A 288,358-nucleotide genomic window follows, 5' to 3' on the forward strand; every position below is an offset into this window, starting at 1 on the left:
CCGAACGAAGATGCGCAAGACTGGCTAGAGCAGTTCGAAACGGTAGCTAAATCGAACTACTGGAGTCTCGATGGAAAGCTCTTCCACGTATACTTCGCCCTTGAAGACAGCCCGAAGACGTGGTTTATAAACCAGGAGGCAACATTGACGACATGGGAGGAGTTGTGTCGTCGGTTTCTTGACACCTTCGGTAACGCGGACCGACGCGAAAACGCACAACGCCTTCTTGAAGGACGCACCCAACAGCTGCATGAAAGCGTCCCCATGTTTGCTGAGGATATGGTGCGCTTGTGGCACCGCACGGACCCGAACATGCCCGAGGCTCGAAAGCTAAGCCATCTCATGAGGGGCGTCAAACAGCAGCTATTTCTTGGTCTTGTGCGCAATCCACTGACAACAGTGGACGAGTTTACCAGGGAGGCCACCGCAATAGAGCGTGCGCTACAGCAACGGTACCGACAGTCTGATTGCCCGGCCACTAAGGTACTCGGCTGCTGACCCGCAGGGCGCGGGTTCGAATCCCGGCTGCGGCGGCTGCATTTCCGAAGGAGGCGGAAATGTTGTAGGCCCATGTGCTCAGATTTGGGTGCACGTTAAAGAACCCCAGGTGGTCTAAATTTCCGGAGCCCTCCACTACGGCGTCTCTCATAATCATATAGTGGTTTTAGGACGTTAAACCCCACATATCAATCAATCTGATCGCCCGGCCACCGGCGCAGCTGCAGGCGCCACCACACTTACCGAAAACGACGAGTTTTCTCTACGCCACCTGATTAGACAGATCGTGCATGAGGAGATCACGAACGAGAACGGAAAGTACACATTGCAGTCACAGGCGCCCCCGCAGCAGGAGTCCACGGTAGCCTCCGTCGCTGAAGTCGTTCGCCATGAACTTCGACAAGCGTTTGCCTCTCCTCAGCAATATTCCGCTCCACCGCACCATCCAAACTCGTGTACCTATGCAGACGCTGTGCGTCGTTCATTGGCTCCAGAAGTATCATACCAGCCGAACAGATACAGCTATGCAGACGCTGTTCGTCGACCCACGCCCATGCCAGCACCGCAGTACCTCGAACCGTATTCTGTGGCAGCCTGGGCTCAGCAGGATTCTGTCAGGCGACCCTATATGCGGAAGACCGACATATGGCGCACTGCGGATCGTCGACCACTCTGCTACAACTGTGGAGAGCTAGGGCACATTTACCGTTTTTGCCTCATCGCCGAGCTGAATACCGCGGTAGTGCACCTACAGCTACGCGCCGACAGTTTGACGAAAGCCGTGCCCCCATCGACGACGACCAGGCTGGCAGGCGGTAAGGCTCTTCTATCTTCCGGACGCGGTCACCATCACCGGCTCGCTTTGGTTCACCAAGCCGCCGTAGTTTTGCTGACGCCGTCAGAGGTCGGTCTCCCAGCCCACGGCGGGGAAACTGAAAGCAGCTACCTCTGGGGGGAAGGTTGCAAGCCGTCGAACTGCGAAAATTCCCCACTGCTGCCGAAACACGTGAGAGACGACGATGAAGACTTCGCCGAGAAACCTGTGACTGCCGACCTCGCTGTGACGATTGACGGCGTTGAAGTGGCGGCCTTAGTCGATACGGGTGCAGACTTTTCCATAGTGTGTGAACGATTTGCAGATGAACTCAAGAAAGTCAGGATGGAATGGACGGGCCCTTTTATTCGAACTGCTGGAGGCCAGATAATGACTCCCACGAGAAAATGTACAGCAAGACTCACTATTGAGAATGTGGCTTTTGTAGCCACATTTCTGATCCTACCGGAGTGCTGCAAACCTATGATACTGGGAATGGACTTCTTAAGAGAGCACGGTGCTGTGGTCAACATACGCGACAGCGTGATAACATTCGCCGCTGACAAGCCTGTGACCACTGATCCAGACCAAGAACCCAGGGTGTTACGTGTGGTCGACGACGACGTCTGCGTGCCACCACTGTCTTGTAGTTTTGTTTCCGTGTGTTCTGCCGTGCACTGTAATGAAGACGCCATAGCCGAACGCATCACTGACCTTCTTTTTCACCAAGGCATCGCCATCACTCGCGGTATCGTCAGCTTAGTGGATGGGCGCGCAGACGTGCTTCTGACCAACTTCACGAATGAGCGCCGGCACATCGGTGAAGGCACGGCTGTGGCATACCTCGAAGAGCTCGACTACTCTCACGACTGTCTTCTAATGCAAGGGGAAGCCACAGCTCAATCACCTCCACATACACCACCAGTTGATATCGGTACGAGTCTAACATCAACTGAAAGATGCCGTCTTATGGAGCTGCTCGACCAGTTCAAGGACTGCTTCTCATCGACATCACGAGTAGGTCGAACGCCTCTGACTAAGCATCGCATAATTACGGAAGACACAGCAAGACCGATCCGACAGAACCCATATCGCGTCGCTCAGAAAGAACGTGAGGTAATCCAGCAGCAAGTCAAGAAGATGCTAGAGGATGACGTTATCCAACCATCAAAGAGTCCTTGGGCATCGCCAGTGGTACTCGTGAAAAAGAAAGACGGTAGCTTGCGTTTCTGCATCGATTATCGTAAGCTGAACCATGTTACAAAAAAAGGTGTTTATCCATTACCACGGATCGATGACTCTTTGGACAGGCTACGGCATGCGCGCTACTTCTCGTCAATGGACCTTAAAAGTGGAGACTGGCAAATAGAAGTAGATGAGCGCGACCAAAAAAAGACCGTCTTCGTGACGCCAGACGGGCTTTGTGAATTCTAAATCCGCCCTTTCGGACTATGCTCAGCCCCAGCCACGTTTCAGAGACTAATGGATACCATTCTGTCCGGCCTTAAATGGAAAACATGCCTTGTGTACCTCGACGACGTGATCGTTTTTTCGGCCACGTTTGAAGAGCATCTAAAGCGGCTACTGTCAGTCCTTCAAGCCACACGGTCCACTGGAACCACACTCAAACCGGAAAAATGCCACTTCGGCTTCTAAGAACTCCAGTTCCTGGGACACGTGATCAGTCGCGAAGGTGTGCAGCCTGACCCAGATAAAACAGCAGCCGTCGGAAAGTTCGCAAGGCCCATTGATAAGAAATGGGTCAGGCGTTTTCTGGGTCTCGGCGCCTACCACCGGCGATTTAGAGCAGGCTTCGCACACATCGCCTCTCCACACACCCGCCTTACAAGGGAAGTCATCGCATTTGTATGGGGTGAAGAGCAAGAAGCTTCATTCAATGAGCTGCGACAGCGTCTACGAACTCCACCTGTCCTCGCTCACTTCGACGAGAATGCACCAACAGCCATCCATACAGACGCCAGCAATGTGGGCCTAGGTGCTGTTCTTGTCCAATGCCAAGATGGTGTGGAGAGAGTGGTTGCCTACGCTAGCAGAACGCTGAGACGTGCCGAGTCTAACTACTCAACAGTGGAGAAGGAGTGTCTGGCCGTCGATTGGGCAGTTGCAAAGTTCCGCCCGTACTTATATGGCCACGCTTTCCCAGTCGTAAGCGACCATCACTCTCTTTGTTGGTTGACCAACATGAAAGACCCATCTGGACGTTCAGCACGATGGAGCTTACGGCTCCAAGAGTACGACATGGCCGTAGTTTACAAGTCAGGAAGGCAACACTTAGACGCCGACTGTTTGTCAAGGTCACCGATTGAATCACCGGCTATAGAGGATGATGATTTCCCAGGTTTTTTAGGAGTTGTTGATGCAGCTATCATTTCTCGGCAACAACAAGATGATCGGGAGCTCAACTCACTTATAGAATTCTTGTTTGGACGAGCCGAAAATGCAGCAAGAGTGTTTTCGAAAAACTTATCGTCATTCTGTTTACGGGACGGAATTCTGTACAAAAAGAACTTTTCATCAACAGGTAGAAGCTATCTGCTGGTAGTTCCTGGAGCTCTCCGCAGCGAAAATTTACAAGCCTGCCTTGATGAAGCCACTGCGGGCCCCCTCGGTTTCACAAGAACACTGACACGCATCAAAGAAAACTATTCCTGGCCAAGAATCACAGCAGAGGTTAAACATTACGTCCGAACATGCATTCACTGTCAGCGGCGCAAGGTACCACCTGTCGAACCCGCTGGACTATTACATCCTGTGCCCGTGCCAGAAACCCCGTTTTCTCAAATCGGAATGGATATGCTGGGCCCATTCCAAAAATCGGACAGCGGCAACAAATGGGTTATGGTGGCGACGGACTACCTCACCCGATACGCGGAGACCAAGGCAACCGCGAGTGGCACTGCAGCTGAAGCGGCCCCGTTCTTTAGTGAGAACATTGTTCTGAGACATGGTGCTCCGGCTGTCGTCATAACAGACAAAGGTACCGCGTTTACAGCCGAGCTTTTGCGCGCTGTGCTTACGCTCAGTGGCACAGTGCATAGGAAGACGACGCTTACCACCCACAAACAAATGGGCTTACAGAAAGACTTGACAAGACAATCGCTGACATTCTTTGCATGTACGTCGACGTAGAACACAAGAATGGGGACCGAATAAAGCCGTACATCACATTCGCGTATATTACGGCGCGCCAGGAAACAAGAAAAGTTACGCCGTTCGCACTAATTCATGGAAGAGAAGTTACGACAATGCTTGACGCCATGCTGCCTTACGATTGCAATGACTCAAGGACAGACGCCGCAGACTTCACTGAGCGCGCCGAAAAACCAAGGCAGCCCCCGCAGGGGCGCCTGCGCAAGTAGGCGTTTGGTGTGTAGCGACGCCACTGACCCGATCTAACGGGGGAGTTTTGACTCCCTGCCACGCCTAGCCGTGCGTGGCTTTGCCGTGTCCGGAGAAAAGGGGATCCTGGGGCTTGAGGCGACGCTAGGTGATTGGACCTTTAAGGCCCCCCGGCAGAGGCAACACACCCCTTTGGCCCTGGCTTCATGTAGATGGCACCCCCGGATTGACCCGCCTGGGGGGAATCGGCAGTCGCCTTTTCCTGTCTCCCCCTCACATCTTCGTCTTTTCTCTTACTTTAAATCTTTCCTGTCCTCTACTCTCTTCCGTTGACTTCCGTGTTTCCTCGCGGCAAGGGTTAACCCTGTGTGGCTATCCTACCTTGGATACACCATATTCGGTTATAGTGCTGGTGTACAGCAGGCGTCTGCAGGGCCTGTGCTTCCAGACCCTGCAGCGTTCCCTTGTAGTACTCCATGGTGGGTGGCTGGCACCGCTGCCGAAAAGAAATCTTTTCTTATGGCTAGTTCCTTCCCCCCACTCCCTGATCGCCCTCAGAAAAGAGGGCGCACCGATGAAGTCTTCCAGTTTTATGGTCACCAGAGAGTATCCTTTCCTCGATTTCACGTTGTCCACGCTGACACACCCGGCAAACCAGTGAGAACAATTTCACCTTGTCTTGTTTCGAAGTCTTTGACAGAAATCTTTGGCCCAGGTTATAAAGCATCGAGAACGCAAGTGGTGACCTCCTGTTGGAGCTCCGCGACCAGAAACAATATGAAAAATTGTCTAATCTAGTGAAATTTGGAGATACCAAATTAATAGTAACCCCACACCGAACAATGAACACCACCCGTGGCGTTGTCTCAGATGATGACCTGTTAGGGCTGACGGAGGCTGAACTCCTGGAGGGTTTTAGCGAACAGAATGTCATCAACGTGAAACGAATTAAGATGAGGCGTGATGGCAAAGAAATCCAGACTAAGCACCTGATACTTACTTTTAATTCAAGTGTACTGCCCGACTCCATTGAGGCTGGGTACATCAAGCTCCGAGTGAGGCCATATATACCAAACCCTCTCCGATGTTTCAAATGCCAGCGATTTGGCCACAGTTCTCAGAACTGCCGAGGCCGCCTAACTTGTGCGAAATGCAGTGCTGACGAACACACATCTGACGCCTGTGAAAACTCTCCTCACTGTGCGAATTGTAACGGGGAACATGCCGCATACTCACGGTCATGCCCAAGCTGGAAGAAAGAAAGGAAATTGTCACGATTAAGGTAACACAAAACAATTAATTTAGGGAGGCACGAAGGCAGGTGTCCTACCTTCCAGAAACCAGCTTTGCTGAAGTGGCGCATCAGGGGGCAGCGCCACGACGGCCCCCGGCGCCTGTCTGGCACACGCGTAGTGCGCCGGCAGTGACACCTTCTGCCCCCTCGGCGGTTGCAGCCAGTGCTGCTCCGCCATTGAAGAAGGACCCACCAACCTCCGGGCTGGGGGCCGCGAAGGCCTCGTCTTTAGAGGCGAGGCCCTCAAAACAAATGCAGCGCTCGCAATAGCGCGTGTCCAGCGCCTCGCAAAAGGCAATGAACACAACACCGAGCGTGAGGGCGCAGCCAGCGCCTGAGGATTGGCGCGACTCTGTCGACCGATCCAAAAAAGAAAAATCTCGTGTCACGGCCTCTGGAAAGGGTCCGTGAGCTTACTTTTCATCCTTGAGCACAGAACACAAAATACACCTAAAATAGACACACAAATACTACAGTGGAATGCCAGAGGCCTATTTAATAACCTAGATGATATCAAAGACTTGCTTAATGACTATCAGCCAAAAATGTTCTGTGTTCAAGAAACTCATTTAAAGTCGACTCATGTGAATTTCTTGAATCAATATGTGGTTTTTCGTAAAGATCGAAATGGTGGCAATTTCTCTTCTGGAGGTGTGGCCATCATTGCACAAAGAAGCGTAGCATGCCAGCACATTGTGCTACAAAGTTCTCTTGAGGTTGTGGCTGTTCGCGCTATTCTATTCAACCGTCTTATATCTATCTGCTCGATCTACATAGCCCCTGACGAACCATTCAATAAAACAGAGTTCGAAAAGCTTATTGATCAGCTTCCAGAACCATATGTGTTAATTGGAGATTTTAATGCTCACAGTTTGCACTACTGTCTGATCGTACCGACTTAAAGCCAGTACGCACCGATGATCTCACCAGAGAAGGATTGGCCACCCTGGTGCAGTATCTGGCCACCCCCTCCCGTAGGCATTCGTCAATTAACTCACGGCCCTCAGTCCCCACCAGCTACGGAGCAACTGACCACGGCGGCGGTCAGATCTGCAAAGCAGCAGAGGGTGCTAGGAATCTCTGGATACGGACAGGCCACCATTGGAACTTGAACTTAGCAACGTTTAACGTTAGAACGTTATCTAGTGAGGGAAGTCTAGCTGTATTATTCGAGGAGCTAGAAGGCATTAAATGGGATATAATAGGGCTGAGTGAGGTTAGGAGGACAGATGAGGCCTATACTGTGCTACAGAATGGGCACGTCATTTGCTATCGGGGCTTGGCAGACAGAAGAGAACTGGGAGTAGGGTTCCTAATTCACAGAAACATAGCTGGCAACATAGAGGATTACTATAGCATTAATGAAAGGGTGGTAGGCATTGTAATTAAACTGAATAAAAGATACAAAATGAAGGTAGTACAGGCTTACGCGCCTACATCCAGCCATGATGACGCTTCAGTTGAAAGCTTCTATGAAGACGTGGAATCGGCAATGAGTAAGGTGAAAACACAGTATACTATAGTAATGGGCGACTTTAAAGCAAAGGTAGGGAAGAAGCAGGCTGGAGACCAGGCAGTAGGAGATTATGGCATCGGCACTAGAAACGCCAGAGGAGAGCTACTAGTAGAATTCGCAGAACGCAATAATCTACGTATTTTGAATACCTTCTACCGAAAACAAGAAAACCGCAAGTGGACATGGAGGAGCCCTAATGGCGTAAATAATAACGAAATAGACTTTATAATGACTGCACACCCAGGAGTCGTGCAGGATGTGGAAGTGGTTGGCAAGGTAAGATGCAGTGACCATAGAATGGTACGGGCTCGAATCCGCCTAGACTTGAAGGAGGAACGACAGAAACTGATACGCAAGAAGCCAATCAATGAGCTAGCACTGAGAGGGAAAGTACAGGAATTCAGAGTGTCACTGCAGAACAGGTATTCTGCTCTTAGCGAGGAAACCAACCTTAGCGTAGATACAATGAATGATAATCTGATGAGTATCATCACGGAGTGTGCAGTGGAAGTTGGAGGCAGGGTAGCTAGACAGGACACCGGCAAGCTTTCCCAGGATACGAAGAACCTAATTAAGAAGCGTCAAATCATGAAAGTGTCAAGTACAACAGACAAAATAGAACTGGCAGAGCTTTCGAAGTTGATTAATAGACGTAAAGTATGCGATGTCAGAAGGTATAACATGGAGAGAATTGAGCACGCTCTGAAAAACGGAGGAAGCGTCAAAGCAGTGAAGAGGAAACTAGGGATAGGCAAAGGGCGGATGTATGCACTAAGGGACAAAGAAGGCAAAATAACTACCAATATGGATAGGATAGTTAAAATAGCGGAGGAGTTTTACAGAGATCTGTACAGTAGCCGAGACAACCACGACCTTAATACTATAAGAACTAGCAGTAACCCAGACGACACCCCACCGGTAATGATAGAAGAAGTCAGAAAAGCTTTAGAGAGCATGCACAGAGGCAAAGCTGCTGGTGAGGATCGGGTAACATCAGATCTGCTGAAAGATGGAGGACAGATTGTGTTAGAAAAACTAGCCACTCTATTTACGAGGTGTCTCCTGACGGGAAAAGTACCAGAGTCGTGGAAGAACGCTAACATCATCTTAATACATAAGAAAGGAGATGACAAGGACTTGAAGAATTACAGGCCGATCAGCTTGCTCTCTGTAGTATACAAGCTATTTACAAAGGTAATTGCTAGCAGAGTAAAGAAAACATTAGAATTCAATCAATCAAAGGAACAAGCAGGATTTAGAACAGGCTACTCAACAATTGACCACATTCATACTATCAATCAGGTAATAGAGAAATGCTCACAGTATAACCAACCACTATGCATAGCCTTCATAGATTACGAGAAGGCGTTTGATTCAGTAAAAATATCAGCCGTCATGCAGACACTGCGGAATCAGGGCGTAGATGAAATATATATAAACATTCTGGAAGAAATCTACAGGGGATCAACTGCTACCTTAGTGCTTCATAAAGAAAGCAACAGAATACCAATAAAGAAGGGTGTAAGGCAGGGGAACACAATCTCTCCAATGCTATTCACTGCGTGTTTACAGGACGTTTTCAGAAGCCTAGAATGGGAACAGTTAGGGATAAGAGTTGATGGAGAGTACCTCAGTAACCTGCGCTTCGCCGATGACATTGCATTGCTGAGTAACTCAGGGGATGAATTGCAACTCATGATTACGGAGTTAGACAAGGAGAGCAGAAAGGTGGGTCTTAAAATTAATCTGCAGAAAACGAAAGTAATGTACAACAACCACGGAAAGGAGCAGCGCTTTGTGATAAGTAATAGTGCACTTGAAGTTGTAAAAGACTATGTCTACTTAGGGCAGGTAATAACCGCAGAGCCTAACCACGAGATTGAAGTAACTAGAAGAATAAGAATGGGGTGGAGCACATTCGGCAGGCACTCTCAAATTATGACAAGTAGATTGCCCTTGTCCCTCAAGGGGAAGGTATATAACAGCTGTATCTTGCCGGTACTTCGCTACGGAGCAGAAAGCTGGAGACTCACAAAGAGGGTTCAACTTAAATTGAGGACGACGCAGCGAGCAATGGAAAAAAAATGGTAGGTGTAACCTTAAGAGACAAGAAGAGAGCAGAGTGGATTAGGGGACAAACGGGAGTTAAGAATATCATAGCTGCAGTAAAGAAGAGGAAATGGACATGGGCCGGGCATGTAGCACGTAGACAGGATAACCGCTGGTCAATAAGGGTCACCAACTGGATTCCCAGAGAAGGGAAGCGGAGTAGGGGGAGACAGAAGGTTAGGTGGGCAGATGAGATTAAGAAGTTTGCGGGTATAAATTGGCAACAGCAAGCACAGGACCGGGTTAACTGGCGGAACATGGGAGAGGCCTTTGTCCTGCAGTGGACGTAGACAGGCTGATGATGATGATGATGATGATGATGATGAGTTTGCTATGGGGTGATACCAAATGTGATGCGAGAGGTCGTGCAATAGAAAACTTTCTTCTCGCATCCGGAGCCTGCCTGCTCAATAAGGCAGAGCCAACATACTTCAGTACCACACACAATACATATTCATGCATAGATTTAGCCATTGGGTCACCGTCACTCCTACCTTACTTAGATTGGAAAGTTATTAATAATCCATATGGAAGTGACTATTTTCCAACTCTTTTAGCAACAAAACAACAGGATGACCGGCCGTCTTATCCCAAAAAGTGGAACTTTCATGTTGCAAACTGGGTGAAATTCAGAGAGCTATGTACACTACACCTCGAAGAGGTAGACCATTTGGAAGTAGAAGAGATGGCCAACTATATTTCGGAATATGTTCTTACGTGTGCAAAAAAGTGCATACCGCAGTCCAGGAATGATAAGGTTAACGCAAAGCCATGGTGGAATCGGGAGTGTGAAATTGCTAAAAAACGGCAAAACAAAGCATGGAGGGTTATTTCTCGCAACCCAACAGCAGAAAAATTGATAATCATTAAAAGTTGCAAAGCGAATGGCAGGCGTGTTCGCCGTATAGCCAAACGGGAAAGCTGGACACGCTATATATCCTCAATAAACACCTACACAGACGTCAGCAAGGTTTATAATAGGGTGCATAAACTTAAAGGAGAAGGCCCAAATCCCTTCCCTTTGGTGAATGACTAGGGTGACACAATAGAAGAACAGGCAAACGCTCTTGGCGTACACTTCGAGAAAATGTCAAGCTCAGAAAACTATACCACTACGTTCTTACGCCACAAAAGCATAGCTGAAAGTGTACCTCTGTGCCGGAACAAGCCTCGATCAGACGGATACAACAAACCACTAACAGTGTATGACTTGATGAAGCTCGCCCTTGATTCCTGTGGGAGTTCTGCTCCTGGTTCTGATACAATTATGAAATGATCAGAAATCTCCCTGATGAAACCCTAAACTGCCTTTTAGCTCTTTACAACAAGATTTTCAGTACCGGCAAAATACCCTCTGCTTGGAAAGAGGCAATAGTACTACCAATCCTTAAACAGGGCAAAGATCCCTCTTCGGTAAATAGTTACAGGCCTATCGCCCTCGCAAGCTGCCTACTCAAAGTGTTTGAAAAAATGATTAACCGCCGCTTGGTCTATTACTTGGAGTACAATGGCATATTGGACCCGTGCCAGTCTGGTTTCCGTACAGCTAGATCCACAACCGACAATCTTGTCCTCCTCGAGTCGTATATACGCGACGCGTTTGTACACAATCAATACTGTCTGTCTGTTTTTTTCGATCTTGAGAAGGCATATGATACTGCCTGGCGATATGGAATCTTGCAAGATCTACTGTCTTTCGGAATATGTGGCAGGTTGTTTACCATCTTAAAAGATTAGCTGTCTGAAAGGAAGTTCTGTGTAAGAATAGGTACTGTGTTATCGCGCACATTTCTTCAAGAAAATGGAGTGCCGCAGGGAGGAGTATTAAGCTGCACACAATTTATAGTTAAAATGAACTCTCTTCGCTCTGTTATTCCACCTGCAATATCGTACTCTCTATACGTAGAAGACATTCAAATTAGTTTCAAATCGTGTAACTTGACTGTATGCGAACGCCAGATATAGTTAGGTGTTAATCGACTTGCAAAATGGGCTGACGAGAATGGTTTTAAGTTTAACACTGACAAGACTACTAGTGTGCTGTTCTCGAGACGACGAGGTGTGCATCCTGACCCCTGGATACTAATGAATGGACAAAACATAGTCATCACGAAAGAACAAAAATTCCTCGGTGTAATTTTCGATTCCAAACTCACCTTCATCTAGCACATAAAACAGCTGAAGTTAAAATGTCTCAAGACCATGAACCTTTTAAAGATTTTATCGCATCAGTCGTGGGGGACAGACAGGCACTGTCTCATATCTCTGTTTCGAAGCCTGGTTCTGTCACGCATAGACTATGGATGCATAGTATATCAGTCAGCTTCAAGGACAGCACTGAAAATGTTGGACCCTGTATACCACCTAGGTATCCGTCTGGCACTTGGTGCCTTCCGTACCAGCCCTATTCAAAGCCTTTATGCAGAGTCAGATCAGTGGCCACTAGACTATCAGCGCACGTATCTAGGAGTCAACTATGCAGTTAAGATTATGTCTCTGAAGCAGCACCTATGTAAAACACTTATGAACGATGTGTCTACTACCCAGTTATACCTAAACCGTCCTTATATCGCCCCACCGTTTTCATTGGCATTAAGACCTGCAGTAGAAAAACTTGCAATTTTCTTCAATGACTTGGCGGAAAGTGACCATGTCGAACACATCCCTCCCTGGCAGCAATGTCCAGTCACTTGTGACTGGTCTTTCAAAGACATCATAAAGGAAAATTGTCCAAGTGCACTTATTGAGCAACATTTCTTGGCCCTTGAACACAAATATCGTTCAACCGCATTCATCTCTGATGGCTCAAAATCTCAAACATCTGTATCTTGTGCAGCCTATGGACAAAAGTTCTCGGACACCAGAACTATGCATACACATACCAGCATTTTCACAGCGGAAGCCTATGGTATCCTGCTTATTATACAACACATTAAACAACACAATATACAAAAGTCTATAGTATACACAGATTATTTAAGTGTTGTCAGGGCCCTGTCTTGTGGCAAGTACAGCAAGAACCGTACTTTCAAGAAGCTCCTTAACGAAATCTATGCAGCCTACAACTTAAAACTTTCTATTGTTATTTGCTGGGTTCCAGGTCATTCTGGAATTGCGGTCAATGAAATAGTGGACAAGAATGCACGAGAAGCCGCTGGTCGGCAAACCACAGATATAACCTCTGTTCCGGGTGTAGATCTAAAATACGTTGTACGTAGAGGTCTACGCAACCACTGGCAAGCTGAATGGGACAGAGAAGTCGACAACAAACTCCACCTTGTAAAACCCCAGCTGAGGAAAGTTATTCCCCAAAAAGTCAACAGGTTCGCTGAAGTCACTCTAACACGGCTCAGAATAGGCCACACTTATGCCACACATAAACACCTTTTGACAGGCACTGATCGCCCCGCCACGGTGGTCTAGTGGCTAAGGTACTCGGCTGCTCACCCGCATGGCGCGAGTTCGAATCCCGGCTGCGGCGGCTGCATTTCTGATGGAGGCGGAAATGTTGTAGGCCCGTGTGCTCAGATTTGGGTGCACGTTAAAGAACCCCAGGTGGTCTAAATTTTCGGAGCCCACCACTACGGCGTCTCTCATAATCATATAGTGGTTTTCGGACGTTTAACCCAACATATCAATCAATCAACAGGCACTGATCCACCTACATGTATACACTGTGGAGAGAGTCTAACCGTTGTGCATGTTCTCATACAATGTCCTGTGCTTGACCAAGCATGACTGACCCATTTCAGGGAGCTCTATCGACATCATATCCCACTTCATCTAGCGCTGTTTTTATCACTTGATGCAGTGGATGACCTTAAGAGACTTCTTCATTATCTTGCGAAAGTGAAATTTTTAACAATGATATCATTCCATCCTAGGCACCAGCTGCGCCTCAAGTGTGAGGTACTGCCTGGTGCAAAAAAAGTATGTCTTAGCCTTCGCAGTTCTTGCTCAGGCAAGGACTTCAGCTGCGAGGGTCTTGGGCCTTGCAGACTAATTTATCAGCACATATTTCAGCCAACAAAATGAAGGTTTTAGCAAAGTGACATTCCTTTTTAAACAAAGTGACATTCTTTTAAATATACTGCATTTTAAATGGTTCGTAGATATTTGTTTTAATATTTATTCATGTTTTAATCATTTTTTTTAATTTTTAAACTAATACCCGAATTGAAACAACACTTGTACTGGCGCTCTTTGCCCTTAGATGCCCTTGCGCCAATAAAACTTAACGTAATAATAATAATAAAGAAGCAAGGCAGCTTGCCGGCGTCAGAATAATGAACCAGCAGCAACTTGACGCCCAACGGTACAACCTTCGCCACGAATTCGTCAATTAATAAACCAGGAGATAGAGTCTGGGTTTGGTTTCCTGTACGACGACGAGGCCTCTCAGAGAAACTTCTACGCCGATACTTCGGACCCTACAAGGTTCTGCGCCGTCTTAGCAACGTGACGTACGAAGTCGTGCCCGACGCCTCCTCCTCTTCCAAACGTCGCCAGACTCTGCCTGGGACACTGCACGTGGTCCGCATGAAACTTTACCACTCTCAGTGATGTAAACACTCGATGGCCGCATCTCTACCTGTTGAGCATCGAGACGATGCTCACTCTGGCGGGAGGGTAATGCCGCGTGCATAGCTGCAATTAGCGGCGAGATAGCGACAACAACGGAGAACGCGGATTTGCTCGAGAGGCGCAGCGCAGCAGAGTGAAGAATACGACGATCTTAGCGGCCTTCTCTGAGAGCGTCTCTACAAGTCCCACTGTGCGTGCTTTTAAATAAACACCCTGTAATTTATAAACCGCAACATCCTGATCTCTTATCTCCGCTGCTCGGTTAAATACCTTCCGCGCGCGATTCCAGAAAATTCTCATCATTTCGTCGGTGCGATGCGCAGCGAAGGCTGGGGGAAAGAGCGAGACGGTACGAGGGCCGTCCGCGACGGATGACTCAACCCGGCATCACCACGCCCCTTTCCATCTAGAAATTTCGAGGGCTTGCTCGGCCGCCGGTGTGGGGTGAGGAGGTTCGTCGGCGAACCTACGCTTCCGAGGGGAGAGGGACGCGTGCCCGGGGAATCTTTGGATGCTTGTTTTCTCTTCTTTTTTTTCATTGTTGACCTCACGGCGTCACTCCTGCGTTTCGTCGCAAGAATTTGGCGGCGTGCCCTTTTTTGAGCGCTCGTTTTGTGACACCTGTAGGCACAAAATGTCACACTGCAGTTTCCTAGCTGTTCTAACCACTGACCTTTGTTTCTGTGGGATGCGCAGGCCCCGAACGTTTCATGTAACTATCTCTAGAGACATTTATGTTTGTTTATCATGACATGACAATTTTTTTCCTTTCTGCACCTTAATGCATGTCGCTAAATATTCCAGGAACCAAATGAACACTAGATTATGGAATGGCTAAATGGTACAAAACACACAACGGCTGAACTGTATGGACAGCCACGTGAAGCAAAAGGCTGTAAAGCGGCAAGTGTCACACTCACAGTTTACAATAGGCCCTCGTCAGCACTTGGTAGGATGGGACTAGATTCACTCCTTGTGGGGCCATCGTGCATGAGATACCGGTATGCTGGAGAGGATACCCTATCCACGGAATAAAGCAAGACATGACACTTAAGGCACTCAAGGGTTTGGGCAATGTACCACTTTGCTATATGGCTGCCCGACTATGGACAGAGACAAATAGCGCATATTGCGCTCACACATCACTATCAAGTGTCTCCCTTGAGACAAAAAAAAACACGCTTCATGTGCCAAGTGTCGACAACTCGCCCATTCCATCACTACTACCGTGATGCTAATCTGGTGGTGCACTCGAATGATTAAAATGCAATTACCACTGGGAAATGTGGAATCGGCCAACTCCCTGTCGTCACCACCTAAATGGCAGGTGACCGTTTCGGCTCCAAGAACGTAAAATGCATGACATAATCGCACTCATTTGACAGAGTAATGGTTCAACAAGTTGAGTGCACGACCGTACAAATAGCTAGGCTTGACCCGATGTCACAACGATAGAAAAAGGAAAAAAATTAAAACACCCATACGGCACGGACGAGTATCTAGGCAAACACCTGTACCACGTTAGACAACCTAGTAACAACACTCCCCGGTCGTGTGCCTACAGCACATATTTCCGGACGGGAGGCCGCATGAAGACCGTTGCGCTGACATCCGACTACAAGGAAACATGCCCAAAGGCGTTGAAATACAAAATTGCAAGAAATACATTGCTTGTCTCAAGAAGACAGGTGCAGACGCACTAGGTGCAGAGTAAGCCGATAGGAACTTAGGCACGGCAATAAACCGACAGGAAAGCGGCACACTCACGACACCGACGATGAGGTACCTTTTTGGGCATCTAAACTCCCAAAGACGAGCAAGGAAGAGAAAGAAAAAAAGGCGGGGGGGGGGGGGAAGCTTGGCACATGTCCACAGACAGCAAGTTAGAATCCAAAACTGTTACGGCGCGCTTATTAGCAATAGGCATTGCGCAAGCCAACATGACTGTCAAAAAAGAAACTAAAAAAAATTCCGTCCATATGGCACGGACGGGTATCTAGGCAAACAGCCGTGCCCCTTTGAACTGTCGAGTAAATAGCAACACTTCCCGGCCGTGCACCTACAGCACACATTATCAGACGGAACTTTGGCGGCGATAAGCCGACAGGGAAGCGGCACACTGGCGACACGAACAGTGAAGTACATTTTTTCCCTTCTTGCGTCTAAAATGCTGAAGACCAGCAAAAAAAGGCGGGGGGGCGTAGTCCAACACATGTTAACCAACGACTTTTCAAAGGCAAGAAAGTCACAGACTGAAGGAGCAAAGAAAAAAAAGAAAAAACCTTGCGTGACAGTGATGTCACAGTTTCAGGCACTACTGGTAACACAATTCGGGGGATGCTCGGTCAGTTTTTCGGCGCCTCGCTCATGAGGGCAGCTCTGGCAGCACGTAACGGTGGGGAAGTCATGGAATGGACCCACCTATCAGTATAAATTGCTGTCTGTGTCGACGTCGCCCGTCGCCGACTGCTGGCTTGAGCGTTGCTTTGACTTCACCTCCTCGTGTTCGCTTTCCGGAGTGCTGTCTCTCCGGCACCCTGCGACGTCACGTCTCGCCTTCTTGGTGCTGCGTTGAGTACGCTTCTCGTCGGTCTGTGTGTGAGCGGCCGGGTCCGAGTGCCTGGGCGACAGGGAAAGGATGCTACCGCGGGCAGCCTCGGGGTCGCGACTCCGGCTATTCCGCCCGCGGCCGACACCTGCCGGCATCGAGAAAGCTTCCTGTGGAGTGCGGTTCAGAGGTTCGGGTGTCGCTGCCCGCTCGTCGATGACGAGCTCTCCGGCTTATAACTCGTCTGACGATGCTGCTCCTGTCTGCCCCTTCAGCTCGTCCACCGCCATCTTCCCCTCTCGGTTCGGCTTCATCCTTACGGCGCCATGTTGGCTTTCCTCCCAGCCACGCCGTTGCGACGCACCGCCATGTTGCGGTGCAAGTTTGGACGACTGTTGCCGCCGGCTGGGACTGGACGGTTCGGTGCGCTTGGGCGCGCCTTCTCCTGATGCCTTCTTGGACATTTGCTGTTCGGCGGGGCTGCTGGGGGTCTTGCCAACTGTGGACTGCAGGACCTCGCCGTGCCGCACGTCGTCGTCATCCCCTTTTTTGTTCCACCACTCGCTGCGTGTTGCGGCGCTGGTTACTTGCTCGGTCCTTGCCTTGAGGCTAAGCCTCCGCCCTCCCTGTGGCCCTTTGCGCGCCGCGAGGCGGTCCTCCTGTTTGTCTTTCCCGTCACAGCGACCTCGTTCGAGGCAGCTCCCCCCAACGGCCATTTCCTCGACGCTAACCCAACTGACAGCACTGGCTGCGTCGTCCTCCGTCTCGTCGTCGCCGCTCGCGCTTCTTGCACTGTATTCTGCTCGCTTCTCTCCCTCGCCGCTGTCTGCGACCCTCTCTGCTTCGGCGCCGGCAGCGTAGCTGGGCGTTGCCGGCAAAACTTGGCTGCAGGAGAGGCTGCAAGCAAAACTGCTTGCAGCCTCTCCTGCATCGTAATGGACGCCTCTTGCGCCTGCGTTTTTTCGGGGATATGCTATTCCGGGCCGTCCTCTGCATTGTTAGGTTTCGGGCTCTTTGCCGGACGCAGGGTGGTTAGCCTCCGCATCGGCTGCTCGGTAGCTGACACCATGGAGAGTGTCGGGAACTCGTCCACTTCCATGGCTGCCGCCATACTGTATGTCTTCCTTGCGGTGCAGTCGACGCTCGCATGGGCGCCGCCGCAACGTCGACACGCTTCGGTGCAATGTCCGTGCGGTGTCCAAAGACTCCGCATCTTGCGCAGTGGGGGGTGTCGCACTGGGCCCTGAAGTGGCCCTCCTGGTTACAACGGCGGCAGAGGCGTCTCACGCCGCGGTATTCAAAGGCGGCCCTATGGCCGCCAACTCAAGCGAAATTTGGCAGCATGTTTTCCGGCCGCATGTCCATTTTAATGTACTTTGTTCCGGTGTGGATACTTGGACGATCCTTGTAGCGTGCCTCCTCAATTCTTAGTGTGGTTGCCTAGGACTTCAGGCCTGTCACGACCTCATTGTCTGGCACGTATCAGGGCAAGTAGGGGCAGGTGATGCTTGCGACTTGCCGTGCTACTGGTACGAGTGGGACTGCTCTGGTTCCGAGGCGGGGACCGCCGCATTCAAGTAGGACCTGTACTGCTCGGGTCGAATTGACCCCGACTTGAAAATCGAAGCCGCCGTGATGTTGTACACTGTAAATTTCTTGGAGTCCGTCCAGGGTTTCCAGGGCGTCGATGACCTCGTCCACCGACATTCCCGGTGGCGTCCGGACATTGAAGAAGTTTTTCTTAGGAGGGGGCATGGTGACGACCCGCGTGCCGCCCACGCGCGGGTATTTGCTCGGTAGACGGAGGTTCCGGCGGCCGGGAGAGCTGCGAGTAATAGGCGAAAGATTAATTCGAAAAAACCTCAGGTAAGGCCTCAGCGATGATCGAGAAAAAGCCATGCCGGCACATCGCACCATGTCTGACAACACGAGAAAGTCAAGCTTCGACTTATGTCATTTGCTGAAATTCAACCCTGTACGTTTTATCAATATAAACGAACACACGTGCATGTGTTATTTGCAGCAATGGAAGCAGACCTTTTAATACATGTGAGACAATTTCTGTTTTATTCTGGTGAAAACTGCAAAAGCCGTGCGTCTCCCTATATGTGTAGAACGTTCCGAAGTCTCCTATCGAAAGCGTGGTCAGGCGCTGTGGTGCTGCCCTCAACTGTACTTCCAGGTGACTAGAAAGCGCACTTGATTCATTCTGCCACCAAGTGACAGTGCCAGAAGTAGCCAAACAAAATTTTAAAAAAGAAAAAAAGAAAACATTGAACAATATTTTTTATTTCAAAGTACCAGACTTCAACATCACTATTTAAAGGGAAAACAAAGATAAATGTAGTGGTTAGTTAACAAAGTATTACGGCTAGGTGGCGTTAGCCGCCGCCGCGCGATCTAAAGGCTAGAGCCACATCCGTCCATCCATCCATCCATCCACAAACAAATGTGTGCGTTTAGTATTCATGTTGAGTTGCAGAAACGGTGCGTAGCAGTGTTTTAAAGGAGCACTGACATCAAATGCGAGATGTGCCCATCGTTCGATCGACTGGTATGCATAGGTCTTCTTGGCCAACTTTGAACGGCATTCGTCACGTGGGACTTATATTAATTTGATGTCAAACATCGCAGAAAAGCAAAGGAGAAGAAAATAAAAGATAGACTGCCCTGCGACATCGACATTAGTGGTACGTGTTTGGTGTGATACATTCCACAAATATGTCTCTGATGGACGATACGATAGTAGCGATGACGAGAACGATCCGAGAGTTCTTATCGTGGCGCCGACTGGCACCGAAGCACAGAAATGCACTCGCTCGTTGCGTCTGGTGTTCGTCGCACAGAATTGAATGACTCGAAATGATAACGAAAGAAAAGATCATTATTTAACGTGTGCTTCTCGGTCAGCATGTGTGGGAATCGTGAGCTGCAGTCGTCTCGTTCGAGGCACAGAAAAAGCGAAATGAGGGTGTCTTTTCATATCACATATGTGTTGCACGCCACTACGTCCACAAGCTATCGAAAGTGGAACAGCGTATAGCCAGATATCAACGCTAACAAGTAACATGCAGGTATCGTTTAATTTTAGTTCATCTGTAGACTTTGCGTCCTCGTTAAAATGGTATAATACCGTGTAACCACGAGAGATATGCGGGACCATCTGGAGGCGCAAAAAAGAACCTGGTAAGCAGGAAACGCATTCAATTTCTCCGCTGATAACTTTCGTGATAGTTATATTGCATTGACAACTCTGAGTATACATGAATGCTTTGCCCGCCAAAACACAAATATAGCTGAGACACACGAGCGAACATGGCTGAAGCCTGCATCCTCAGGCACCTCTGCAGTGCTGCTTCAAACTGCATCTATTTCAGAATCACTGCTCTGCAAAAGGTCGATCGAAGCAAACATAAATGGCGACGTCGCGAATTGCGGAGATTCCAAGCTCCTGACTACCGTATTGAACCTGATTCGACACTTTGTACGGTGACGACAGCAATGCAGGTGACAAGGCATGACTGATATATCCACCTAGCACACGAAAAGTTTGCGGAGCACCTGAGCCCGATGTCATTCTTTGCTGAGGACAAGTGGTCAGCTGTGGCGTGATCTGGTGGTGACCGCGAGGTATGACAATAGTGTACTAGAATATTCTAGTACACTGTAGTAGCACTTTAGTAGGGTGGCTAGAATGGGGAGGTATGAAAAGCAGCCGCCGAAACCAGTCCCTAAAACGCGCCGATGCCGCTTGGGGCGCTGCATGCCCCGGCGCGGGTGCATGCAGCGCCCCAAGCGATAGAAGCGCCCCAAGGATAGAAGGCGGGCTGTCAAGGTGGGCAGACGTGTTTTTTGGGCGCTCCGGATCAACTGCGCAGATAAATGTTTTGCATGTTTTGAGCTTGTCTTTATGATTATAAGGCAGCGGTTGAAATCTTCGGAGCACTTATTTTATGGTACGGCTTTTTCGGGGCCCAGTCACCAGGTATTTATTAGTTAGTGCGGGTGTGTGTTTGAATTTCTTTGTTGTTTTTTTTTTCTTTTGCCACCCTGTGGGGGAGGTACGCGTACATTGAACACGCAATTTTTTGTAGTAGAGCTTAGACTTTCTTTTTTTTCGTATTGTAGGCTCGAGTTTAGTAATTATCGAGTATAGGCACAATTGGTATCAGAAAGGCATGGTTAAAAAGATGGTAAATTGTTCAGGATGTGGATTGGGTTTGAAAGTGGACCCAAGCGTAGAAGCGGATGGAGAAGAGGCTGACGCGAAGTGTAGGCAATGTGAGGTCAAGGAAAAAATGGAGAAAATGATGGTTGCCCAGAGTGAACTGCTGATGAGAATCGCCGAGCTCGAGACTGCGTTGGCGACAGAGCAAGAGAGAACGAGGGCAATGGGAGAAAGACTGAAGTCCGCCGAGGAAGCGCTAGCGAAGCGAAACAATGAAGCGACCTACCGAGAGAACAGTAGGGAACCGGCAACCAGAACGGTGGAGAAGGAAACGCAAGCAAGTTTGGAAAAACAGGTTTAGCCGGTTCAACTGTCGCAAGGCCCAGATTCAGCGAGGTAGTGGTGGGGCAGGGAGGGAACAAAGCAGCCGGCGTCACAGGTGCAAGTAGCCCCCAGGTGCAGAACGCTCCAGCTGAAAAGTCACAGCATGTGATAATCGCCGGGGACTCGAATATAAATCGATGCACAGAAGCCCTCAAAGAGAGGGTAAAAGGTGACAAGAGGGTTGCAGTAGGGGCGTTCCGAGGACGCAAGCTGGAAGCAGTCATGAGGCAAGCGAGCGCAAAGCTCAAAACGACAGCTGATAGACGAAACCTCATGATAACTTCAGGCGGTTTAAACGATGTCTTAGATGAAGATTCAGCAGGACTAGCAGCCACACTGGCGAAAGGCGTCGATGACATGCGCACCACTTCTTCTGAGGTACAGGTATGCATATGCACGATACCGGAGGTACCGGTGCGTGATAGCAACCTGCAAAGAGTGGTGGTCAACGCAAACCAAGAGATATGGCGGATGAGTTGAGAGAAAGGCTTTGAGGTGGTGGAAATAAACAGAGAGGTGCATAGGTGGGGGGGTTTTCAACGAGACAGAATTCACTTCGATGGGCGGCTAGGTCATGAGGTGGGTTGGCGACTTGCAGGACGCGCAGTAGCTTCTCGGGGGGGGGGAGGGCAAACGAGCCCTTCGGAATGCAGGATAGCTAGTAACGAGGAAAACAACCAGGGAGACTCTCCGACAGGTAGTATGGACAGATACGATTCCAAAGTGGCACCAATATCTAAGATAGGTAGAGTCCGGTGCTGTGTTGGGGGCTGGCTGGTCCCGACGAAGCAGAAGAAGAAGAAGAAGAAGGCCGGCGGAGACGTACGCGGCCGGCGGGGGCACCGACCAGTCCGAACACGCGGGTTGGCGCGACGCGCCGAAAGAAAAGCACACAACCGCACTCCACGGTTACCTAACACACACTGGTTTTATTTTACAGTCGCCTTGCATTCCCGGATGCCAGAGCGGCACCCCCTGGCATCCTCACATGTCAAATCTAAACCGAAACCCCAGAACACAACAACCATCCCCTCCTCGAAAAAAGCACACCTATACACTGTTTATATTTATACATAATCAATACAAAAGTATATACAAGGTATGAACGTCAGAACATATGAAATTCAAAACACGGCACACCGAACTCACACACTACAAGTCCTGAAAATGCATTGACAACAAAAAAATGTACACAACTGTTCGGAACAAGAGTTCTACGTCACGTAGTCTTCGAACCGACGCGGCTTCTGCCGCTTCCGCTTAGGGCGGGCCCTTTTGGGTGTCGAATCGGGTGTCTCTGTACCGTGGTCACTTCTGCTCTGATGTGACACATCAAGAGCAGTGGAAGATTGTGAAGGCTCTGAATGAGCGTTAAAATTTGCGGTCTCATCAGAGCTCGCAGCATGAGCTTTGGAAGAATTTTGTGGACCGGAGTCCGGTTCAACGGTATCAGCCGTATTTGAAGGTTCGAAGTGAACAGTATGACTTGGTATACTTGAACCAGCGACACCGACTGGTAACTCCTCCCCCCTTGAAGAAATGCCTGCACATGGAGGCCACAGGTAATAATCTGATGCGTAGTTGAAAGGCGTGGACGGAACGTGATGAGGAAGACTTTTAGGTGTTGAAGGCGAATCCGTATGAAAAATAACAAGGCGCGAAGCATTCCAGATGTTACCATCACTTAAGCGAAAAGAAGTAGGGCTAGCCTGGCCCAAGACTTTGTAAGGACCGCGATACTTGGGCCGCTTGCCTGGCACACGAACCTTGACTAAATCGCCAGTGCGAACTTGGGACTGCCTTGCACCTCGACGGGTGTCGACATACTTTTTCATTGCTTGTTGCCGAGAAAAAACCCTGGTATGAATTTGATCAGGAGAAGACACTGCTATGTTACGAGGCAAAGAGACTATGTCGAGAGCAACTCGCGGTTGCCTACCGTGGAGAAGTTGAGCAGGAGACACTCCAGTGGTGCCTTGTGGTGTGAACCTGTACGAAGCTAAACATTCCGTCAAGACTTGCTTGAGGGGACGGTGCTCTAATTGGGCGATCTGGATATGTTCCTTCAAAACGCGATTAAAGCGCTCGATTTGCACATTTGATTGGGGATAGAAAACAGATGACCTCAAGTGCTGAATTCCTCGTTGTGAAAGAAAAGCCTCGAATTGTTGGGACTGAAACTGTGGACCATTGTCCGTAACTATGGCATCAGGAAAACCTTCCCGGCTGAAGATTGAAGACAGAAATTCAATGATGACCTCAGAAGTAACCGTATGTGTGAAACAAATTTCTGGCCATTTGGAATGGTAGTCGATGAGAGAAACAATGAACCGGGCATTTTGCGGAACATTATGCAAAGGACCGATGATGTCCATGCCGAGTTTCTGCCAAGGCCGATCAGGCCACTGGACTGGCTGCAACGGAGAAAATGCAGGTTTGGCAGACTTGTCAGCTGCCTGACATATATGGCAGTTGTAAACTGCATGCTCGACCTGCTTATCTAAGGCTGGCCACCAGTACCTGTCTCTGAGATTCTGTTTGGTGCGGACAATGCCAGGATGGGCCTCATGGGCAAGCTGTATCAGCTTGTTACGAAAAGAAGCAGGGGGAATCACGCGTTCATCGCGGAAAAGCAAGTCCTCGACACAAGACAGTTCCTGTCGGACTGCGAAGTAAGGCAAGAATTCAGAACCAAGAGCACCTTTGGAAGGCCATCCTTCACGTAAATATTTGAGAACTTGAGACAAAGTGAAATCTGCAGCTGTAGCTGCCTGAAGCTCAGCTTTAGTAATGCAGGAAGTAACTAATGAAACAACTTCCTCATCCCGCTCTTCAGTAACCGGTATCTGAAGAGGAAGGCGCGACAGTGCATCAGCAACCACGTTATTATAACCCTTACAATATTGAACACTGAAATTATAATACATGAGTTTGGCACACCAACGGGAAATGCGAATGGGGCGGCGGCCTTCGGATCCTGCAGAAAGAAGAGCAACTAGTGCTTGGTGATCTGTACGTAATGTGAAGTGCCGGCCCCACAGGTAAACATGCCATTTCTCACAGGCAAAAAGACAAGCGAGAGCTTCACGCTCTCCTACTGAATATCTGCGTTCAGCAGGGGTCAATGTACGAGATGCAAAAGCAATAGTAATCAGCTGATCATCTCTGAGTTGTCGAAACACTGCTCCCAGTCCAACATCGGACGCATCCGTCGTGATGACGATGGGAAGCTTCTCATTGAAAATACTAACAGCTGGCTTTGAGGCCAGTATTGACTTGACTCGATTGAAGCTCTGCTCAGCTTCAGCTGACCAGTTAAAAGGCTGTGCTTGACGAAGTAGAGTACGCAGTGGTTCAACAACATCAGCATAATGGGGAACAAACTTGGCATAATAACCCACAAGACCCAAAAAAGATTGCAAGGTTTTAACATCAGTAGGCCGTGGGGCATTGACAATGGCCTGAACTTTAGATTCAACAGGTGTCAAGCCGCGGGAACTGACATTATGTCCTAGAAATTGTAACTCATTCACAGAAAAAATGCACTTGTTATTAAGTTTCATACCACATTCACTGATGCGGTTGAGAACAGTATGCAAATTAGCATCATGCTCTTCGCGAGTACGTCCCCACACTAAAATGTCATCCAAGTAACAAAGGGCGCCCTTACAACCCTTAAGAACAATTTACATCATTTTCTGAAACACTGCAGGGGCAGATGCAAGCCCGAAACACACGCGGCGAAACCGAAACAAGCCTTCGTGCGATACAAATGTGGTCAAGTCTCTACTGCACTCAGAAAGTTCCACTTGGTGATAAGCGGACGCGAGGTCCAGCTTGGAGAAACATACTGCTCCGGAGAGCTGATGAAGCAGTTCTTCAATGTGAGGAAGTGGAAATCCATCTACGACGATTGCCTTGTTTGGTTCTCGTAAGTCGACGCATAGTCGAAGGGATCCATCTTTTTTCTTGACGACGACCAGTGGAGAAACCCATTCGGAAGCAGAGACAGGCTCGATGATTCCGCTGGCTTGAAGGCGAGACAGTTCCGCAGAGACTTGCTCACGGAGAAGAAAAGGAATGCGGCGCAGCTTGGCACGCACAGGGCACACACCTGGTCGACGCATCACTTTATGCACAAAACCGCGCACACAACCCAGTTCACGGGTAAACAGGTGGTGGAATTCAGAAGGCGCGTTCGCCGGAAGATCATCTTGGACGTCGACTTGAGCACACGTCATAGACGCACCAATGATGTTGATGGACAAAGCCCTGATTGCATCACGTCCCAAAAGCGAGCTGCCATTGGCTGTTACATAAAAAGTAATGGAAGCAGTGCGACTGTGATAGGAAACCTGAGCTGTAAATTGACCTAAATTATCGATCGTTTCCTTGGAATATGTTTGTAGAACGACGTTTGAAGGTAAAAGCCGAATGTTGGAAAAATGACTATGGAAGTCAGCGGCACTGATTAAAGAGACTGAGGCACCAGTGTCCACGAGAAATGACAAGGGCACATGGCCCACTGAAACTATGATGCTGGGCTCGGGCGTAGTGTGGAGGCCATCCACATTTAAAACAGTGACTGTATTGGTTTGTGCAGTGCTCGAAGGAGCGGACGAAGAAACTGGTTCTGGAAGATTTGCTGGGCGGGAATTGCATACGGACTGAAAATGTCCGATTTTTCCGCACGCAAGACAAGTGCGGTTTCTCGCGGGACACTGCGCAAAATTGGCTAAATGCCGAGCCGATCCACAACGAAAGCAATGCGTGGTTGCGCTTGGAGAAGAAAATTGCGAACGCGAATTAGGAGCTCGGTGCTGTTCCTGAAAACCCGAATTTGGCGGAGTGGGGTCGCCATATTGTCGGCTTCCTCGCCCCCGCGACGCAGAGAGGTCGCCATGTTGACCGCCACGGAAGGACTGTGCAGGCGAGCGTCCATGTTGGCCGCCGCGCCGAGACGAAGGTGAAGGGCCGCCATGTTGACGCGTCCCGTGAAACGAGCCGCTGCCTTGGCCCCCCGCAGCAGAAAGTTGCTGCACTGAATGCGGAGCGAATTGCTCCAAATGGGAGCGAATAAGCTCGTCCTCTCGCGCAATCGAGAGGGCTTCAGATAATGAAATCGAGGAGCCCTTCTGAAGCATGCGGCAGCGGACGTTTTGCGAGGCTACCCCGGTGAAAAGCTGATGGCGGATCATATCGTCCTCGAGCGCGCCGAAGCCGCAAGACGCGGCGAGCGTTCGAAGAGAAGTAATGAACTCGGCGACTGGCTCACCAGGCAATTGTCGCCTTTCTTGGAATTTGACGCGTGCGAGATAATCGCACGAGACATCTTTAAAATGCTCATCGAAAAGAGCGACTGAAGTCTTGAAGGCATCGCCCGACGCTGGCGTCGGCGACGCGTTGGTGGCTTCCAAAGTATAGAAAAGCTTTAACCCGGCAGGGCCCAACGCGTTGAGCAGCAGGGCCTTGCGACGCTCGGGCTTGCTGGCGTCCTCCGCGACCGCGTCTGCGTAAGCCTGAAATACCAACTTCCAGTCCGCCCACGGAAGTGGCGGGTCTCCGGGCGAATGAAGAAATAGCGGAGGTGGAATAGGAGACGCCATTTCAAGCAAGAAGAATGAAGAGGTGCAGATGAGAAGAAAATGACGCCAGTACACTGTTTGAAGATGAAGGCAGAGGCGGCGTAGCTGAATGAAGAAATGAAGCGACGCAGCACGCAGTAGCCACCTTGCAGGGAATAAAGAGCGTCTAGGGTTAGCCGGGTAGGTCCATTAGAAGCAAGAAAAAGAACACGGAGAACGAAACGGGTTCTTACATGTCCTCGTCGCCATTGCTGCGTTGGGGGCTGGCTGGTCCTGACGAAGCAGAAGAAGAAGAAGAAGGCCGGCGGAGACGTACGCGGCCGGCGGGGGCACCGACCAGTCCGAACACGCGGGTTGGCGCGACGCGCCGAAAGAAAAGCACACAACCGCACTCCACGGTTACCTAACACACACTGGTTTTATTTTACAGTCGCCTTGCATTCCCGGATGCCAGAGCGGCGCCCCCTGGCATCCTCACATGTCAAATCTAAACCGAAACCCCAGAACACAACATCCGGGGCATAAATAGACGTAGCCACGAGCGCCGAGCCAATTCAGACATAGGGTATATTAACATGCAGGGTGGTAGGAACAGGCTGAAGTGGGAAGAAATTGAAGAACAGCTAAGGGAAGAGAGGCCGATGGCATACGGTTTTGTAGAAACACATCTCAGGGACATGGAACAACCTCCGAACAATCCGGACTACGCGTGGGAATATTGTAATAGAACAGAAAGCAGCAGAAAGGGGGGTGGTATTGGGGCATTCATTCATAAAAATACAGACTGGCAAAGGGTCAAGCAGGAGTGCACGGAACACTTATGGCTAAAAGGGAAAGTGGCAGGTCAAATGACACTCCTTGGTTTCGTGTACTTGTGGACGGGAGCAAAGGCCAGAGAGGAAAACCAGGCAATGGTAGAGTGTATATCAAAGGACATTCAGGAGTTAGGAAGAGAGTGCGAGATAATTATACTAGGAGACATGAATGTGCACATAGAAGATATAGATGGGTATACCGACCCGACAGGCAAAATGATCATGGATATGTGTGAAAGGCTTGATTTGATCATTTGCAACAGTACCGAGAAGTGTGAAGGGCAATTAATATGGGAGGTAGGAAGGCTTCAGTCGACGATAGATTATGCACTGATGTCACATAGGATGTATGATAACCTCAAGGGAATGCACATAGATGAAGGTGGCTCCAGAAGTCTGGGTAGCGATCACAAACGTATCAAGCTAAGTTTTGGAAGAGCAGTGAAAGTGGGAAGGAGACAAGATGAGCAACTACAGGAAATTTTTTATTCATAAAGGCAAATTGAAATAGCCACTAAACAAATTGAGAAAGTAATCACGAAGGGTAATAAGACAGTGTGGACATACACGAATCTAATTAGACTCTTTGAGCTAGAGCTTGCTAAGACGCGTGACAAGTCACCCCGGAAAAGAAGAGACAAACCCAAAAGTTGGTGGGATGAGGAAGTTAAGAGAGCCATAGAAAAACGTCAGGAAGCCTCTAGGGAACACAGACATGCTAAGCAGCGGGGTGAACCGACAGATGATGTTGAAACAAAATGGGCAACCTTTCTAAGCTGTAGAAGGAATGCATCCCTTCTGATCAATAAAAAGATTAGAAGGAAGGGAGCTCAGTGGCTGGCAGAAGTACATAAAAAAGATAGAAAGGCACCTGCGAAATTTTGGAACCATCTAAACTCCCTATGAAATTAGACGAGCCTAGAGCAGAGTTTTATAACTACAGCCCAAGGTGCTAGGCTAGAAGGGGACGAAGCTATTGAATATATAAGAACAAGGGTCACAGAAAAACTTCAACAAAGAAGTACTTTATGCACCACAATAGACAAGGACGAATCAAGTGGTGCAATGGCTTCATTTTCACAACAAGAGTGGGAAAGGGCTGAGAAAAGGGTTCCTAGTAGTACATCAACAGGCCCAGATGGCATTCCAATTAGGCTGATAAAGACATTAGGTCCGAAGTCTAAGCAGACTTTGAGAGAGGCAGTGAGCACAATAATAATCGATGGTGAAGTTCCCGATGGATGGCAACTTAACAAGATGAGCATGATCTATAAAGGAAAGGGGACAAAACTGACATAAACAACTACCGTCTTATAACAGTGACATCAGTGGTCTACAGGCTGGCGATGCAGATTATAAAGGAAAGACTGCAGGCGTGGATAGAAGATGAGGGGGTGCTGGGGGAACTGCAGAATGGATTTCGGAAACACAGGAGGTTGGAAGACAATCTGTTCTCACTGACGCAGTGCATCGAAATAGCAGAAAGGGAACACAGGCCCCTGTGGTTAGCATTTTTGGATATCGAGGGAGCGTATGATAGTGTGGTTCAAGATGAATTGTGGGGAATACTGGACACACTAGGCGTGGAACATGTAGTCACAAATCTTTTAAAGGGTATCTATAAAGGTAACAAGGTAGTTATAAAGTGGGAAAAACAGCTATCCAAGCCTGCAGATGTAAAACGGGGGCTTAAGGAGGGGTGCCCCCTGTCACCCTTATTATTCATGATGTACCTACAAGGATTAGAGGCAAAATTAGAGGGAAGTGGACTGGGCTTCACCCTCTCTTTAGTCAAACAAGGAAAACTTATTGATCAGGCACTACCAGCGTTAATGTACGCAGATGATATAGTGCTAATGGCCAACAACAAGGAAGATTTGCAGAGATTGATGGACATCTGCGGTAATGAGGGAGACAAGTTAGATTTGAGATTCAGTAAGAAAAAATCAGCAGTCATGATTTTCAATGACAACGAAAGTAGTGAGCTTAGAATACAGGAGGTCACGCTAGAGATAACAGGTAAATACAAATATCTGGGCGTACGGATAAGCAATGGGACCTAGTATCTGAGGGAACACGAAATATACGTGATGAATAAAGGTAACAGGAATGCAGCAGTCATGAAAAATAGGGCACTGTGGAATTACAATAGCTATGATGCTCTGAGAGGAATATGAAAAGGGGTCATGGTTCCTGGGCTGACGTTCGGCAATGCGGTCTTGTGCATGAGATCAGAAGTTCAAGCAAGATTAGAAATTAAGCAACGTGGAATAGGTAGGCTTGCTTTAGGAGCTCACGGGAATATACCAAATCAGGGAGTACAACGTGATATGGGATGGACATCATTTGAGGGCAGGGAAGCTAGCAGCAAGATAAAATTTGAGAAGCCATTGAGAGAAATGGGGGAAGAGCGTTGGGCTAGAAGGTTTTCAGCTACTTGTACATGAAGAATGTCAATACAAAATGGAGGAAGCGAACCAGGAAGTTGACTGGTAAATACTTATAAAACAGCAGGTGGCCAAACCAGAAATAACTATCGGTTAAGAAGAAAGTGAAGGAAACGGAGACTGACATGTGGAGAATGGGCATGATTAAGAAGTCCGCACTAGAGATCTATCGAACTTTTAAGCAGCAAATTGCCAAGGAAAGGATCTATGATAATACTCGGGGTAGTTCTCTACTGTTTGAGGCCAGGACGGGAGTACTGCGAACCAAGACATATCGGGCCAAATACGAAGGGTTAGACACAGTATGCAGTGCGTGTGGAGAGGAAGAAGAAACTGCCGAACACTTGATAATGTTCTGTAAAGGGCTTCACCCTATAGTTCAGGATGGTGGCGCAGAGTTTTCAAAGCACTGAGGTTTAATGACCGGGAGGGCAAAATGAACTTTAAGCGGGTAGACTTAACTAGGAGGAGGTTATCTGATTGGTGGCTAAAGTCAAGGCACGAGTGAAAGTTAAACTCTTCACTGCAAAGTACGAATCCTCACACTCACTTTTTAAGGAAAAAATAAATAAATATAGTTTTTGGTTCATTAGGTATTACGGCTTGGTGGCGCTACCACCGCCCGATCTAAAGGGTACAGCCATATCCATCCATCCATCGGGTAACCTTGCGGAGGAGACAAACGAGACAGCACGCGCTGCTCTCCACAAAAATTGCTTCCACGCTGTGAGCTGGTGACCCGTTTTCTGTAAAATCATTCTGATCGAGCAAGTGTACGGCAATACATGGCACCTAACCTCTTTAAAGTCTCATCTCTGAAAACCATACTTGAAAAGGCCTTGATATGTTTAGTTTAACGCCTCAAAATCACCATATGATAATGAGGGACGCCGTAGTGGAGGGCTCCGGAAATTTCGACCACCTGGGGTTCTTTATCGATTATACTTCAAATCAGAGGTCTGAATCAATGGGCCCGCGCTGCGGGAGCCAGAATATCATTTTAATAAACTTCGTACTTATGATCGACATGTCATGAAGCATTCGTTAAACATGGTTGTAGTACCATAATTTATCTTGCTAAGATAAACGTAAACCCAAGTGTTTGTCTCACTAGCCACGATGAATTAAAGTGGATTTTACCTGTTTCTAGAAGCGGTTAGGATGAACATTGTCCTACAGGCTACCTTTCCTATTACACACCTTAAACCACGAAGACATTGACCCTTTGTCCTTCCTTCTGCCATTGACTACTTCTTGTGAATCTATTTAGATATTACAAGAAACGTCACTACGATTGGCTGCCTTGCAGATTTTTAATATAACTGTTATTACCGTATTGTATATTTTACTGTGATGTCTCTGTATATAGTTTTAATCTGATGAGTTCAGACACTTCATTATGATATTATGTGGAAATAATTTCTTACGATTGATTCACAAATATAGCGCTGTATATATATGTAATTTTAAATAATCAAAATCGCAACAGCAGATGCTTCGCCCAGCTAATTCACTTTCCCGAATTGTAAAACTCCGAGAATTTCCGTCACTCTACTTAATGACTTTTGCTTTTCATGTTCATGCCAAGTCATGATACATATGTACTCCCTCGCTCTTTGTTTGTAGAGCATTGTTTCAGAACTTTTGTGCTCGTACTCGGTGTCATTTTATACTTGTAAAGTTTATTTTTTATTCTACATGCATGAATGTCTGTCATGTATTGCTCTTTTGCCAACTGGTGACTTGGTCAGTACTTTGCCAAGCCCTCGAACTTTTAGTCCCGTGCTCCTCGACCTATTGAAAGGAGAGAAATGAAGTCTCTGACCAAAAAAACTATAGCTAGTATATGTGAATTAAACTAGCAAATTTTGCACAATATGCCGAACGTAGAACACAGTGGCCTAATGTGCACCGGAGAGTTGCATGTGATGGCTGATCACAACGTGGCGCACGTTAAACCTATTTCTCATTGTCACAGAAAGCCGGAATATTATTTCACCGTCAAACCTCTTCGCAAACATATGATCACTGACCTAAAAATAATTACAGTGACTCTGACAGCTTGCATCTGCTAGCAGACCATCATCGCAGGTATTAGCATTGTAAATTATTTGCAGTGTAAATTATTTTTGCCCTTTTAACCTACACAGGGCCTACTAGAATTGCAGCTGTTTATGGAATAGTGAGCCTTGCTTTTCCAGGTACTGGAACCCATTGCTCTGCGAACTGTACTATCAGCAAGTTTTATTTTGGAAACACAACTGATAAACAGTGCTACCGAGTTGCAGGAACGACTTGCTGACAACATCATTTCGCACAATTTAAGCTGCAGCTCCATTTTTGGATGTATAACGAGTGCGTCAAATATTAATTGTCGAAGTATTTCGTGCTATACCAGCAACGGTGTTACTTATAACGCGTACCACCAACACTGCGAAAGAAGGCGGGCGTTCTTGCTCATCATCAATTATTACGAAATACCAGATTTCTCACAGTGTAGCATGCCACATATTATACAGGGCGACCATCCGCCGCTCAGCGGTGTACAATTCATGGGCGACAGAGACTGCTAGTGAATCAGATAGAAGTCTTTCATAGTCTTCCTCATTTTCTTCCATCTCATGCAGCATTTTTTCTACAGACAGAGCGACTCCTCCACTAAGTGATCCACGTTCCCACCCTTCAAGAGGCTGAACTTTCAAGAGGCTGAAGTTTTGCGGACAAGCATGACTGCGGCAGCGAACGCAAGCGGTTAGGCGGTTCTCGGTGCGGGTTGAGTGGCTAAGTACCGGATAGTTTTTATTTTTTGCCTGGTATTTGGTGTGTTTTTCATTATTTATGCAAGAAAATCTTTGTTTGCTTGATCTAGTTTTAAGGCTGTATTGATGTCGAGGAATTCTCCGGGTCAGGAGCGTTCTCTGTGGACGGCATCGCTACGCAATGATGACTTACATCTCCATTTGTTTCTCCGCAATGGCGTGAACAATATTCCCATCGCTCTGGTACCTTTGGGTGAAAATTTCATTAAGCTGAATAACCCTGAGGCGACACAAGAACATCTCCATGCCATGACCCCGAACTACCAGAGCATAACCGACGTGCGAAAGTTTGGTCGCGGTGGCATTGTATGTCGGACACCAGATCAGCAATGTGTAAAGGATCTTCTTAAGTGTTCTTCCTTTGCTTCGATCCCGGTAAGTGCGTATGTACCACATCTCGCATGCACTAAAGGCATTGTGCGTGGGGTTGACGAACAACTAAGTCCTGCGGAGACGCTCGAGAAGCTGTCGGCGGCAGCTGTGGTTGCACTTTAGCGGCGCAATAGACTCGTTGACAGCAAACGACATCCCACAGAGTCAGTGATTGCGACTTTTGCAAGTACGTCGTGTCCATCAGAAATAAAAGCATGGTCATTAGTATTTCGAGTAGATTAGTTAGCGTCCCGCCCATTGCAATGTTAGAACTGCTGGAGGTTTGGACATAGCTCTCGTGGCTGCAAATTGGAGGGTCGATGTCGTAGATGTGGTGAACGCCACTATGATCAAGATTGCAAGGCCCAAGATGACTTGTGTTGCTTGTGCGGTGGACATCATGCAGCTCATTTCGCAGAGTGCCAAATGCGCCATGAAGAAGTACAAATACTAGAAATCCTAGACAAAATCAGATGCTCTAGAAAGGAAGCCATTACAGCTGTTAAGGAGAGAGCCCATGGCTATGCTGGCGTTACAGCACGTCATTCATGTCAGGATACTAATATCGCGCAGGCAGTTGAGGTTGCGGTAGGGAGAGCTATGGCTACAGTTATGGACCAATTGGTAGCTAGCATCTCCGAATGCATAGCACAAGTTTCCAGTAATCAAATTACTAAACTGTTAATTCCAACTGCTTTGGGTAATCCTGAGCCCAATAAAATACCGACTACCAGTGATGCTACTGCAGTATGTAATGATGAGCTGAATAATGCGGATAACATCCAGGGATCCTCAGAGTGCATAACGAACGTTGAACGAGATCAAGTGTTACACCTAAGTGTGTCTACTGATGTCGAGCTTGGTGCTCGGGCACAGAAACGCAGCCGGTCCCCATTGAACCACGACGTCTCAAGTTCCCTTCCGTCAAATCCCAAAATGACGCTGTCTAGTAAACTACTTAGAGAAAGTATTTTGGAGAAAGCTATCTCCACAACAATACTTACACCAAAATAGCGTTCCTAAAAGTTCTGCAGTGGAATTGTCGTTCTTTATTTGCTGCTCTTACTGATTTACATTTCCTGTGTGATAAACTAAGTCCCCATTATTCTTACTTCAAGACTCTTGGATTGCTCCTTATACTAATATTCATTTCAAAAATTACCGTTTGTTCAGACTAGACCGCCCTACGAGTGGTGGCGGAATAGTGACAATGATTTCGAACAAACTTTGCCAAATGCCAAACTGATGTTAAAGTTCCTCTCTCCGGCATACAAAATATTAGTTGTAGACTTAACTCTCCAGAGCGGGCAGGTTTTGTCAGTAGTAAATGCTTACTTTCCTTCAGGCGTACATGACACTCGGTCATTAGATACCCTAATAACCACGTGTGGAGGAAATGTTTTACTAGCAGGTGATTTCAACTCCCACCATGTCACATATATGGGGAGTAAAAACTGATAAGTGTGGCAGCCGGTTCTGGCATTGGGCCCAAGATAATAATTTTTCATGTCAGAATTCGGGAAGCCCAACATACGTATGCAGTCATACTTCTTCAGCGCTAGATTTAACTTTTACAGGCTCCAACCTTGATGTTTCATCTTGGTCAGTCGTTGACTGCGCAACAAACAGCGACCACTTACCGATTACTTTCGAAATAGAAAGTCAGATAGCCTCATCAATCCCTATTACTCGTACGCATATTAACTTCTCAACATTTAAAGATTCCTTCCTTTCTTCACTGTCTTCGTTGTCAGATAATAGCTCGATGCAAAGGCTCGGAGCTTATATTCTTTATTAAAGAATTCCCGTGAGAAATCTGAATTCGTGGTGTCGTCAGCGAATCCTAACTCGAATTTTCCTTGGTGGAATGACGATTGAGCGAGGGACTTTAGACGCAGAGAGGCAGCATGGAAAAAGCTTTTGTACAATCAGTGCCCGCGAAATTGGAAAGACTACCAGTTCATTGCAGGTGTTTTCAAACGTACAGTTGCCAAGTAAAAGAAGATTACGAAAGGTGGAAGTTCGATTATCTTTCTAGATCCAAGATAAAAAAGTGTTATTTAAATTCCTACGTAGAAAGAAAATGATTCCGCAATCAATAAATACAGACTCTATCATTTTGTTGGCTGAAGAAACAAAAGCTTCATTAGAAGTGATTGGTAAGAGATTAGAGCAACGTTTTTTTCAGCCATCACCATCTCCTTCACCGGCGCGAAGGGACGAGGACTTCACAGACGTTTTCAGGCATGAATTATCGCAAGTGTTAGCTAACTTGCCATCAGCGGCTCTGGGCCCTGATGGTGTTACCTCGTTCATGTTGAAACTGATGCATAAAGATTGCCAAGAATACCTATTGGATATAATCAACTATTCTTTAAGTACGGCATGGCTCCCATTTGAGTGGAAAATGGCAAAGGTAATACCAATACTGAAAGCTCCGGGTAAAGGATACGTTTTGGATAACATTAGACCCATTGCGTTAACCTCAAACTTTGTAAAGGTAATTGAGAGAATCCTGAACGTTCGCATAACAAATTTCATCAATGAGAGAGAAATTCTGAATCCATCCCAAATTGCCTTCAGATCCGGATGCTCCATATGGCAGGCCCATATAGACCTTGAAAGTCGGATAAAACTAGCTAAGCGGGAAGGAAAATATGCGTTGCTCGTCACTCTCGATATAGAAAAAGCGTACGATAGTGTTGAGCATATAGTGTTAATCAACCAGCTGCACAACCTCAACTTCCCAAACTATATACAATCATGAATAGCAGAATTTTTACGCAATAGAACGTTTTATTGTTACAAAAACGACATCTCGTCTTTTGATTATGTGCAAACAAGAGGTGTCCCGCAAGGGGCCGTCCTTCCCTCGGTGTTGTTCAATATCTTGATGAGCTCTGTACCTCGGCATCAGGACGTCCACACTTATGTATATGCGGATGACATCGCATTCTTTTCCGCAGCAGAGGACAATCGTAGGCTATTTAAAATATTACAGACATACCTATCGGCTATACAAATGTGGCTTGATAGCTTACATCTGTATTTAAATGTCAAGAAATGTTCTGTTTTAACATTTCCACTCAAAGACCCTTTTCACATTTCGCTCTCCTATCACCTGGATCATATCCCTCAAGTAGTGAATGTGAAATATCTGGGGGTGACCTATGACCAATCAATGTCTTGGAAGACAAACATTGAAAACATCGCATCAAAGGGAGGTCGAGTGATGGGAATATTAAGCAAAATTAGTAATAGTCGCTTGGGCATGCGGAGAAATACTCTTATCTCAGTGTATTGTATGTACATTCGCCCGGTGCTTGAGTTTGGGTGTGTGTTAAACGCGGGGGCACCTGCCTACAAGATACATCCTCTGGTAGTCATAGAGAGACGAGTCTTGAGACTATGCTTAGGTCTCCCCAAGTTTGTTTCAATCAAGATCTTGTATCTTGAAGCTAGGGTTCCCTCACTTGCGACCCGTTTTAAATTGTTAGCTACACAGGCATTTCTTAGGCTCTATGAATCGCTGGTAAGGCGCTTAGACACAGTTTTTATTGACCGTCCTGACTTGTTTTTTGGACAATAGTGGCCGAGATCTTGTATACCACAAATTTTGGTTATACAGCACTTTCTATATAATTTAGATGTTCAAATTGATGCTGTTATTTTAATCAGTACCAATAACAGTGCTATTAAATTACAGCTTGTTGACATATTTCCGAAAAATTCAAAATTGATGCCGCTCAGTTATTTAGAAGCTATATTAAGAGATTACCTGGAACATACGCCACTGCGAGCAGTCATAGCAACTGATGCGTCACAAAGGGAAGAAAAATGTGGAATTGGTATTTTTGCTCCTGCCCTAAACTGGTCCTTTTCGCTTCGCCTTCCCGATAATATGCCCATATTTGAAGCAGAATTTTTAGCGATAATTTTAGCTCTCCGTAAAATAACTGCTTCAGCAAGAACCGCAATATATTTAACAGATTCACTATCAGTATTTGCCTCCCTTACTGCAGATGAGAACTCGCATGTTCAGAACGCTTTCAAAGCATTAGTTTCCTCGCATCTCAATCTGATCAAACTGGTCTGGATTCCTGGACCTAGGGGCATTTATATGAATGAAATGGCAGATGTGTTGGCCAAGTCATCTTTAAATAGGCCTGTTATTGATGTATTACCGGCATCTAAATTCTTGATAGGCGCTAGATTAAAAAGGAAACTACTGTTAGAGGAATTTTCTGCACCTTCACTAACAGCCGCGCCAGAATTCAAGCATTTGGTATACCATTGGAATAGTAAAATATGCCAAACGCGAGGAACGGAAGTCGCAGTCATTAGACTGCGCTGTCAAATTCCACAGCTGAATTTATATTTACACAGAGCTGGTCTGGCAGCCTCCCCTCATTGTCCTTTTTGTGGAGTAAATGAGTCAACTGAACATTATCTCATTTATTGTAATAGATTCTCTGTCTTACATAAAAACACTTTAGGAGCCGTTTGCCCCCTTCTCTAAATAGATTTAAATGATGAAAATGTGCTTTCTTTCGGGGCTTTGTGTCTAGGCCACAGCTACGAGAAGATGGTTGACGCATTGCAGGAGTTCGTCAAAAGTTCAAAGAGGTTTAAGAGTTGAAATCAATGTTCGGTAGATTTTGAAATTTCAAATTTCACAGTAAATCAAATACGACGTTTTATTGCAATACACTACACATTACTTACAATTCAACCATCAAATTTGTCTTGTTGCATCTTACTTTTATGACTCGTAAATGGATTAATTTTAATCTGTTATTAAACAAGAAATTCATGAAAACTATCCGGTTCTTGGCCAATCCCCCAGCGTGGGTATGTGCCACATCCTCGAGGATCTTACTTGACTTAGCATGATGCAACGACACTGGATGTACTTTTTTTTTGTCGTTGACACCATAAGGCATTTCAGAGTAACCCAGCGCAATCACTGATTGGCGGAGTACTTGTAAAGGAGCTACCGCCTCTGAAAAAAAAAACAGCGCGCCCGAGGAAAACGCTGCAAAGTGCACCCTGTGAAGTGCACCAGAGTCTTGGAAGAACGCTAACATCATCTTAATACATAAGAAAGGAAATGACAAGGACTTGAAGAATTACAGGCCGATCAGCTTGCTCTCTGTAGTATACAAGCTATTCACAAGGATAATTGCTAACAAAATAAAGAAAACATTAGAATTCAATCAACCAAAGCAACAAGCGGGATTTTGAACAGGCTACTCAACGATCGACCACATTCATACTATCAATCAGCTAATAGAGAAATGCTCAGAATATAACCAACCACTATACATAGCCTTCATAGATTACGAGAAGGCGTTTGATTCAGTAGAAATATCAGCCGTCATGCGAACACTGCGGAATCAGGGCGTAGATGAAGTATATATAAACATTCTGAAAGAAATCTACAGGGGATCAACTGCTACCATAGTGCTTCATAAAGAAAGCAACAGAATACCAATCAAGAAGGGTGTAAGGCAGGGGGACACAATTTCCCCAATGCTATTTACCGCGTGCTTACAGGTTGTTTTCAGAAGCCTAGAATGGGAACAGTTAGGAATAAGAGTAAATGGAGAATGCCTTAGTAACCTGCGCTTCGCCGATGACATTGCATTGCTGAGTAACTCAGGGGACGAATTGCAACTCATGATTACGGAGTTAGACAAGGAGAGCAGAAAGGTGGGTCTTAAAATTAATCTGCAGAAAACGAAAGTAATGTACAACAACCTCCGCAAGGAGCAGCGCTTCGAGATAAATAATAGTGCGCTTGAAGTTGTAAAAGGCTATGTCTACTAAGGGCAGGTAATAACCGCGGAGCCGAACCGCGAGATTGAAGTAACTAGAAGAATAAAAATGGGGTGGAGCACATTTGGCAAGCAATCTCATAATACGACAGGTACATTGCCACTATCCTTCAAGAAGAAAGTATATAACAGCTGTATCGTGCCGGTACTTAGCTACGGAGCAGAAACCTGGAGACTTACAAAGAGGGTTCAGCTTAAATTGAGGACGACGCAACGAGCAGCGAGCAATGCAAAGAATATTGGTAGGTGTAACCTTAAAAGACAAAAAGAGAGCAGAGTGGATTAGGGAACAAATGAGTGTGAAGGATAGCATAGTTGAAATCAAGAAGAGGAAATGGACATGGGCCGGGCATGTAGCGCGTAGACAGGATAACCGCTGGTCGTTAAGGGTAACTAACTGGATTCCCAGAGAAGGCAAGCGGGTTAGGGGGAGGCAAAAGGTTAGGTGGGCAGATTAGATTACGAAGTTTGCGGGGATAAATTGGCAGCAGCCAGCATAGGACCGGGATAACTGGCGGAACATCGGAGAGGCCTTTGTCTTGCAGTGGACGTAGTCAGGCTGATGATGATGATGATTTTAACTAACATTGCTACCATGACTTCCAGCACTTCTCAGCTGTCTAGTGTTACTAGTGTTCCAAATGTCCCTGTTGTATTGTCATGTGCAGTGTATTGCAACACACTACCCCATATTCTAGTACACTTTATTTACAGTGTACTAGAAGGGGGCAGTGGCCTCACTCTCCGGCGGAGGGTATGCAGAGGGGTGGCTCCAGAAATGTCACATGTTTGTGGTTGTCGGGTCGCACGAGCAGCGGCGCTGGCACCGCTAGGAGGGACGTTGCAGCTGAGTCGGTTGTGAGCCGGTCAAGTCCTGCAGAGCAACAGAGTTTGAGCCACGTTGTGTGGCTGTGGACATTGTTGCGCCGAGTTTTGCCGTCAGCTTTGAGCGTATCGCCCCACGCAGGATGACAGTATGCTTTACAGTACATACTGTAAGCATGCCGCGACAGCGGCAAAACCACTGTTAGGCGCTTGGGTGTCTAACAGGCAACGTGTTCGTGAAGAGTAAGCAGGACCTGTCATTGTTTGGCGCCCTGAAGGATGAAAACAGGTCGAAAGAATGCGAGAAGAACCAGCACAGAGCATACAAGCTTCTGGAAGACACCAACGCAGTTTGCGAACTGCACTTGCAACCGCGTCTTTAGCTTAAGGACCATGTGCATATTATCGATGGAAAAAAAGTGCGCATACCTCACCCATTATCAACGCCAAGGCTGTTTTCAATTTGTTTGGCTGACCAGCTTTTGTGGTTGAGGAGGCTTCCTTCATCCCTCAAGTCAGCTGTACAGCTTCATAAAAAGCTCGAGAATATTTTCACTGAATGTTTTTGCCAGAGTAAGCTGCACTGACAGCATTATCAACATGCTGGCAATTGTTCAGCGCAGACTCTCAATTGAAGTTGGTTGCACTGTGCACGCAGCTACCCTCACAGCGAAAATAATTACTTTTTACATTGTCTCACGTCTTCATACAATGTGAAAGGACTGAACACTAACAAGGCGGGGAAGCGGCAGAGGGCGAAGCAGCTGAAGATGAGCCGTCACACATGTAGTAAATAGGGTGTGTAAATCAGTGGCTAGATGGTGTACTTCAGTTTTTGCAAATAAGAGCTTCGTGTCAGGAGCAGAAGCTTCGTGTGTATCTTTATTTAGTTTTTCACTATGTCACTCTACATATGTTTAACATACGTGTATCTGCATATTTATGATTATTATAACCCTTAGAAAACTGTTGTGCCATGGTCTACAACTGAAGCAGAACAAAAATTATTTAAGCTCTACAATTTCAATTTATAATAAAGGCGTAAACCCAGCCAGCACGCCTACATGTTAAAGCTTTTCTAAAAAGTGAACGTGCACTCTTTTCTAATTAGGTCGTGAAAGGGTGGGAATAGTCGTGTTACGAATTCTTTTTAGGTTTGGTCTACACAGCATGAACCGTACGTTTGGTCACTGTACCAAACCATATAATTTGTGGAATACATCATCCTTTTCAACGAGGCGTTATAATCGAGGAAACACGATGTGGCCTGAACAAATGTAGTGCTTATCAGGAATACTCAACTAACTCAAGCATACACCCTCCGAAACCCACACACACACAAAAAGCGTTAACTGCGTCGCACTACAAAAGAGAATGCACAGACTGAGCCAGCTAGCATCGGACTGATTTTCGGGAAGCTGTATCGCAAAATAAAAGGGAAACACTGTGAAGCGAGAGCACCAGAAGCTCTTAATAAAATCCTAGGGCAGTCAAAGCATGCACGTTTATTACTAATATCGAATAAATACACGTTCCAACTCTTACGAGCGACCATCAGCGAGCAGCTTCTGCAGGTGAAGCTTCCATTAACGATGTCTGTGGCGCCATCTCTCTTATATAACGCCAAATGCGTCAAAGTAGCAGCGCAGTAAGCCCACTGCCCTCTTCTAGTACATTGTACACGGAGGAAGGAAAGGTAGAAGAGTTCCTGACGTCACTCGTTGTGAAGCCGCGATGAAACCGGAAGTCGGCATTGTGACTGGGCAAATTCTCCTTTATTATTTACATATGAATGCGAAGCAGAAGACGCGACTCCATGGAGGAAGGAAAGGTAGGAGAGGGCATGCCCAGCCAGCGCAGGGCGTAAAAAATGTTGCAGAAATTACGTCACAGCGGCCATATTCACTGGGCACAATGGCGGCGTTTTGTTATTGTTGATGTAGTGTGGTGCAGCGCCGTTCAGGCGGTCCAGCGGCGGTGTGCGCGTTTTCATGGGCCTCGCACCTAACCGTGGCGTACTGCAGGTGTTATACAGCATCCATTCTTTGCGGCGCATTGTTAGCTACGCGATTTTCCTCCGGTAGTGGTTGTAACCAGGTGTCTGAACTAGAAACCACGGAACGAGCGCGTGTGCACGTATTCCGAATTTGCGGCGTCTGTCAAAATTATGCTGAAAGGCTATCATAGAAGATAACGACTGTGCTCAAAAATTCGTTCAATGAATGCCTTGTTGTAAGAGGCCATGCCGGCGCATGGGACTGTGTCTGACCACACCAGAAAGTCAAGTTTCGACATATTTACTTGATGAAATTCAACCCTGTACGTTTATTCGATCCAAACAAACACATGTGTTTGAGTTTATTGCAACAACGGATGCAGTTCTCTTAGTTACTCTACGACAAGAACAGTTTTATTCTGATAAAAACATTAAATGTCATGCGCCTCTGCATACGCGTAGAACGTGCCGAAGTGTCCTCTTGAAAGCACCGTGGTGCTGGGCTCTACTGTAAACTCAGGCGATCAGAAAGCGCGACTGATCCATTCTACCATCGAGTGACGGCGCCAGAAGTAGCCAAACAAAAATTTTCAGAAAAATAAAAAATAAAAAAATGAAAATTAAATTTTCCATTTCAAAGAACCAGTTCTCAACTTCACTATTTAAAGGGAAAACAAAGGTAAATGTAGTGGTTAGTTAACTAAGTATTACGGCTAGGTGGCGTTAGCCGCCGCCGCGCGATCTAAAGGCTAGAGCCACATCCATCCGTCCATCCATCCGTCCATCCACAAACAAATGTGTGCGTTTAGTATTCATGTTGAGTTGCAGAAATGGTGCGTAGCAGTGTTTTAAAGGAGCACTGACATCAAATTCGAGATGTGCCCATCGTTCTATCAATTGGTATGCATAGGTCTTCTTGGCCAACTTTGAACGGCATTCGTCACGTGGGACTTATATTAATTTGATGTCAAACAGCGCAGAAAAGCAAAGGAGAAGAAAATGAAAATTACACTGCCCTGCGACATCGACATTAGTGGTACGTGGTTGGTGTGATACATTCCACAAATATGTCTCTGATGGACGATACGATAGTAGCGATGATGAGAACGATCCGAGAGTTCTTATCGTGGCGCCGACTGGCACCGAAGCACAGAAATGCACTCGCTCGTCGCGTCTGGTGTCCGTCGCACAGGATTGAATGACCCGAAATAATAACGAAAGAAAAGATCATGATTCAACGTGTGCTTCTTGGTCAGCATGTGTGGGAATCGTGAGTTGCAGTCGTCTCGTTCAAGGCACAGAAAAAGCGCAATGAGGGTGTCTTTTCATATCACATATGTGTTGCACGCCACTACGTCCAAAAGCTATCGAAAGTGGAACAGCGTATAGCCAGATATCAACGCTAACAAGTAACACGCAGGTATCGTTTAATTTTAGTTCATCTGTAGACTTTGCGTCCTCGTTAAAATGGTATAATACCGTGTAAACACAAGAGATATGCGGGACCATCTGGAGGCGCAAAAAAGAACCTGGTAAGCAGGAAACGTATTCAATTTCTCCGCTGATAACTTTCGTGATAGTTATATTGCATTGACAACTCTGAGTATACATGAATGCTTTGCCCACCAAAACACAAATATAGCTGAGACACACGAGCGAACATGGCTGAAGCCTGCACCCTCAGGCACCTCTGCAGTGCTGCTTGAAACGGCATCTATTTCAGAAACACTGCTCTGCAAAAGGTCGATCGAAGCAAAAATAAATGGCGACGTCGCGAATTGCGGAGATTCCAAGCTCCTGACTACCGTATGGAACCTGATTCGACACTCTGTACGGTGACGACAGCAATGCAGGTGACAAGGCATGACTGATATATCCACCTAGCACACGAAAAGTTTGCGGAGCACCTGAGCCCGATGTCATTCTTTGCTGAGGACAAGTGGTCAGCTGTGGCGTGATCTGGTGGTGACCGTGAGGTATGACAATAGTGTACTAGAATATTCTAGTACACTGTAGTAGCACTTTAGTAGGGTGGCTAGAAGGCGGAGGTATGAAAAGCAGCCGCCGAAACCAGTCCCCAAAGCGTGCCGATGCCGCTTGTGGCGCTGCATGCACCGGCGCGGGTAACCTTGCGGAAAAAACAAACGAGACAGCACGCGCCGCTCTCCTCAAAAATTGCTCCCACGCTGTGAGCTGCCGACCCGTTTTCGGTAATATCATTTTGATCGAGCAAGTGTAAGGCAGTACATGGCACTTAACCTCTTTAAAGTCTCATCTCTGAAAACCAATCTTGAAAAGCCCTTGATATGTTTAGTTTAACGTCTCAAAATCACCATATGATTATTAGAGACGCCGTAGTGGAGGGCTCCGGAAATTTCGACCACCCGGGGTTCTTTATCGATTGTACTCCAAGATCAGAGGTTTGAATCAATGGGCCCGCGTTGCGGGAGCACAATATCATTTTAATAAACTTCGTACTTATAATCGACATGTCATAAAGCATCCGCTAATAATGGTTGTAGTACCATAATTTATCTTGCTAAGATAAAACAAAAACCCAAGTGTTTGTCTCACTAGGCACGATGAATTAAATGTGGATTTTACCTGTTCCTACAAGCGTTTAGGATGAACATTATCCTACAGGCTACCTTTCCTATTAACCACCTTAAACCACGAAGACATTGACCCTTTGTCCTTCCTTCTGCCATTGAGAACTTCGTATGGATCTATTTATATTGCAAGAAACGTCGCTACGATTGGCTGCCTTGCAGATTTTTAAAATAATTGTTATTACTGTATTGTATCTTTTACTGTAATGTTTCTGTGTATAGTTTTGATCTGATGATTTCAGACACTTCAATATAATATTATGTGTAATTAATTTCTTACGATTCATTCCCAACTATAGCGCTGTGGCTATATGTATTTCAAATAATCAATATCGCCACATTAGTTGCTTCGCCCACCTAATTCACTTTCGCGAATAGTAGATCTCCGGGAATTTCCGTCACTCTACTTATTAACTTTTGCTTTTTATGTTCATGCCAATCATGATACATATGTATTCCCTCGCTCTTTGTTTGTGGAGCTTTGTTTCAGAACTTTTGTACTCGTACTCGGTGTCATTTTATACTTGTAAAGTTAATTTTTTTATTCTACATGTATGAATGTCTGTCGTGTATTGCTCCTTTGCCAACTTGTGACTGCGTCGGTACTTTGTCAATCCCTCGAGCTTTTAGTCCCGTGCTCCTCGACTCATTGGAAGAAAAGAAATGAAGTCTCTGACCAAAACAACTATAGCTAATTTATGTGAATTAAACTAGCAAATTTTGCACAAGATGTCGGACGTAGAACACAATGGCCTAATGTGCGCCGGAGAGTTGCATGTGATGGCTGATCACAACGTGGCGCACGTTAAACCTATTTCTCATTGTCACAGAAAGCCGGAATAATATTTCACCGTCAACCCTCTTCGCAAGGATATGATCACTGACCTAAAAATAATTACAGTGACTCTGACGGCTTGCATCTGCTAGCAGACCATCATCGCAGGTATTCGCATTGTAAATTATTTCCAGTGTAAATTATTTTTGCCCTTTTAACCTACACAGGGCCTACTAGAATTGCAGCTGTTTATGGAATAGTGAGCCTTGGTTTTCCAGGTACTGCAACCTAATGCTCCGCGACCTGTACTATCAGCAAGTTTTATTTTGGAAACACAACTGATAAACAGCGCTACCGTGTTGCAGGAACGACATGCTGACAACTACAACTTGCACAATTTAAGCAGCAGCTCAATTTCTACATGTATAACGAGTGCGTCAAATACTAATTGCCGAAGTAATTCGTGCTATACCAGCAACGGTGTTACTTATAACGCGTACCACCAACACTGCGAAACAAGGCGGGCGTTCTTGCTCTCATCACAATTATTACGAAATACCAGATTTCTCAGAGCGTAGCTTGCCACATAATATACAGGGCGACCATCCGCCGCTCAGCGGTGTAGAATTCATGGGCGACAGACACTGCTAGTGAATCAGATGGAAGTCTTTCATAGTCTTCCTGATTTTCTTCCATCTCATGCAGCTTTTTTCTACAGACAGAGCGACTCCTCCACTAAGTGATCCACGTTGCCACCCTTCAAGAGGCTGAACTTTGAAGAGGCTGACGTTTTGCGGACAAGCATGACTGCGGCAGCGAACGCAAGCGGTTAGGCGGTTCTCGGTGTGGGTTGAGTGGCTAAGTACCGGATAGTTTTTATTTTTTGCCTGGTATTTGGTGTGTTTTTCATTATTTCATGCAGGATAATTTTTGTTTGCTTGATTTATTCTTAAGGCTGTAGTGATGTCGAGGAATTCTCTGGGTCAGGAGCGTTCCCTGTGGATGGCCTCGCTACACAATGATGACTTACATCTCGATTTGTTTCTCCGCAGTGGCGTGAGCAATATTCCCGTTGCTCTGGTACCTTTGGGTGAAAATTTCATTAAGCTGAATAACCCTGAGGCGACACAAGAACATCTCCATGCCATGACCCCGAACTACCAGAGCATAACCGACGTGCGAAAGTTTGGTCGCGGTGGCATTGTATGTCGGACACCAGATCAGCAATGTGTAAAGGATCTTCTTAAGTGTTCTTCCTTTGCTTCGATCCCGGTAAGTGCGTATGTACCACAACATCTCGCATGCACTAAAGGCATTGTGCGTGGGGTAGACGCACAACTAAGCCCTGTGGAGACGCTCGAGAAGCTGTCGGTGGCAGGTGTGGTTGCAGTTTACCGGTGCAATAGACTCGCTGACAACAAACGACATCCCAGAATCAGTGATTGCGACTTTTGCAGGTACGTCGTGTCCGTCAGAAATTAAAGCATAGCCATTAGTATTTCGAGTAGATCAGTTAGCGTCCCGCACATTGCAATGTCAGAACTGCTGGAGGTTTGGACATAGCTCTCGTGGCTGCAAATTGGAGGGTCGATGTCGTAGATGTGGTGAACGCCACTCGGATCAAGATTGCAAGGCCCAAGATGACTTGTGTGTCTTGTGCGGTGGACATCATGCAGCTGATTTCGCAGAGTGCCAAATGCGCCATGAAGAAGAACAAATACTAGAAATCCTAGACAAAAGGAGATGCTCCAGAAAGGAAGCCATTACAGCCGTTAAGGAGAGAGCCCATGGCTATGCTGGCGTTACAGCACGTCATTCATGTCAGGATACTAATATCGCGCAGGCAGTTGAGGTTACGGTAGGGAGAGCTATGGCTACAGTCATGGACCAATTGGTAGCTAGCATCTCCGAATGCATAGCACAAGTTTCCAGTAATCAAATTACTAAACTGTTATTTCCAACTGCTTTGGGTAATCCTGAGCCTAATAAAATACCGACTACCAGTGATGCTACTGCAGTATGTAATGATGAGCTCAATAATGCGGATAACATCCAGGGATCCTCAGAGTGCATAACGAACGTTGAACGAGATCAAGTGTTACACCTAAGTGTGTCTACTGATGTCGAGCTTGGTGCTCGGGCACAGAAACGCAGCCGGTCCCCATTGAACCACGACGTCTCAAGTTCTCTTCCGTCAAATCCCAAAAAGACGCTGTATAGTAAACTACTTAGAGAAAGTATTTTGGAGAAAGCTATCTCCACAACAAATCTTACACTAAAATAGTGCCCCTAAGAGTTCTGCAGTGGAATTGTCGTTCTCTATTTGCTGCTCTTACTGATTTACATTTCCTGTGTGATAAACTAAATCCCCATTTATTCTTACTTCAAGAATCTTGGATTGCACCTGATACTAATATTCATTTCAAAAATTACCGTTTGTTCAGACTAGACAGCCCTACGAGAGGTGGCGGTATAGTGACAATGATTTCGAACAAACTTTGCCACAAAGCCAAACTGATGTTAAAGTTCCTCTCTCCGGCATACGAAATATTACTTGTAGACTTAACTCTCCAGGGCGGGCAGGTTTTGTCAGTAGTAAATGCTTACTTTCCTTCAGGCGTACATGACACTCGGCCATTAGATACCTTAATAACCACGTGTGGAGGAAACGTTTTACTAGCAGGTGATTTCAACTCCCACCATATCACATGGGGAGTAAAAACTGATAAGTGAGGCAGCCGGTTGTGGCATTGGGCCCAAGATAATCATTTTTCATGTTAGAATTCGGGACGCCCAACATACGTATGCAGTCATACTTCTTCAGCGCTAGATATAACTTTTACAAGCTCCAACCTTGATGTTTCATCCTGGTCAGTCGTTGATTGCGCAACAAACAGCGACCACTTACCGATTACTTTCGAAATAGACGTCTGATAGCCTTATCAATCTCTATTACTCGTACGCATATTAACTTCTCAACATTTAAGAATTCCTTCCTTTCTTCACTGTCTTCGTTGTGAGATAATAGCTCGATGCAAAGGTTAGGAGCTTAAATTCTTTATTAAAGAATCCCCGTGAGAAATCTGAATTCGTGGTGTCGTCAGCGAATCCTAACTCGAATTCTCCTTGGTGGAATGACGATTGCTTGAGGGACTATAGATGCAGAAAGACAGCATGGAAAAAGCTTTTGTACAATCAGTGCCCTAAAAATTGGAAAGACTACCAGTTCGTTGCAGGTGTTTTTAAACGTACAGTTGCAAAGTCAAAAGAAGATTACGAAGGGCGGAAGTTCGATTATCTTTCTAGATCCAAGAATAAAAAAGCGTTATTTAAATTCCTACGTAGAAAGAAAATGATTCCGCAATCAATAAATACAGACTCTATCATTTTGTTGGATGAAGAAACAAAAGCTTCATTAGAAGTGATTGGTAAGAGATTAGAGCAACGTTTTTTTCAGCCATCAGCACCTCCTTTACCGGCGCGAAGGGACGAGGACTTCACAGACGTTTTCAGACATGAATTATCGCAAGTGTTTAGCTAACTTGCCATCAGCGGCTCCGGGCCCTGACGGTGTTACCTCGTTCATGTTGAAACTGATGCATAAAGAGTGCCAAGAATATCTCTTGGATATAATCAACTATTCTTTAAGTACGGCATGGCTCCAATTTCAGCGGAAAATTGCAAAGGTAATACCAATACTGAAAGCTCTGGGTAAAGGATACGTTTTGGATAACATTTGGCCCATTGCGTTAACCTCAAACTTTGTAAAGGTATTTGACAGAATCATGAACGTTCGAATAACAAATTTCGTCTATGAGAGAGAAATTTTCAATCCATCCCAAATTGGCTTCAGATCCGGATGCTCCATATAGCAGGCCCATATAGACCTTGAAAGTTGCATAAAATTAGCTAAGCGGGAAGGAAAATATGCGTCGCTCGTCACTCTCGATATAGCAAAAGCGTACGACAGCGTTGAGCATATAGTGTTAATCAACCAGCTGCACAACCTTAACTTCTCAAACTATATACAATCATGGATAGCAGACTTTTTACGCAATAGAACGTTTTATTGTTAGAAAAACGGCATCTCGTCTTCTAAATTTGTGCAAACAAGAGGTGTCCCGCAAGGGGCCGTCCTTTCCCCGGTGTTGTTCAATATCTTGATGAGCTCTGTATCTCGGCACCAGGACGTCCACACTTATGTATATGTGGACGGCATCGCATTCTTTTCCGCAGCAGAGGACATTCATAGGCTATTTAAAATATTACAGACATACCTATCGGCCATAGAAATGTGGCTTGATAGCTCACATCTGTATTTAAATGTCAAGAAATGTTCTGTTTTAACATTTCCACTCAAAGACTCTTTTCACATTTCGCTCTCCTATCACCTGGATCATATCCCTCAAATAGTGGATGTGAAATATCTGGGGGTGACCTATGACCAATCAATGTCTTGGAAGGCACACATTGAAAACATCGCAGCAAAGGGAGGTCGTGCGATGGGAATATTAAGCAAAATTAGTAATAGTCGCTTAGGTATGCGAAGAAATACTCTTATCTCAGTGTATTGTATGTACATTCACCCGGTGCTTGAGTTTGGGTGTGTGTTATACGCGGGGGCACCTGCCTACAAGATACATCCTCTGGTAGTCATAGAGAGACAAGCCTTGAGACTATGCTTAGGTCTCCCCAAGTTTGTTTCAATCAAGATCTTGTATCTTGAAGCTAGGGTTCCCTCACTTGCGACCTGTTTTAAAGTGTTAGCTACACAGGCATTTCTTAGGCTCTATGAATCGCTTGTAAGGCGTTTAGAAACAGTTTTTATTGACCGTCCTGACTTGTTTTTTGGACAATACTGGCCGAGATCTCGTATACCACAAATTTTGGTTATACAGCGCTTTCTAGATGATTTAGATGTTCAAATTAATGCTGTTCTTTTAATCAGTACCAATAACAGTGCTATTAAATTACAGTTTGATGACATATTTCCGAAAAATTCAAAATTGTTGCCGCTCAGTTTTTTAGAAGCTATATTAAAAGATTACCTGGAACATACGCCAGTACAAGCAGTCGTAGCAACTGATGCGTCACAAAGGGAAGAAAAATGTGGAATTGGTATTTTTTTCCTTTTCGCTTCGGCTTCCCGATAATGTGCCCATATTTGAAGCATAGTTTTTTGCGATAACTTTAGCTCTCCGTAAAGTAACTGCTTCAGTAAGAACCACAATAATTTTAACAAATTCACTATCAGTATGTGCCTCCCTTACTGCAGATGAGAACTCGCATGCTCAGAAGGCTTTCAAAGCATTAGTTTTCTCGAATCTCACTCTGATCAAACTGGTCTGGGTTCCTGGACATAAGGGCATTTATATAAATGAAATGGCAGATGCGTTGGCCAAGTCATCTTTAAATGGGCCTGTTATTGATGTATTACCGACATCGAAATTCTTGATAGGCGCTAGATTAAGAAGGAAACTACTGTTACAGGAATTTTCTGCACCTTCACTAACAGCTACACCAGAATTCAAGCACTTGGTATACCATTGGAATAGTAAAATATGTCAAACGCGAGGAACGGAAGTCGCAATCACTAGACTGCGCTGTCTAATTCCACAGCTGAATTTATATTTAAACAGAGCTGGTCTGGCAGCCTCCCCTCATTGTCCTTTTTGTGGAGTAAATGAGTCAACTGAACATTATCTCTATTATTGTAATAGATTATCTGTCTTACGTAAAAACACTTTAGGAGCCGTTCGCCACCTTCTCGGAATAGATTTAAATGACGAAAATGTGCTTTCTTTCGCGGCTTTGTGTCTAGGCCACAGCGACGGGAAGATGGTTGACGCATTGCAGGAGTTCGTCAAAAGTTCAAAGAGGTTTAAGAGTTTAAATCATTGTTCGGTAGATTTTGAAATTTCCAAATTTATAGTAAATCAAATACGACGCTTTATTGCATTACACTACAGAATATATACAATTCAACAGTCAAATTTATCTTGTTGCATCTTTATTTTATGACTCGTAAATGGATTAATTCTAATCTGTTATTAAACAAGAAATTCATGAAAACTATCCGGTTCTTGGCCAATCCCCCAGCGTGGGTATGTGCCACATCCTCGAGGATCTTGACTCGACTTAGCATGATGCAACGACACTGGATCTACGTTTTTTTGTCGTTGACACCTTCAGGCATTTCAGAGTACCCCACCGCAATCACTGATTGGCGGAGTACTTGTAAAGCAGCTACCGCCTCTGAAAAAAAAAAGCGCGCCCGAGGAAAACGCTGCGAAGTGCACCCTGCGAAGGGCACCGGAGTCTTAGAAGAACGCTAACATCATCTTAATACATGAAAAATGAGATGACAAGGACTTCAAAAATTACAGGCCGATCAGCTTGCTCTCTATAGTATACAAGCTATTCACAAAGGTAATTGCTAACAAAGTAAAGAAAACATTAGAATTCAATCAACCAAAGGAACAAGCAGGATTTCGAAAAGGCTACTCAACGATCGACCACATTCATACTATCAATCAGCTAATAGAGAAATGCTCAGAATATAACCAACCACTATACATAGCCTTCATAGATTACGAGAAGGCGTTTGATTCAGTATAAATATCAGCCGTCATGCAGACACAGCGGAATCAGGGCGTCGATGAAGTATATATAAACATCCTGGAAGAAATCTACAGGGGATCAACTGCTGCCATAGTGATTCATAAAGAAAGTAACAGAATACCAATGAAGAAGGGTGTAAGGCAGGGGGACACAATTTCCCCAATGCTATTTACCGCGTGCTTACAGGAGGTTTTCAGAAGCCTAGAATGGGAACAGTTAGGGATAAGAGTAAATGGAGAATGCCTTAGTAACCTGCGCTTCGCCGATGACATTGCATTGCTGAGTAACTCAGGGGACAAATTGCAACTCATGATTACGGAGTCAGACAAGGAGAGAAGAAAGGTGGGTCTTAAAATTAATCTACAGAAAACAAAAGTTATGTACAACAACCTCGGAAAAGAGTAACGCTTCGAGATAGGTAATAGTGCGCTTCAAATTGTAAAATACTATGTCTACTTAGGGCAGGTAATAACCGCGGAGCCGAACCACGAGATCGACGTAACTAGAAGAATAAAAATGGGGTGGAGCACATTTGGCAAGCACTCTCACAATATGACAGGTAGATTGCCACTATCCCTCAAGAGGAAGGTATAGAACAGTTGTATCGTGCTGGTACTTAGCTACGGAGCAGAAACCTGGAGACTTACAAAGAGGGTTCAGCTTAAATTGAGGACGACGCAACGAGTAGCGATCAATGGAAAGAAAATTGGTAGGTGTAACCTTAAAAGACAAGAAGAGAGCGGAGTGGATTAGGGAACAAACGGGTGTTAAGGATAGCATAGTCGAAATCAAGAAGAGGAAATGGACATGGGCCGGGCATGTAGCGCGTAGACAGGATAACCGCTGGTCGTTAAGGGTAACTAACTGGATTCCCAGAGAAGGCAATCGGGTTAGGGGGAGGCAAAAGGTTAGGTGGGCAGATTAGATTAAGAAGTTTGCGGGGATAAATTGGCAGCAGCCAGCATAGGACCGGGTTAACTGGCGGAACATCGGAGAGGCCTTTGTCTTGCAGTGGACGTAGTCAGGCTGCTGATGATGATGACCATGATGAGTTTTCTAACATTGCTACCATGACTTCCAGCACTTCTCAGCTGTCTAGTGTTACTAGTGTTCCAAATGTCCCTGTTGTATTGTCATGTGCAGTGTATTGAAACACACACTACCCCATATTCTATTACACTTTAGTTACAGTGTACTGGAAGGGGGCAGTGGGCTCATTCTCCGGCGGAGGGTATGCAGAGGGGTGGCTCCAGAAATGTCACATGTTTGTGGTTGTCTGGTCGCACGAGCGGCGGCGCTGGCACCGCCATCAATGGAACAAGTTTGGGAGGGACGTCAGCGGAGTCGGTTGTGAGCCGGTCAAGTCCTGCAGAGCAACAGAGTTTGAGCCACGTTGTGTGACTGTGGACATTCTTGCGCCGAGTTTTTGTCGGCAGCTTTGAGCGTTACGCACCACGCAGGTATGCTTTACAGTGCATACTGTAACCATGCCGCGACAACGGCAAAACCACTGTTAGGCGCTTGGGTGTCTAACAGGCAACGTGTTCGTGATGAGTAAGCAGGACCTGTCATTGTTTGGCGTCCTGAAGGATGAAAACAGGCCGAAAGAATGCGAGAAGAACCAGCACAGAGCAGACAAGCTTCTAGAAGACACCAACGCAGTTTGCGAACTCCACTTGCAACCGCGTCTTTAGCTTAAGGACCATGTGCATATTATCGATGGAAAAAAAGTGCGCGTACCTCACCCATTATCAACACCAAGGCTGTTTTCAATTTGTTCGGCTGACCAACTTTTGTGGCCAAGGAGGCCTCCTTCATCTCTCAAGTCAGCTGTACAGCTTTATAAAAAGCTCGAGAATATTTTCACAGAATGTTTTTGCCAGAGTAAGCTGCACTGACAGCATTATCAACATGCTGGCAATTGTTCAGCGCAGACTCTCAATTGAAGTTGGTTGCACTGTGCACGCAGCTACCCTCACAGCGAAAATAATTACTTTTCACGTTGTCTCACGTCTTCATACAATGTGAAAGGACTGAACACTAACAAGGCGGGGAAGCGGCAGAGGGCGAAGCAGCTGAAGATGAGCCGTCACACATGTAGTAAATAGGGTGTGTAAATCAGTGGCTAGATGGTGTACTTCAGTTTTTGCAAATAAGAGCTTCGTGTCAGGAGCAGAAGCTTCGTGTGTATCTTTATTTAGTTTTTCACTATGTCACTCTACATATGTTTAACATACGTGTATCTGCATATTTATGATTATTATAACCCTTAGAAAACTGCTGTGCCATGGTCTACAACTGAAGCAGAACAAAAATTATTTAAGCTCTACAATTTCAATTTATAATAAAGGCGCAAACCCAGCCAGCACGCCTATATGTTAACGCTTTTCTAAAAAGTGAACGTGCACTGTTTTCTAATTATGTCGTGAAAGGGCGGGCATAGTCGTGTTACGAATTCTTTTTAGGTTTGGTCTACACAGCATGAACCGTACGTTTGGTCACTGTATCAAACCATATTATTTGTGGGATACATCATCCTTTTCGACGAGGCGTTATATTCGAGGAAACACGATGTGGCCTGAACAAATGTAGTGCTTATCAGGAATACTCAACTAAATCAAGCATACACCCTCTGAAACCCACACACACACAAAAAGCGTTAACTGCGTCGCACTAGAAAGGAGAATGGACAGACTGCGCCAGCTAGCATCGGACTAGTTTTCGGGAAGCTGTATCGCAAAATAAAAGGGAAACACTGTGAAGCGAGAGCACCAGAAGCTCTTAATATAATCCTAGGGCAGTCAAAGCATGCACGTTTATTACTAATATCGAATAAATACGCGTTCCAACTTTTACGAGCGGCCATCGGCGAGCAGCTTCTGCAGGTGAAGCTTCCATTAACGATGTCTGTGGCGCCATCTCTCCTATATAACGCCAAATGCGTCAAAGTAGCAGCGGAGTAAGCCCACTGCCCTCTTCTAGTACACTGTACACGGAGGAAGGAACGCAAGTCGGTCATAGTGACGGGGCAAATTCTTCTCTATTGTTTACATATGAATGCGAAGCAGAAGGCGCGACTCCACGGAGGAAGGAAAGGTAGAAGAGGGCATGCCCAGCGAGCGCAGGGCGTAAAAAATGTCGCAGAAATTACGTCACAGCGACCATATTCACTGGGCACAATGGCGGTGTTTCGATATTATTGATGTAGTGCGGTGCGGCGCCGTTCAGGCGGTCCAGCGGCGGTGTGCGCGTTTTCATGGGCCTCGCACCTAACCGTGGCGTACTGCAGGTGTTAGACAGCATCCATTCTTTGCGCCGCACTGTTAGCTACGCGATTTTCCTCCGGTGCTGGTTGTAACCAGGTGTCTGAACTAGAAACCACGGAAAGAGTGCGTGTATACGTATTCCGAATTTGCAGCGTCTGTCAAAATTATGCTTAAAGGCCATCATAGACGATGTCGTTGTCAGATAGGAAGGAGACGCGGCGCCGAAACGCTTTGTCCCAGAGTCACACTTAACTGTTTAGAAAAAATTTATTGCCACAAACGTCAATAACACTCAACAGAACATTTCCGTCTTAGACATACTCTAACGATGATGACAAGACAGACGTTATTTACATGAACATGGATATGAGATGACGTTGAAAGAACATGTACATTCGATGGTTCACACAAACAAAACCACAAAATACTTCAAGGTAAACAAGAGACAAATAAAACATAAATATGTACATTTTGCATATTTACATGTTGGCATGCCATTTCTGCCGGCGCATCGACAGATCAGCCTACTAATACCAGGCCGGCCGAAAGACAAGTTTCACTCGTCCGTCATAGACCGACACAAAAGGGCAAGACCAGTGCCGAAGAAATTCCTCTTCACCGAGGAAGAAGAGCTCCTCCGACAAAACAGACAGCAGCTCCGAGTACAATCGTTCTAGGATCGGGTAGAGCGCGCGGCGGCGGCGGCCCGCTGCAACCGCCTCGCAGCGGTTGCGCCAGAGGCAGAAAGCGCCGGCAACTATGAGAAGACAAGCGAAGCGGCCTCGCGAACAACGCCCAGAAGAAACGAAGCGATTTACTCTGAGGCAGTGAAATCCAGCATGTACGGCTCTCCAAAAAACGCGAGCAATGATACAATGTCTCAGAAAATGCTGATTTTTTCCCGAAGGGAGCAGTTCGGACATGTTGCTGACTGGACTATTCTCCACCTTTCGAGGCGGTCGAGAGTGGGAAGTACACCCCATCCCAGGCACCACATGAAGTCCCGAAGGTGTCCAGGCAGAAAAGAAGCTGTTAAGGAGCTCCAAGACACCCGTCTAGAGCGAGCACGGCGGGCTGGCGGGACCAACGAAAGCAACAAAGCAGCAGTCGTCTCAACTATGTGGTTGTTCAAAACATCTATGCCAGGACAGCTCGACTTGACATGGCGAAAAATGCAACAGTTGTTGCATAAAACGCAGGAAGTGTTATTGACTGTGGCCCCCTGTTAAGTTGCACATTAGGCATCAAATGGCGAAGGTGAGTACCCAGAAAGTAATATGCAAGCGTTCGTGCGGGAGATTCCTCCCCTTGCACTAGGCGCAAAAGGAAACGCAGTGCCAGCAGCCGACAACGTATGGACACTGAAGGAAAAGCAAAGCCTCCTTGAGCACGCTGCTGTCCCAGTGCCGCGCGAGAGACCAACTCAGTGCCGCCTGACCAAAAAAAGGAACACAAAGCAGACTGCAGTGATCGCACGATACGTAAAGATGGTTGCACGACGTGAGAAAGGTACCAAATGCGACCGCAAAATACAGTCTGCGAAGGTACCTCCGCTCAAGAAGTGGGAAGTCAAAATCCCGTGCATGCTGAATTTTCAGTCTTACTTCCTCGAGAGCGTTTAACCAAACAGATTCGCAAATGCCGTAGTTGTTGTATAAAATACCTAAAATACGAAGGGACGAGGCCGGCTGATTGGGAACACCGGCGCTAAGCCTGAAGTTTGGAGAGCCAATGAAGAAATACCGGGATTTGGAGATGTTCAACGCTGCACCTGAAATGTCGCCATACTGGGAAAATACATGCAGGCTGCGTGAAAGGCTATCTTCATCTGAAAGGTACAAGGTTATATCATCAGCGAAAGCTGTGACTTTCACGACACCGCTACCAGGAAGCGCAAGACCCCGGACACGTGAATCCGCGTCAAGAGCACGCAGGTATGGCTCAAGGCTGAGGACAAATAGCACAGGAGACAATGGACATCCCTGACGGACCCCACGTGTTATGGAAAAGGCGGCACTTTCCCAACCATCCAGAACTAGTGTGCTTTTCAGACCAGTGTACGTATTTTTAATCATTTCCACAAACGAATGAGAAAATCCGAAGGCTGTGAGCACATTAAAGATATACGCGTGCTCTAGTCGGTCAAACGCTTTTTCCTGGTTCAAAGACACAAGGATACCACGCGCAGATTGCGACAAAGTATAAGCTATGATATCCCGTGTGGTATATGACAAGCTGTGTATTTCTCGTCCAAGCACTGATGAAGTCTGGTGATGACCTACTAGGGTGTCCAACAGACCCCTCAAACGTTGAACGGCTACCGCCGCGAATATCTTATAGTCAACGTTGAGGAGCGTGATAGGTCTCCAATCTTCAGGATTAACAGAGGAAGCATCACCCTTTGGAATAAGCACAATGCGTCCATCTCGAAAACTCGATGGAAAGACACCGTCTTCGTAGCATCGCCGGATTACCGCGGTAAATGTAGCACCAATCTCATCCCAAAATGTCAAGTAAAACTCAACAGGAAAACCGTCTGGCCCTGGGGTCGTTCTACGTTTTATAGATTTCAGTGCCGCCTTTACCTCTTCAGCCGACGGAGGCATGTACAGGCAATCCGCTGCTTCTTGAGGAATACGGGGCAAACTTCTAAGCATTTGCGGTGTTTCATCACAGTTAGTCCGCATGGCCGAACATGACATTTCTTCAAAATGCGCCAAGAAAACGGATTGATCACGCGCAGGAAGCCGCTGCGCAGGTGGTATTTGTGCTGTCATAGAGACAGGTGGCTCTGATTGCCCAAAAAAGGAATGTCTCGCGTAGCGCAACACCTCGGGATGTGCACATGGATTGTGTCTACAGCGCCATGCTGCTGCCGCCAGGAACGAAGCAGCAGTCAAGCGCTGAAAGCGTTCACGCAGTTCACGCTGCCACGCTCGCATCAGAAGAGAAGGCGTCTCGGCGCGCAAAGCAATGCGTAACTTCATCGCGGTATCAGCAAGCTCTTCGGAAACGCGTCGACGAAGCGAACGCCCCTCTACTGCGCAGCGCAGGCGCCACTGTGTTTTAAGCGCATCCCAATATTCAGGACTAGACGCAGTGAGCGACACACGTATTGCGCGTGACAAATCTGATCTTGAGCGCGCGTCCTGCAGGACGCGAACATCAAGACGCCATGGCTTTTCTGAAAAAGAAAATGGAACTTCGAGCTTCAAGACAATAGGCCGATGATCAGATACGTACACAGGAGAAGGTGGGAAGGACGGAACGCATAAATCAGAGACAAACGCCTCTAACGCTCGTGGGATATAAGCCCGGTCGAGCCTGCTGGAGGATCGTCCACGTCGCCACGTCCAAACAAAGGTATTTCCGTGCACTACATTGTGCGCGTCTAGTAATGAAAAGTGGTGGACATGGCGACGAAGCTCGCGTGAATTCCAAGCAGACCGGCCCCAGCCAGGACCTTGTACATCGGTTCGCGTATTTAAAACGCAGTTGAAGTCGCCAATCAAAATGACATCACGACCGTGAAGAAAAAACACATCCAGGTCTCTAGAAAAGTCATTAGACTGTCTAGCTTGCACTGGCCCATACACACACAGTATCCTTAATCTGAAAGAAAAGTAGCTACAGTCTAAAGCCAAAACCCTGTCCACGCCATCGTAAAACGCATGATGATCCTTAATAGAGCTCCGTTAAAAATAATAATACTTACTCCCGTAAAACGAGATGTAGCATAACGAATGTGCTCAAGAATTCGATCAACCAACGTCTTGTTGTAGGAGGCCATGCCTGCGCATGGGACTGTGTCTGACCACACCAGAAAGTCAAGTTTCGACATAATTACTTGCTGAAATTCAACCCTGTACGTTTATTCGATCCAAACAAACACATGTGGTTGAGTTTATTGCAACAACGGAAGCAGTTCTCTTAGTGACTCTACGACAATATCTGTTTTATTCTGGTGAAAACATTAAATTTCGTGCGCCTCTGCATACGCGTAGAACGTTCCGAAGTGTCCTGTTGAAAACGCGGTGGTGCTGCCCTCTACTGTACACTCAGGCGATCAGAAAGCACGCCTGATCCATTCTACCATCGAGTGACGGCGCCAGAAGTAGCCAAACAAAAATTTTAAAAAAAAGAAAAAAAAGAAAAAATGAAAATTAAGTTTTTCATTTCAAAGAACCAGTTCTCAACTTCACTATTTAAAGGAAAAACAAAGGTAAATCTAGTGGTTAGTTAACTAAGTAGTAGGGCTAGGTGGCGTTAGCCACCACCATCTCTAAAGGGTAGAGCCACATCCATCCGTCCATCCATCCATCCAAAAACAAATGTGCGCGTTTAGTATTCGTGTTGAGTTCCAGAAATGGTGCGTAGCCGTGTTTTAAAAGAGCACTGACATCAAATTCGAGATGTGCCCATCGCCCGATCGATTGGTATGCATAGGTCTTCTTGGCCGACTTTGAACGGCATCCGTCACGTGGGACTTATTTTAATTTGATGTCAAACAGCGCAGGAAAGCAAAGTAGAAAAAAAATGAACATTACACCGCCCTGCGACATCGACATTAGTGCTACGTGTTCGGTGTGATACGTTCCACAAATAACTTTCTGATTGACGATACGATAGTAGCGATGACGAGTACAATCCAAGTGTTCTTATCGTGGCGCCGACTGGCGCCGAAGCACAGGAATGCACTCTCTCGTCGCGTCTGGTCTTCGTCGCACCGGATTGAATGAGTCGAAATAACGGCGAAAGAAAAGAGCATGACTAAACGTGTGCTTGTCGGTCAGAATGTTGGGGAATCGTGAGTTGCAGTCGTCTCGTTCGAAGCACAGAAAAAGCGCAATGAGGGTGTCTTTTCATATCACGTATGTGTTGCGCGCCAACACGACCACAAGCTATCAAAAGTGGAACAGCGTATAGCCAGATATCATTGCTAACAAGTAACACGCAGGTATCGTGTAATTTTAGTTCATCTGTAGTCTTTGCGTCCTCGTTAAAGTGGTAATACCGTGTTAGCAATGAGAGATAGGCGGGCCATCTGAAGGCGCAAAAATGAACCTGGTAGCAGAAAACGTATTTTATTTCTCTGCTGATAATATTCAAAATAGCTATATTGCATTGACCCCTCTGAGTATACCTGAATGCTTTACCCGCCAAAACACACATATATAGCTAACTGAGACACACGAGCGAACATGGCTGAAGCCTGCATCCTCGGGCACCTCTGCAGTGCTGCTTGAAATGGCATCCACTTCGGAATCACTGCTCTGCAAAAAGTCGACCGAAGCAAAAATAAATCGCGACGTCGCAAATCGCGGATATTCCATGCTCCCAACTATCGTATTGAACCCGAGTCGACACTTTTTACGGCGACGACACCAATGCAGGTGACAAGGCATGACTGATATGTCCGCCTAGCACACAAAAAGTTTGCGGGGCAGCTGAGCCCGCTGTCACTCTTTGCTGTGGAGAAGTGGTCAGCTGTGGCGTGATCTGGTGGTGACCGCGAGGTATCACTATAGTGTACTAGAATATTTTAGTATACTGCAGTAGCACTATAGTAGGGTGGCTAGAATGGGGAGGTGTGAAAAGCTGCCGCCGAAACCAGTCCCCAAAGCACGCCGATGCCGCTTGGGGCGCTGCATGCACCAGCGTGGGTAACCTTGCGGAGGAGACAAACGAGACAGCACGCGCCGCTGTCCACAAAAATTGCTCCCACGCTGTGAAGTAGTGACCCGTTTTCGGTAAAATCATTTTGATCCAGCAAGTGTAGGGCAGTACATGGCACCTAACCTCTTTGAAGTCTCATCTGCGAAAACCATTCTTGAAAAGGCCTTGATATGTTTAGTTTGACGTCTCAAAATCACCATATGATTATGAGAGACGCCGTAGAAGAGGGCTCCGGAAATTTTGACCACCCGGGGTTCTTTATCGATTATACTCCAAGATCAGAGGTTTGAATCCATGCGCCCGCACTGCGGGAGCCAGAATATCATTTTAATAAACCTGGTATTTATAATCGACATGTCGTAAAGCATCCGTTAAACATGGTCGTAGTACCATAATTGATCTTTCTAAGATAAACGTAAACCGAAGTGTTTGTCTCACTAGGCTCGATGAATTAAATGTGGATTTTACCTGTTCCTAGAAGCGTTTAGGATGAACATTGTCCTACAGGCTACCGTACCTATTAACCACTTTAAATCACGAAGACATTGACCCTTTGTCCTTCCTTCTGCCATTGAGAACTCTTATGAATCTCTTTAAATATTGCAAGCAACGTCGCTACGAGTGGCTCTCTTGCGCATTTTTAAAATAATTGTAATTACTGTATTTATTGTGATGTCTCTGTGTGTCAGTGTTTAGTTTTGATCTGATGATTTCTGACACTTCAATATAATATTATGTGTAATTAATTTCTTACGTATATTTCCCGACTATAGCGCTTTATATATATGTAAATTTAAATAATCAAAATCGCCACGTTAGATGCTTTGCCCAGCTGATTCACTTTCCCGAATAGTAGATCTCCGGGAATTTTCGTCACTCTACTTATTGACTTTTGCTTTTCATGTTCATGCCAAGTCATGATGCATATGTGTTCCCTCGCTCTCTGTTTGGGGAGCTTTGTTTCATAACTTTTGTACTCGTACTCGATGCCATTTTATACTTGTAAAGTTTATTTTTTTATTCTACATGTATGAATGTCTGTCGTGTATTGCTCCTTTGCCAACTTGTGACTGCGTCGGTACTTTGTCAATCCCTCGAGCTTTTAGTCTTGTGCTCCTCGACCCATTGGAAGAAAAGAAATGAAGTCTCTGACGAAAACAAATATAGCTAACTTATGTGAATTAAACTAGCAAACTTCGCACAAGATGCCGGACAAAGAACACAGTGGCCTAATGGGCACCGGAAAGTTGCATGTGAAGGCTGACCACAACGTGGCGCATGCTAAACCTATTTCTCATTGTCACAGAAAGCCGAAATATTATTTCACCGTCAACCCTCTCCGCAAATATATGATCACTGAGCTGAAATTGATTACAGTAACTCTGAGAGCTTGCATCTGCTAGCGGACCACAATCGCAGGTATTTCCATTGTATATTATTTGCAGTGTAAATAATTTTTCCCTTTTAACCTACACGGGGCCCGCTAGAATTGCAACTGTTTATGGAAACGTGAGCCTTGGTTTTCCAGGTACTGCAACCTAATGCTCCGCGACCTGTACTATCAGCAGAAACAAGTTTTATTTTGGAAACACAACTGATAAACAGCGCTACCGTGCTGCAGGAATGACTTGCTGACAACATCAACTCGCACAATTTAAGCTGCAGCTCCATTTCTACATGTATAACGAGTGCATCAAATACTAATTGCCGAAGTAATTTGTGCTATACCAGCAACGGTGTTACTTATAACGGGTGCCATCAACACTGCGAAACTAGGCGGGCATTCTTGCTCTCATCACAGTTATTACGAAATACCAGATTTCTCGCCGCGTAGCTTGCCACATAATATACAGGGCGACCATCCGCCGCTCAGCGGTGTACGATTTATGGGCGACAGACACTGCTAGTGAATCAAATAGAAGTCTTTCATAGTCTTCTTCATTTTATTCCATCTCATGCAGCACTTTTTCTACAGACAGAGCGATTCCTCCACTAAGTGATCCACGTTGCCACCATTGGGACTCTTCAAGAGGCTGAACTTTGAAGAGGCTGAAGTTTTTCGGACAAGCATATTGCAACGACACTGGATCTACTTTTTTTTTCTAGTTCTTGACACCTTCGGGCATTTCAGAGTAACCCAGCGCTATCACCGATTGACGGAGTACCTGTAAAGCAGCTACCACCTTTGAAAACAAAAAACAGCGCGCCCGAGGAAAACTCTGCCAAGTGCGCCGCTCACTACCCACACCGGTGTCATCAGCGCCCCGGGCAGCATCAGCACGCCGAAGGGCCTTCTTCGACAAGCAAAAAGCGCCGCGCTCATCACACTTCACCATTCTAGCCACCCTAACTATAGTGTACCACAGAACACCTATACACTACCATTTAGAGAAGGGAAACTGTACCTTTGACATTGCAGCGAAAATAAGGGTAGCGGTGGCGTTGGGAACTAACTTCTCCGACTTAGGGACGGCGCTGGTAGGCTTATCATCATCATCATTGCGCTAAAGCAATATATCGGCTGCTTTGGCAGCGGTACAGTGTCTAGAAATATTAGCGGGTGCGGAGGGTCGTGGTGCGCGCCTGCAGGTTTATGGGCCTTTATTCGCTGCTATAGAGGGATGGCATTCGCGCACATGGCACCCTAAAGTTACTATGAATATTTCTGCTATGCTGCCAGTTGACCTAGAGGCCTCAACTAGCAAAAACACGCCAAGCAAGTAAACTTACTTTGTTTATTGACAATCGTGAATGCATCAGTATACATGTAAACAAGGATTACTGCCTCTCACAGAGTTGAAGAATACATGCAAAAAAAACAGTGATAGCCATCTGTTCAATAAAATTACCCGCTGAAATGGTGCAACTTATTCTCTTGGCTTGTTCAGTCAGACAACGATACTTACACTGGACACCCCTTGCACTGTACTTGGTACTGTGCTGCCCATTGGCTTTCTCACCACACATGCTCTCAAAAAGTGCAGTGTCCATACGATTAGCCTGAGTCGCAATATGATATTTGACAACGCATTGGTGAGAAGCACATCGCGTTGAATAAAAAGAAATGACCCCACGCTGTTGTTCTAGGTATCCTTGCACATGACATTGTTCTCGATATTGTGTTTAAAATCTGTGTTTTTACCTGCGCGTCGGATCTTTTTACGACTAACTAGATCAACTTACGGTTGTGGTAAGCTAGTGCATCCTAGCAAACAACATTTACAGGATCATGTTGAAAAGGAAACTTGGTTTACGTTTCAAAAGAGGTAAAAAGGTTGCAGTGACCGCCACTTTAATTCAGTAACAGTTGGCGATTACTGAAATCCCGAGTCGAAACTTTTCAGCAAGTCAACATTCCTGTCAATGTTGTCACGGATGACAAGAGAATTAGCTACCCGTACCCTTGCTCGCCTACTGCACATCACCTGACACACGAGATGGAGGATGCCTGTTGGTGTTCCCAAAAGCACTCATTCGTAAAAAATACATTACGCACCAGTGGATATCACTCGCAATACACTGCACATGGCAATACAACAGGGGCATTTGGAACACTAGTAACACTAGACAGCTGAGAAGTGCTGGAAGTCATAGTAGCAATGTCAGAAAAATAGGCAGTGAATAATTATTGCAGACAAATCTGCATAATGAAATTTTCTATGATGTTTACTCACAAAGTAAGGGCCATTTCTTATTCTTTAGGTGTTTGCATACCAAACTGAAGAGAGATGTCCACAGCACAATCTGCCACTTCTCTGCGAGAGTACTAAAGTGATTGTTCTGGCTCAGTAGTCATCTGCTCGACGGGGAACGCAGACACCAATGTTGGCGACTATTGTTGCTCCCGCCGGTTGTGGGGTGCACACTGTATTTACATTTTTGCACGCAAAAGAATCACTAGCTCTTCCAATTATGAGAAGTTGTGCACAGTTCATGGACCAACTGTGAGGAGTGACACAAGTGTCGAAACGCATTGTTGAGACTTCCGAAATGGCTGCACAAATGCGTACGAAAAAGAATGGAGCACCACGCCAAGCATCCAGATCAACCAAACTGTTCAAGTGGACAAGATATTGCGATAGATTGAGGACTAACACTTACTTGTCTGTAAGACAAAGTTCTCTTGTTGGCCACACTAAAATTTGCACAATTGTAGCCGATATGCCTAGATATCGCAAAGCTAGGTCCTCAAAATGCTTACCGACCAACTAAAACACTAAATGACATCAAGTGGATGAGCGTTTTTGGACTGCTACCTATAAAATAGGGATGATTGGTTTTCGCGCACTGTTGCACAGGTGACGACGCCTCATAGTATACGCAATTGCAGATAACACTCAGTGGTGCCACCACTTGTTTTCACAAAAACCTAAAAAAAATCCAAGCAGTTTGCTTACTCCAGTAAGAAAATGACAGTTACCATTTTCCAAGTCAAAAAGAGAATCTTTAGTGTTTAATTTCATAAAATATGAGCCACACGTACAGCTGACTGTGAAACACTAACCACAGTAATAAGTACGATAAACATTGATGACGTCACAAATTTTCCTCCGAAATCGGCCTCCTACATGACGACGGGCATCCTTGCACCACAATCAGAACCAATGGGAAGATCAAATATTTTGGTAGAGCACACTAATTGCTCGCACTGCTGTCTTGTGCCAACACCGAGTAATTATTTCCTCTTTTTTAACTCGAAACAGTGGCTCGGGGTATGATTTGAAAACAGTGAGAAATTTAAGTACACCGTTCGCAACAGGTTCAATTACAAATAGGCGATCTTTCATTCAGATTGACTAATGAAACTACTGTGGCGGTACGAGAAACATTAAGAAGTTACCAGTGATTCCATAGAAAAGTGAAGTAGGTTTTTGCTAAACTAAGTCCACCAATGAAAACTTCTGCAAATGAATATTTACTTGCTTGGAACCAAATCGCCCCTACTTTTTGAATGACCTTCAAAGTTTTTATGCTTTGCTTTGACAGATGAATAAATTAGTTTTTTTTTTCTTTTTTCGTGCCAATGGTACATGGTCATCAAAGACACTGCTCAAACAATGAACAACGGCAGAAGCTGATATCACATTTTTGTTCTTCACTGCTTCCTGTCTGCCTCACATTTAACTTGGGTATCACTCAAAACTAGTCCTTTTGGCTACATATTTCACAGCAATATCAAGGAAATAGCTCTTAGTAAACATTCGAATTATCAACATGTACAAACACTGGCTAATTTGATTATACCGACTGAGTGCACCCAGTCAATGTTCTGTTAAAAATTAACATACCCTTAAAAATGCCTTGTCATGCGTCAGGTATTTTGCATAGAACCAATATTCTTATAGTAAAAGGTCGTTATATGAACTCGGTTAAGTATAAGCGCACAGCCCTGTGTATTTCTACAGGGGGAAATTTTTCGACAATTTGAACACATTGACATCCACAACAGCTAATTCAAACTGGGAGCCCCTTGTTTTCGTTGCTGCTCGCACAAGTCTGTCCAGAGTGATCACAACATTTCGCAAAAACAAACCAAACTAAATTGACTAGAGGAGTAAAACAACTTAGCAGCAGTATTTCTGAGCAGATGAGATTTCAGATGCTGAACTGGAGCTCTGGGACAAGATAGGAATGATAGTCATGGAGTCACAGTGGAATAAATGCAAGCGAATGAAAATTACTGATTACCTTTTATTTGATCGCGTGAACTCTGTTATGTAAACAAACATGTTTTTGAAGCATAAATATTGGCATACGTTTCAACATTAGGGCTCACTGATTGCGTGCATGTCGGTGGTTGTTTTTGGCGCATCATCAGCTTGATTACACCCACTGCAGGACAAAGGCCTCTCCCATGATCAGCCAATCAACTTAGTCCTGTGCTTTCTGCTGCCACGTTATACGTTCAACTTTTGTAATATCCTTGGCCCACCTATCCTTCTGTCTTAACTTCGTACGTTTTCCTTCTCTGTTAATGCAGTTAGCTACCTTTAATGACCGGCGGTTGTTCTGCCTGCGTGCTACATGCCCAGCCTATGTTTATTTCTTCTTCTTGATTTAAACAGCGATATCCTTAACACCAATTTGTTCCCTGACCCAATCTGCTCTCTTCTTGTGTCTTAAAGTTACACCTATCATTTTTTTTCCAACGCTCGCTGTGTCTTCCTCAATTTAAGCTGAACCCTCTTTGTAAGTCGCCGTAGGTAAGTACGAGCAAGGCGCAGCTGTTATATACGTTCCTCTTGAGAGTTAGTGACAGATTATCAGTCATGATTTGAGAATGCTTGCCGAATGTGATCCACTCATTCTTATTCTTCCTTATTCTTCTTGGTATTTTACTGTCATGGTTCGGCTCCGCGATTGCTACCTCCGCAGGACATGTTTTGCTTAATGAAGGCACGAGTTCTTGCGCAGTTTTTTTAGTACTTTGATAGCGTAACTCCCAACATGCACACGGTATCAGTAACTGTTTCAACACTACTATAGCTGTACCTACCACTGCCTTGCAACAGTCCTTACATTCACAGCAAGCTATACACAATGTGAATAAGAACTGCTGCTAAATATGAACTTCTACAAGCCCATTTGTTACATATTTATGTGTGATACTCTATGCAAAGTTTGACATGTAGCGAGGAGTACAGTATGTACACCCCATGACATGCACTGTCCAAGAATTTTGAAGCCTGCACATTTCCGGTAAACTAATTCATAAAGAAAGAATCAACAATCTGTGCACCCAATTTTGTACAGGTTGAACACACCGTACGCTATCACTGCTTTTCGGTATAAGGCTTCCATTTGTCCGCCTGGCATATTGGTGGCGCATGGCGTTTTCACTATGGCAACTGTAGAACTTCTTACGGAAGGATGTTAGTAACTTGGAAATCAATGGTCTCTCTTTAGTCAAGTTTTCTGAGAAGAAGAAGAAAAACGGACTCATGAGCAGGGCAAGACAGAAATAGTTCAACAAATTATGTTCAATAAATAAAATGTCTTCAACCATACCTTGCGAGGATTTTGGCCTATGAGCTTGCTTTCAATAATGACACATTCTCCACTGACTTGAGTTAGGTTCAGAGTGATAGGCATCCAAGCGTACACTGATATGAGCAGATCCTTGGAGGCTGCAGTTGCGTTGTAAGAAAAAAAACAGTTCTGCTTACTCTGGTAGAAGCGTGAACGGATTTGTGATGCATGACTAAAAAGAATGTATATGGGAACACTGCATATAAGAACGGTAGTGTGGACATAACAGTGTTGTTCTTCTGAATTTGTCTTCTGGATGGCATTGTAATGAATTTGTTTCAGTGACGTTCTGCAGAGAACAAAGCTGGGTAATTCCACTACTGGATAGACTACATGGTTCATGCAAATGTAATATGCTTCGTTGCAAACTTACGAAAAATGTACAAATGCGTATATGTACTAAAGGTTCACTTGGCTCTACTATGTATTGAATTTATGAGCATATATTGCAGCAGACTCATTTTGAGCAAAAACAGGTAGAACTTATGCTGTGATCTGTGCTACAAATTTCAGCAGTAAAAATATTTTCAGCGAATGTGACAACGAAGTAAACAATCTCAAACATTCACAATGCGTGCATCTCATGAGCTGTACAAGTCGAAAGGCCTTATGAGAGGACAAAAAGTGTAGCGCATGCAAAATAAAATGGCCATGTTCAGACGCAAAGCAGCGCATTTTCACTGACCGGCGAACACGCGCACATTGTGCAAGGTTATTCTGTCTTCATAGGGAGTCTCCGAGCGATTTGTCAGCGTTGAATTTTCACGCTGGAGGCTGCGCAGCCGGACATCGGTGAAGCGCAGCAGCTGACATGGTTCACACCCTCTAGACACGTTCGCTTCGTCATAGCGGCCCGTAAAGCTTGACACACAAGGTCGCATTGATATTTCAAAGCTGAATTAAAACGGAGCTTCGAAATGCCAATCGACAAAAAGTACCGCGGCTAACCGCGGACAATTTGAACAAATTAACGGCCAGAAACGCAATCGATGCCAATGGGCTGCTGCTTTTCGAGCGTCAGCATGATCTCAGTACTTGACCTGAAACAAACACCGCTCTTGTATTATTGGTATATGTAAAACAAAAATATTTTATTCAATTTTTCGTAAAAAACGACGTAATAATCACACTTTTAACAGTGTTTTAAAGCATTCTGAAATAAAAATTTCAGCCGCGTTGAGCGCCCCTATCAGGAACTCTGCACCCTAACGTATCCAACCGCTAAAACAGGAGTTAGTAGTTCCACTGCATGCGCAAATGACTAAACTCGCCGCAGTTGATTTTTCGCCCTCTACGGAGACGCTAGGTGGCGTCGAGCGGATCGGACGCGTTCGTCTCGGCTCCTCAAAATTTTCCCTGTTTTTGCGTTAAACTTCGTGGCTTCTTTAAAGCAAACGCAGAGTGTGTCTGGAAGTATGACGTGATCATTTTGACACCAAGTTATCGGGACGACACCGATTTCTTCCCTTCTGAAGTGACCAAAAACCTGGCATGCCCGGCCGCCAGGCTAGGACTAGCGGCGGACCGGGGAGCAGTGCATCGACTACCAGCAACTCTCCTGGACGTGCCAATGCAGCAACCAATAACCCAACGGACGACGACCAGGTAACGGCAAAGGAAGCCATGGACACGGACGATCATGATTTGAGCACAGAACTGGGCTCTGCAAAAGATTTCGTCAAATACTCCCCATCGTCTGACGAGGCGATACAAGTGGAGTCAGCCAGCGCCGACGCGAGCGAACACCATGAGGCATCAAAGGGAGCTGACGACGAGGCGAAAGACGGTCAGTGGCAGCTTGCTCTTTCATTACGCGAACGTAAGAGACTAAGGAAGCAAGCGCGGGCCATGGAAGATCCCAGGCAAGTTGGCGATTTTCAGCAAACTTCACTAAATCTTACGAAAAGAGCAACTAATGACTTAGCGTCTCTGGCGGACAGCAGCTTCAGAGACAGCGAGAGGAACGCGGGTGGCAGTTACGGAACGCCTGAGCGGGCGCACGGGAGTAGACGCGACGCGTCGGGTGTCATGAGAGGCCGCCGACGCTCACGTGCGACACCTCTACCCAAGAATGATCTGAAAATTATTATACGACCCAAACCAGGGCTCGTGGTGAGAGACTTAAAAACATATGAAGTGGCACGAGCGATTGCACGTGCATGTGGAGACGCGGAAATAGGCAGAGGTGACAAATTCCTGCTACGCCTCCGGAATGGATCCAACTTTATCATTGCAAGTACTCCGCACGAGCACGTCGCCGAGCAAATTTTGAAAATCAAGGCGCTCGACCTCAAGAACACCAGACATCTCGTGAATACCTACATTTTTTATTTATTTATTTATTTATTTATTTATTTATTTCAAAGTACCTTACAGGCCCCATGGGGGGCATTGAGTAAGGGGGGCTATACATATATACAAATGAACTGGAAAAAATATACAAGACAGACAATTGAGCAAGGGGGCAATACATATAGACACCTCAAAATGAAAAAAAGAACAAAAGAAACAATTGAGTAATGGGCGCAATACTTATATACATCTCAGACTAAAACAAATACAAAAGAAACAATTGGAAAATAGTAAGTCAAAAAAAAGCACCAACATGTACAAAAGTTCAACATGTACAAAAGATACACGCATGGTAACCGTGGGCGAAACACTGTATTTCCTGCGCATGCAGCGGCCACAAGGCAGAATCCTCGCGCATATGAATGTGACAATCACAAAAATGAATCAAAATGGACCAATGAATTATGATACGGCATCTACTTGCTGAGGCTTGTGAAGTGGCTTGATAAGATATGACGGAATGTGTCAAAGTTTGTCTGGGATGCAATGTCGTCAGGCAAACTGTTCCACAGACGGATAGCACGTGGAAGTGCGGACTGATTGAACGCGTTTGTTGAGCCGTATACACGGGAATAGCTAAGATGATTGTGTAGTCTACGTGAAGTGAGATATGGTTTTTGCAGACCAGTAACGGTGATTCGGGAAGAATGGGTGATTTTATGAAAGAATGACAGCAGGGCAATGTCGCGACGAATGTTTAAGAGTGGGAGTGAAAGTTCCTGTTTGATTTGTGATATACTAGAATGCGGACTGTAGTTATTGGCAATGAAGCGGCTTGCTCTATTCTGGATTCTTTCCAATGAGTCAATTAAGTATTTTTGATGGGGAGACCAAATCGAACAGGCATATTCTAGTTGAGGGCGAACCAGTGTCAAGTAAGATAATTTGCGAATGCCTGATGGTGCAGCTTTCAAGTTACGTCTCAAGAAACCTAGTGATTTCGAGGCGCTGGCAGAGATTGCCGTAATGTGGTTGGACCAGGACAGATTAGGTGTCAGTATTACGCCCAAGTACCGATATTGTGTTGCAGTCGATAGAATGGAATGATTAATACTGTAAGAGAATTCGGATATGCTAGGTTTACGTGTGAACGACATTACTTTGCATTTTGAGACATTGAGTGTCATCAGCCATGCACTACACCAACCATTAATTACGTCGAGGTCGTTTTGGAGTGAGAGGTGATCTTCACTGTTCTTGATTGGACGGTAAATAATGCAGTCGTCAGCGAACACCCTGATGCAAGAAGAGACATGTTGCGGAAGATCATTGATGAATATGAGGAAAAGTAATGGCGCGAGTACACTGCCCTGTGGTACACCTGAAGAAACATCAGATAGGGAAGAAGACAAATTGTTAACTGTTGTGTATTGCTGACGATTCGACAGCAAATTGCGAAGCCATGATAATGTACGGGAGTCTAATTTCAGGGCGGAAAGTTTCGATATCAGGCGACAGTGTGCAACCCTGTCAAACGCCTTCGAATAGTCGAGGAACACGCAATCAGTTTGATAATTATTGTCCATATTTGCATGAAGCTCTGTGGTAAATTCAAACAACTGAGTCTCACACGAAAGGCCCTTTCTGAAACCATGCTGATTTTTGAAAAAGAAATGATTGGATTCCAGATGCCTGTAAATATGTGAAGCGATGATGTGTTCTAGAATTTTACAACAAATACACGTAAGGGAAATAGGACGGTAATTTTCGCATGAGGTTTTATTTCCACTTTTGAATATTGGAATTATTTTCGCCAGCTTCCAGTCAGACGGTATCATGCCTGTTTCGAGAGACTGCCGGAATATATGAAGTAGTATTTTGCTTGTGACCGTTACCGTATTCTTTAGCACCTTTGAGTTGATTCCATCCACGCCGCATGATGACGACAACTTAAGATTATTTATGGCTGTAATTATGCCTTCTAATTGAATATCTATTGGTTTCATAAATTGGTAATCGAACTCAGCTACGTTGGGTATGTTGGTACTGTTCTCTATTGTGAAGACAGAAGTGAAAAAGGAATTAAATGCTGTTGGACACTGGCTAGCTGTGAGAGGGACGTTGTTGCAGTCATGCAATGAGATGTGTTGGTTTTCGCTGGAGGGGTTTATGACTTTCCAAAATTTAGCTGGGTTGTTTTTCAGTAGTGTGGGTAGATCATTAAAATAATACTTTTCCTTAGCCTTACTTAAAGCTGTGCAATATGCTTTTATGCAGGTTTTATATTTAAGCCAAGAAGAAGAACTACCCGAGCACTTAGCATTATTGTAAAGCCGTTTTTTCTTATTCCGCATTCTCAGAAGCTTTTTATTGAACCATGGATTTGATTTACCATTGCTAATTTTAACCAGTGGAACATGCTTGTCAACTAACGTACACAAAACTTGCTTGAAAAGTAGCCAGTTCTCTTCTACGGATCTATTGTGGAAACACGGCAGGAGAGTGTTTTCGGAAAATAACCTTAGCTTTGTGTTAATTGCCTGATAATCGCCTTTATTATAGTCCCGAATTTGTTTTGTATGTACACCGGCTACGGGAAGGGGTATGTTTATATCTACTTGGAGTAAATTATGGTCACTGAATCCGTCCAGGTAATCTGTATTACGTATTGTTTCCGGAGCGCTCGTGAGGATAAGATCAAGGGTGTTCGTACCACGTGTAGGTTTCAGAACAGTTTGAAAGAGGTTGAAATCTAGAGTTAAGTTAAGAAATTCAGTTGACATGTGACAGGGCGATGACAGTGTGGCCCAATCGATGAGTGGAAAGTTGAAGTCGCCTAATAAGTAAATGATATCGGCTTGGAAAATTTCAGAAGCGTTGTTTATACTGTCACGTAGCATATTAATGAAGGAAGAGTCCGAGTCCGGCGCACGATAGCAGCAACCTACGAGGATTTTGGAGGAAGGGACTGTACAAGCTACCCAAACTATTTCGAGGTCAGAATTAGTCTTGATAAAAAATGAAGTAATGGTTTTCCTTATGCCGACCAGAACACCGCCTCCTCTTTTACCAGTGCGATCACAGCTGTAGATTTGATAAATGCTGGCTGAGGTGAATATTTCGTCGTCACTGATAGCAGGATTTAGCCAAGTTTCCGTGAATGCAATGATATCAGATTTACTGTCATCCAGAAAAGCAGATATCAAATCCTGCTTCGACATAATGCTGCGTGTGTTAGCGATTGACAGCGACAATGAGGTATTAGCATGTTTCGGTCGTTGATTCTGCACGCGCGTGCAACGCTGTAGCTATCTGACAGATTCGATAACTGTGTTCGTCGCAGAGTCATAAATGTATGTCTTTGAAGCGATGCGTAGCTTGTCCACAGAGAGCTTATACGCACTTTTCTGCGTTTTCGCGAATTCAATCAGCTTCTTTCGGGACAGCCGAGTTTCCACTGAAAAATCTTCTCGTATGGAAAATGCGGAACCTTTTAGTTTGTGTGCAGACGACAGGATTTGTTCTTTATCCTTAAAGAAGGCTAATTTCGCTATTATAGGTCTCCGCTTGTCTTCTGTATATTTGCCTATTCGGTGCACACGTTCAAATTGCCGTTCCGTCACAGTGATGCCTAATTTCTCTGAGCAGAAGTCGATTATTTTCTGCTCGGATTTTGCCCAGTTTTCCTTAGGTTCATCGTCCAGTCCAAAGAAAAGAAGGTTAGAGCGCCGTAATCTATTTTCAGAGTTATTACACCGCGACGAAATTTCTGTCACTTGGCTTGATACTGTACGCAGTGCATTGGCACTTGCCTCGGTTACACCTGTGTTATGTGGTGACGTGGTAGTGCTTTCCAGGGCCGCGACTCTAGCCATAAGCAACTGAATTTCCTTGGTGGCTTCAATATGCTTCTCTTTCAGAGCTTTCAATTCGGCTAGTAAGGTATCCTGGCTTTCTTCAAGCTTTCGTATGGCGTCTAGAGCTTGAGAAAATGTGTCGGCTTCAGTTTTCGTCATAGGGCCCGGGTTAGATTCCACGTCACCGGCGAGAAGTAACAATAAAGAGCAAAAAGCGCGGCACTTCACAAAAGAAACATCTTTCATACGCTGTATCTTATCTATGAATTCGGGTGGGCACGACACCGCAACTAGGACATAATTACTAGTTCTGTAGCAAATGGCACCTTTCAGGTAACTAACCTGCAAGAGCAACCATCGTAAGCTTGGCATGCTTGACGCGATGTCGTGCCCGAAGTGGACGGCTCCTGGCTGGCTTATGAATCCCGCGCCGTCTGTGCCACCACCTGGTGCCGCGATTCCAGGTTGCCATATGGGGTAGTTTGTTCCCACCGGAACTGGCGTGCGGTTTGCTGAAGCAGGCGGCAGCTGAAGAGGGTCAGCGGGCAAGTCACAATTCGGATGGAAATGTACGGAAGGCACCATCCACGAAATGGCAGCCTGCAAGAGCAACCATCGTAAGCTTGGCATGCTTGACGCGATGTCGTGCCCGAAGTGGACGGCTCCTGGCTGGCTTATGAATCCCGCGCCGTCTGTGCCACCACCTGGTGCCGCGATTCCAGGTTGCCAGATGGGGTAGTTTGTTCCCACAGGAACTGGCGTGCGGTTTGCCGAAGCAGGCGGCAGCTGAAGAGGGGCAGCGGGCAAGTCACAATTCGGATGGAGATGTACGGAAGGCACCATCCACGAAATGGCAGCCTGCAAGAGCAACCATCGTAAGCTTGGCATGCTTGACGCGATGTCGTGCCCCTTCTTCACCCGAGGGGTTTCTCAAGGGAATTGTGCACGGACTGGAACGTGAAACACCGGAAGAAGAACTTCTCAACAACCTTAGAGGACGCACACAGGGCGTCACAATCGTGCAAGCACGCATGTTGGAAAAATCTGAGACGGCAATGATAACCTTTGATGGACCCATTGTGCCGCGTTTTGTGTATTACTTTGGTGGTGAGATGCCATGCCTACCATACCAATTCACAAGACAATACTGTAAACTGTGTAAAAGCCCAGGCCACAGGACGGACGTCTGTCCAACACCCACTGTGAATGTGTGTGGCGGCTGCAGGCTTAAAGACCCTCCAAACGACCACGAGTGCGTTCCCAAGTGTGCACTATGTGGCGGGGATCATCCAACGGCGGCAAAAGAATGCACTAAAAGGCTTAAGAAAGTCCCCCGACGGGGAAAAAACAGGTACAACAGCTTAGACACGAAAATGGACAACAATCTCCTGGAATACTGAAGCGTCGGTGGTTCAGCACCGAAAGGCAGGATATGGATTTAACGGAGGGGTCCGACGCGGGATCACGCTCTGGATCTCGATCCAGTTCCCGCTCGAGATCAAGGTCCAGATCGAATTCCCGAGACCACTTCAGCCCCAAAGGCAATCGGCAAGAAGAACGCAAGACGAACAAGAACAAGAAGCTCAAGAAGACATCGCAGCAACAGCAGCAGCAGCCGCAGCAGCAGCAGCAGCAACAACAACAACAACAGCCGCAGCAGCACGACCACCACCAGAAATTCAGGGTAAGCTAGACAGCGACAGCCTCCCAACCTCCTCCAAACCAAGCGCAATCAACACACACACAGCTCGCGCGACTCGAGCGAGAGCTAGAGTTAATGCGTGTAAGAATGGGGGATTTAGAAAGAGAAAATAGGCAACTTAGAAGCCAACAAAAGCAGCAGCAGCAACAACCACAAGAGAAACCCACTCAATCTTCCTTGGCAGGACAGCAGCAGCAACAGCAACAAAGCGTATCAATATTGAACGGCGACACCGTGGTGACGATAGCTATTCTGAAAGAAGCCGTAAAAGAAATAGTTCCCTCCATCGTTGAACAGGTCATGGGGCAGGTAGACAAAAAACTCGACGTGTTTGAAAGAAAAATTCAAGCGCAACAGATAGAAGTCACGAAGGCGTTGAGAAAGCATACCAATGGCAGCCACATAAGGGAAAAGGCAGATAAGGCATACAACAGGCCGGGCCTACTTAATATGACACAAGAAGATACTGACAATGCATAAGCGACTAAGCAAAACTACGGAAGAGTGTGACATATGGCAGTGGAACTGCCGGGAATTCCGACGAAAAAACGAACAGCTTTCACAGCTGGTGGCCATGCTGCCGAGGCCACCTGCTGTGATAGCTCTCCAAGAGGTGGGAATAAGGCCAAGCATGCAGAGTTATGACACTCATGGTGAAGCTGTGAATAATAACAACGAATGGAGAGTGGCGGCATTAGTCCACAAATCCATAACCGCAATACAGCATAAACCAATAGAAGGAATCGAAATCCCACACATCATTATGGAAATCCTATATAAAGAGAAGAAAAAGAAAAGCATTTTCATTCTGAACATTTATAGCCCACCTCGACAAAGAAAGGCAACTTTCGACAAACTATTTGAAGATTCAGCAAAACTAGCGAAGCAGAACACGCTCATAGTTGTGGGGGACTTCAATGCAAAAGACCCAAGCTGGGGATACCTCACTAGGGATGCCAAGGACAGAAACATAGCCCAGCAAATTGAAATTACAGGTATGACACTCCTGACGGATCCAGCAATGCCAACAAGACTAGGAAACAGTAACTCTAGAGACACGACACCGGATCTAACTATGTGCAAAAATTGTCAAGAGGTGGAATGGCACAACACTCTAGAAAATCTAGGCAGTGATCATTATTTTACAGGCAGTGATCATTATGGCAGTGATCATTACAGGCAGTGATCATTATGCACCACTATACATACAGATCAGATACGTAAAAAGATTGGCGTTGCCAAAATAACTAATTGGCATGCGTTCAGAAAATCACTGGAACAAAGGTTGACTTCCTCAGATATAACAAACTTGAGTGATTGGTGTGACGAAATAAGGCGTCAAAAAAAAAGGTATACATAACGCGATCAAGCAATGCCCCTGAGGTCGACTCACACCTACTACATCTTTGGGAAGCAAGAATAAGCCTTACCAAAAGATGGAAAAGACTGAAACATAACCGTAAATTGAAAGAAAAAATCAAAGATATCACCCAGCGCGCAGAGGATTACGCCAATCAACTAGCTGCAACTAATTGGGCCAATTTCTGTGATTCACTCAATGGAACGCTGAGTACGGCCAAAACATGGAACATACTGAAAGCCATGATAGACTCCACGAAGACAAAAATGAAAACAGTAAAGCCGTTGAACGATTGCTGCACTTATACCCAGGTACAAAAGAGGACCTCATTCAAGCCATTCATAAAAAAAATTGCCCGCAGCTTCCCTCGGGGGAACACTGAGGAGGATGCGGAGCATATAATTGGTTAACGGGGTGTTAAAGTGCGACTTACTATGGTCGATGGCTAAATTGGTTAACGTGGTTGTGAAATGGGGTGTTAAATTGCGACTTACTTGGGTCGATGGCTAAATTGGTTAACGTGGTTGTAGGAGGGGGTGTTAAATGAGTGAACACGTACACACGTATGCGAAAGGGTGGCGCTGGTCGAAGGGACGTCGATCATTGTGTTTGTGGATTCGTTGGAATTCATTTCACCGCGACCTTGGACGTCGACGCGCCGTACAAACCAACCGACGAGCGGCAACTGAGCGAGCGAGCGCCGACCTTGAGTATATATACAGCGCGACGGCGCATTCACTGTCAGCTGTTGAATGTTCTCGAAGCGCGACGGCGCATGCGCGTCCACTGGAGAATCAGGAGAATTGTAGAATGTTCTCGAAGGGGAGAAGCGCGCACGGCACAGATGGTGGGTGACGGTGCATGCGCGCGTCTGCTGTCGAATGTTCGAGAAGGGGGAGAAGCGCAACGGCGCAAGCGCGCGCGTCAGCTGCCGATGTTCTCGAAGCGCGACGGCGCATGCGCGCGCGTCAGCTGCCGATGTTCTCGAAGCGTGACGGCACATGCGCGCTACATTATACAGCTAGCGAATGTTCGTGAAGAGGAGAAGCGCACGCGGTGTGTAGAGGAGGAAGGGTGCACAGATGGTGGAGGAGTGAAGCGCGCGCGGTGTGTAGAAGAGGAAGGGATGCACAGATGGTGGAAGAAGGAGGAGGAAGCTTGCGGACGGCGCCGCACTACAAGCCCCGAGTATTAGATGCTCCGCATCTAAAAATGCTTTGGGGAAGACGGAGTGACGCCTTCATATCAAGGAAAGTATAAAGGATCACCGCAACCTGATTTAGACAAGCCTTTTACGGACGCTGAGATAAGAGCAGCCATATTTAGTGACAATAAGAACACAGCCGTGGGTGCAGATAAAATCACCAATGGTATTATCAGGAACCTAAATGACGAAGCTATTGAAGCTCTCACTAAATACATAAACAAACATTGGCTGGCTGGAACTGTCCCACCAGAATGGAAACATGCGATTGTGGTCATGGTGCCTAAACCAGGAAAAAAACTTGCCATTCAGAACATGAGACCTATCTCGCTCAAGTCCTGCTTAGGAAAAATCTTCGAAAAACTGGTGAACACCAGGCTCCTCAACCATCTCGAGAAGAACAACCTCATGCCCGAAACTATGTTTGGCTTTCGCTCACACCTTTCTACGCAAGATGTTCTACTACTCTTAAAAGAACAAGTATTAATGAACATCTCTAAGGTTGGGTAAAACGTCGTTATGGCAGTTGACATGAAGGGAGCCTTTGATAACATCAGTCACAAAGCAATACTAGAAGGTATGGAGGAAGCTAACTGTGGAGAACGAATGTTCGACTACGTCAAAAGTTTTCTTAGTAACAGGACTGCAACAATCAAGCTGGGAGATTACGAATCCGACATCATTAAACCTCCAAACAAAGGAACACCCCAAGGAGCGGTCATTTCACCGACACTTTTCAATGTCGCCATGACAGGCCTTGCAGGAAAACTCAAAGATATTGCCGGTCTACAACATGTGATATATGCAGACGATATTACGGTATGGACAACCACAGGCAGCCTAGCAGAGAAAGAAGATAGGTTACAACAGGCAGCTAACACCATAGAAGAGTACGCAAGGATACGGGGTCTTCAGTGCTCAGCCGAAAAGTCAGAGCTCATTCGCTTCACTAAGAGAAAAGCACGGAGGATCGACCCGAATCTAAAGCTGGAAGTCAAGCTCGACGGAAATGTCATCCCGGAGAAAGATACCGTACGCATACTAGGAATGTGGCTTCAAGCTAATCAGAGATGTCTGCACACACTAAATCAACTCAAAACATCAGTACAGCAGATCTCATGCATGATCTCGCGAATAACAAACAACCATATAGGCATGAGAGAACAAGATACCCTAAAATTGGTCAAAAGCCTCGTCATCAGTCGCATTACATACTCGCTTCCATATCAAATTATGAACAGGGAAGAGAAGGAAAAAGCAAACCAAATAATTAGAATGGCCTACAAGACAGCCCTGAGATTACCGCGGAATACTTCAAACGACAAGCTGCTGGCGCTTGGTCTTCATAACACAATTGAAGAATTATCCGAGGCCCAGTTACTAGCGCAAGAAAATCGCCTTCACCAGACCCCAACGGGCAGAGCAGTCCTAACAAAACTAGGGCGCGATACTTTACTACAAACACACCAAGAATCTAAAGTACTACCAAGCGAACTTAGAGAATGGTACGCCGTATTGCCCATACCAAGCAAAACATGAATCCTACTCTGCATGCTGGAAGAAGAAAGGCAAGGGCTGACTACATAGACAAAAAGACAAGATTTTTGAACACGGCCAGATTCACTGACGCCGCGCCTTATCAGACCAATGCAAAAAGATATGTGTGTGTAGCCACCGACCATAGAGGGAAAATTACAGCCTGCGCTTCAATAGATCAGGCGTCGACAACACAAGCAGAAGAAGTTGCCATAGCACTCGCAATAAAAGAGGGATGGACACGAAACGCTCCATTAACAATCAATTCAGATTCGCAAACAGCTTGCAGAAACTATTTAAAGGGAAAAATTGGAGCACAAGCGCTCCGTATATTGGTTGGGACAGGATGGGACCCCACAGTGAAATACGTACAGGCTGTGACTTGGGCACCGGGGCACGAGGGTGTGACAGGAAACCTGCGCGCGGATGAGGCGGCTCGAGGCTTCACAAATCAGCGAGCCACTCAAGCCGATGCAAGTAATGACCCTACACCCGTGGACCCTAGCTTTGCAACAATTTTAAAGTACTACAGAGAAAATAGGCAGCTGTATCCACGTCCTCACAGCAAGCTCAGCGCTGCGGAGGCAACAGCGCTAAGAAAAATACAGACTAACACTTACATAAATCTGCACACTCTTCACCTGATCTACCCCACGGCGTACAGAGATATGTGCCCGTGGTGTGGAGCCTCCCCAACACTCTTTCACATCACGTGGGAGTGTGCAGAGCACGACGAAGAGCACGACACCACTGGCACGTGGGAGGAATGGGAGGCGCTGCTGTCTAGCCCAGCCCTAGTGGATCAGCTGCGACTGATCCAAAGAGCTGAACGGATGGCTCGCGCCAGTGGGGCCCTGGAATAGGGGCACCACCCTGCCGGACAGACTTCGCTCTCCACCCCGTATATTCTTCGGGGCACTGGAGTTCAAGCCTGTCTGGATTATGTATATATTAAAGTTTTGTACTACTACTACTACTACTACTCGCCCTCTACGGCTATAGCGGGAACTTGAGAGTTTCCGGGGCCTGGGTGTACTAGAATATGAGGTATTGTGTTCAGGATAGAGCTGAGGCTGACACAGTTGGTATTGACAGCCGCGAGATGGCGTCACCTTAGCATGGGCTGTCACTTCACGCATTGCCTTTTATGCATTTCGGTGCTTTGATATTAGTTATAGCGGGGTTTTAACGTCCCTAAACCACCATATGATTATGAGAGACGCCGTAGAGGAGTGCTCTGGAAATTCCACACCCTGGGGTGCTTTAACGTGCACCTAAATCTAGGTACACGCACCTCAGTATTTGCGCCTTCGCCGAAAATGTAGCCGCCGCGGCCAGGATTCGATCCCGTGACATGCGCTTACACACGTCGCACCTAATAGTCTTGTGTTTAATTGATGACACGTCCGCGAAAAGCTTTCTGAATGGGTGTGTTCGTACTGCATTCAAAGCAAAACGAAATGTCAAAGCTGCAACGCACGGTCCGAATACAGGCATTAACACCGTTTTAACAAACGACAATGAAGCAGTCATCCCCGAGGAAACTGCCTGCAGCTTCTAAAGCTCGGTTGTTGAATGATTAAAAAATTAGGAAGTTTGAGGTATTGAAGGAGCATCTATAAACCCGAACGTTTCTTGTTATATAACTGCTATATAGAGTCGTAGTCTACTCATTACAGCAGCTTCGACTTCCTTCGTTATGCGCGTGGCACTGTTCTTGTCGATAGTTGCATCATGTAAGGAAGAGGAAGAAAGTTTAAGCGGAAAGACAGGGAGGTTAGCCAGTTCTTAGACCGGCTGGCTACCCTGTGCTGGGGAAAGGGGTGAGGGGAATGAAAGATGTTAAAAAGAAATGTTGCGAAGAGAAAGAGAAATTAAAAAAATTGCGACAGAGGAAAGGCGACATCAAAGAGTATAAGACACTAAAGTCTGTCTCTGAGGCCAGTTGTCCGCAAAAAGCGCAGCAAAGCTTTCAAAGCCTTCTGGGCTGAGGATGGGCTTGGCCAATGACCCAGAATCCTTTGTTCCGACAAAGGCCGATTGTCTAGTCTATCCAGAGCTGCAGTGAGTTCTTGTCTTTGCACGTTGAAATAGGTGCACTCACACAGAAGGTGCGCGATGGTTTCTTCGCAACTGCAGTAAGTGCATGTAGGAGAGCTGACCATCCCGATGAGATAAGAGTATGCGTTCGTGAAGGCCACTCCAAGCCACAGGTGGCATAGAAGAGTCTCCTCGGCTCGAGATATCCTTGGGGGAAGACGAAGCTGCAGATCGGGATCCAAGTTGTGCAGGCGCGCGTTTGTGAAGTCTGTCGAGTTCCACTGTACCAGTGTGAGGTCACGTGCAAGCGAACGAAGTCTTGTAGCTGCGTCAGTTCTTGAGAAGAAGATGGCTGTGTATTTGGTACCATCGTGCGCAGATCTAGCGGCCTCATCTGCGCGGTCATTGCCATATATACCGCAATGACCTGGTATCCACTGATACACTATGCTGTGCTGTTTTTCGGTTGCTTGGTGATGAAGAAGCCTTATTTCAGCTACTAACTGTTCATTAGGTCCATGGCGAAAGGGTGATATAAGACATTGAAGAGGTGCCTTCGAGTCCGAGAAGATCGACCAAATTCCCGAAGGTTCTTTCACTATAAACTCCAGAGCTGCACAAATGGCTGCAAGTTCTGCAGCTGTCGACGATGTCAAATGCGATGTCATGAATTTAATTGTGATGTTCCTCGCGGCAATAGCCACCGCCCCTGCAGAGCTTACTGAAGACACCAAGCCATCCGTGTAAATGTGAAGGCGTCCGTTGTGCTTCTCTTGCAGGAAAAGTAATGTGGCCTGTTTCAGGGCTAGATGCGACGACTTTTTTTATTTTGGATGCCAGGAATTGTAAGAAGGGCTTTGAGTGGGTGTAGGCACCATAATGGTATCGGCGGCTGTGCTGCATGCGTGAAGTGCAATGGAAGCACTGCGCAATGCTGAGCTACGGTTGCGCTGAACGCTGAGTGGGGCCTGGAAGTTCGAAGTGAGGCTAGGTGATGAGATGGAAGCCGAGCGAAATGTCTTATGTGCATTCTCAAAGCGTCTACGCGGATGAATGCGTTGACCGGATAATCACGCGCAATGATGACTGTCGCTGCTGTAGACGCGCATCTCGGGAGACCAAGGCATATCCTCAGGGCTTGGGCTTGGATCGACTGGAGGACGCGCAAGTTTGTTCTTCGGATCCCGCAAAGCACGGGGAAGCTGTATCGCATATAACCGAGGAACAAAACAGTGTAGAGTTGGAGCATTGCTTGTACCGATGCACCCCACGTTTTTCCAGCAAGAAACCTCAGTACGTGGGTGATCATGGTGAGTTTAGTTTTCATGTGGGCGATGTGAGGGCTCCAGGAGAGGTCGCGATCAACTATGACTCCGAGGAATCGGTGGGTCTTCACGTAGTTGATCGTGTGTCCGTTGATTTTAATAACATATGGGCTCATAGCCTTACGCGTGAATGCTATAAGCGATCATTTCTCTGATGACAGCTCTAGTCCCCGTTCTTCCAGGTACTTTGTCGCTATTTTTGCCGCTCTCTGAAGCCGGGCACGCAAATGAAGGCGTGTTACGCCTGACGCCCAGATGCAGATGTCATCTGCATATATTGATAGATGGACAGATTCTAGAAGTGCATCAACCAGGCCGAGTAGCGCTAGATTGAAAAGTGTGGGGCTAAGAACGCCGTCTTGAGGCACACCTCGATGGTTGCAATGGTGCGTTGTTGTGCCATTCTCCGTCTCTACAAAGAAAGTTCTGCCTTTCAGATAGCTGTGGATCCATTGGTAAACCCGACCCCCTAATCCAACATTTTCCATGACATCCAGAATGGCTTCATGTGATACGTTATCGTATGCACCTTTCACGTCCAAGAACAACGCCGCAGATAAACGTTTCAGTCTTTTTTGATGCTGAACAGATGAGACCAGGTCTACAACGTTATCAATCGCGGACCTCGCACGCCGAAAGCCCGTCATAGCATGAGGGTATACCTCGTGGCACTCCAGGTACCACTCTAGACGAGTCAAAATCATCCTCTCCATCACTTTCCCGAAACAGCTGGTAAGCGCGATGGGGCGATATGAGGTCAAGTGCAGAGGAGATTTACCTGGTTTAAGCACAGGGACGAGGCGGCTGGATTTCCATGAATGAGGGATAAATCAACTGCTCCACGAGTCGTTGTACACGGATATAAGGGCCCGTCGAGCTGCTTCTCCGAGGTTGCAAAGAGCCATGTACGTGATCCCATCCGGACCAGGCGATGAAGATCGTTTGCATGCCGTCAAGGCCGCTTGTAGTTCCTCTAGAGAGAAAAAGGTGTCCATTCTTGAATCTCTGGAAACTGGAGCGTTTTCTAGGTGGCGCGTGGTGCACGTGGACGCATGACCGGCAACTTTCATGCAGAAATCTTCTGCTACTTCAATTTCGGTGCATCCTTGGTGGAGAGAAAGACACTTGAAGGGGCAATGTTGATGTGGCGATGTTCGTAGGCCACGGACGATCCCCCATGTCTGCATCAAAGGCTTGTGTGGATCCAAAGATTCGCACAGATGTTTCCAGCGAAAGGATTGAAGTGAAATGATTCGCCGCTGAATTTTTTTCTGTAGGCGCCTTGCCTCCCTCAAGTCGTGAATGGACTTAGTGCGCCTATATCTTCTTTCTGCGCGACGACGGATCGCTCTGAGCCGTTTCAATTCCGCTTGATATTGACAATAATCTGAAGTATGTTGAATATGATAGGTCGCTTCTTAAGTAGCACCTCTAATCATATCCTCGAGGGTGTCAAGAGGAGGCGTTTTATTTTCTTGACACCTTTTTTCCGTCAGTGACCTGAACTTTGTCCAGTCGATGCGAGTCGAAGTGTCGTAGTTAGGCGATTTTTCCAGGCCCTTGATCTTCAAATAAGTTGGTATGTGGTCGCTTCCATGAGTTTCATAGTCTGCGAACCACTTGACCTTTCCATTTAGGCTTCGTGACACAAATGTCAAGTCAAGGCAGCTGCTGTATGTCGTTCCCCGTAGAAACGTTGGGCTTCCGTCGTTTACACAAAGCAGCTGCTGCTCCAGAGCAAAGGAGAATACTTGCCTACCGCGACTGTCTGTCTTCTGACTTCCCCATAGTGGGTGGTGAGCGTTGAAATCTCCGGTGATGATCCATGGTCTAGGTGTGGCTGTTAACAGTGCACGTAGTCTTTCAGGTTCAAAACGGTTCGAAGGTGATATATATGCGCCTACGAGCGTGAAATTGAGGTCTCTACGTTTAACTGTCAAGCAGACATACTGGTTATCAAAGTGAGGTGCTACACGGTGCTCGATATAGGTAAGGTCGCATCTGATATATACAATGACTTTACTCTGTTCGTTGCAGGTAGCGGACTTGAAGGCTTCGTACCTGGATAGTCGTATTGCATTGTGTAGCCTTGGCTCACAAATAACAATAATTGGAAACTGGTTTTTGAACACAAATTGTTGTATATCAGAAATGCGGGGCTTGAGGCCTCGGGCATTCCACTGAAATATCGAAGCTCCTTTGACCTCTTTACGAAAGGCTTGCAGAGGCGGAGCCATGGTGCATTTCCAGACTTGATAGCACCGGCTTCAGCGCATCCACTAACTGAAGTGCACTCTTTGCAGCCGGACTGTCAATGCTAGTGAGGAGCATACGAATGGTATTCATAAGGGCCTTTACCATGGCTACGGTTTCTTTGTCGCGACTATCCCCGCATTCTCGTTCCGAAGTAATTGTAGACGAGCGATGCGGTGGCTCAGACGGTGGGTCTATCGTTGGCAGCGCTGGCCATGCTTCAGGCGAGCCGGTGATGCTCTTGTCTTGCTTGGAGGATTTGTTGTCGGCGTGTCTGGACGCTTGAGGCGGTATGCCGGTGGTCGTTTGGTGAGGTTCAATCCTTGCTTCAGCACTGGGTCTCCTCAGGGGCCTCCGGCGACGAGACCGCCGGCGTCGTACTTGGGCAGCGGCCTCCCTGTGAGTTGAGCCATCCCGGACCATTTGCTTCAACACTTGCATTTCCTTTTTCATGATTGGGCAATCTTTCGACGATGCTTCGTGAGGGCCATGACAGTTTCGACATTTTCGAAGTTCTGCCTGGCAAGCGTCTGCGCTATGTGATTCTGAGCATAGCGAGCACACAGCCAGGTTTGTACAAACAGCACTGACGTGTCCCAATCTATAACATTTCCGGCATTGAAGGGGCTTCGGTACGAAGGGTCGCACTGTGTGTCGAAAATGGCCGACCTTGACTTGCGATGGAAGGCTGTCACCCTTGAACACGAGCTTCACGCAGCGTGATTTGCCAAGGCGACGAGCTTGCAGTATAGTAGGTTCTGCAGACACCGGTTTGATGAGAGCAGCAAAGTCACTTTCGCTGATGGAAATGTCGACGTCGTAAATGACGCCTGCCGTAGAGTCGCGGCCATCAGGTATATATGAGCGAACATTGATGTTATCCAACATCTTGACGTTGCTCAGCACTTCCAATGTGCTTCGTTGAGTGACGTCTACGGCGAGGATATTCTTACGGCCATTGATCCGCACGTCCGCGATCTCTCCCTGGGCGAGTTCCTCAAGAAACCTAGACGTGACTTGACGACTGAGCCGGTTGAGACTATGAGCCGCATCGACCGGCACGAACAGAATTGTTTACATTGTGGGCTCTCGCGTCGTCGTCACATTCTTACTTGTTGTTGGAGACGGCATCACTAGTCTTCTTTTTCGCTGCCGCCTTGTCACAGGCACGCAGTCGCCTTCATCGGAGCTCTCGTCGCTGGCCGTAGAGTAAATCAGCGTGTCTTCGCTGTCGGCATCACTCGGGTGGCCCGTACGCTTTCTCGTGGTAGCTGCGGACGACGTCGATGGCTGCGGTGGAAGCCCAGGCGAATCCACGTCCATCGCCGCAGTCACTGGAACGGTGTCTTCCACAGAGTCGCAGAAAAACTTTGAAAAATTACAGATAGTGACAGCAGTGTTCTACGCCAGAATCACTTCGTGCATCATGTAATTTTAATTACGTGGCTAAGGTGACAAAACTGCCATTTGATGAGAGGCACGCCGTAGCTGAATACTTGGGAATAATTTTGACAAGCTTGGGTCCTTGAACGATTACGCGCACGCCGAAATACTGCTGCTGTTGCCGGGATATTGTACTGTACAGTCAAAAGGAAACATCACTTAGCACCACTGTCAGACTGTAAGAAACCCTTTATTTACGAGCGCGCATAATGCAGTGAGCAGTAACACCAATCAAATTCGTCACCATTCCGTGGAGTTATCAGTTCACGATCACTTCATCACGGTGGCACCTTTATCAACACCAAATGATTTTCGCGTGCTTCTTTACTTTGGTTTTGCCTCTCGAGACTGGTTGATACCCTTCCCGAAAAAATGATGGATGGATGGAAAGTCCTTTATTGAAAAAAAAATGGAGGCACAGGACCTCTATGGGGATAAGCAGGACTTTCTAACTGCACTACTAGTTCACAGTGTCACGGGTTTTACACTTATTGCATTCACAGTCACTGGTACTGAGGCGGTATAGGGTCAGTACTGTGGTTTGTCGGACCCCCTAGACCACTCTGATCAGGCCGCTCTGACTTCCATATTGGGCGAATAATAACTGCGTATCCGGGTCCGCAAAGAGCGCTTCACGATAATTTGTGGTTTGCAAAGCTTGAATGGCCATTCGCCCTTTTTCAAATGCGGAACACTGCCACAGTAAATGGTGAAGGTCTGCGCGGCAACGCAGCCCGCAGTGATTGCATGTCACTGTCGCAATGTTCGCTTGTCGTCATTTTGCTAAAGAGTATGGTGTGTATGCAGAATTTGCGTAGACCTTATAATGAAGACTTCTTGGGAGCATGAAAGCTTATATTTGCTGGAAAATAGGACTGGTGGGGTAACCTCCGCAATGCGTTTTTGACTAGCATGACACAGGGACGTGCGTACGTAGTGCGTTGTGGCTTCCGAGGGTGCCATTTGACTTAAGAGCTCATAGAGGTTCACCCTGAGGGGTGGGGGCAGAGAAATATTGGTCGACCCACCTGCGGAAGCAGCAGCGGCGTGCGCCACCACATCGCCCCCGGGCACACCCGTATGCCCCGGCGTCCAGATAATTTCTATTGGCCTATCGGCTTTTTCATGCCTACGAATGATACTTTGAATAGCAGCAGCTGTAGCATCCTCGGACGCTGGGCAAAATATTTCCGAGTACATAGGCAGCGTGCGAGTCGGTAAAGACACGAAGGGGTTTCTGTATAGAGTATAGGAGGCTTGCAGTCGCTCCCCATATGGCAAGCAGTTCGGCATGCATAGGGGTACCGTTCGGTAGATGGCACCTGTAGGCTCCAGTGTACTCGCTGGTCCGCGCGCAGATCCATGCTATACTAGCTTCGTCATCGGTAATGGCAGCGTCCGTGTATATGTCGATGGTATCTAAGCTCGCTTCCCTTAGTTGTCGCGTGGCAAGAAACTGGCGGGCCGTATTATTGTGACGAGATATGGGGCGACGGAACAGTCGAGAGGCTATTCGAGTTTCCCATGGGAGTAAGGACTGATTAAGAAGAAGTGCATCATCATGCCGCTGACAATCCCAGGCCAGAAGGCGACGACCTTGTGGCGTGTTTTCCACGTGGATGTGGTGTCGAGTGTGGTCTTCACGGATGACGTCTTGCAGAGGAGGCAAGCCCCCTGCGCCTTCAATGGCGGATATCTTAGTGCGTTTAGAGAGCCCCGTAATGGTACGGAGAGTAGCCCGATGAAGGCGTTCCAAATTTAGGATGTCCGTTGGAGGGAACGTGTATATGGGTGCACCGTACAAAATCTTTCCCACAGCCGCAGCTCTTGCAAGAGTGCGACAGGCTTGTAGTCGTGCACCTCCGTATTTGTAGGACAGACGACGTATCATATGTAACGTCGCTGGCCATGCCTGCCGCAGTCCACGAACCCACATTTGTGGGCTGTTGCAGCTGGCTATTGGTAACCCTAAAGTTTTGATTTGTCCGTTTTTTGATCGTATAGTGTGTGATCCAATATGGAGTGAGATACACATTTTCGGGTTGGTGCGATTCATGCCGTCTATGCTTATAAGTTATGTCTTATGTGGAGCCAGCTGCAGGCCTACTTCCTTAAGGGTGGACTCTAAACTAAGGAGGGCTGCCTGCAGCTCAGTCTGCATTGATTCTTTGTCAGAAGAATCTTCTGCCTCTGTCCATATGGTAATATCATCGGGGTAGATGGTGAATCTAGCCGTGGCGTCCCGTTCAAGGTTTTCTGCTACTCTGCTCATGGCCAGATTAAACAGTGTCAGTCCTAAAATAGATCCCTGTGGAACACTTCTGTCCAAGTAGTAAGTCTTCGGGCTCCATCCAGGTGATGCACCGCTTAAGCGAATGGGCCGAGCGGCAAGAAAATTTCGAATCCATGTCTGCGCACGCTGACTTGGGTAGCGCTTAGCTAGTTCTTCAAGGATAGCGTTATGGTGAACATTATCGAACGCTTTCTGCATGTCGACGGCCAGCAAGTAGTCAGGTAACATCTTTCTTGAAGTACGATTGATAACGCGCCGAAGCAGCCAAAGGCAGTCATGGGTGCCGAGGTTAGGGCGAAAACCCGCCTGGGCTGGATGGTATCCCTTCCGGGTTACCTCGAGGTAATGGGACATGCGTGTGTGAATCATGCGTTCAATGAGCTTACATAAAGTAGACGTTAAAGATGTTGGCCGAAGGTTCTTGCAGAGGGTCTCCTCTTTTTCATGTTTCGGAATAGGATAAATGAGAGACAGCTTAAGGTTCTCCGGAACATTTTCTGAGGCCCAACGGTCATTGATTACAGCCACAAGTGCGTCCTGGGCTTCATCTCTGAGGTTGCGGAGTTCTTGCCATGTGATTTGGTCGTGGCCAGGCGCCGATCGAGGAAGCCCGTGTTTGATGGCTGCTAGCCTTTCTGCCATGCTAAATGGGCAATCAAGATTCGGATCGGGTTGCGTTAAGGTGCAGGATTTCGGATATGTAGGCGGAGTGAGTGAAGCGTGAGGAAAGAAAGTGGTAATAACTTCGTCTTCCACAACGGACGGATCTGCTATGAGGAACAGCTCGGCCAGAGGAGAGGTGCCTTTTCCTTTCCCGCTGAGGCTACGAAAAATGCGCCATAGACCTTGGAGGCCCGGTACACGGCCAAGGCGTTCGCAATAGATTGCCAGGCTTCACTTTGAAGTTGGAGCTGATATTCATTGATAAGTCTAAATTGGCGCTTAATTTTCATGAGGTCGGAGTGTCGTTTGCCGTGCGAGCGGTATATTCTGACTAAATAGTCTGCTGTTTTCCATAAATTGCCTAAATGGTTATTCATCGGCTGAGTATGGTCTTCGCATGGCGCTGTTTTGTGTGCCAGCTCACGGACCTATTGAACAATGTCCAGAAGGCCCTCAACTGTCGAGAATGATCCAGTAACATTACTACGAAAAGTATTCCAATTAGTCATCGTTGTTATTGTTTTGATACGGAGGCGTTTTTCTATTAGGTGCCATGGTTATCGGGAGATGATCACTTCCCCATGACTGGCTGGAGACTGTCCAGTGCCGTACAAATTGGGGGCTGGCGAGCGTGAGATCTGGGGTCGTGTCTCTCTGCGCTTCATGTAGTCCTATTCTTGTAGGGGTGTCGGGGCGTTACAAATTTCTACAGAAGAGAGTTCAATAGCGTCATAAAGATATTTTCCACGTTTATTCGCTTTTCGGGCACCCCAGGCAGGGTGATGAGCATTAAAATCACCTCCAATGAGCAGAAGGAGGCTCTTAGATGCTTTCTTAAGCGTCTGCAGCCAAATGTATGGTCCAACTGAAATATTTCTTGGGCGAAAATACGCAGACACGGTCACGAAGGGCTTTTGGCCAGGAGGACAAATTTTAACAGCTGCTATTTCGCGAGCATTAGAACTGAGATCAGGAATGTCTAATTGAGTGACCGGGCAGTCATTACGCACTAGAAGCGCTGCCTGGCCTTTGGGAAGCTGCCGCTTATGTTTTATGGTTGGTGTCTGGAAAGCACGGTAACCAGGAAGCAAGCTTGTGCCGCGCGTCTCCTGGAGAAAAGGAACAAGGGGCAATGTCTTTGAACATAATTACGGATAGTGGAGCACGTTTGATTAAAACTACGACAATTCCACTGCACCCCCTGAGCGAAAGCGCTCATGAGGAAGGCCCTGGTTTGCGGCACTTATTGTCATCAGCGAGGACGTTGCGCTGCAGTTCATCAAACATAACTTAAAACCGAGTTTGCATGGTATCAAGGGCTTGTGTTAGAGTGTTAACCATCTCCGATCGAATCGCATGCTCCAGCTTACTAGATTCTTGAGCGAGTTCTTGTAGCAGGAGCCCAATAATGTGAGAATAGGCGGAGTCCTTGTCTGTGACCGGTTTAGAACGACGTGTCAGAGAACGGCTCTTTCTTTTATTTCGAGACCGACTGCGGCTTGGCGTTCGGGACCGATTCCCTTTCTTTTGGTCCAGCATGAGGTCGCGAAGTCTCTGATTTTCCTACCGTAATTTCTGTACTTTTTTGGCGAAGGCTGTTGATAAGCTGAGTCAAATCGGAAGAAGCGGCTGTTTGAACCCAGGTCACCTTCCGAGGCGTCGGAGGGGTCGGCTTTGTGACAGATGTCGTAGATGATGAATCATTAGTGTTGCGAGGAAAGGCTGATTCAGATATATTTCGTTCAGGACAATGGAGGCTGAGTGAAATGTGTGTGGACGCTTCGTAAGCCACGCAATGAGGAAACTGCGTACAGTTTGGGTCGACCTCATGCGGAGCTTTGCCACAGTCTCGGCATACTGGCGGGAAAGAACAGTATTTGGCAACCCCAAACGATGACAGTTGCAGCATGCGACCGGGCGAGGCCGATATTCGTGAACACGGATGACTTCATATTCAAACACCAAGCGTTTCGGTAAGGCGTCTGTATCAAATGTCAAAAGCAGCAGCTGTGTTTTACGGAGCATGCGCACATCGGTGATTGCTGCCTGTTCACAGCGCAGATGCGCTTTGATGTACTCAATTGTTAGGCCAAGTCTGATCTTTATTACCCCACGAGAGCTGCCGACTGCGTGTGGTTGAAGAGGCGATGTGTCGACACCAATTACTCGCACGCTACCATTGACTGTTGCCACTAAGCGCGACAGTGTACATAGTTTGCGAAAATGACCTTCGTCACGAAGTGTGATCCGTACGCAGTTACTGTTTATGTCAAAGCGGAGAATTGACATTTCGTTGACGGAGCGCTTTGCTCTATGGCGTCTGTAAGGGCTTGTTTCGGAATGTCTGTCACGTGCACTTTGTTTAGCGGCCTGATCAAAACAGTATAGCAGGGCCGACTCACCAGTTCGGCGTGCAGTCTGTTCAGTGACACTTGGCGTTGGTAGTACACGGCGTTATTCTTTTGTACCCCATTGCCGAGAAGTTCGGTGGTGCCGGTGGAAGAGCCCGCTGCCATGCCGTGGTCACGAGGTTCGGCAGACGATTCTGATGACAACGTAGACTGCGTTGCATCCATTGTCTCGTTTACGGCAGATATCGTCGGAAAATCGCTTGAGTTCACTGGAACCCTTGTGCATGCCGTGGTCGTTTTCATAGTAGGCGTCCACGCGGCGTTCGCACCGCCGTGTGGACGCGGTGCGAACGTGGCCGCCGGCAGCTGTGCCATAGGCCAGTCCGAAGCTGCTCACTAGGCTTAGGGTGGTCAGTTCACAAAACACAGAGAAAAAGAGAAAAAGGTTCTCCAAAAGGCTCACCGTGTAACTGGCATTCACTTCTGCGGCAACGAACCGTGGTCTATCAACCGAAAAAACTAGTCAAACTGACAAGAAAACAAGAAGCCAAGGTCAGGCACGTCTGCCATCGTGGGCGCTCAGCAGCGCCCCCTCGAAAAAATGACGTCGTGACAGCACGTAAATTACCGGTCTCTTTGACACGAGATGCGGTGCGATCGAGCTCCTATAAATTTAAGGTAAACAAAGCTTGAGTAAGCGTTCCAGCGAAGCTGCAGTCCCTGTAGTGCTTGCCACCTCGGGTTCGCAGTCAGCAGGAAGGTCCATCAATGAACCTGAATCAGTGGCCTCACCATCAACACATGAAGCTGCAGTTTTCTTGGAGATGGTAGATTCGACCGCCGAGTTCTTCCGCTTTCTCGGAGGTCTTGAATGCGGCGCTTTCTTCGATAAGTAGCTTGGAGCGTTGGGCAGTAACATCTGCACGGCGTCCGGCGTCAGCTCTGGTCTCAAACGTGGTACGCGAAGTTCTTTGCCGTGTATCAACGTGCACGTAGTCTCCGAGATCACATGAAGGCTCGAAGTATAGCTCACATACAAAGTACATTTCCTTCAAGGTCCCATCTTTTCGATGTAAACTCTGTTTCCAAACCTTCCTCCATGGTTCGTCTTTGGGTGCAGCGAAAAGCGACGGCTGCTCACCTTTTTCCAATGGTATACCCTGTTTCGCACCTAGGTGCAAAGCAGTGTCGTTGCCGCCGATGACTCGGCATTGCCTCTGTCGCGTGGCAAGCAAAACATTGCCAGAAAAACTTTCGTTAAGCGAGCGCGAACACAAGCAACACGTCACTAAACAGCACCCGAGAAGGCAGAGCAGCGCCGAGCTGGCAGTCCTGCCAGCCCAAGCTACGGCAGCACCGCCTTGAGAACCGGTTTTCGTCCATGTGCGCCACTTCACGCGATGCATGGCGAGGGAGGGTGCCTGAACACACTACCCCATATTCTAGTACACTTTAGTTACAGGAGGAAGTAAAGGTAGGAGAGGTTCTGACGTCACTCGTTGTGAAGCCGCGATGAAGCCGGAAATCGGCCTTATTGACTGGACAAATTCTTCTCTCTTGTTTACATATGAACGCGAAGCAGAAGGCGCGACTCCACGGTTGAAGGAAAGGTAGGAGAGGGCATGCCCAGCCAGTGCAGGGCGTAAAAAAATGTCGCAGAAATTACGTCACAGCGGCCATATTCACTGGGCACAATGGCGGCGTTTTGTTATCGTCAATGTAGTGCGGTGCGGCACCGTTCAGGCGGTCCAGCGGTGGTGTGCGCGTTTTCATGGGCCTCGCACCTAACCATGGCGTACTGCAGGTGTTTGACAGCATCCAGCCGCATTGTTAGCTACGCGATTTTCCTCCGGTGGTGGTTGTAACCATGTGTCTGAACTAGAAACCACGGAACAAGCGCGTGTATACGTACTCCGAATTTGCTAAAATTATGCTAAAAGCCATCATAGAAGATAACAACTGTGCTCAAGAATTCGTTCAACGAATGCCTTGTAGGTTAGAGACAGTTATTGTACCATCACAAAGAGGGAGTCGCGCCTTCTGCTTCGCATTCATATGTACAAGAGAGGAGAATTTGCCCAGTCAATATGGCCGACTTCCGGCTTCATCGCGGCTTCACAACGAGTGACCTCAGGGCCTCTCCTACCTTTACTTCCTCCGTGCGCGACTCCTTCTCTGCCTCAAAAAGCACGTGGCCCGCGCGCCAGTGCTATCCGAAACCAACGAAACAGATTTCAACACGCTCTCCTGCCACGATACGGTTGGCGAAATCGCTGCGTATGGGTGTTGTACTCTTGCACTGCCGGCGTTTACGATAAACACGGCAAGTTGCACGTTAAGCTTTTTTTTATTTGATGTGTTCTTTGTGAAAATAAAGATGATATTTCGAACATTGCCTCGCGACGAACCAGGCACCGAAATTTGTACAGCTTCTTTCAGATCACTTTTTCTCCCCTTCGCGCTTCTTTATAGGCTTTATAAAATTTTCGGTCAGGCTGTGGGCTAGACACAGTTCTGACGAATGCTGCAAATTAGGAGTACGTATACGCGCGCTCGTTCCGTGGTTTCTAGTTCAGACGCCTGGTTGCAACCACCACCGGAGAAAAATCGCGTAGCTAACAATGCGGCACAAAGAATGAATGCTGTCGAATACCTGCAGTGCGCCACGGTTAGGTGCGAGGCCCATGAAAAGGCGCACACCACCGCTGGACCACCAGAGCGGTGCCACACCGCACTTCATCAATAATAAAAAAACGCCGCCATTGTGCCAAGTGAATGTGGCCGCTGTGACGTGATTTCCGCCACAATTTTTACGCCCTGCGCCGGCTGGGCATGCCCTCTCCTTCTTTTCCTTTCTCTGTGACACTGTACTTTAGTACAGCCTCTGCTTGTGGATGGTGATCCCCACCAGGTTACCAACATGTTGGAAATTTTCGCTCTGATCGCAACGGCGAAAGCGATGTTTTGTCGGAACCCGTCAAAATTAGGTCGACGTATGTTTGTTTTGGTAATGGTGAATGATGTGCATTTTAAAATGAATTTAGATTAAAAAGGGTTTTTATATGCCGAAAAACGAAGGCCCTTCGTTGTCGTTCATGAAAACTTAATGATATCATAATGCTCAGATCATTACGTCACATTCGTGTCTGCCATAAAGAACGGTGGCAAGTACTCGCCGCTCCAATCGCAGAGCGAAAATCTCGGAGCACTTCCAGTACACGTAAAAAGAAGCCGCCAATGATGGCGGCAGCGAACAGAGCAAGCAAGTGTATCTATACATGAATCTGATTTTGGTATTTTAAATTAGGCCTCACCCAAACGGGTATGGCCTCCCAAAAATTGGCCTATAGGCTCATTGTAGTGTCCCTCCCCATGGTAATCTTTAGTGCCGTTGTCAGATAGGAAGGAGACGCGGCGCCGAAGCGCTTTGTCCCAGAGTCACACTTAACTCATCAACCCATCATCATCCTACGCCTATTCCGGCTTTGCCTCCCCCCCCTGAATCATATGGGGGGGGGACGTTTTGTTTCGGGCAGACGGCCATGCCCTGGCAAGGGGGCCACCGTTCGGCGCCAGGCGCCAAACAGTCGCGGCCTGCCTCCCGGCGTACAAGCCAGGGAGGCCCGACAAAGGGACTACCCTTCGGCAAAGCAACTTCGGTCGCAACGCGCAAAGTGAACGCACCCTGGCAAGGTGGGCTATCGCAGCGCGTTGGGTGCGCTGTGGTCATGGCCTGTCTCCTGACCGCTAGGGCCCAGCGAGACTTGACACAGGGGCTACCCTTCCGCACGGTGGCTCTCGTCACCGCACGCAAAGCGGACGTACCCAAAAACGTGGCAGCGGGACTGCCCTCGGTCGCGGAAACTTCAGTCACCGCAACCAAAGTGCCCGTGCCCTCACACTGTCGCGTGGCTGAGAGCCTGCGACGACACCCCCTCAGGACGGATGGGCTATCGCTCGGCGCGAGGCACTTTGCGGTCACGGCCCGTCTCCTCACCACTAGGGCGCAGTGAGACACAATCCGTCCTGTGGGGTCTACGGGACTACTATTTGGTGCAGAGGCCAGTGCCGCTGCACGCAAACCAAACGTACCCACGGAAACCGGCACGGCTGAAAGCCGGCTTAGTCCTTCTCGAGGAAGGGAGCAACCTTCCGCCTCGACGAGTAGAGTTGCCGAGCCTGCAGAAGGGGCCAACTGGACCTTGTGGGTAAAGCCCGACAAGGTGACAGGATCACCTTAGCACATGCAAAGCTCGGGTGAAAGACCATACAGACCAAACTCAGGGGCGACTGGCTCACTCGGCCTAGTCGTGAAGCCTTAGAGAAAGCCATCATTAAAAGTTGATGGTTATCTGCCCTCCTGCCTCACTGAAAATCACTGCCGGACGGTGCCACATCTCATAAAACTTCTTTGCACCTAGGCGCTGCCACTCTCGGTGGAGAACGAACCAGACCTCCTTCCGTACTTTAGCAAGCACTTCGTGAAGCCCGGGTCGCTTGCCGTCAAAGACGGCACAGCACCGTGCCACCCACACTTGGTAGGAGCACTCAACAAGCAGACGCACGTATTGCTTAGCCGCTTGTCGCGACAGGGAATGAAGAAAACGAACGGTGTTGAAAGTAACACCTGGGTGGCCAAACAAGCTAGATATCCTTCGATGGAGGGCAGCTGGTAGTGCGCACTGAGAGAACACGTGAACCAGGTCCTCCATAGTGCCACAAAAAGGGCACGCTCCTCGTTGAGGAATTCTTGTGAAGGGCATGAACTTTAGAGGCAGGCACGCTTTCTTCAAAGATAACCTTGGAAGAAACCAAGTTTCTTTTCCAAGATAACCTTGATATGGGGCTTGACTGGCATAGCTGAACCTATGTACGTAAGGAAACTAAACAACAGGGATCGAAATATCGTGGCCCTAGCTGTAAGATGACAAGACAAGGCACCGATTTCCTTAATCCTGTCGGTCAGCTTTTGTCTTGCTGACCGCCAGTTTTCAGTAGTCAGGTCATCTGGCTCGAAATGGGAACCTAATATACGTAGGCGCTTCTGTATGGGGACGCCATGTACAGGACGTAAACTGGAGGGAGCACAGTTCAGATACTGACTGCGCTCTTTGACCTATTTATCCTGGCGCCGCTCGCCGAGCAGTACCCCTCCATAACGTCCAAGACGGTTCAAACGGTTGCTTCGTCCGGGACGACAATAGAGAGGTCATCTGCATAGGCAAACATTGCCACCAGGGGGGAACCTGGCCGAAGGGGAAATCTACCCATGCTGGTGTCTTTAGAAAGCCTCTGCAAGAGCGGCTCGAATGCGAGCACGTAGAGAGCTGGCGACAGTGGGTCGCCCTGTCTGACTCCACGGCACACACCGAACGACTCCGAGACGCGATCTTGTATGACAACAGCATAACTAGGACGAAAGTAGAGAGCCCTGACCATGCTGATGAACTTGGAACTGAAGCCCGCCTGCTTTAAAACTTTAAAGATGTACTTATGACTGATAATATCAAAAGCCTTTTATTGATCAAAAGAACAAAGGATTCCACTTAGGTTGCGTGAATTCGACCATTCCATAAGGTCCCTGATAGCAAAATCAGGAAGTTGGCACGATCTACCTTGGACACAACACGCCTGGTACGGACCCAAAACAGTACTGAGCACTGGAGTGAGTCGAACGGAGAGGCACTTAGCTATGACTTGTAGTCACAGCTTAGGAGGGTGATGGGCCGCCAGGCTCTCAGGTCGGTGCGTCTCGTCTCATCCTTGCACAGGAGAGTGATCCGCCCCTCCCTTTGAGTTGCGGAAGAACACAGCCAGCTAGAGTGCATGCTAGGAGCAAGCGAGGGCGAGACATAAAAACGATCGATCCTCGACCGGCTCCCCCTCCCCGTCCAAGTCATTCTTGACTGGAGAGGGCGGAGGGACCGCCAAGCATCGACAAGCCCCAGCTCTTTAACAAGCTCCCGCAACTCTAGGTCGCCGTTTCGGTCTCTAAACTTTGGAGTTCCTTTGCGAGAAACGCCATCCGCTTGTTCTAAAACACAGTTGAAATCGCCTACTAAAAAGACACGGGAAGGGCCAACTAGATAACAATCTAAAGAGTTAAAGAAATCTTTCTGCTGTCCATACTGCTCTGGAGCATAAACATTCACAATTATAACGCCAGAGTCAAGATCCACTGACAGAACACGGCCATCCGAATCCCTGGCGTAGCGTAGCACAGAACCGGTGAATTGTCGCATTAAAATGACAGCAACTCCCCGGCAACGTGCGCCGCCATAATTCCAGTAGGATTTGGCGCGAAACGTTCTGTCGAAGTTCTTAATCTGTCGCAATCTAGACACAAATGTTTCTTGCAAAAGGAGAATGTCTATTTTGCGAGAGCAAGCTAAATGGATAACCTCGGCTTGTTTCGCTACTCTTGTGATACCTCGACAATTAAAGGTAGCAATAGTGAGAGAGGAAGCCATGATGAAAGGTAGGAGAGAAAACAGACACTAGGATAGACAAGAAGCGAAAAGAGAAACACAGAGCAGGAAGGCAACAGCAAATACTCGAAGGTATCAGCTGCTGAAAAGCTACCTAAAATAAACCTACGAACGAGAGTCCCCCTTGGAGAGGGATTCCTCGTTCGTGGACGAGTACCTTGTGTCAGACATTAACGAACACTCGCAATTGCCTGGTCCACAGTTAGGGCAAGAAGAACTGTTGTTCAACTCACCCATGGTACTGCCCGTGACAGTCGACGAGGTAGATTCATCGTCAGACTCTGTCGCTGCGGGTCGCTTCGGAACCGGGAGGTCGTCCTTAGGGCTGCCGGGGCCGCCGCTCGGAGCCGCCGCCAGCCTCTCCTTGGAGGGCCCTGGTGATCGGCGGGCACGCCGCTTCTTGCCCCGAACAGCGTCGGTCGAGCTCATGGGTTCGTCTTGGTCCTCGGCAGCAGGGCTGGTCCCGGGTGCACCGGCAGGCGAGGCTGGCGACGGTTCGGCGACAGAAGGAAGGGTGGGTGCCTCAGCTAATTCCAACCCTGCCTCCTGCTCTTCCCCTCCTGGAGCCCGTTCGCTAATGGGCTCCGGCTGTGGCTGGGTCGAGCCCTCGGCGTCGCCTGGAGCAGCCTCCCGGTCCTCCGCAACGCCGCTCACCTGCTCCTGGTAAGAAGAAGAAACTACAGGCGGGGCGGCCGACGAACTCGTCCACGCCTTGCACTCTAAGGGGCCATGATCGCCGCCGCAGTGCTTGCATTTGAGCACGCACTGGTCGTGACCGAAAGCCAGTACACTACGCCGAATAGTGCCCGGTTCTGCAGCATCGCCGGTAAACCCGCGCGACATCCTCGTACTCAAACTGTACGATGACGTCCCTCACCTGGTGGAGGTTGAGGACACTCTTGTGCATCTCCATTCTGACCACGAGGATGCCGCTCCAGACTCCCGGCAGAAACGCCGATTCCTCTCGTGACACATCCAAAACAACGACATACATTCCCAAAAATTGCGCTATGATGCGCACATCCGCGTCCGCCGGGAAGCCAATAACGCGCACTACCTTGACCCGAACACCTCGGTACTGGAACCTGATCCTCGCATCGTGAATGGCGAGGGCTGGATCGTCGGAAAACCGCCGACTCGCCTCGTCGTTCGCGAATGTCACTTCAAACTTCCCCATCCCATAATCCTGCACACATTTCAGCTCACTGAGCTTGACACGCTTTACAAGCTCCCTGCAAATGTCGGCACTACCAACGAACGCCCTTAAGCGCGAGACAGACGTGCGATTTTCCGTGCGATGCGACGGGTGGCGTCGCATGGTGCGGCGTGCCGCATGCGACGTTTCGGGACACACAAAGCGGCAGGCTCCGCCCCCATGCGGCGCCTCGGTATGCAGGGTCCTCGTAATGAGGCTCAAAACTTTGTATCCTCGTAATGAGGCTCAAAACAAACAACATTGCACAGCCACGCTTTGTTTTATAAAAATAATTAATAAATCGCATTTGTGAATGACAAGCACGTCGTAACCACGGCAACAGCTGATTATTCACGACTCCGACAAGTAGGCCCAGCATGGCGGGCGACATGTGACGTGAGCTCGTCATCGAGCGCTTGTTTTTGACAACACTATCAAGCATTGCGCTCGTATGTAATGCGTTAGCATACATTATTACTTTATCGATGCCATCGATGTGAAGAGAAAAGGTGGAAGCGAAGCGAGCCAGCGCAGAGACGCCGGTAGCTGTGTTTTCTGCGAAATGACCTTGCATCGCTGCTCACGATCTCCGATCTCGCTAGCGGTTTCTAAACGGGCGTTGTCGTGCAGAAAAGGCATACTTCAAGCATCACTTTATTCAATCCGGAATAATATAACGTCACCAGGGAAATGTACTCGATGTTTGTCACGCCGCCGCAGTCGGCGATGTCAGCAAATCTACGCTCGCACCGCTCCATCGACTCGCCTAGAGCCTTGAACCACGGGTGATGGGGGCGGCGACAGAGAGATGGCGCCACTAGCATCATGACGCCACTCGTATGCTCGCGCTGTGATTGGCTGCTGCAATGCGACGGTGCGATGCTGCGACGAAAATATCTGGACGGTTTGATGCTCGCCGCACCGGCTATGTGGCGGTGCGACGCGATGACACGTCACGAAACGTCACCACTCTGGCAGTCGCATCGTCGCACCGCACGCCGAATCGCAGAGAAAATCGCACGTCTGTCTCGCGCTTTAGGCACGCGCGCGAAGTGCACCCGCGGCCTAATCTGCGAAAGAAGGTTGGTAGTCATCGTGGTAAACTACCACGAGGCTATCAAGTCAGTTAGAAGCTAGCCTAACCTGGCAAAAAAAGGAGAGAGAAAGGGGACGAAAACCTCACCAAAAACCTGCGAAAACTGACGAAAAACCAGTGCGGGAGTCCGCCGGGTCACCGCATGCGAACAGCGGGTCTCGTCCCACTCGAACCAGCCAAAACCTCCTTCAAACGACGAAAGGGCGGCGCTAGTCCCACCGGGAGCGGACCGCCGCCCTTTCACCGAAGAACGGTGGCAAGTACTCGCCACTCCTTTCGCAGAGCGAAAATCGCGGAACATTTCCAGTACACGTCGATTGAAACCGCTAATGACGACGGCAGCGAACAGAGGTAGAGTATCAATCCATGAATCTGATTTTGGTCTTAGAAATTAGGCCTCACCCAAACGGGTAAGGCCTCCCAAAAATTGGCCTATAGGCTCATTGGAGTGTCCCTCCCCACGGTAATCTTTAGTAAAAGGTAGGTAGGTAGGTATAAACTTTATTTTTCCTTTGTAAAGGAAAGGTGCAGTGGAAGAGAGATGAGGAGAGATTGCTACGCTCGATAGTCCTCCGCAACCCTCTCTGCCCAACCCAGGATGGCCTCCTGGACGTCGGGTTTCAAGCTGCGCATGGCAGCCTCCCACTGCTCCTCATTACTAATTAGTTTTCGAAGGGACGGTGGAGGGGGGTGCTTAGGGCACCCCCACATGATATGATTAAGATTTGCTTTCTGTGCGGAGCAATATTTACAGGAGGAGGACGGGTAAAGAGAAGGGTACATGAGGTGAAGAATGTAAGGAGAAGGAAAGGTGTGAGTCTGCAGCTGTCGCCACAGTACTTCGCGCCTTCGTATGGATTTCGACATTAGCGGCGGTAAGGATAAACGACCAAGGCGGTAGTGACTACAGATGTCGTGAAATGTTAAAAGGCGATCCCGCGCAGCAAACGGTGCCGTTGTCGAAACGGGGCCTGGCTCTTCCAGCGCCTGCGCCCGGAACGTAAATCCTCGGGCGCTGGCGTGAGCCGCCTCGTTACCGGCAAGGCCCGCGTGCGCGGGAGTCCATATTAAAGCCGTGTCTTGTTGCGGGGGATGGGCCAAAAGGAGGGAGAGGGCTGTTTTGGACACCCTACCCGCTCCAAAATTGTAGATGGCAGTTTTTGAATCACTAATAATAAGTGAATAATTTGGAACTGTAAGGGCCAGAGCTATGGCTGCTTCTTCCGCCTCCTCAGAAGAGGAAGCAGAAATAGAAGCAGCAGCAGATATCTGACCTAGCGAATTCACAACTGAGAGGGCGAAAAAAGGACGGGTACTGTATTCGGCAGCGTCAACGTAGAGCACTTCTTTAGAAGTAGAAAATCGTTTTTCGAGAGTTTTTGCACGCTGTCGTCGACGTTGCTCGTGGTGCACAGGGTGCATGTTTTTAGGGAGCGGCGGAATGTGTAGATTCTTGTGTATTTCACGCGGAATAGTGTGTTTGGCGTTAGTGGTTGGAGTTGGCCTGATACTGAGGGTATCGAGTATGTATCTTCCGGTCTGTGTGTTGGAAAGACGAGCATATTGTGAAGTTAAGTGTGCTTCAATAAGTTCAGTTAAGGTGTTCAATGTGCCTGTCTCCATGAGCCGTGCGGTGGACGTTCGAATGGGGACTCCGAGAGCGAATTTGTAGTAAAGGCGAAAGATTAGTGCGTAGCAACTGAGGAGAGACCTGAGCGATGACCGTAAAACAGGCCATGCCGGCGCATGGGACTGTGTCTGACCACATCAGAAAGTCAAGTTTCGACATATATAGTTGCAAAAATTCAACCCTGTATGTTTAGTCGATCTAAATAAAGACATGTGTTTAGGCTTATTACAACTACAGAAGCATTTCTCTTAGTGAATCTACGACAATATCTGTTTTGTTCTGGTGAAAATATTAAATGTCGTGCGCCTCTACATACGCGTAGACTCCGCCGTTAGACAGGCACTCGTAGTTTATCCTATTCCTAGGAATATGCACCCTCAATTTAACGTCGCAAGGAGAAGGGCTAGAGCCAAGAAAATTTTGGAGCAGGTGCACTCGAAGTCGGGATCGTCGACCTTCACGGACGCTGCGCGTGCGGATAGGAATCGTTATGTGGCCGTTGCGGTCTCTGAGCGAGGTACAGTAATGTCGGCATGCTCTGTCAAGGCAACCTCCCCAGCAATAGCTGAACAGGTATCCATCGCACTAGGGCTTTTGGATTCATCCCGTGTTCAGATCTACTCTGATTCCCGTTCGGCGGTTAGAGCCTTTGCCTCTGGCAGGGTCTCCCCACCTGCTGCTAGAATTCTCAGAGGTAGGACCATCACTCCACACGAGATCATTTGGTTCCCGGCCCATATGGGCTCCACGATCAGCGGCATCACCAACTCCAACGAATTGGCCCACGCCCGGGCGCGAGGACTTGCCTTCCGCGCGGGGCTTCACGGCCCTGGCACGTTGGACCGCTCCGCCCCGCCCGGGGCCGATCCTCTGGATGGGGGTGCGGCTGATCGAGGGTCGCGGGACGTTCTAGCGACATTTAACGAAGTCACTTCACATTATCGTTTGAGTCGTAGGGTCTTTCCTCCACCCCATTCGCATCTTACCAGAGGACAAGAAGTCACGCTCAGACTACTACAGACAGGGGTTTACCCCTGCCCAGCTAATGTATCTATTTATATGGATATATCTCCTGACTGCCCGGACTGTGGGTGTGTGTGTACATTTGAGCACATGATGTGGGACTGCCCCCACATACCCAAGGAACTCAAGGCGCAAATCATCCCAAGACAAGGGTTTTATTCCGCCATCAAAAGTACGGATCGTCACCGTCAGCTTCGGGCAATCCAAGGGGCCCACGATGCCGCAGGCAGGTACTCCCTGCCTGTTCCAACGTGGGAGCGGCCCGCAGGGGCGTCGGGGTAAAACCCGACTCTCCTCCCTCGGTGTACAATAAAGTTATCTATCTATCTCTACATACGCGTAGAACGTTCCGAAGTGTCCTGCTGAAAACGCGGTGGTGCTGCCCTCTACTGTAGACTCAAGCGATCAGAAAGCGCGCCTGATTCATTCTACCATCGAGCGATAGCGCCAGCAGTAACCAAAAAAATGTGTTCGTTTAGTATTCGTGTTGAGTCGCTGAAATGGTGCTTAGCAGTGTTTTAAGTAAAATGTGGAGCGTTCTGTGCAGTTTCGGATACCCGTGAGAGACGTAGGGCAAGCGTTTATTTTTAAGATTAGTGGCGTCTTATTGGGTCTCGTCTGGTCTCTTGCACTTCCCATTGCAGCTTTTCGCTCGAGGCCTGTTTCCATGTATTTTGCGGGAACATTGACCTTCACCCATTTTTCTTCTGGAAGATTTGTGCATTACGTCCCCAGGTGCAGACTGTAATGACCTTTCTTTCTCCTTCGACATTTAAATTGTGCACATTTCACCGTAAATCGTTTTTGTGCCGTTTGTTGCCGCTAAAAAAAACGCGATTATGATTTACCATTTCTTCCTCTGCACGGACTATTCGCTAATTCTTGTGTGTGTTTTTATGACAGTGTGTGCGTTTTTATCACTACTTCAAAGGTGCTGCCGCAAAAATTTACAGATTTCGCAGCTCGTGGGGCATCAAATGTGGCAAGCTTCATGATCATTGATTAATCTAATCACATAGTAAAATGAAGATCTGTTTTCGCAGAGTATTTCTTTCTTTACATCTTTCTTTCTGTCTACCTCTCCGCTTTTTTCTCTCTATTTGTACTCGTTGTCTAACCCATCAGGGTTTGTTACAAGCCACTGCACCACAGAAATCGGTGCATGTGTTCGGTAGCGAAGTGGCCCAGTCGAAAAAATTTCCCCTGACCAATTGGAAATTTTCTATTGGATCCCATTGAAAGCGATTGGACATTTTCAATTGGAACCAATTAGAAGTGTGCAACTGTGTTTTGGGACACCAACTGGAAAATTTCAATGGGTTCACTCCGTCATCCTGTTAGGTTCGAAGGGGTCTGACCAACATAACCAATTGGTAACACAATCAATATCCAAATGGATTGACCAATTCACCGATTAGAAAGAACAATGAATTCCTGTTGGCTTTATTAATTGGGCTGGTGGGTCCAATTGACTCAAACAATTTGTCGCATAAAAACCTAATCCTAATCATTTGACCAAATAGGTTGATTGGTCAGACCAATCTCGCTAATTCTAAGCAGTGTGTAGCTCTTAACTAAAGGTCTCATCTGTTGATCTAATTGTAGATGTATCAAAATTAAGAAACCATGTTGTTAGATTGCATGCACTCAGCATTACTGAAGGCAGCCATATAATGAAAAATTTCTCTACATATGCTATGTTCAACTATAAACATAACCTCACTCAGAATGTCAGTAACTTCAGCCTAGTGAGTTGTGCTGGGTCTCAAGAACAATGGAGTAATTTTTGTGGCCGACTGTAAAGTGAACAAATGAAATAAATGACACATTGTATATCATATTAAAACAAATATTTTGTTTCGGGAGTAATGTTGTAGTTGCAAACATGATTCTACTGAATCATGTTTGCAATATGTTTGGAATCATGTTTGCAATCATGTTTGAAACATGATTCTTTTACTGCTTTACTCATATCTTCTTTTACTGCTTTACTCATTTCTGTGGTCCAATTGAAACCAATTGGCAATCAGTAAAGTCCAATTGAAATCAATTGGAGGAATTCCCATTAGAAACATATTTTGTTTGAGAGTCCTTAGCCCAATCCCATTTATACATTTTACTATGAATCTCTCAATTTATCACAAGATCAACCTAAATCCTGGTGCATATCTCTCAACTGGATATTAAACATAATTGATATTGATTCAGTGTACGTATATAGTCCTACCCAAAGCTGTCCTATATAAAGCACCAATTGGACCTATAACAATCTCTATAATTGGTCCTATATATAACAATATCAGATCAGAGGCCTAATATCACATGGACATGTATAACTATATCCAAACATTCTGATCAGAATAGCAATCCTCCTATATGGACTGGCTTGAAATTGCACAAGCTTTTGGACTATCTACAATTCTAATAGGGTGGCAAAATGAAAAATATGCATTCATTGTCTTTGAACTATTAATTCCGATTGGGCTCTCGCATTGAAGTTCACGGTCCCGATTCGTTTGAGCCTATTCCATTGGGGGCCAATCGGTATGGCCAGTTCGACCAAGTGACTTTTTCTCACTGTGTTTAACAACCAATTAGAGAAGGGCAATGGGCTAGCATTCAGATTGGACACTTCAGAGCATCCAATTGAAACCTATTAGATAATGGGTCACAAGTGGGACCAGTTGAGGCCAATCAGATTTCCCTATTGGTGTTAATGATTTTTGTTTTTTTTTACTGGGGGATGAGGAGGGTGCGTTCAGGTTCATGATAAAGATGGTATTTTTGGGTCACGACAGACATTTTACACCGAGCTAGAACAGCTTCGCTATTAAAAAAAAACGGCAGATGCCACATACCTTGGGTATTGATGTCATGCGAATTACAGAGGAAGCTGTGTTGTAATTTTTTTTTATTGCGAGAAACATTACGAAATGACACTCGAGATATGTACAAATGCGGGCACAGACATATGCATAACATTCGCATGCTTACTGTTGCATAACGATACCGACAACAACATGGGTATCTGAGTAACACGAGAAGCAGTAATGCTAGCCGATATGTAGCGCTTGTGCTAGCGAGGATGCGTGGCGGCCCTGGACACTACTAGATAAATGAGCTTCAGTGGATGGCGCTTCACTGAAATTGTCATTCGACGTGACGTCTGTATGATAGGAGTATGCAGACACTGTTTATAAGGTTGGATATAGCCAGCACCGAGCGTTTGAATCTATGCGACCAATCTTAACTCCGCTCATACTGGTAATCGATTGTCGAGGCGCACAAATATTCTGCTCAGATCGTTCAAGAATAGAAAATTGCTGCAGGGTCCTGTTTTATTTTCACAGGGCAGTGACGTGTTTTTCTTAGTAACGATGTCTACCTGCCGGTCATCCTTTATCCAAGGACTAAATGGTCAGCCCGACACCAAAATGTGTTTTCATTACATGCTGCGCTAAAATTGTAGACAAGTGAGGTGCACCGGTGGATCCAGCTAGAGTGGAGTCAAAATGTCCAAACATCCCGCTCTTCTCCCTTTCAATTTCTTTTAGTGGCGAAGCCCCTTACGTCATGAATCATATGTCCCGTGTCCTCATAGTCATAGTAGCCAGTTGCATTGCATTGCATGTCAATAAAAACAATGTCGCAGCATACCCACGGAGTGAATGATGATGAGTGGGGCAAAGCGTCTGTCAGTTGCCGTGCTTCCATCTGTTCGCTTCACCCTACTCATCATTCACCTCATGGATATGCTGTGATTATTTTAATATATACCCGGAAGTAGACTATATATTAGGTTGTAGAATTCCCACTCAGCTTAACAGGGGCTTTGCAACACATTTTGACGATCGTCAGATAATGCTGCACGCACGCCCGTTGCAGCCCGTCAGCACGTGGCTTTCTGACACGGAGCTGCGCCCTCTCCTTATGACGAAAGAAAGCGCTCAGCACGGCATTGAATAAGTGTTGCGCTGCAGTGGGTATGTGTGGCCAGGCTTTGACTCCGCTAGTACTTCACGAATTTTAAAATTTTTGCAGTAGTCGATTCGTGAGGCAGTAAACTGCTACAGGGAAGTCAATTTTTTATTATTATGAGCTCGTAACGCATTGCAGGGCTTCTTTAAGTACCACACTTTCTACAACTTGAGCCTCCCCCCCTACTATTGAAACAAATTCAGTATTTGGCTCAATAAAATTTCTGCTGCGTGAGTTGGTTTGTACTTGCAAGAAAGTTAGCTGAATAAAAGTTAAATGAGTTGAAAGTTGGAACTAGTTTGTGTCTTCCGTGTCCTGGTAGTTGTGCGCAACCCATACTTTCTTGTATATGCCCCTGGCAAGGAGACAACAGCAATGGTGAGAGAACAAGGTGGGTGCCACTTGCACACAATAAACATTTCGATGAACCAACGATGCGACTTTTTTATTGACGCATGTGAAGCAGGTGTTGTGTACACCGAGTAAACAGTAGGATAATATTGGTAACATTGCACACAAGCTTGCTATAGAACACTACAATAAGTTGGTTACGAATTTCTATGTTCAAGAAGACGTCGCATGAAGTACACTCATGAGGAAAAGCACAGATTATGTAAACGCGAGCAGATATCCTTGTCCAAGCCCTTCAGTGGCGAGCCATCTGCTTTAGAGAGCATTACTCTTGGCAGAAGTTACCGGAGAAATGCTTTCTACAGCTGAGGACATGCCAATAGATAGTGCAGACATCAGAGGTATAAAAACGGCAATGGTCCGTATACTTTTCTCACGGCTGTACACGTTGTGAATGTACGGAATATGTGCACATGGAAACAGAGCTTGTTATATAATCGCAGTAATCGCTGTACACTACACCAACACAAATCGACAGGTACACTCGTTAAGGCACTTATTTAATATCATCCCGTTGTGTATCAGGGCAAGAAAATAATTAGCATCTTGAATACTTAAAGTGGATCGAGGAAGACACAGACATATGTATGTTGGCAAGCCTTACAATGACACACATTTGTAAACTGAGCTATATATTACCGAAAAAAAAATTTGTGGTGGTGATGAAACATTGCTAGAACTGAAAAAAAAGAAGCATAACGTACAATATGCCGGCACACACAAAAAAAAATACATTAAAACATCCCCACCGAACACTTCAGGTGTGCTTAATTCGTTGTTCAAACTTTCGCTTCATGATCACAGTAGGCAGAACCAGTCGCTTACACCATGAAGTACACAGAACAGAAAGAAATGGCAATCCGCTCAAATTTAAATGTAATAAACAGAGATACTAGACTCTCAGTAAACGGAAATATACATAACGGAACTACTGCTTAAACGGAACAAATGCTTCTGACAAGATGGATTCGGTTCTTGCAATCAAGTGCCCCTGTTCATCTCTGGGTAAACGGAACTCTTGTTAAATGGAACACACTTTACTGGTTCCTTCAGGTTGTGTTTATTAAGAGTCTACTATAGTATAACAAATAAGAGTCTACTATAGAATAACAAAAAAGCGGTGCATTTATAGCGAACTACATGAAAAATATTTGCAATAGATGTAGCATTAGGGATAAACATTGATACCTATCTTCCAATATATATGAAATTATTTTTGCGTAAAATGCAGCTCTGTGATAGTGAGCTTTGAGTGTATATGCAACAACAAAAAAAAACTATGCTTTAACAATTTCTGTTCTTAACAATTAGGCAGTTTCGAAGCTAAACACCTATGTTAAAAGCTTCAATATTTGCAACAAGAAATTTTTGGAGCAGAAATATAGGACAGTTGAAAGTACTCTTGAACTTGTTCAATCAACAAAATGTGTGACGACGTACAGCATAGTGTGTAGCGCCACATACAGTCTTAAAATTTCATACCAGGAAGGCAATGTACAGTTGTGCATTTCTCTCGCACCACATTCAGTGACACTGCCAATCTCGTTCACCCTATATGAATATGACAAAGAATTTGCAATGACAAATCTATAAGCACAGGTCACAAGCACGGACACAAAAACATTAATTTTTTACAGCAGTACAAGAAAATGATTGTGGATATGACGCTGTGCTGGCTTTTCACTTAGAGTCCATTACTTGCACAAGCTAGCAGAATCTACCTACGTACCTATAACTTAACAGCTGAACAACATGTTCAAAGGAAAAGCACAAGCTGGTTATGCAAGTGCACTGACAGATGTCGACACATGTCGCTGAAAACAACAAGTTCTTCTAAGATCAGTCACATCGGTGCCATGTTAACGTCCTTATAAATAACCCGATTTCACAATTCCTCACACTAAGAGCTCACCTGAGGATCGTTCTACACTTAGTGCAAGTGGCAGAGCACTCTATCAAACACGACATTAAACGAGGGCTATGACATTTGAGAAATTTTCGTGCAAACGAGCTTCACTAAATTTCGCCATTAATAAACCACGGCGCTATTCATGAGATGATCAAACACGCGCAGCACTGCTTATACGAAAAGATGCCACAAGGCATAAATGTCAATGAAAGGAAACCATACATGATATCTCATAAATCAGCCTTCTCAAATAATTTCAGCTTCAGTCACATGCCAGAAAGCTGTGCAGGGTTTCGAGCAAACGACAAAAGCTGCTGACGAATGTGTTGGAGACTCGTGGTTTTGGCCGAAGACTGATAGCATATAACGTCGATAAAATGATGTGGAAAGACAACACTATCATGTTTATATTGCACGAAGTGAGTCAAGCTTCCAAAACTTCATGCAAAGCGCAGGGATGCTCCCTCAATATGCATAAAGGCCTCAGCCATGTGGTCCTTACAGCATCATCACAACATGCCCCTAGTTTATTTCCATCACAAAAACAACTGGAAAGATGCAAGTGACTAGCTGCAGGTTTCTAGAGGCAATAAGCCAGGGAATCTGAAAAATTCTAACGAATTTCACAGAAGCATTAAACCAATATTAACAATGCGACTCATTTCATTTGTGCACGTTACGTAATGATGAGTTGAACAGCCAGAGGTGCCCAAGCCTGTGGGCCCTAATTATGAGCAGACGAACGCTGGGCTTTTCATCATTAACTGGGGGCTTTTTTTATTAGCTCTTCACACTAACAGCTTTCGTAGCATGGTATGTGCCTTGCTGAAGTATTACGGCCAAACCCGTTATAATAGACACTGATATAAGAGACAAATGGGTATAAGAGACACCAGTGCGCCTGCAGTAAAAGACGGGTTGATGAGAAAATGTATACGTGACAACCTGCTTATAAGAGACACCTCATACAAAACACAAGAACTGCTGCCCAGAGCATGCCTCTCATAAAGGGCTTTAACTGCAATGTAAAAACTCAAGTAGCATACGGAAATGTAGCTAAGCTTCGAGAATTAGAATGTTTCTAAACCATTTTTCATTTGAAGAAAAATCATGTACATACACATATCACGGGTATCATAGCCGAAAATTGGCATGGCCCTTGCACATATTAAAGAGCCTGGTTAAATGCAATGATCATTCGAGAAACTACCAGTCTTTTAGTCTTTTCTTCATTAGGTCTCTCATCTAAGCTTTGCAATATAGGTTTTTAAATGCAATTAACTTTGGACCTACAAAGAATTTGCTAATGGCAGCATTTCAGTTTATATTGAAGATAATTAGTCATACACTAACTGTCCGAATAAACTCCATGGAAATCCGAGCAACAGCAGCCCAATGGCTGCGTAGAGCCTGAAATTTTTCAAAACTGCCCCAAATATATCTTAAGTGGAGCTTTTAAACAGGTTGATTTTTTTTTTGTCTTGGTAAAACACTTGCGAAGTTAAATTTGAAAATTCATTAAAGTATGCAAGCATTGTAGGTAAAGGGGCCCTGAAACACTTTTTCAAGCAACCATGGAACGAATTCACTAAAAGAGCTTATTACCTCTTGAATTAAACACCGCGAAAAATTTGAAGAATCTGTCCGGTACGAGTGGAGGTACCAATGACTTGTCATAGGCTGCAATCACATTCTCTCTTTTCGTCCCAACGAAAGCGCTGGAAGCTAAAAAAGGAGGGATGGGATGGGCAAGGAAAATAAGTCGCGTGCGCCTCATGACCTCAAGTTTTTTTTTTTCTTTGAATACACGGCTTCTTCAGGGTGATCACGCGTGGACAAGTCGTGGCCTCCTGGAGTGATCTTTGTAACGGCCGAGCGCGCCATGTTCAAATCAGCCAATGGCTGACAGATGGCCTTCTACGAGTGATCTTTGAGATTCGATGAGAGAAGAGAAAGCAATTTTAAGCTGACTGATAATTTATTGTGCATTCTAGGCCACATGCTGCGCTATAATATTCGGCTCGCGTGTTCTCGGGAGCCTCTGCTACCGATCGGCAGCGTTTTCTGACCATGCTCAAAAAGTGTTGCTGGGCTCCTTTAAAAGAGTACTGACACGAATTTCAAATATTTTTGGGTAGTTGCTCTAAATAAAAAAGCAGGTGTCAAGAACCCCAAAAAGAGTGCCATGGCACCTGGGAATGAATTGAATCGATTTTTATTACCACTACCTTAAAAAGGCCCTTTCGATTTCAGTATTTGAGACAGTGGCTTCGCAATGACGTGTAAAGAGGGGTCCAACATAACGGGAAAACTGAAACTCGCAAAATACCAGCACCAGCTCGGTCATTTACTGTCACTGCCACGTGGTTCATGTAAACAACGATAAGTGTATTGTCGTCCAGAGACTTTGACGGTGACTTCTGTGATTCAGACTGCATGCAAGACCTTCTACTGTGTACAAGACCTTCTACAAATCCAGCTACTGTGTTGACTTGTCGTGATAATGTCCATTGCGGTGGGGCTGGCTTACAGACACTTCACAACAAACTTTAAAATCAAACTACAATATTTTGTACGCATTGTCTGGCCCCGATGAGCGTAGAGCGATGACAACGCACATCATGGAAATGAAAGATGTGCCTTTTGGGGTGCCTCAAAGTCATGTCAGTATTCCTTCAACAGAAAGCAACACGAATTCACAGCAGCAGGCCATGTATAATGCTACTGTCTTCTGGTGCTATGAGGCTGCTGTCATCCAGAGCAAATGAGCGTTTTGGTGAAGCTGATGCCATTGCCAGATTTTATAAATGAGCACCAACTTTTACTCAATACTGCTGCCCAATCGATGAAACATCACAAAAATTCAGCTGGAAGATATGTGGTAAAACATCGAACGGGAATATCCGGCATTACCACAATGTTCTCGACTACCATCGTAGCGCTGCAAATTGTAAAATACAGCTTGATACCATGCCCTACAGATATTGCACCTGTCCCTTGTTTTTGCAATACCTACAAGGAAACTTATGTTTGTAAATCTTGCTACCTCTAGGTACTACACGAATCAGTAAATGTTCCACATTGTGCATGTCATGAAGATAACATTCTTGCAAGAAAAGGCAATACCAAAGGCATCACTCGGCGGTTTCTGAACATGAAAATAAATCAAAGTATGTGGTGCACCCAAAACATGTACACTGGCTGTTAAAGTTCAGAACACTAAATGTGAACGGCTGCTCCAATCAAGCCATTACACAGCAGTCAAACCCAATTCATTCTTATTTGTTAAACCAATGCTGGTTCGGAAAACTACTGATTGCAAGACCTCATTAGATGCCGCATTATGCAATGCAAGATGTCTGTGGTGCCCTGTGATAGTTTTCTTCTGCAATTTGGATGGACTAGCTAAAAACCTCTAATGGTGCTACAAATTGGGCCATTAGACGTGTGACCAATAAGGAAGGTTATGTGACAAACCTAACTTACTTGTCATCAAGCACTGCTTTTAGCCAATTAGCACGGAGACATGCAGCCTCTCTCGTAGTCGGGTGCTGCAGTGTGGGACAACAAATTGAAGAGACATACTCTTTGTTGAGAACGGCTTTCAAGCATATGCATCTGCTACTATGGGAGAAGCAAAGAAAAGAAAAACTTAGCTGCATCATCACTGAGAAACTACCACAGGAATGATAATTTAAACAGCAAAGTTAGATAAGCAGAGCTGCCATTATAAGTGGGTTATAGACTGAAACCTTAATATAACTAACACTGTTGTAATAAATATTCTATAATAACAAAGTAAATGAAAAATAGTCTTGTAATAGATCGTGAGAGGAGTAACCTTGATAATGAATTTTCAGATATAATAAACTTACTTTATTGTAGGATTCAATCTTGTAATAATAAAGTTTGAGTGTATTTCCAGCTCTGTTCAACTAACTTTGCCATTTAAATTCTCATTCCTGTTATAATGGAAGGTTATACTGGCATCTTTGGGTGGCACTTGCTGCCAGGAAGCTGTGTTTAGTTTCCCCATGCATCATTTCTCCCCACTGGGACAAATTATTCACTGAACATACAAATTCCGCAAGCTAGCAGCCGTAATGTACCATGCAATGGCAGAGTTTGGCAGAAGCTCAGCTGAGAAAGTGAAAGACCTGTTGTTTTATAGAATATGACCTGCTTATAAGAAAGTGACAAGATTGGTACAGTCAGAATATTGCTGAGGTGACCAGCTGATGTTATTTGAAAATGTAGGCAAGTTGTGAAAAATATATATATACTGTAAACATCATTAACCCAGATCTCACGGAAACGGCGAAAAAGTCCGAGTTAACCGAAGTTCGGATTATTGAATGGGCTATCAAAACAAAAAAAGAATGTACTCGACACAGACAAACCTTTATTTAAAAAAACTGCGTTAGTTTGTCTGCCTTGTTGGAATTCCTGCTTGAACAACCTTCTTCAGCCCCATCAGGTGCTTCAACCCTCCTTGCCTGCTTCCCTCAAGGTAGTACTTTTTCATTATCTTCTATTAAGAAACACTTGCATTCGCATCTTTTTCTAGATCGTTTGCTAGCTGCTGTGGCAACTTCACTCTGGCAATGGTTGCCATAACTATGAAGCAGCAATGCACGCAAGCACAGTAGGAGAATGCAACATGCACGAGCCTGCACGCTATACGCGATGTTAAAATACAGAGAAAGCAGCAGCATAGGCGGCGGGCGCAGCTGGGGTGGCAGAGGTAGCACAAACAGTACTTTCGTCCATGTGATCCGTTTTGAGTAGACACTGAGTGTGCCGATGACCCAAGCGCTTCCGCCGGGTCTTATTGGCGCCTCCTAGCTACTTCCTCCTCATTGCCTATCATCATGATCATATTCTGCTACAGTTGTTCCTCCGGTTTCAGTTTCTAAAAAACACGGGCTGCACAGTTGGTTAAGGCAAGCAGTGCTTGAGCTTCCAAGCCTCAGAGACCACCCGACTAAAAGCATGGAGTCTCGACAGCCCTTTCCAGAGTTGTTTGAGTGAATCAGTGCACGACTAGATCCCTCCAAATTAACAAGCATTTGGCATCGTTAAATGAAGTATGCACAGTTTTGAGGGGACAGTGCCGTCAGTCTGATTTAACCGAATTTTCAAGTTAACGTGGTTTGAATAAACGATTTTTTACTATATAATAAAGCACGTCCAGAAAAAAATGCATGCACGCAAAAAAAGAAGCCAAGGTAAAAATTCTGTGATGTCATACAGCATTCCAGACCCCTCGTGTCACTTGAAGCAAGTGGCTGCTATGTTTAACAGTGGAAGTTGCAGGGGTGCTGTGTATTTCCTAACACTCTCGCCGAAAATGCACAAATGATACACAATAACAAATTTTGCAGTTGAGAAAACCAAAAAATCAAAGCTTTGAAGTGTTTGTGCACCCATCACGGGCTAAATGCACTCGTCCACAAGTAAAACGAAAGCTTCATACTGTTTCTATGCGAATTTAGTTCGCACATGACCTAAATGGAAGCCATTTTTATGCATCAAACACCAACAACATGACGTGAAGGTTTCTCTATTTACGCATGAATGCAGCAAATGAGTGAAAAGGGTTATGGTATTGCTAGCATTTTTACTGCAGTAATGTACATTGACCAGCATTTCTATTGCAAAGCTGATGGCAGAATCTTTCATAAGATTCTTTTTGCTCAAAACTTTGCACCACATAATTTCTGCCCCAACCTGCTGCAGACACTTACATGAATTGGCTTTGTCGCCTACCAGCAAACAAGATTTGAACAAAGCTATAGTACAAGCAAAAATACGAAGTGTTTCGATGTCTGATGCAAATCAAAATATGCACTCTACATGGAAAATATCAGCGAGAACCAAGCAGAAGTAAGTATGAAACATTCCTTGTAATGCTGATTTAGAACAAAACATACAGAATTCATGAAAATTCAGCCCGCAGACAAGAACTAAAAACTCGCATCAGGAACTGAAAAAACCCTTGCGCTGTTGCAAAACATACTTCATACTACATGGTGATCAACCTATATAACACTCAAGCCTAGCACATTCCAGACAGCCAAGCAATGGGTGGTGGTAGATGTCATGTGCTTTCGGTGCACATGGCACTAAACTATGGAGCCAGCTTCGTGCAAGTTGCTCAGATCCTCAACAATTTTAAGACTACTTACAGTGCACTCATTTTGAATATTACGCTACCTCATAGAATTCACCACATGCCCGTACTATCGCACAGGACATCCAATGTACATTTCGGGCACTGTATAATGCATATCAAAGCGACGCATAATTCGGCATCAAATGTATCGCACAACAATATGTAACGTACCTGACAAAAAGCAAAATATTGGTAGCCACAAGAGCCTAAGAAATATTGAAAAATTGCAGCCATGTAGCTTACAGGCTCAGGACGAGCAATCTTTTCTCTGCACACAACAGTGCATAAGCCAGACATCCCGATGCCAGTGTGTGACACTGAAGTCCTGGCAACATCTGGACATCTGCCCCCAATTGTACGAAATCCACAAAGGCAGCACCACATAGATATGTTGAACGCCCAAAAATTTGAGCAGAAACAGCACCATGGACATCACGATGTCTGGACTGCCAGTCAGCGAGGTTGGAGTAGCAGGAAATGCCCGCCGTGGCTGAGGAACGGGCCCTGCTGAAGTCATTCTGGCGATACGTCCGGACTGTGGATCATCCGGAAAGCCTGCATCCACAAAGAAGTTCCATGAACCAAGGTCAATGAAGACGTGACATGGACTTTTAAAAGCCACATGTGAAATATACCTGTACGTAAATGCATGTACGGTTACAACCTTCAAACAAAGAATAATGAACTGAACAGTACATGAACACCACAAAGCAAGTAAACTGCACTTCCTTGACTGACATGTAATAAGGAGCTGTTTGCATGTCACTAAAAAAGCTCACATGCTGTCAACATGTGCTATAGCAAGACTCTGTACGACATCGCCAGTTTCCTTTCTCACCGACAATGTTTAATGGCTACATTATTCTCGGCACGCAAATATGCAGTTACATAGTAGGTTTCAATATTCCACGAGCTTTCCATATTCCATGAAAACATCGACGCCCGACATGTAACTCGCAGGAAGCATTTTATTTTGACATCTCTTGCGATTTCCTACAAGTGCGTACACAAGATCCTCAGAAAGCAAGTAGCAATTAAGAACGTAAATGGAACAAGCAGATCTTAACTGCAAATTAACGGCTGTTTCGCAGCATGGCTTGAAAAAATCAGCACGTAGCCTTATTTAGGGAGCAATCCACATTTCCTTAAATTTTGGTCCTAAACAAACCGAGGCATTTCTTTCAATATTTTGGAAACTAACCTGAATCTATCAACTTGAAGACTGGTGCCCAGCTAACGCACTGGCACGTCTTTACGGCGTTAGCCCATAAGAACTTAAGCTCTTTGAGTGGCACAAGATTCGCCAACTATTAAGGTTATCCATAAATTCCATGAAATATCGAGCAAAAATAAACGCATTAAAAGGAGGCATTAATGATTGCATATGATAAATATTGTTCCTGTGTTGACGACAGCGCACGTTCAGTGCTACAATAGCTGAATGGAGTGGTCAGCGCACCCAGGAGAGAATGATATTGCGCGCATGCTTTAGGGTGACTAGGTTCTGGAAAGGCAAGGAAAGCGACTAGTTCAGTTAGCATATATTCGAAAGGCAAGTTAGCGAGACAAGTGATCGAGACTAGAGAGACTGCCTCGCGATCGTCTTGGCCCCTTGGGAGTATGTTGCGTATGATTGCGGCTGCGTGACAAGCAGAAGAACCGAGGAGCAACAATAATGGGAGGGAATGAGCAGTAGAAAAATGGGACTTTCTTGGTGTAGGGCTCGGGTCTTGAATACGCGACATCTTTCTGTCCCGGGTTTCGGCACCAGGAAAGTGTCGCGTGTTCAAGACCCGAGCCCTACACCAAGAACGTCCATGTTTATTTCTACTGCTCATGCCCTCCCATTCTTCTTTCAGGTAGCTGATTATCTAGGTAGCTCGACTGCCGTTTTGCGGCCAAAGCTCAGAAGGTGTTGTTCGTACTAGACAACTGTAGTGCAGACACGAAGGTGTCCAGGCTCGAGAATATTGAAATGCTATTCCTGCCTCCAAACACGACTTCCCTGCAGCCAATGGACCAGGGAATCGTACAGTTCATGAAAAGCCGCTATCGACAGCAGGTACTTAAGCGGATGTTGCTCTGCATGGAGTCAAGCAAGCAGTACGAAGTAAGCCTGCTAAGTGCAATCCACATACCGCCTGCAGTAGTTGCAAACTGCTTTAGGCATAGCGGCTTTGTGCACAACGCTGCTGATCCGGGGATGGCGGCGAATGAGGAAACTGGCGAAGAGTAAGACGGCTGCTATGTGAGCATCATGCCAGCTAATGTGCCCCTGGGCAATTACTTCGCAATTGACAGCGATGTTGCTGTGGCCAGCACAGTGACCAACAGCGATATCCTCACCGAAGTTTTGGACAACGAAGGGGAATCGGCTGACAAGGACATAAGTGACGCCGACGAGCGTCCATGCCACACTATGACGGAGGCTGCGCATGCGTTGGCCATTTTGAAGGACATAGGCATGCTTTCCGCGGAGTGTGCGCGGACTAAGCCACCTGCAGGAATTTCGCAAAATTGTGACTTCGTCGCACAACGCGTCCGTGAAGCGAACCGCAACCACAGATTTCTTTTAGAAATAAAAGTCTGATAGTGCAGGAGACATTTTTCAAGTGTTTTGTTCTTACTCGCGATAATTCGTAACCTCGGTTAATTCGGACATTCTTTCCGGTCCTGTGAAGTCCGAATTAACAGGGTTTTACTGTACACAGCATTCCCCAAAACAAAAAAAATGCCTGACAGTTTCATACCACCCACGTTGCTTGCCATTGGTCTTGGCACTCGTTTGCTACCGCAGTATAATATTTCTAGATCATAAATGACAAACACACTTCTTTTCTATGACATACACAGCCATGCGTCCATTGTCGCCACGCACAAGCACTTCTCAGTGAAACATATTGCAGAGGCTGGCACAGTCGTTTACTGTCTACGTACCACCTCCAGGATTCAAGCGGCAAATTTTTTCCATATCATCCCGTGACATCTCACAGATAAAAATTGTCAAAGCAGTTTGTGGTAGTTGCGCCATGTGCCAGTGATAAAAAGTGCCCTGGAGAGGCACCTCTTTTGCGCGACTAGCGCAGCTACGTGGCATGACATTCATCACCAGTGCACCCACTCTATCACTTGCATCACAGCGTGACATGAAATTGGGAGGCCGTCGAACCATGAGATGGCTAAGCTGAGCTATGATGGCGAGGCCTGCCAGCCTTAGCATTCACACTGGGGACTCTCAAGTGGCTCCAAGTCCCCAGTGTGAATACTAAGGCTGGCAGGCCTCATCAATGTAGCTGTAGCAAAGCACTAGGATACCAGCATCACAGATTCTTAGGCAGACCAGTTGCCACAGAAGGATGCTATCTTCTCTCCTCCCGCTGCAATGGCATCACCACTATAATTTTATTCATTTTCAAAGCATGGTACTATGAAAATACCGACAGATACTGTTGTGCACTTCGCAGTGCAGGTTCCATGAAAATTCTCATATTTTTGTGCAGTAATGTTTCTGAACACTATCAATTGGGTTTTTCTGTACTGAAAATTCTCCTGAAATATGGCTGGTATAGTAATGGGTCATGGCAATGTTTTAAAGATAACAAAAAATCCATGCAGTACGCTGCACTTTGCATGCCAAGAGATCGAACTTGGGGCTGCTGCTAGTCTGTCCAGCTGGCCATCTATGATCTGTAAGAAGCACAACACACTTGAGCAGACCGTGTCACCTTCATTTTACTATGAACAAGCAGTAACACTTCCTGGGTACACCAGTAAACTTGTCCAAACATGGCTGACTGCTTTGCATAGCCAAATTTCGGCAATAATACGGAAAGACGGGCTAGCTTATGTGAAGGAATGTACTATGCCGTTTTTCTTAAGTGCAGTGATCATAAGGTACTGAAAACAGTATATATTGTGTTTTGTCATTGAAAAAATGTCAGTTGTTAGTCTGCACTGGTCCTTATTAACGTTCCGTCTGTGTGCACTAAAGTTTCAATATACGAATTTCGGAAGCCTCTAGTACCGTGACAGAGTGAGTGCAACATCACGAAGACAGACATTCAGCAGCATTGACAACTAGGCAAGTTGGTATGAGTCCAAGATTATAAAAATGAAAGATCGAAAAACATGAAACACTGTCGATGCAGAAGACATGAAGACAAGTGCTGGCTTTTGTTGCCATTTCATAATCATGACACATACACAGCTATCATGCATGCAAACCATGTAGCCTGCCAGCGTGTTTTAGCCAACTCCAGTGTTTGTAAAGTAGACACAATACCTTGTTAAGTGCCACAATCCAGAGGGCCCCCTGTGCGGCAGCCTCAGGTGCAGGCGATAGACCGAGGTGCAAGAGCGTTTGTGCAAGCTCCGTTGTTGTATCCTGCTGCTCCTCACCTGCCCCTGGTGCCACTCCATGCGGTCTGTAGCCAATCATGACACCGCTCAGGCCACCATCGCTCGTCGAAGGACTCCGTGCTGCAGACAGAGAGACAGTTTTATCAGAAAAGACTTAAGATATAATCCAGAATGTAATTCAAGATATTTTAATAAAAAAACGAGCTAAAGTCACCCCTTCTCTTATTTAGCAGTGTCTAACCAACAATGCCCCGCCGTCTGGCAACATGTGACTTGCATGTGCGTAAGAAGCCGGACACTGCCATATCCACATCCAAATACAATAACGGGCTTTTTTTTCTCTCTCTCTGTGTACTTTGTGTTCACAATTTGCTTGTTATTTGTTTCGAGTTTTCACTCTGCATGACGTTGCATTGAATTTTTAGTGTTTTTTTTTTTTCGTTGACTGAATATGAGTAGCAGTACGAGGAGGCAGCTCTCAGCTGCGTTTAAACTAAATGTTGTTGAGTTTGCGGAAGCGAACTCAACAAAAAAGCTTGCGATATTGCAAAGCGCAGAAAGGGAACCTGCAGATGTGCTATCTTCGGAAAATGTTGTTTCGTGGTCAGAGTACGGTTCATCCGCAGCTGGAGGATACCCTAGCCAATTTTGTACAGGCAGTTTGTGCGCGCTCACTGCCAGTGACTGTGGATACTATGTGCAAGAAAGCTGTGCAATTCGCTCGAAAAGCTGGGCACAGGAGAGAAGTGTTTCGTGCACCAAACTCCTGGGTGCGTCAATTCACGAGATGCAAAAGATTTTCTCTCTGGTGGCGCACATCCATCTGTAAGAAGTTGCCAAAGGAGTTCGAAGACAGGCTTATAAACTTTCAGCGTTTCGTGAACCGGCTTCTGGAGCAGAACAACTACATGATGGGGCAGAGTGGCAATGCCCTGCGTGGTTTGACATGCCTTCATTGAGCACAATCAGGCAGTGCAATGCCAAGGATGTGAAGCTGTTGTCCACTGGCAACGAGCACTCGCGCTTCGTAGTCATGCTGGCATGCACGGCAGACGGTAGAAAGCTTCCACCTTTCATCATTTTCAAACGTACGACGATGCCGAGGATACATGAACAAGGCCATAATTTTCAAATTGATACGAGTAGTCTAGAACCATCAGCCAGGTGCACTGCTGCGTCCTCTCAGCATGCTAGTGTTGGATGAGTTTCATAATCACCTGATCGACGCTGTGAAATGTACACTCAGCGATGCAAAAACGGACATCGTGGTGATAATAGGTAGTTTGATGTCTAACCTCCAGCTGCTCGGCATTTTGCTAAACAAGCCATTCAAGGACCGAGTGCGGCTGGAGTAACGAGAGTGGACGTCTGGCGACAACCTAAAGATGCCGACGGGCTGCCTACAAAGGCCTCGGCTTGCGACTGTTTGCGGCTGGGTGCTTTTCGGCTGGCGTTCCTTGCCACATTCCATGGTGAAAAATATTCTCAAGAAATGCTGAATCAGCAACTCGCTGGATGGCACGAAAGACGACACACTGCGGGAGGCGGCCGGCGACAAACTCTCGTGTCCAGAAGACAGTGGTGCTTCATCCGACAAATAAAAACAGTTTGTGATAGTGGTTGAGGGGAGCTCCGACGATCAGGGTGCGGTGCACTTAATTCACAAATAAATGTGTTTCGACAGTTTTGGGTTTTTTTCTATGTTTCTCTTTTTTGGTCACTTAAACTTGGAAGGTAAACTATACTCCCACTCAACCTATAGTCCAGTTTGTACAGTGGATGTCATGGTAAGGATGCTACTGCTGTTATAAATATTGGATATTCTTGCATACTGTAAAATTAAAGCCCCTCAATCAAGTGAAAGTAGCATATCTTAACTGCTGTGCTCTTCACCTGCATTTTTCCTCCACACAGATTTTGATGGCATCCAGGGATATATGTAGAATTCCAAGTGGTAAAAATGAAGCATATTATCTTCTGAGAGCCAAAAACTTCAATGCACTGAGATTTAGGAAATGATCATAAGAAAAAGCACTTTCCAACAATTTGTGACGTTACAATCGCAGTGTTTTGCCAGGAAAATTCAGATTGAAAATATTCTCAACGATTTTTTCATTTATTCATACACCTAGTTGTGGTGAAATTACTCATGCCAAGGCTGTAACTAGGGGTGATTTCACGCACGATTGAACAAACCATAACTGGTCGACCTCATAAATTTTTTTTTTTAATTCTACATTGTTGCCTGATGTGTGTAAAGAAGAGATCTGCCACTGGTTTTGTTGTGAAAAAAATTTTTTGAAGCACAGTAAATCAATAATGACGGAGAAGCGGAGGGCCACACTTACCTGCTCTGCTGCTTTTTTGCGAATTTGCTGATGAATTACAGAAAATATATTAATACTACCTGCCTCAAATATGTTTGGCTACATATAGGCGTACTGGCACTGATGTTCAATGTAGTGTAAATTTTTTATTAAAAATTCTCAAATTTGACAACGTTTTTCTGTTTGCAGAACCTTATTTCACAAAGAGCCTATGGTAGAGGGGTGAAAATTCCGCATTACTTTCTCAGCATGCTTATTTATAAAACTGCAAAATCTTATTTATTATCACTTTTCAATAAAAAGATGTGTAATCGGGCTAACTTCAAGAAAAGAGCATGCAAGGGAAACTTCTGACGACAAATAAAACGAAAGCACTTTTGATATTTTTTTATAGTACTTTCCCCACTTATTCTACTACACATCAGCTTTCACAATCAATGAAAATATTGTGATGATGGAACGCGTTTATTTACAAGATGGGTAATGCAGAGGTGTAGCTCAGCGAAGGATGAACAGCGTCGCTCGCGAGCCAGTCGAGTCTCTTCTTCCTCTTCGTCGAATCTTCGCTAGCGCGTTTCACTTCTCGGTTCGCAGACGATGCCCTCTGGGCGAGTCACTCAGATGGTTGATAGTGGCACGGTTTAAGGCGCGCAACGTGTGTCAGTTGTGTTTTGCTAGAGCGGCGACCATTGCTTGTGACGCTCGAGATTACGTACGTGACGTCGCTGAGGCGGTCAAGAATGACGAATGGACCGGAATAGTAAGCCAACAACTTCTGGCACAAACCACGTTTGCGGACTGGTGTCCATAACCACACAAGATCGCCCTTACTATAAGATACGGAGCGATGGCAGGCGTCATAACGTTTCTTAGAACGCTGCTGGGATGCCAAGGTTCGGAGGCGTGCGATGCGACGGGCTTCTTCTGCGTGGCAGAGCGTCTCTGCTATCGAGGTTTCCACGTCTAGTGTAAAAGGTAGTATAGTGTCGAGACAAAATTGTGGGGAGCGAGCGTACAGCAGGTAAAATGGAGAGTAACCTGTAGTCTCATGCTTCGCGGTATTGTACGCGTATGTAATGTAAGGTAGCACTTCGTCCCAGTTTTTGTGCTTAGAATCGACATAAATAGACAGCATGTTCGTGAGAGTCCGGTTCGTGCGCTCTACGAGACCATTGGTCTGCGGGTGATATGGTGTGGCATGGCGGAAATGGCAGGCAGACAGACGCAGGAGCTCTTCAACGACGTCGGCAACGAACTGACATCCGTGGTCGCTAATGACAACGCGTGGAGGACCATGGCGGAGAATTATACAGCGAAGCATAAACTGCGACACGTGCATGGCCGTTGCAGCAGGTATTGCAGCAGTTTCTGCGTAGCGCGTTAGGTGGTCAACACAGACGACGACCCATCGATTGTTACTGCTCGATCGTGGAAATAGACCGAGCAGATCGACACCAACAGTCTCGAAGGGAGAGTTAGGAGGTGGAACAGGATGGAGAAGTCCTGGCGGCGTAGCCGTGGGACGTTTGTGTCGTTGGCATTGTTCGCATCCAGCAACGTATTTTTCCGTGTCGCGTCGCATCTTGGGCCAATAGAACCTTTGCTGGATTCGTTGAAGCGTTCTGGCGAAGCCCATGTGGCCGCAGGTTGCGTCGTCGTGTAAGGACTGAAAGACGCGAGCCCGTAAAGTGCGTGGAACAACTAGAAGCAGACGGGCTCCTTGTCCGGTATAATTCTTCTTGTAAAGGACCCCGTCATGAACCACAAAAGAACTTGGGTTTGCGTGTTCATTAGCGGAGGCGAACAGAGAATCTAAGGAGCGGTCCTCTTGTTGGGCTGTCCGGAAAGTCGCGAGATCAGGGAACTCAGAGGCAATAGCGCCGATATACTGGTCGGAGTTGTCAGCGTCGCACTCAGTCGTCGGTAGAGGAAGGCGCGATAGGCAGTCGGCGTCTGCGTGCCGGTTACCGCTCTTGTAGCGTACTGTGAAGTCGAACTCCTGTAAGCGCAAAGCCCATTGCACCAGTCGTCCAGATGGGTCTCGGAGGCCTACCAACCAGCATAGAGAATGATGGTCGGTGATTACCGAGAAGCGACGGCCGTAGACGTATAGGCGAAACTTGTGCACGGTGAAAACGACTGCGAGGCACTCCTGTTCTGTGACTGTGTAATTTCGTTCTGCCTTGCTCAACGAACGACTCGCGTAAGCGACCACGTGTTCAGCATTGTCATGGCGCTGAACGAGCACTGCACCAAGGCCGATTCGACTGGCATCTGTGTGAATTTCCGTTTCAGCAGAAGGATCGAAATGGCGTAGTACCGGTCCTGAAGTCAGTATGAACCGAAGCTGCTTAAAGGCTGCTACGCAATCCGGTGTCCAGTGGAAAGGGACATCCTTTTGCAGCAAGTCAGTCAGTGGTTGTGCTTTATCAGCGAAATTCGGAACAAATCGACGAAAGTAGGAACACAGGCCCAGGAAGCTACGCAACTCCCTGGGGGACTGCGGCTGCTTGAAGTTGCCGACAGCGGCGACTTTCTGCGGGTCCGGTCTCACGCCATTTTTATCCACCAGGTGTCCCAGAACCAAGGTTTCACATTCTCCAAAGCGACATTTTTTTTAGTTCAATGTAAGTGCAGCTTCCTCGAGACATGTTAGAACGAGGTCAAGGCGATGATTATGTTCTTCAAATGTTCGGCCGAAAATCACCACATCGTCCAGGTAACAGGCAAATTTCCTATTTGAGGCCCCGTAAAACGGTGTCCATATATCTTTCAAATGTGGCGGGGGCATTACACAAGCCGAATGGCATAACATTAAACTCAAACAGACCGTCGGGTGTAACAAAGGCCGTCTTTTCTTTCTCAGCCGGATCCATGGGGATCTGCCAATACCCGGATCGCAAGTCCACCGATGAAAAATAGGACGCTGAATGCAGGCAGTCGATGACATCATCGATGCGAGGAAGCGGGTACACGTCCTTCTTAGTTATAGAGTTGAGACGTCGGTAGTCAACGCAGAACCTCCAGGATCCATCTTTTTTCTTGACCAAGATAACAGGCGCGGCCCAGAGACTTGACGATTCTTGAATTACGCCAGAGGTTAGCATCTCGCTGACTTGCTCTGAAATTACCTTGCGCTCTGACGCGGAAACTCGATAAGGTTTTTGTCTGAGGGGGTGCGCAGATCCGGTGTCGATCTTGTGACGAGTGCGTGTGCTGGGCGTCTGAGGTCTATGCGACTTCCGTGCAAAATCAAATACTTTAGCGTGCCTGGCCAGCAGTGTAACCAACACTTTGCGCTTATGCGAGGGAACAGACTTGCTAACCATCTTATAAAATTCGTATTCCCTGCCGGATACATCAGCATAGTCCGAATTTGCCGCATTGCTGAGAGCTCCTATGCAGATACTGCACTGCCCTTCAAACATGGCAAGGCGCATTCCCTCTGGTAGTACAACAGACTCGGATGAGCAGTTAACTACCCATAATTTAGTTTTTCCCTCGGTGAGAGACACAACGCAGCGCGGCAGAAAGATGTTTTTCTTCATGCAAGGCAAAGGCAATGGCTCAATTACAATATCAGGAGAACTGAAACTCGAGTCGGCATTCGAAGCAGCAACGGGCACTCTGGCAGTAGAGCGTGCCGGTAGAATAGCATCTTTAACTACAACGAGGTTGTCGTCTCTGCTACGCTGAGGCTGCTGGGCGAGGGCGGACAACAGAACCTCGCCTGCTCCGCAGTCGACAGTCGCACGGCACTCTAGCAAGAAGTCAATTCCAAGGATAACGTCATGGGTGGAATGAGCGAGCACTGCGAATTCTGCCTTGAACGCTTTACCAGCAACACAAACAAACACAGTGCACACACCTACTGGACACAAAGCCGTGCCGCTGACTGCTCAAAAAGTAGAAGATTTATCCCAATAAAACATAACCTTGCGGCCAAGTCTCTCCTTGAAACTAAACTCATTACAGAAACTGTTGCACCGGTGTCTACCAGAGCCATTGTGGGAACATCGTCAATGAATACATGAACCTTGTTGTGAAGTATGTGAACTAATGGAGGCATACTTGTGTGCAAAGCGGTACGTCCAGCGACCTCGCCTCCATCCGCCGCGCCGGCTAGTTTCCTGGTGGCGGAGAGGAAAGCCGCGGCCGGGGACGGGAAGATGGGGACCGTCGCTGGCGCGTAGTAGGTGGCGTCAAGCTCCTCACAGAGGCAGGCGAGTCACTGCGGATGTTCGGCCGGTGCCCGTGCCTCTGGGCAGTTGAATCCGAAGGCCAGTAGGCGTAATCGGGCTGTTGGCTTCACCGTGCAAGCATCGCTGGTCGGTCAGAAAAGGTCGTGCGTGGGCGACGTCGCGATGGCCAAAACCGGGCGATATGTCCGCGAACACTGCACTGGTAGCACACGGGGCATTCCCGAGGCACATTGAATGCTGCGGTGTGGAGAGGATGCCCAGGGAACTGTTGCCACTCGGACACAAACTGAGGCGGTCGGCTGTCGTAGCTATAACTGCTGCGGGGCACATAAGACGACTCGACGTAAGTAGCCGTTGGTGGCGGTGCCCTCAGCCGTGGACTGCGGGTGGAGTAACTGTGCTCGTCGAAACTCGCAGCATTGATGCTTGGGGATAGTGTATCACACTGCGGGTCTCCAGCTTGCATGGGAACAGAGACATGGCGACGCAGTTCCTCCCGTACAATCTGACGAATGGTGGAGGAAAGGTCGGCAGGTAGAGAATTTTGGCAGACATCAACGGTGGCAACAGTCGTAACGTTGGCTAGACGTCCGAACTTCGATGTGATGCGACGAGTTTTAAGAGCCTCGAAGGTTCGGCAGTGGTTAATCACGTCGGCCACGCATTCCAGGCTCTCCTTGCCAATGAGGAAGTGGTAGACGTCATCGGCGATGCCCTTGAGTATATGGCCCACTTTGTCTTCTTCCGTCATGTGGGCATTCACCGACTTGAACAACTTCAGAATCTCTTCAATGTAGGTTCTGCATGTCTCACCGGTGACTTGAGCCCTCTGCGACAACGTCTGCTCGGCACGTTTCTTGTTCGATGCTGGGTCTCCAAAGCATTTCTTAATTTCCCCCACAACCTGGTCCCAGGTTGTCAATGTGTCTTCATGGTTCTCAAACCATACCAGCGCCGTGAAATCGAGGAAGAGCCCCACGTGAGCCAGCTGGCTAGCCGCATTCCAACCGTTCGATCGGCTCACCCGCTGATAGTGCCTTAGCCATTAGTCCACGTCATCGCCGGGTTTCCCTGTGAAGGTTCGCGGCTCACTGTAGTGGTAGGGCGACGTCCTTGCGGCTGGTTGCTGGTTGTTTCCGTCCGAGCTCATTTCTTGAGGTAATGGTGCCAAACCCTCTAGTCGACAGCTGCGGCGAAGCTCGTGTAGCGGTTCCGTCGTTAGGAAACGGTGCCTCTCCTGTATCACTTGGTAGTAGCTAGCTTACCCAGCACCTCCACCACAATTGTGATGATGGAACGCGTTTATTTACAAGATGGGTAATGCAGAGGTGTAGCTCAGCGAAGGATCAACAGCGTCGCTCGCGAGCCAGTCAAGTCTCTTCTTCCTCTTCATCGAATCTTCGCTAGCGCGTTTCAATATGTTGCATTATATGATTTTGCTTGCAGTTACGGCTCATCAAAAAATGCTCTTGTGCAAAGATAGGCGACAGCAGATCGGACTTCCTACCAGCTAGGTATGGAATGCAGGCGTAGTCAGGCTGATGATAATGAGAATGATGATGACGAGGATGACAACAGAGCTTGATGCCACAGTGCATCGATGAACTCCACGCAAACACTAATTTCTAACTATCACTACCATGTTTGTCATTGCTAAATTGCAATGGCAAGACATAATTACTTAATACAATGTCACGCCAAATTGAAAAGCTGTAAGTAATCGCAAATTTCATACAATCTTCAGACCCACAAGTTGTGCTGAATCTTGCGCAAGGGCCTTACTCGACAAACCTTCATACCATAGCGTAGGCTGTGCGCGCTTGCTAGCTCGGTAATTTAGCACTTTTGGTTGTGACCAAATTCTTTCGAAATTCGTGCCCTCAGTGCAGTCGACAGCTATTTCAGTGCTGCTTGCCTTTTCAGAAACCTAAGTTTTAATAAACTGGCCGATGAGAATATGAAGCGCTGGGGTTTCGCCAGTCGGCCAATGCTATGGTATATTTCAATGTCCACATTTCAATGTCTCATCGCTAATAACAGAACCAATTGATCGCAACAATATTTCGATGTCCTTGCATAATGTTTTGGCAGCTAGTAAAATGTAACATAAAAAATCTGATCTCACAGACAGCTGACGAGCACGAGTGATCAGCAGCAACTGTATTTATGATGCGGACGGGGTCCGCTAGCTCAGCCTCCCATAGGGGGAGCCACAGTTGACAAAAGAGAGAACGAACACCTGTGCAGGTAGGGGGGACTCTGCGTTACATTAAGTTTATTTAGGAGCTTTATGTAGACTGCCCCACAAAAGCTAATCACCCCCCCCCCCCTTCTCAATGAAGAGAGAATGCAAGGCATTTTAGGAAGGGGCTTTTGCTTAGAAGTGCTGTCCCAATATTCAAGATGGTGGCAAATGTCCAACCCCTCTTCACTCCGTATAATTCAGAGAAAAATTCAGTTTGCTAGAAATAAAAAATTTTCATGAATGGGCATTCTTTCTCATCTCTTTCACGGCTGTCAAATGAATCTAGTTGAATACAAATGTTAGGCCAAGGCGGTCTCTCTGCTAAGGCTTCTCGCTGCTGTAGTCGGATCCACCCAAGAAGCATTTCGAAACTCTGGACACGTGGCGACTGACAAAGGGGTCGGAAACACGCATCGATTTTCGTACGTGTCCATCGCGACCTGCCACTGTGCGAAGGCTCACCGTTTCATCGACATCACGCCACGTCACGAGGAGCCGATCGTCCATCGCTAGTTGCGTGCATCACGCCTATGCACGCGCTGCTTGCCATACTATACGCATACTCGTACACATTTGCCGTGAGTATTTCATACCGCTTCAACCGAGACCGTGCACAAATGCAGCGTGTAGCTTGTGGGTCACGTGGCAACGCCAATCTTTCTGCAAACACAGCGCACTCTGCTGTAGAGGCCTACATGAGAAGGTGGCAGTGGCAATGGGGTAGAACGTCTGTGTCCTCACAGTACGCAGGTAACGCAGCACGACTCAAATTCAGAAGGTGTGGAGCGTGCATAACTGCAACGCTACAAACTCCGTTATTTTCCTTGCAATGCAGCACCTCTGAAGTATCAACAAAAACAAGTTTACTGGCCTTAAAGAACACAGGAGAATAAGCGAACAATCCGTGCGGAGAAGAAAGTGAAAAATCATTGTCAAGTTTTTTTTTAGAGATAACGCAATACAGAAACACGATCTTACGGTGAAGGTTGCACAATTATATGTCCAAGAAGACATAAAGATCATTACAGTTTGCACACTGGGGCGTAATCTAAAATGTATCCGAAGAATGAGTGACTGTGAATGTTTCAGAAAAATACATAGAAAGAGCCCTTGATCAAAAAGCTACAATGAGAATTGCAACTGCAGGTAGTGCAAGAGACCAGAGCGGGCCCAATACACATCATCTAAATCAACGCTTGCCCTAGGTCTCGCATGTCTATACAAGACTGTACAGAATGCTTCACATTTTATTTAAAACAATGCTAATCATCATTTCTACGACTCAACATGAATACTGAGCGCGTACAATTTTTTCTTTTTGGCTACTGCTGGCGCCATGGCTCGATGGGCAGAATGAATCAATCGCGTGTTTTCTGATCACATGAGTGTACAGTAGAGGGCAGCACCACCGCGCTATCAAGAGAAGACTTCAAAACGTACCGAGATGCACACCTTTTGATGTTTTCACCACAATGGAACAGATATTATCACACATTGATTAACTCTAATAGCTGCAGTAAACATTTCCACATCTGTTCGATCAGTTCGCTACACCATACAGGGGTGAATTTCAGCGAACAGAACATGCCAAAACCTGACTTCCTCGTGGGGTCAGACACAGTGCCATGCCCCGGCATGGCTTTACTTTAGTCATCGCTCAGGTCTCTCCTCAAATCCACGCAGATGCCATGTCCAGTAAGAGACGACGTTGAAATAAACTTTTTCTAAACACAATATTTTGCCTTTTACGGAAGATTACTGTGGAGACGGACACTCCAATAAGCCTATAGGCCAATTTTTGGGAGGCCCTACTAGTATGGTGGGGCCTAATCTCGAAATCCAAAATCTGATATACTACTATGCACACTCATGCTCATTGATAAGTTGGGTTAACATCTTACCTAACAGAAATCGTCGAATACAAACCGTCACCCTCGAGGCTATTATAGGCTGTTTACCACAGCGCGTGCCTGGTGGTGTTGACATCTTGTGTTCATGACTGTGGTCATGAACACAAGATGTGAACACCACCATTGCAGTAACCTTGTATTTTTCACCCTTTTGTGCATACGAGGATACTACTCACAATAAATAAACATCTTGTGATTTTACCGCAACGGTGATTAAAACCTATGTAAGTTAAACGCACTTTAAATACAGTTAGCATCACCATTTATGGTTTGCAAAAACCTAAAGCTATATGCATTTATGCACATACGTAAATGTTTAGGAATGAGGAGCTAAAACATTGAAAGACATGCGTTCCGGTAAGACGGTAAATTCAAACCATTGTCCAGAAACACGTTAACATAAAGAAGTATACGTACAAGCTAGAAGCCCCTATTCTTTTCCTGTATTGTACACAAGTATACTGTAGGGCAACCTTGCATCTGGCAAAACAAAAAACACTTAGGGTGCAACAGTATCAGCAGATGCAGTGCATCGGCTGTTCATACACAAGCCGCGGTACACACCAGCATTATCACTATTGCTCCCGGACACTTGAGAATGTACTCTATTATTCATGTTGAAGAAGTTATCTGATGGGGCCAAACGAAAACATAGAAAAGGTTCTGATACATTTAGATGCAACTAGGACTAGACAATAACATGTTTCCCAATTTTCAGCTACTGAAAGCCTGTCACAGAAAAAATAAAGATGAGTGCAAATGTTGATATTGAAAAGCATATGTTCCACAAAGAAGCAAGAGTATAAGCACAAAGAAAGTTAGAAATATTAGCAGGTGTGCATTTGAACTCACTCGAGTTGGTCATTCCGGGGCTGTTGGGCCTGAGGATTCGGTAAGTGCATATGCTGGCCAAAGGAATTTCTATGCACTCCTTGCTCTGAACATTTTCCATCTCGAGGATGCTGCAAGGAAAAAAAAACATCACAAAATGGGGTGAAAAATGAGCATCACTATTAAACAGCGGCAACCATACAGCAAAGAAAAAATAGAAGAAATAACTTCCAGTAGATATGTTGCACTGTACCAGTTATTCAGCATATTGGGTACTATGCTTTAAGAACCACTCATGATGAACTCAAATCCAATCAAGTTTCATTATTTCCTAATACAATGTCCAAGAAGGATATACAGAAGGAGGCCCGGAAGTATACACTGAAATGGGACCTCGTCTTACTAATTTCAAATTTATGACTATTACTGAATGTAGAAGGCCTAATATAGGGGAAAGTTTAAGCGGAAAGACAGGGAGGTTAGCCAGTTCTTAGACCGGCTGGCTACCTTGTGCTGGGGAAAGGGGTGAGGGGAATGAAAGATGTTAAAAAGAAATGTTGCGAAGAGAAAGAGAAATTACAAAAAAAATTGCAACAGAGGAAAGGCAACATCAAAGAGTATAAGACACTAAAGTCTGTCTCTGAGGCCAGTTATCCGCAAAAAGCGCAGCAAAGCTTTCAAAGCCTTCTGGGCTGAGGATGGGCTCGGCCAATGACCCAGAATCCTTTGTTCCGACAAAGGCCGATCGTCTAGTCTATCCAGAGGTGCAGTGAGTTCTTGTCTTTGCGCGTTGAAATGGGTGCACTCACACAGAAGGTGAGCGATGGTTTCTTCGCAACTGCAGTAAGTGCATGTAGGAGAGCTGGCCATCCCAATGAGATAAGAGTATGCGTTCGTGAAGGCCACTCCAAGCCACAGGCGGCATAGAAGAGTCTCCTCAGCTCGAGATATCCTTGGGGGAAGACGAAGCTGCAGATTGACATCCAAGTTATGCAGGCGCGCGTTTGTGAAGTCTGTTGAGTTCCACTGTACCAGTGTGAGGTCACGTGCAAGCGAACGAAGTCTTGTAGCTGCGTCGGTTCTTGAGAACGGTATGGCTGTGTATTGGGTACTATCGTGTGCAGATCTAGCGGCCTCATCTGCGCGGTCATTGCCATATATACCGCAATGACCTGGTATCCACTGATACACTATGCTGTGCTGTTTTTCAATTGCTTGGTGATGAAGAAGCCTTATTTCAGCTACTAACTGTTCATTGGGTCCATGGCGAAAGGGTGACATAAGACATTGAAGAGATGCTTTCGAGTCCGAGAAGATAGACCAAATTCCCGAACGTTCTTTCACTATAAACTCCAGAGCTGCACGTATGGCCACAAGTTCTGAAGCTGTCGACGACGTCAAATGCGATGTCATGAATTTAATTGTGATGTGCCTCGCGAGAATGACCACCGCCCCTGCAGAGCTTACTGAAGACACCGACCCATCCGTGTAAATGTGAAGGCGTCCGTTATGCTTCTCTTGCAGGAAAAGTAATGTGGCCTGTTTCAGGGCGAGATGCGACGACTTTTTCTTATTTTAGATGCCAGGAATTGTAAGAAGGGCTCTGAGTGGGTGTAGGCACCATAATGGTATCAGCGGCTGTGCTGCATGCGTGAAGTGCAACGGAAGCACTGCGCAATGCTGAGCTACAGTTGCGCTGAACGCTGAGTGGGGCCTGTAAGTTCGAAGTGAGGCAAAGTGATGAGATGGAAGCCGAGCGAAACGTCTTATGTCCATTCTCAAAGCGTATACGCGGATGTATGCGTTGACTGGATAATCACGCGCAATGATGACTGTCGCTGCTGTAGACGCGCATCCCGGGAGACCAAGGCATATTCTCAGGGCTTGGGCTTGGATCTACTGGAGGACGCGCAAGTTTGTTCTTCGGATCCCGCAAAGCACGGGTAAGCTGTATCGCATATAACCGAGGAACAGAACAGTGTAGAGTTGGAGCATTGCTCGTACCGATGCACCCCACGTTTTTCCAGCAAGAAACCTCAGTACGTGGGTGATCATGGTGAGTTTAGTTTTCATGTGGGCGATGTGAGGGCTCCAGAAGAGGTCGCGATCAACTATTACTCCGAGGAATCGGTGGGTCTTCACGTAGTTGATCGTGTGTCCGTTGATTTTAATAACATATGGGCTCATAGCCTTATGCGTGAATGCTATAAGCGAGCATTTCTCTGATGACAGCTCTAATCCCCGTTCTTCCAGGTACTTTGTCGCTATTGTAGCCGCTCTCTGAAGCCGGGCACGCAAATGAAGGCGTGTTACGCCTGACGCCCAGATGCAGATGTCATCTGCATATATTGTTAGATGGACAGATTCTAGAAGTGCATCAACCAGACCGAGTAGCACTAGATTGAAAAGTGTGGGGCTAAGAACACCGCCTTGTGGCACACCACGACGGTTGCAATGGTGCGTTGTTGTGCCATTCTCCGTCTGTGCAAAGAAAGTTCTGCCTTTCAGATAGCTGTGGATCCATTTGTAAACCCGACCCCTTAATCCAACATTTTCCATGACATCCAGAATGGCTTCATGTGATACGTTGTCGTATGCACCTTTCACGTCCAAGAACAACGCCGCAGGTAAACGTTTCAGTCTTTTTTGATGCTGACCAGATGAAACCAGGTCTGTAACGATATCAATTGCGGACCGTCCACGCCGAAAGCCCGTCATAGCATGAGGGTATACCTCGTGATGCTCCAAGTACCACTCTAGGCGAGTCAAAATCATCCTCTCCATCACTTTCCCGAAACAGCTGGTAAGCGCGATGGGGCGATAAGAGATCAAGTGCAGAGTATATTTACCTGGTTTAAGCACAGAAACGAGGCGGCTGGATTTCCATGAATGAGGAATAAATCCGCTGCTCCACGAGTCGTTGTACACGGATAGAAGGGCCCGTCGAGCTGGTTCTCCGAGGTTGCAAAGAGCCATGTACGTGATCCCATCCGGACCAGGCGATGAAGGTCGTTTGCATGCCGTCAAGGCCGCTTGTAGTTGCTCTAGAGAGAGGTGTCCATTCTTGAATCTCTGGAAACTGGAGCGTTTTCTAGGTGGCGCGTGGTGCACGCGGACGCATGACCGGCAACTTTCATGCAGAAATCTTTTGCTACTTCAATTTCGGTGCAGCCTTGGTGGAGAGAAAGACACTAGAAGGGGCGATGTTGATGTGGCGATGTTCGTAGGCCACGGACAATCCTCCATGTCTGCGTCAAAGGCTTGTGTGGATCCAAAGATTCGCACAGATGTTTCCAGCGAAAGGATTGAAGTGAAATGATTCGCCACTGAATTTTTTTCTGTAGACGCCTTGCCTCCCTCAAGTGGTGAATGGACTTAGTGCGCCTCTACCTTCTTTCTGCGCGACGACGGATCGCTCTGAGCTGTTCCAATTCCGCTTGATGTTGACAATATTCTGAAGTATGTTGAAAATGATAGGTCCCTTCTTGAGTAGCACCTCTAATCCTATCCTCGAGGGTGTCAAGAGGAGGCGCTTTATTTTCTTGACACCTCTTTTCCGTCAGTAGCCTGAACTTTGTCCAGTTGATGCGAGTCGAAGTGTCGTAGTTTGGCGATTTTTCCAGGTCCTTGATCTTCAAATAAGTTGGTATGTGGTCGCTTCCATGAGCTTCATAGTCTGCGAACCACTTGACCTTTCCATTTAGGCTTCGTGACACAAATGTTAAGTCAAGGCAGCTGCTGTATGTCGTTCCCCGTAGAAACGTTGGGCTTCCGTCATTTACACAAAGCAGCTGCTGCTCCAGAGCAAAGGAGAATACTTGCCTTCCGCGACTGTCTGTCTTCTGACTTCCCCATAGTGGGTGGTGAGCGTTGAAATCTCCGGTGATAATCCATGGTCCAGGTGTGGCTGTTAACAGTGCACGTAGTCTTTCAGGTTCAAAACGGTTTGAAGGTGATATATATGCGCTTACAAGCGTAAAATTGCAGTCTCTACGTTTAACTGTCAAGCAGACATACTGGTTGTCATCGTGAGGTGCTGCACGGTGCTTAATATAGGTAAGGTCGCATCTGATATATACAATGACTTTACTCTGTTCGTTGCAGGTAGCGGACTTGAAGGCTTCGTACCTGTATAGTCGTATTGCATTGTGTAGCCTCGGCTCACAGATAACAATAATTGGAAACTGGTTTTTAAACACAAATTGTCGGATATCAGAAATGCGGGGCTTGAGGCCTCGGGCATTCCACTGAAATATCGAAGCTCCTTTGACCTCTTTACGAAAGGCTTGCAGAGGCGGAGCCATGATGCCTTTCCAGACTTGATAGCACCGGCTTCAGCGCATCCACTAACTGAAGTGCACTCTTTGCAGCCGGGCTGTCAATGCTAGTGAGGAGCATACGAATGGTATTCATAAGGGCCTTTACTATGGCTACGATTTCTTTGTCGCGACTATCATCACATTCTTGTTCCGAAGTGATTGTAGACGAGCGATGCGGTGGCTCAAACGGTGGGTCTATCGTTGGCAGCGCTGGCCATGCTTCAGGCGAGTCGGTGATGCTCTTGTCTTGCTTGGAGGATTTGTTGTCGGCGCGTCTGGACGCTTGAGGTGGTATGCGGGCGGTCATTTGGCGAGGTTCAATCCTTGCTTCAGCACTGGGTCTCCTCAGGGGCCTCCGGCGACGAGATCGCCGGCGTCGTACTTGGGCAGCGGCCTCCCTGTGAGTTGAGCCATCCCGGACCATTTGCCTCAACACTTGCATTTCCTTTTTCATGATTGGGCAATCTTTTGACGATGCTTCGTGGGGGCCATGACAGTTTCGACATTTTCGAAGTTCTGCCTGGCAAGCGTCTGCGCTATGTGATTCTGAGCATAGCGAGCACACAGCCAGGTTTGTACAAACAGCACTGACATGTCCCAATCTATAATATTTCCGGCATTGAAGGGGCTTCGGGACAAAGAGTCGCACTGTGTGTCGAAAATGGCCGACCTTGACTTGTGATGGAAGGCTGTCACCCTTGAACACGAGCTTCACGCAGCGTGATTTGCCAAGGCGACGAGCTTGCAGTATGGTAAGTTCTGCAGACACCGGTTTGATGAGAGCAGCAAAGTCACTTTCGCTGATGGAAATGTCGACGTCATAAATGACGCCTGCCGTAGAGTCGCGGCCATCAGGTATATATGAGCGAACATTGATGTTATCCAACATCTTGACATTGCTCAGCACTTCCAATGTGCCTCGTTGAGTGACGTCTACGGCGAGGATATTCTTACGGCCGTTGATCCGCACGTCCGCGATCTCTCCCTGGGCGAGTTCCTCAAGAAACCTAGACGTGACTTGACGATTGAGCCGGTTGAGACTATGAGCCGCATCGACCGGCACAAACAGAATTGTGTATATCGTGGGCTCTCATGTAGTCGTCACATTCTTACTTGTTGTTGGAGATGGCAGTGAGTCTTCCTTTTCGCTGCCGCCTTGTCACAGGCACGAAGTCGCCTTCATCGGAGATGAAGGCGACTTTGTGCATAACAAACTTCGTTTACATAAACTGGGCTCTAAGTTCGCACAAACTTTGTTTACATAACAAACTGGGCTCTAAGTTCGCACGTTGACCAAAAATTTTTCATTCTTTTAGGTTAATTCTTTTAGGTCACAGGAATTCAATAAAGTTCGCTGCGTATGATGGTCCTATGCACAGTTCTATCATTTACCCAAGGTTATAGGCTTGAGAAATGTGCAGATCGCTAACGAGTCAATTTTACTGATTACCTTGGGGCTTCCCATAATTAATGACCAGTGTTACAAAACAAAAGCTACAGAAGTGCCAGCGCAGGTTAATGCAGATGCATCATACTAATCAGTGCAGCATCAAGAGCCCAATAATGCTACTCCTTTGGCCGGCGCCTCACTGGTGACCTTCGTGTTGTTTTAAAACCAGTGCATTCAGAATTATGGTACTGGCACGTATGAACACATTTGTTTACATGCTTGCCTGATTTATTTTTACGGTGTCAGATGGCACCACCTATCCAGGAAGCTGAATTTTGTTGCTACGGTAATCAGATAAGATATTTACACATTTTTGAAACATTTGTAGACAGACTAAATTCTCTTACAATTTTATAAGATAAATGCATAAGTTTCAAAACAGCAGCTATTAACGTGGTGGCAATAGTATAGCTGATAATAAACGCAAGTGAAGCACAAGCCACCTTTCGCATGATGCAGGTTCCTGTACGATGATAAAACCTGTATGCATTATGGGAAAAGTATTCATAGCGTAAACCTGCACTGCTGGAATACCCTTTACAACCATAGACTTGGCATGAACAGTGCAGTGTGGTCACATTTCCACTGAGCATCTGCTCTTTGCTACTTTCGTCCTATGCCCCCCATGCTTGACAAGCCGGCATACAGTGCATGACCTTTGATTTGTTTCATTGTGTGGGGACAGTACTGCTCGACTGGGAATCGCTTTCAGTTTCACATATTATTTGATAGTTTTTGAAGTTTGCTGGGAATATCTAATACCAGGCAAGTGACAAGATCGAGCATCTGAGGAACATTGAACTGCCGTCACTCAGACATGATAGTTAAATTGCCAGAATTGGCCATTAAACTCCACCAACCAACAAGGGCTCAAATATTTCAGTGCACACTGCGTGACATCGGGAAATGAGGAGCCACAGCTCAGTCATATGCTTTGAAACAATGTGATGACACACTGGGCACATAGCTCTGTGCGCTCTGGTACTTCAGAGCCCATAGCAAGGACATTGTAGTTTCACTGTACCTCCCACTTATTCACTCCTGCGAAAACACTTTCTGCAGAAAACCGCAGGCACACACAGGAAAGAATACTAGAAAGAATGCCTGTGCATATTCTCATGAAATGAAAACAAGAAAGCACTGCTTTTGGCTAGGTCATTAGAGAAGGGTGCAGCAAAACAGTGCTGTCAAGGCCAACTAGTACAGCAGACAAGGCACGCTTCCTTCACAGATCCCATGTCAATGGCCACATGTTGCAAGCGTCGGTGGTCTTGCACAGCACATCGGCTTTCCATAGGCACTGTCTTTATTTCAAGTCAGGACCTCCCCTACTGCTTTGGCATTTCCCTCTCCTTCACCGCATCAGATGCAGGTGGTCACCTTGGCAGTTATTTGTGCTAGCATAAGTTCCAAGAGAAGAGTTCAAGTGCTTTCCAGACGCAATCCTGCAGACACCAGTTGGGTGCGTGCATTCACCTAGTTAACTATAAAAGGCTTTCGCATTAAACATGCAATGGGTCTCTCTTAAAAAGAAAAGATACGTGTTCAAGAATTTCATGAGCCAGTAAAGGTTCTCATACTTTCAAAGGATTGCCAGCAACTTAGTGTAATAATACAGGAAACATCACCAATGCTCAATATGCTTAGCACCGTTTCTAATGAGAAATCCTGTGCTTGGTGTAGCCACCCAGGAACAGTAGGTTGGCCAATTCCCTAGTGTGGCTTAATTAAAACATTTTATTAACAAGATAAATTAGCTTACAGGCTTCTGTGGTTGTACCCTTAATCGTGTTATACCAACTTGTGAAAGCTTCTTCCATAATTATCAGGGCTTCACATCCCAAACGCACCATATGATTATGATAGATGCTGCAGAGTAAACATTGAATGCATCGTGCCCTTCAATGTGCACATAAATCTGAGTGCATGGGCTTCTAGGGTTTCATCTTTATGAACATGAAGCTGCGCAAGCTCCTTGGTTTGCTCGCTACGAAGCTTCACTTATCACCAGAAACCATGTTCCAGATGCTCACCGATGGTCAGGGGAGAGTCGACAGCAGTGTGGCAGGGCTGCACCCGCGTCGGGCACGACCGTGACGAGGAAGGGCGCGCCAGCGAGGAGCAGGCGCAGGTGCCTGTCGTAGAAGTCGTTCTCCCGCAGCGTCGCTGGACTGCAGTCATGACAGATGCGTACGGGGTCCACAAAGCACATGCGCTGCAAGGGAAGCCTACGGCTGCAGCAGCTGCTGCAGTACACGCGGCCACAGCGACGGCAATGGTGCTGTAAAAAGTACATCGGCCAGGATGACACTATCGGCCAACGAATGGACATTTCAAAGCCAATCAGAGCCTAAGGTCGATATGGCAGCTTCAAACAAAAGTCGGAAACAATACGACCAGCAGATGAGAACTGTGGAGAGGAACTTTCAAGAACCAGGTGAACTTTTTTGTATATCCACCACATACGGTTTATTTACTGGGTTCGGGATTTACATTAGGGCGATGATGGAGGGCTAAGTATTAATGTTGGCCACGTGGTGTTCCTAATCGTGAAGTTAATTTTATAGATAACCATTGAAGTTGCCTCTTATTCAAAGCATACACTGCTGAAATCTGTTTAATTGGCAATTTTCGACAAAGGCAGTTGAACTTCAACAGCAGCATAATACAGGAGCACTTGTCCTTAGAAATCTTTAGCGCTCTTGTATTTTGTATCTGTTGAAGCCCATATTAAGGAACCTGATTAAAATGAAGCTTTAGAGCCCCAAACTACCATGCGCCTCATAATCACACTGGGTATTGGCATGCAAAACTGAATGTTCGTGCCAATTTTCAGTACATGATTACTACAGTATTTTTTTTATTAGTGGACTGATGAAGCTGTTAGAGGGCGCCAGGTGAATGTTGATGAATCAGCAGTGCTACACTCCGAAACAGTAATAGTTATGCCAATGGCTTCCTGTGTTCTTAAATGCATACAATGTTTAGCAAAAGAGCATTTCCTGTTGCAATAGCAATTATTTTGGCATTCCAGGTGCCCTATACTGTTGCCATGCTGGTGACAATGCCAACACAGTCTGTACACGTACAGATGTTTGAAGGTCTCCAGTGCTTGACAACAGAGGAGAAAGCCACATATGTGGTGGTTTAATGGTTACAATGTGCGACTGCCGATTTGAAAGACATGGGTTCAAACCCAGCTGCAGTGGTCATATTTTGATAGAGGCTGAGCGCTAGAGGCCAGTGTACTGTGTAATGCCCACCGCGTCTTTTATCGGCTGAGTAGCTTTGCAATGTTAAATCTCATAAACCAAATGAAAATGTATTGAGGAAAGACGGATATGGCTAGAGAGATCCAGCATGAGGAAATTTTTACATTATGAATTAGCTAGCTGAAATAGATAAGACATGGTAAACTACTGAGAGCAAATCAGGTACAGAATATATAGAAGGCACACCAGATAGGTCAAGCGCTAAGTTGCAACTATCTTTACTTGCAAAAAATTTTTCTATATGTATACATTGTACAACCAGTATGGGACGCACTGCCCTTCATAACCTTCTTTGTCCTTGTGTACCTAATTAGCATCCTGCAGTTTACCCTTATGAAGCACCCTTGCAACCAGTTAGGCGAGGAACACTTTCTTATGAACGTATTGACTTTTTCTAACACACCATGCACATTTTGATGCAGCTTACACAGCTCGCCTCACCTCTGCTTGGCCAAATGCAGTGAGGCAACTTTTTCCATCACTCACGCACAACTTCTGCAAACAGTTTGCTGAACATTTCATCGTATATATTGAAACGCGCTAGCGAAGATTCGACGAAGAGGAGGAAGAGACTCGACTGGCTCGCGAGCGACGCTGTGGATCCTTGGCTGAGCTACACCTCTGCATTACCCATATTGTAAATAAACGCGTTCCATCGTCACAATTGTGGTGGAAGGTGCTGGGTAAGCTAGCTACTACCAAGTGATACCGGAGAGGCACCGTCCCCTAACGACGGAACTGCTACACGAGCTTCGCCGCAGCCGTCGACTAGCGGGCTTGGCACCATTACCTCAAGAAATGAGCTCGGACGGAGACAACCAGCAACCAGCCGCAAGGACGTCGCCCTACCACTACAGGGAGCCGCGAACCTTCACAGGGAAACCCGGCGATGACGTGGACGAATGGCTAAGCCACTATCAGCGGGTGAGCCGTTCGAACGGTTGGAATGCGGCTAGCAAGCTGTCTCACGTGGGGCTCTTCCTCGATTTCACGGCGCTGGTATGGTTTGAGAACCATGAAGACACATTGACAACCTGGGACCAGTTTGTGGAGGAAATTAAGAAATGCTTTGGAGACCCAGCAACGAAGAAGAAACGTGCCGAGCAGACGTTGTCGCAGAGGGCTCAAGTCACCGGTGAGACATGCAGAACCTACATTGAAGAGATTCTGAAGTTGTGCAAGTCGGTGGATGCCCACATGACGGAAGAAGACAAAGTGGGCCATATACTTAAGGGCATCGCCGATGACGTCTACCACTTCCTCATTGGCAAGGAGAGCCTGGAATGCGTGGCCGACGTGATTAACCACTGCCGAACCTTCGAGGCTCTTAAAACTCGTCGCATCACATCGAAGTTCGGACGTCTGGCCAACGTCACGACTGTTGCCAACGTCGATGTCTGCCAGAATTCTCTACCTGCCGACCTTTCCTCCACCATTCGTCAGATTGTACGGGAGGAACTGCGTCGCCATGTCTCTGTTCCCATGCAAGCTGGAGACCCGCAGTGTGATACACTATCCCCAAGCATCAATGCTGCGAGTTTCGACGAGCGCAGTTACTCCACCCGCAGTCCACGGCTGAGGGCTCCGCCACCACAGGCTACTTACGTCGAGTCGTCTTATGCGCCCCGCAGCAGTTATAGCTACGACAGCCAACCGCCTCCGTTTGTGTCCGAGTGGCAACAGTTCCCTGAGCATCCTCTCCACACCGCAGCATTCAATGTGCCTCGGGAACGCCCCGTGTGCTACCAGTGCGGTGTTCGCGGACATATCGCCCGGTTTTGCCCATCGCGACGTCGCCCACGCACGACGTTTTTTGACCGACCAGCGATGCTTGCACGGCGAAGTCAACAGCCCGATTACGCCTACTGGCCTTCGGATTCAACTGCCCAGAAGCACGGGCACCGGCCGAACATCCGCAGTGACTCGCCTGCCTCTGTGAGGAGCTTGACGCCACCTACCACGCGCCAGCGACGGTCCCCGTCTCCCCGTCCCCGGCCGCGGCTTTCCTCTCCGCCACCGGGAAACTAGCCGGCGCGGCCGATGGAGGCGAGGTCGCTGGACGTACCGCTTTGCACACAAGTATGCCTCCATTAGTTCACATGCTTCACAACAAGGTTCATGTATTCATTGACGATGTTCCCACGATGGCTCTGGTAGACACCGGTGCAACAGTTTCTGTAATGAGTTTAGTTTTCAAGGAGAGACTTGGCCGCAAGGTTATGTTTTATTGGGATAAATCTTCTACTTTTCGAGCAGTCAGCGGCACGGCTTTGTGTCCAGTAGGTGTGTGCACTGTGTCTGTTCGTGTTGCTGGCAAAGCGTACAAGGCAGAATTCGCAGTGCTCGCTCATTCCACGCATGACGTTATCCTTGGAATTGACTTCTTGCAAGAGTGCCGTGCGACTGTCGACTGCGGGGCAGGCGAGGTTCTGTTGTCCGCCCTCGCCCAGCAGCCTCAGCGTAGCGGAGACGACAAACTCGTTGTAGTTAAAGACACTATTCTACCGGCATGGTCTACTGCCAGCGTGCCCGTTGCTGCTTCGAATGCCGACTCGAGTTTCAGTTCTCCTGATATTGTGATTGAGCCGTTGCCTTTGCCTTGCATGAAGAAAAACATCTTTCTGCCGCGCTGCGTTGTGTCTCTCACCGAGGGAAAAACTAAATTATGGGTAGTTAACTGCTCATCCGAGTCTGTTGTACTACCAGAGGGAATGCGCCTTGCCATGTTTGAAGGGCAGTGCAGTATCTGCATAGGAGCTCTCAGCAATGCGGCAAATTCGAACTATGCTGATGTATCCGGCACGGAATACGAATTTTATAAGATGGTTAGCAAGTCTATTCCTTCGCATAAGCGCAAAGTGTTGGTTACACTGCTGGCCAGGCACGCTAAAGTATTTGATTTTGCACGGAAGTCGCATAGACCTCAGACGCCCAGCACACGCACTCGTCACAAGATCGACACCGGATCTGCGCACCCCCTCAGACAGAAACCTTATCGAGTTTCCGCGTCAGAGCGCAAGGTAATTTCAGAGCAAGTCAGCGAGATGCTAACCTCTGGCGTAATTCAAGAATCGTCAAGTCCCTGGGCCGCGCCTGTTATCTTGGTCAAGAAAAAAAATGGGTCCTGGAGGTTCTGCGTTGACTACCGACGTCTCAACTCTATAACTAAGAAGGACGTGTACCCGCTTCCTCGCATCGATGATGTCATCGACTGCCTGCATTCAGCGTCCTATTTTTCATCGGTGGACTTGCGATCCGGGTATTGGCAGATCCCCATGGATCCGGCTGACAAAGAAAAGACGGCCTTTGTTACACCCGACGGTCTGTTTGAGTTTAATGTTATGCCATTCGGCTTGTGTAATGCCCCCGCCACATTTGAAAGATATATGGACACCGTTTTACGGGGCCTCAAATGGGAAATTTGCCTGTGTTACCTGGACGATGTCGTGATTTTTGGCCGAACATTTGAAGAACATAATCATCGCCTTGACCTCGTTCTAACCTGTCTCGAGGAAGCTGCGCTTACACTGAACTCAAAAAAATGTCGCTTTGGAGAACGTGAAACCTTGGTTCTGGGACACCTGGTGGATAAAAATGGCGTGAGACCGGACCCGCAGAAAGTCGCCGCTGTCAGCAACTTCAAGCAGCCGCAGTGCCCTAGGGAGTTGCGTAGCTTCCTGGGCCTGTGTTCTTACTTTCGTCGATTTGTTCCGAATTTCGCTGATAAAGCACAACCACTGACCGACTTGCTGCAAAAGGATGTCCCTTTCCACTGGACACCGGATTGCGAAGCAGCCTTTAAGCAGCTTCGGTTCATACTGACTTCAGGACCGGTACTACGCCATTTCGATCCTTCTGCTGAAACGGAAATTCACACAGATGCCAGTGGAATCGGCCTTGGTGCAGTGCTCGTTCAGCGCCATGACAATGCTGAACACGTGGTCGCTTACGCGAGTCGTTCGTTGAGCAAGGCAGAACGAAATTACACAGTCACAGAACAGGAGTGCCTCGCAGTTGTTTTCGCCGTGCACAAGTTTCGCCCATACATCTACGGCCGTCGCTTCTCGGTAATCACCGACCATCATTCTCTATGCTGGTTGGTAGGCCTCCGAGACCCATCTGGACGACTGGCGCGATGGGCTTTGCGCTTACAGGAGTTCGACTTCACAGTACGCTACAAGAGCGGTAACCGGCACGCAGACGCCGACTGCCTATCGCGCCTTCCTCTACCGATGACGGAGTGCGACGCTGACAACTTCAACCAGTATATCGGCGCTATTGCCTCTGAGTTCCCTGATCTCGCGACTTTCCGGACAGCCCAACAAGAGGACCGCTCCTTAGATTCTCTATTCGCCTCCGCAAATGAACACGCAAACCCAAGCTCTTTTGTGGTTCATGACGGCGTCCTTTACAAGAAGAATTATTCCGGACAAGGCGCCCGTCTGCTTCTAGTTGTTCCACGCACTTTACGGGCTCACGTCTTTCGGTCCTTACACGACGACGCAACCTGCGGCCACATGGGCTTCGCCAGAACGCTTCAACGAATCCAGCAAAGGTTCTATTGGCCCAAGATGCGACACGACACGGAAAAATACGTTGCTGAATGCGAACAATGCCAACGACACAAACGTCCCACGGCTACGCCGCCAGGACTTCTCCATCCTGTTCCACCTCCTAACTCTCCCTTCGAGACTGTTGGTGTCGATCTGCTCGGTCCATTTCCACGATCGAGCAGTAACAATCGATGGGTCGTCGTCTGTGTTGACCACCTAACGCGCTACGCAGAAACTGCTGCAATACCTGCTGCAACGGCCATGCACGTGTCGCAGTTTATGCTTCGTTGTGTAATTCTCCGCCATGGTCCTCCACGCGTTGTCATTAGCGACCACGGACGTCAGTTCGTTGCCGACGTCGTTGAAGAGATCCTGCGTCTGTCTGCCTGCAATTTCCGCCATGCCACACCATATCACCCGCAGACCAATGGTCTCGTAGAGCGCACGAACCGGACTCTCACGAACATGCTGTCTATTTATGTCGATTCTAAGCACAAAAACTGGGACGAAGTGCTACCTTACATCACGTACGCGTACAATACCGCGAAGCATGAGACTACAGGTTACTCTCCATTTTACCTGCTGTACGCTCGCTCCCCACGATTTTGTCTCGACACTATACTACCTTTTACACTAGACGTGGAAACCTCGACAGCCGAGACGCTCTGCCGCGCAGAAGAAGCCCGTCGCATCGCACGCCTCCGAACCTTGGCATCCCAGCAGCGTTCTAAGAAACGTTACGACGCCTGCCATCGCTCCGTATCTTATAGCAAGGGCGATCTTGTGTGGTTATGGACACCAGTCCGCAAACGTGGTTTGTGCCAAAAGTTCTTGGCTCACTATTCCGGTCCATTCGTCATTCTTGACCGCCTCAGCGACGTCACGTACGTAATCTCGAGCGTCACAAGCAATGGTCGCCGCTCTAGCAAAACACAACTGACACACGTAGCGCGCCTTAAACCGTGCCATCATCAACCATCTGAGTGACTCGCCCAGAGGGCATCGTCTGCGAACCGGGAAGTGAAACGCGCTAGCGAAGATTCGACGAAGAGGAGGAAGAGACTCGACTGGCTCGCGAGCGACGCTGTGGATCCTTGGCTGAGCTACACCTCTGCATTACCCATATTGTAAATAAACGCGTTCCATCGTCACAATATGTTTAGGACGCCGTATACTTCCGAAGCTACAACACTCGCAGCACTGTAACGTAAGCTGCTCCAGTGTTTTTGGCACCACACTGGAGGAATCTACATATATGCTAGAAAAGATCACACAAATGATCCCTTCACTTCCACAGTTGCACGAAATGGCACCGCAAAATAGCCCGTGACATTACAAGCTTGCTCTCCTAAAATGGATACTATATGTTGCCAAGGAAAGCGATGTATTTAAACTTGGGCGACCAGTTAGCTCTAATTGGTTGATTTGTGGGGTTTAACGTGCCAAAACCACTATTTAATTATGAGAGACGCCGTAGTGGAGGGCTCCGGAAATTTTGACCACCTGGGGTTCTTTAACGTGCACCCAAATCTGAGTACACGGGCCCAAATCTGAGTACAACTTTTCCGCCTCCATCGGAAATAGAAGTTAGCTCAAATTAGGCTTTCATATGAACATTATGCGCGCTTCAATCAAAACTGTCGTATAATCAGTATAGCAGTGAGGCGCTCAGTCGAAAAGAATATAATATGCGAAGGCACGTCACTGTCAAAAGTAATACACGACTTTCATTAATCTTTGTTATCTCCAGCTGATAAAAAAAGCACAGCACAAACACATATATGGAGCAGCCTTGTGGCAAGCAATAACAATTGAGGTCAGCGGTCAGCTTGCGTGATGCGCCAGTTAACCAACGACGCTGATAACTCGCTTGTCAACCTTCATCGTTACTGCAGGCTGGACGACAACGTATACTTCGACATATGGGGTAAAACACGCAAGACGTTGTACTTACGCGGCGAGTTATGAAGTCGAACTTGGAGCGGCAACGCCAGCAATCGGCGGTCTGCAAAACACATTTCACACACACACACAAAAAAGTTACGCGTGCATACGAAAACTCACGTGCAGAGAAACTGAAGTACCTGTGCAAAGAAATGTGAGAGCTATCGATTAATTAAAGCAATGTTTACCAGCTGTCGCTCATCACGCACTCCGCGACACAGCTGTTGTGCTGCATGCACGTACGCGAAGTAAAAAAAAAAACGGTACAGGCAATTTGGAGCACGCGTAAGCACTCGCACTGAATTCCTCTATCTCTGGAACGATCAAGGAAGCCGCAAAGAAGGGTAGGAAAGAAAGAAATCGCGCAGCTCGTAACGAGCACACGATCAACACGTAAAGAGGCCGCGCGCCCAAGATCAACGCGCACTTCGCTCCAGCTTGAAACGGCGCAATTAAACCGAGTTGGTTTAGTTACACACACGCTCTCAGAACACATACGCGCCCTTCGCGAGGTAAGCCCGCGGTTGTCGATAGCTCAAAAAGACGCGCACACAAGGTGTCACAGGTGGACTCGCCTCTCGGTCGGGTGTCCACGGAGGCTCGTCCAAATGAAAAGGACTGAGCTCTTCGTGACCAACTGTGACGATTCGGAGGCCGCTCTTGGACCTGACCAGCTTCTTCTGGGCAGTTGTCATTGCACGTTGTACACACCCGCGTACGCGAGACGCACGCGCTGCACTCCACAAACTCAAAACACGCCAACACCCTTCGCACGCACGCACGCACTACACACCCCTTTTCCGCCGAAAATCGGCACTTTCGTAGTTTCTGGGTGTCTCGTTTCGCAGTCTAGTTGGAGGCTTCCGGGTGGCGCTCAGTTCGGTCAACAATTCAGTTCAAACTAATAAATGTGCGCACTAAAAGTTCAAATTTGTTGCCTAACTGAATGGTGTATAACACGAAAATATAACTTTATTGCGCACACTTGCGATTGTACAGAAATGTGCAGCTAGTGCGCATTACCGCAATGCGGCAAACCACGGCGCCGCGTCGAGCAACAATGACTGTTAAAGGTCTCTTGTTTTTTTTGTGTGTGTGTGTGTGTGTGTGTCGTTTTTGGTTGCCATGACCGTGGCGGGACGCTGTCGGTGACTTCATTGGCTTCGCTTCGCTCGGCTCATAGCCTCCTATAGAGGAGGCTATGCTCGGCTCCAGCCGCTCCGTTGGAGGAAGCGCCTTAACAATGGCTTTTAAATGACCCACCGCGAGTCGCTGGCTGTGATTAGGCCTTTTCTTAGAGCACGGCAGCGGCGAGGTAAGCTGGCACAAACGCGTGGACTGTAAAGCAACTCTCTCAACTGTGCTGCTCACGGGAGGAAGAGGCAGTCACCAGTGACCATCAACAGCGATGCCGAGCACCGATCTGCGCCACTCCCCGTGCCCCTCTGAGGCGAGAACCTTTTCCTTTGACCAGCCTTTTGTTTTTTTTTTAATACGATAGCTGTCGATGGGAGCAGTTGGCCGTCGGCGTTCTTACGTTGTCGTATTTGCGTGGCGAAGTGATGCTGCGCTGCGGGCGCGTAAACAATCCCATGTTTGGCTTCGCCGGCGCAGGGAGAAATCGGCTTCGCTACACTACCGGAGCAAGTGCACAGGAAATCAGTCAAGAGGGGATTCGACTTCACCTTGATGGTCGTAGGTACGATTAGAGCTTCATTTCGCATTCAACACTTTGGAGTAGTCCTTGATCTAGTAGTCTCTTTCTCACCATCTACTTTCTTCGGGAAAACGTTTGTTTGTTTGTATCCTCTAATCCATGGCTCGTACCCACTCTGGGGGATTGGCCAAGAGAACAGATAGTCTCACATGGGCGATAACTGCATTATTGCTTACAACGAAAAAAAAAAAGGGGGGGGGGGGGAGGTTGTATAGTGAAGGCAGTATGTTAGAAAAAAAGAAACCAAAGATTTATATAGTGAGAAAAAATAATCAACAACAAAGTAGACACTAATAGCTACAACTTGATTTTGGGAGCCGACCAGACAGCTGGTTTTGCCAAACCCGATTAATTTGGTATGTCACTGATTTATCCAGAATTGAAAATTACTTTTCGACCCTTTTTTTTAGTATCTGTTAACGTGGGCGTTTTGTTGGAAAACGTTTAGAGTCTTGAATAAAATTACACACCGCATCGAATGCATCTTTGTGGCAATTTCCCAAAACAGAGGCACCAAAACTTAGAACATTTTCTGTGGTTAAATTTAAACCTAGCTTCGCAAATGGAATATCTAAACGTCGTTTCCTAATTAATGCATAGTTACGACATGAGCCAAAATAATGTTCAATAGTTTCTCATTCTTCGCAGAACGGACAAAGGGGGGAAAGTGTCAGACCAGCTCTGTGTAAATAAAAATTTAATGGGGGGACGCGGCGCCGGAATTTGGAGATTATAATTTCAAGTTTTTTTGACGGACTCCACTGGGATTTCCATGGAAATTTGAGGTGCTGATAATCTGTCCATTGTGTGTTGTCAGTCTCTCATTTTGTGTTTCTTTTCTTTCTTTTTTCCATTTTTTCGCCAGGCGAATCCGGCCTGGGCAAATCTACGCTTATAAACAGCCTGTTTCTGACGGACTTGTATGAAGATCGCAAGCTCCCCAATGCCGAAGGTATGTATACACGGCTGTTCACAGTGATTGTTGTATATCTTTGCACCCCAAACTGTGCAGCGTCAACTGCTTCTACAAGTGATGTTCCGTGCAGGGAATTTTCGCCTTTCATTTTCAGCCAAAGGGAAAAAGGGAATCTTCATGATAGGGGAGGGAATTTCAGCAATGGTTAAATTTTTCTATTATGACCGATAATTAGCGGTTACAGCGCACCTTCATCTGCTGTAATCGGTTCTGGCGCATGCACCATGCAAGCATAGCCTTTTAGATTTGTTTCTGATATTTACTCGGAGCGATTTCTAGTACACTATTGATTTTAGACTTGAAGCCCGCAATGTGCAGTGTTCTAAAAGTATATTAATTATAACAGTCATGTTTTTTTTTTTTGTAGGGCAGTGGAGGGGCTAGTCATGATCCCAAAAGTCACCAGTACGAATTGTATGTGTGTGCGTGAATGGGGGCGGAACGCAGTTCTGTTGTGCTGGGAAATATGCTGGGGATTTCGTCGACGTTCTCAAGGAAAAATCCCCGAATTAGGGAATTTTCATGTGTCTGAATGGGAATTCTTCAGCGTGGTATGGAACATCACTGGCTTCTACATATCTGCGTAGTTCTACCTTTTCATTTATTGTATGTTTGTATTCCCAATTCCTCCTTATATGTGAACATGCTGCTTGCAGCTGTATTCAATACTGTAATGTTTTCTTTTTTTTTAGCAATTTTAATTATCTCGGTGTGGGTGATTGCAGTCTTACCCCAAGCACTGTCATCACTAGCAAGTGAAATTCATTTTAACTATATTTTGTAAACTTCATTCGAGAACATCTGGTAATTAGGCAGCTATTACCAGTGCTGAAACACAAATGAGGAAAACGTACAATTACAGCTCATCACAAAATAAAAAATGTAGCAAAATTAAATAAAGAGCATATATCTAATAAATTCATTCGTAGATGAACATGGAAATAAGACAGAAACTGCATCATTCTATGGTAAAAACAGGGCACCATGGCAACTAGCAAAGATTGTTTATAACAGATTACAGCCGCAAGAAGTAACCAGCAATGGTTGCAGCAAAAAAAAAAAAACAGCTTTAAAAGGCTGCTTGGCAAACTCTGATGCCTCCTGAATTAATGGCAAGCATTGTAACAATTAGTAAATCTACATTTTTATCCAAACAACATCAACAAAACTTGCTTGCAGTTCAATGTTACCAATTTGGTTTTATGATCAGACTGCATCATTTTTTTATCCACATTGTTCAGTAAAACACTTTCCATGATTTGTCTGGACATTTAGTTTCCAATACTGTCCAACCAATTCACACCTCTGGAGCAGCTCACCTTTCTCATGGTAAGATGTGTACGCTATGGTATTTTCTTTTTTCTTGTACAAGCATGTAATATGGTATTTGTGATTTTAACAATACAGGTTGATAGGTTGAATGCTGGCTCTATTTCATTCACAACAAGCAATGCTGGAGAGGTTACACAAGTTGAAAGTTCATGGAGGTCTCACTTCACGTGTTTTTCAGTGCATTTGCTTTCGATCTGTGACACTTCATGGAATATAATTCACTGTCATATTACAGTTACAACCTGTACATGTTTGTTTACATGAAAATCTGTTACTTGTGTTGTAATGCACTCTCAGTATGTGGCATTCAGCATGTTGTCTTGCTATGATGGTCTAGTGGCTAAGGTACTCGGCTGCTGACCCGCAGGTCGCAGGTTCAAATCCCGGCTGCGGCGGCTGCATTTCCGATGAAGGCGGAAATGTTGTAGGCCCGTGTGTTCAGATTTGGGTGCATGTTAAAGAACCCCAGGTGGTCAAATTTTCCGGAGCCCTCCACTACGGCGTCTCTCATAATCATATGGTGGTTTTGGGACGTTAAACCCCACAAATCAATCAATGCTGACCCACAGGTCACGCGATCGAATCCTGGCGGCGGCCGCTGCATTTTCGATCGAGGCGGAAATGCTGTAAGCCCATGTTTTCAGATTTGGGCGCACGTTGAAAAAATACAGGTGGTTAAAATTTATAGAGCCCTCCACTACGGCGTCTCTCATAATTATATGGTGGTTTTGGAATGTTACATATCAATCAGTTTCAACCATTCAACTCGTTTTGATAGAGAGCATTGCATTTTGACCTCAGGATAAAGACAAGTCTCATTTGGCTGGTGATAAATGAGAGCCAGAATTTTGATGAGTTGCATATAAATGATTTATATTCGGACACTTCAAGTAAATGCAGACAAGAGCCAGGAAGATAGTGTAAACGCAAGCTCTGGCTTTCAACTAAATGTTTTTTAATTGAAGATGCACTTTGTTCACATGTCGTTCATATTGTTCTTCTGATAAGGTATCCCTATTTGTCACATTTTTAATTTAATATCTCAGTTCAGTGTTAATGCTTGTGTTCTATTTGTTTTTTCTACAATCTACATTTTCAGGCACTGTATGAATTTTCATGAGTGATCAGTGGTAAACAGTTTCAAATTTGCAACATCTTTTATGCACGCTGATGGATACATTATATTACACATTATAAGGCTTTTTGTGACATCAGGCATGCCCATAGCTTTCTGACGTGATGCTGTTTTTATGGTCACAGATACAAACATTTGAAGAAGTCTGTAGCCTTCAGAGCATTGCTGGCTGTGCATGCTACAGAGTGTATGTTTAAAGTGCTAGGGAAGACTAAAAGACAGTACACTCAGATGTTACTTGTGTTTATGTTGTGGGATGAAAATGTGGTTTACTGTATTCTGTGAATACAGTCTTCTCACGGTAAAATGGTGGAGGCCTGTTGCTGGTCTGCTAGATGTGTTCTCATGTTGAGGCTGTGCCAGCTAATGCACAGTGTGATGTCCTCGGCCTTCCACCCATCTTTCCTCCCACAGAGAGGATTGACAGAACTGTCCAGATCGAGCGAAAAACCATGGAGATTGAGGAGAAGGGAGTCCGGCTGAGGCTGACGGTGGTGGACACGCCTGGATTCGGTGATGCTGTGAACTGTGAAGAGAGGTGTGTTTGCTGAACTGTGGTACCAACAAGTGGCGCTCACGTAGGCATTTGCAGTGTCTCACGTTATATGGGGGATAACCTGCCATTCCCACAGTCTTCTCACGAGCACAAAGTAGGATGGCATTTATTACGGCTAGTAACTTCCCTAAGTTATTTTTGGTTAATTTATTGGGGCATTTTCTTGTGGACAAACTTCAGCTAGTCTGCAGTAGTAGGGATTCAAGATGTGTGAATGCACATAGCTTGCTCGTGGGATGTGAAGGGCTAAAAAAAGGGTGCATGTTCGAACGTTGTGGTTATGTGTGCATATTCTTGCTTCTGTGCAGTTGGAGGTCCATAGATCGGTACATTGATGAACAGTTCAACCAGTTCTTCAAGGACGAGAGTGGTCTCAATCGCAAGAACATAGTGGACAACAGGGTTCACTGCTGCTTGTACTTCATTCCTCCATGGGGACATGGGTGCGTAGGTATTTTTCAGCTTTTTTTTGGCAGCTAGCTCTTTTTTTTTTGCCATGCACTAAATCTCTCTCATGATGCTGCAGGCATGATGATGATGTTCATTACCTTAAAGACCGAGAGGAGTGCAGACTTATCCAAGAATTTTGTGCATGGCCACTGGCTGAAATCCCGCAAGGAAAAACTTTCACACAACCGTTGTCAGCATAAAGGGACTAGGAAATCCCTGCGGAGTTCCATTTAGCCTTCTGTAGCTGTACAAGAAAGAGGTAGAGTCATTTTTTTCCAGTGGAACCACCTGAAAGATATCCATGAGAATTTCTTTGAGGTGTTTCTGCGGGGTCTCCACAGGAACCACATAGGTAAGGCAGCTCTAGAATATCCATAAGGATTTCCATGTAGCTTTATTTGTATGAATGAGTGGATGGCAATCTTCTCTTTCCACCTTAGCTGCCCAAGAGCCTGTTCTAAATATCAACACTTATTTTCTCCTCATGAGGCACAATCTCTGCAATACAGCAGGCTATCGGTGTAAACTAGTTGGCATTCCATATTGAACTTGCTTACTTGTGCATAGAATGGCTGTGTCAGTTCTTTGTTTTAGCATTTCCTTCTGCTCTGTATGCAAGTTCAACCTACAGCCTACATTTTCAAGGTAACAACACTTATTCATCTGCACACAGCAGCTACACTGGTCTGTCTTCTGTTCAATGCATGCATATTCATTTATATAAAATGCTTTTGTGCAGCATCCACCAACATACACTACGAATTCAAGTGTAAGCAGTGTTCCAAACATCAGTGGCCCGTTCACTCTGTTCAGGTTGCGGCAGCTGGACATCGAGTTCATGAAGAGGCTCCACCAGAAGGTCAACATTGTGCCTGTCATCGCCAAGGCCGACACACTGACCCCCACTGAAGTTCGCCAGATGAAAGACCGGGTGAGTTGGTTCGTGCCTCCTCTTTTGTTTTCATGTTTGCATGTCGTACGAGACTCAGAATTCGCTGTGAAGACACTGTCGGATCTTGCGCGTGTAAATGGTGCTGGGAAAGGCCGTAAAGTTCACTTGCTTTTCTTACATAAGCACACCGATTCTAGAGATAGGCAGGTGCATGGGTTGAGTAAGATCAGTGCTCTCCCCATGTTGGCCAACAATGGTTTTACCAACTACCACTCTGGTCAACTACTTTACCGTCGTGTTTCAAGTTTTCTGTATTTAAGGAGAATTTTCTTTAGCTCTTGAATTATAGTCAACATCCACTATTCTGGGCTGCCTAGGGACCATGTAAACGCCCCAAAAATAGGTAGTCAAACAACTCAAATGCATGCTTTTTACTTCGCCGTTATGCGAACAAGTGTAATCACAGTATGCACTAGCGGGTAGGCACAGTGTACAACAAGCCACTGCTGCGTAGTCATGAATGCATTAGTCTCCATGTAGACTGCAGAGGAGAATGATCATATCTATGTTTTAACTGGTGGTACGTTTGAAATGGGCATGTTGTTTTTCTGACAACACACGGGGGAATGCTCATGTATATGACTGAATAACGCACCCTGTGTCCGGTGACTGTGGAACCTTCTGAGTCTTGGTATGCTTGGGTGTGCAGCAATGCTGCTTTGCAGTAGAACATACTCTTGGAAAGTGCTGCAACTGCAAGTGTAGTGACTCACCACAGTGCTGACTTAAGGCTGAAAGATAATTAACATGGTTGTGGCTTCAAGTTATGCCATTGCAGGTCTATAATTGGAGCAGAGAGTCCATAGAATTGGATGTTGAGATGTTACAACCTCCGAAATTGTAGACGATCCGAAGCATTGCCTGTGTGAAGCGTACCGTATTCGCTCGCATAATGAACGCGTCCACATAAAAAACGCATAATAAACGCACCCTCCAACTTCAGTCATTGAAATGATGCATAATAAACGCACCTTTTACATTTATCCAGTGCAGCTCCGTAAACGGACACCTGGCGCCTCCTTGCCCATGTGATCGTTTCTGTTTTTTATTATGCCGACCCCCCTCACCACTTCAGCTCATCCCCTCACGCTGCCACTCTCCATTTTTTTTTTTTTATCTGTGCGCCGCATGTCCCCTGTCTTTTTCAATTTTTCATGCACCACAGCATTGTTTATGAACGGTGCGAGTGCAGATACATCGAAGCCGACAAGCACACAGCAAGCACAGGTCATGAAACTTCTCGCGCCAACCAACAGTCGCTCCCTGCAAATATGAAACTTAAAGGCCTAGATGCATGCACGCAATTTTTGAGTGATGGTGACAGGATTTGTTGTCGTGAAGGGCCATTCGTCACCATCGCATTGCAGGTTTTTGGAAAACCAGCGAAAATCGCGTGTCACCAAAAAAGAGCATTACAATTTCCACAACGTAGTAGCACCCTTGATTCTTACTTTGGCTGCAATTTCCTTTTCATATGCTTGTTATCTACGCATACTTCATGGAACGCAATATATTATAGGTTACCTTTTCTACAGTCACTTGTCATGTAGAGCATAGAGTTTACTATATATACGCTGGAGGGAATTTAGGCGCTAGCGTCTATGGGAACTGCAATGCACGGTGCTTCACCAAGCATGGGAATGATGGGTAGTAGCGGATTTGTCTAATCTTCGTACTTCTGGCTCCGTGTGTGTTCGTGTGGCTTGGAGCTGTTCTGTTGCAAAACAAACATCGGGGAATGTTCAGCAGTTGCGCTTCACCACCTTAATCTTTCAGGCTTACCATTTCATATTGAGTCACGAAGTTCGAAGGGCTTGTTCTTTCCTTCAAAACAAAATCGAAACATGGCAATAAATGAAGCCACAAGTGCTATTCCCCAGAAATACTGTGTACTACACGTCATTCCCATGGTTGCTTTACTATCGCAGCGCCAGAATCTCCTCTAGTTAATTTTTTGGGAAACTTTATGATGTGGACAGCGAGGCAATGGCCGTAAGGTTCCGTTAAGGGGAGACGCGGGTCTTAGAAAAGTAAAAAATGGCCAAAAAATCGATTTTGAGAAAAACGCATTTTTCGAATCTTTGAACCTATAAGCACCTCTCCTCAACTTATTAACGCTAAATTCGATAAAAAAATAGGTTAAAATCTATTTTCAAACCATCACGGGAGTCGCAAAACAACCCGCAAAACAGAAAATTTGTTCGAACTTCCCGCGCGCGCCGCCAGCGAAGCAGCCGGTGGATCGGCGCCATCTTAGGCTTGTTTTGAAGCTGGTTCCTTTGTGCACGTTTTGCGGGCTCTCAAAATGGCGTAGCTCCAACACAACGACTGCCCTCCCCCGTTTTGCGAAGCCGTCTGCCGGACCGCTGATTGGCTAGAGCGCGCGCGCGCCGGCGAGCCCCCCCGTCTCGCGCTTACCATTGGCTGGCGCGGCCGCGCGCGCACGGTTGCTCGCTCTTTTTTTTGTTTGTTTGGTTTTGCTCCGTCGGCGCCTGCTCTCGTGCGTGTTATCTCGTCTGCTACCCGCTCGTGTACCGACGTCGCCGACGTATACGTCTTTCTGCGTTTCGCCGGCATGGCTTGGGAAGCTCGCCTGAAGAAGAACACTCGTCAAGCTTTCGGCAGAAAACGAAAGCGAGCGTGGAATGCGCTGCAGAAGGGAGCGGCGTGCGCGCCGTCGAGAACGCCGGAGATGGCCGAGGCAGCGCATTCTGACGACAACGGGCTGTTTGAAATGCCTGTTATTGTGGAGGCAGCACATTCAGACGACGACTCGCTGGCGCAAGTGCCTGTTATTGCCGAGGCAGCACATTCAGACGACGATTCGCTGGCGCGAATGCCTGCCAAAGCTGTGCACTCTATTCGGCCCAGCTGCAGCACTTCGTCGGATCATCACGTCAGCGGATCGTCATCCGGCACTACTGGAACCATTCAAGGTCGTGTCGACACGACGTTTTACTCTGCGGACAAGTTCGCCGAGTGCTCCATACGTGCGGCGAATTTAAAAGAGTCCCTGGCATCGCAGTGCGCGACAGCATGAAAGTTTGAGCTGCTGGACGTTCAGCTGGAGGGCGACGACAAAGAAAACGGCACGCAATTTGCCATTGTTGATATAGAAGCGATAGACTTGCTATTTGGACTTCTCCCCTGCCCCTAGTGCGGCTCAAAAAGTATGACTTTCTCCAAGGGAAAAAGAGACTATGGGCTGTGCTTAAAACTCGTGCTCGCATGCAGCAGTTGCGACTTTCGCGAAGAACGGTTTTCTTCACCGAGAGTTTCCGAAAATAGCCAGGCCAAAGTAAGGCCTTTTGAAGTGAATTTGCGTGCCATGAAAGCGATGAATACTATCGGCAAAGGGGCAACAGCTCTGACGGACTTTTTTGCCGCGATGAATATTTCGCATCGAGGGCTTCACCAGAAAACATATCAAAGCCACATGAAAATCATGCGGGAAGCCTGCGGTGCGACTGCTGCCGAATGCGAATCCACTAGCGTTGCCCGCGTCAAAGAACTCTATGCGGAGTTTGGCAATCCACCGGGCAACGTCGACGTCATTTATGATGGCACCTGGCTTACCCGCGGACACAGCTCCCATATCTGTATTGGTTGTATAATTGAAATGTACACTGGTTTAGTTATTGATCACGTTGTACTTTCTAACTTTTGCCTGGGCTGCGCCACTGGACCAAAGGAAGATGAGGAGGGACACGCTGCTTGGCTCGTCCAGCACGCCCCTGTGTGCCAGAAAAATGTTGACTGCAAGGCTGGCCAGATGGAAGTAGAAGCAGCCCTACGCCTCTTCCGACGCTCCTTAGAAAAGCATAAGCTTCGGTACACAACAATGCTTTCAGATGGTGATAGCCGAACCTTTCATGCCCTCACTGAAGATGAAGTTTACGGATACATAAAAGTTGAAAAAAAAGACTGCATCAACCATGTGCACAAACGAATGGGGGCTGCCTTACGAACACTCATCGAAAAGAAAAAAGCTCAAGGTGGGTCACTTGGCGGAAAAGGTAGGCTCACTCAAGACAAAATAAAGAAAATTACCTCTTACTAAGGCTATGCCTTGAGGAGCCACAAGTGTGATGTGCCAGGCATGAAAAAGGCTGTGCTGGCCACACTAAGGCACATGTCATCAACAGACGAGGCACCCAAACATGACCTCTGCCCTGAGGGAACAGATTCATGGTGCAAGTTCAACAGGGCCATAGCCAATAGTGAGGTGCCTCCACCGCACAAGAACAGCCTGCCCGATTTCGTCTGTGAGGCACTAGAGCCTGTGTTTATGAGGCTTAGCGACAAAACATTGTTGGAAAGGTGCATTGATAGGATCACCCAGAATCCTAGTGAGAGCTTACACGCTACAATTTGGCAACAAGTCCCCAAGACCACCCATGCCTCACTGCGCAGCGTAGAAAGAGCAGTGGCTGAAGCCATCAGCCGCTTTAATCAGGGGGCCACGAAGAGCAGTGAAGCAATTGCTGAGAAGCTAGGCTACAGTGCAGGAAATCTCTTCATGCGTCGTAGCCTTGAAAAGGATAAAACCAGGCTTCACAAATCGCGGAGGGAGCACCTGCAGAGCAGTTGAACAAAGGCAACACTTGCAAAGCGACATAAGCCTGCAAGAGGCACTGCATACAGCCCTGGCATGCTGTAGAATTGTAAGGATGTCTGGGACAAAAATGTGTGTTTTACATGAAATAGTGTTTTATGTATAAAAGGGCGATGTTTTTATATATAACATGTGTCTTCCTTTGGTTTCCAGTGCACTAGAACAGCCACAAAGTTGTAGACTGGGTTCCTTATACTGATTCAACGGCCAGTACACAGTTTTGAAATGAGCTGTGGCAAATATTTTGGGAAGGTGCATTGACACATTTGGTACAGCCATACTCACATAATGTAGAGCTATACAACGGTGCCATTTTTATTGCTCTAGCTTCACTTTAGCAAAAGTTACAGTTATTAGAAACTCTAAACGCGTTTTTCTCAGTTCGATGTTTTTGTGCACCACACTAAACCTTAGGGGTTTTTCTTATATGTTACTGTTGATTGAGAATGACAAACTTGGTATCATTTTATTTGTAATAACATTACCTATGGGGTGATGCTATTTTGATTACTCTAGAAGCATACTGTTAATTACAATTATGGATAGTAATGAGCGAAAATTGAACAGAATATCCATTGTAAGTGCTGGTCTGTTTTCTTATCTATATAATGCCTAAAAATTAATAAAAATAGCATCACCCCATACAGAAAGCCCTCAGCATTGGGGCTATGCATTTATTTTTTGGATCTGGCTTGATTAAGTTGCCAAAAAGCCCCCAATGAAGTGCATAATTAATTAAATACAGATGTTAATATCTTTTTATCCACTGAAGCTATTTCAGAAACAATTACATATTTGAAATCAGCATGAAAAACTGTCCAAGATGGTGAGGTTTGGTCAAGATTGAGCCAAAAACAGAAAAAAAAATTTTAAAGACTCATATCCCCCCTTAATCTTGTCATCAAAGGCTTGTTTTGATACTTCAGTGGTAGCTTGCTGCAGTGTCAATGGCGGCGGCACGGTTGTGTGAGGCTCTCACCTAGTTGGCAAAGTGCGTGGTAGCCCATGCTTCTGGGTGCTTCTCGAGATCACACAGATACCACTCTTGCAGATAAATGATTGCGAGAAAAAGTCGCAAATGGCTTTTATGGAGTGCGCGAACGGTGCAGGGACAGCTTGCAGAAGATGGTACCACCAACCACCGAAGATGAGTAAAGTGCAACTAAGAAGGTGTTCCCAAACTGTGTACACGCATGTCAATTGAGAAAGGTCAAGTCAATGCCGCATTATTTACTCATTCCGAGAAAGTTTTCATAAAATTTCTCTCGCATAATAATTGCACCCTCAACTTTGCTTCAATTTTTCGGGAAGAAAGTGTGTTCATTACTCGAGTATATACGGTATATGGCAACCCAGTAGCTATGATATTCATCAGCAAAATGTGAGGTGTCTAGTTTTATTCTAGCCAACTACAGCCATGTCCATGTAGAGCTGAATGAAACGTGCTTGCGTATCTATATTTAATCCGGCATAAAAGAAAGCGAAAAGTGAGATTTCTGGGAACCTATCATGGACGATTTTTCACTGTTGGTTTGTTCAACAAAATCTAGATGGCACCACCACACAATGGCCATCCCTGGGTCGTGGCCTGTGGCAGCGCTGCTCAAAATGTCGTCATTCATCCCATTTCATCAGCTCAGTGTCCTCATAGTGCTTGTGCACACGCAAGTAAAAGCGAGCAGAGAGCAGCATCGGAAAAGTCAACATGGCGGCACCTGTGTATACATTTCCTTCCGCCTCGTATTTATCATGTCATAATCTTGCAATGCTTGGCCTGTAAGCTGGGTATCTATGCATTTATTTGCTTTATGTTTGCATTCTAAAGCTTCAAGAGCACTGTATTCGTTAATATTTTGCAGTGTTTTCATAATAATTACCAAATTTTGGGGGACAAAGCTTAGCAGGTGTGGCTTAGTAAACACAGCTGATCTTAATAATAAGGACAGAACTTACCTGATTCTTTGTGCCCACCATGAGATGATACAAACCAATAGCTGATTTCGTAATTTATTTATTCCTATAAGGGCAGTGTGGGCGAGTAGCAAATGCGTGTTCGGATCAAGGCTGGCGGTCGTGTCTGCAGGAGTGCTGCCATGTTGGCTTGTAACCCAAGCTACTGATGGCTGCGAACACAACAATGAAAGGCATACGTCATAAATGCGAAGCAGAATAAACATGTTACCTATTGATGTGGCGTTGTGCAGTGACTCCCAACAAATGCAAATGTCCCAGCATCATCAAGTCTGAGGCAATTACATGTAGAACCATGTTTGGCTTTGTAAGCATGTGGCTTGTTTACATCCTGTATCAACCAACCTGTGTTTGTATGGCCATGGCAGCTGCGCTGGTTCTATGCGTTGGCTGGGGAAACTGGCTGGGGAAAGACCAGTTACAAACACTGGATCAAACGTGACAGTGCCCATGCACCCCTGCGGCGAATCGTCATTAGTACTAAGCCATCTCTCATAGCCTGAATGTTCGCTTGACATGCTAAATCAGCGATTAGTGCAGACAAGGTCACCACACTTTATCGTAACCACATAGGTGCTGAGCATGCTAATGTTATAATAGCGTGATGTGCACGCCTGTGCGAATATTCGAATGCTTCAAATATTCAAACGAATAGTACTGTATTCAAATTCACTTAGATTCGACATTGAATTATTGAACATTCAGAAGTATTTGAAATGAACTAATAAGTGTTTATTAATCCACATATAATTCTTGTAAAGGTTGTTTTGCTGCAGTTGGGGAGTGCTAAACCGCTAAAGCATCCATTCAAGTGTAACTTTCTGTAAAGTTGGTTTCACACCAGAGGAAGCTTGCTAAGCTGTGAAAACATCCATCCAAGGATAATCCACATTGTTTTGAAGTTTCAGTTAAATAAACATATTAGCCTCACATTCATTCATCATGCCCATTACATCACTTTAAAAGCTTTTTGTATTGGCTTATATGCAATAAGTATTGTAAATTTTAAAACGAAACGTATTTTATAGGTTATCACTTGCCCTCTAGCAAAAGTCAGATGCTGCTACTCTTCAAGGTACCCCCCCACTTGCTTTGAGTCAAAAAGAATGGCATTAGCATAGGCCTTGTTTCAATATTTAAGATGTATTTTGCTGGTGAGTTGGGTCATGACAAATATCCATATTTTTCTACATAATATGTGATAGATACTATTGCAATTCTATTTGAAGTTATTCGAACAGAAGTGCAACAGCTGCGCCGATTCCACCAACTTGATACAACTCTACATTGTTATGCCGAACTGTGCCAAAAACATAAAGTTTGTTGAAATTGCGCCACGCTGCATCAAAATTCTTCGAGCAGTTTCAATTTTCAGGGAGAAATGGAAACCAAATGATGGCCACCTTGTGTCATCAATCAATCCAAGCGCGTAAACCCTATCCCTAAACCACTGTGTAAGATAATGCTAGTTAGGGGAAGACACTTGCGAGATGTGACCAACCAGATAAATTAACAATGCCACACACGCCCATCGGTTCACTGACTGCAGCGGATACCTATCGGTGGTAAGCCATAACTTCAAGACGAAAATGTGTTGCCGTAGCCACCAACGCTTCGCAGGAGATATGAATTTCTTAGTCAGAAAACGCCGTTATGGCATGCTAGGAAGTAAAGCTTGAAGCGTATGTCGCGTTTTCTGCACGCGAACAAGCTTGACGTGCTGTGAGTGCCAGCGTTGCCAGTCATTACGTCGGTAACAACGCTTAAAAACATTTTTCTGCCTTGCAGTTGCATTCTCCAGCCGATAAATACCCGGCGTCGTCACCCGGCCAATGGGCGCATGCCGTTGTGAGCCGAGACGTTGGGTTCATAACCTAACCCCCACCATGAAAGAAAAAATTGCCCCTATCTGCCCTAAGGGAATTGTAAATGCAAATACATTTTTTGTGCCGAGAGCACACGGCACAGTAAATTTATTGGCATAAATTAATGAGGAGACGAGCTTTTGTACCGTAACCATTTATGTATACATTCACCAGCCAGCAAATGGTCGAGAGTGAGGAGCGCGCTTCACTTTATTCATATATACGTACAAGCTGGTGGACGGGAGAGTGAGGTGCAGGAGGAGAGCGAATGTGAAGAAGGCACAGAGGGAGCCGCGAAGCACTGCACCTACCCTCTCCTACACTCTCTTCACGCAGGCTGGAGCTCCGTTGAGCTCCCGCTTTGCAAGTGCCCTCACACACCAGAGTGTGCTCCTCCTCTCCACTCACTCTCCGCTACTCTGCCCACAACTGTTGCTATGGGAGAGGGAGTTGGAGCAAATAGATGACACCTGCCGGCGTGCGGACGCCACCAGACACCTGACATAGCCCGACTAAGAAATGCATTCTTATTTAAAAAAGGAGAGAGGGTATTTGTAGTTGTTCGAAATATTTTTGGCCTTGTTCTAAACCACGCAGAACGAGATTTAGGCTTCTTTTGCCGCAGTACACTAGTGTCCTGCGAAAAAGCGCATTATGATTTGGAAGGCGCTGTTAGTGCTACTCACTGGTCATAGCACATTTTATTCAATTATTATTGCATGTATGCGCTGCATGATTAAGATTGCTAGTATGATCGCTGATATCGAAAAAAGGTTACTAGCAATTGTTTTAAGCACTAAATGACAATTCTTCTGCCCTAAAAAAATTGTGCTTCAGTAATTTCGTTTTTTGCCTAACCTACTCCTAGGTTCTATAATTCTCCTGAATGACACGGTCGCCAGCTTGACAAAGCCACAGTTGAATTCGCAGTCGGTCAAAGGATTTGAAAGGAGTATCAAACGCTAATGCAGGCTTCATCATTGTTTGCTCAGTGGGTGGTTTCAAACACAACTTTCATTGAAAAAGCAGTGCTCATGTTCACGCTGCACGATGTAAGTGAAGTGGAATATGGTTTGTACATATTGTTTTTTTTTTTACAGCCAAAGCTATTATGAGATCACAACTCGGGTGACGTGCAGTTGTCCACCACCGCCGCTGGTGTCTGTAACCACATTGCGGGAAATTAGAAAAAAAAAAAAACCTAGCACCAATTACACAGTGGGGCTCGAAACCCGTGCCAGCCCGCTATTCTATTACTGAGCCACACCAGTGCTTGGGATCTGTTGGAAAACTTGCTTTAGGCAGGCTTGATGTCGTGAAAGCAAGCGCGTTAATACGACTTATAAAGCGTTTTAAAACGGCGGAGGAACACCCACTCGTCGCACAATGCGAACAGCGTTATGAGTGGGTCGTCTAATGCTTCAACACATTACAAAAGCTTGTTCTTGTTCAGCTATTAACTGTGGCGCATACCCACTTCAGGCATAATTCCTCATTGTCATCAGCCACTGCATGAACAATTGGCACAAAATTTCTTGCCTGTGTTTAGCGGACACCACGCTTCTCAGAAAAATGATGAAAAATAGCATAGCAAATGCCGGCCTACTACTCAAAAATTATGATTAATAATGCTGTAATGGGGATCTAGCAAGTGTTCTTGCAGCAGTTACACAATGAGTGTTCAGATAAGACTCTGAAAGGCCACTCTTCTAGCTTTCGCTGTGACTATGATGCACCTTGTGATTGTGCTGCTGTACTGTGACTGGCGTTTTGTCTAAATTTAAGCCTTCTTTTTTTTTTACTGCAAAAAATTGGGTCTTGCATAATGTAAAATAGATGTCTTTTTAGATGCAAAACAGCTCTTTCACAAGCCGGTATAATGCTGCCTTCTGTCGACTCCGCTCCGCTTGCCGCTGGTGTTGAAGCGGTGCCAAGTAGCTCACGCCCTCCTAGCAGTGTGCGGTGACGTCTCTCTCCCCTGTCTGCCGCACACTCGCCACGTCTCAGGTCTTTCTCGCTTCCCCTCTCCACCACTCGCAGTGCTTGAGCCCACTCCTCATGTGGGCATCATCTCGCCCTCGCCACCTCTCTCTATCTGTTGGCGAGAAGCAGCCAGGAGCCGGTGTTTGCATGCGCTGCGCGCACTTCGAGAATCCACGGCGCGGAAAATGTGGACAACACGCCGCTGCTTTCCACGCGATCGCGCCGACGGGCGGGACGCCATCATGGCATGCTTCCCACTAGTGTGCGCATACCTTTCCCAGCAATCAGCGAAGCTGATCGCGTTCGCGAATGGGAACGTCAACACCAACGAGGTGCGAGCCAGGGAAGCTGAACGTAGGCATCGGCAGTGGAAAACCAGTGACACCGACAAGGTGCGAGTCAAGAACACCAATCGCGTTCAAGAATACAGACGGCACGCAGGTAACAGCGTTGAAGCGCGAGCCAACGAAGCCGAGTGCAAGCGTCTTGAACGAGTCCCGCCTGCCGTGTCTTTGCGTTTGATACAAATGTTTACTCTAGTAAACGCTACACCGAGTTTCGCTTGAAACCATTCTTTCAGCACCCGCGGTGACACCCGTTTCAACCAGGCCAACGCCGTGCGCACCGCTGCTGCTTCGCATCCCGTCACGGTTCCCTTCGGGGAGATGTTTCATAGTTGTTTTTTTTTAAATCCAAAGCATTTCTTAGCGAACATCGGCAGCTTTGAGCGTATCTATCTATTTGTCTATCTATCCGCTTACGGCTTTTAGCTCTCATTGCCGTTTTGATAATGGTATCGATACCAAACTTGGTATGGCATAACATGACTGTATGGCAAGCATATATGACTAGTCATAACATAAAAATCATGATATGTATGTTGTGATTGTAATGATTTACATTTCATGGTCCTGCTGCTCTTGCGGTGGTTTTGTTCACATGACATGTTGCAAAACAGGTATGGTATGACATGATAGCATGGCGTACACAAACGACAGATCCTAACATGAAAATTATGACATTCGTGTCATGTAACAACATGACCACATGCCACGCTCATGATGCGCTCGAGGCTGTTTCGCTAGCATCACATATACCAAATTTAGTATTGCGGTACGCGAAAGAATGACGAAGGTATGTGACTTGTGCAAACATGATATCATGAGATGCGTGTCATGTAACAACATGACTACATGCCACGCTCATGATGCACTAGCGGCCGTTTCGCTAGCTTCACCTGTACCAAATTCGATATTACGTCACACCAACGGTCGACATAGGTAAATGGCACATCGAAACATAGTATTCACGACATGCGTGTCATGTAACAACACGACTACATGTCACACTCATGATGCACTCACGGCCGTTTTGCTAGCTTCACATATACCAAATTTGGTGTTACGTGATGTCAATGGATGACGAAGGTATGTGAGTGCTGCAAACATGGTAGTCATGAGATGCGTGTCATGTTAGAACAGGGCTACATGCCACAGTCAAGGCGTCAATACATTTCGACGTGACCCGACGTTGGTTTCGTTGCGTCATGCTGGTGTAGGCGCGCACCGCGCTGCATTGCTTTGATGAATGCGCGTTTCAGCGCGTCTGGCATCCCTTCGTCACGAAAAGAGGCAGACGCAAAGCTGCGTTTGTAACGCATCGGCGCAAAATGCAGCATGTTGCATTTCGCACCAGTTGCCGTTGGGCCGCGCTGATAGACGCTTGTCGGGCCTGGCTTCAGGCTATAGAGTGCTCACGTTTTGCTAATGTAGCGTCGCTCTGTAACAGCGTGCACGCGCATCAATGTTACATTGGAGTATATTGGGCCCTTCATGATGCGCTCGCAGCCGTTTCGCAAGCTCCACATATACCAAATTAGGTTTTACTTGAGGTCAATGGATGGCAAAGTAGCTGTACATATACTGAATTTGGTATCGCGCGACGTGAATAGATGATGAAGGTAAACGATGCATCCAAATGTGATAATCATGACACGGAAGTCATGTGCGGCGTAATTTATCTCCACCTCGTAACGTTGTGGTGATTTTAAAGTGACATATCAAGATACCTCATTTGTGCTTTGCATATCGTCGATTCACACTGTACGTGGTATCTGCCAATTTTTTTTCTTTTCATAACCTGCTCTAAATTTGGGTTTTAGTGCTCCAAAAAGTGCTCCAAATGCTATTTTGGCTGTTGTACTTTTGTTGGAGCCAGGTCACCGTTCACTTCCGATTTGCTTTGAACCTAAAATTCACTATATTCGCACAAGCCTAGTTATGTGAAGCCAGGTTCGTCATCATTTTGCTGTATCTGAACATTTTGCACTCTGTCACAGGTTCTGCGAGAACTTGAAGAGCATCAGGTGACAGTCTACCAGCTGCCAGAATGTGACAGTGACGAGGATGACGATATCAAGCTGCAAGACAGAGAGCTCAAGGTTTGTGCTTCTGATGCTTTTCTAGAACAATTTGTACCCTTCCAAACATGCACAGTGAACTTCACCAGGGTCCGTGGCATGAGGTAATTCATCTGTCGAAACTTTTTGCATTTACACTGAACTTACGGCGGAACTTGTCACGATCATAATTCTTAGAAGCTACATTATTTTCTCTGTCTATATTGTTTTACCAATAAAATGTACATCCTCCTCCTCTCTAGCTACAACACTGATATAAAATATTGCATAGTTACCAAAACATTTCTTTCAAGGCTGCAAATGTGAAAATTACAATTGACAGTTGTTAGGAACAGAATTAATGAGAACCAACAGACAATTATGCAAAGGAAAGTATAGGGGATATCATTATAAGTAACTGTAATGTAAATGTGAAGAAATAAAAGTGGATGAACAGATAGCTTGCCGTGGGCAGGGGCCGAACCTGTGACTTTCAATTAACGTACGTGTCCGATGCTCTACCAACTGAGCTACCATAGGGGCTATCCGGCCACCCATTTTATGGGCTATGTATGTGTTTTAAACATGGGAGTGTCAGTCAGAGCCACCCGTTACCATTACAGCGAGTTTGGGACGCTGATTTTTTGCCCGGCGTCACGTAGCACGGGACACCAATAGGCAAAAATGTGATGCCTTGGCAACCTGTGGTGCCAAGATGACAAATGTGGGGGGAAAAGAAACTTGTAGTGGAGAGCTGCGGACTATCTCTTCAGACCTCCTCCTCAAAGGGGACTTCTCTGCAAAACTGTGCAGCACAGAAGCCATGTTGAATGTCAGCTGAGTTCCGCACACACTCACTGCACAGGTGCATGTAAGATGTTATCAACAGTGGAGACCATGAAGCAGGACTCGAGTGAAGTACATGTCAGGCATGCCCCTGTTATTTAGTTAGAATTTTAAATGTGATTCATCCCATCCAATGCAATCAACGCAAGGCGTTTCGTTGACTCAGGATGAACTCGCAGCTTCCATTATCTGGGGCCGCTACTGACAAGGCGGGATGCTCTAGTTACGCCTAGCCCTCGTTTTGGTAAATTGTCACACTGTTGCCGGAAGCCTGCTTTTAGTCAACATGGATTTCGGGCATCAAAGTGACTGCACTCACAAGCCAAACCACGAGCAGCGTGCGTGAAACGTGTTTAGGGTTGTGCTCACAAGAATGGCCACTGCAATAATTTTGCCAAGGCCATAAGTCAAGCTGTTGGTAGCAAAAAGACGAGAGGTCACGTCATAAATCCTTTTAATTTGTAGAACAACACCTATAATGATTGCGATATTGAGGTTACATGCGTGATGTCTGCACTCTACGATGACTTACTATTTTGACCACAGCTGACGGAGTGTAACAGTGGCCAGCACATTGTATGCGAATGCGAATGCCCATTCACTGCAAAGCGTGCATACAACAAGCAGCCATAGCAAAAGGGGCATGGCTTCTCCGTCACCAAGGCAGCCAGTCTGCTCCTCATACTGTGCACGCAAGGTGCACCTCCGCCACTTCAGCCTATTAACCCCCTCCTCCTCTTTTTCTTTTAATCTCCACCGCTTGTTCTCATGTTATTTAGATGCTCTCCTGCTGCGGAGTTTTCTTATTCTCTCCACATTCGCAGGCATTCAATATGCCTTAAGGATAACATGACTGTTGTGTCATTTTTGCAACCTTGCACCGCTTTGTCTTGTGCAGGAGAGCATCCCGTTCGCTGTAATTTCGAGTACCCAGGTGGTGGACATCAACGGTCGGCGAGTCCGCGGTCGACTCTACCCCTGGGGGATCGTCGAAGGTGATCACAGCCGCTGCACGTGGGCTGCACTGCACCTGTCTCTTTCTTTGCACTCTTTTTTTTTTGATCGTGTTTTTTGTTACTACCTTCAACTACTGCATGGCATGTGCGTAACGATGTGCTACTGATTCCCTTGCAGTGGAGAACCCGAAGCATAGCGACTTCCTCAAGTTGCGGACCTTCCTTATTAGGTTGGTGAACCTACTCTAGCTCCATGTGCTTGCGCTTTTGTCGTGTCGTGCCGCAGCAGGGCCTGGCTGTGGGCTGGCTGCATCAGCAGAGCTCATTGTGGCAGTTTGGGTCGAGGTGTCAAAACCTGCATTATGATTAGCCCCTTGACATTCGCCTTTACGCTATAAAGTAATAAGAACAGCATAATCAACTCATCTGCGAGGCTATGCAGCCATGGGCTTATGGAACAAAACCGTTCCGCATTAGTGAAAAATAATTGCTCTGAAAGTTGCTCAATTAGTGGTGGTGCTTGCAACTAAAATGGGGAAACCGTAATGCCAGATATGGCACGTTCTGTACTCATCGATGAAAAAGTCGGCGGTTACCCAGGAATCGCAGCAAAAAGTGCATTCTTATAACTCGACGTCAGTGTTGGTTTCCCTATGGAATCTCGATGATACGATCACGGCTAATACGAATTTCCGGATGATACGAATTTTTCTGTGGTCCCTGCCGAGCCCCATTACTTTGCAATGCGCTAGAGTATGTTTGTTACGAATCGATTTTCTGCCCCCGTCGTTTGATACGAATGAACGCCGCCCCACTGACGGCCGCGAAATGGAACAGCGCTCAGCCGTGCGCCGGAATGCGCGCTGCGCCGCCGGTTTGGCATTTTGCCAACGGTGCCAGCCAAGAGCGTGTGGCGCCTCCAACATCGGCGCGCAGCGTGCGCAATATCGGAGACCTCGGAGACTGCTTGCGCCCTTTGATTTCGGTTTAGGTTTAGAGATGGCGCTGGCCACGGTTTCCTTTCTTTCTCTGTTTTTGGGTGCGGCGGCGAGGACGCGACGACGCGGCGGACTGCGCGGGTCAAGTGGGGCGGTGACGCTTTTGTTGCTCTTGTGCTTTTCCTCTTTCTCTGCGTGGCGTTGGACGGAGTGGTTGCAGTGCTCTGCTTCGGACGCGTTCTTTGTGTTTGCGACATTTTGCCTAGTCGCAACGAGCTATGTCTCGCAAGCGAAAAACACTCTCCTTTAAGGAGAAATTAGACATCCTTCGAAAGGTTATGAGGATCCTAAGAGAAAGCGGACGGAGTTGGCTAAGGAGCTAGGCCTTGCAACGTCAACACTGAGCACAGTTGTTGGACAGCGAGAGACCATAATGAAAAACGTGCTTTCATTCAACGTTCAACGCAAAGCAAGCGAAGACCGCTCAGCACGTGAAACTTGAAGAGACTCTCCTGACTTGGTTTAAAGAGGTAACCGCAGCTGGCGTGAATATCGATGGCAAAGTTTTGCGGGAGCAAGCCGACGAGTTTGCACTTGCTCTGCATATCGACGGATTTCGGGCCTCAGGTGGGGTGGCTGCAGCGCTTTAAGACTAGGCACGCTCTCGTTTACAAAAGGGTCTGCGGCGAAGTGAAAAAAGCTGACGAGGCAGTTGTCAGCCACTGGTTAGAGAAGCTGCCGTCACTCATTGCAGAGTATGAGCCTCGTGATGTTTTTAATGCTGATGAGGCAGGTCTCTTTTTTAACCTGCAACCCGAAAAGAGCCTCTGTTTAAAAGGCGAAACATGCAGAGGAGGAAAAAAGCAAAGAGCGTATTACTGTGCTCTTGTGCTGTAAAGCCGACGGATCGGAAAAGCTTAAGCTGACCGTAGTAGGAAAGTTCCAAAAGCCTCGGTGCTTCAAGCGCGAGAGTCGTTTGCCGTGCGTCTATCGCACAAACAAAAAGGCGTGGATGACAGCGTGTTGTTTGAAGAGTTTTTGTCACTCCTTGACAGGAGGATGGCTTGTAAGAATCGGAAGATTTTTCTTTTTCTTGACCAGTGCGCCGCCCACCCGAGGCAAGTGAATAAATGCTTTTCACGTACTTGTGCCTGGATGAGTTCACGTCTGACTCTTTGTTAATTTAGGTAGTTTTATTTGTTCCGATGATACGAATTTCGGCTAATACGAATATTTTTCGTGACCCCGTGAGATTCGTATCGAGATTCCACTGTATGAAGTCACTGAACATTGTGGTGTAGGGTTACCTGCAGAGCCTGCACTGGAGGCAGACATCAGCATCCGTATCATGTGCTAGTTTGTGTAAGCGCTGTGGGGCTCCAATCATGCCGATATACTCATTGATGGTACAGGAACTGCATAGGTAATAACATTGCACTTTGCATAGGCAATAACATTGCACTTTGCATAGGTAATAACATTGCACCAGATGCTCACAGAGTTGCCATCTTTTCTTCACATGACAGTGTTTCTTGAGTAGGTTGCTAAAAGTGCACATGTGGATGGTATCTGCCGAAGGCATATACAATAGCCACGTTTGAAAGGCATGGGACCTTTGCCGCTAGAACGGATGCTGGCATGACACCGACAGCTGCCGCAGCAGCTGCGTAGAAGGAGAAGAGGATCCTTGCAGCAGAAAGAAAATTCCTAACTCGGAGGGGTGAAACGAGCACACAGGACTATTGTCAGTGCAATGCTTAGGCACGCCGTGTCAAACATGTGGCCACCGACGTAGGATCTACAAAGGAAGCATCCCATATCAGTTGACCTTCTACGCAACTTGGCAGTCCCCCCTCGCAGCACTCTCCCGTAACAACAGCCCAACCAAAAGAAACGCTTTCATGATTGCATCTCAAACGAATGCACTTAGTACCCTCTGCAACTTTTTTTTTTCACTACCTGCATTGTCATATAGTAAACTCACTTTTTTGGGCCCTGATGCACAGGTGTCCTTGTCACCTCAACTTAAGAAAAAGAATGAGGTTTAGTTGGTGCAGCCATGCCGTAAAGACAGCACAGCCATGCCAGACTGTGGAAGGATGTTGTGGCTGTCCGCCGCCCAGTGTGGACTCACCCGAGCTTCTCTTTTTTGTTTCTCTCTTTGCCTCATGCTGCCTGTTGGTCGGCAACGGCAGAATAATCCTTGGTCTCTTCAGGTAGATGGCCTTGTGTCTCTACAAGCCCTCCTCCTGAGAACCTGCTCACTCGTGCATATACCATATTTATTTGAATCTCCGCTTGCCAGTTTTGGGCTGGCTGGTGCTCGCCACCTAACCACCATCACTACTACTTTGTGCTTGAAAAATGGCATGAAGGAAAGCCTTGTCCTAAGACTAACAGCCTCACTCCAAGTTGAGGCCAAGCCCTGTAAGAAGTGTGTGCAGACATGAATGTAGATTCCCACTTTCTTCTGGTCTCTTAGTTCAGTTTGCTGGAATGGCAAAGTTCATGCTGGCTTGCGTTGGTTATTTGTGTGGTAGTGCAAATTGACTCTGCATTATTTACCGCTAGTCTAATTGTAAATAGACCACTTGAAAGGCCACACTAGTTCATCAGCTTAGCTGTTCTGCCGTAGGACAAGAGTTTGCGACTCCAGCTTTTGGCCTATAGCTCAACGTTTCAAATATACACAAGTGCTTGTGTACCCTGTCTCATGTGCTTTTATATCACTTAGCTTTCAGTTGACCGTTTTAGGCAGTTGCAGTTGCAGTTTCTTCAATCTCTCCCCACTGGTATTTTCATAGCTAGAGTACTTATGTGGACTGTTCAACCCCACGAGCTTGTTCCCTGATCTTGAAAGTAGTACGGTGCCCCATTATAGCTGTCCTTTTGTCATCACACAAGGACCACTTGTACACTCAAACCTCGTTATAACGAAGTAGAAGGGGAGCCACAATTATTTCGTTATATCCATTATTTTGTTATATCGATTATAACAGTTTGTGGCAATGTATGCTCAGATGGGTGCATACCTATAAGCATGCAAAGATGGAAACCGCCTCGTGGCCCAATGTACCGCTACGCGACCAGGCGTGCGACGGAAAATAAACACAGTCGAATCTCATTAATTCAAACACACTTAATTCTAACTTCTGGTTAATTAGAACTCACGCTGTGGTCCCATCAAAGCTATGTTTATTCCAATGGGCGAAAACGCTCTGCAAGCACTTGCGACGTTCAACTTGAACATACCGCGCTCCAAAAGTGCTCTCAGCACTATGACCAATACCGCCGCGGCACCTCTCAATGCTGCGCCCGAAGAAGGAAAAAAAAGAAAAGGAAAGAAAAGACTGTGGCTGATTGTTTGCTGTCTCTTAAATGCCGATCTGCGAGGCATCTGTGCCACGCTTCTCTCTTTTCCGTCTCTGCACGTAGAGACCCTTCTCCTTTCAAGGCCGCGCACAGAGAGAGAGGGGGAAAAAAAAAAGCTGCCGCGGAGTCCTCCTTTCTTGGTGCAGAGAGTAGAAGTGGAGATGCAGTTGTTGCCGTCGTCTTTGGAGAGTGTTGGCGCTGGACTTAGCCGCGCGCTACTATGCTTTGCTAACTACGTGCGAAATTGATTGGCTTGCTGCATGGCAAACGTGTGCCGACACGCGTCACCGATTACTTCAAATACTGATGGATGTCCTCTGATTTGTGAATAAATGTAAGTATTGTGAAGCTTGCCCATCGTGTGTTAGTGAGAGGGAAATCGCTTTGCACCACTGCGCCGTTTCTTGATCATGTGACCCACTGAGCGCTTCCTCAATCCTCTCCGCTGGCTGTGTGAGGAGGAGGGCTCTCTCGGCCGCCCGTGGCGTGGCTGTAAGGTCGACGCGGGAGTTTTGAAAGAGCTGCGCCAAACGAGCGTGAAACTCCGCAAGAAACGATATACTTAACACATTACGGTTGTTTTTTTTATATACTATTTGATAGACTGATTTAGTTCGTTTTATCGATTTACCCACCAATTTTTTTTATTATAACATGGTTTGATTGATTGATATGTGGGGTTTAACGTCCCAAAACCACTATATGATTATGAGAGACGCCGTAGTGGAGGGCTCCGGAAATTTAGACCACCTGGGGTTCTTTAACGTGCACCCAAATCTGAGCACACGGGCCTACAACATTTCCGCCTCCATCGGAAATGCAGCCGCCGCAGCCGGGATTCGAACCCGCGCCCTGCGGGTCAGCAGCCGAGTACCTTAGCCACTAGACCACCGCGGCGGGGCTATAACATGGTTTAAAATGCATGGTTCTCAATAAGGCTTTCAAGGGGAATTTCATTTACTTCGTTATATCCCGTTACGTTATAATGAGGTTTGAGTGTAATTCAAAGGCTGCTGTTCATTCATGTCGGCCAACATGAAAGATGAGCACAATCCAAATAAAAGAAGTGTGTCATCATAAATGGATGAGCAGTAATCTGTTAAATGGCCAAGTAGACCTGGCACTAGCAGCTACAAAGTGAGGAAGGAATAGCCTCTCTATGAAAAGAGAGCACTCGAGCATGTGGCAGCCTTGTGCTCTAGTTATAAAAATTTATATGTCATGCACAACTACAAATTTTGGTCGAGCTGTTCATAGATAGCAGTATTTGCTGTTCATGCATGTCTTTTTTTACCAAGCCGAAGGTGTGTTTCAGGACTCCTCCGTACATCTTTTGAGTAAACGTTGCACCAGGTGATTTTAAGTTTGAAATACGGTACAAGTTCTCTCCTCAAAATTTTAATTATTTGTTCTTGTGGGAGATGATGGAATATCTGGTCTCTCATGCGACCGCTAGACGAACCCCAAAACACCATTAAAGGAACCCAACTGAAGAACCGCTGCCTGAAGGAACCTTTCTTTCTGCACTTTCGTGCTTGCGCTGCAAACTCTTTCAATATGCACTTTAACCAAATAGCCAATCTTTTCTAAGCATGTAGGTTTAGTTTGACAAATACTGCTCTGCACTTTCAACAAAGCAACACGTTCATGGAAATAGCTCAGGCACACTTCTTTCTAAAGTGTGCCTTTCAGAAGTGGTAGTTTTGACGTTTTGTACCCTGACGTACTCCCTTTTCGAAGGTGTGTCTCTCGAGGATCATTTTTTTCTGTATTAGTTTGCTTCCTGTGAAAGTCCACGCCTTTTCCATACTTTATACATGGTATAACGTGCTTTCATCCCTAAAGAGCTTGCCCTCTACTGTCGCTTTCTATAACACTCTTTTCTATAACTTTCTTTTCGCGAGCCTGGCCAATTCAAATAAATATGGTACTTAGATGAACCCACTGTTGTAGATGCCAGGCATCAGATGTCTGGTCGCTTTTCTTGGAACTTCTTTCTCTGTGCATAAATGCATGCAGCATTTGTGAAAAGCTTGCCTCTGGTCCCCTCCGTGCTTTCTTTTTTTTTCGCCTCAGCACGCACATGCAAGACCTGAAGGAAGTGACCCGCGATGTACACTACGAGAACTATCGTGCCCAGTACATCCAGAAGATTTCTCAACAAGCGGCCCGCGAAAGGGGGTCAGTATGTGCATCACCACATTGATCATTTTTTTTACTTGTTTCGTGCTTCCCATTGATGGGATAAATCGTGCATGCCACGTCAGAGCACACGTTGAAGGGTATTCCTATACATAACACGTAAAGCTTCTTTTTTTTTTTTTTCAGTAAATCTTTGCAAAAATGGCCAGGGGACTGCCCCTTCACGTGGTCCTGAACTGTTAAAACTTCCTGTTTTGATGCTAAGTTTGTTTTTGCCATGAGAGTAACCTTCACCTATGGTTCCGTGCACTCAAGTTTATTGCAGTGGTCTCTTTCATGTTACAATAACTTTTTGAGTGTTTTTGCCCTACATGTATGGTGGTGGTTTTCTGTCCTGCAGTGTCTTCTGTATGGGTATGTTTTCGGTCCTTGGCTTAAAATTTTGCTGCGTAGTAATGATGCGTGCTCACTGGCAGGTGCTACCTCCTTCTAAGACTTAGAAGAAGCATTGAAAATTAATGTTTAACCTCTTTGCGGAGATAAACAGAACTGATTTTCACAGAGGTGCAACAGCTGAATCAAAACCATGAAATTTGCTGAAATAGCGCCACGCTGTGCCAAAAGGTTCGTCCTGCCTCTATATTTAATCGGTCGCGCTACTTGAGCGAGAAATGCAGGTTGGTTGCCCACAATATTGCGTCATCAGTCAATCCAAGCACGCAAACCCTAACCCTAAAGGACGATGTGATATATACTCATTAGATCAGAACACTCTAGAGACGTATTATGCTACGCATTCGTCTGTCCACTGACCACAGCGGATACCAATCGGCGGGACGACGCCAAAAATGCATTGACAACGCTTCACGAGAAACATGAATTCTTTAGTCAGCAAACACGACTATGGCATATTGAAAAGTGAAACAGTGTGCCGCGTTTTCTGCACGCAAACAAATTGGACGTGCTTCGAAGGCCGACGTCTGCTACCACCACATTGGTTGCCATAAAACATCTTTCTGTTTCGAAGTCGCATCGTCCTGCGATATAGATAACCGGCGTTGGGCCATCGAACGCGCGTCGTTATCTGGTCGAACAGGCCTTGCAAGCGAGTTAAAAAGTGCCCGAAACCTAACTCCATCGTGAACCAAAAGAAAGAAGGGAGGGGGGTGTAGCGGTTTGAAAATTTCTTGGCCTTGTTTTAACCCATGCAAGACCCTGCTTAAGCCACCTTTGCCACAGTACAGTGGTGTTTTGTAGAAAAGCGTCTTTAGATTTGAAAGGGGCTGTTAGCAGTATAGTCATGGGACATATTTTTTTTTTCTATTTCCCATGCATAATGGTGCATAATTGTGAGTACTAGTATGATCACATCCATCTAAAAAGGTTACAGTGGCTTACTGGTAATTATTTACAGCTGTGTATGATATTTGCACGGACCTTTAAAAAAAACTGCAATTTTCGTTTGTTTTTGTTTGCCGCTCCTACACCTCAGTTTTACAAATCTCCTAAATTTTAGGCTCACCAGCATGGCAGATGCACATTTCAATTTGCAAAGTCTGTATAAGGATTTGACAGGTGCAGGAAATGATGATGTGGACTTCATCATTTGTTGCATAGTTGGGTAGTTGAGAATACTGCTTTTATTGAAATAGTAGGGCTCAATTTCACTCAGCACAATTTAGGTGATGTTGAAAGGTTTGTACATGTTTTTGTTTTGTTTTTTCTAAATTCAATCTTTTGTGATAAAAAGTTATTTTTTTTTCTAATCTGCTCGAAATTCGAATTTTAGTGCTCCAAAAGTAACAGTTTTCTGCTTCAAAAGTTGCTCCAAACTCTACTTCGGCTGTTGAATCCCTGTTTCTAGTGTTAGTACATCTTGCAGTCTGTGGCAACACCGATGGGTGACATTATTTCATGGTTTTCATTTCACCGTGTGATCAGAACGGAGGTGCACAAAACTTGATTTTTATCTTTTATTGGCATTGCTGTTAGCTTGTTCATCAATGGTACTCATGTGGTATTCTCATTCTCCTTGATTACTGAGTTTACGCAGCCCAAGGCAGCCCACACAGAGAAGATATCTTGTGGTTGCTAGCATAACTTGTCACAAAGCAGATGGCGACGCGTGTTATGTATGAAGGCAGCAATAAGGCACTGTGTGTAGACCTATGTTTCGAGGAATACCACACTTAAAATACCATTGAATGTTTTGCAGTTCTGAGTAATGCCTGCACCAGAACAGTTTTCCTAATTTTTTTTTTACAATTTTCTATGACTTTATAGATTTCGTACATTCAAAAAACAGAATAAAGTATTTGGACTATATCAGAAAGCTTTTCTAAAAAAAAATTCGACACTCAACAGATTAAACACAGAATTTCATAGAAAACACACAGTTTTGCAGAAACTATTTGGACAGCAAACCTGTTAAGCACTCATCAAAACTTTTTGAGCTCTTTCTTGGCTTAGGGAAAACACCATATGGACTAACTTTCAAAACGCCCTTAGGCTTGAGCATCAAATTTTTAACAATGGGTTGCATTTAAAGCATGACATCTTTTTTTGCCAACATTACTTTTTTCATTTTTCTTATCAAAGAAGAGTCTATGGAATGCATTCCTATCTTTTGGTTTCTGCACCACATCACATTTTTAAACCATCTTAGGTTATGAATTTTCTAGATATGACCAGAACCAGTGGAGTGCCTGCTTTGGATGAACATCTAAAACTAAATGGCTAAATATACTGTTATCTTCTGCAAGACATCTGACACAGTGCTTTTGGAGAAGGTTTTTTGTCACAAAATAGGTACATTTGAATTCCCCCAGCAACGTTGAGGAAGGAATCCTGAAGATTGCTGGTGTTCTTCAATGCTCAAGCCTGCCACGAGCTGATGTGGGATTTTGTTAGAGTAATAGACTGCGTGTGTCAGAGAGCCTCTATTTTTTATCGAACAATATTTTTTTGTCCTTTATAAAATTTGTATAACTGCTTTTATTACTTACCCTGATAAATTTGTCTAACAATTCCATAGGGCACTGCAGAATTGCTAGGCCCAGGGATGAATGAACTAGCTTCATTTAAAACTGGTCTCGGGGTTGGCCTCTCTTTATCTTTTGGGAGCTCTGCTACGAAGGTGTATATCTAAATGTTGCATGACATCCTTCATAGAACGAAAGATATGCAGCCAGCATTTCTAGTGGCCCTCACTGCTTCGGAAATTCGTGCTGCAGTTTTATTGGTTGCCCGGTCACTGTTACCAAATCAAGGTTGCTAGCATCCCATGACTTCAGGCCCACGTGCCATTCGCTACTTAGTTCATAGTCCTCTTAAGATCATAGTTAAGTTTAACGAAATTCGTTGCTGGGCTAGTTGGTTTATAAACTTGAATAGTGGATAGTGTAAACTTGACACAGGCCTGAGAAAGAACTTGGCGCTTGTCCTGTGCGTCAGTGTCCCCTGTCCTGTGTCTAATCCGTGCCATCAAGTATTTAAGACCATATTGAAGATTGTATGAGCTGCAGTGAAAGATCTGCCCTGAAAGTATTAGGGCAGTATTTCGTGTTCTAATTCAGCACAGCTGAACTTCATTATAACAAAGTCATGCCTCTCACTGAAATGGCTTCAGTATGTCTAAAGCTTAGTTACAAACATACACTCATAACATGGTGTTAATCGTAGAAGTATTCAACATTTATTTCATCATAACTGGTACTTAATTATATGCATATTCATTGTGTCGAGGTTGTACCGTAGATGTGCCCAATGAGGACAAATTATGCCAATTTGTTGTTTTGTACTAATAGGTTCAATGGCACAAACACATACTAGAAGCTCAGTGGTTCACATAAAACTCCTGGTTGTTGCACTGTTTTCTCAAATTTTTTCTTTGTGCCTATTGTTTTTTTGACACGCGTATGTGATGCGTGCAGGAAGCAAGGCAGAGATTCGGTGCCAACCACATACGACGGAATATCGGAAGCTGATCGCCTGCTCCAGATGAAAGACGAAGAGGTGAGAATTGAAGCCTGCCATGTGTTTGCCACTTGTGCTGCGTCCCCGTGGTCACCTGCCTTAGTTTCACTACCTTTGATTTCGCAAGTGTGTGAAGAAAAGCACATATTTGGTAAAGTGGGACCTTTGATAAGGTAAAAAAATGAAAAGGAGATAGGAGTTAAATGAACATGAACGTTTGAAGCAATGCAATGTCATTGAAAAAAAAAAGGGGGAAGGTATGTCATTGTGGAGCCCATCAAGACACAAGTTCAGATAGAAAGCCACTTCTGGGAAAGCCAGTACAACCAGTGGCCATTGTTGATTAGTTTATTGTGGCACATGGGTCTGGGTGTAGAAAGTATGATACTGGCATGTCATATCGCTTCTGCCCACTGTGGATACGAGTCATATGCCTTTGGTGCTTCAGGAAAGCGTTCATACAGAACGTCGAGCCTTTTTCTTCCATAATAGGTTGCTTGCCTATGTACGGAAATTTAGCAACTGTAGATGGTACAAGCTGGAACACTTGAATCACCATCTAGCCTTAGTAATCTTTCAAACACTCTCAGCAGAAATTGTTTCTAACACACTCTGCCTCTTCTTCAATACTCTTGGGGCGGCGCAGTTTCTTTTTTTTTTTTGATGAATTAGGCATGGATTTATGAGGTCCAAGCATTGATATAAATACTTCAACTACTGTTTTGTGCTGATGTACTTGTCACTGAAATCTATCATAAGCCATCTTAATTTTAATTGCTGCCTTTTGCTTTCTTAACATGGTAGCCACAGTTGCCATATGGGTTATCAGTTCTACAAGGGGAACGTATATTCTGGCACAACAGGAAAGCATTTCAATTGGAAAGCAGTGCTGCATAATGTTTCTGAAACTTGGCTCTTCCCGATGAGGCTCATCTGGGAGCTTGCATGCCTGGATTCATTCGGGCCCATATGTTACAGCAGTCATTGCTGCAGACTGCGATGAGGTGCGAGTCGAGTCACCTTTCAGATCGAAAGGTCACTCTTACACTACGAAAACTTGCCATCGTAACATTGCAGAAGAACGGATGGGTTGGTGAATTGGGTTGGGTTTGTATTGATGTACTATGGCGGAGCAGTAATGAATACAAAGGACAAAATAAAGACAGGGCACGCTCTGTACTCACAACTAAATTTTTTATTGGAATCCCCATTTTGTCGATACCACTGTCCTTTCAAGACATCAGGATTGAACCATTTTGCATCACCATAGTAAAAGATAAATGCGTCAGCCAATTCAGTGAGCCCATCGAAAAAAAGAATTCGAGTACCTCATAAACACATGTGTTATAGTGCCATTGCATAATGTGTTTATTGCTGTGTATGTTTATCACCAGGGCGTGGCCTTTCACTGTTATTATCTTGATGTAGTTTGCTTTGCACCCTTTTTGACAATTTTCTTTTTGCATGACGATGTTGGTTTAGTTGTGAATAGAGCGCATGTCCTGTCTTCATCTTGTTCTTTGTATTCATTACAGCACTGCCATAATGCATCTGTTTGCCATCATAAATAAAGCACGCTTTCTCACTATATAGATGCCTACGATGGTGCCTAATGTCAACACATTTTGCCCTGAGAAAGCGAATGACTGCAAAGCACATTTTACAATGTGACCTTTGTACAATATTAATGAGAACCAGCAGACAACAGTGTGTTAGTTCTCACTAATATTGTGTCTAATGAGGAAAAACGAGCCCTGAAAGTGCCATTTTTTGTACGATATTATTCTTGTACAATTTAGCTGTATCTTTCTTAGATGAAACAGTTCTAGCAGCACCCTGTTCTCTTCTCTTCTATCCGCTCCTGTCGTTTGCGCTGTTAAGCACTTTCTTCGACTACCATGCAGCACCAAACAGCCCAATCAAGCACCTTGTTAAAGTTCATTTCTAGGAGTGAGGTGTCAACAACCGATTTGTCCATTGTTACTGCTTTGTCCAAATTATGCAAAGCCTTCTTACAAAGCTGAAATGGTTTAGAATATAAGGTAACATACGGGTTACGAGTACAGACCAAATTTCAGGCAAATGCCTCTTTTTTTGTTTCTTTCACTGCTACAACCTCACACTGATAAGTGAACATGAATTAAACATGAAGAAGTGCTTTTATAGCGTAACAGGAGGAATAAAGGGGTGTAAAGTGAAGGGCAGATACGACATGCAGGCTATGCGATTCAGCGCATGCTACCTTGCAAAGCTTGCAAAGAGATTCTTGTTAGAATCTCTGCATTGATCGAGTCTCGTGGTGACACTGAGTTCCTGCAGATGCGAGCAGCAGCATCTGTGGCACTGCCTACATAGGTTAATCACAATCAGTGTGATTTTTAAAGGGGGAGATGCGGGTCGAAAAACGCGAGTTTTTTTCAAGATTATCGATTTTTAATTTTTACCTGTTTTGATAAGATTAGTACCTCTACTGTTATGAAAAAAATAATACAGGTCGAGACTTGACTGGAAATTCTTTAAAATTTCATCTAAAGAGCACAAGGTGCCTGTTAAAAGGTCGAAAGTGTGCAGTCTACGAGCAGCTTGCCGCTGATAATGTGCCGCGGCTAGCCATTGTTGATCGCATGAGTCGAAGAGTCGAGCCTCACTTCTCAAATAACAGTTTCTCTCGCTGATGCAGTGCAAGAAATAATATAAAAACTCGCTCTTCTGCACATTTTTCGCGTCGCGACTGGCTTATCACATGGTATGAATCGGGGACCGCCATTGGCCGCTGCACGCCTGTATGTGCTGTGAAACCTATTCGCGGGGTCCATGTCTTGTCGAGCAGCGCAGCTGAACAATGCTTTTCTCGTGTAATCATCTCCGTTATGAATGAAAAAAGGCATTGCTCCCAAGTGAAAGCTGTTGTGCGGCGCGCTCTGTAGGAATAGGCTACGAGCAGCTGGTCTGATTTGCGGCAGTTGTTGGCTTGCGAAAGCCAATGCATCAAAGTCATTCACACCCGTCAGCCGGAAAGTTCGTGATGCGGCAATGGATGACATTAGCTCCAATCTTGAGAGATCGAAAGAGCTCGCAGTGAAAGAACTTGACAGGGACGACATTGTCATTATGTACGATGGTATGTGGCACAAACATGGCTGCAAAATGGCATGACACTAGACAGTTTGGATTTCGCAGTCCTGTCAAACTTCTTCCTAGCTTGCAGTTGGCACAAGGCTCTGCCAGATAGAGCGGAAGTTCGGCAAGCGTTTCATGGCCCTGTCTGTGAGCGAAATGTCTGTGAGGAGTCGGCTCGAAAACGCCGAGAGTAACAAACTGATGGTGCTGGCGAATTTTAGTCGCAGTGGCCACTACAAGAAGGATTTTTCTTTTTGGTGTGCAAATTTCATCTGATTTAATAATATCTTTCATAAATAAGAACTCAATTTTAACTTTAAAACTCATTTTTCTCAAAACACAAATTTTGCCATTTTTTCCAATGTGCCCCTCCTTTTTCGGGCACTTCTAGTGCTCGGATCTGCATGAAATTTGCCCAAATTTTTTTCAAAGTATGACAAATGCAATTATCTAGTTTATATTTCAATACTTTATTGTATCATAAAAAATTGTACGTATTCCTTTACTAGGGTAAGTGAAATATGGACTTTTTACGTGTATTATTTTTTACGCACATGACATATTTTGTATGTGCTTCCTAATTAGTTCTTTGCACTCTACACTTTATTTGAAGCATTATGAACTATGACTGGTAAAAAAATTACAGAATTTTAGAGATGAAAAGAGGGGGGGGGGGGGGCAAAAGGGTTAAGGTTTTCACTTTGTCATGTTGCAGAGCTAAAGGTGTGTAACTTGCAAGAAAACCAATTATATATTTGAAATCAGCATAGAAAGTTCCATGAACAGCTCAAGTTTCAATGCTCTAGGGTGAATATAAAGAAAAAGTGTCTTCGAGTAGCATCTCCCCTTAACCATTGCTTTTCTCAATCTGTAACGCAGATAAACTGATGGTAATCAATCATGCTCTCTCCGGCATGTGTGACATAGGCCGTCTGTTTTGAAATGTGCATATCACAATATTGACCTGCACGTCTAGCTTATGTAGCCAGCGAGTAACTAAATTGCACGGAGTAATAAGAACTGAGGTTGAAGAGCACTTTTGGGTGCACTGGTCCTTTAGAAACCCCAACACAGTGCCGATCTCAATGACAAAACAAGCTCACATTGGCACTTTCTATTTCGTCATTCAGGTAACTGATAAACTCAAATAAAATTAGTGTTACCTTGTCGCCAGCATTGTCAGGGCTCCCTCATTGCCTGAACAACCCACGAAGCATTGAGAAGTCATTGCAGAATGAAGATAAAATAACCAGTAGCTGAAAAGTCTGACTGCTTTTGTTGTCGCGTCCAACGAGGCATGGTGGAGCGAGCTTACGGGCTTGTCCACAGACAGCGCTGCACATATTGAACATCCCTTATTTATGTCATATGTCCTTATTTATGTCATATCATATGTCCTGTATTTATGTTATGTCCTTACCGCTGTCACGTTATAAAGGAGGGGCAGTATTCTACAAACTATGGCATAAAAACTACATTTGCTGCCATGCTATGTTTAACTGTTAATGGCTTTTTGCCTCCATAAACAATAACATTTGATGCTTTCCTGTTGTAGATGCAAGTCGAGAACGTCCATGAGTTGAATTTATTTGCATTTATGTAGAAATTTATTGTGCCTATATTTAGGTATTGAAGGGCTAAAACATGTTTTTGACTACCCACTCATGATGCGTAAAGCACACTTTCTTAATGCCTACAAATCGAGCCTCTAGTAAGGAGAGATGTTGTGCTGTAGAAAACCAGACAGGCTTCCTGCATTCATAAAGCACTGTAAATGTGTGTTTGTGTTCAGCCTTCATTAAATTGTGGCATTCATTATGAAAAATAAAACTCATCACTTTTCAGCCAGCACTGCAACAGCAGAGACGCCATAACGAATGACTTTATTTCATCTCCACAAGCAGCTGAGGAACGCATACTTTTTTCTTTTCCACACAGATCCGGCGCATGCAAGAGATGCTGTCACAGATGCAGGAGAAGCTGCGCCAGACCAGCAGAGACACCACACCCGAAGCGTCGACTCCAGACTTGGACGCTCGGAGGGATGGCGACAGCGTCGTGAACCTGTGAGGAGCAGCAGTGGAGTGATGGGAAGGGTGCCGCCAACTCGCCAATGTCTCCCCTTTTCCAGCTGTATGCACATACCAACTGGTGCTGCACAACACAGGTTGTGCAGTGGGGGTCCGGTCATTTATGCTTAGGCTTGTGAGAACACTCCTTCCCCATGGTGTCCGAGCATTGCTCCCTCAGTGTCCTTTGGGGTGCCAATGTTTTCTTGGAGATTGCCAGGACTAGGTTTCTTTCATTGATTCGGTAACATTCGATGTTTTACTTTGTCACGAGGCACTCGTCTTTGCTCAATCACATGCAGTAAGACCATTTTGTTGACCTTGGAGGTCTTTCCTTAAGTTTTGTGACCTTCTTTTCTGAAGGTCGTCCTATGACTGGTTATACCCTTCTATGTGAGTGAACCCAGAAGGTTGGAGTTCGCAAGCTTGGACGTCTACCATTTTGATCCATGCACATATGCTTGCTACATCGTCAATTTGATCCTCATGCTGGTGAGACTGTGCTGTGCATTTGTGGCAGGAAATTGAATGTACCAACTGAAATTATTTGAAATGCACACTCTTTTCTAATTCATCATCTTTTTTTTGTCTAAATGCAGTGCGTTTACATTATTTTGGAGCTTACGTTTTGTTGGCATACGTTATCCCACATCAAGCTTCTCTTAGACATTCTTATATGGCAGCTTGGTTCGGCACATCGAATTATGGGAAGACACCATACGCTTCGTTTCTGTTTCGCAAGCAGCTGTTTGTCAGAAGTCATGTTTTTTATTCATCTATTTCTGGCATCACATTCACATAGTTTTCAACGTAGAACGTGGCTTGGCCTCTTTCTTCACTGTCCTCAGTCAAAAATGCCACCTCATCGTAGGCGTCCATTGCACAAGTATGTTATGCTTTGCTTCATTCTTATGGTGAAATTAATTGGCACCCTCATGGACCCTGCGGGAGCGACGCGTCAGAGAAGCTCCCCAGCTTTACTTTGAGATTATACTAAAGCGCCACCTTGAGCAGCTATATATACATGCGCATAAGATATATTTACTATACACCTACAGAGATTTATTCATTTATCAGATATACACGCGCAGCTTAATTCCATGTGTGCATTCCTGCATATTCATCACCAAGATTTTTTTTTCCTTCTTTCCAAATGTGGTGATATCGTAGTTATTTATTTCTAATATAGTATAGTGTTTTAAATTCTTGGCAGCTGCTTCCAAAAGTCTTTTTGTGGAAGTTGTAGGGCAAACAACTCGTATCAGGGTAGGGCAAACAACTCGTATCAGGGTTCACATTTCGTGATAATCAATCTTTGTGCATTTTGTCATCGAGTTCATTGCCGTAACAAGCAAAAACACTTGTGATAGAATTAAAACAGACATAGGGGAGGGTGAAGACATATTCGATTATGAGAAAATCTGGGCCCTGGTTCTGAGTTTTCTTTCACTGTGAATGTCTCGGGCAAATTTTCTATTTTGCATTTCACTTCATTGTGTCACAACTAGAACAAGCATTACTAATGGCTATGTGATAAGCTCTGATAACCAAAGGATGACAACCGCATTTTTGGGCACTCATACTAAACCAAAGAAGTGCGTTGCGCACTTTCATTTTGTCTCAGTCACCAGAGAACGCACATTTGTGCTTCACAAGCTTTGCTTGAAGCTGGCACGTATGCTTACTTGACAGTCCGGCTAGTCATTAGACTGGGCGCTCTTTTTTTTGTCATGCTCTCAAAGGAACTGCAACAGTCAAATGCCACTTATTATTTATATTTAGCTTGCATCTAACTTATTTACACCTATTTATGATATCTATATTTATACACAAAACACCTGCCCCAGGGTGGACATTCCGGAGTTGTGGATCCTATTTACTTTGCCACCACTTTCTATTGCTTGTATAATCTGCCCTGTGTACGTATGTGAAAGTGCTACCGTTGTGTACTTCAGTGAAGCATGCATTTCTTTTCCTTTTCTGTTTCTATGTGTTTTTTTCTTACTTCTTTCTCAGGGTTTTTTGTCGATCTGAGTTCAGTTGCAAATATGTCATAGGTCCTCTGCCCAAACAAAAAAAGGAAAAGAAAACAGTGGCTAGGGAGGGATTCATTGAAAGTCGCAATAAAGTGTAAATCACAACAAAATTTTGGTTTTCTTTAATCAGAGTTTCTCTGTCCTTAGATGTGATGTCTTGTTTTTAATGCAAAGCTTAAATGAGAACAAAACTATGTAAATGTAGTCATCACAACATAGGCACCTTGCACCCGTTCATTCACGACGCAGTTTAAAGTGCCGTGTGCAGTCAACACCATCTGGAAGTATTAGTGGTGTTGGTTCAGTGTGGAAACAGGCCATTCCCAATAGCAGGTTGAAACTAAGCATCGTTCGTGATTGACTGAGCCTGTCGCTAGGGAGAAAAGTTGCTTCCAAATCAAGGAGAGAAGCACCGCCTCATAAAGAGCCTGGTGACAAGCTTATCAATGTCCTGTTTTAAAGGGGACGCTGATAGCATCTAGTCATCTACAATACTGTATATGGGCAACCTTATGTAGCAGAATTGCGTGTCTGTCTTTCAAACACCGCTGGAAACCGCGCGCTGTCGCGAAGCTGATGCGCAGGCCTCCCCGCCGCCATTGTAGCAAGCTTCTTTACCAAGAGCGCTATCTCGGTGGTGCGGACACTAAAGAGCTAAACGATTTTTCGCGTAGTAGTAAAGTACAATTTCAAAATCTTGAAAGTACCACTTTTACGTGACACAACTCTTGGTAAATGAGAAAACGAAGCGTGCGAAAAGCAAAATGCGTGGAGACGCCACCTTGAGATTCGAGCCCCAAAGGGCAGGACGTCATAGGTATTTGAAGGCATTTAGTGGGTGCTACATAGCTTGTATTTGATTTAAATGAAGGACATTGCTATCTGTAAGTGCCATGGACCTAGCTTCAGAAAATTTTGTTTCAGGCAATGTCATAAAATGCAAAAAAAGATGGCAATGTCATAAAAGAAGGCAATGTCATAAAAATGCAAAAAAAGATGCAATAAATTTTTTCATGCCACGTAAGTAGATGTGGCGTGACATTTCAAAGTGAAACTTCCGCCTTGGTTTTCTGCGCTAATAAGTTTATTATAGTGAAACATGTGGCATGAGAGCTCTCAGAGTACAGTTCGTCAATTTAGACCAAGCCATCGTTTCTCTTTAGTGTCCTTTCAATAAGCACGACCCCCCAAAAATCCACTGCCGAGGCTGCAAAGATGGCCTTTGTGCTCCAGTGGCACAGTCTCGGAAGGCGGTGTTCTTTCATCGCCGCTCGTTCACAACCAGGTATGTCGATCGGCGATACGCCGGCAAACACAGAATGGGGCTTCGCCGCATAGCTGTGGTTGCTGGCAGGAGCTATGCGTAACTCTGTTTCGGTGGGGAGCCTAAATAGAGTTTAAAAAAAAGCTTCACTGTAGCTAATATGCTTCAGTAGGGGGACTCAATGTTCGTGTAAAGGCAGCAGCCTACTGCTTACCTTTGAAGAGCATGCAAACATGGGAAAGGGGGAGGATAAAATCATAATATTAGCGAAGCCGAATAAGTGTATAATAGAAATTTTAATGGCCTGCTTGAATGTATCGTGCTTTTCAGCCGGTGGGCAAAAATAGTTGTCCGAATAATTAAAAGAAAAATGCAAACAGTACGTCTCCCTGCTCCTCTGGGCGCATTCCTTCTCAAGCACTTGTGGTAAAAAACAGACAAGTAATTCGTGATGCATACTAACCACACCAAACCAGACTAGCATGACCAAGCTAAAGGCCTGACCCCACGTATCCGTCGCACCGTGTCCGCACGAGGCTTCGTGACGCGCCCTCTCCCTATAAAGAGAGAGGGCGCGAGCAACGCGAAGCCGTGCGCTCTCTTTCCATGTGGGAGGATGCTCAACGCCGTGTCAAAGAGACACGCGGCGACACGGTGCGACAAATACGTGGGATCTGAACGGCGCGCTTAGCGTTTCTTTCCGTCACCCCTGTACGTAGTAAATACGCAGGCGAGCTCGCTTGAGTGCTAGCAAGGAAATATCAAAGTTCGCTGCCACAGGTTCGGGTACCTCAGGAGTACCTAATTGCGCAATGCTAGCACGAAATAAAACGAAAAAAAAAGTCTTAACATACGACGAAAGATCCAGTGCGATACAGGCGTGAAAAAACAAAGCTCAAATGTAGCGTCATGGCACTGTATGTCTTACATTTTATCTTTAATTTTGCCGCTGAAATTTCGGTTTGCTACGCTCTTATTGCGATAGGAATTCTGTGGACACCCTCTGCTGGATTTTGCCGCCTTCGTCGACGTCACTCACTGTATATAGATACGTGTCTATATATATGAAAACGCAAAAAAGCAAAATAACCCAGCAAAAGACTCCCGCGGAATCGAACTTGGGACCCGTGAGTGCGAGGCGTTAACCACTGAGCCACTGAGGAGTACCTTTTCAATGTTCAAACGGCAACCTACATATATCTACCACTTACCGCTGCTAAGGAATCTCGGGGGGGGGGGAAAGGCGTAACTAACATGTTTTTAGCATTGCCAGCAAGATGGCGCATTGAGCACGCGCCACAATTACAGAGTCTAGCCACTGTATAGCAACATCGTGACGACGTGGCGGCGCGTGCTCTCATCTCCCACTCGTATTTTGCGCCGCAGAGAGGTAAGGGGCGCTCACTCTCGCATCCTTATCTCGCAGTGGGAAGAATCGTGCGTCCTGGCTAGCCTTGGGCGATTCTTATGGTGGCTAGAAGGCACCATAGCGATTCTGTAGTAGTCCCCGGGCGCACAAAGGTCACTGCAATTGTTGCACGGTCTCCATTTGCGAAAAGGGCGCGCTTTTCGGACACGGCGAAGCAACAACTGAGACGTTTATGCGCGTTCGTTTGTATACCTGTGAGTACGTTTCGTGCGTCATTTGTGCATGAGAAGCGTTGGGCACGTTTCAATCTCCTTGCTATTCTGCGCGTGACCTCCTAAGTTGCTATCGCGTTCATTGCTTTGCCTTTGCGGCAAAGCTGTGACTTTTTTTATGATGTATCTGCAGCCGAGTATACTCGGGGACAAAAAAATAACGCAGTAAAATAGCAAGAACAGAAAATACTGCTTTTGTGACTGATGCGGCATGGCCACGGCGCAAGTCATCTTTCATTTATGGCGCGAGTGCTTGCGTGCGGGCCGACTGGAGCCAGCCACAGCCGCAGCTGTTGGCCGATCGAGTCGGAATACTTCAGTTATAGGTTTTAATGCATGGGTCATATGGGGAGCTATGGAAACACGTGTTGGTTTTCTTACGTGAGTCTGTTGCGACCTGCCACTGTGCGAAGCATCGCTGTTCCATCGAAATCGCGCCTCGTCACGAGGAGCCGATCGTGCATTCCTAGTTGCGTGCATCGATGCACGTGCCGCTTGCTGCAAACGCAGTGCAGTCCGCTCTAGCGGTCTACACGATTGAGAAGGCAGCAGCGAACGATGGCGTATAACGTCTGTATCGTCGCAGTACGCAGGTGACGTAGCACGAATACAGAAGGTGCGGCGCGTGCATGCCTGCAGAGCTGCGATATCTATTAATTTCCTTCCGATGCAGCACCTATGATGTACTAATAAAAACAAGTTTACTGGCATAAAGTAACACACGAGAATAAGTCAACAAGTCAAGAACAAAGAAATGGGAAATCATAATCGCGTTTTTTCTTAGTGACAACAAAAGGCAGAAACACCATTTGCACAATTTAAATGCTGAAGGAGAAATAAAGGTCATTGCATATTTGCACCCTGAGACGCAATCCACAAATATTCCTGAAGAAGAATGGTTGAGGGTGAATGTTCCCGCGAAATACATGGAAACAGGCCTCGAGTGAAAATCTACAATAAGATGTGCAAGAGACCTTATAAATGAACGCTTGCCCTACGTCTCCCATGTCTATGGGAAACTGTACAGAACGCTCCACATCTTATTTAAAGGAGCACTGCTATCAAATTTACTCATACCAAGGTTTTCGCGTCAGGGAGTAGCTATAGACCCCGTAGCAGCGGTTCTCGACATAAAACGCAACTGAGGGATGAATAATTATCACTTTTATTGATTTATATCACTGGTATCTAGCACTATTCAAAACGGCCAGCAATACCGCCATTTCTAGCGCTGGATGGATGGATGGGTGGATGGATGGATGGATGTGGCTGTACCCTTTAGATTGGGCGGCGGCTAACACCACCTAGCCGTAAAACTTAGTGAACTAACCATTAGATTTATCTTTTTTTTTCCTTCAAATTCCTTTCCTTTAAAAGCCCTTTACAGAAAATTGTCAAGTGTTCGGCAGTTTCTTCTTCCTCTCCACACGCACTGCATACTGTGTCTACCCCGTCGTATTTGGCCCGATATGTCTTGGTTCGCAAAACTCCCGTCCTGGCCTCAAACAGTAGAGAACTATCCCGAGTATTATTATAGATCCTTTCCTTGGCAATTTCCTGCTTAAAAGTTTGATAGATTTCTAGTGTGGACTTCTTAATCATGCCAATTCTCCACATGTCAGTCTCCGTTTCCTTCTTCTTCTTAACCGATAGTTCTTTTTGGTTTGGCCACCTGCTGTTTTCTAAGTATTTACCAGTCAGCTTTCTGGTTCGCTTCCTCCATTTTGTATCGACATTCTTCATGTACAAGTAGCTGAAAACCTTCCTAGCCCAACGCTCTTCCCCTCAATCGCTTCTCAAACTTTATCTTGCTGCTAGCTTCCCTGCCCTCAAATGATGTCCATCCCATATCACCTTGCACTCCCTGATTTGGTGTATTCCCGTGAGCTCCTAAAGCAAGCCTACCTATTCCACGTTGCTTAATTTTTAATCTTGCTTGAACTTCTGATCTCATGCACAAGACCGCATTGGCGAACGTCAGCCCAGGAACCATGACCCCTTTCGATATTCCTCTCACAACATCATACCCATTGTAATTCCACAGTGCCCTATTTTTCATCACTGCTGCATTCCTGTTACCTTAAGTCGTCATGTATATTTCGTGTTCCCTTGGGTACTCGGTCCCATTGCTTATCTATACGCCCAGATATTTGTATTTATCTGTTATCTCTAGTGTGACCTCCTGTATTCTAATCTCACTACCTTCATTATCATTAAAAATCATGCCTGCTGATTTTTCCTTACTGAATCTAAAATCTAACCTATCTCTCTCATTACTACAGATGTCCATCAATCTCTGCAAATCTTCCTTGTTGTCGGCCATTAGCACTATATCATCTGCGTACATTAATGCTGGTAGTGCCTGATCAATGAGTTTTCCTTGTTTGACTAAAGAGAGGTTGAAGCCAAGTACACTGGCCTCAATTCCTTGTAGGTACATCATAACAAGGGTGATAGTGGACACCCCTGCCTAAGTCCCCGTTTCACCTCTGTGGGCTTGCATACCTGTTTTTCCCACTTTATAACTACCTTGTTACTTTTATAGATTTCCTTTAAAAGATTAGTGACTCCATCTGTCACACCCAGTGTGTCTAGTATTCCCCACAATTCCTCTTGAACCACGCTATCGTACGCTCCCTTGATATCCAAAAATGCTAGCCACAGAGGCCCGAGTTCTTTTTCTGCTATTTCGATGCACTGCGTCAGTGAGAACAGATTGTCTTCCGAAACCCATTCTGCAGTTCCCCCAGCACCCCCTCGTCCTCTATCCATGCCTGCAGTCTTTCCTTTATAATCTGCATTGCCAGCCTGTAGACCACTGATGTCACTGTTATAGGGCGATAGTTGTTTATGTCATCTTTGTCCCTCTTTCCTTTATAGATCATGCTCATCCTGCTAAGTTTCTATCCATCAGGGACTTCACCATCGATTATTGTTCTGCTCACTGCCTCTCTCAAAGTCTGTTTAGACTTCGGACCCTATGTCTTTATCAGCATAATTGGAATGCCATCTGGGCCTGTTGATGTACTACCAGGAGCCCTTTTCTCAGCCTTTTCCCACTCTTGTTGTGAAAATGAAGCCATTGCGCCACTTGATTCATCCTTGTCTTTTGTGGTGCATAAAGCACTTCTGTGTTGAAATTTTTCTGTCACCCTTGTTCTTATATATTCAATAGCTTCGTCCCCTTCTAGCCTAGCACCTTGAGCTGTAGTTATAAACCTCTGCTCTAGGCTCGTCTCATTTCTTAGGGAGTTTAGAAGGTTCCAAAATTTCGCAGCTGCCTTTCTATCTTTTTTAGGTACTTCTGCCAGTCACTGGGCTCCCTTTCTTCTAATTATTTCATTCATCAGAAGGGATGGATTCCTTCTGCAGCTTAGAAAGATTTACCATTTTCTTTCAACATCATCTGTCGGTTCACCCCGCTGCTTAGCATGTCTGTGTTCCCTAGAGGCTTCCTGACGTTTTGCTATGGCTCTCTTAACTTCCTCATCCAACCAACTTTTGGGTTTGTGTCTTCTTTTCCGGGGTGACTTGTCACGTGCCTTAGCAAGCTCTAGCTCAAATAGTCTAATTAGATTCGTGTATGTCCACACTGTTTAGTTATCCTCAGTGATTACTTTCTCAATTTGTTTAGTGACTATTTCAATTTGCCTTTCTGAATAAAAATTTTCCTGTAGTTGCTCATCTTGTCTCCTTCCCACTTTCACTGCTCTTCCAAAACTTAGCTTGATACGTTTGTGATCACTACCCAGACTTCTGGAGCCACCTACATCTATGTGCATTCCCCTGAGCTTATCATACATCCTATTTGACATCAGTGCGTAATCCATCGTTGACTGCAGCCTTCCTACCTGCCATGTTACTTGCCCTTCACACTTCTGGGTACTGTTGCAAATGATCAAATCAAGCCTTTCACACATATCCATGATCATTTTACCTGTTGAGTCAGTATACCCATCTATGTGTGCATTCACATCTCCTAGTATAATTATCTCGCACTCTCCTCATAACTCCTGAATGTCATTTGATATACACTCCACCATTGCCTGGTTTTCCTCTCTGGCCTTCGCTCCCGTCCACAAGTACACGAAACCAAAGAGTGTCATTTGCCCTGCCACTTTCCTTTTTAGCCATAAATGTTCCTTGCATCCCTGCTTGACTCTTTGCCAACCCATGCTCTTATGTATAAATGCACCAATTCCACCCCCCTTTTTGCTGCCTTCTGTTCTATTGCAATATTCCCATACGTAGTACGGATTGCAGGGTGGTTGCTCCAGGTCCCGAAGATGTGTCTCCACAACACCATGCACCATCAGCTCCTCCTGCCTCAACTGCTCTTCTATCTCTCCTCGCTTTAACCTATTCCTGCCACGCTGCATGTTAATATAGCCTACGTCTGACTTAGCTCAGCCCTTGTGCTTACGTCGATTTCTTCTCCCACGGACTTCATGTGGCTTGAATATTTGTGCCTCTTTAGGTTCGTCTTTGGCTACACTGTTGGCCTCAGGGCTCTGGTTTTCCCTAAAAAAAGCCATGGAGCACCAGCAGCAGCGCTACCTCGCGGTCACCTCCACATCACGCCACAGCTGACCACCTCTCAACAGAAAAGAGTGACATCAGGCTCAGCTGCTCCGCAAACATTTCAAGTGCCATGCAGACACATCAGTCATGCCTTGTCACCTGCATTGCTGTCGCCACCGTACAAAGTGTCGACTCGGGTTCGATACCATAGTCGGGAGCTTGAAATCTCCACAATTCGCGACGTCGCGATGTATTTTTGCTTCGATCCACCTTTTGCAGACAAGTGATTGCGAAATGGATGCTGTTCCAAGCAGCATTGCAGAGGTGCCCGAGTATGCACGCTTCAGCCATGTTCGCTCGTGTGTCTCAGTTAGCTATATTTGTGTCTTTTGGCGAGCAAAGCATTCAGGTATACGCAGAGGGGTGAATGCATTATATCTATCGCGAATGAGTATCAGCGGGGAAATAGAATACGTTTCCTGCTTACCAAGTTCTTTCTTGCGCCTCCAGATGGCCCCACCTATACAGCCTCTCGTGGTTAACACGGTATTACCACTTTTGCGAGGACGCTAAGTCTACAGATGAACTAAACTTAAACGATACCTGCGTTACTTATTAGCGATGATATCTGGCTATACGCTGTTCCACTTTTGATAGCTTGTGGTCGTGTTGGTGTGCAACACATACGTGATATAAAAAGACACCCTCATTGCGCTTTTTCCGTGCTTCGCACGAGACGACCGCAACTCACGATTCGCCAACATGCTGACCGATAACCAAACGTTTAATCACGCTCTTTTCTTTCGCCGTTCTTTTGAATCATTGAATCCAATGCGACGATCAGACGCGACGAGCGAGTGCGTTTTAGTGCTTCGGCGCCACGATGAGAACACTCAGATCATACTCGTCATCGCTACTATCGTATCGTCAATCAGAAACACGAAGGAAGGAAAGGTCTCCGTGCTCAGGAAGGTATTTGTGGAATGTATCACACCGAACACGTGGCACTAATGTCGACGTCGCAGGGCAGTCTAATTTTCATTTTTTTCCTTAGCTTTTCTACGCTGTTTGACATAAAACTAAAATAAGTCCCGCGTGACGGATGCCGTTCAAAGTCGGCCAAGAAGACCTATGCGTACCAATCGATCGGGCGATGGGCACATCTCGAATTTGATGTCAGTGCTCCTTTAAAACACTGCTACGCACCATTTCTGCAACTGAACACGAATACATAGTGTTCATGTGATGTCAATTTTGTCGTCGCCCTCTCCCACCATGCCCGGGTACCTCCCTGGGTATCTACGGCAGTTCGCGTGCTGCAGCGCGGTTTGTTGGGTGTTCGTCATTTGTTGCTGTGTACGATGTTGAAAGGGGAGCAGTGGGGTTTTTTGTTGTCGTACTTTAACGAGCTCATCGTATCAGGAAAGTCTCGTTTGTTCACTCGATACAAGACCAGAAAATCAAGATGCGCGACACGTATACCAGCCACCACGTACACCGGCTGCCCGCCACGACCTACGAGGGCCCATTATCTCGCCTTCACTACAGAGAGAGAAACAACTTTATTTAAGTGAAAAACGAATTCACAGAGGAATGGCGATCAGGCCGTCCCTGGTCGCCACCTCCTCAGCTCGCTGTGTGGTCCGGAGATGTACTTCTATAGGCTCGCATCTCGGAGTACTCTTTCTCATGCCTTGGAGGAAGGGGTGGTCAGGAGATCAGGCGCTTTCACTACAGACACTACAAATTGTATGGCCCAAGAACAAGTGAAAGCCCAAAGGCTCTCGAGCCGCAATTTTAAGAGTGGATGAGCGAAGCGCAGCAGCTCCCATCGAAAACGTGTCGGGCTGAGCTAGGCAAGTTTACAAGAGATATATTATCAATGTTAATATATTGGTGCAGCCCACGCCACCAACACAGCAGCGCCCCCCCCCTCCCCAAGTGGTTTTAACAGGGCTGATGTTGAGCCTTTTTGATTGAAATTTGTGGAAAGAGCCGAGGAAAATATTATGCGAGGCAGATAGAGACTTCACCTGGGGCGTGCCGCGTTAATGCCAGTCATCACTTTTTTTTTTGTTCGCATATGTTTTGACACCTTTTTCACCTTGTATTTTATTTTTTTTGTACGCTAATGTACAGTGGAGTCCCTGAAAATGATAAAGACCGTGTTAAGGGATGGACCAATTTTTTAAAATTTGACCCCCCCCCCCCCAACTCAAACAGATGGGTTATACTTCAAAGTTAACTAATATTGTTTCGCATCCATTTTCAGTTTGTTTTAATGCAATAACCGAATTTCAGCGATCGCCGTCACGATTTTAACCGCCTCCCTGAGACTCTGATTGTGCACGCAGTGGTCGCGGACAAGTTTGTATGTTCAGTATCTTGGTAAGCTATATCTCTGTTGGCAGGTAAGTGCTTGGCTATGGCACTTACCCGGAATGAAGTTACACCTGAAGGCGCAAATATCACCGAGTTTCTTCAAGTAGTTTTTTTTGTTGTTGTTGTTAATCCGCGCTAGCCAAACACGCCGGTACTTTTCGGAAAATCGCAATGTGCGTTCTCAATTTTAGTTAATAACTTTCGGCGAAGAAACACCCCGAAGCTCTGATCCCTCTTCGGGGACTGCTCAATCAACTTGCCTCACTAGCAGCCCTCAAACTGGCATCGTGAGGCAAAACTAAACGGGCACAAGCATGAGGAGGCAACGCGGGCGACGGAGTCGGTAGGTACCCAGGCATGTCGGTGGCGCATTTCGGAAGTGACGAAGGGGCGCTGCGTGACGCATGTGCACACTATGTATACTAAACGCGCAGATGTTCTTGTTTGGCTACTTCTGGCGCCGTCACTCAGTGGCAGAACGAGTCAGGCGCGCTTTCTGATTGCCTGAGTGTACACTAGAGGGCAGCACCACAGTGCCTGACCACGCTTTCAATAGGACACTTCGGAACGTTGTACGCATATAGAGTGGCGCACAACTTTTGATGTTTTCACCAGAATAAAAGAGATATTGTTGTACATTACATAAGAGAACTGCTTCCACTTCTGCAATAAGTACATCCACGTGTGTTCGTTTAGACAGATAAGACGTACAAGGTCGATTTTCAGCAAATCACATATGTTGAAACTTGACTTTTTGGTGTTGTCAGACACAGTCCCATGCGCCGGCATGGCCTCTTTCTTGGTCATCGCTCAGGTCTCTCCTCAGTTGCTACGCACTAATCTTTCGCCTTTTACTAAAGATTGCCGTGGGGAGGGACACTCCAATGAGCCTATAGGCCAATTTTTGGGAGGCCTTACCCGTTTGGGTGAGGCCTAATTTCTAAGACCAAAATCAGATTCATGGATAGATACTCTACCTCTGTTAGCTGCCGTCGTCATTAGCGGTTTCAATCGACGTGTACTGGAAATGTTCCGCGATTTTCACTCTGCGAAAGGAGTGGCGAGTACTTTCCACCGTTCTTCGGTGAAAGGGCGGCGGTCCGCTCCCGGTGGGACTAGCGCCGCCCTTTCGTCGTTTGAAGGAGGTTTTGGCTGGTTCAAGTGGGACGAGACCCGCTGTTCGCATGCGGTGACCCGGCGGACTCTCGCACTGGTTTTTCGTCGGTTTTCGTCCCCTTTCTCTCTCCTTTTTTTTGTCAGGTTAGGCTAGCTTCTAACTGACTTGATAGCCTCGTGGTAGTTTACCACGATGACTACCAACCTTCTTTCGCAGATTAGGCCGCGGGTGCACTTCGCGCGCGTGCCTAAAGCGCGAGACAGACGTGCGATTTTCTCTGCGATTTGGCGTGCGGTGCGACGATGCGACTGCCAGAGTGGTGACGTTTCGTGACGTATCATCGCGTCACACCGCCGCATAGCCGGTGCGGCGAGCATCAAACCGTCCAGATATTTTCGTCGCAGCATCGCACCGTCGCATGGCAGCAGCCAATCACAGCGCGAGCATACGAGTGGCGTCATGATGCTAGTGGCGCCATCTCTCTGTCGCCGCCCCCATCACCCGTGGTTCAAGGCTCTAGGCGAGTCGATGGAGCGGTGCGAGCGTAGATTTGCTGACATCGCCGACTGCGGCGGCGTGACAAACATCGAGTACATTTCCCTGGTGACGTTATATTATTCCGGATTGAATAAAGTGATGCTTGAAGTATGCCTTTTCTGCACGACAACGCCCGTTTAGAAACCGCTAGCGAGATCGGAGATCGTGAGCAGCGATGCAAGGTCATTTCGCAGTAAACACAGCTACCGGCGTCTCTGCGCTGGCTCGCTTCGCTTCCACCTTTTCTCTTCACATCGATGGCATCAATAAAGTAATAATGTATGCTAACGCATTACATACGAGCGCAATGCTTGATAGTGTTGTCAAAAACAAGCGCTCGATGACGAGCTCACGTGTGAACGGCGTAGGCGACGGCCGGCGCCCGCCATGCTAGGCCTACTTGTCGGAGTCGTGAATAATCAGCTGTTGCCGTGGTTACGACGTGCTTGTCGTTCACAAATGCGATTTATTAATTATTTTTATAAAACAAAGCGTGGCTGTGCAATGTTGTTTGTTTTGAGCCTCATTACGAGGATACAAAGTTTTGAGCCTCATTACGAGGACCCTGCATACCGAGGCGCCGCATGGGGGCGGAGCCTGCCGCTTTGTGTGTCCCGAAAAGTCGCATGCGGCACGCCGCACCATGCGACGCCGCCCGTCGCATCGCACGGAAAATCGCACGTCTGTCTCGCGCTTAAGTGCGTTGGTAGTGCCGACATTTGCAGGGAGCTTGTAAAGCGTGTCAAGCTCAGTGAGCTGAATTGTGTGCAGGATTATGGGATGGGGAAGTTTGAAGCGACATTCGCGAACGACGAGGCGAGTCGGCGGTTTTCCGACGATCCAGCCCTCGCCATTCACGATGCGAGGATCAGGTTCCAGTACCGAGGTGTTCGGGTCAAGGTAGTGCGCGTTATTGGCTTCCCGGCGGACGCGAATGTGCGCATCATAGCGCAATTTTTGGGAATGTATGGCGTTGTTTTGGATGTGTCACGAGAGGAATCGGCGTTTCTGCCGGGAGTCTGGAGCGGCATCCTCGTGGTCAGAATGGAGATGCACAAGAGTGTCCTCAACCTCCACCAGGTGAGGGACGTCATCGTACAGTTTGAGTACGAGGGTGTCGCGCGGGTTTACCGGCGATGCTGCAGAACCGGGCACTATTCGGCGAAGTGTACTGGTTTTTGGTCACGACCAGTGCGTGCTCAAATGCAAGCACTGCGGCGGCGATCATGGCCCCTTAGAGTGCAAGGCGTGGACGAGTTCGTCGGCCGCCCCGCCTGTAGCTTCTTCTTCTTACCAGGAGCAGGTGAGCGGCGTTGCGGAGGACCGGGAGGCTGCTCCAGGCGACGCCGAGGGCTCGACCCAGCCACAGCCGGAGCCCATTAGAGAACGGGCTCCAGGAGGGGAAGAGCAGGAGGCAGGGTTGGAATTAGCTGAGGCACCCACCCTTCCTGCTGTCGCCGAACCGTCTTCAGCCTCGCCTGTCGGTGCACCCGAGACCAGCCCTGCTGCCGAGGACCAAGACGAACCCATGAGCTGGACCGACGCTGTTCGGGGCAAGAAGCGGCGTGCCCGCCGATCACCAGGGCCCTCCAAGGAGAGGCTGGCGGCGGCTCCGAGCGGCGGCCCCGGCAGCCCTAAGGACGACCTCCCGGTTCCGAAGCGACCCGCAGCGACAGAGTCTGACGATGAATCTACCTCGTCGACTGTCACGGGCAGTACCATGGGTGAGTTGAACAACAGTTCTTCTTGCCCTAACTGTGGACCAGGCAATTGCGAGTGTTCGTTAATGTCTGACACAAGGTACTCGTCCACGAACGAGGACTCCCTCTCCAAGGGGGACTCTCGTTCGTAGGTTTATTTTAGGTAGCTTTTCAGCAGCTGATACCTTCGAGTATTTGCTGTTGCCTTCCTGCTCTGTGTTTCTCTTTTCGCTTCTTGTCTATCCTAGTGTATGTTTTCTCTCCTACCTTTTATCATGGCTTCCTCTCTCACTATTGCTACCTGTAATTGTCGAGGTATCACAAGAGTAGCGAAACAAGCCGAGGTTATCCATTTAGCTTGGTCTTGCAAAATAGACATTCTCCTTTTGCAAGAAACATTTGTGTCTAGATTGCTACAGATTAAGAACTTCGACAGAACGTTTCGCACCAAATCCTACTGGAATTATGGCGGCGCACGTTGCCGGGGAGTTGCTGTCATTTTAATGCGAAGATTCACCGGTTCTGTGCTACGCTACGCCAGGGATTCGGATGGCCGTGTTCTGTCGGTGGATCTTGACTCTGGCGTTATAATTGTGAATGTTTATGCTCCAGAGCAGTATGGACAGCAGAAAGATTTCTTTAACTCTTTAGATTCTTATCTAGTTGGCCCTTCCCGTGTCATTTTAGTAGGCCATTTCAACTGTGTTTTAGAACAAGCGGATCGCGTTTCTCGCAAAGGAACTCCAAAGTTTAGAGACCGAAACGGCGACCTAGAGTTGCGGGAGCTTGTTAAAGAGCTGGGGCTTGTCGACGCTTGGCGCTCCCTCCGCCCTCTCCAGTCAGGAATGACTTGGACGGGGAGGGGGAGCCGGTCGAGGATCGATCGTTTTTATGTCTCGCCCTCGCTTGCTCCTAGCATGCACTCTAGCTGGCTGTGTTCTTCCGCATTGAGTGACCATAGCCTCCTTGCATTGAGATTTGCCGACTCTAGTTTAGTGCCATGGGGCAAGCGACCGTGGCGTCTGAATTCGCAGCTACTTAAAGATAAGGACGCCACAAAAGATGTAGCGACCTATCTCATTGGTTCACTCCTTGGCGACCAGAACTTAGGTGGTAGCGATTGGGACATGGTGAAGGCCGGAGTCGCGGAGCGCTTTCGGGATTGGGGCAAGAGGCGGGCGCGGGAGGAGCGCGCCGAGATCAAAGCGGTCTCTGACGCGATTCTCCTGCTCTCAAAGCCATTGTCCTGTGGCCCGGGGGTAACCGCGGCTCTTACTTCACTGCGCAAAGAATATAGAGTCCTGCTCCAGCGACGCTGGGACCGCTTGCGGGCCACAGCACGCGCAGAGCAGTGGGAAATGGAGGCTTGGTGCAGCAGAAATGTCCTTCGCAGACACTTGGCTAGGAAGAGCTCAGCGATAACCTCTTTAGTCAATCCTAACACAGGCAGTTTAGTGAAAACGCAGGACGAAGTATGAGAGGTGGCAAGACAGTTCTACAAGAACCTTTACGCCGAACCACCTCCCACTCCGTACTCGTTTCCTTTCACCAAAACATACGAGGACTTTGATATTTGTGACACTCCTCTCGTCGAAGAGGAGGTGTTTGCAGCCCTTAAATCCATGAACCATAATCGCAGCCCAGGTTCAGATGGTTTGACAGTCGAGTTTTATGTCAAGTTTTGGAAGGTTTTGGGGGGCCTTTTACCACATTGGCAAACAGGCTTCTCCGTGAGGGGACCCTGTCTGCAACTCAAAGGGAGGGGCGGATCACTCTCCTGTGCAAGGATGAGACGAGACGCACCGACCTGAGAGCCTGGCGGCCCGTCACCCTCCTAAGCTGTGACTACAAGTCATAGCTAAGTGCCTGTCCGTTCGACTCACTCCAGTGCTCAGTACTGTTTTGGGTCCGTACCAGGCGTGTTGTGTCCAAGGTAGATCGTGCCAACTTCATGGTTTTGCTATCAGGGACCTTATAGAATGGTCGAATTCACGCAACCTAAATGGAATCCTTTGTTCTTTTGATCAATAAAAGGCTTTTGATATTATCAGTCATAAGTACATCTTTAAAGTTTTAAAGCAGGCGGGCTTCAGTTCCAAGTTCATCAGCATGGTCAGGGCTCTCTACTTTCGTCCTAGTTATGCTGTTGTCATACAAGATCGCGTCTCGGAGTCGTTCGGTGTGTGCCGTGGAGTCAGACAGGGCGACCCACTGTCGCCAGCTCTCTACGTGCTCGCATTCGAGCCGCTCTTGCAGAGGCTTTCTACAGACACCAGCATGGGTAGATTTCCCCTTCCGCCAGGTTCCCCCCTGGTGGCAATGTTTGCCTATGCAGATGACCTCTCTATTGTCGTCCCGGACGAGGCAACCGTTTGCACCGTCTTGGACGTTATGGAGGGGTACTGCTCGGCGAGCGGCGCCAGGATAAATAGGTCAAAGAGCGCAGTCAGTATCTGAACTGTGCTCCCTCCAGTTTACGTCCTGTACATGGCGTCCCCATACAGAAGCGCCTACGTATATTAGGTTCCCATTTCGAGCCAGATGACCTGACTACTGAAAACTGGCGGTCAGCAAGACAAAAGCTGACCGACAGGATTAAGGAAATCGGTGCCTTGTCTTGTCATCTTACAGCTAGGGCCACGATATTTCGATCCCTGTTGTTTAGTTTCCTTACGTACATAGGTTCAGCTATGCCAGTCAAGCCCCATATCAAGGTTATCTTGGAAAAGAAACTTGGTTTCTTCCAAGGTTATCTTTGAAGAAAGCGTGCCTGCCTCTAAAGTTCATGCCCTTCACAAGAATTCCTCAACGAGGAGCGTGCCCTTTTTGTGGCACTATGGAGGACCTGGTTCACGTGTTCTCTCAGTGCGCACTACCAGCTGCCCTCCATCGAAGGATATCTAGCTTGTTTGGCCACCCAGGTGTTACTTTCAACACCGTTCGTTTTCTTCATTCCCTGTCGCGACAAGCGGCTAAGCAATACGTGCGTCTGCTTGTTGAGTGCTCCTACCAAGTGTGGGTGGCACGGTGCTGTGCCGTCTTTGACGGCAAGCGACCCGGGCTTCACGAAGTGCTTGCTAAAGTACGGAAGGAGGTCTGGTTCGTTCTCCACCGAGAGTGGCAGCGCCTAGGTGCAAAGAAGTTTTATGAGATGTGGCACCGTCCGGCAGTGATTTTCAGTGAGGCAGGAGGGCAGATAACCATCAACTTTTAATGATGGCTTTCTCTAAGGCTTCACGACTAGGCCGAGTGAGCCAGTCGCCCCTGAGTTTGGTCTGTATGGTCTTTCACCCGAGCTTTGCATGTGCTAAGGTGATCCTGTCACCTTGTCGGGCTTTACCCACAAGGTCCAGTTGGCCCCTTCTGCAGGCTCGGCAACTCTACTCGTCGAGGCGGAAGGTTGCTCCCTTCCTCGAGAAGGACTAAGCCGGCTTTCAGCCGTGCCGGTTTCCGTGGGTACGTTTGGTTTGCGTGCAGCGGCACTGGCCTCTGCACCAAATAGTAGTCCCGTAGACCCCACAGGACGGATTGTGTCTCACTGCGCCCTAGTGGTGAGGAGACGGGCCGTGACCGCAAAGTGCCTCGCGCCGAGCGATAGCCCATCCGTCCTGAGGGGGTGTCGTCGCAGGCTCTCAGCCACGCGACAGTGTGAGGGCACGGGCACTTTGGTTGCGGTGACTGAAGTTTCCGCGACCGAGGGCAGTCCCGCTGCCACGTTTTTGGGTACGTCCGCTTTGCGTGCGGTGACGAGAGCCACCGTGCGGAAGGGTAGCCCCTGTGTCAAGTCTCGCTGGGCCCTAGCGGTCAGGAGACAGGCCATGACCACAGCGCACCCAACGCGCTGCGATAGCCCACCTTGCCAGGGTGCGTTCACTTTGCGCGTTGCGACCGAAGTTGCTTTGCCGAAGGGTAGTCCCTTTGTCGGGCCTCCCTGGCTTGTACGCCGGGAGGCAGGCCGCGACTGTTTGGCGCCTGGCGCCGAACGGTGGCCCCCTTGCCAGGGCATGGCCGTCTGCCCGAAACAAAACGTCCCCCCCCCCATATGATTCAGGGGGGGGGGAGGCAAAGCCGGAATAGGCGTAGGATGATGATGGGTTGATGAGTTAAGTGTGACTCTGGGACAAAGCGCTTCGGCGCCGCGTCTCCTTCCTATCTGACAACGGCACTAAAGATTACCATGGGGAGGGACACTACAATGAGCCTATAGGCCAATTTTTGGGAGGCCATACCCGTTTGGGTGAGGCCTAATTTAAAATACCAAAATCAGATTCATGTATAGATACACTTGCTTGCTCTGTTCGCTGCCGCCATCATTGGCGGCTTCTTTTTACGTGTACTGGAAGTGCTCCGAGATTTTCGCTCTGCGATTGGAGCGGCGAGTACTTGCCACCGTTCTTTATGGCAGACACGAATGTGACGTAATGATCTGAGCATTATGATATCATTAAGTTTTCATGAACGACAACGAAGGGCCCTCGTTTTTCGGCATATAAAAACCCTTTTTAATCTAAATTCATTTTAAAATGCACATCATTCACCATTACCAAAACAAACATACGTCGACCTAATTTTGACGGGTTCCGACAAAACATCGCTTTCGCCGTTGCGATCAGAGCGAAAATTTCCAACATGTTGGTAACCTGGTGGGGATCACCATCCACAAGCAGAGGCTGTACTAAAGTACAGTGTCACAGAGAAAGGAAAAGAAGGAGAGGGCATGCCCAGCCGGCGCAGGGCGTAAAAATTGTGGCGGAAATCACGTCACAGCGGCCACATTCACTTGGCACAATGGCGGCGTTTTTTTATTATTGATGAAGTGCGGTGTGGCACCGCTCTGGTGGTCCAGCGGTGGTGTGCGCCTTTTCATGGGCCTCGCACCTAACCGTGGCGCACTGCAGGTATTCGACAGCATTCATTCTTTGTGCCGCATTGTTAGCTACGCGATTTTTCTCCGGTGGTGGTTGCAACCAGGCGTCTGAACTAGAAACCACGGAACGAGCGCGCGTATACGTACTCCTAATTTGCAGCATTCGTCAGAACTGTGTCTAGCCCACAGCCTGACCGAAAATTTTATAAAGCCTATAAAGAAGCGCGAAGGGGAGAAAAAGTGATCTGAAAGAAGCTGTACAAATTTCGGTGCCTGGTTCGTCGCGAGGCAATGTTCGAAATATCATCTTTATTTTCACAAAGAACACATCAAATAAAAAAAAGCTTAACGTGCAACTTGCCGTGTTTATCGTAAACGCCGGCAGTGCAAGAGTACAACACCCATACGCAGCGATTTCGCCAACCGTATCGTGGCAGGAGAGCGTGTTGAAATCTGTTTCGTTGGTTTCGGATAGCACTGGCGCGCGGGCCACGTGCTTTTTGAGGCAGAGAAGGAGTCGCGCACGGAGGAAGTAAAGGTAGGAGAGGCCCTGAGGTCACTCGTTGTGAAGCCGCGATGAAGCCGGAAGTCGGCCATATTGACTGGGCAAATTCTCCTCTCTTGTACATATGAATGCGAAGCAGAAGGCGCGACTCCCTCTTTGTGATGGTACAATAACTGTCTCTAACCTACAAGGCATTCGTTGAACGAATTCTTGAGCACAGTTGTTATCTTCTATGATGGCTTTTAGCATAATTTTAGCAAATTCGGAGTACGTATACACGCGCTTGTTCCGTGGTTTCTAGTTCAGACACATGGTTACAACCACCACCGGAGGAAAATCGCGTAGCTAACAATGCGGCTGGATGCTGTCAAACACCTGCAGTACGCCATGGTTAGGTGCGAGGCCCATGAAAACGCGCACACCACCGCTGGACCGCCTGAACGGTGCCGCACCGCACTACATTGACGATAACAAAACGCCGCCATTGTGCCCAGTGAATATGGCCGCTGTGACGTAATTTCTGCGACATTTTTTTACGCCCTGCACTGGCTGGGCATGCCCTCTCCTACCTTTCCTTCAACCGTGGAGTCGCGCCTTCTGCTTCGCGTTCATATGTAAACAAGAGAGAAGAATTTGTCCAGTCAATAAGGCCGATTTCCGGCTTCATCGCGGCTTCACAACGAGTGACGTCAGGACCTCTCCTACCTTTACTTCCTCCTGTAACTAAAGTGTACTAGAATATGGGGTAGTGTGTTCAGGCACCCTCCCTCGCCATGCATCGCGTGAAGTGGCGCACATGGACGAAAACCGGTTCTCAAGGCGGTGCTGCCGTAGCTTGGGCTGGCAGGACTGCCAGCTCGGCGCTGCTCTGCCTTCTCAGGTGCTGTTTAGTGACGTGTTGCTTGTGTTCGCGCTCGCTTAACGAAAGTTTTTCTGGCAATGTTTTGCTTGCCACGCGACAGAGGCAATGCCGAGTCATCGGCGGCAACGACACTGCTTTGCACCTAGGTGCGAAACAGGGTATACCATTGGAAAAAGGTGAGCAGCCGTCGCTTTTCGCTGCACCCAAAGACGAACCATGGAGGAAGGTTTGGAAACAGAGTTTACATCGAAAAGATGGGACCTTGAAGGAAATGTACTTTGTATGTGAGCTATACTTCGAGCCTTCATGTGATCTCGGAGACTACGTGCACGTTGATACACGGCAAAGAACTTCGCGTACCACGTTTGAGACCAGAGCTGACGCCGGACGCCGTGCAGATGTTACTGCCCAACGCTCCAAGCTACTTATCGAAGAAAGCGCCGCATTCAAGACCTCCGAGAAAGCGGAAGAACTCGGCGGTCGAATCTACCATCTCCAAGAAAACTGCAGCTTCATGTGTTGACGGTGAGGCCACTGATTCAGGTTCATTGATGGACCTTCCTGCTGACTGCGAACCCGAGGTGGCAAGCACTACAGGGACTGCAGCTTCGCTGGAACGCTTACTCAAGCTTTGTTTACCTTAAATTTATAGGAGCTCGATCGCACCGCATCTCGTGTCAAAGAGACCGGTAATTTACGTGCTGTCACGACGTCATTTTTTCGAGGGGGCGCTGCTGAGCGCCCACGATGGCAGACGTGCCTGACCTTGGCTTCTTGTTTTCTTGTCAGTTTGACTAGTTTTTTCGGTTGATAGACCACGGTTTGTTGCCGCAGAAGTGAATGCCAGTTACACGAGCCTTTTGGAGAACCTTTTTCTCTTTTTCTCTGTGTTTTGTGAACTGACCACCCTAAGCCTAGTGAGCAGCTTCGGACTGGCCTATGGCACAGCTGCCGGCGGCCACGTTCGCACCGCGTCCACGCGGCGGTGCGAACGCCGCGTGGACGCCTACTATGAAAACGACCACGGCATGCACAAGGGTTCCAGTGAACTCAAGCGATTTTCCGACGATATCTGACGAAAACGAGACAATGGATGCAACGCAGTCTACGTTGTCATCAGAATCGTCTGCCGGACCTCGTGACCACGACATGGCAGCGGGCTCTTCTACCGGCACCACCGAACTTCTCGGCAATGGGGTACAAAAGAATAACGCCGTGTACTACCAACGCCAAGTGTCACTGAACAGACTGCACGCCGAACTGGTGAGTCGGCCCTGCTATACTGTTTTGATCAGGCCGTTAAACAAAGTGCACGTGACAGACATTCCGAAACAAGCCCTTACAGACGCCATAGAGCAAAGCGCTATGTCAACCTTTATTGCAGAAATGTCAATTCTCCGCTTTGACATAAACAGTAATTGCGTACGGATCACACTTCGTGACGAAGGTCATTTTCGCAAACTATGTACACTGTCGCGCTTAGTGGCAACAGTCAATGGTAGCGTGCGAGTAATTGGTGTCGACACATCGCCTCTTCAACCACACGCAGTCGGCAGCTCTCGTGGGGTAATAAAGATGAGACTTGGCCTAACAATTGAGTACATCAAAGCGCATCTGCGCTGTGAACAGGCAGCAATCACCGATGTGCGCATGCTCCGTAAAACACAGCTGCTGCTTTTGACATTTGATACAGACTCCTTACCGACACGCTTGGTGTTTGAATATGAAGTCATCCGTGTTCACGAATATCGGCCGCACCCGGTCGCATGCTGCAACTGTCATCGTTTGGGGTTGCCAAATACTGTTCCTTCCCGCCAGTATGCCGAGACTGTGGCAAAGCTCCGCATGAGGTCGACCCAAACTGTAAGCAGTTTCCTCATTGCGTGGCTTACGAAGCGTCCACACACATTTCACTCAGCCTCCATTGTCCTGAACGAAATATATCTGAATCAGCCTTTCCTCGCAACACTAATGATTCATCATCTACGACATCTGTCACAAAGCCGACCCCTCCGACGCCTCGGAAGGTAACCTGGGCTCAAACAGCCGCTTCTTCCGATTTGACTCAGCTTATCAACAGCCTTCGCCAAAAAGTGCAGAAATTACGGTAGGAAAATCAGAGACTTCGCGACCTCTTGCTGGACCAAAAGAAAGGGAATCGGTCCCCAACGCCAAGCCGCAGTCGGTCTCGAAATAAAAGAAAGAGCCGTTCTCCGACACGTCGTTCTAAACCGGTCACAGACAAGGACTCCGCCTATTCTCACATTATTGGGCTCCTGCTACAAGAACTCGCTCAAGAATCAAGTGAGCTGGAGCATGCGATTCGGTTGGAGATGGTTAACACTCTAACACAAGTCCTTGATACCATGCAAACTCGGTTTTAAGTTATGTTTGATGAACTGCAGCGCAATGTCCTCGCTGATGACAATAAGTGCCGCAAACCAGGGCCTTCCTCATGAGCGCTTTCGCTCAGGGGGTGCAGTGGAATTGTCGTAGTTTTAATCAAACGTGCTCCACTATCCGTAATTATGTTCAAAGACATTGCCCCTTGTTCTTTTTCTCCGGGAGACGTGCGGCACAAGCTTGCTTCCTGGTTACCGTGCTTTCCAGACACCAACCGTAAAACATAAGCGGCAGCTTCCCAAAGGACAGGCAGCGCTTCTAGTGCGTAATGACTGCCCGGTCACTCAATTAGACATTCCTGATCTCAGTTCTAATGCTCGCGAAATAGCAGCTGTTAAAATTTGTCCTCCTGGCCAAAAGCCCTTCGTGACCGTGTCTGCGTATTTTCGCCCAAGAAATATTTCAGTTGGACCATACATTTGGCTGCAGACGCTTAAGAAAGCATCTAAGAGCCTCCTTCTGCTCATTGGAGGTGATTTTAATGCTCATCACCCTGCCTGGGGTGCCCGAAAAGCGAATAAACGTGGAAAATATCTTTATGACGCTATTGAACTCTCTTCTGTAGAAATTTGTAACGCCCCGACACCCCTACAAGAATAGGACTACATGAAGCGCAGAGAGACACGACCCCAGATCTCACGCTCGCCAGCCCCCAATTTGTACGGCACTGGACAGTCTCCAGCCAGTCATGGGGAAGTGATCATCTCCCGATAACCATGGCACCTAATAGAAAAACGCCTCCGTATCAAAACAATAACAACGATGACTAATTGGAATACTTTTCGTAGTAATGTTACTGGATCATTCTCGACAGTTGAGGGCCTTCTGGACATTGTTCAATAGGTCCGTGAGCTGGCACACAAAACAGCGCCATGCGAAGACCATACTCAGCCGATGAATAACCATTTAGGCAATTTATGGAAAACAGCAGACTATTTAGTCAGAATATACCGCTCGCACGGCAAACGACACTCCGACCTCATGAAAATTAAGCGCCAATTTAGACTTATCAATGAATATCAGCTCCAACTTCAAAGTGAAGCCTGGCAATCTATTGCGAACGCCTTGGCCGTGTACCGGGCCTCCAAGGTCTATGGCGCATTTTTCGTAGCCTCAGCGGGAAAGGAAAAGGCACCTCTCCTCTGGCCGAGCTGTTCCTCATAGCAGATCCGTCCGTTGTGGAAGACGAAGTTATTACCACTTTCTTTCCTCACGCTTCACTCACTCCGCCTACATATCCGAAATCCTGCACCTTAACGCAACCCGATCCGAATCTTGATTGCCCATTTAGCATGGCAGAAAGGCTAGCAGCCATCAAACACGGGCTTCCTCGATCGGCGCCTGGCCACGACCAAATCACATGGCAAGAACTCCGCAACCTCAGAGATGAAGCCCAGGACGCACTTGTGGCTGTAATCAATGACCGTTGGGCCTCAGAAAATGTTCCGGAGAACCTTAAGCTGTCTCTCATTTATCCTATTCCGAAACATGAAAAAGAGGAGACCCTCTGCAAGAACCTTCGGCCAACATCTTTAACGTCTACTTTATGTAAGCTCATTGAACGCATGATTCACACACGCATGTCCCATTACCTCGAGGTAACCCGGAAGGGATACCATCCAGCCCAGGCGGGTTTTCGCCCTAACCTCGGCACCCATGACTGCCTTTGGCTGCTTCGGCGCGTTATCAATCGTACTTCAAGAAAGATGTTACCTGACTACTTGCTGGCCGTCGACATGCAGAAAGCGTTCGATAATGTTCACCATAACGCTATCCTTGAAGAACTAGCTAAGCGCTACCCAAGTCAGCGTGCGCAGACATGGATTCGAAATTTCCTTGCCGCTCGGCCCATTCGCTTAAGCGGTGCATCACCTGGATGGAGCCCGAAGACTTACTACTTGGACAGAAGTGTTCCACAGGGATCTATTTTAGGACTGACACTGTTTAATCTGGCCATGAGCAGAGTAGCAGAAAACCTTGAACGGGACGCCACGGCTAGATTCACCATCTACCCCGATGATATTACCATATGGACAGAGGCAGAAGATTCTTCTGACAAAGAATCAATGCAGACTGAGCTGCAGGCAGCCCTCCTTAGTTTAGAGTCCACCCTTAAGGAAGTAGGCCTGCAGCTGGCTCCACATAAGACATAACTTATAAGCATAGACGGCATGAATCGCACCATCCCGAAAATGTGTATCTCACTCCATATTGGATCACACACTATACGATCAACAAACGGACAAATCAAAGCTTTAGGGTTACCAATAGCCAGCTGCAACAGCCCACAAATGTGGGTACGTGGACTGCGGCAGGCATGGCCAGCCACGTTACATATGATACGTCGTCTGTCCTACAAATACGGAGGTGCACGACAACAAGCCTGTCGCACTCTTGCAAGAGCTGCGGCTGTGGGAAAGATTTTGTACGGTGCACCCATATACACGTTCCCTCCAACGGACATCCTAAATTTGAAACGCCTTCATCGGGCTACTTTCCGTACCATTACGGGGCTCTCTAAACACACTAAGATATCCGCCCTTGAAAGCGCAGGGGGCTTGCCTCCTCTGCAAGACGTCATCCGTGAAGCCCACACTCGACACCACATCCACGTGGAAAACACGCCACAAGGTCGTCGCCTTCTGGCCTGGGATTGTCAGCGGCATGATGATGCACCTCTTCTTAATCAGTTCTTACTCCCATGGAAAACTCCAATAGCCTCTAGACTGTTCCGTCGCCCCATATCTCGTCACAATAATACTGCCCACCAGTTTCTTACCACGCGACAACTAAGGGAAGCGAGCTTAGATACCATCGACATATACAGGGACGCTGCCATTACCGATGACGAAGCTAGTATAGCATGGATCTGCGCGCAGACCAGCGAGTACACTGGAGCCTACAGGTGCCATCTACCGAGCGGTACCCCTATGCATGCCGAACTGCTTGCCATATGGGGAGCGACTGCAAGCCTCCCATACTCTATACAGAAACCCCTTCATGTCTTTACCGACTCGCACGCTGCCTATATACTCGGAAATATTTTGCCCAGCGTCCGAGGATGCTACAGCTGCTGCTATTCAAAGTATCATTCGTAGGCATGAAAAAGCCGATAGGCCAATAGAAATCATCTGGACGCCGGGGCATACGGGTGTGCCCGGGGGCGATGTGGTGGCGCACGCCGCTGCTGCTTCCGCAGGTGGGTCGACCAATCTTTCTCTGCCCCCACCCCTCAGGGTGAACCCGTATGAGCTCTTAAGTCAAATGGCACCCTCGGAAGCCACAATGCACTACGTACGCACGTCCCTGTGTCATGCTAGTCAAAACGCATTGCGGAGGTTACCCCGCCAGTCCTATTTTCCAGCAAATATAAGCTTTCATGCTCCCAAGAAGTCTTCATTATAAGGTCTACGCAAATTCTGCATACACACCATACTCTTTAGCAAAATGACGACAACCGAACATTGCGACAGTGACATGCAATCACTGCGGGCTGCGTTGCCGCGCATACCTTCACCATTTACTGTGGCAGTGTTCCGCATTTGAAAAAGGGCGAATGGTCATTCAAGCTTTGCAAACCACAAATTATCGTGAAGCGCTCCTTTCGGACCCGGATACGCAGTTATTATTCGCCCAATATGGAAGTCAGAGCGGCCTGATCAGAGTGGTTTAGGGGGTCCGACAAACCACAGTACTGACCCTATACCGCCTCAGTACCATTGACTGTGAATGCAATAAGTGTAAAACCCGTGACACTGTGAACTAGTAGTGCAGTTAGAAAGTCCTGCTTATCCCCATAGAGGTCCTGCGCCTCCATTTTTTTCAATAAAGGACTTTCCATCCATCCATCATTTTTTCGGGAAGGATATAAACCAGTCTCGAGAGGCAAAACCAAAGTAAAGAAGCACGCGAAAATCATTTGGTGTTGATAAAGGTGCCACCGTGATGAAGTGATCGTGAACTGATAATTCCACGGAATGGTGACGAATTTGATTGGTGTCACTGCTCACTGCATTATGCGCGCTCGTAAATAAGGGGTTTCTTACAGTCTGACAGTGGTGCCAAGTGATGTTTCCTTTCGACTGTACAGTACAATATCCCGGCAACAGCAGCAGTATTTCGGCGTGCGCGTAATCGTTCAAGGACCCAAGCTTGTCAAAATTATTCCCAAGTATTCAGCTACGGCGTGCCTCTCATCAAATGGCAGTTTTGTCACCTTAGCCACGTAATTAGAATTACATGATGCAACTATCGACAAGAACAGTGCCACGCGCATAACGAAGGAAGTCGAAGCTGCTGTAATGAGTAGACTACGACTCTATATAGCAGTTATATAACAAGAAACGTTCGGGTTTATAGATGCTCCTTCAATACCCCAAACTTCCTAATTTTTTAATCATTCAACAACCGAGCCTTAGAAGCTGCAGGCAGTTTCCTCGGGGATGACTGCTTCATTGTCGTTTGTTAAAACGGTGTTAATGCCTGTATTCGGACCGTGCGTTGCAGCTTTGACATTTCGTTTTGCTTTGAATGCAGTACGAACACACCCATTCAGAAAGCTTTTCGCGGACGTGTCATCAATTAAACACAAGGCTATTAGGTGCGACGTGTGTAAGCGCGTGTCACGGGATCGAATCCTGGCCGCGGCGGCTACATTTTCGGCGAAGGCGCAAATACTGAGGTGCGTGTACCTAGATTTAGGTGCACGTTAAAGCACCCCAGTGTGTGGAATTTCCAGAGCACTCCTCTAAGGCGTCTCTCATAATCATATGGTGGTTTGGGGACGTTCAACCCCCGCTATAACTAATATCAAAGCACCGAAATGCATAAAAGGCAATGCGTGAAGTGACAGCCCATGCTAAGGTGACGCCATCTCGCGGCTGTCAATACCAACTGTGTCAGCCTCAGCTCTATCCTGAACACAATACCTCATATTCTAGCACACCCAGGCCCCGGAAACTCTCAAGTTCCCGCTATAGCCGTAGAGGGCGAGTAGTAGTAGTAGTAGTACAAAACTTTAATATATACATAATCCAGACAGGCTTGAACTCCAGTGCCCCGAAGAATATACGGGGTGGAGAGCGAAGTCTGTCCGGCAGGGTGGTGCCCCTATTCCAGGGCCCCACTGGCGCGAGCCATCCGTTCAGCTCTTTGGATCAGTCGCAGCTGATCCACTAGGGCTGGGCTAGACAGCAGCGCCTCCCATTCCTCCCACGTGCCAGTGGTGTGGTGCTCTTCGTCGTGCTCTGCACACTCCCACGTGATGTGAAAGAGTGTTGGGGAGGCTCCACACCACGGGCACATATCTCTGTACGCCGTGGGGTAGATCAGGTGAAGAGTGTGCAGATTTATGTAAGTGTTAGTCTGTATTTTTCTTAGCGCTGTTGCCTCCGCAGCGCTGAGCTTGCTGTGAGGACGTGGATACAGCTGCCTATTTTCTCTGTAGTACTTTAAAATTGTTGCGAACTAGGGTCCACGGGTGTAGGGTCATTACTTGCATCGGCTTGAGTGGCTCGCTCATTTGTGAAGCCTCGAGCCGCCTCATCCGCGCGCAGGTTTCCTGTCACACCCTCGTGCCCCGGTGCCCAAGTCACAGCCTGTACGTATTTCACTTTTGGGTCCCATCCTGTCCCAACCAATATACGGAGCGCTTGTGCTCCAATTTTTCCCTTTAAATAGTTTCTGCAAGCTTTTTGCGAATCTGAAATGATTGTTAATGGAGCGTTTCGCGTCCATCCCTCTTTTATTGCGAGTGCTATGGCAACTTCTTCTGCTTGTGTTGTCGACGCCTGATCTATTGAAGCGCAGGCTGTAATTTTCCCTCTATGGTCGGTGGCTACACACACATATCTTTTTGCATTGGTCTGATAAGGCGCGGCGTCAGTGAATCTGGCCGTGTTCAAAAATCTTGTCTTTTTGTCTATGTAGTCAGCCCTTGCCTTTCTTCTTCCAGCATGCAGAGTAGGATCCATGTTGCTTGGTATTGGCAATACGGTGTACCATTTTCTGAATTCGCTTGGTACTTCTTTAGTTTCTTGGTGTGTTTGTAATAAAGTATCGCGCCCTAGTTTTGTTAGGACTGATCTGCCCGTTGGGGTCTGGAGAAGGCGATTTTCTTGCGCTAGTAACTGGGCCTCGGATAATTCTTCAATTGTGTTATGAAGACCAAGCGCCAGCAGCTTGTCGTTTGAAGTATTCCACGGTAATCTCAGGGCTGTCTTGTAGGCCATTCTAATAATTTGGTTTGCTTTTTCCTTCTCTTCTCTGTTCATAATTTGATATGGAAGCGAGTATGTAATGCGACTGATGACGAGGCTTTTGACCAATTTTAGGGTATCTTGTTCTCTCATGCCTTTATGGTTGTTTGTTATTCGCGAGATCATGCGTGAGATCTGCTGTACTGATGTTTTGAGTTGATTTAGTGTGTGCAGACATCTCTGATTAGCTCGAAGCCACATTCCTAGTATGCGTACGGTACCTTTCTCCGGGATGACATTTCCGTCGAGCTTGACTTCCAGCTTTAGATTAGGGTCGATCCTTCGTGCTTTTCTCTTCGTGAAGCGAATGAGCTCTGACTTTTCGGCTGAGCACTGAAGACCCCGTATCCTTGCGTACTCTTCTATGGTGTTAGCTGCCTGTTGTAACCTATCTTCTTTCTCTGCTAGGCTGCCTGTGGTTGTCCATACCGTAATATCGTCTGCATATATCGCATGTTGTAGACCGGCAATATCTTTGAGTTTTCCTGCAAGGCCTGTCATGGCGACATTGAAAAGTGTCGGTAAAATGACCGCTCCTTGGGGTGTCCCTTTGTTTGGAGGTTTAATGATGTCGGATTCGTAATCTCCCAGCTTGATTGTTGCCGTCCTGTTACTAAGAAAACTTTTGACGTAGTCGAACATTCGTTCTCCACAGTTAGCTTCCTCCAGACCTTCTAGTATTGCTTTGTGACTGATGTTATCAAAGGCTCCCTTCATGTCAACTGCCATAACGACGTTTTACCCAACCTTAGAGATGTTCATTAATACTTGTTCTTTTAAAAGTAGTAGAACATCTTGCGTAGAAAGGTGTGAGCGAAAGCCAAACATAGTTTCGGGCATGAGGTTGTTCTTCTCGAGATGGTTGAGGAGCCTGGTGTTCACCAGTTTTTCAAAGATTTTTCCTAAGCAGGACGTGAGCGAGATAGGTCTCATGTTCTCAATGGCAAGTTTTTTTTCCTGGTTTAGGCACCATGACCACAATCGCATGTTTCCATTCTGGTGGGACAGTTGCAGCCAGCCAATGTTTGTTTATGTATTTAGTGAGAGCTTCAATAGCTTCGTCATTTAGGTTCCTGATCATACCATTGGTGATTTTATCTGCACCCGCGGCTGTGTTCTTCTTGTCACTAAATATGGCTGCTCTTATCTCAGCGTCCCTAAAAGGCTTGTCTAAATCAGGTTGCGGTGATCCTTTATACCTTCCTTGATATGAAGGCGTCACTCCGTCTTCCCCAAAGCATTTTTTATGCATGGCTTGAATGAGGTCCTCTTTTGTACCTGGGTATAAGTGCAGCAATCGTTCAACGGCTTTACTGTTTTCATTTTTTGTCTTCGTGGAGTCTATCATGGCTTTCAGTATGTTCCATGTTTTGGCCGTACTCAGCGTTCCATTGAGTGAATCACAGAAATTGGCCCAATTAGTTGCAGCTAGTTGATTGGCGTAATCCTCTGCGCGCTGGGTGATATCTTTGATTTTTTCTTTCAATTCACGGTTATGTCTCAGTCTTTTCCATCTTTTGGTAAGGCTTATTCTTGCTTCCCAAAGATGTAGTAGGTGTGAGTCGACCTCAGGGGCATTGCTTGATCGCGTTATGTATACCTTTCTTTTTGACGCCTTATTTCGTCACACCAATCACTCAAGTTTGTTATATCTGAGGAAGTCAACCTTTGTTCCAGTGATTTTCTGAACGCATGCCAATTAGTTATTTTGGCAACGCCAATCTTTTTACGTATCTGATCTGTATGTATAGTGGTGCATAATATGTAATGATCACTGCCTAGATTTTCTAGAGTGTTGTGCCATTGCACCTCTTGACAATTTTTGCACATAGTTAGATCCGGTGTCGTGTCTCTGGAGTTACTATTTCCTAGTCTTGTTGACATTGCTGGATCCGTCAGGAGTGTCATACCTGTAATTTCAATTTGCTGGGCTATGTTTCTGTCCTTGGCATCCTGAGTGAGGTATCCCCAGCTTGGGTCTTTTGCATTGAAGTCCCCCACAACTATGAGCGTGTTCTGCTTCGCTAGTTTTGCTGAATCTTCAAATAGTTTGTCGAAAGTTGCCTTTCTTTGTCGAGGTGGGCTATAAATGTTCAGAATGAAAATGCTTTTCTTTTTCTTCTCTTTATATGGAATTTCCATAATTATGTGTGGGATTTCGATTCCTTCTATTGGTTTATGCTGTATTGCGGTTATGGATTTGTGGACTAATGCCGCCACTCTCCATTCGTTGTTATTATTCACAGCTTCACCATGAGTGTCATAACTCTGCATGTTTGGCCTTATTCCCACCTCTTGGAGAGCTATCACAGCAGGTGGCCTCGGCAGCATGGCCACCAGCTGTGAAAGCTGTTCCTTTTTTCGTCAAAATCCCCGGCAGTTTCACTGCCATATGTCACACTCTTCCGTAGTTTTGCTTAGTCGCTTATGCATTGTCAGTATCTTCTTGTGTCATATTAAGTAGGCCCGGCCTGTTGTATGCCTTATCTGCCTTTTCCCTTATGTGGCCGCCATTGGTATGCTTTCTCAACGCCTTCGTGACTTCTATCTGTTGCGCTTGAATTTTTCTTTCCAACACGTCGAGTTTTTTGTATACCTGCCCCATGACCTGTTCAACGATGGAGGGAACTATTTCTTTTACGGCTTCTTTCAGAATAGCTATCGTCACCACAGTGTCGCCGTTCAATATTGATACGCTTTGTTGCTGTTGCTGCTGCTGTCCTGCCAAGGAAGATTGAGTGGGTTTCTCTTGTGGTTGTTGCTGCTGCTGCTTTTGTTGGCTTCTAAGTTGCCTATTTTCTCTTTCTAAATCCCCCATTCTTACACGCATTAACTCTAGCTCTCGCTCGAGTCGCGCGAGCTGTGTGTGTGTTGATTGCGCTTGGTTTGGAGGAGGTTGGGAGGCTGCTGCTGCTGCTGCTGCTGCTGCTGCCTGCTGCCTGCTGCCTGCTGCCGCCTGCTGCCGCCTGCTGCCGCCTGCTGCCGCCTGCTGCCGCCTGCTGCTGCCTGCTGCTGCCTGCTGCTGCCTGCTGCTGCCTGCTGCTGCCTGCTGCTTCTGCCTGCTGCTGCTGCCTGCTGCTGCTGCCTGCTGCTGCTGCCTGCTGCTGCTGCCTGCTGCTGCTGCCTGCTGCCTGCTGCCTACTGCCTGCTGCTGCTGCTGCTGCTGCTGCTGCTGCTGCTGCTGCTGCTGCTGCTGCTGCTGCTGCTGCTGCTGCTGCTGCTGCTGCTGCTGCTATGTCTTCTTGAGCTTCTTGTTCTTGTTCGTCTTGCGTTCTTCTTGCCGATTGCCTTTGGGGCTGAAGTGGTCTCGGGAATTCGATTTGGACCTTGATCTCGAGCGGGAACTGGATCGAGATCCAGAGCGTGATCCCGCGTCGGACCCCTCCGTTAAATCCATATCCTGCCTTTCGGTGCTGAACCACCGACGCTTCAGTATTCCAGGAGATTGTTGTCCATTTTCGTGTCTAAGCTGTTGTACCATTTTTTTCCCCGTTGGGGGACTTTCTTAAGCCTTTTAGTGCATTCTTTTGACGCCGTTGGATGATCCCCGCCACATAGTGCACACTTGGGAACGCACTCGTGGTCGTTTGGAGGGTCTTTAAGCCTGCAGCCGTTACACACATTCACAGTGGGTGTTGGACAGACGTCCGTCCTGTGGCCTTGGCTTTTACACAGTTTACAGTATTGTCTTGTGGGTTGGTATGGTAGACCTGGCATCTCACCACCGAAGTCATACACAAAACGCGGCACAATGGGTCCATCAAAGGTTATCATTGCCGTATCAGATTTTCCCAACATGCGTGCTTGCACGATTGTGACGCCCTGTGTGCGTCCTCTAATGTTGTTGAGAAGTTCTTCTTCCGGTGTTTCACGTTCCAGTCCGTGCACAATTCTCTTGAGAAACCCCTCGGGTGAAGAAATGTAGCTATTCACGAGATGTCTGGTGTTCTTGAGGTCGAGCGCCTTGATTTTCAAAATTTGCTTGGCGACGTGCTCGTGCGGAGTACTTGCAATGATGAAGTTGGATCCATTCTGGAGGCGCAGCAGGAATTTGTCACCTCTGCCTATTTCCGCGTCTCCACATGCACGTGCAATCGCTCGTGCCACTTCATATGTTTTTAAGTCTCTCACCACGAGCCCTGGTTTGGGTCGTATAATAATTTTCAGATCATTCTTGGGTAGAGGTGTCGCACGTGAGCGTCGGCGGCCTCTCATGGCACCCGACGCGTCGCATCTACTCCCGTGCGCCCGCTCAGGCGTTCCGTAACTGCCACCCGCGTTCCTCTCGCTGTCTCTGAAGCTGCTGTCTGCCAGAGACGCTAAGTCATTAGTTGCTCTTTTCGTAAGATTTAGTGAAGTTTGCTGAAAATCGCCAACTTGCCTGGGATCTTCCATGGCCCGCGCTTGCTTCCTTAGTCTCTTACGTTCGCGTAATGAAAGAGCAAGCTGCCACTGACCGTCTTTCGCCTCGTCGTCAGCTCCCTTTGATGCTTCATGGTGTTCGCTCGCGTCGCCGCTGGCTGACTCCACTTGTATCGCCTCGTCAGACGATGGAGAGTATTTGACGAAATCTTCTGCAGAGCCCAGTTCTGTGCTCAAATCATGATCGTCCGTGTCCATGGCTTCCTTTGCCGTTACCTGGTCGTCGTCCGTTGGGTTATTGGTTGCTGCATTGGCACGTCCAGGAGAGTTGCTGGTAGTCGATGCACTGCTCCCCGGTCCGCCGCTAGTCCTAGCCTGGCGGCCGGGCATGCCAGGTCCTTTGTCACTTCAGAAGGGAAGAAGTCGGTGTCGTTGTCCCAATAACTTGGTGTCAAAATGATCACGTCATACTTCCAGACACAATCTGCGTTTGCTTTAAAGAAGCCACGAAGTTCAACCCAAAAACAGGCAAAATTTTGAGGAGCCGAGACGAACGCGTCCGATCCGCTTGACGCCACCTAGCGTCTCCGTAGAGGGCGAAAAATCAACTGCGGCGAGTTTAGTCATTTGCGCATGCAGTGGAACTACTAACTCCTGTTTTAGTGGTCGGATACGTTAGGGTGCAGAGTTCCTGTTAGGGGCGCTCAACGCGGCTGAAATTTTTATTTCAGAATGCTTTAAAACACTGTTAAAAGTGTGATTACTACGTCGTTTTTTATGAAAAATCGAATAAAATATTTTTGTTTTACATATACCAATAATACAAGAGCGGTGTTTGTTTCAGGTCAAGTACTGAGATCATCCTGACGCTCGAAAAGCAGCAGCCCATTGGCATCGATTGTGTTTCTGGCCGTTAATTTGTTCAAATTGTCCGCGGTTAGCCGCGGTACTTTTTGTCGATTGGCATTTTGAAGCTCCGTTTTAATTCAGCTTTGAAATATCAATGCGACCTTGTGTGTCAAGCTTTACGGGCCGCTATGATGAAGCGAACGTGTCTAGAGGGTGTGAACCATGTCAGCTGCTGCGCTTCACCGATGTCCGGCTGCGCAGCCTCCAGCGTGAAAATTTAACGCTGACAAATCGCTCGGTGACTGCCTATGAAGACAGAATAACCTTGCACAATGTGCGCGTGTTCGCCGGTCAGTGAAAATGCGCTGCTTTGCGTCTGAACATGGCCATTTTATTTTGCATGCGCTACGCTTTTCGTCCTCTCATAAGGCCTTTCGACTTGTACAGCTCATGAGATGCACGCATAGTGAATGCTTGAGATTGTTTACTTCTTTGTCACATTCGCTGAAAATATTTTACTGCTAAAATTTGTAGCACAGATCACAGCATAAGTTCTACCTGTTTTTGCTCAAAATGAGTCTGCTGCAATATATGCTCATAAATTCAATACATAGTAGAGCCAAGTGAACCTTTAGTACATATACGCATTTGTACATTTTTCGTAAGTTTGCAACGAAGCATATTACATTTGCATGAACCATATTGTCTATCCAGTCGTGGAATTACCCAGCTTTGTTCTCTGCAGAACGTCACTGAAACAAATTCATTACAATGCCATCCACAAGACAAATTCAGAAGAACAACACTGTTATGTCCACACTACCTTTCTTATATGCAGTGTTCCCATATACATTCTTTTTAGTCATGCATCACAAATCCGTTCACGCTTCTACCACAGTAACCAGAACTGTTTTTTTTTCTTACAACGCAACTGCAGCCTCCAAGGATCTGCTCATATCAGTGTACGCTTGGATGCCTATAACTCTGAACCTACCTCATGTCAGTGGAGAATGTGTCATCACTAAAAGCAAGCTCATAGGCCAAAATCCTCGCAAGGTATGGTTGAAGACATTTTATTTATTGAACATAATTTGTTGATCTATTTCTGTCTTGCCCTGCTCATGAGTCCGTTTTTTTTCTTCTCAGAAAAGTTGACTAAAGAGAGACCATTGATTTCCAAGTTACTAACATCCTTCCGTAAGAAGTTCTACAGTTGCCATAGTGAAAACGCCATGCGCCATTAATATGCCAGGCGGACAAATGGAAGCCTTATACCGAAAAGCAGTGATAGCGTACGGTGTGTTCAACCTGTACAAAATTGGGTGCACAGATTGTTGATTCTTTCTTTATGAATTAGTTTACCGGAAATGTGCAGGCTTCAAAATTCTTGGACAGTGCATGTCATGGGGTGTACATACTGTACTTCTCGCTACATGTCAAACTTTGCATAGAGTATCACATATAAATATGTAACGAATGGACTTGTAGAAGTTCATATTTAGCAGCAGTTCTTATTCACATTGTGTATAGATTGCTGTGAATGTAAGGACTGTTGCAAGGCAGTGGTAGGTACAGCTATAGTAGTGTTGAAACAGTTACTGATACCGTGTGCATGTTGGGAGTTACGCTATCAAAGTACTAAAAAAACTGCGCTAGAACTCGTGCCTTCATTAAGCAAAACATGTCCTGCAGAGGTAGCAATCGCGGAGCCGAACCATGACAGTAAAATACCAAGAAGAATAAGGAAGAATAAGAATGGGTGGATCACATTTGGCAAGCATTCTCAAATCATGACTGATAATCTGTCACTAATTCTCAAGAGGAACGTATATAACAGCTGCGCCTTGCTCGTACTTACCTACGGCGACTTACAAAGAGGGTTCAGCTTAAATTGAGGATGACACAGCGAGCGATGGAAAAAAATGATAGGTGTAACGTTAAGACACAAGAAGAGAGCAGATTGGGTCAGGGAGGAAATCGGTGTTAAGGATATCGTTGTTTAAATCAAGAAGAAGAAATAAACATAGGCTGGGCATGTAGCACGCAGGCAGAACAACCGCCGGTCATTAAAGGTAGCTAACTGGATTAACAGAGAAGGAAAACGTATGAAGTGAAGACAGAAGGTTAGGTGGGCCAAGGATATTACAAAAGTTGAACGTATAACGTGGCAGCAGAAAGCACAGGACTAAGTTGATTGGCTGATCATGGGAGAGGCCTTTGTCCTGCAGTGGGTGTAATCAAGCTGATGATACGCCAAAAACAACCACCGACATGCACGCAATCAGTGAGCCCTAATTTTGAAACGTATGCCAATATTTATGCTTCAAAAACATGTTTGTTTACATAACAGAGTTCACGCGATCAAATAAAAGGTAATCAGTAATTTTCATTCGCTTGCATTTATTCCACTGTGACTCCATGACTATCATTCCTATCTTGTACCAGGGCTCCAGTTCAGCATCTGAAATCTCATCTGCTCAGAAATACTGCTGCTAAGTTGTTTTACTCCTCTAGTTAATTTAGTTTGGTTTGTTTTTGCGAAATGTTGTGATCACTCTGGACAGACTTGTGCGAGCAGCAACGAAAACAAGGGGCTCCCAGTTCGAATTAGCTGTTGTGGATGTCAATGTGTTCAAATTGTCGAAAAATTTCCCCCTGTAGAAATACACAGGGCTGTGCGCTTATACTTAACCGAGTTCATATAACGACCTTTTACTATAAGAATATTTGTTCTATGCAAAATACCTGACGCATGACAAGGCATTTTTTAGGGTATGTTAATTTTTAACAGAACATTGACTGAGTGCACTCAGTCGGTATAATCAAAGTTAGCCAGTGTTTGTACATGTTGATAATTCGAATGTATACTAAGAGCTATTTCCTTGATATTGCTGTGAAATATGTAGCCAAAAGGACTAGTTTTGTGTGATACACAAGTTAAAAGTGAGGCAGACAGGAAGCAGTGAAGAACAAAAATGTGATATCAGCTTCTGCCGTTGTTCATTGTTTGAACAGTGTCTTTGATGACCATGCACCATTGGCACAAAAAAAGAAAAAAAACTAATTTATTCATCTGTCAAAGCAAAGCATAAAAACTTTGAAGGTCATTCAAAAAGTAAGGGCCATTTGGTTCCAAGCAAGTAAATATTCATTTGCAGAAGTTTTCATTGGTGGACTTAGTTTAGCAAAAACCTACTTCACTTTTCTATGGAATCACTGGTAACTTCTCAATGTTTCTCGTACCACCGCAGTAGTTTATTTAGTCAATCTGAATGAAAGATCGCCTATTTGTAATTGAACCTGTTGCGAACGGTGTACTTAAATTTCTCACTGTCTTCAAATCATACCCCGAGCCACTGTTTCGAGTTAAAAAAGAGGAAATAATCACTCGGTGTTGGCACAAGACAGCAGGGCGAGCAATTGGAGTGCTCTACCAAAATATTTGATCTTCCCATTGGTTCTGATTGTGGTGCAAGGATGCCCGTCGTCATGTAGGAGGCCGATTTCGGAGGAAAATTTGTGACGTCATCAATGTTTATCGTACTTATTACTGTGGTTAGTGTTTCACAGTCAGCTGTACGTGTGGCTCATATTTTATAAAATTAAACACTAAATATTCCCTTTTTGACTTGGAAAATGGTATCTGTCATTTTCTTACTGGAGTAAGCAAACTGCTTGGATTTTTTTTAGGTTTTTGTGAAAAGAAGTGGTGGCACCACTGTGTGTTATCTGCAATTGCGTATACTATGAGGCGTCGTCACCTGTGCAACAGTGCGCGAAAACCAATCATCCCTATTTTATAGGTAGCAGTCCAAAAACGCTCATCCACTTGATGTCATTTAGTGTTATAGTTGGTCGGTAAGCATTTTGAGAACCTAGCTTTGCGATATCTAGGCATATCGGCTACAATTGTGCAAATTTTAGTGTGGCCAACAAGAGAACTTTGTCTTACAGACAAGTAAGTGTTAGTCCTCAATCTATCGCAATATCTTGTCCACTTGAACAGTTTGGTTGATCTGGATGCTTGGCGTGGTGCTCCACTCTTTTTCGTACGCATTTGTGCAGCCATTTCGGAAGTCTCAACAATGCGTTTCGACACTTGTGTCACTCCTCACAGTTGGTCCATGAACTGTGCACAACTTCTCATAAATTGGAAGAGCTAGTGATTCTTTTGCATGCAAAAATGTAAATACAGTGTGCACCCCACAACCGGCGGGAGCAACAATAGTCGCCAACATTGGTGTCTGCGTTCCCCGTCGAGCAGATGACTACTGAGCCAGAACAATCACTTTAGTACTCTCGCAGAGAAGTGGCAGATTGTGCTGTGGACATCTCTCTTCAGTCTGGTATGCAAACACTTAAAGAATAAGAAATGGCCCTTACTTTGTGAGTACACATCATAGAAAATTTCATTATGCAGATTTGTCTGCATAATGCAGTAAAAATAAATGGCAGAAGGAAGGACAAAGGGTCAACGTCTTTGTGATTTAAAGTGGTTAATAGATACGGTAGCCTGTAGGACAATGTTCATCCTAAACGCTTCTAGGAACAGGTAAAATCCACATTTAATTCATCGAGCCTAGTGAGACAAACACTTCGGTGTACGTTTATCTTAGAAAGATCAATTATGGTACTACAACCATGTTTAACGGATGCTTTACGACATGTCGATTATAAATACGAGGTTTATTGAAATGATATTCTGGCTCCCGCAGCGCGGGCGCATGGATTCAAACCTCTGGTCTTGGAGTATAATCGATAAAGAACCCCGGGTGGTCGAAATTTCCGGAGCCCTCCACTACGGCGTCTCTCATAATCATATGGTGATTTTGAGACGTTAAACTAAACATATCAAGGCCTTTTCAAGAATGGTTTTCGCAGATGAGACTTCAAAGAGGTTAGGTGCCATGTACTGCCCTACACTTGCTGGATCAAAATGATTTTACCGAAAACGGGTCACCACTTCACAGCGTGGGAGCAATTTTTGTGGACAGTGGCGCGTGCTGTCTCGTTTGTCTCCTCCGCAAGGTTACCCACGCTGGTGCATGCAGCGCCCCAAGCGGCATCGGCGTGCTTTGGGGACTGGTTTCGGCGGCCGCTTTTCACACCTCCCCATTATAGCCACCCTACTATAGTGCTACTGCAGTGTACTAAAATATTCTAGTACATTATAGTGATACCTCGCGGTCACCACCAGATCACGCCACAGCTGACCACTTCTCCACAGCAAAGAGTGACAGCGGGCTCAGCTGCTCCGCAAACTTTTTGTGTGCTAGGCGGACATATCAGTCATGCCTTGTCACCTGCATTGGTGTCGTCGCCGTAAAAAGTGTCGAATCGGGTTCAATACGATAGTTGGGAGCTTGGAATATCCGCAATTTGCGACGTCGCGATTTATTTTTGCTTCGGTCGACTTTTTGCAGAGCAGTGATTCCGAAGTGGATGCCATTTCAAGCAGCACTGCAGAGGTGCCCGAGAATGCAGGCTTCAGCCATGTTCGCTCGTGTGTCTCAGTTAGCTATATATGTGTGTTTTGGCGGGTAAAGCATTCAGGTATACTCAGAGGGGTCAATGCAATATAGCTATTTTGAATAATATCATCAGAGAAATAAAGTACGTTTTCTGCTACCAGGTTCTTTTTTGCGCCTCCAGATGGCCCCGCCTATCTCTCGTTGCTAACACGGTATTACCGCTTTAACGAGGACGCAAAGACTACAGATGAACTAAAATTACACGATACCTGCGTGTTACTTGTTAGCAATGATATCTGGCTATACGCTGTTCCACTTTTGATAGCTTGTGGTCGTGTTGGCGCGCAACACATACGTGATATGAAAAGACACCCTCATTGCGCTTTTTCTGTGCTTCGAACGAGACGACTGCAACTCACGATTCCCCAACATGCTGACCGACAAGCACACGTTTAGTCATGCTGTTTTCTTTCGCCGTTATTTCGACTCATTCAATCCGGTGCGACGAAGAACAGACGCGACGAGAGAGTGCATTCCTGTGCTTCGGCGCCAGTCGGCGCCACGATAAGAACACTCGGATTGTACTCGTCATCGCTACTATCGTATCGTCAATCAGAAAGTTATTTGTGGAACGTATCACACCAAACACGTAGCACTAATGTCGATGTCGCAGGGTGGTGTAATGTTCATTTTTTTTCTCCTTTGCTTTCCTGCGCTGTTTGACATCAAATTAAAGTAAGTCCCACGTGACGGATGCTGTTCAAAGTCGGCCAAGAAGACCTATGCATACCAAACGATCGGGCGATGGGCACATCTCGAATTTGATGTCAGTGCTCCTTTAAAACACGGCTACGTACCATTTCTGGAACTCAACACGAATACTAAACGCGCACATTTGTTTTTGGATGGATGGATGGACGGATGGATGTGGCTCTACCCTTTAGAGATGGCGGTGGCTAACGCCACCTAGCCCTACTACTTAGTTAACTAACCACTAGATTTACCTTTGTTTTCCCTTTAAATAGTGAAGTTGAGAACTGGTTCTTTCAAAAAAATTTAATTTTCATTTTTTCTTTTTTTTTTAAATTTTTGTTTGGCTACTTCTGGCGCCGTCACTCGATGGTAGAATGGATCAGGCGCGCTTTCTGATCGCCTGAGTGTACAGTAGAGGGCAGCACCACCGCGTTTTCAACAGGACACTTCGAAACGTTCTACGCGTATGCAGAGGCGCACGAAATTTAATGTTTTCACTAGAATAAAACAGATATTGTCGTAGAGTCACTAAGAGAACTGCTTCCGTTGTTGCAACAAACTCAACCACATGTGTTTGTTTGGATCGAATAAACGTACAGGGTTGAATTTCAGCAAGTAATTATGTCGAAACTTGACTTTCTGGTGTGGTCAGACACAGTCCCATGTGCCGGCATGGCCTCCTACAACAAGACATTCGTTGATCGAATTCTTGAGCACAGTCGTTATGAGTTAAGTGTGACTCTGGGACAAAGCGTTTCGGCGCCGCGTCTCCTTCCTATCTGACAACGGCATCGTCTATGATGGCCTTTGAGCATAATTTTGACAGACGCTGCAAATTCGGAATACGTATACACGCACTCTTTCCGTGGTTTTTAGTTCAGACACCTGGTTACAACCAGCACCGGAGGAAAATCGCTAACAGTGCGGCGCGAAGAATGGATGCTGTCCAACACCTGCAGTACGCCACGGTTAGGAGCGAGGCCCATGAAAATGCGCACACCGCCGCTGGACCGCCTGAACGGCGCCGCACCGCACTACATCAATAATATCAAAAATGCCGCCATTGTGTCCAGTGAATATGGTCGCTGTGACGTAATTTCTGCGACATTTTTTACGCCCTGCGCTCGCTGGGCATGCCCTCTCCTACCTTTGCTTCCTCCGTGGAGTCGCGCCTTCTGCTTCGCATTCATATGTAAACAATAGAGAAGAATTTGCCCCGTCACTATGACCGACTTCCGGTTTCATCGCGGCTTCACAACGAGTGACGTCAGGACCTCTCTTTCCTCAATGTACTAGGAGAGGGCAGTGGGCTTACTCCGCTGCTACTTTGACGCATCATATAGGAGAGATGGCGCCACAGACATCGTTAATGGAAGCTTCACCTGCAGAAGCTGCTCGCCGATGGCCGCTCGTAAAAGTTTGAACGTGTATTTATTCGATATTAGTAATAAACGTGCATGCTTTGACTGCCCTAGGATTTTATTAAGAGCTTCTGGTGCTCTCGCTTCTCAGTGTTTCCTTTTCATTTTGCGATACAGCTTCCCGAAAACTAGTCCGATGCTAGCTGGCGCAGTCTGTCCATTCTCCTTTCTAGTGCGACGCAGTTAACGCTTTTTGTGTGTGTGTGGGTTTCGGAGGGTGTATGCTTGAGTTAGTTGAGTATTCCTGATAAGCACTACATTTGTTCAGGCCACATCGTGTTTCCTCGAATATAACGCCTCGTCGAAAAGGATGATGTATCCCACAAATAATATGGTTTGGTACAGTGACCAAACGTACGGTTCATGCTGTGTAGACCAAACCTAAAAAGAATTCGTAACACGACTATGCCCGCCCTTTCACGACATAATTAGAAAACAGTGCACGTTCACTTTTTAGAAAAGCTTTAACATGTAGGCGTGCTGGCTGGGTTTGCGCCTTTATTATAAATTGAAATTGTAGAGCTCAAATAATTTTCGTTCTGCTTCAGTTGTAGACCACGGCACAACAGTTTTCTGGGGGTTATGATAATCATAAATATGCAGATACACGTATGTTAGACATATGTAGAGTGACATAGTGAAAAACTAAATAAATATACACACGAAGCTACTGCTCCTGACACGAAGCTCTTATTTGCATGAACTGAAGTACACCATCTAGCCACTGATTTACACACCCTATTCACTACATGTGTGACGGCTCATCTTCAGCTGCTTGACCCTCTGCCGCATCCCCGCCTTGTCAGTGTTCAGTCCTTTCACATTGTATGAAGACGTGAGACAACGTAAAAAGTAATTATTTTCGCTGTGAGGGTAGCTGCGTGCACAGTGCAACCAACTTCAATTGAGAGTCTGCGCTGAACAATTGCCAGCATGTTGATAATGCTGTCAGTGCAGCTTACTCTGGCAAAAACATTCTGTGAAAATATTCTCGAGCTTTTTATAAAGCTGTACAGCTGACTTGAAGGATGAAGGAGGCCTCCTTGGCCACAAAAGTTGGTCAGCCGAACAAATTAAAAACAGCCTTGGTGTTGATAATGGGTGAGGTACGCGCACTTTTTTTTCCATCGATAATATGCACATGGTCCTTAAGCTAAAGACGCGGTTGCAAGTGGAGTTCGCAAACTGCGTTGGTGTCTTCTAGAAGCTTGTCTGCTCTGTGCTGGTTCTTCTCGCATTCTTTCGGCCTCTTTTCATCCTTCAGGACGCCAAACAATGACAAGTCCTGCTTACTCATCACGAACACGTTGCCTGTTAGACACTCAAGCGCCTAACAGTGGTTTTGCCGTTGTCGCGGCATCGTTACAGTCTGCCCGAAACAAATCTTCCCCCCACACAACCCTGGGGGGAGGCGGTGCCGGGACAGACGTAGGATGATGATGGGTTGATGAGTTAAGTGTGACTCTGGGACAAAGCGTTTCGGCGCCGCGTCTCCTTCCTATTTGACAACGGCACCGTGGGGAGGGACACTCCAATGAGCCTATAGGCCGATTTTTGTGAGGTCTTACCCGCTTGGGTGAGGCCTAATGTCAAAATCTAAAATCAGATTCATGGATCTTGTTCTGTTCGCTGCCGTCGTTATTAGCGGTTTCATTTTACGTGTACTGGATGCTCCGAGATTTTCGCTCTGTGACTGGAGCGGCGAATACTGCCACCGTTCTTTATGGCAGGCACGAATGTAATGTAATGATCTGAGCATTGATATTGTTACGTAAAAGTCACACGAGGCGTGTCTATTTAAAATCTATATTCAAACAGATGCGTATGGCGTCGACTAAGATGGAAGGCAGCACGCACAACCGACAGACCACTTCCTCGTTGTCGTCTTCTGACCACCGATATGTCAGCTACGTAGCATTACCCCCCCCCCCGGCGGTAAAAGCGCCGTCTCGGTGCACATTAAGTGCGGTCTTCAGTAGGCAGGTGGTAAGGTTTTAGCCTGCTGACGTGCCCATCACTGGGTTTGGTTGCAGACAGGCTTGTGGTCTCAGATGCAGGAATGATCTCATAGGTGATGTCGGTTACCTGGCGGATGATACGGTAAGGACCCATGTAGCGAGACAACAACTTCTCTGATAAGCCAACTCGACGAACTGGGCACCACAGGAGAACAAGAGAACCGGGTGAGAAGTGAACGTCAGCATGCCGGCTGTCGTAGATGGCTTTCTGGGTGGCTTGCGAAGCCGAAAGTCTAGAGCGGGCAATCCGACGTGCGTGGTCGGCACGAGCAATAGTGTCGCGTGCATATTCGGTTGACGGCGTTGTAGTGGTTGGAAGTAGGGTGTCGAGTGGTAACTTCGGATCACGGCCATAAAGCAAATAAAAGGATGAATAACCAGTAGCTACCTCACGTGACCTTCGCGTGCATGCGAAGGTCACGTGAGGTAGCGCCAGGTCCCAATCATGGTGGTCGGAGGACACATACATCGCGAGCATGTCCGTTAGAGTCCGATTTAGCCGTTCGGTAAGACCATTTGTTTGGGGATGGTAGGAAGTGGTCAGCTTGTGGTGCGTCGAGGAAGAGCGCGGAAGATCGTCGATTACACGGGACGAAAATGCGCGGCCGCGATCCGTGAGTAGTTGGCGAGGAGCGCCATGGTGTAGGATGACATCGTTGAGCAAAAAGTCCGCAACGTCAGTAGCGGTGCTGGTGGGGAGCACTCGAGTGATAGCATACCTAGTAGCGTAGTCTATAGCAACGGCGACCCACTTGTTGCCCGATTTCGACTCGGGAAAATGACCGAGAAGATCTATACCAACACGGCAGAAAGGTTCGGTTGGAATGGAGATCGGTTGAAGAAGTCCATCCGGGGGCGCAGTAGGTCGCTTCCTACGTTGGCATTTATCACAGGAGGACACGTAACGGCGAACGAACCGGGCGAGACCACGCCAAAAGAAGCGGCGACGCACGCGGTCGTACGTCCGAGACACACCCAGATGACCAGCAGTTGGTTCATCGTGAAGTTCGTGCAGCACGGTTGAACGCAAATTTTTCGGCACGACAAGAAAGAGCTCAGGGCCATCTGGCTGAAGGCTACGACCGTACAGCGTGCCGGTCAGGAGGACGTACTTGCGAAGTGACGTGTCGTTCGGAGCAGATTCGAGACGGTCAATAAGTTGTCGCAGAGAAGCATCACGACGTTGTTCATCACCAATCTGAAGAAACTGGGACATTGACATGACGCTGAGGCTAGGCTCGATGTCTGGTTCGTCGGGCTGATCAACAGGGTAGCGGGATAAGCAATCGGCGTCCAGATGGAGACGTCCAGACTTATAAGCAACTGAGTAGGAATACTCCTGAAGGCGTAATGCCCAACGACCAAGTCGTCCAGTGGGGTCCTTCAGAGAAGAAAGCCAACGCAGCGCGTGATGATCTGTGATGACACAGAAAGGCGGCCATACAAGTAAGAACGGAATTTCGAAACCACCCAAACAAGAGCGAGACATTCCCGTTCTGTTATATAATAATTACGTTCAAACTTAGAAAGCAGACGGCTTGCGTACGCAATTACACGGTCGTTGCCCCACTGAATTTACGCCAAATTTGCACCAATTCTGTGACCACTCGCATCTGTTCGCACTTCTGTAGGAGCATCAGGGTCGAAATGTGCAAGAATAGGTGGTGTCGTTAGAGCGGTGATTAGCTGAGAGAAGGCGTCAGCTTGAGAAGGGCCCCAAGAAAATGGGACGTCTTGTTTGAGAAGGTCGGTGAGTGGCCGTGCGAGTGCCGCAAAGTTTTTCACGAACCGGCGAAAGTAGGAGCAGAGACCCACAAAACTGCGAACATGATGGACAGAGCGTGGGACTGGGGAGTTTGTTACAGCGCGTACTTTCGCCGGGTCTGGTCGTACGTCGGCAGCGTCAACAAGGTGACCTAATACGATAATCTGACGAAGACCGCAGTGGCACTTGGAGGAATCGAGCTGCAGGCCGGCCCGTCGAAATATGGATAGAATGGTCGAAAGGCGTTCAAGGTGGGTTGCAAAGGTAGGTGAGAAAGTGATCACGTCGTCCAGGTAACACAAACATGTCGACCATTTAAATCCTGTAGAAGCGTGTCCATCAGTCTCTCGAAGGTCGCTGGCGCGTTGCAGAGCCCGAATGGCATGACCTTGAATTGGTAAAAACCATCAGGGGTAACGAAGGCGGTCTTTTCTCGGTCCATGTCATCTACAGCAATTTGCCAGTAGCCAGATCGGAGGTCGAGAGATGAAAAGAAGGTGGCGCCATGGAGGCAATTAAAGGCATCGTCAATGCGTGGTAGAGGATACACGTCTTTTTTGGTAATTTTGTGAAGGTGGCGATAATCAACGCGGGAACGCCATGAGCCGTCTTTCTTTTTTACTAATACCACGAGAGATGCCCAAGGGCTCGTTGATGGTTCGACTACGTTTTTCGTAAGCATTTTGGCCACTTCTTTCTGAATCACTTCTCGCTCGAACGCTGACACGCGGTACGGCCGACGGCGAATGGGCGCTGATTCGGTGAGTGACAATTTCAGTCTGGCCCAAGGAACGATTGTCGGTGTCGAAAATATCTCTGTATGAGGCCAAAACTTGGCAGAGAGCGTCGGCTTGGTGAGGCGACAGCTCCGATCCAATCATGTAACGAAAAATACCATCGTCTGAGCTGGGTGACCGTGAGACTGCGCTTCGATCAAGAGCAGATACAGCGACAACACTGACATCGTCCTCTGTTATGGCAGTTAACTTGGCTAGAGACATCTGGCAGGGCAACACTTGAGGGGTGAAACCAAAGTTAAGGAGCGGAAGTAACACACAGTTATCCGCTATGGTCGCGATGGTATAGGGCATAGTAACAGTGCGCGTCAGCCGAACGTCAGTAATTGGCGTAACGATATAATCACCGTCAGGAACGGGAGGGGTCGATGACAAAGACACGTACGTGACGGCTCGAGGTGGCAGGCGAACGAAAGTGGTTGGGCTCAAGCGGCTGGTGGGCTTTGCAGAGTAGTCGGCAAAGATTGGTAGATCAAGGCTGAGGGTACCAGACGAACAATCAATGAAGGCCGAGTGTGCCGAAAGAATATCAAGGCCAAGTATGAGGTCATGAGGGCAGCAGGCTAGCACGGCAAAAAGGACCACGGCGTGACGACTGGCAATGCTGACACGAGCAGTGCACATTCCGATTACTGGTACAGTACCGCCACCGGAAACACGTATTGCCTGCGTCGTAGATGGTGTCGTAATCTTTTGTAAGCGGCAGCGTAGAGAAGCGCTCATAATAAACAGGTGCGCACCTGTGTCAATGAGGGCGGTCACAGGAACATGGTCGATTTCTACTTCAAGCAGGCTATGGTGCGTGGGAAGCGTCAGTAGAGGATTTTCGGCCGTCATTGGTATTTCAGCTTCACCTCTATAAGCTGCAATATCTAGTTTTCCTGCTGCGGTCGTCCAGAGAGGCTCGGCGAGGAAAAGCGCCGAGGTGGCGGAGAGCGGGATTGGCGACGTAGTGGCGACGGGGAGCGAGAGCTGCGGCGACCGGACGAAGGGGCGTCAGGGTAGCGGCGACCGGGCAAAGGGGCGTCAGTGGAAAGCTCGTAAGATGACGACGAATAGAAATTGAAGGGTACGGTGAGTGAACGTCGAGGGGTCGTCAGTTGCATGAGCGCCGAGGTAGAGAAAGTCTGACGTGGTTGGTTTGACCAATGGCGGCGGCAATAGCGAGAAACGTGCCCAGGCTGGTAGCAGGAAGAACAAATAGGCCGGTTGTCGGGTGTTCGCCATTCCGAAGGGTTACGAAGGGCATTGTTGGAGGTGAACGGCGAGCGTGTCCTCGGGAGTAGGACGGTACTTCAGGGTGAGTCAAAGGACATGCTGATGGAAGGCCGAGGTTCGCAAGCTCCTGCCTCACCACAGCTTGTATTAACGCCACTGATGGCTGTTGTTGGTCAGAGGCGAGCGTTGCGAAAACAGGTGGCTGAAGAGGAGCCAGACAGGCGGATTCAATTTCCCGACGAACAATGCGTGTGACGTTGTCATACGTGGGGGACTGGTGGGAGGCTTCCCACGTTGAGGTTGCGGCTGTGTTGGGCAGCCGGGTGAATCACTGAGTAATACGGCGGCTCTTGGCTTCTTCGAACCGCCGGCACTCTTTAATGATGGCGTCGACGGTGGCAACGTTGCTGTAAACTAAAAGATTAAATGCGTCGTCTGCTGTGCTTTTCAGCACATGGGCCACTTTCTCAGACTCACTCATGTGCTCGTCAATTTGGCAGCATAGTGCGATGACGTCGTGAATGTACGCGACGTACGACTCCGTCGACGTCTGTGCACCAGCCGCCAGTTGATTCCGTGCTGCGATCTGCCACCCAACGGTGTCGCCAAAAAGGTCGCGGATCTTCTCTTTAAAGGAGTCCCAGCTCGTAATCTCCGTTTCGTGCGTCTCAAACCACACTCTCAGTGGGCCATCGAGGTAAAAAAGCACACTGGCAAGCATAAGATTCGGCTCCCACCTATAGCTTGCGCTGACCCGTTCGTACCGGTTGATCCATTCGTCGACGTCAATGCCATCCTGACCGGAAAATACACCGGGATCACGAGCAGGAAATAGAATTACGTATGTAGAAGTCATGGTAGGGGCAGGTTGTGAAGACGATGGTTGTTCAACCTGTGACATGGTTGCACCTATGATGATGCGGCCGTTGCGGAGCTTCGTGATGAAGACGGGGAAGAACCCAGCACTTCCACCACAAAGATGTTACGTAAAAATGACAAGAGTCGTGTCTATTTAAAATCTATATTCAAACTGATACGTATGGCGTCGACTAACATGGAAGACAGCACGCACAACCGACAGACCACTTCCTCGTTGTCGTCTTTTGACCACCGATATGTCAGCTACGTAGCAATATCATTAAGTTTTCATGTATTGCAGCGCTTTTTTCGGCGTACAAGAACACTTTCCGATCTAAATTTATTTCAAAATGCACATCATCAACCATTATTACCAAAAAAAACATACGTCGACCCAATTTCAAAGGGTCCCGACCAAACATCGCTTCCGCCGCTGTGATTAGAGCAAAAATTTTAAACATGTTGGTAACCTGGCTTTTTTCAAACATGTTGGTAATACGGGCCATGACCGAAGCGTACCCCATGCGCTGCGATAGCCCACCTTGCCAGGGTACGTTTACTTTGTGCGTTGTGACCAAAGTTGCTTCGCCGAAGGGTAGTCCCTTTGTCGGGCCTCCCTGGCTTGTACGCCGGGAGGCAGGCCGCGTCTGTTTGGCGCCTGGCGCCGAACGGTGGCCCCCTTGCCAGGGCATGGCCGTCTGCCCGAAACAAAACGTACCCCCACACGACCCTGGTGGGCAGGCAGTGCCGGGACAGACGTAGGGTGATGGTGGGTTGATGAGTTAAGTGCGACTCTGGGACAAAGCGCTTCGGCGCCGCGTCTCCTTGCTATCTGACAACAACACTAAAGATTACCGTGGGGAGGACACTCCAATGAGCCTATAGGCCAATTATGGGAGGCCTTACCCGTTTGGTTGAGGCCTATTGTCAAAATCCAAAATCAGAGATACGATAACTCTTCTACCTCTCATTGGTAGGCCCCCCGGTTTGTTAAGCTTACACAAACCTGGTAGCTTAGCCCAGCTGCCATGTGGACAAGCCACGATGCTAGCACCCTCGCGGGTTCGCCCGATGACGTTCTCTGGTCGTGTATCCGAAAGGTACGACCAACTTCGAACTCGCTGAGGCGTTCCTAGAACGCTTTAGCAATAATGACTTGAAATCCGTCCAGGATTTCGGAAGCAGTAACTTTTAGGTTACATTTAAGAGTAAGGTCACTGGCTTCCCAGTATGCATTCCTTGTGGTCAGTTTCCTCGGCTTTAAGCGACCATTGCCTCCTTATTTTAAGGCTCGCCGGCACAGACATCGCAGCTCAGGTAAGCGGCCGTGGCGCCTCAACGCCCGGCTTTTAAAAGACCAAGAAATACTCGTAGACGTGGTGCGTTTAATACAGCGCAAGGTACATAAAACACCAGAGCTAGACGGTGACAAGTGGGACGAAGTCAAGGCCGGCGCCACGGAATGCTTTCGGTCGTGGGGCAAGCGCCGAGCGCGAGAGGAGCGCGTGGAGATCAGAATAATCTCTGTTGTGATCCTCCCGTTGTCTCGGCCGGAGTCCACCGGCCCGGGCATTGCGTCCGCGTTGTCTACGCTTCCTAAAGAGCTGAGAATAGCGCTCCAGCGACGCTGGGATGGCCTCAAGGCTGTCACCCGCGCTGAGAGATGGGAAATTGAGGAATGGAGTTGTCGAACTATTTTGCGGCGACACTTAGATAGGACACACACGCCTCTGGCGTCCCTCGTTGATTTAGAGACGGGTAGCTTAGTGGAAACGCCGGACGGGGTACTTGAGGTGGCAAAGCAGTTCTACGAAAACCTTTACGCTGAGCCAACTCCGCCCTCGGCTGACTTTCCGTTGGTAAAAAGTAACAGGTATTCGAGCTCTGAGACTCCGCCATCGTGGAGGGGGAGCTCTACGCGGCCTTAGTGAATATAGAGCGTAATCGTAGCCCGGGCACCAACGGTTTGACGGTGGAATTTTACGTCATACTGTGGGAAGTGCTCGGGAAGCCTTTCACCACTCTGGTGAACAGGCTTCTGCGTGAAGGGACGCTGTCAATGACTCAGAGAAAGAGACTGATTACTCTCCTTTGTAAGGACGAGTCGAGACGCACCGACCTTCGGGCGTGGCGCCCCATCACACTACTAAACTGCGACTACAAGTTCATAGCCAAATTCCTGTCTGTTAGGCTCACTCCAGTACTCAGTACTGTTTTGGGACCATACCAGGCATGCTGTGTTAAAGGACGATCCTGCCAATTACACGGCTTTGCGATTAGAGACTTGATTGAATGGGCGAATGCACGGGACGTCCCGGGTATTCCATGCTCATTCGATCAGGAGAAGGCGTTCGACAGAATAAGCAATCACTTCATCTTCCAAGTTTTAAACGAGGCAGGATTTAGTGACAGGTTCGTTAGCATGATTAGAGCTCTGTATTCTCGGCTGACGTCTGCTGTCATCATACAGGATCGCGTCTCGGGGTAGTTCGACGTCTGCAGGGGGGTCAGGCAGGGTAACCCGCTCATGTCTGTACTGTACGTGCTCGCGTTCGAACCGCTTCTGCAGCGACTGTCTGGCGACAGCCGATTTTGTAATTTCCCCCTTCCACCGGGTGCCCCTCCCGTCGCGCTGTTTGCCTTCGCGGACGACTTGTCTATCGTCGTCCGAGACGAGGCAACCATTTGCACAGTCTTGGAAGTTTTAGACGAGTGCTGTGAGGTGTTATGCCTGCGAGTCCACAGCGAACGTCCATGCCTCTGAAAAAGGCAATCTGTGTCAAGGCCAGCAGGCGAGGCCGCCTGGCGCGATGAACAACGCAACGGAGTCATCACTCGACGGTGGCTTTCTGCCGCGCACGCACAGTGAGTCACCTCAGTCAACGAGCCCGTTGAAGCAATCGGCGCCTTCCTGTCTGGCGAGTCTGACGCAATGCGTGGCGACGTCACTCGTCCTTGGGTGCAGCGCAATGGCTCCAGATTTGATGAGAATGACGCGGGCCAGCGGCGACCCCATTGGAGGCTTCTGACTTCACGACCAGCGGTGCTTCTGGTTGGACATTTGGTTACTCAAAGAATCCACCCGGTGCATATAAAAGAAGCCCTGCGGCACGTCGCGAGCAGTAGACCTATGTGTTACAGAGGAGAGCTCGGCTCTTCGGGTCTCTAAGCTGTCGGCACCAGTGCCGAATTTGTAACGCCTCTCTACATATGCTGTACATAAACCTTGTTTAACTCACCGTGGTCTCGTCCGCTCGTCTATCAGCTCTGCGCAGAAGCAGTCGCGAGCTGAGAAACCTGCGCTACCAAACGGCTGGTGACCTTGTCGGCGGAGATCGGAGCTGTGGCACCTTCGGGACCGTGTTGGCGTCGCCGTCCTTCGCAACAGTGGTTGGCAGCTGCGGGATCAGCCGGCGTCAGTGACATCGATGCGGTGAGTGCCTGATGTTTTCCCCTCAGTTCACCAGACTAATCTAGCTCAGGTTATAGTAGTTTAGAGAAAGGCTGTGTGAAGTATTAGAGTGAGTTTTGATCGTTTCAAGCAAAGTCGAAGTGCTTTGAAACCAAAGTTAATGCGGAGGGGGTAAACACGGGAGTGCTAAAAATTGCTTGCGCGTCTTTCTAGTAGGCTTATAGGGGGTACGGCAAGTGGATTCCTAACAGGGGCAAACAACAAGAGGGTAGTGTGAACGATGGAGAACCTTAAAGTGAAGGGACTCATCGAAATTAGTGAGGAACTCGGCATTACTTTGGGCCGTGCGAAACGAAAGCAAGCGATCAATGAGATCATGAAGGGTGAAGGAGTGTCGGCTAAAGAAGTCGATGAGGCCTGGGTTGATATCAAATAGAGCGGTTGACTGGGCTAGTTGGTATGGCATACTTGGGTTTTCAAAGCACGCCGCGAGGAGGCTGAAAGGCGAGAAGTTCGCGAACGTGAAGAAGCTGAAAGGCGAGAACGCCGCGAGTGCGAGGAGGCCGAGAGAGAGGAGCGCCTTGAGTTGAAACGAATAGAATTGCCAATACTACAATGTTCGCAGGTGCCTAGCGTAGCTTTTGCAACAGTTCAGATCAGCGGCCAGAGAATTCGCGACCAATTGCCACCGTTCGTAGTAGGCGAGGACATGGCGAATTATCTCGCCAAGTTTGAACACGTCTGTGAGCGAAATGCTTTAGAGCGGTCTATTTGGGCGCGGAACCTGTTAGCTCTTCTTCCCGGCGAAGTGTCCGACGCAATAACTTGCTTGTCGAGGGAAGCGTTTGAGAGCTATGACGAGGTTAAAGAAGTGTTCTTGCGACGTTATAAGTTGTCACCCTATGCTTTCAGGCAAAGGTTCCGGTATACTAAAAAGGGGAATGAGTCACACGTTGACTTCGCGTTTCGTCTTTAAGCCGATTTAATTGAATGGCTCAAGGGCGAAGGTGTTTATGACGATCGCGATAAAGTGGCAGAATTAATGCATTGGAGCAATTCTACCGCTGCATCGAGGAGGATGTCAAGCTTTGGCTGCAGGGCAAACTTGGTGAAGTACAGCTAAACAAGGCAACAGAGGTAGCTGAGGAGTATTATACTCGCCGAAATTTGCATAGCATGGCAGTGCGCGTTGAAAAGAATGAAAGGAAAGAGGGCTTTTCAAACAAACCTGATCAACGAAAACCCGCTCCGCACCGTAATTTCAAGAAGGACCCGTCTCTTACGAAGGACACTGTAGGGGAAGGGCAAACGGAAGCGGAGAAATCGAGCGAGGTTCCTAAACAACGCACTGATACCACACGGGCGTTTGAATCACGGAAGCCGCTAATCTGCTACAACTGCAAAAAGGAAGGGCACATCGCGATAAACTGTAAGCAAAAGTTTGCTTTTGCAACAATTCGAGATTCGGAAAAGAACATGCGGTTGTTAGAGCCGTATCTCCAAGAAATTAGTGCGAATGGGAAAACGTGTCGAGCACTTCGAGACTCAGCGGCAACCATGGACGTTGTTCATCCTTCATTGGTGTCTCCGGATGACTTTACAGGAGAATGCGCGTGGATCAGGCAAGTCGCCGAAGAGCAGAATGCTTCCTACCAATCGCTACGATTGTCATTGAAGGCCCGTTCGGTAAGCTTCGCACCGAAGCGGCTGTATCTGCTACGCTTCCCAATCGTTTTTCTTATCTTTTCTCTAACAACTCAGACCAGCTTCTCAAAGAGCAGGGTAAATCGTTCTTCTCCAACCTAGCGTACATGGCCCTCACGCGATCGCAAGCGCGGAAGCTTTCGCGGGAGCTTGATCTTGTTCAATGTGGTGAAACAAGTTCAAAAGTAGCAGATGTGTGTCACCTTGGCGGCGTGTCGACGGAACCTCAAACACGAAATTCTCCGTGTGAGTCACTTGAGCAGTCACTCGAGCGGCCCGTCGCCGAAGCGACTGGCGCGGTTTCCGTAGCAGGGGGAGACGACATGGTGCCATTTAGTCAGAGCGAGAGGGGTGCAACGCTCTCGCCTGTAGCGGAAAGTTGGAGTGAGCTGTCGAGGGATGAATTATCGTCGCCAACTATTGTAACTGGCGCATGAAAACGCGTGGGCAGGGCATCTCGGGATAAAAAAGACCAAGGCTAGAGTTTCCCTCTAGTTTTATTGGCCGAAATGCTGGAAGGATGTCGAACACTTTGTAACTACACAGACTTCTGGAGCCACCTTCATCTATGTTCATTCCCCTGAGCTTATCATACATCCTATGTGACATCAGTGCGTAATCTATCGTCGACTGCTTCCTTTCTACCTCCCATGTTATTTGCCCTTCACACTTCTCGGTACTGTTGCATATGATAAAATCATGTCTTTCATATATATCCATGGTCATTTTGCCTGTTGGGTCAGTATACCCATCTATATCTTCTATGTGTGCATTCATATCTCCTAGTATAATAATCTCGCACTCTCCTCCTAACTCCTCAATGTCCTTCGACATACACTTTATCATTGCCTGGTTTTCCTCTCTGGCCTTTGCTCCCGTCCACACGTACACCAAACCAAGTAGTTTCATTTACCCTGCCACTTTCCATTTATCCATAAATGTTCTTTGCACTTCTGCTTGACCCTTTGCCAGTCTGTACTTTTATGAATGAATGCCCCAACACCACCCCCTCTTTCTTCTGCCTTCTGTTCTATTACAATATTCCCACGCGTAGTGCGGATTGTTAGGAGGTTCTTCTATGTCCCTAAGATGTGTTTCTACGAAACCGTATACCATCGGCCTCCCCTCTCTTAGCTGCTCGTCTATCTCTTCCCACTTCATCATGTTCCTGCCACCTTGCATGTTAATATACCCATGTCTGAATTGGCTCAGCGCTCGTGGCACGTCTACTTCTGCCCCGGACTCTACCTATCTTAGATACTGGTGCCACTTTGGAATCGTATCTGTCCATACCACATGTCAAAGAGTCTCCCTGGTTGTCAGAGTCTCCCTGGTTGTGGACAGGCTACGATGGTAACCCCCTCGCGGGTTCGTCTGATGACGTTTTCTGGTCGTGTACCGAAAGGTACGACTAACCTGGAACTCGCTAAGGCGTTGCAGAACACTTTAGCGAGAATGACTTGAAATCCATCCAGGATTAAGGAGGCAGTAACTTTGAGGTTACTTTTAAAAGTAAGGTCGCGGTCGATCGCTTCTTAGCTGATTCCGTGACCATTAACGTCAAAGGATCCGATATTCACTTCGAATATCGAGGGCTGTGGACAATCTCTGTCCGCGTGTTTGAGTATCCTGCCGACGCCAGCGACCACGTGCTCAGCCGAGCACTCGAGGTCTATGGCAAAGTGCAGAGTATCTCGACCGATAACCTGACCAGTCTCCGGATTACAACCGGAAACCGACGTGCCCGCATGAAACTTCGTTCTCCCGAGCCCAACATCACTGATGTCGAAGGGCACGTGGTTCGGTGCAAGTACGACGGCGTCGTGCGCTTGTGTCACAAGTACAGGCAACCGGGTCCCCGAGCTACCGAGCATGCAGTGCGGGCATCCCACCTGCGACGCACCTTTAAAGCGCTGCGGTGGGGATCACCCTCCACACCTCTGCAAGAAGGGGCTGTACTCGGAGGCAACAACACGGTCCAGTGTGCCGCAGGTCGAGCCTCCAACCGTGGTCAGTGCAGAGGTTCAGGGCGCGCCAGCGCCTATGATTTCGGACAAAGGGGAGCAGGGCGAAACCATTCAGGTGGCACCGGGAGAAGCCGAGGTGCAAAAAAGCGGAGACAAGGAGCCAAGACCAGTCGAGGCCCCTCCCACCGCTTCGCAAAAGCCGGCGCTCAGCGCCGACACACCCGTGCCAGCACCAAAACCCGTCGAGGTGCAGAAAAAGAAGGAAGAGGTTCACCCCATAGAGTTTTCTAAAAGTAACTAGAGGGCACTCTGGAGCTGCGATCGTTCAGCGACCATGGGAATGATGGGTAGCACACACATTTGCCTAGTCTTCGTTCTTGCGGGTGGTGCATCGTACTTGCGGCTTCGTTTATTGCTATGTTTCGGTTTTGTTTTGAAACAAAGATTGAACCCTTTTGAACTTCGTGAGCCAGTTTGGAAAGTAAGTCTAAAAAATAAAATGGTGAAGCGCAACCACTGAACATTTGCTAATACTTGTTTCGTAAGAAAACAGCTTCAAGCCACACGAACACACACGGAGCCAAAAGCATGCCAGAAGTACGAATATTAGACAAATGTGTGTACTACCCATCATTCCCATGCTCACCGAAGCACCGTGCGTTGCAGCTCCCATAGACACTAGTGCCAGAGTTCCCTATATTGGGATACTTTATGGCTCACCTCTCAACTTTTAAGATGACAGCGCAACCTGCTGCCCCCTCGGTGGCGAGAAGGCGCCTTCCATCCCAGTTGTCAAGGGGCGAGGGAGGTCATCTCGTCGTCGCAAACGCGGCGGCAGCCGAGCACGGGCAGCGGCAGCCGCGAGGGAACTGTCAACTTCCGCTTCCGAGTCCAGCCGTTCGGAGAGCACCTCGCCCGAGTATAAGCGCCACGCAGCAACCGCTGTGGTGGACGACGATTCGTCATCTACCACCGTGGAGGACTCTGAAATGGACACACGTTGCCAGGCTCCGTGTGAACTCTGCAAGTCGGTCGCGTGCGACTGCGCCGGGTGGATGCGGCATCCTTGTCCGGGAAGGGCCGTTCACCCAAAACAAAACAAAAAAGACGCGGTGCTTTCAGGTGCACACTCCCCTTCCTTTCTGACAATGGTAGGAATGTGCTACTTAAAAAAATGACCCCATATCTGCGCTTAATCTTCAAATGTCGTCGAAAGACAATAGTCTTGCGTGTGGAGAGAGTGAACGAAACATTTATTTGATGTTCTTTTCAAGAAAACCGGTGAATGGTATTCTGGAGGCACTGCGTTATAGTGCCTCGAGCATGCAGTGGAGGCGAACGAGCGCATCAAGTCACGTCACACGTGAGACATGGCCGCCATCTAGCAATTGTTTTTTTTTTCAAAAACAAAGCGCATGGCTCTGAGTCTGATGTGCGCGCCCGCCTCAATTGTGATAAGGTGTAGAACGCAAGGCGGCGGGTAGGTGCCACCACCGTCTCGTTTTAGCAAACCGTTAGAAACACTCTAAATTTCGTGCAAGCATTGGATGGTCAGCGCAGCGTGATAAGCGCTTCGGTCCTTAAAATTACGTATGTATGCATTTTCTAGTAAAAGGCACACATGCAGAATATATACGTTTTGTTATGGTGCCCCAGACAAGCGCAATAATTGTTTTTAACCGACAATTGCACAAGTATGAACGCTCAACCTTAAGCAACATAGGTGGGCGCTGCGGACGGGGTCGGTCGTTTCAAATACCCGATGCTGTCAATAGTGGACAAACAGACAAATGTACAGACAGACAGAACAATATTTTTGCGTCGAAGGTCCCCAAGAAAGACTATCGTCTTTAAAATTAGGTGGCTTGATAACCCCGCCTCTGCCAAGCGCTCTAAAAAGTGTGACCTGTCCCGGCTCAAGCCGAACTGGCATCTCATCACAGCCAGTGTTCCCCACACTGGTAGGTGTTCTGTGGCCAGGCAGGCTTCTTTTAAGTCTCGCCTGACCAGAGGGTGACTCCTTCACAACAAGCATTCAGAAGGGTGTTTGTCCATTTTGTCAAAGTCGAGACGACCCGGATCATATCTTCTGCGAGTGCGCACTTCTGAAAGCCCTACTCCGAAAAGAAGCCGACTTATCTATGCTCCCGGGGGTTTCATATCCTACGGTCCGTTATTTACATTCGCTCCCCTCCCACGCGGTCAACCTGTTCGTGCTTCTCGTCGAGTGCCTATACCAATACCAAGATTGGTTGGCGCGATGCGAGGCAACAAACACCCTCTAAAAATTTTTGTGGACAGGGTGCTAGGTCTTCACGAAATACTCGCAAAAGTGTGAAAGAAAGTCTGGTTTCATCTCTTCCGTGAGCGGTATCGCCTATGCGCGAAGCAGTTGCTCGAAGTCTGTCACGGACCGGCAGCGACCTAACCATCCGGCTATGATGGCAGTACATCTAGCAGCACGATTCGGCGAGGCATCACTCGCTTGCAGCCTTGTTTACGCCCGGCCCTTTTTTATCGCGCTCAGGCTCTCACCCGCGCCGCGTGGTTCACGTTTTGCTCAGCGGCTCTTTCCTCCTCTCCTCTCGGGGGTTTGCACTTGCACCGCTGCTGGATAAAAAACGAGGTGTTTTTAGAGGCGAATCACTTTATTTCCTTAAGCCGTGGGTCGTGCGTCCGCGATGTATGTATGTATGTATGTATGTATGTATGTATGTATGTATGTATGTATGTATGTATGTATGTATGTATGTATGTATGTATGTATGTATGTATGTAGAAGCAGTAGTAGTAGTAGTAGTAGGTAGCCACCTACAAGGCCGAACTAGAAGAGCGGCACCCACGCTCTTTTTTGAATTGAGCAAGAATCCTGTGCACGTTGATCATGAATAAAAAAATAGTTGTTTCTGATGAAATAACCTACACAGACGAGTATTGATCACCTAATATCCAATAAAATGTGCCTTAAATTTCATGTCTACTAAAAAACAAGTAGCAGAAGGACGAACTTTGAGCACTATCAGACCAGAAAAGGCTGCCACGTTAGACTCGCTGGGCGTAACCTCTTTGGTTCTTGGAAAAGTTTAGCGAGGGACGGCAGTGCCATGAACTAGCGGCGGCGAAAGGTGGGAACTAGAAACGAAGCGCACGTTGTAAGAGAGCGCATGCGTGCTGCTCTTCTATAGTCCAGCAGCGCCACCTCTCGTTTAGTCCTTGGAATTTCCGCTGCATGGTGGTACTTCTATATGATGAATATATGATGAAAAAGTGCGAGATGGTGGTACTTTGAGTGTTCACTAGTTGGACAGACGCATGGACTGACGAACAGGTGAACGAACGCACGCACGGACGGATGGATGGACGCACAGATGACCTTCAACGTTCGCGGTATTTCTGGAGTGTCTAAACGGGCCTAGGTTAAACTCGGTCTCGTAATATTGACAGTCTCGTTTTACAGGAAACTTTTGATTGGGACAGATTGAAAACTTCGGCAGAACGTTTGGCACCAAATTCCACTGGAATTACGGTGGCGCATATTGCCAGGGAGTCACTGTGATTTTAATGCCACGATTCACTAGTTCTGTGATACGCTACGCCAGGGATTCGGATGGACGTGTTCTGTCGGTGAATCTTGATTCTGGTATTAGAATTGTGAATGTTTACGCTCCAGCCCAATATGGGCAACAAAAAGATTTATTTAATCACTTAGAGTCTTATCCCGTGTAATTCTAGTAGGCGATTTCAATTGTGTTTTAAAACAGGCGGATTGTACGTAGCGTGTATTAGCGCAGTACATAAAAGAAAAGGACATGACACAGACGTAGAGATAGGTAGGCGCTAAACTTCCAACTGTTGGAAGTTTAGCACCTACCTATCTCTATGTCTGTGTTGGAAGTTTAGCGCCATGACCAACTCGCCCGATCAGCAACCCTTCTGAGGCGGATTGTGTTTTCCTCAGAGGAACTCCAAAGTTTACTGATAGAAACGGCGATCTAGGTTTACGGGAGCTTGTTGGCGAGCTGTGACTAGTCAATGCTTGGCGGTCTCTTACCCCGTCCAATCATGAATGACTTAGGCGGGTACAGGGAGCCGATCGATGAGCGACCACTTTTATGTCTCGCCCTCACTTGCTCCTAGCATGTACTCTAGCTGGTTGTGTTCTTCCGCTTTTAGTGACCATTGCCTCCTTGCCTTGAGATTCTCTGACTCCAGTTTAGTACCTTGGGGCAATAGACCATGCCGTTTGAACAACGGATCCTTAAAGATAAGGAAGCTGCAAAAGATGTAGCAGGGCTTCTTGTCCGCTCACTTCTTGGTGATCAGGAATTAGGCGGTAGTGAATGGGACGCACTGAAGGCTGGAGTTGCGGAGCACTTCCGGGAGTTGGGAGGGGGGCGAGCGCGGGAGGAGCGCGCCGGGATCAAAGTGGTCTTTGACGCGATTCTCCTGCTCTCAAAGCCGTTGTCCGGCGGCCCGGGAATAACCGCAGCTCCCACTTCACTACGTAAGGAATATAGGGTCCTGCTTCAGCGACGCTGGGATCGCTTGCGAGCCACAGCACGCGCGGAGCAGTGGGAAATGAAGGCGTGGTGCTCCAGAAACATGTTCTTCGTAGCTAGGAAGAGCTCAGCTATACACCAGAACTCAGCGAGCTCAGTGCTTGCTGCCATACTGAAAAGCGTGTGGCGCCGTCGGTTGCAAGCGTGGCAAAGCAACACCCAACTGCCAGGTGAGCAGGCGCTCTGCAAATCAAACGCGAAACTTCACAACTCGACTCCTGCTGTAAGCATGTTTCGAGCTGTTCTTGTGCTCTAAGTTTATGCTGATGTTGTGTGAAACGTCGAGGAGATCTTCCTCGGCAGTCTGGAATGTCTGCAGCACGTGCTTTGCAGACTACGGAAGCAGCGTCATCAGGTACGTACTATTGCGATTGAAAGAAACGCGAGCAGTGGAAAGCGTTGCTTTCGAATCAGTCGAACAGCGGCGTGCCTTGGCTGTGACAAGGCAGAATTTGTGCTGTAAGCCGGCGTCAACGTAGCATTAGAATCTGGTTCCAACTTACGCTAATGCACCGCTTGTGTATCAATTGCCAGTCCTGACGGGCACTCGCAACACACGCGCGGTGCGAAAGTGCCAGCCAGAACAAGATTTTATTATGTTACGGTGACGTCAGCCGAAAGTAGATTCGCCTAGTGACAGTCAAGGCATGTCACAGTTCGACCGAGTCGAAAGTCATGCTTTCCGCGCCGTTAAAGCATCGCGATAGTAGGCCGTTACTGTTGCACTAAACATGTGCTGTGCGTGCATCCACATGTGAGTCATAATACGTATATCCTATTATTGACATGCGACCTGCGGAAGAGTACAGCAATAGTTTTGTGCCTCATAGTATACTAAAGGCTTACTGCACGCAAATCACTACTGTAAAGTGAAACAGCTGGAGTCACGCTTGAATAAACACAATAAGTTTACTTACTCGTACACTTCACATAGCTCGTGGTTTTTCCTGTTGATTGCAGGTATATCCTAAGGCGGTGGAGCTCGGCGTTTTTCGTTGTGGACGGAAATCTGTGTAATCGCAAAACACCGCACCGGCACGATTCCCGCGATGCACTGTGAACTTCACAGGCAGTGCTCAGCAACTTTTTAGATGCGGAAGCATCTTATACTCGCGCCTTGTAGTGCGCCGTCCGCGCTGTCCGCACCGCTTCTCGAACATTCGACAGCTGACGCGCGCGCATGCGCCGTCGCGCCGTCGCCCACCATCTGTGCCGCGCGCGCTTCTCCTTCGAGAACATTCGACAGCTGACAGCGCATGCGCCGTCGCGCCGTCGCCATCTGTGCCGCGCGCGCGCTTTTCCTTCGAAAACATTCGACAGCTGACAGCGCATGCGCCGTCGCGCTGTATATATAATCAAGGTCGGCGCTCGCTCGCTCAGTTGCCGCTCGTCGGTTGGTTTGTACGGCGCGTCGACGTCCGAAGTCGCCGTGAAATGAATGCCAACGAATCCACAAACACAACGATCGACGTCCCTTCGACCAGCGCCGCCCTTTCGCATACGTGTGTACGTGTTCACTCATTTAACACCCCCTCCTACAACCACGGTAACCAATTTAGCCATCGACCCAAGTAAGTCGCAATTTAACACCCCATTTCACAACCACGTTAACCAATTTAGCCATCGACCCAAGTAAGTCGCACTTTAACACCCCGTTAACTAATTACATGCTCCGCATCCTCCTCAGTGTTCCCCCGAGGGAAGCTGCGGGCAATTTTTTTTCTCTTGAGCTGGTTGTTGTCGCATCATATGATAGCGCAGTAATACCCAGATGACATTTTATAAGCAGGCGTAACGTAAACAGGCGCTTTCTCGCATTTGAAACTCCCAGAGCCACTGCATTCCTTGCTAGCGAGGCTCGCCTTGGCAGTTGCAAACAAATTATGGCGTCTCTGGGAGCGAGGGTATACCACCGAAGGCGCCTGGGTTCGAGATAGGCGTGCTCTCGTCTATAGCCTGTTTGGCCGACCCAATCACAGTCAGTTTAGTGGAAACACCCCTATCGTCGAAGAGGAAGTATTCGCAGCTCTCAAATCGATTAAGCATAATCGTAGCCCAGGTTCAGATGGTAACAGTCACGTTTTACGTCAAGTTTTGGAAGTTTTTTTAGTTGGGAAGTGGGGGGGTCTTTTACCACATTGGCAAATAGGCTCCTCCATGAGGGGAGTTTGTCAGCAACTCAAAGGGAGGGGCGGATCACTATACTGTGCAAGGATGAGACGAAACGCACTGACCTGAGAGCCTGGCACACTTCTAAACTGTGACTACAAGCTCACACTAAGTGCCAATCCGCCCGACTCACTGCAGTACTTAGTACTATTTTGGGTCCGTACCAGGCGTGGTGTGTCCAAGGTAGATCGTGCCAACTTCGCGGTTTTGCTATTAGGGATCTTATAGAATGGTTGAATTGACGCAAACATTGTGGAATTATTTGCTCTTTTGATCGAGAGAAGGCCTTCTATATTATCAGTCTTAAGTACCTCTTTAAGGTTTTAAAGCAGGCGGTTTTCAGTGCCCAGTTAATTAAAATGATTAGCGCCCCATGTTTTAGGCCTAGCTCTGCTGTCCTTATACAGGATCACGTTTCGGAGCCGTTCAATGTGTGCCGTGGAGTGCGGCAGGGAGGTCCACTTTTACCTGCCCTCTATGTGCTAGCGCTTGAGCCGCTCCTGCAGAGGCGTTTCAGTGACACCGGCATTGCTAGATTTCCCCTTCCACCAGGTTCTCCCCCGGTGGCAATGTTCACTTATGCAGACGACCTCTCCATTGTCGTCCCGGACGAGGCAACTTTTTGCACCGTCTTGGACGTTATGGAGGAGTACTGCTCGGCGAGTGGCGTCAGGATAAATAAGTCGAAGAGTGCAGTCATGTATCTCAACTGCACTCCCTCCAGCCGACGTCCCCTACAGAGCCTTCCTTTAAAGGAGCGTCTACGCATATTGGGCTTCGATTTTGAACCGGGTGGCCTGTCTACCGAAAACTGGTGGTTGGCTAAGGGGAAGCTGACAACAGCATTCGGGAACTCAGTGCCTTGTCTTGCCCACTTACAGCTGGGGTCGCGATAATTAGATCGTTGTTGTTTAGTTTTCTTACGTGTGTAGGTTCAGTTATGCCGGTTAACCCCCGAACCATGCTTCTCCTGGAGGGTACCATTTTCCGTTTTCTTTGGAGTGGCTCAACTGCGTACTTGTCACGCCCCGTGCTCAAGTTGCGCAGGGATGAATGAGGACTGGGTATTCCCCAGGCCCGGGCGTCGTAGCCACGGCGCTACACGTTAGATGGACACGGGTAGTTCTCGATCCTCACTCGAAGCTTTGCATCACATTTTTCAAGCACGCGGCTGAGGCTGTTCTCGCCCAAGGCATTTTCGGATTCGGTGCCTCGAGCGAGAAGGCATTCTGCCTTCTATGCAGGGGCCACTTATACTTTGGCCCGTCTCCAAGAGATCGACCTTGAGATAGATTTAGCTTCGATCGAACTCCATGAGTTAGTCGATAGACTTGCCCCAGAGTTACCTGCGCACTGTAAGAAATTTGACCTGCCCCGCCACAGTCCTAACTGGAAATTCATTGCTGCCAGTTTCCTGGACGCCAAGCGCGCTACATTTATTTACCGCTTGTCCAGAGGGTGCCTGCTCATAACTTTCAGGCCCTTCACGAAAATACCTACATGAGGAATATGCCCGTTATTTGGCAGTAGGGAGTACCTGATACGAAATTTCTCTCAGTATGCGCCACCAGCTGCCCTCCATCGAAGGATAGCTAGCTTGGTTGGTCCCCGGGTGTTCCTTTCAACACCGTTCGTTTTCTGCATCCCCTGTCGGGACGAACGGTTAAGCAGTACACGCTTCTGCTTGTCGAGTGCTCCTACCAAATAGGGGTGGCACGATCACCAGCATCGTGAGCACCAGCGCTTCATATCCAATTATCGTTTCTTGTGTTGCCAATATCCACGTTGCTTTCGGTAACATTACTCAATTTAAACAACTGGTTATATAAACATGTGCGGCTCGTTAACCCATGTCTGTGCGTGTCGCTGTACATATCATTAGCGCCACTTTGTAATGTATAGCTCAATAAAATATTACAAGACAGTCACCTTCCTCCACAGGCTTCGAATAACCTAATTTTTTAGGTACGTGGGATCTGCCATTTTTATTCAGGTGACTTGTCATTTCACGTTTAATTGTTGCCTGGATACACGGAGGAAGGAAAGGTAGGAGAGGCCCTGACGTCACTCGTTGTGAAGCCACGATGAAGCCGGAAGTCGGCCATATTGACTGGGCGAATTCTCCTGTCTTGTTTACATATGAAAGCGAAGCAGACTAGGTGCGACTCCCTCTCTGTCTCAAAAAGAACGAGGCCTGCGCGCCGCGTGCGCCGGTGCTATCCAAAACCAACGGAACAGATTTCAACACGCTCTCCTGCCACGATACGGTTGACGAAATCGCTGCGTATGGGTGTTGTACTCTTACACTGCCGGCGTTTACGATAAACACGGCAAGTTGCACGTTAAGCTTTTTTTTTATTTGATGTGTTCTTTGTGAAAATAAAGATGATATTTCGGACATTGCCACGCGACGAACCAGGCACCGAAATTTGTACAGCTTCTTTCAGATCACTTTTCCCTCCGTTTGCGCTTCTCTTTAGGCTTTATGAAATTTTCGATGAGGCTGTGGGCTAGACACAACGATAAAAATGTGTTCCCTGCAATAAACCTGGAAGTCCGTAATTATGCCAGTAAAGTCGGCGTCAGTGGAGCTTGTGTGCGTGGCAGCCCGTTGAGTTTGCGCTGGCCTTTTTGTTTTCACCCCTCTTTTTTCCGACGCGCACTGGTTCCTACGTTCACCCCAAAGGCCATGATTTCATTAGGACGAGAGCAGCGAAGACCACCCGAAAGTGCGCAGGTAAGACGTCTCCAGTGTGATTCACGTGCACTAGTAGGTACGGAGAACGGACACTAGGATCGCGTTAGCGCAAAAGGTGGCAAAGTTAGCCGAAGGAATGCGTTAAGAAAGGTCTGCGGGAAGCTTCACACGCCGACACAGCCGCCAAGGACGGCAGGGAAAGCCAGCCAAATGGAAGGGAAGATGTCTCCGGGATAAGTTCCGGGACATTTTTGATTAATGTAGCCAGAAATAATTGCGGTGAAATATTTCCGTGCGTCATTGAATTGTACATATACTGCTCCTTGTGTACTTCACAATTTTACCTCATACTTGCTATTGTCGTGTCATTAAAATGTGTTTTACTCGTTCTATTTGAGTTCTCAAATCACTTGGTCAACATCGTTCCAACGGCTTTGTCAGCTTCTGAATGCATAAGCACGCGCATCTAGTGAGGTGCACCTGGTTACCTTGTGCAGGGGCATGTAGACATATTAACGAGTTTTGCTACACTACCGACAATATTGCGGAGAGCGAGACGTTGTTGCGAAGAGCGAGCATCTTAAGCGAAGCAGAACAGGAACTTTAATGCGCAGAAGCATGTGGTAACTTTAGAGGAACACGAAAAGCAAGATTAGATTAGTCTTATGTGCCATCCATAGGTGAACAACAACATCTTAATAAGGGCCTAAGGACCGCAAATGCATCGTCCGTTGTCATAAGAAGCAACACCGCATAATTGTCACTTACCTGCAAAGCATTCATTGAATGAATTCTTGAGCACAGTCGTTATCTTCTATGATGGCTTTTTAGCATAATTTTGACGGACGCTGCACATTCGGAGTATGTATACGAGCGCTCGTTCCATGGTTTCTAGTTCAGACACCAGGTTACAACCACCACCGGAGGAAAATAGCGTAGCTAACAATGCAGCTGGATGCTGTCGAACACCTGCAGTACGCCACGGTTAGATGCGAGGCTCATGAAAACGCGCACACCGCCGCAGGACCGCCTGAACGGTGCCGCACTACACTACATCCATAATAACAAAACACCACCATTGTGCGCAGTGAATATGGCCGCTGTGACGTAATTTCCGCCACAATTTTTACGCCCTGCGCTAGCTGGCCATGCCCTCTCCTACTTTTCCTTCCTCCGTGCCTGGATATGAACGCGTTATTTTCAATGTTTCCTGCAGCAACTGAGGTGTGGCGCTGCCAAGCGCATGGATTGAAGGTGTACAGCATCCGACACGAAAGAAGGAAAAAAAAGCAGGACGAATTATGACGCAATGAGAAAGAGAGAGAGGAGGAAAGATAGAAAGAGAGATAAGGATTGAATAGTACGTGAAGCTTCGCATGGTCTCATTTTGCCGATAAGACAAGGGCCTCAGAAAGGAAGTGAAAGGAAGGCAGAGAGGTCAACCAAAAAGCTTCCCTGCGTTTCAAGGGCCTTTGAAGTTCTGCTTATCATGGAGCTCCGACATAACAGAACTGTAAGTACAATTCACATTCAATCGTGCTACCTCTCTGGGTAATCGTTCAGAAAATATTACTGCGTTTTACGTTGTGACAAAGACAGTGCACGGAATGTTTGGGGAGAGCAGACGTGGTGACAAATTTTATTCCCAAGACACTCGTGTGCCAACAAGTCGAAGAATGAAGGTTTCTTCCTATACGCCTTGCTAACTGGTGCGCCGCTTGATGATGTACTTATGGACGTCTAACAAACTTCAAGGCATGTGAATGGCCCCCGTGACAACACCTTGTGCCTCAGCATAGTGTCATTTTAGGAAGACTGTGCAACCCAATGCCTTTCAGTGAAGCAATTTAGTAACGTAGAACCACTTCTAGCTAAAAGAGGGTAAAATCCCGTACAGCCGATTTCGGAGTCCAAAATTTCATACGATCATCAAGCACGACACTCAGTTCTCGTGAGGCACAGTGATTTCGCAAGCACCGAGGAAGGGAATTAAACAACGTCTGCTCGTCCACGGAGTTCCCTAGGCGGCGCGGAGCTTTCGCTTCTTGGGTTCTTCCTCAGCCCGCCGGAGCGTCCTGCGCCGTCCTCCCTGGTCTCCGAGCGCCATCTCCGAGGGGTCCTCGAGAGACGACGATCCTTCGATCGGCTCCAAGAGGCTCAGCTTCAGGTCGGACGACACGAGGTCGGCTACGCTGTAGTTTTCTCGAATGTGGCTAAACACCGTGTGCAGAACTGTCTGGGTCATCAAGCGAATGGTCGACGCGCCAACCTGCAAGAGACAAGACAGTACCATCGCTCATGAACGTGCTTCAAGACTGCGATAGCGTTGTATCTCAAGACACTCCAGGGTGTCTCGATTATCAGTTCATAATACCGAAGCGGAAAGCACGTTTTACAGGGAAGCTGTATACCCCTCACCCTAAACAGTTCCCCCTCCGTGGACTAAAAGAAGGGAAGTTTACACTTGCGTGTAAAGCTTATTAACAAACAGCGAAGCCGGTCGATCACTTCACTTCCTCAGCTGATGCTCTTTCATTTGCGTAGACAGTGTAGAGCCTATCGCACACCTGGCAAGAATGTCCAAAACTCCAGCGCCAGAAACCGACAGGAAACCTGGTTGTGCTACTCCCGGTAAAAGCGGGGGGCATTTCGTCGCTCGCAGTGAGCTCGTGCCGCGCCGAGCAACCACGGTGCCGCGGATAGTCTCCATCTGTGGGAGTGGCTTGGCTGCGGCGGCTCCTTGGCGCATGCGTCGCTAGTCGAGCTGAAACCCTGGCGGTGTGCATCTGTGGCTTGGTTATTGATAAGCAACGGCGTAGAGGGTTTTTTAGTGGATATCTGACGCAAGGTCTATTTAAATAGGTCGCGAAGGCTCGGGCGAAAAGCGGTTCAGAAGCTGTTGCCAGTGACATCAGCATGGGGAGTTATGGGAGCTGCGATGGAAGTGCTACTATGTGGTGTGGAGGGAACAAGCACTAATAGTGAAAAAATCAATTTTGACTCAAAATCGAACCAGTCAGTAGGTTTTACAAATAAGATTTTTTTCGCCAACAGTAATAAGTAAGTGCTATTAACAAAGAAATCATGACGGTTTTTATTATTACGAACAAAAATTTTTAGCGACCTCTGCCCACGCTACAGTCAGTGCAGCCCTTGCACTACATGGGTGTACATGGCAAAGCCCACTCGTAACATTCGTCTGCGATGACACACACCCCTCATGTGTATTAGTCTTCTGCGATTGCTTGCGTTCTCTGTTTAGGCCCGTGTACTCAGATTTGGGTGCACGTTAAAGAACCCCAGGTGGTCAAAATTTCCGGAGTCCTCCACTACGGCGTCTCTCATAATCAAATGGTGGTTTTGGGACGTTAAACCCCACAAATCAATCAAATCAATGCGTTCTCTGTTGTGCGCGAAATTGTTAGGTGCGTTTTATTGTTGGTGAACATCTGCAGTGCATTGTCCAGCGGGCAGCGGAACGATGCGAATTACATTTAACGCCGAGTGCTTTTGTCGTTAGCTGCGGAAACTATGTGCTGTGCAACGATGCAGTAGAAAAAAACGTATGCCTGGTGACCCATGTCTGCCAGATAACAAACAAGGACAGTGGTTCGGAATGCACTGCTCGCTGGACTTTCAATCATCAGTATTCCTGCAGCCCGGTTTCCTTCTTGAGCATGCAGTGCCCACTGTTCGCATTATCGGTGAGCAGAGTGCCAAGTTATACATCATGGTACAATTAACCCGTATTCATTCACATACATAGCGGTAATTTATCGGAGCATAATGCAAAAAAAGAAAAACATAAAGCAGAGAGCGTTCCCAATTTTTCGAATATTGTCATTTTGTGCAGTGTGATGAATTGAGTTATTGTGACCATTGAATAAAACCAAAATATCATCAGTTTGGCGTGACTAGGTCTCATTTCTTCCGGTTAAAACAGAAGATCACAAGAATCGTGCATGCTAAGGAACGTGCGTATGTGTCAAACAAATAAGCTACGCTGCAGATATCACAAGTATACGCTGCTACGCTGTTGGTTGCCTTAATCCGTCGACGGAAAATGCCACGAATGGCGAATAAAAATTCGAAGAATAAGTTTCTACGTAAAACCGAGGCAAAGTGAACGATAGCACACTTAAACATTACTATTTAGTAATGAGTATGGTGCCTCCAGTCACGAGTCCATATTAGATTGGAGTTTACTCATGGATGACTCACCAGCAATCGCCTTAGTGCGAGTGCTTAGCGAATAGGGGCCCATGAAAAGTAATTCGAGATAAAACTTTGCGCTAGTGCACACAAAATGACGTCACTTGTTTACCAGCTATTGCGTCCCATCTGCTTTATTTTAAATGCGAAGCATTTCTTAGCGAACTTCGGCGACTTTGAGCGTATCTATCTATCTATCTATCTATCTAGCCGCCTAAGACCTTTAGCTCTCCTGGCCGTTTTGATTATGTTATCGATACCAAACTTAGAACATGACTGTATGAAAAACATATTTGACTAGTCATAAGATGAAAATAATATGTATGTCATGAATGTCACGATTTACAATTCATGATCCTGCAGCTCTTGTGGTTTCGTTCACATGTCATGTTGCAAAACTGGTATGGTATATGGCATGATTGCATGGCGAACACTTGCGACAGACCCTGGCATGAAAATCATGACATGCGCGTCATGTAACAACTTGACTACATGCCACGCTTATCGTGCGCTCGCAGCTGTTTCGCAAGCGTCACGTATACCAAATTTGGTATTACAGTACGTGAATGGATGACCAAAGTATGTGACTGGTGCAAATATGATTAATATGAAATGCGTGTCATGTAACAACATGACTTCATGCCACGCTCATGATGCGCTGGTGGTAGATTCGCTAGCTTCACTTATACCAAATCTGGTATTACAGGACGTGAATGGATGACGCAGGTATGATACTGGTGCAAACTTGATAAACATGGGGTGCGAGTCATGTAACAACATGACAACATGCTACGCTCATGATGCGCTCGCGGCCGTTTCGCTAGCTTCACATACACCAAACTCGGTATTACTTGACGCGAACGAACGACATAGCTAACTGACACATCCAAACATGATAATCACGTCATGCGTGTCATGTAACAACATGACTACATCCCACACTTATGATGCGCTCGCGGCCGTTGCACTAGCTTCACATGTACAAGATTAAGTATTGCGTGATGCCAATGAATGATGAAGGTATGTGACTGGTGCAAATAAGATAAGAATGAAATGCGTGTCATGTGAGAACATGACTACATGCCGCAGTTGAGGTGCGAATGCATTTCGACGTGACGCGGTGCGCGTGCTCGCCGGCGTTCATTTCGTCGCGTCACACCGGCGTTGCCACGCCAGGCGCTGGTCCTGCTATATACTCGCAGGCGCACGTCGCGCTGCGTTGCTTTGACGCATGCGCGTTTCAGCGCGTCCGGCGTCCCTCCTTCACGAAATAAGAAAGACACAGTATTGTAAGGGTAACGCATCGGCGCGAAATGCAGCCTGTCACATTTCGCGCCGGTTGCCGTCGGGCCGCGCCGACGGACGCGGTCGCACCTGGCATCAGACCATAGAGTGCTCGCGTTTTGCTGACGTAGCGTCACTGTGCCCAGCGTGCGCGCGCGTCAACACTACACTGGAGTATATTGGGCCCTTCATGATGCGCTCGCGGCCGTTTTGCTAGCTCCACATATACCAAATCTGTTGTTACGTGACGTCAATGGATGATGAAATATATGACTGGTGCAAACATGATAATCCTGACACGCATGTAAGAACATGACAACATACCACGCTCATAGCGTGCTTGTGGCCGCTTCTCTAACTCCACATATACTAAACTTATTATCATGTGACGTGAATAGAGGACGATGTTAGGCCGCGTTCACACTGAGCATTTTGGCCGCCGAAAGTGCTCCGAATCCGGTTCGGCGGTGGCGAGTTCCGCCGAAGGGCCCTCCCCGCGCCGATCGCTCTCGGACCGATTTTTTGCGGCGTCTGCCGCCGAATTGGTCACCGCGGCCCAATAGGAGCGCTAGTCAAGTAATTTTGAAAAATATTGGTCAAGCCCTACTCACTTGTTATGCCGCAGTGCACGTAACTGAATGTTGAAATCAACCGGAGTTTAACCTACTCTGTGCCTACTTCACCTCCGTATATATTTCTTGAAAGAGGTGACCGAGCTTGCTGTTGGTGTGACCGAGCTTGTTGCGGTCTTGCAGAGCAAAACGAACCCACCAACGCCGCTGGCGTCGGTGGTTTTTTCTGCTCTTCGAGCATTACAAGACAGCCACTTGCCAACAAAGTAAGCAGTACTGCCTTTTCTTGCTTCTTGCGTACGAGAATCGTCGAAGTATACACCACCGGATAGCGTAGTAGCGTTTGCGAGCCGCGACAACAACCGGGTGAGAGCGCATCCATACCGCGTTCGCCCCATAGTAGATGGCATATTCGGCGGCGCGGGGCGCGTCCAGTGCGAACGACGCTGCGTTACGGCGGCAGGGGAATTTCGGTCGCGGTAGAAAGCGGATGTTTCAGTGTGAACTAGGCATTAAACGACACATCCGAACATAATAATCATGACACGGAAGTCATGTACAGCATCATTTACCTCCACCTAGTAACGTTGTGAAAAAGTAAACAAGAGAAAATATAGATGACTAAACTGTCATAGTCATAAAAAGTTGCGCCTTATTTTTAAGTGGAAAAATGGTTGCTAATAATGACTCAAACTTATAGTATTCAATAAATTATTGAGTGCGGCAGAGTTTGAGGTATTTTTCATGCGAAATATAACGCCTAAATAACTACGTCTCACAGTATTATATACCTATAGACCTGCACAAATTTTATTCACACACACACACACACACACACACACACACACACATATATATATATATATATATATATATATATATATATATATATATGAGATATAACAGACAGTAATGCCAAGGATGGTACAGGTGAAGTTATTAAAACCAATGGAATGTAAATAAGAAGAAAGAAAAGTGGATGAAAAAATTACCAACTGTGAGCAGGAATCGAGCCTACGACCTTCGAATTACGCGTTCGATGCTCTAACCACTGAGCTATCACAGCGGCCCTCCCTCCATCCACTTTTTTGGGGTTATCTGTGAATTTAGAAGTAGGAGTGACAGTCAGCGCTATCTAAAAGCCAAAGAACGAGTGTGAAAACACTCTTATTCGCATGTTTGGCGTCACGTAGTACGTGAACTTATTATGAGCGGGCAGCTGATTAATTGTCCCTCTTATACAACCTAAACACACCAAGTCTGCCAGTACGAGACCCTCGTTCAATGAAATAAGGGAAAGAAGTGTATACCTAAGGGCTCGTTTTTCCGTGTTTTAACACAATATTAATGAGATATAACAGACAGTAATGCCAAGGAATGTACAGGTGAAGTTATTAAAACCAATGGAATGTAAATAAGAAGAAAGAAAAGTGGATGAAAAAATTACCAACTGTGAGCAGGAATCGAACCTACGACCTTCGAATTACGCGTTCGATGCTCTAACCACTGAGCTATCACAGCGGCCCTCCCTCCATCCACTTTTTTGGGGTTATCTGTGAATTTAGAAGTAGGAGTGACAGTCAGCGCCATCTATAAGCCAAAGAACGAGTGTGAAAACACTCTTATTCGCATGTTTGGCGTCACGTAGTACGTGACGCCAAACATGCGAACCCGAGCCCTTAGGTATACACTTCTTTCTCTTATTTCATTGAACGAGGGTCTCGTACTGGCAGACTTGGTGTGTTTAGGTTGTATAAGAGGGACAATTAATCAGCTGCCCGCTCATAATAAGTTCACGTACTACGTGACGCCAAACATGCGAATAAGAGTGTTTTCACACTCGTTCTTTGGCTTTTAGATGGCGCTGACTGTCACTCCTACTTCTAAATTCACAGATAACCCCAAAAAAGTGGATGGAGGGAGGGCCGCTGTGATAGCTCAGTGGTTAGAGCATCGAACGCGTAATTCGAAGGTCGTAGGTTCGATTCCTGCTCACAGTTGGTAATTTTTTCATCCACTTTTCTTTCTTCTCATTTACATTCCATTGGTTTTAATAACTTCACCTGTACATTCCTTGGCATTACTGTCTGTTATATCTCATTAATATTGTGTTAAAACACGGAAAAACGAGCCCTTAGGTATACACTTCTTTCCCTTATTTCATTGAACGAGGGTCTCGTACTGGCAGACTTGGTGTGTTTAGGTTGTATAAGAGGGACAATTAATCAGCTGCCCGCTCATAATAAGTTCACGTACTACGTGACGCCAAACATGCGAATAAGAGTGTTTTCACACTCGTTCTTTGGCTTATAGATGGCGCTGACTGTCACTCCTACTTCTAAATTCACAGATAACCCCAAAAAAGTAGATGGAGGGAGGGCCGCTGTGATAGCTCAGTGGTTAGAGCATCGAACGCGTAATTCGAAGGTCGTAGGTTCGATTCCTGCTCACAGTTGGTAATTTTTTCATCCACTTTTCTTTCTTCTTATTTACATTCCATTGGTTTTAATAACTTCACCTGTACATTCCTTGGCATTACTGTCTGTTATATCTCATTAATATTGTGTTAAAACACGGAAAAACGAGCCCTTAGGTATACACTTCTTTCCCTTATTTCATTGAACGAGGGTCTCGTACTGGCAGACTTGGTGTGTTTAGGTTGTATAAGAGGGACAATTAATCAGCTGCCCGCTCATAATAAGTTCACGTACTACGTGACGCCAAACATGCGAATAAGAGTGTTTTCACACTCGTTCTTTGGCTTATAGATGGCGCTGACTGTCACTCCTACTTCTAAATTCACAGATAACCCCAAAAAAGTGGATGGAGGGAGGGCCGCTGTGATAGCTCAGTGGTTAGAGCATCGAACGCGTAATTCGAAGGTCGTAGGTTCGATTCCTGCTCACAGTCGGTAATTTTTTCATCCACTTTTCTTTCTTCTTATTTACATTCCATTGGTTTTAATAACTTCACCTGTACATTCCTTGGCATTACTGTCTGTTATATCTCATTAATATTGTGTTAAAACACGGAAAAACGAGCCCTTAGGTATACACTTCTTTCCCTTATTTCATTGAACGAGGGTCTCGTACTGGCAGACTTGGTGTGTTTAGGTTGTATAAGAGGGACAATTAATCAGCTGCCCGCTCATAATAGGTTCACGTACTACGTGACGCCAAACATGCGAATAAGAGTGTTTTCACACTCGTTCTTTGGCTTATAGATGGCGCTGACTGTCACTCCTACTTCTAAATTCACAGATAACCCCAAAAAAGTGGATGGAGGGAGGGCCGCTGTGATAGCTCAGTGGTTAGAGCATCGAACGCGTAATTCGAAGGTCGTAGGTTCGATTCCTGCTCACAGTTGGTAATTTTTTCATCCACTTTTCTTTCTTCTTATTTACATTCCATTGGTTTTAATAACTTCACCTGTACATTCCTTGGCATTACTGTCTGTTATATCTCATTAATATTGTGTTAAAACACGGAAAAACGAGCCCTTAGGTATACACTTCTTTCCCTTATATATATATATATATATATATATATTCGAGCTCGCTGTGTGTGCTGCGCTCTGATTTTATGTGTAAATACACTGGCAAATACTCATATTACGTTACATATTTGTGGTGAAGGTGCTGGATAGTGTCAGTAGAGGGTTTCCGGGCGTCGTTGGTTTTGCAGCTTCACCTCCAAAAGCTGCAATATCTAGTTTTCCTGCTGCAATTGTTCTGAGAAGCTCGGCGAGGAAAAGCGCCGAGGCGGCGGAGAGCGGGATTTGCGGCGTAGCGGCGGCGGGGAGCGGGCGTAGCAGCGACTGGAAGAAGGGGCGTCAGTGGAGAGAGGCTCATGAAGAGGCGGTGAGTAAAAGTTGGATGGTGTAGCGGCTGGACGTCCAGAAGTGGCAGGGCGCATATAAGTAGGGTATTAGGGGATGCCGATTGCTTGTCCCGCTACCCTGTTGACCAAACAGATTAATCGGTTGGCGAGCCTGGCCCCTGCAGCGTCATGTCCATGTCTAGGTTTCGTCAGATTGGTGACGAACAGCGTCGCGATCCTTCCTTGCAGTCACTCATTGTCCGTCTGGAATCTGACCCTAATAACGTGTCACTCCTCATGTTCGTTCTCCTGAATGGCACACTGTACCGTCGTAGCGTCCAGCCAGATGGCTTTGAACTACTTCTAGTCGTGCCTAACCATCTCAGTTCAGCGGTCCCGGCATGAGCTTCACGACGAACCAACTGCCGGCCACTTGGGTGTATCTCGCACGTAAGACCGCATCCGGCGCCGCTTCTTTTGGCGTGGTCTCGCACGGTCTGTTAGACGCTACGTTGCCTCCTGCGATAAATGCCAATGTAGAAAACAACCTGCCGCACCCCCTGCTGGACTCACCGATCTCCATCCCTACCGAACCTTTCTTTCGTGTTGGTGTAGACCTCCTCGGACCATTATCTGAATCAAACTCTGGGAACAAGTGGGTCGCCGTTGCTATAGACCATGCGACCAGGTTTGCCACGCTCCCCACTAGCACTTCTACTGACGTTGCTGATTTTTGCTCCACGATGTAAATCTACACCATGGCGCTCGTCAGCAATTGCTCACCGATCGTGGACGCGCATTTTCGTCACGCATACTGGACGACCTTTTGCGCTCTTCCTCAACGCAACACAAACTGACCACTTCCTACCATCCTCAAACAAATGACCTGACCTAACGCCTGAATCGCACCCTCACGGACATGCTCTCGACGTATGTCTTATCTGACCACCATGACTGGGATCTAGCGCTACCTCACGTGACGTTCGCCTATAATTCATCTCGTCATGATACTGCAGGTTATTCCCCTTTTTATATGCTCTATGGCCGTAATCCGACCTTACTGGACACCCTACTACCGACTACTACACCTCCGCCGAGTGAATACGCACGTGATGCTATCGCTTGTGCCGACCATGCACGCCAAATTGCCAGCTCTAAGTTGTTGGCTTCACAAGAAACCCAGAAAGCTCTCTATGACAGCAAGCATGTCGACGTTGACTTCTCACCTGGTTCGCTAGTTCTTCTCTGGTGCCCAGTTCGTCGTGTTGGATTGTCAGAAAAGTTGCTATCTCAGTACAAGCGACCTTACCGTATCATACGACGGGTAACGGACGTAACCTATGAGGCCATTCCAGTCTCTGGGACTAGCCTGTCTGCAAACTCCCCCAGTGACGTAGTCCACGTCAGTAGGCTGTAACCATACTGCCCTCCTTCTGAGGAACACGTATAAAGTGCACCGAGCCGGTGCTTTTACAACTGTGGGTGATGCTACGTAGCTATCATATGAAGGGTGAACCATTCTGTGGACGACGACGAAGAGGACTGGTTTGCTCGCTCTGTGTGCTGCGGTCAGATTTTATCTGTGTAAAGTGTAAATACACTGGCAAATAGTCACGTCCAGTATCATTTTACGTAACAATATATATATATATATATATATATATATATATTTATATATATATATATATATATATATATATATATATATATATAGTAGGGATTCAGCGTTCTTATAAGAGACGCCGTTATGGAGGCCTTCGTTCTTTAACATCACCTAAATCTGTGTACACCCGGGCCTCAAGCAGTTCCGCCTCCAACGAAAATGCGGTCGTCCTGGCTGGGATTCGATCCCGCGACTTTAGGGTCAGCAGCCGAGAAGAATAGCCACAAGACCACCACGGTGAGTAAAAGAAAACGAGCTAGCCCAAAACTACAAGAAAATTATATGCAAACCACTGAAAATAACAGGTTAAAAGAAAGAATTTTATTTTGTTGTTGTTGTTGCTCATAGGCTTCCTTACTAGCACTTGCATAGAACGTTACCCATAGTTGCGATGTGACGCATGGTGTGTTAGTGCGCATATGCAGCATGGTAATGGTTTTGGTACAATGAAATTAGTTTCGAGTGACGCCCTTTTATTTCGCCAATTCTCAGTGATTCACGTCATGAAGTACTCTTGTAGCATGCACAGACTAGCCCATGTTGCCTGACAATGTGTTTTGCGAGAGAGCGCACCTGAGAGGCCCTGGTGTGCAGCTGTCCGAGATGGGCGTCGATGTCGCTCTCGCGCCTGGTGAACTCGGGCAGCACTAGCTTACGGAAGAGCAGGCTGGCGCCGCGCGTGCTGCTCGACTGGAGCCAGAATACGAAGGCGATCTTGAGCTCGGCGTAGAGCGGCAGGCAGCAGCCGAACAGCACGTCGGTCAGCGGCTCCACGCACAGGAAGGCGGCGAACACCACCCAGTACATCATCCAGCGCACGTAGTCGCGGGGGCTGCGTGCGCGCACAGCCTTGCACGACAGGTAGGCGGGGTAGAGGGCACCCACCGCCAGCAGCACGAACCGGCTGAAGATGCGCGACATCTTGCTCATCAGGAAAAGTGCCACCCACAGCATGGGGCCCGTGTGCCGGGCCTGCGTGCGATGTGGAAATGGAAGTTTCAGTCAAGAGTGCCAGTTTTCCATTTGGCATAAGTACGGAAAACGCTGTACCGCGTCATCATTGGCTCGTCTTATTTTCTTTTAAATATATGCGCAATGTCTGTGTTTGCCTCTAAAGGTAAGCATATCAACACGATGGGAAAAACTGTTTCAACTCCAGCCAATGTAACTGCAACCTCAGCAAGAAATCACCGCATATTCACAAGGTAAAATGACGACGAGTGGCGTGAGGCAGACGGATGGACGCACGGAAGCTATAGAGAAAGAAGAAGACAAGAGAGGACACTCCGCGAAACCTGGCCTTAGGAAGTGCGTCACGATTACGTAACCAGCTAGTGCTCTCATCAAACGTCAGAGGGCGCAAGCGCAAAAAAAAAAAACAGTTTTAATCAATGCGACAGAATTGTTTTCACAAAATAATAGTTATACGCCCAAATTAGGTATGTTCTTTATACATCAAAACAATTTATTCAACACATCTTACGCGATTATTTTTCTTCAGCCGTACTGTCATAAACACCATCTACCCAGCGACAAGCCCATGCATGACTGACAGCGAGAAGCTTTCGCCGCTTTCGTCAACGTCGGCTGCGTCGGCGTTTTCAAGCGTGAGATAACAGGTGAGGCACGTTTTCAAGCGAAGCTTTTTGAATGACATGTTGTTGGTCTTGTTCGGTCATTTTTTCAGAAAACGGTTACGCCTGCGCGAATAAGACACCATTCTACAAACGTAAGATGCACACACACACGTTGCGCTTCGTGTGTGCGAGTTTGTTTCTTACGTGGCGTCTCATTCACGCAGTTGTAACCTTTTTCTGAAGCTTGTAAGGACTGGGAGGTTCGCTAAAAAGAAAGTTTGCGGCTCTATGCGGTGGCTAGACGGGAACATTGTGCAACGTATGCAGTATAGCAAAGGTGGCACGGCGTCAAGCCGAGGCGACGCGTGCTGCGTCTGCCACGGACGCGAGCGTCTGTGCGCTGAGCATAGCTGGGCAGCTAGGTCATAGGCTCGGTGGCTCAATGCAAAATATTGAGTAGCGTTCGCTGGGCCTCGCATGCTTCACGACACGTTTCCCGAAGGCTCGCAACACGAATAATTCTTGGTGTGCCGGAGGCAAATCTGGACTAGCCAAGTGGCCATCATCTTCGTTTCTTCGCTAGCCTTGTGCCACAAGTGCAAGCTGCTCACAAATTTTGTTGACGTTTCCAATATAACTTTACCGCACATTTCAACTACGATTTTTCTTCCAAATGTACTGTGCTGATACTGCGTACGCACGAAGGTGTTCTAAAGTTCCCAGGCCGCGATACCATTGCATTACAAGGGATAGCGGCCTGGAAACTTCTGAAGATCTTTGTACGTGGTCTTGACGTCTATCTTTGTAAGTCAGAGTTTTATGGGTCAGAGATGTATCAATGGTTTTGTATTGTGCATCGATTAGCTAATCATTCAAAGGGGTTTGTTGGTACACTTATGACGTGCACATATCTTTTTCGTAATTTGACAGCGAAGCATCCACTTACTAACATTTTCAGACCGCGCTGATGCCATGCCGTCCGGCGGTCCAAGCTACGGCAGCTACTGCTGTATATCGTGGTGCTTCAACAATGGCAGAACCTACAAGAAGCCTGGGACGAGTTTCTTCTGCATACCACGGGACGGCAGGTGTGTTAAAGCTTTTGTATGGTTTGCATGTCTATAGGCTTACTGTTCGTACTTGCTCAGTGAAGGTAACAATAAAAAATCACTATTCAAGCACTTCCCCTTTCAGCTGGTAGTTCATTGCCAATGCAGGATGAAAGCATGGATGCAGTATGCTGGACGCGATGATCTCCTGAGTAAGCCGGCCAGCCTATTGTACGCAACGTACAGGGTTTGTAGCGACCATTTTACTGCTCAAAGTTTGATGGACCCTGGGCACACAAAGCTTACAAGAATGGCTGTTCCCAGTGTGCAACCAGCTGCACCATGTAAGTGATTGACTGAAACTCAAATATGTGCAATAGCAGCCACTTGTATTGAATCGGTGGCGACAGTTAACCACGAAGATCTTTGTAGCCGATGGAGAAACCTCACTGTAGAAGTAACACTTGGAAAGTCTTAAATTTTGTGAATTGTGGGCTATTACCTTCCTAACAGCAGCTTTACATTTCTGTCGTTTTTTGATGCTCTTGACCTGCGCAACTTGTTTTGAAAGACTTTAAAGGGCTATTTCACGTTATCTTCAAGCCTGAGTGCACATGTACGTATACCGTTCATCAGTGAAAGCTGGCACTGTTGATAATTCCAAAAATCACAAATTACTTGTTTCCTAGTTGGTGCCTTCTCTTTTCTTCCACGTTCGACCAATTTATGCGTTTGAAAGAGCTGTTTCCTCATGCTACAATCTTTGTAACTTGTACCAACTGCACATATATGCACGTTCTTTGAGCGTCGCTTCAAATTGTGACTGTGACATGACTGCTGAAGCTGCACTGCAAGGTGCGGATGAGCTTCAGTTTTTGTTATTTTAAGCCTCTTACTGACACATTGTCGTAATTTCATTTCTTCAGGACCTGCGGTAGAGGCTTCAAAAAACGGCTCCCACACATTGAGGTGCCCCGATGAACAGGGTGCGTTCAGTGTCGCGATTTCTTTTTTTTTACCCAAATTGACTGTTGACCAAACCTCTGCAGGTGGCAACTCCCTTGTAGCTGGTGAAAGAATTTCTGCTGACTTCGTCTTGCCGGAGAAAACCTTAACCAGTCGTTCAGCTGTCACAAAAGGAACTTGTGTGACCGGTAAGTTGTATGCTCACTTCAACACCAGAGTGGATTGATATTGAGACTTCCGCAGGCTGCTCGCAAGATTGTTCCGACAGCACTGTCCGAGGCACTGAACAAGCTTCACAATATCTTCCAGAAGACGTCTCCGCCAACAGCTCCACGCCTGAGTGCCCTAGAGAAAATGGTGACTATGCTTTTATTGCAGCTGTTTTTAATGTGCTATTTTATGTTAAGGACATTTTGAGGAAACTATCCTCAAAAGGACACTACGTGTGCACTTACAAAATTTAAGGGTGGGCTCTCAGTGATTTTCATTTTTTTTGTGCATTGACAACATTTTGAATGGTTTGTTTTTAGGGAGTGGAATCGAAAACTTTGCACCACAGAAAGATGTGCACCTTGGGTCTGAAAGAGCGAGGAAAGTGCTCGTATGGGATTAGTTGTTCTTCGCTTTTACATCCATTTTTTGTTTATTGCAGTGCGTTCCTGTGTGCCAGCGACAATGTCTCCATCAATGAAGTACAAGCAAACCATTAAACATCTGCAAGCCAAAGTAGCAGCACAGCGGAAAACTATCAAAAGACTGCGGAGACAGCCTCACCAAACTAACCACTCATTCGTTGCATACATTATTTTGGTTACCCGCTATGAGGAGTAGGGACACTGTGTATTCGCTCGAAGTGATTTGCATAACCTTAAAAAGAATGTTGGGTATCCTGTCTGTATTTTTGTAGCAAATGCGGGCGAACTGTACACTTCACTGTGGGTCGCTTGGTCACTGTGTATGCTTTATCTCTCCAGCTCAAGTAATATATCGATAACAAAACCGCTTGTTGAAATGTCTTCGAGTGGGTAAGGAACACAGTATGAAGTGGGCACAGTTCACGTTATCACGCTTTTTGTATTTTAGCTTCTCATCAACCTCCTCATCTCGCCTATCAAAATTTTCAAAAGAATACCCAAACTTGTAGCGTTTGATAACAAAACCGCTTGTTGAAATGTCTTCGAGTGGGTAAGGAACACAGTATGAAGTGGGCACAGTTCACGTTATCACGCTTTTTGTATTTTAGCTTCTCATCAACCTCCTCATCTCGCCTATCAAAATTTTCAAAAGAATACCCAAACTTGTAGCGTTTGATGGGGCTGCGGACGCTGCCGTTTTATTTTTATATAGCTTGTGAGTGATAACGTACGATGTAGAGCCTTTGTGAAAAATAATGAGCCAAAGTGGTTTCCTTCTGCTATTTATTAGCCCTGTAATACCGCTTTCGTAACACCAATTAAGGTCCACAATTCTGGATAAGTGATGACTACAATCTATTTTTGCTCGCAAGCGTCACAGCAACACGCAGACGCAAATCACTTGGGATCTTAAGTTTTTGATGATAAGAAGAGCCACACGACCTGCCAGTGTTGTAGCATAAAGTTTGTCTTTCACGTAGTGAGCGAGCTGCAAAGCCGTACCTTTCTGAGGACAAGCAGGCATCAAGTCTGCTTTTTTGTCATTTTGGGCTAGCTGTTCTTAAGCACAGCCAGCACACTGCAGCTTTGCCTTTCTGCTATATTGGGTCGTGTGGTTTCTTTGCACTCTTTTTTTCTATGCATTATTTTGGTTAACCCCAGGCGTGATTCTTCAGCATTGTGCGCTGTGTTTTTGCCATAGATCCTTACTTACTCACGGGCCCGGTGTGTCATACTTCACCAGCTTCTCGGCTTCTGCCAACTCTAGCGATGTGTGCGTTGTCTGTGTTCTCTCTGTAATTTTTACAATATTTGTTACAATTTATTTGTAAGGGGAGATGCATTTGTTGTCTACTTTTGTCATATGGTGCTTTTTATATTCTCAGACTCTACCTTGCCTTTGAATAAAACATTGCGGATACTCTGTCTCTTTGACTGATATATACATTGATCACTTGTTCCAAAAGAACAAGTCATCAACAAGTGAACAAAAGAACAAGAACAAGCGCGATGAATGAAATCGTAGTGAATTATCACTACCTGCATCTCTCTTTATTATAACTTATTATAACTTTATTATAACTTTATTATAAAAAAATAAAAATAAAAATTCAAAATTTGCGCTAGTGAAACCGAAACAAGAAGCGCACGCCACTTGCTCTCACCAACCACCAGGTGTGCTAGGGTCGATTGGGCCGCTGGGGTCTACGGGAGTGTCCACTCTTCACCTTTTTTTATTTCTCTATGCGGAAGCATGGACGGACTCACGAACGCTTCGCTCCACTCGTCATAATTCACTCCATGGATATACTGTGATTTTTATCACTTATCATACTACAAGTAACGCCCTCTAGTATCGTACCGTTTGCATTTTTCATCGTATTTGCATTTCCTTATATGTACAAGTACCGCCCCCTACGGCCGGTTCAAGAACTAACGAGAGGTGGCTGCATACGATTACGACGGGACGCTGTGCCGACGCCTTGAGGAGCTTCGCTCCTAAAAAAGTGGACACTTTGTGAATTTCAAATTCTGTTCGGGGAAAGCCGGCGATCATTGAGACGGGGTCGGTCAGAATGGAACGCGATGCGCTCGTCTTCTTTCTCGCATGACTGGGCACAGTGAGGGAACACGCCACTCGACGAGAAATGCTAGGGGGACAGACGCGTTCGCGCGAGAGCCATCGTGAGATGCTGAGCAACGAGACGCTGCGTCATCACGCGATTGATGAGAGAGTGCGAGGGGGAGAGACCACTGCTGGCAACGTGCCAGGGTACGGACAATGAAAGCAGCAAGAGACATTAAAGGCTATCGGTTTAATAGTTTTAGATTACATGCGCTGGCAAGACGTAAAAGCAAACAAGCGATAAATTAAAAAAAAGAAGAGGAATTGATGTGCTCCGTAGCGAGTCTGCAATAAACATTAAGAGTCATGCAGCGTGCAAGAATAAAACATTCGCGATAAGAGAAGCGCTGACTGCAAACCAACTTTACTGGGTGAATTCTAGAAAGGACAGCAGTAACTTGAGATGTCTGGTAGTTCCGCGATAAAACTTGGCGGTCTGCATTCGTCCTGATGTGCTCTTTTTCCTGTTTTGAGGTACACATCACAATACAGTCAGTAACACCTCCTTCGTTTTATGCAGCAGCTATCCCATTTTCCCGTCATATCCAGTCCACTTGTCTTAGGGTAGATCTGTTTAACGATCCTATCGTTGACACAAGCCGCTTTATTGTTCCCGTTAGTTCCTACGGCAAGCCACATCCGCTTTGTGTGTCTTTGTGTCTTGGAGCATGCTGACGGCATCATTTGTGCATAGCCACCTCCGGGACTTGATGTGGCGGCTGGAGTGGGGTGTTCTTCCTACCCTTGACCTCCTTGAGAGGTAGAGAATCGTGCAGCCAGCAAAATGCCTGAACTGCTCCCTAAGAAGAAACAAATAAGCATATTCTGAGGAAATGCGTCGTTGCTCGTGTTTTCTGGAGGGCTGTGAATGCTGGATTTCGCGGCCTCGGAGTAAATCACTTCATTTCTTCTGGGCGTTGTTCTCGAGGCCGCTTCGCTTGCCTTCTCATTGCTGCTGGATCTTTCTGCCTCTGGCGCAACCGCTGCGAGGCGGTTGTAGCAGGCCGCTGTTAGAGTGTACTAGAGTATACTTGAAGTGTTGAGTGGCGTGACCGCGCCTCGCCGTCTGATGCCTTCCGCATTGCCCGTAGCGGCGGCGCTGCAGTCGAATAGTACTGAAAGAGCCGCACGCCGCGCGCTTGAACTGCTATGCGCTCCGGCGTCTCCGGTGCGCTTTTTTGATGCAAATTTCTGCGTACCTGCCCATCGTTCATGTTTACCCCATGATGTCATAACCCTTGAAGTATGACACGCCAACCTACCGAATTTGAGCGCCATAAATGTCCTTGTGAGAGATCGAAAATTATTTAAAAAGGGCGTGTCTTATTCTGATTTCTTCTCTCAACTCTTTTTCGTTGAGCAGGCGTCTACAATATTTAAAATAACTGAGTCGATTTATTGGAAGTTATCTGCGCTCAGAAAGCTATGAGATGAAAAAAAATACTGTGTCAAACACACGCAGAACCAGGAGGCCGTAAGTAGAGAGGGGCGAGGAAGGAAATCTTAACCCCCTGAACCGCGAAATGTTGTCGTAATTTAACTTTTCACGGTATACTAAAATATTTACACGTATTCACAGCGACCACCAATTGCCAAAGTTAGTCGTTCTGCTGCACCCCTTCCCCTAAAAAAGAGAAAAATCCTGGGTAGTCTTGCAGCAAACGTTTACTTACAATTGGTGAAGCTGAATATAGCGTGCCTCTGCACTAATGCGCACCGTAAATTTCACCTTTGAGACAGTATGAGGTCTCAGAACTAGTTCAAGTCTAACGTATTTGGACAAAAAAATGCACTGAGTAAAAATAGCAGCTGTTCTAAGGGATATATATATATATATATATATATATATATATATATATATATATTTGAAGTAGATCACCAGAGTTTATTCTGACAACCGCAGTAAAAATGATAAACTTCGAGAATAGCGCAGTATAGGGAACAAAACAATAATTTATTTATTTAATCTTAACAGTTTCGGCTGGTGGACCAGCCTTCTTCGGAAGATATAAGCGAAATGATACAAGTGCCCGTAGCAGAGGGCTACCCTCACAGTTTGGAAGAACCCAAAACGAAAAGAAAAAAAGAAAAACAGAAAAGAAGAAAAAACGAAACAAATGGGTTAGTGAGGCAAGTGACAGACAACAAGAAGACGAAGAAGAAGAAATGAGCGAAGAAGAGTCGCCGGTAACTAGGGGTAGATGAGACGCGCCGCCAGAGGAGGCGACCAAGAAAAAGGTGAAACATACTGCCGCTTACTCGGGATGCGAGTAAGCGGCAAAATGTTTCACTTTTTGTTTCACCAACGCCTGCCTACACTTTTATGTGGAAATTGCTTTATGTGAAAAGTTTTTGTTGCACCGACGCCTAAAATGTTTCCCCAACGCCTGCCTACACTTTTGACACTTAATGAAAGAACTACACCTATAATACTAAACATCGCCATATATTTTCTCGCTTGCAATGGCGTTAAGCATATATAATATTAGGAAAGCAGCAAAATTTAGGCTGTCGATACAAAATGAGAACTGATTACAGTGAATTTACGCAGAGTAACAGACGGGCTATGTATACTATACAACTAACACTCCTTAACATGTTTAAGATAACCCCCTTCGCACAGAGTTCTTGATAAGAAGGTATAGGCGTTCTTTCAGATCGGCTCCCTGGCTCGGCCTCCTGGAGCTTGCATAAAAGAAGCAAACTGAGTGCGAAAGCGCGCGGTTGAAACAAAAAAGCCTTTTATAAAGCAATAATTACCTTCCGCAAAACTGTGATGATAAAACTAAATTGTCACCGATATAAATGTTCTAACATCATTGCTTATATTCGGGCTCTTCATAAAACAATCAAGCGCATGTGGACTTATATGGGGACTTATACAAGCGCGGTTTTGATACTTCCCTCTTTGTAGCATGCCAGTAGCCACTTATGATGTAGCGCCGCTCAAAGCGCTGCTTGAGTGAAAAGCTAGGCGGATCTGTGCAAACTCTGATTGTACGTGTCTTTTTTTTTTGTCGGCTGGCTCTTGAAACAGTGAATGTCCGGACGCAATTTCTGCGTGACTGCTTGTTTACTCGTGCATTATTGCGCTTAGCAGGTGTGCATACACTGACAAAGGCTCTGAAATGCATTAAACGCGCTAAAAACAAGCTACTACATGCTTTCACGGGCTTCTTGCGTACGCTCCCAATGCAAACCATTCTGAGATCTTCAGTACCATGCGACTCAAACGCCGTCTCTACTCTCACTCGCTGGAGAATCAGCCGAGATACGGTGCGGCTGCCTCGTTCACTTCACTGCCCCCTTCTAGTACACTGTACCGCTGTCGTCGGCGCTCTCCCGATCAGCGATTGTACTCGGAGCTGCTGTCTGTTTTGACGGAGGAGCTCTTTTTTCTCGGCGAAGAGGAACTCCTTCGGCACTGGTCTTGCCCTTTTGTGTTGGTCTGTGACGGACGATGAAAACTTGTCTTTTAACCGACCTGGTATTCGTAGGCTGATGTATCGGTTGCCGTTGGTGCCAGGGTAAAGTCGGCGCGAACTGCAATAATAATCTAGAACATCACGGTAGCGTGTGAGACTGGAGTTTTCAGGATCCGACTCAGGAGATGGAAGGGCAGGAACCCGGAGGAGAGAAGAGCGCGTAGCAGCATTTGCCGCCTCGCTGCCAGGAAGACCTGTGTGGCCTGGAGTCCATACTACTCTTACGGAGTGATGCATAAAGCGCCAGGAAGCGGCTTGAAGAAGATGAGCAGCCAAGGGGGTGATAGGACCCTGGATGTGTCTAGAACAGGCTGAGAGAGAGTCTATTAAGATAATGTGAGCAGTCTGATAATCTGAGGCAGCCGAAGCGATGGCAACCTCCACTGCATGAGTTGCACTGTCGGCTCTAAAGGAGAGGTCATCAACGTGGCGACCTTTAGAGATCCTCGTCGAGCGCCTGGATATTTCCACTTCACGTCGTGCCAAAGTTAACAGCTGGAGACCGGTGACCACGCGGGCACTACAGGGCGTCCAGACCATGCTAGACGCTATGTTGCCACACGATTACGACGGTCCTCTCACACCTGACGCTGAGCAGCATACGCAGTATGCCAAAGAAGCTCGACAGCTGACACGCCTGCACATCACGCAACAACTGAAGATGCATGCCACTCCAATTTTCACAATCGAGAAGTCGAATACCACTATAGGATATCTAGTTTTGGTATGGGCTCTGCAGGCTCACCGCCAAAGGTTGTCCGAAAAGCTCCGGAATCGCTACTTTGGACCCTACAAAGTGGTGCGTCGCGTCAGTGACGTAAACTATGAAGTTGTCCCAGACGAAACCATCTCGCCCCAGCGTGCTCGAAAGCGCTACCCAGAGATTATACAGCTATGGTTTATCATTAGCGTGATAGCGGAGGTTAAGGGAATGGAGTTACCGTGCAGCAAACGATCGTTGCAGACAGCGTCTTACAGTTTAGCGGGGTAGCGTTTGCGTGGTTTACGTCAACGTCATTGTCTACGTGCCCCAGCTAGAACGTTGGCGCCACCTATCGGATTTATTAAGTTAAAGAGCAGTAAAAAGGAAAAGAAAAGAGAATGCCTGTGCCACCACGCCAAGCATTCTTATAAGTTTATCTTAGTAATGATAAAAGTAAATAAATATGAACGGCGCACCAAATGCGAAAACATTTATTTTGCTAATTTGTTTACTTCGATCTCGTAGTTAGGCCTAGACACGTTGGAAATGGGAAGCTATCTCAAAAACTACACCAACTTATCCCTCAAACTCAGTTGTCGAAGCTAACCGAAGGCAAGCGAAGCCACTTTAAACATTCATTTGCTGCGAATGAGGTGAATATTTCAACAGTTGCGCCAAATCACTTCAAGCGGGCGTCCAAGAGCGCCGCCATGTTTTGCGTACACTACGAACACCTTCGCTATCACGGTAACGTTAAACCTAAAAGATAGCGCGCGTACGGTAAGCGGCACGGGTAAGGTACATATCAGCGCACGCGCATTTCGATCCCGCTATCATGGTATGGCCGGTATTCGGCAAGCCCGGTATACTATTACTGTCTATTGATCACGTTGTACGGATCAAGCCTTACTTCACGCGTTAGAGCAACCGTTCTGAGGACTTTTCTAAATGCGGAGTATTTCTTAGCGAACTTCGGCGACTTTGAGCGTATCTATCTATCTATCTATCTATCTATCTATCTATCTATCTATCTATCTATCTATCTATCTATCTATCTATCTATCTATCTATCTATCTATCTATCTATCTATCTAGCCGCCTACGAGTTTTAGCTCTCCTGACCATTTCAATAATGGTATCTATACCAAAGCTGGTATGGCGTAACATGACTGTATGAAGAACATATTTTACTCGTCATAACATGAAAATCGTGACATGGATGTCATGAATGTCATGATTTACATTTAACTTGTTGCAGCTCTTGCGGTGGTTTTGTTCACTTGGCATGTTGTAAAACTGGTATGGTATGACATGATTGCATGGCGAACACAAGCGACAGACCCTAACAGAAAAATCATGACATGCGTGTCATGTAACAACATGACTACATGCCAACCTTATGATGCGCGGCTGTTTCGCTAGCGTCACATGTACCAAATTTGGTATTACGGTACGCAAATGGATGACGAAGGTATGTGACTGGTGCAAACATGATAATCATGAGATGCGTGTCATGTAACAACATGACTTCATGCCACGCTCATGATGCGCTGGTAGTCGTTTCGCTAGCTTCACTTATACCAAATTTGGTTTTACGGGACACGAATGGATGATGAAGGTATGATACTGGTGCAAACGTGATAAACATGAGATGCGTGTCATGTAACAGCATGACTACATGCTACGCTCATGACGCGCTCACAGCCGTTTCGCTAGCTTCACATATGCCAAATTTGGTATTAAGCGACGCCAAATCATGACGAAGGTATGCGACTGGTGCAAACATAATAAGCATGAGATGTGTGTCATGTGAGAACATGACTATGCCCCAGTCAAGGCACCAATACTTTTCGACGTGACGCGGTGCGCGTGCTCGCCGGCGTTCATTTCGACGCGTCACGCCGGCGTTGAGACGCCAGGCGCCGGTCCTGCAGGCGCGCGCCGGGCTGCGTTGCTGTGACGCATGCGCGTTTCAGCATAGAGAAATAAAAAAAGGTGAAGAGCGGACACTCCCGTAGACCACAGCGGCCCAATCGACCCTAGCACACCTGGTGGTTGGTGAGAGCAAGTGGCGAGCGCTTCCTGTTTCGGTTTCACTGGCGCAAATTTTGAATTTTTATTTTTTTATTTTTATTTCGATTAAGGTATAATAAAGGGAGATGCAGGTAGTGATAATTCACTACGATTTTATTCATCGCGATTGTTCTTGTTCTTTTGTTCACTTGTTGATCATTTGTTCTTTTGGAACAAGTGATCAATGTATATATCAGTCAAAGAGACAGAGTATCCGCAATGTTTTATTCAAAGGCAAGGTAGAGTCTGAGAATATAAAAAGCACAATATGACAAAGGTAGACAACAAATGCATCTCGCCTTACAAATAAATTGTAGCAAATATTGTAACAAATACAGAGAGAACACAGACAACGCACACATCGCTAGAGTTGGCAGAAGCCGAGAAGCTGGTGAAGTATGACACACCGAGCCCGTGGGTAAGTAAGGATCTATGGCAAAAACACAGCGCACAATGCTGAAAAAGAAGGAAGAAGTGACATATACACAGCAATGAAGTCGCGAATCACGCCTGAGGTTAACCAAAATAATGCATAGAAAAAAAGAGTGCACAGAAACCACACGACACAATATAGCAGAAAGGCAAAGCTGCAGTGTGCTGGCTGTGCTTAAGAACAGCTAGCCCAAAATGAAAAAAAAAGCAGACTTGATGCCTGCTTGTCCTCAGAAAAGTAGGGCTTTGCAGCTTGCTCACTACGTGAAAGACAAACTTCATGCTACAATACTGGCAGGTCTTGTGGCTCTTCTTATCAAAAATTTAAGATCCCAAGTGATTTGCGTCTGGGTGTTGCTGTGACGCTTGCGAGCTAAAATAGATTGTAGTCATCACTTATCCAGAATTGTGGACCTTAATTGGTGTTACGAGAGCGGTATTACAGGGCTAATAAATAGCAGAAGGAAACCACTTTGGCTCATTATTTTTCACAAAGGCTCTACATCGTACGTTATCACTCACAAGCTATATAAAAATAAAATGGCAGCGTCCGCAGCCCCATCAAACGCTACAAGTTTGGGTATTTTTTTGAAAATTTTGATGGGTGAGATGAGGAGGTTTATGAGAAGCTAAAATACAAAAAGCGTGATAACGTGAACTGTGCCCACTTCATACTGTGTTCCTTACCCGCTCGAAGACATTTCAACAAGCGGTTTTGTTATCGATATATTACTTGAGCTGGAGAGATAAAGCATACACAGTGACCAAGCGACCCACCGTAAAGTTTACAGTTCGCCCGCATTTGCTACAAAAATACAGACAGGATACCCAACATTCTTTTTATGCAAATCACTTCGAGCGAATACACAGTGTCCCTACTCCTCATAGGGGGTAACCAAAACAATGTATGCAACGAATGAGTGGTTAGTTTGGTGGTGAGACTGTCTCCGCAGTCTTTTGATAGTTTTCCGCTGTGCTGCTACTTTGGCTTGCAGATGTTTAATGGTTTGCTTGTACTTCATTGATGGAGACATTGTCGCTGGCACACAGAAACGCACTGCAATAAACAAAAAAATGGATGTAAAAGCGAAGAACAACTAATCCCATACGAGCACTTTCCTCGCTCTTTCAGACCCAAGGTGCACAACTTTCTGTGGTGCAAAGTTTTCGATTCCACTACCTAAAAACAAACCATTCACAATGTTGACAATGCACAAAAAAATGAAAATCACTGAGAGCCCATCCTTACATTTTGTAAGTGCACAACTAGTGTCCTTTTGAGGATAGTTTCCTCAGAATGCCCTAACATAAAATAGCACATTAAAAACAGCTGCAATAAAAGCATAGTCACCGTTTTCTCTAGGGCACTCAGACGTGGAGCTGTTGGCGGAGACATCTTCTGGGGGGTCTTGTGAAGCTTGTTCAGTGCCTCGGACAGTGCTGTCGGAACAATTTTGCGAGCGGCCTGCGGAAGTCTCAATATCAATCCACTCTGGTGTTGAAGTGAACATACAACTTACCGGTCACACAAGTTCCTTTTGTGACAGCTGAACGACTGGTTGAGGTTTTCTCCGGCAAGACGAAGTAAGCAGAAATTCTTTCACCAGCTACAAGAGAGCTGCCACCTGCAGAGGTTTCGTCAACAGTCAATTTGGGTAAAAAAAGAACTCGCGACACTGAACGCACCCTGTTCATCGGGGCACCTCAATGTGTGGGAGCCGCTTTTTGAAGCCTCAACCGCAGGTCCTGAAGAAATGAAATTACGACAATGTGTCAGTAAGAGGCTTAAAATAACACAAACTGAAGCTCATCCGCACCTTGCAGTGCAGCTTCTGCAGTCATGTCACAGTCACTATTTGAAGCGACGCTCGGAGAACATGCATATATGTGCAGTTGGTACAAGTTACAAAGCTTGTTGCATGGGGAAACTTAAACAGCTCTTTCAAATGTGCAAATTGGTCGAACGTGGAGGAAAACAGAAGGAACCAACTAGGAAACAAGTAATTTGTGATTTTTGGAATTATCAACAGTGCCAGCTTTCACCGATGAAAGGTATATGTACATGTGCACTCAGGCTTGAAGACAACGTGAAACAGCCCTTGAAAGTCTTTCAAAACAAGTTGCGCTGGTCAGAGCATCAAAAAACGACAGAAATGTAAGGCTGCTGTTAGGAAGGTAATAGCCCATAGTTCACAAAATTTAGGATTTTCCAAGTGTTGCTTCTATAGTGAGGTTTCTCCACCGGCTACAAAGATCTTCGCGGTTAACTGTCGCCACTGATTCAATACAAGTGGCTGCTATTACACATATTTGAGTTTCAGTCAATCACTTACATGGTGCAGCTGGTTGCACACTGGGAACAGACATTCTTGTAAGCCTTGTGTGCCCAGGGTCCATGAAACTTTGAGCAGTAAAATGGTCGCTACAAACCCTGTACGTTGCGTACAATAGGCTGGCCGGCATACTAAGGAGATCATCGCGTCCAGCATACTGCATCCATGCTTTCATCCTGCATTGGCAATGAGCTGAAAGGGGAAGTGCTTGAATAGTGATTTTTTATTGTTACCCTCACTGAGCAAGCACGAACAGTAAGCGTAAAGACATGCAAACCATACAAAAAGCTTTAACACACCTGCCGTCCCGTGGTATGCGGAAAAAACTCGTCCCAGGCTTCTTGTAGGTTCTGCCATTGTTGAAGCACCACGATACACAGCAGTAGCTGCCGTAGCTTGGACCGCCGGACAGCATGGCATCAGCGCGGTCTGAAAATGTTTGTAAGTGTATGCTTCGCTGTCAAATTACGAAAAAGATATGTGCACGTCATAAGTGTACCAACAAACCCCTTTGAATCATTAGCTAATCGATGCACAATACAAAACCAGTGATACATCTCTGACCCATAAAACTCTGACTTTCAAAGATAGACGTCAAGACCACGTACAAAGATCTTCAGAAGTTTCCAGGCCGCTATCCCTTGTAATGCAATGGTATCGCGGCCTGGGAACTTTAGAACACCTTCGTGCGTACGCAGTATCAGCACAGCTCATTGGGAAGAAAAATCGTAGTTGAAATTTGTGCGGTAAAATTATATTGGAAACGTAAAAAAATTGTGGGCAGCTTGCACTATAGTGGCACAAGGCTAACGAAGAAACGAAGATGATGGCCACTTGGCTAGTCCAGATTTGCCTCCAGCACACCAAGAATTATTCGTGTTGCGCGCCTTCGGGAAACGTATCGTGAAGGATGCGAGGCCCAGCGAACGCTTCTCAATATTTTGCACCGAGCCTATGACCTAGCTGCCCAGCTATTCTCAGCCTACAGACGCTCGCGTCCATGGCAGACGCAGCACGCGTCGCCCCGGCTTGTTGCCGTGCCGCCTTTGCTATACTGCATACGTTGCACAATGTTCCCATCTAGCCGCCGCATAGAGCCACAAACTTTCTTGTTAGCGAACCTCCCAGTCCTTACAAGCTTCAGAAAAAGGTTACAACTGCGTGAATGAGACGCCACGTAAGAAACAAACTCGCACACATGAAGCGCAACGTGTGTGTGTGCATCTTTCTATGTTTGTTGCATGGTGTCTTATTCGCACAGGTGTAACCGTTTTCTGAAAAAAAAAAAAGACCGAACAAGACCAACAACATGTCATTCAACAAGTTTCGCTTGAAAACGTGCCTCACCTGTTATCTCACGCTTGAAAACGCCGACGCAGCCGACGTTGACGAAAGCGACGAAAGCTTCTCGCTGTCAGTCATGCATGGGCTTGTCGCTGGGTAGATGGTGTTTATGACAGTACGGCTGAAGAAAAATAATCGCGTAAGGTGTGTTGAATAAATTGTTTTTATGTATAAAGAACATACCTAATTTGGGCGTATAATTATTATTTTGTGAAGACAATTCTGTTGCATTGATTATAACTGTTTTTTGGGGGGGCTTGCGCCCTCTGACGTTTGATGAGAGCACTAGTTGGTTACGTAATCGTGACGCACTTCCTGAGGCCAGGTTTTGCGGAGTGTCCTCTCTTGTCTTCTTCTTTCTCTATGGTTTCAGCACGTCCGGCGTCCCTACGTCACAAAAGGAGGGAGACGCAGTGTTGTCTGGGTAACGCATCGGCATGTCGCAATCCGCACCGGCTGCCGTGGGGCCGCGCCGACAGACGCTGGTCGCGCCTGGCGTCAGACTATAGGCACCGTGTAGTCGAGTTTTCCAGTCTGACTACAGCGCCAGAATACATAGTCTAGCGGATAAAAAAAAAAAGAAACCTTGAGACTGACTCGGTGAAAATGGATCGCGAAGCGAGCATCTCGCAACCTTCATCTGTCGGCGGATCGTGCCCGGGATACATTGGGGACGCGAGCAAGCGTCTCTTTTCTGCGTGCCCCTAACGGCGAATGCCAGAAACTTTGAGACGGGGAAGTGTGAGCAACGCAGCTCCCTCTGGTCAGTGTGCGGTGACGAGTGCTCGCGTTTTGCTAACATAATGTCGCTGTGCCTAGCGTGCGCGCACGTCAACGCTACATTGGAGTATATTGGGCGCTTCATGATGCGCTCATGGCCATTTTGCTAGCTCCACATATACCAAATTTGGTGTTAAGTTACGTCATTGAATGACGAAAGTATATCGCTGGTGCAAACAAGGTAATCCTGACACGCGTGTCATGTAAGAATATGACAACATACCATGCCCATAGCATGCTCGCGGTCGTTTCGCTAGCTCCACATATACTAAATTTGGTATCACGTGACGTGAATAGATGACGAAGGTGAATTACAGATCCAAACATGATAATAACGACGCGGAAGTAATGTACGGCATCATTTACCTCCACCTGGTAACGTTGTGCTGATTTTAAAAAGACATATCAACCTTTCTCATTCGTGCTTCGCATATCATCGATTCCCACTGTGCGTGGGATCTGTCATTTTTTTTTTTCAATAGGCCCACGGTGTGCTCACTTGAATTTTTTCCGCTTATGCACTACCACTTGCGCGAGCATCGGGACGATGTTTTTCTTTTGAGTGGGGGAATAATGCCACCTGTCCATGAACTGCGGCGAGCACGAGCCCGCATCCAGGAGAAACAAACGAAGAAGCAGTTTGGGACAGCATGCTCTCTCGCTTAATCTTTTTCGTTGTCCCGTGTCACTGGCATGCGTCTCTGTGACTACGCGGTATTCCTTAACCGAAGTGCTTCTTTTTCACGCGTGACAATGCTGTGTTTCATCCGTTGTGTCCACTGATCCCGTCACTGAGGGGTAGAAACAAACACATTGTGCATCGACATGTCCGAAACGCCGGCAGTGTGAACACCGTGTCACCTTACAATCACGACACACATGTTCCGTTCGCGTATTTGGAATTGCTGGCCCCGCATCGCATGAAAGAGGGAAAAGAAAGAGTGCGAGGAGGACGCCAGCGTTAGGATTGCTCGCGCGCTATTGGTTCCTCTCTGCAGGGGCCGTGCACGCCTGTAGGTGACGTGCTGGTGACGCATGCACACGCCCGCGATGGAATGTTCGGAGTTTTTCCGGCTGTTCCATCGTAGGGAAACACCCACAACCTGCCGCCACGCTCTTTCTCTACCTTTCCCTTCTGCCTTTCTGCACCTCTCTTTCCCTCTCCCTGCAAGAGCTGAGCCGAACCGTGCTACCCGCAAGAGTTGTAGAAGAGTGACTTTTTTGTTTTGTTTTATTCAATCAACCACTACATCATACGCGCCACTGCTGGCATGGTGGACGCTCATGTGCGAAATAAAGTTGGAAATTACCATCTAACGTTCAATCACATGCATCACACTTCTGTCACACACCATACTAGTTCCAACTGCCCTTGCAGAAACGCGATTCCGACTGTCATGGCAGACGCCCAGACGCTCATGTCTGAATTAGACGCCAACACATCAAACGTGAAGCATGTTTCGTTCCACGACGCAGCTCCGAATTACATGGAAGCCTCGCGCACATTTACGTGCGAAATAAACGCCTGTTCAGCCGGCCCATCTGACGTGAAGTGCCTCCTCGTCGACCTCTGCACGGACGGATGCGCACGAGCGGCTCGCCAGCTACAGCAAAGTAACTAATAGGACGATCCACGTTGTATTAGTTGCGATCCACGTCGTATTAGTTGCATTGCTGCTGTCTATGCTCAAGGCGTCACAGAGGCACTTCACGTTGACAGTCGGAACCTCTTCGCTCATTGAAACCATCACCGTGCTATCGCCATCCTATCGCAATTCACTCACTGGCGCCCTCGCCGCAGGGTTGCGATCCATCCAAGACACCGAAGGGGCGAGGGTGCTTATGGAACAGCCGTAAACACTTCTCTGTGTTTCTCTGCCGGCGTGTCTTGGGGAGATCGGTGGCTGAGCGAAAATTCGCCCCATGTCTTTGCTTCAAGTGACCACGAAGCGGGCAATCTCGGGGGAGTTAACAATGCCCTCTGCGAGGCTTCCGCGGCGTCTGAATAGGTAGGTCAAGCACCCAACTGAAGTCTTTTTTCGCTACCTTATTTTGTAACCCAGACCCCGTCCCTCCTTAGCACGGATTAAGGCGGGGGCTGCGCCGCTTAGCCGGAGAGGGTCTATGGCAGAGCGGGGAGCATGACTGAAAATGAGGTGCAGGTGTGCAAGTTTAGCCGGTGTCGCTGCGTCACCAGCGCGCGCGTCACCCGCACGTCACCTCCAGAGGTGAACAAATATCGCGCGAGCGATCCCAAGGCTGGCACTGGCGTCCTCCTCGCACTCTTTCTTTTCCCTCTTTCGTGCGATGCGGGGCCAGCAATTCCAAATACGCGTCCCGTTCCGTTGCAGCGCAGGTACTGCATAGGCCGACCGGGGGCTACCATCAGGGCTAATTCACCAGCAACAGGGCCTCGCGTGGCGGATTATCCACTCTCGTACCACTGTTGAACTTGATGAGCACAGTGCGTGCTGTCGAGCTCTCCTCGGTGAACGCTCCTGAGTCACTTCCGTCACACGACTAAGCGCAGTCAGTGATGTACGCACATCATCGTCTGCCACGCCATGCAACAACCAGTGAAGTCGCAGTATCACCTGGTGCTCCTTGGAGTCGATGACAAGAAGACAGCATCTTCCTTAGCCAAAGACCAACCAAAGCCAAAGACCAGCCAAGACGTAAGATTCCTCCCCACCGCGAAATAAGGGCGTGCGTCCTCCGCAGGGCAAAGTACGCGAGATGAGAGCACAGGCCACCACGTCGCGACGATGTAGCGACGCGCGCTCATTGCACCATCTTGCTGGTAATGCTGAAAACAAAATAGTTCCCCTCCCCTCCCTAGATGACTGTCCCCAGCGGTAAGTGGCAAATATAAATAGCTTGCCGTTTGAACGTTGAGGAACGAGCTCCTCTACGGCTCAGTGGTTAACGCCTCGCACTCGCGTTTCAAGGGCTCGAAGTTCGATTCCGCGCACCAGAGTCTTTTCTAGATTTCTTTCTTGCGTTTTCATATATATAGATACTTATACATAACCGGTGAGTGACGGCGATGCCCACGCCGGCGGCAAAATCCAACCGAGTGTGTCCATATAATTGCTATCTCAACGAAAAGGCTGTGAGCGGCCAGCTTTCGTTGTGACAGTGATGCAATTCCGCGCAGGCCTGGCGGCATTTCATGCTTAAACCTCTCGGGTGTTACCAAAGAATTTACACGCCTTCACATCGACCACCAGTTGCCCAAGTTAGCCATTCTAGGCACGACAAACCCCCCAAAAAAATTCCTAGTTACGGCCCTGTCTACTACCTGTGACATTTTCTGTCTATTTCATACATAGCTGTTGTTATAAAGAATCGATCGAAGTTACCCACTTAATCAACAGCATTACTGATCACGTCACATCTGTGGCGGATTGAGAAAAGAAGGGGGGGGGGGAGTAGGAGCGAGCGCCCGCCCCCAAATCCTGTGTCAGCAACCCGCCCCCCGTCTTCAGTGCTTGTCATCCACCTCCTGTCACCAATTAGAAAAATCTGCGGGACCACTCTAAACACACATCATAGCCTCCTATATAGGAGGCTATGCACACATTAACAGCGTTTATGCTATGACGGGCCAGTAACGTAGCATTTTTAGTGAACTCACGGAGAGATATTTATATGTCCGTGTTTTTTTTTTGTGCACTAGAAAACTACGCCATGACGAGGTTTTTGTGCCACCGAAAACAAAAAAGTCTGGACAACCCTCCCTCCCCTCGCCCCCTAAAATGAGTCACTGCATCCACCCATGCCTCACCACGTGGCCTCTTTTTTTTTTGTTCTATCTAATGGTTCGCATCATCAGTGCGGCCCGGTACCACGGGTCCTATCATCACTCACTGTTCGGCTACCTTTATTCTGCTTAAAATATTATCGTTGACAGGGGCGGCGCTAGGATTTATTTCTTGGGGGGAGAAGGTGTGCACCGACGACAGTTGTGTTCCTTCAGGAGGCAGGGAGGCACAGAACTTATATGCGTTGGGCTCTAGCCCACCCGTGCCCCCCGCTTGCGCCGCCCCTGATCGCCGACAGCACCACAGCTGCCCCACTGTACAGATTACAAAATGCCAGAAACGTGTTCAGGAGGACAGTTATTAGGTGTAATCTACCACGCAGTTGAAGACATGACGAGCGCAACAAGCTGGAGTTGAGTGTTTTCTATGAACAATGATCGTCATTTCTGCAGATATTCCTAGCATAGCTGGAGTGCGTGGTCATAGCCCGAAGTCGCCACCACATACCTGCAGATCGGAGCCCTTCTTGGGCGATGGTAGCGCGGGGGGCTCCAGGGCCGCTTCGGTCATGGCAACGTCCTGGATGGGGTCTTCGTCCGGCTCCATGGCGGTGGAGGGCGACGCCTTATCAAAGCTGCAGCCAACCACTGGGCTTCGAATTTTCGTCGTTCTCTTTACGGTATGGCTTTGAGCGCGCGCACACGTGGCATATTCAATGATGATGATGATGATGATCTTATATTGCTGGCACTCGCCCACAAAGGGGAATCGGCCGAGAATGGGGCGGCAGAATTTTTAGGTTAGTGGGTATGTATTTAAAAGCATATCCAATAGAATTTCAGCAAAACAAATTCAAATCATGAGTAATATATGAAAATTCCACACGAGCTAGTGTTCAGGCGATCAGATAGTCTCGGAGCAGAAAGAAATATTAAAATAGGCTAACAAGGTAATCTTTTTGTTTCCAATATGTACGCACACACAGCAGAGCAAACCTCCCTGTAACTATATAACCTAATGTAGTTCCTCCAAAGAATAAAATACTGCCGTGTTTATTTCTAAAGCTATCTTCTCAGTTGAATCGACAAGGTATCTTTTCCTTTGATAAGAATATCGGTGACAGAATTTAAAAAAATATTTATTTTTTCTATTTCCTTGAAGAAGAGACATTACGGAGTTATTTTTCTTATCCCCTGTGAAGGAGACTCATACCCAGTATGGGTGATTGATTGGTCAAACGATGGCCGGATGTATAACACGTTCAATACACTACAAATTACTGTAGTGATTAACTAGCTTTTCCATTTATTATGCTCCACCAGACGTCAGCAAGCGGATTCAGGCGCACACCGACTCTATACTCGCAAAGCGACCGGCACCGCTGCGCGGAAGCTCTTCATGACGTGTGCTGCGCCAGGGCATCAGCTTAGAATATTGATTGTAGGACGAGTTGACACATTATAAAATCAGCCCTAAAGATGTTGGGGCAGCTTCACGTTAGAAGTGCCAAACATTAAAGTTGAGCTATGTGGCTATCCTTCCCTTTATTTTGCTGCTTTTTTTTTTCCTTTCCTTTCTTGATTTGCCTCTCATCTCTATATTTTCAGCCTCTATATGTTTCTTTGTCTTTATACACAATCATTTCTCTTCCTAGCTCTTTCTCGCCATTCTTTCTCTCTTTCTAATCTTCGCTTCCTCTTCATCCTTTGCTTCTCTTTTACGCTTCAATGGCCAAGTGGTTGCAATGCCTGCGTTCTGATTGCGGTTCGAAACCTGGGTCGCGAGAAAATTTTATCGTCAGGAATTTTGCCTTCTGACCTTTAATTTCTCTGTGTGCTCATTCTCTTGCTCATCGCAGTTATTGCATCCCACACCACACTAATCAGCACAGCGGGAGAGCACACGCAGGGCCCGCAAGTTCGGTGAGCGTAGCAGAATATGGGGAACACAGGATGAAAAGAGCGCGCTCCGGCCGAGTTATTGCATTGCACAAAGGGGCGTATACATATAGCCAGCGACTTGCACACCGGGCCTGTACACCCCCCCATCCAAGATTTTTTCGCCATGGCATAGACAACAAAAAATGACTATTTCAAGGGGGTGCCATCTCCCCAAAAGAATTTTCAGGCTATGCCCCTTCTTGCATGCGCTAGAAAAGTGGATCCATTAATGGTGATGGTGAGAGTTAATGCAGATGCGTAACGGTATAGCGAAAAGCATAACACCTCCGCTGTAAAACGAGGACACCACCGTCACCTGGCTGCCCGTGGTGCAAACACTTACGGACCGATGCGGCTTATGTGCTTCCGGAGTGGAAGGAACAAGAGTAGAGCAGGACTGTCTGGCGCGGGGAGCTTGGCTGAGCGATGGCAAGCCACTCTTCGCAGCGAGGGCCCATCAAGAATGAGCAGTTCAGCGGGCCACGACCGTCACCAAAGACCTGGGGAGATTTTCCTAGAACTGTGGATCCACGGCAGCTTATTGTCTTAGTGGCAAGAGTGAACCTTTCTTAGTGGCAAGAGGATGGAGTTTATGAACTCTAGCCCGACAAGATTGCATAATTCTGTGAAAGAGTGGCGTGACTCCCGTACAGAGTGTATGCGTGATTGTACTTTGGCGTAGGAGCTTGGTCACTCTCGTTCTATTAGAGTACGATAACTTTGTCAAGAGAGTGTGCCTATTCTGTGCAGTATAGTTTCCGGCTCTACCAAAAAGAGAGTGAAATATGGGACATGAACTCACTCCCGCAAAGAGAGTTGCCAGCACTCTTTTGCCGCTGTGAAAGTATAGAGCCTTGGGGATAAGTAACAACTGCAAAACAAATAAAGTTTATTCAATACCACAAAAGAATGCAACAACACAATCTCAGTGAACGTTCATGCTGCCGCCTTCTCTTGCTGTGTTCTGTTACAGCATAACTGCGAATTGCAAAGAGTGTCAAAGCGGTGCGCGAGGTTATTTTGTTAAGTGCCTTTTTTTATACAGCACTTTAAGAACTTTGACTCCTTTTATACATTTGAGACAGGCGCTTAGCCAGAATTTTTTTGAAGGGGGGGGGCACCAACTTGATTCCAAGAGGGGCTTCTGGGGGGGGGGGACACGTGCCCGGTGACTCTCCCAAAGAGAGTCAACGTGCTTCTCTAAAGAAAGTGCTGCACATACTACTCATTGGGATTAAAGGGGAGTCAAAGGACAGCTTCTTTTTCTTGGAGTCGGAGGCCAGAGCTCACGACACTTGCTATCAGAAGACGAACAGCACATAGCAAGCTATTGCCTAATAGCGAGCATCAATGAAGAGCGGTGTTCATATTTGACACGCGCTTGCCGCGCGATAGCCACACCCACAGAAGTTGCAGCGGCAAAAGTGATCATGTTTCATCACACGTGCTGGCGTAATTTCCAGCCCCGCACCTTTCCTGCCTGTGCAGCTTCCAACATGCTCATCGGGTCGAGAGAAGGCGCTCAAAGCGTGGGTGAAATCCCTATGACTCCGCTACTTCTAGACGGTTTCAAAAAATGTTTTGTGGCTATCAATTTGCGCAGAAATAAACTTCAATAGTAGGATAATTCTACGATTACCTGGGAATCTGGTTGAGGACTCCTTCAAGCTCTCTGCGTAAAGTGTGTAGTTTATTACAAGACTTTTAATTTTGCGAACTGTCGGATTGCATGAGATTTCAACATCCCGCTTCCCTTCTACGTAGCACCAATGAGCAATCCAATTGCATATGTCCAGTCTAAGTCATTGTGCTCCCTTGTAACACAGGCAGCACCCAGTTCACGTGTTGTCGTGAGCTACGCGCTACAGTGATTATCAAGGTTTTTTTTTTTTTCGTGTGCACCATGCATTTGCCTTTTTTCGTTTTCCTGTGCTGCCCTTTGCCCTTTTGATAGGGGCTGAGACCATCATCATCACAGGAACGAAAGTCAACAAGATCAAGAGCTAGGCGTTTTGAGACTTCTCCACTAGGAGAATGGTGCGTATGCGCCAAAGAGGTGGATTGTCCTTGCTACGTTGCTTGCTGCAAGCCTAGTGATTGGTAACATGTCAAGGCCTGATCACACGCGTTGCAGTGTGTCAGCACGTGACTATTTGACGCGACGTTGCGCTTTCTCTCTAGGGAGAGAGATGATGTGCAGGTCCGAGTAGCCATGCACCCTCTCTCCTCATGGGCAGAAGGCGCGGCGCTGCGTTAGGAAGCCGAGCGCTAACATGCTGCAACGCGTGCGTGTGGTCAGGCCTTTAAAGCTACGACGTCGCTTAAGGAATATAGGGAAACTGGCGAGCGGAGTCAATGCAGTGAGTAACAAAAGAGCAATAATAAGAGCTTCCCTGAAAATCTCTGTCACTGCTGCGTTGCGAGTCTTTAAAAGCGACTCAGTGCTCGCACCCATGAAAACCGAAACCTATGTGGAGCTCGTCCGGACAGCTTGCATATTCCAATCAATGCGCGCTAACCCCTACTGCACTGCTATCAT

General features: G+C 46.9%; 4 protein-coding genes and 5 non-coding genes across 12 annotated transcripts; 6 read left to right on the plus strand and 3 right to left on the minus strand.

Annotated features, from left to right (window-relative positions):
• Window positions 1–108,100: 108,100 nt before the first annotated feature.
• Window positions 108,101–148,378, minus strand: LOC142804116 (zinc finger FYVE domain-containing protein 21-like). The gene is made up of 6 exons (XM_075890694.1): window positions 148,159–148,378; window positions 147,594–147,644; window positions 139,848–140,095; window positions 132,067–132,176; window positions 120,454–120,650; window positions 108,101–116,726 (listed from the first exon to the last, which is right to left on the minus strand). Exons 1-6 carry the CDS (start codon window positions 148,276–148,278, stop codon window positions 116,685–116,687), a joined length of 768 nt encoding a protein of 255 aa, XP_075746809.1. The 5' UTR covers window positions 148,279–148,378; the 3' UTR covers window positions 108,101–116,684.
• Window positions 148,379–148,722: 344 nt separating this feature from the next.
• On the plus strand, window positions 148,723–185,414 carry LOC142804117 (septin-2-like). 4 transcript variants are annotated; one of them, XM_075890695.1, is made up of 14 exons: window positions 148,723–149,033; window positions 149,198–149,282; window positions 150,166–150,252; window positions 151,552–151,605; window positions 153,158–153,281; window positions 153,608–153,742; window positions 154,563–154,680; window positions 167,474–167,575; window positions 169,278–169,374; window positions 169,514–169,565; window positions 172,469–172,489; window positions 175,722–175,826; window positions 179,720–179,801; window positions 184,821–185,414. In XM_075890695.1, exons 1-14 carry the CDS (start codon window positions 148,992–148,994, stop codon window positions 184,950–184,952), a joined length of 1,236 nt encoding a protein of 411 aa, XP_075746810.1. In that variant the 5' UTR covers window positions 148,723–148,991; the 3' UTR covers window positions 184,953–185,414. The 4 variants fall into 4 exon arrangements, with proteins under 4 accessions (XP_075746810.1, XP_075746811.1, XP_075746812.1 ...); XM_075890696.1 differs by lacking the exon at window positions 172,469–172,489; XM_075890697.1 differs by lacking the exon at window positions 151,552–151,605.
• Window positions 185,415–197,601: 12,187 nt separating this feature from the next.
• On the plus strand, window positions 197,602–197,727 carry LOC142804342 (U5 spliceosomal RNA). Its single transcript, XR_012894608.1, has one exon. It is a non-coding gene; the product is annotated as a U5 spliceosomal RNA (small nuclear RNA).
• A 55,208-nt stretch (window positions 197,728–252,935) lies between these two features.
• On the minus strand, window positions 252,936–284,472 carry LOC142803490 (uncharacterized). The gene is made up of 3 exons (XM_075888605.1): window positions 284,387–284,472; window positions 263,187–263,585; window positions 252,936–253,333 (listed from the first exon to the last, which is right to left on the minus strand). Exons 1-3 carry the CDS (start codon window positions 284,447–284,449, stop codon window positions 253,085–253,087), a joined length of 711 nt encoding a protein of 236 aa, XP_075744720.1. The 5' UTR covers window positions 284,450–284,472; the 3' UTR covers window positions 252,936–253,084.
• TRNAT-CGU (transfer RNA threonine (anticodon CGU)) lies at window positions 258,581–258,653 on the minus strand. Its single transcript has one exon. It is a non-coding gene; the product is annotated as a tRNA-Thr (tRNA).
• Window positions 259,060–259,132, plus strand: TRNAT-CGU (transfer RNA threonine (anticodon CGU)). The gene has a single exon. It is a non-coding gene; the product is annotated as a tRNA-Thr (tRNA).
• Window positions 259,515–259,587, plus strand: TRNAT-CGU (transfer RNA threonine (anticodon CGU)). The gene has a single exon. It is a non-coding gene; the product is annotated as a tRNA-Thr (tRNA).
• Window positions 260,425–260,497, plus strand: TRNAT-CGU (transfer RNA threonine (anticodon CGU)). Its single transcript has one exon. It is a non-coding gene; the product is annotated as a tRNA-Thr (tRNA).
• Window positions 263,748–267,678, plus strand: LOC142802667 (uncharacterized). Its single transcript, XM_075887642.1, has 5 exons — window positions 263,748–263,818; window positions 266,128–266,225; window positions 266,289–266,393; window positions 266,449–266,562; window positions 266,858–267,678. Exons 1-5 carry the CDS (start codon window positions 263,748–263,750, stop codon window positions 267,034–267,036), a joined length of 567 nt encoding a protein of 188 aa, XP_075743757.1. The 3' UTR covers window positions 267,037–267,678.
• Window positions 284,473–288,358: the final 3,886 nt, after the last annotated feature.

This window comes from Rhipicephalus microplus, chromosome 3, assembly GCF_043290135.1.
Source record: "Rhipicephalus microplus isolate Deutch F79 chromosome 3, USDA_Rmic, whole genome shotgun sequence".
Lineage (NCBI taxonomy): Eukaryota > Metazoa > Arthropoda > Arachnida > Ixodida > Ixodidae > Rhipicephalus > Rhipicephalus microplus.

Excerpts from the sequence above, each read along its gene's own strand:
- LOC142804116 (XM_075890694.1), bottom strand. The coding sequence starts at position 148,278 with ATGACAACTGCCCAGAAGAAGCTGGTCAGGTCCAAGAGCGGCCTCCGA. Across the intron at positions 132,177-139,847 it reads CGACTCTCCCCTGACCATCG|CATCCTCGAGATGGAAAATG; the intron begins GTGAGCATCTGG and ends TTTTCCTTGCAG. Across the intron at positions 116,727-120,453 it reads GGATTGTGGCACTTAACAAG|GCTTTCCGGATGATCCACAG; the intron begins GTATTGTGTCTA and ends TTGTGGATGCAG.
- LOC142804117 (XM_075890695.1), top strand. The coding sequence starts at position 148,992 with ATGCCGAGCACCGATCTGCGCCACTCCCCGTGCCCCTCTGAG. Across the intron at positions 154,681-167,473 it reads TTCGCCAGATGAAAGACCGG|GTTCTGCGAGAACTTGAAGA; the intron begins GTGAGTTGGTTC and ends ACTCTGTCACAG. Across the intron at positions 167,576-169,277 it reads TGCAAGACAGAGAGCTCAAG|GAGAGCATCCCGTTCGCTGT; the intron begins GTTTGTGCTTCT and ends TGTCTTGTGCAG.
- LOC142802667 (XM_075887642.1), top strand. The coding sequence starts at position 263,748 with ATGGGAAAAACTGTTTCAACTCCAGCCAATGTAACTGCAACCTCAGCA. Across the intron at positions 263,819-266,127 it reads AATCACCGCATATTCACAAG|CCTCTTACTGACACATTGTC; the intron begins GTAAAATGACGA and ends TGTTATTTTAAG. Across the intron at positions 266,226-266,288 it reads GAGGTGCCCCGATGAACAGG|GTGGCAACTCCCTTGTAGCT; the intron begins GTGCGTTCAGTG and ends AAACCTCTGCAG.
- LOC142803490 (XM_075888605.1), bottom strand. The coding sequence starts at position 284,449 with ATGACCGAAGCGGCCCTGGAGCCCCCCGCGCTACCATCGCCCAAGAAG. Across the intron at positions 263,586-284,386 it reads AGAAGGGCTCCGATCTGCAG|GCCCGGCACACGGGCCCCAT; the intron begins GTATGTGGTGGC and ends CATCGCACGCAG. Across the intron at positions 253,334-263,186 it reads TGCACACCAGGGCCTCTCAG|GTTGGCGCGTCGACCATTCG; the intron begins GTGCGCTCTCTC and ends TGTCTCTTGCAG.